At 42.3% G+C, this 288,358-nt stretch overlaps 8 protein-coding genes across 11 annotated transcripts; all 8 read right to left on the minus strand.

Annotated features, from left to right (window-relative positions):
* Positions 1-23,679: 23,679 nt before the first annotated feature.
* SLC2A9 (solute carrier family 2 member 9) lies at positions 23,680-150,614 on the minus strand. Of its 3 annotated transcripts, XM_050895777.1 has the most exons (14): positions 150,584-150,614; positions 135,684-135,771; positions 131,299-131,384; positions 125,304-125,402; positions 116,779-116,939; positions 109,776-109,900; positions 108,248-108,393; positions 90,113-90,245; positions 80,846-81,033; positions 75,019-75,129; positions 65,238-65,339; positions 62,810-62,885; positions 44,624-44,751; positions 23,680-24,192 (listed from the first exon to the last, which is right to left on the minus strand). In XM_050895777.1, exons 3-14 carry the CDS (start codon positions 131,359-131,361, stop codon positions 23,935-23,937), a joined length of 1,590 nt encoding a protein of 529 aa, XP_050751734.1. In that variant the 5' UTR covers positions 131,362-131,384; positions 135,684-135,771; positions 150,584-150,614; the 3' UTR covers positions 23,680-23,934. The 3 variants fall into 3 exon arrangements, with proteins under 3 accessions (XP_050751734.1, XP_050751733.1, XP_050751732.1); XM_050895776.1 differs by lacking the exons at positions 131,299-131,384; positions 135,684-135,771; positions 150,584-150,614 and adding an exon at positions 129,218-129,304; XM_050895775.1 differs by lacking the exons at positions 131,299-131,384; positions 135,684-135,771; positions 150,584-150,614 and adding an exon at positions 129,209-129,304.
* Positions 150,615-185,113: 34,499 nt separating this feature from the next.
* WDR1 (WD repeat domain 1) lies at positions 185,114-205,277 on the minus strand. Of its 2 annotated transcripts, XM_050895812.1 has the most exons (15): positions 205,114-205,277; positions 204,679-204,800; positions 200,635-200,725; positions 197,632-197,779; positions 196,022-196,202; positions 194,073-194,150; positions 193,253-193,333; positions 192,901-193,134; positions 192,074-192,161; positions 190,631-190,787; positions 189,886-189,973; positions 188,746-188,856; positions 188,101-188,274; positions 186,809-186,953; positions 185,114-186,505 (listed from the first exon to the last, which is right to left on the minus strand). In XM_050895812.1, exons 1-15 carry the CDS (start codon positions 205,127-205,129, stop codon positions 186,396-186,398), a joined length of 1,824 nt encoding a protein of 607 aa, XP_050751769.1. In that variant the 5' UTR covers positions 205,130-205,277; the 3' UTR covers positions 185,114-186,395. The 2 variants fall into 2 exon arrangements, with proteins under 2 accessions (XP_050751769.1, XP_050751770.1); XM_050895813.1 differs by lacking the exons at positions 196,022-196,202; positions 197,632-197,779; positions 200,635-200,725 and having other exon boundaries at positions 205,114-205,272.
* Positions 205,278-222,060: 16,783 nt separating this feature from the next.
* On the minus strand, positions 222,061-229,878 carry LOC127015519 (inositol 1,4,5-trisphosphate receptor-interacting protein-like 1). The gene is made up of 2 exons (XM_050895509.1): positions 229,740-229,878; positions 222,061-223,544 (listed from the first exon to the last, which is right to left on the minus strand). Exon 2 carries the CDS (start codon positions 223,539-223,541, stop codon positions 222,534-222,536), a length of 1,008 nt encoding a protein of 335 aa, XP_050751466.1. The 5' UTR covers positions 223,542-223,544; positions 229,740-229,878; the 3' UTR covers positions 222,061-222,533.
* A 3,903-nt stretch (positions 229,879-233,781) lies between these two features.
* On the minus strand, positions 233,782-234,789 carry LOC127015520 (inositol 1,4,5-trisphosphate receptor-interacting protein-like 1). The gene has a single exon (XM_050895510.1). It carries the CDS (start codon positions 234,787-234,789, stop codon positions 233,782-233,784), a length of 1,008 nt encoding a protein of 335 aa, XP_050751467.1.
* Positions 234,790-239,402: 4,613 nt separating this feature from the next.
* On the minus strand, positions 239,403-240,410 carry LOC127015521 (inositol 1,4,5-trisphosphate receptor-interacting protein-like 1). Its single transcript, XM_050895511.1, has one exon. The coding sequence runs from the start codon at positions 240,408-240,410 to the stop codon at positions 239,403-239,405; it is 1,008 nt and encodes a 335-aa protein (XP_050751468.1).
* A 4,609-nt stretch (positions 240,411-245,019) lies between these two features.
* LOC127015522 (inositol 1,4,5-trisphosphate receptor-interacting protein-like 1) lies at positions 245,020-246,027 on the minus strand. Its single transcript, XM_050895512.1, has one exon. It carries the CDS (start codon positions 246,025-246,027, stop codon positions 245,020-245,022), a length of 1,008 nt encoding a protein of 335 aa, XP_050751469.1.
* Positions 246,028-250,646: 4,619 nt separating this feature from the next.
* On the minus strand, positions 250,647-251,654 carry LOC127015523 (inositol 1,4,5-trisphosphate receptor-interacting protein-like 1). Its single transcript, XM_050895513.1, has one exon. The coding sequence runs from the start codon at positions 251,652-251,654 to the stop codon at positions 250,647-250,649; it is 1,008 nt and encodes a 335-aa protein (XP_050751470.1).
* A 4,611-nt stretch (positions 251,655-256,265) lies between these two features.
* LOC127015524 (inositol 1,4,5-trisphosphate receptor-interacting protein-like 1) lies at positions 256,266-257,273 on the minus strand. The gene has a single exon (XM_050895515.1). It carries the CDS (start codon positions 257,271-257,273, stop codon positions 256,266-256,268), a length of 1,008 nt encoding a protein of 335 aa, XP_050751472.1.
* Between the last annotated feature and the right edge of the window lie 31,085 nt (positions 257,274-288,358).

Genomic DNA, 288,358 nt, shown 5'->3' on the forward strand with positions numbered 1-288,358 from the left:
CATCAAGGCCTTCTCTGCTTCTCACTCTGCCCCCTCACTGAATAGACTGGGGATGTGTAAGAGGTTGGGAGGGGACACAACCAGGCAGATGACCTGAAATAACCAAAGAGATATTCCGTGCCATTATAATGTCATGCTCGGCAATAAAACAGAGAGGAGCGAGGTTAGGTAGGTTAGTCATCTTTTTGTCAAGAGCTGGTTGGACATCGGTCGGCACAAGGGAGGTGGTGAGTGATTGCCTTTGCATCACTTGTTTTGTTTTTTCTTCCATCCTTCCATCCTTCGCTTATTGAACTATTTTTAGCTTGACCCACGAGTTTTCTCACTGTTACTCTTCCTTTTCTCTTTCCCCATCCCCCTGGGGGACAGTTTTGTTCCTGCTTCTAGATCACTGTGTGACCTGTTAGTGTAAAATCATGCCAGTGCCTCACCTACTTCAGTGTAAGGTCACCAAAAGCAACACCATGCTCATGGACCTTGTTATTTCACTGTGCTGGCCAGCATAACCTTTTCCTGTGGAGGCTTTTAAATACAAGGGAGGAATTACCCTAGCAGAGGAAAAGATTAAGTTGTTGCTTGCAAAACTGAGAAAAAGTTACAATGAAAGCAATAGTAATAGAAGGCAATTCCAGTGTACCATTGCTGACAGATACAGTCTGTTATAAATCCAAGGAAGCTGAAAGAAAATCCATTAGGGCTGGATTGGAGCTGCAATTGGAGCTGGGTGGGATGGTCCCAAGACCAGGGAGCTCTGTGATATTGGTGGGGCTTGCAGGACCCCCCCACCCCAATCCCCAGGCACAGGCAGCCGGGCTGGGGCTGGGCAGGGCACAGGGTCTCTTACCATGAGCTGTTGGGACTTGTTCCCTGCGGGTTCTTTGTGGGCAATAATGGCCCCTACCACTTTCCTGCTTATACCACAGTATATGTAACATTAGCCAGGTGGCCTGCCATCCCTGGAAACTTGCCTTAAAAAGAGAAAAAAACCTGAGAATGGGAAGAGCTGATGGCTGCCTGGTGCCTTCTGTAGGTGGAAACAGCAAGATGAAGGTAGACTGATTTGAAGAATTTGCTGTTTGCATGGATGATCTGATGAAATTCAATTTTTTGAATACGCCCCAAATTTATGGGTGATTATTGTGTCTCTAATGATGCAGACATTTGTCTGTTTGAGTATTACCTTCAATCATGCATTGAGAGATACTTATGCCAGTGGAATTATCATTACTGTTATAAAAAGAAATCTTTTCTCTTTTTCTTCCAGTAACTTGACTCACCATTCTATTAAGCCACATTTGTTCTTATTTAGAAGCTATTTTTCAGATATTCATTTTCAATCCAAGCCAAAAATTCTTTTCACAATTTTCTTTCCAATTCAGCTAAAAATGCCACAAGCTAACAAAAGCAGACAAATTTCCAGGTAATGTTTGTCCTTCTATTTTTACTAATCCCCTGATGATACCCTTCTTGTTCCCCTGCCTGTTGGTCACTCTGTAGCACAATATGGAAGCCGGACCCCTGCCTGTGCCTTTGTACTTCAGCCTGGAGGCCAGGCTGTGTCCCCTCACCTGTGGGCACTGAGGTCCTTCAGTGCCCTTAGGCCACAGCAGCTCAGGTGTGGCTCTCCTGCCTGGGTGCTCACTTCTGGCTAGCCTGGATATTTCATACTCGGGTGCTGGCCATGGCAATCTTTTCAGTGAAGACACATTTAGCGAGAATTTAGGCTATACAATGTAAAGTTTTTGAGCAGTGTTTGGGATTTTTGATCCTCAGAATGAAGCAAACCATGGCTGAGAGGTGTGGGATATGCTGCTGAGCTGCAGTCCGGCATTGCTTGGAAAGGGCACAGAGGGTGAAAGGAGCCTCCCGCCTTTATGCTCCCGAGTGCTCTCGGTCAAATCTCCGATGTTCTCTTGCAGACCAGGACAGGCAATTGCTAGTGTTCCTGCAATGCAGACTGCTCTACCAAGGCTGGGGAAAACATAGGTCCATGAATTACCTTAGCAGCTCCATAACAAGCAATCAGCTGGAAACGTACCCCATATAATCTGGGAGGTTAATAGGCCTCCTTTCTCCACCCTGTTTTGGCTGCGTACAGCTGCATGAATTCCCAGCTCAGGACTGTGGTACAAGCTAAAAGGAGAGCTCACTAGATTCCTGTTTGTGCATGTTTTGCTGGTCTTCCCTATATCACGGGGGTTTGATGGTATTTGGGAAAAAATACATCTGTGTATCTAGTTGTCATCATGCCATTCATTCATTTGCTCTGGAGCTGTTCTCATTTGTGCAAAACTTTCATTAGCTTTAATGAAAGTCTCTGCAAATTCTCCAGCCATGGTCTCTTATTCACTGCTATAGCTCCAGCAGGAAGGGAAGTCCCTCAGCTTGACTTTGCCAGCCTGGACAGACATCCTTCATCTGTAGTGAGCCTTCCTGAGATGGTTCCTCTAATTTAAAATAAAATAAAAATACGCTAGTTCAAAATGTCTCCACCTCATCAGCATGAAGCATGAACTACTACAACAGCAGTGCATTACTAATGACCTTCAGGGAAGAAATTATTTTTTTGAAGCTACTCACTTTAAAAGACACAATGGTTCTTTGAAAGCTGCTGACATATTTGAAACGTTAGTAATGGTCCCATTGGAAGACAGATTAGTAAGTGAAGATGAAAATGCCCAGAGAGCAAGTAAACTATATTTATTATATAATTCTACTTACAGCTTTTTACCTGCATGCTGTTAGCTTCTTTTAAGATATTACAGACAACTCCCTAAATTCGTCCACATCTTGTTCTTTTGGGCTTCTTGTGGTACTGAAAGTGCATACCTGCTGTATGCAGCTAAGCTGAATGCCACTGTGTTGCATTTCTATTCTAAAGCTGCAGTTGCTTCTGCCCAAAACGTAGCTGCTTTTTTTACTACACCCCAGCAGTCATGCAACCCCCTCCACACAGTGCAAACTGGCTGACCTTTATAGAAAAGTTGATTTTTCTTTACCAAGCTCTTGAAGTCAAACTGGCAAATATTCTAAGTGTGATGAGTCCATGTCATGGCTTTCAGAAATACATGAATGTAACAATTTGATTAAGGGCTTGAGCATATACTGAATCTTACAAGATGTAGAAAACTTTACTGTCACAAGACGGTATCTTTAGCTGGTGATAGATTACTTAGAAATCCCTGTTTCCTCTGATCACCTTCTTCAAGGCTTTAACTGGTTACTCTGCGTTGTTCTCGACAAGGTAGGTGCCTGTCTGAGAGATGAATCATCTCCTTTTGCTTTCAGGCTTTTGATTTATGCCCCGTTCGAGATTCTCTGGAGAATGGCAACAGCTTTATTCCTAGGGAGCAGCCTGAATTGTGTACTTGTGAAATCCCAGGGAACTTCTTTGATAATATAGTAGTTGCTTTAGTGTTTCGTGTTTCCATGTACAGGTCCTCTAAGAGTCTTCCAGGTTCCTCCTGGGGCTCTGCACCCTTTTTTATAATTATATCCACCTCTCTTTTATTCCAGTTAAGAACAAAATGCTCATCAGGCTTTTTAGATTTATGTCAGAATGATTCCTCTCCTTTTCTTCTGTGAAGGCAAATGCCTTGTCAGTATTCTGTTTTGCTCTCTGTTGCATATCTCACTGGCCTGACCTGTGCTTTGCAGCTCCTGAGCTAAGCAGAGTTACAGTTCAGAGTCTGGTGAAGAGCTCTTTCCACTCATACTTGTCAAATTGAAAGTCGTTTTTGGAGTGCTGAACTTGGGAACTTTGGCATTTTCTTTCTCTTTTGGATTTTTGCTGGTTCAAAAGGAGTCACCTCCTGCCACTTGACGATCACAAAGAATTAAGGCAGCCGTTTTCTTTTAGGGAGCTCTAGTACAGTATGAAAAACGGTGAGCTGAAGGGTGGCTCTCCTCAGCCTGAAAGTGCAGCACTATGCTTGGACGAGTGGGTTTGCCCTGTGGCTGATCACTGGGGCATTGGCTGTTACTTCGGGAGGTACATGGAAGTGTCTAAGAAAGACAATTTTATTGTCAAAAGGCTTTGCCTCATACAGGAGTCTATGTTGCCAGTGGAAACTTTTTAGGGGCCAGCAAATAGGAAAACATTGACAAGTGTGAACCTGGAAACTTTTTTTCTGTTTTCCTACTCCATATTTGAAAAAAACATAACCAGGAATTTTGCATAACATTTTACTCGGAGAGAGTGATGCTACGCACAAGCACTGTCTCCAAAAAGTGGGGAAATTGGACCTATTACCAAGATGCATGAACTCATCACAGTGCTCTGCAGTAAGAAATGACAGAGAAATGAGAAACTGCTCATCAGGAGTGGTCTGTGGCTTGTCCCAACTCCCAGACTCTTCCTGCGAATTTTCTGGGAGACTGCCAGTCGGCATGGGCCAAAACTGAGCCAGGGACCTCTATAGTGATTTAATGCTATAGACAACTGTAAGGTTAGAGTGCCCAGGCATGTACCGTTCTGATTTACAGGCTCAGACTTAACTGTCAGAGATCATAGGGAATATTATTACTTTTTGGACATCTGGTGTCATCACTGAGATGGATGCTGTTCCTCTGTGCACCTCTGTTGCCAGCTCTGGCCCCCCGACCCGTGTAGGATTTGCAGGGGGAGCATCTCTGACAGCGGCACATGCCTGTTTGCCCTGGGATGCGTGCATGGGGGCTGCACACCCGGGAGGCTTCCCCACCACGGACCAGGAGCACAGGCAGCTTGGCAGAGGGAGCAGCTCTGGTCACTCCCTTGGTCCCGTCAGCAGCTACACTGTGGAAGCGTATGGAGGAGCAGCCAGTTTGCTGTGATGTATGGCAGGAGGTTTCCACTAGAGACCAGGCAGCTGGTACGAACATCACCTATTAGAATTTCAATTGAAACACAAATTCTGGCTCTGCAGTAAGGGAGCAAATTAGACAGAGAGTTATACAGGACTTGCATGTAGATCTTCATGAATGTCAGGCTTTGGACAAGAGCCTAATAAATACTGACTTGTTTAAGAATAAATTTAGTGGCTAAAATCTTTACCAACGAGAGGGGCAAGGTGATGGTGTCCTCTAGAGTTTAAATATAACCTGCCACTCTGCTGGAGTGAAAAGAGAGATATACAGTAAGGGAGACATTTATCTCCTTTGCTGGCAAAACAAACTCGTATCCTCTCTGGAGTGATCTGAAAGGTAGTTTCCAATACACAATAAATTTTGCTTTGGTTTATTATTTTAATAGTGGTCTTGGGCCAAACTGCAGCATTCACCATCTTTTACACAGTTTTTGTTTTGAAGCATGTGGGGAATGTACTAACGTTGAATTTAATCCTAAAGGACAGGAGAGTGATTCCAGAAATGACTTCTGCCACATTATGTAGTAATAGGGTGTATTTCAGGCGTTGAATTCAAGCCTTTGTAAGTAAGAAATTGTGGAACTTAATGCATATTGATTACATGCTACAAAATGTCCTATGAAGTGGTAGAAAAATATGTTTTTCTCTGGCAGCTGTAATATTACAATTAAATCAGTTCCAGATACCTGGCTGTTACATCTGAAGTAGCCTGGAAATAGAGGGATGTCAGTTTAGTCCAGGTGGTTCAGAGCCTGTGTGTACATTTATCCAATGCATACCTTAATTTTTAAAAAGGCTCTAGCTCTGAAATACTTGAACGCTGGCTTTCCAGGAACATGCGACCAGCATTCAGGACCAGGGTCCGAGAGTTTGGTGCGGTGCTGTGTGGATGTAAATAGGAGTCAGGATTTAGGTTGACTCACTCCCAGGAATACCAGTAAAACAAACAGCTTCTGCCACTCCTGTCCTACTAGATCAAATATTTACAAATAGTGCACCCAGTCCTCTGCAGCTGGAGCCCGAGACGTGATCAGTGGCTGAAAGCACTTGCAAATACGAAAGTTTTGCAATGACTAAATTAATCTTCTGCGACAAAATGCTATCTTTTGTTCTGGGCTTATAATCTTAAAATAGATTAAAGATATTTGATTTCTTTAACTTTGAAGAGATTATGAGAAAAATCTTACAAGTAATTTTCTGCAGAGATAGAAGAGGGAAGGGAAATGGATTGAGCAAACACAGGTTTACAGGGCCTGATCCCACAAATTTCAACTCTATTAGCTAGACATGCCCACGTATTCTAACCTACTACACTAAAATATTTTACTTATTTTATTCTTACTTACTTATTAGTGGTCACTGAAAATCACAGTGATAGCAGAAAATGGATTTTGCTAGCTGTGAAAACAATACTGATTATTCCATTGCCAAATTGTTTTAAAAGCATGTTTAGATAAATGTCATAAGTAGAAGGAGTGATTTTTTCTAAAAAGCACAAAACCTGTGTGCTGAGTAGTGTGATCGTCTGTGTTTGTAATGGAAATAATTAACATTACACTTTAGTGTCTGTCTTTGACAGAATCAACAGAGATTGATTAAGATTAAGAATCAACAGAAAGATCCAGGAAGAAAAAAACTGGCGTCTAGACAAAGTCTATACTGACTTGCAAAAAGTAGCACATGGAAACAATAATTGATATTTATACCATCTTTTCTGACTGGAAGGATCTGCAAATATTGTACAAATTAAGTCAAGTGATTTTCAAAACATGAGACATGCTATTTGTACATTATCATCAGAAGAAACCATATATGTAGATTGATTGTATGCTATGAATAGCAGTAATAACATTTACACAGCAACTCCAGCCATGAAACAAGTACTAATTAAAGTAAATTGCAAAGGGGAAAAATGGAGTAATGGCCTTGTTTTCTTCCTTGTAGCCTTTCACACTGTTAGCTATGGTTGAAAATAAAACTTTGGTTAGCTGCCCCTAGAGTAGCATTAGGCAATGCACTGAAGGTACAGTATCTTGATTCTTCATGTACGCAATATAAAACAATACAGAAATATTTACAAAAGGCAGTTCTGATAATCTGCACTGCTGACAATTTTGTGACAGCTAAAATCTTTTGCTGTGCTCTGTGCAGCTCTTGTGCCTCCGCCTCTATCCCCTGCTTACGCCTGCCTGGGGGCTGCCTGGCCCTGCCTGGGGGCTGCTGGAGCGTGGGAGGAGAGGCTGGAGTCGGGCATCCCCTCTCCCAGCTCATCTCGCCATGGCTGGGCTGGAGCTGTCAGGTCACGGGGAAAGCTCCCGCTTGGATTGGGATGGTACGGAAACTCCTGTAGGGTCTGTTCAAGCATGGGAATGACTGTAGCTCATGTGAGGTCTAGTGAGCAATAATCAGTTGGTCTGTGTAGGTTTGATCTTTTGACACCAATATGCATTTCAATACAAATCCCTGAAAAGGGGCTGTACCTCTTCAGTTGTATGGTTGCCTACACTTACTGCACAATGAGTATCCCATTGCGAGGCAGTTTTAGAAAAAAAAGGCTCACTTTTTGCCTAGTGGGGCTCGTCTTCTTGGCTGCTCTATAGTCAAGGGAGGGAAGGACTCCCCAGGACACAGTCTGGGTAGCAGGCAGTAGGCAGGCAGCCCCAGGACTAAGGGCAGCCTTTGTGGATGTCTCAGCGCCTTGGCAAGCCTGTAAGTCTTTTCCTCCTATGAGCATCCTTTATCATCAGGAGAGTTTCAATATTTCACATCTCATCTTAGCATAAAATTTACATTTCTTCTTGGGAGTGTAAAGGACCAGAATTTTATCACCATTATAGTGACATAAACCCAGGGCCAATGTATGCAAACTTAAATAGGCACAATAGCAGTCAGAGTCTCACCAGAAATTAGAGGATTATTTTTACTTTAGGAAATTACTATTTTTTCAGCTTGTTGATCTAAAATTTAATTATGTGACTGTGGAAACAAAGCCCTGCATCCAGCCTTGGTTACAGCTGGGACAATACTTTTGGTGGGAAGCAATATAACACTCTCATTCACTTATCACCATGGTATCCAGGTATTACTGATTTTTTCTCAGTCTTCCTGCAAACTGCACACATTTCTCAGCTATGCAGCCTGGTATTCCTGGCAAAAAGGGATTAAAAGTGTGACTCCAGCAACCCTGGTATCTCTGACAAAATAGGCAATGTCAAGATAGACAGGGAAAGAATAATTTAGATAATTAATAGGTTCATTTCTCCCCATGTCTGTCGTATCTTTCTATTTAAAATTAATTTGTGTAACCTGTAAAATAGGAAGGTGACCATCAGATTACTGAGCAGTTGGACAGGAATTTGATTGAGGCAGATTTGATCTCTGCATGAACCTTGTTGCAAAAAGCTGGTACTTGAGTTTACTTCCTTAAAGACCAGCTCAAACCATAACATTTTAAAATTATTTTGAATAATTTGAAAAAGACAGATTTCAAAACCTCTCTGCTTACAGCACTGGGGCCGGACCTTTTCCCAGTGCTCAGGTGCTGACAAAGGAGCCCTTTTTCAAAGATGCTCATGGCCCAACTTGCCATACTCATTTCGTGTCAAAATTTAGCCACTTTTGTCATTGCTCAAATGCATTTCAAGGTCTCCTGAAAAGCCTGTCCTTTATCACTAGTATTTTAAAAAAGAACAATCCAACAAATTAAACATTGCCAGTCACTAGTGTCAGTCTGTGAGCAGGGGATGAAGTGGGCACAAGAAGTGTGTGTCCAACAGTGGGACTGGGGCTCTGGGTGGGAGGAAACAATTTTAAAACTAGCCCTTATTTTTCTTATACTGGCAGAAGAATGGCTTTAGACTTTATGAGCAGTAAAACTCAGGGCACTGCTCTAATTTTGGGGGTACATTTAATTCCTCTGTTTTCATTATACTGTCAAAGTTTTGTTATTTTTTTTTCCGAAGTTCTTCGGTCATTCAGATATTTTAGCAGCTGGCAAAGTGCCAGTGCTGAGTGAAGATAACTCTTAATATTCACCAGTTATTCACCACGTTCATCAACATGAGGGCTTTTTAGACTGCCCTCTCATAGGTAAAGAAGAATCCTATGGACAAGATGATTTTACTGGCTGGTAGGTTGGTATATAACAGAGATGCTGTAATAGGAGGTTGCTGTACCTATGATAGTTGACACCACCACCACCCCTCTCCCCCCCAATATGCCCAGTGTTCACTGGTATTTCCAGGACTCTGCTTGTCATGAGCAGGATGCTCTTGTTCCTCCTCTGGGCTGTGGCTGCTGTCAGCATGGCCAGGTGCCTGGGTGTTTGGCACTTCTCTCCCTGTAGCTGTAAGTGTTTGTCCAGAGCCTGTTACAGAAGTACTTCTGAATGCCTAAACCCCAGCTAAATTCTCTGTGGCAAGGGTCAGTAGCTCCATTGACCTCAGCAACATTGTAAACGCTTCTAAATGGTCAAGACTATGGGCATAAATCAGGTGCTCTAGGAAGAGTACCATGTTTGACAAGCAAGAGATGATGGCAGCGACTCAGGGCTCCTGCAGCTGCTGTGGAGAAGAAGTTTGGTGTGTGATGTGGTTGGCTGTAAGATAAGCTAGACAGGATGATCCCATAGGAGATGCTGCCTTGCTGGCTTGGTCACATATGTGTGAGCTCCTGAGCCAGCACAGGTTCACTGCCAGTGAGGTGACATAGCCCAAGGTTGGGAGCTAAGTTTTAACTGCCCAGGAGCAAGACACGGGCCATGAAGTGTGGACTGGCCACAGGTGCACTGCAAAATGCCTTTTATAACAGTAATAATGGAAAGAGATGACAGTACAGAAAGAGAAGGTCCCTTCCATCCCCAGGGTCACTGGTACTGAAGTGGGTTCTGGCTCTGAATGTTGTTAACAATTGAGCATGTAATAATATACCTTCATCAGCAGTTTCTAGAGCCTGAGAGCAGATTACAGTGGGATTTACCTGGCAAAAAGTAGGTTAGGGATGTTAGAGGTGTCCTCTCTCCCTGTTTGTGTGTCCTGGTGAGGTGCTATGCTCCCAGTTAAGAGTGGGGGCAGAACCATGCATAGTCCTTTCTGCCTCAAGCCACTATGGCCACAGAGCAGACTGTGTTGCATTTGGTTTTATCCTGCTGCTCAGAAGCACTCTGATTTACTTTGGCTGTGATAGGCATGGCCAGCTTCCCTGCCTCCTCTCAGCCTCATCTGACAATCTTTGTAAGGGAAAGAGTCATCAGATCCCCCCCGTGCCTCCAAATGCCCTCTCTGACAGGAGAAAAAGAGCTTGAGAAGATGACGAGCAGAGATGAGAGTAACTCCTTGGGAGTCCTGCTGCTCTGCTCTCGGAGGAGGATGAGCAGGGTCTGCAGATGGGTCCCTGAGTTTTCCCAGCCTCCCCACAGGCAGGTTTCACTGTTTCCCGTCATGGCAACTCTCATACCAGCACTACTCCACTGCTTGTCGTGTGGCGTTAGCCAGCACCACAGTGATGCCTGAGATGCTGTGAGAGGTCATGGGCCGTAGCTCACCCCTGATATAGACATTGTAACTATTCCTAAGTTGATGTAAGCATGCTGTTGAAAGGTGATCTTTAAAACATACTTTACAAGGTGTCTCTCTTCCAAAAGATAGCTATTTAAGGTAAAGCACTATGTAACCACTGGAAGTAGATAGTCAGCTATTCAAAGTTGATTATGTCTGCTAATGAAAGGACTAATATTCTGCAACTATGCAATGTATGTGTATTGTGGAGCAGATGTTGGGATTTGGAATATATATTGAAGAGACTCCATTTTCTGTTTACTTTCAGCATGATATTTGTTGCTTGAGTGTATATTATTGTGACTCATTTGGGAAGATTAAACTTGCGCCTACCAAGTTTCTAGCACGCAGCAAGGTGCCTTGAAAGTTCTTGATGGCTGATGGTAGAGTTCGCTCCTTCATTTAACCACACTGCCTTAATGAAGAGTGCATTTACAGCACCCACTGGTCCCATCCAAATGACACAGATTGGAGTCTCCCCCTCCAGAATATTAACACAAATTGCTGCTGCCACTGAAGTTGACCCAAGAGAATAAAATTATTCAGCAGCAATTTTTTTTTTTTTTTTTTTTTTTTGCCACATGGCTTTAAAACAGTGTAGTTGAGTGTTGTGGCATTTCTACGTTGTAAGGTTCAGATGTGATTACTCGAGACTTTCCAGATCGATATGTTCAGCATTTTAAATTTTAGATGCTAATTAAAGCGTTTTTCCTATTCCTATTGATTTCCTTTTTTTGACTTTTTCCATCACAGTCAAGAGGAACACTGTTAAACCCTGTCTCTGTGGATAGTGTATGAATGAGAGCAGCTAGCCACGTTTGAAGCAGTGTTAGCTAAAAGTGATACAATCAGTATGGCTATGGCTAACTTTTCCTCTGATACACTGTAAAACAATTCCAGGGTAAAATAAGTTCCAAGCAAGTAAAAGAATGATCATTACTACAGCCTGCTCCCGCTGCAGACAGAAATATATGGATTAACAGGAGGGAGGCTTTTCTGGGTGAAGTCACTCAAAAATTCAAATTATCTCTTGTATCCTGTCAGTTAAGAAAATTGCGCTGAAAGGCTTTGATTATAGTGTGGGAAAAGAGAAAAGGATGAAAGATTAAAGGAGCTGAAACACAGGTTATTCCACACGGAGTTAGAAACATCTGCGTCTGATCTGTGGCTTCAGAGTTGCCTGTTTGCAGCTCTCCCCCAGCGAGGGCCGTGGGGATTCAGGGGCACTTCAAAGAGTAAAAGAAATTGTCATTACATTGCTGCTCGCTACGTGGTTTCTGGCTGTTCATAGTCTTGTTGTGATACTGTTGGCTTTATCCTGCCTTGTACCATATTGCCAGTGATTCACTCCAGAAGTTTGAACCTGCGAGCCCCAGAAGAGTGTTGCACAAGGCCATGGGAGATCCATGGCAGCCTTGTCAGAGAGGGATTAATTGCATCTAATGCACCTTTGTACAGTTTATTCCTTAGCGTAACCCAGAGAAGAACCTTCCCCAGCTCCCACAGCCATCTACTCTACTGTCATGCTATCTTTACTGCTATAAAAAAAATTCAAATTGCAATTGCACCCCCCTAGTTCTTGTTGCATCTAGCAAGAGCACAGCTCATGCCCTCCCTTTCTGCAGCAGCCTCTTACATATGTGTGTTTTCTCAGTGTGGTGGGTTTCTTTATGCTGAGCCCTGGTTCTTTCATTCTTTCTTTGGAGGCTGATGTCTGCCAGCACCACAAAACCTTGTTTCTCAAAACCTATGTATCAGGCTTGTTTTGCATCAGTGCGGCTTTGTTTTGTGAGCTGCCAGACTGAACTGCACCTCGTTGTGAACCCTGAGTAGTGGCTCAAACACACATGGTGGGCTTGAAGTCTGAGTGAAAATGTGTAAATCACAATTCTCATCAAAAGCCTGCAGGACCACAGTCCTCAAAAACACTGTCTGCACCAACGATGCATAAGCTGACAGAAAGCAGAAAACAATGTAAGTGATGGTACGAGGAGAGGGCTGGAACTGTGTGAGAAGTGAAGGTGCTGTGGGAATCGTGCTTAAAAGAAGCAGCTGAGACTAAGGAAAAGGATGTTCTCAACGGATTGATGTCATTTTGAAATGGAGTCAACAGGTAGGCTGAATAATGTGATTTTCCCCTCATATCCTTAGCAGTTCCCCTGAAAACATCCATTGGGAGCAGGGATTTTGACCTGGTCAGGCAGGCTGTGAGCACTGGCTGGGCAGCTGTAAAGCTGTTTGGCCAGTTCAAACATGGAGAACAGTTCCAGTTTGAGTAAAAAAAAAGTGGATTTTGCTTTGGAGGACTAAATTACAAATTGTTTTACTGTACCTGAGCCATCTAGTCATGTGTAAACCTACACTTTAGCTGTCAAACCCCAAAGACTCTGAACCTATGTTATCACACACATTTTTTTCTATAAACATTGTGCTAGAGTATATAAAAAGATGCAGGCATCAATAGATTAATATAACTCCCCATTCTACTGCCAATATAAACTAAGCAATACAGAAAGAACTTCACTATTTCAGTATTAACAAGATCATAAAAATTCATGAGGCATTCAAAGCTGCTAGTTAAGCTGTATGAGAATTTCTGAATATGCTTTATATAGGACTAGACTGAAAATAACTCATGAAAACTTATTTTCAGTGGCTTTTTAAGCTGCTGTAAGTTCGGTAAGAGCTATGATTTGCAGCCTATTATTATTTGGCCCTAGATTTGCACAGAGAGCTTGCATGGAAGTACACTGATCGTTATTACAAACTTTGCATCAATAACTGGGAATGAATGTAGAAAAATCCAAACCAGCAGGGAGCTGCAGTCCCTCTTCACTAATTGTGCACAGTTGCATTTATATTTTAAGGACTAGAACTATTCCAGTGATGATTTATAGAACTTCTCCTTTCTAACTAAAGAAAGCAAATCACTAAACTCTTGACAGATATATAAATAATTTAATTTAAAAATCTGTGAACTGGTCTGGAGATATGCTTCAGTTTGTGCAATTTAATAAAGTCATATACTTAATCCAACGTGTGCAAGGAGACACAGTTTACTGCATTTTATGGATTACTGCTATTAGAATATGGAAACTTATTTTTTTGAAATCTTACAGGGCACATAATTTTGTATTTTTATGTATATATATAAACATATATGTATAAAGAACTCTGCACATGAAAAGACATACATAATTATTCCCCTAATGTGCATATGATTTCCATTATTCTGGGAATGGATCTGGTAACTGAATGCAATTATTACAATGACAGGCCATTTTTGTACACATTCTCTGTTTTGAATAAAAAGATCTCTGCACTTGTAATTTTGAAAATGAATCACATAGCTGCACTATTAACCCAAGAGCAAGACTTTTCTTGAGTCTGAGGTGCACGTTTCTCTGTGCATAACTATTATTTGAATATATTGTAGAAGAAACATTTGGAAACAGCAATTATCTGAAAATAACTATTAAAAACCCCCAAATACCATCATAACAACAGAAGGCATTTAAAATTCATAAGCTTTCTTCATACTGTACTGAATGTATACAAGGAATAACTGACTAATATCTAGCTGTCTAATGTATGTTTTGCCTTCTGTTTTGCATCGGGATACATCTGATGCAGAGCCACTAGTCACTACAGTGACAGAACTGTATTTGCTCCACCAAATAAAAGTGAGGTCTAACCAAACTGGTATATGATCACAGTGTTATCGTCAGTGGGCTATCACACCTGAAGATAAGCAAACTTTTGGCCATTACACATCTTTTATTTTTTTTTCAAGCAGTGATTTTTCCCTGAGCTAGAAATGTTTGTAGGCGTTCATGCTATGTGTTAAGTCTAATGTGCTAAGGATGCGCCTTAGGTCAGAGGGTCAGCTGGCAGAGCCTGGCTGGCCAGAGCTTGGCATTTAGCTGCTACTTCTGCTTCTCACATCCCCTTCACAGTTTGGTTTTTGTCTGAGAAGCTGTTGGAAACATAAGCAAAAAGCAGCGAGGTAGAGCGGTGCTGCTCCTTCTCCTGACATGTGGTAGGCACTTTGCAGCCCCCAAAGCTGTCCTGCAGGTGAGAGGTGAGCTGGCTCCTTCCAGGACAGAGGCAGCTGGAGGAAGAGGGACTCCTCCAGCCTCACCATCTTCATGGACCTTTATGACATTTGTTCTTGTGCTGCTACGTCCTTGTTCTCTTATAGCCCCCAGGTAAATCCAGCTGACAAAAACATAGACTTTGAAAGGGGTTGTGAAGATGTTATTTGATGAGGGATTAAATAAATACAATGCAAGGTTATTTTTTGGTTTTATAATGCAAGAGAATCTGATCTCCCAGGTGTCTGCGGCTTAGAAAGAGGCAAGGGCTGGAGTTCTTTTGCTATGAAAGACATATATACAAATGACGAGACCACCAAAAAATACAGAATAAAGCAACTCTTGAGTTTCATAAATATGAAGCACAAAAGGTCATAGAGCAGATTAAGCATTTATCATGTATCGTCTCAGTAAGTTGTAAGGTTTTTGTCCTTTAAGTAACTGTTGAAGGACTAAACCAAGCACTTCTGCCAGGCTGAGGGAGAGGGACTGGATCTCAGATCTGCTGCCAGCAGTGACAATGTGTAGGAACTTGGTCCAACCCAATCAGTTGTAAGGAGGGCAGACCACGTGCTGGTCGAGTTGTGTATGTAGGTCAGATGAAATATTACAGATAAACGCCCAGGGCAAATTCGTTCATTGTGCTAATTCCTACAGAGCCATTTTTCAAAGCAGAAAGCAAATTGTAGAGGTGGTTTTAATTTCACTCTTCTTAGGTGGTAGCAGTAGTATTCTGGTTAGCTCCATAATAAATCTATAGGACCACAGAAGGGGGAGATTGGTAATATCTGCTGTATCTGCTGTTTACTGAACAAGGACCCAGTCCTGCTAATTTTTAACCTTCTGACTAGCCCTTATTTATGTTGGTAATCAATCACTTTCACACCGCCGCAAGCATTTATGTGAATATTCAATGCTGTGTAAAAGTTTTGAGTGAAATCCTGACCTGCGATGGAAGGGAAGAGTAAAATGCCAAATAGGTGCCTTCAGGATAATGCCCACCCTTACCTACCTCAGATCGAATCTACAATATTTAATGGTAAAACCTCTCCAGGAACTATGGCCTGGAACTCCAGAGCTGTATGGCTTTTATATTTGACTATTTTGTCATTTTTATTTTGATCATGAAGTAGGAGCAACCTAAAAGACATCTCATTATCATGTGGGGCTGGAAAGAGCTTTCTACTGTTGGTCTGGTGGAGCTGTTCATGGTATAATTGATCAAAAGTGGCCATCAAATAGGCGTCCATGATCTAATATTGTGTACAGAAGAAAGTATTGTCAATATCTTTCATTTGAAAGAAAAAAGAAATGTCTTTGCCTTCAAAATCTTATTTTTCAAGTAGTCTTGAGTAGCTTAACGACAGTGAAAGCATGTATGATGTGTTACAATTTTCTGTCACTTCTAAATTAAAAAGTCTTAGAGCTGTGAACAATTTGCATTCCAGAGTGATCATCTCTTCAGCACCACCTACATCCCGTGTGCCAACATCACCCACTTCATTTGGACTCCATTTCTTTGAGCTGTTAGTTTGGACTGCAAAGCTGACCCCATTTAGCAATATAGTTTAAGAGTATCTAAGAAACCTACTTATTAGGCTTTTTAAATTTTAAATAATTGAAGCCAGCTGTCCTAGTTCATAGAAAATACACAAGCTTGCCAGACATGCTGATTCTCCTCCTCCTATTGCTGAATTGTTACCATTTTTTTCTGTCTTACTAACACTCATTTCTAATGCTTATTAGCTAAGGCTGTGAGCAACCAGAAGAGGCTGAAACTTGTACCATATAACAGCTTTGCAAAATTGAGTTAATAAAATGTAGCAAAGCTCTTAAAAGAGCAAAGAAAGTTCAGCACACAATTTCCCAATGATTATCACTAGGCATAATGTTCCAATTTTCATCTGAAAAGCTTCCTTGTATGGAGAAAACTTAGGGTTTGGGGTTTTTTTTTGTAACAATTGTAACACTTAGAGTCTGATTTATTTATTTGTTGGGTAGTGCTGGGATTTCCCCACTTCTATTGTATTCTGGGTCAGCTCATAGTGCTTACTGCAACCTGTAATAATTACGACAGCGTGTCTGAGCAATGATCCAGATAGAGCATCATCTTGTCTCCATAAATTATCCATACATCTCACAAGAAGGTGAAAGAATGATCTAATGGCCAATTACAGACTACTTAGCTCCTTAGAGAAATTTCTTATCTCCTATTAGCTGTAGCTTTTCCCTTTTTTATTTCTGTTGCCTAATTTAAATTTGAAAGTTATCATACATTTAAATATCTAATCCTATAAAAATTCATTAATTCTAATTTGTGCCAATGAATTCTACAGCTTTAGTTATGCATTTCTCATTTTTTCTATTACTTTTAAATTGATTTTTAATTGCTCATTGGATAGGTCCTGTGTCATGTACTGTAAAAACAAGCCATCCATCTGTCTTGCATCCTGTTTTCCTCAGCCATGTTTCTTCTTAACTTTTTCAACTCTCATTTTCCATTAGAAAACTTCAAATAATTATCACTTGCCTCATCCTATGCCCCTTTTTAGAGAGGGGGACCAGACTTGCAATATTACATTTTTCTTGTGATGTCCTTTGCTATCCCTTTGGCCCTTTGTTTTCTTTGATTACTGTTGCAAAGCGAGCAGTGCTTTTATCATTAGCTCAGAGTGACACCTGAGATGCCTTCCTATATGTTTTATACTAATTGAATCAACAGCAGCAATGTCTAAGCCACTTGGACAATTTCTCAGACATGGATTTCATCTGTCAGCAGCTGCTCAGTCACAAACCCTTGAGTCTCTTCCACCTTCCTCATGGTTGCAGCGTTCATGTCCTCTCTAAAGTCTACAAAAAAAGTTTAATAGTGAAGCCATACCTGTCTGCAAGAGGATCATGGGTTGCACAGCGTCATCCTTTCGTCCTCCTGAGAGGTGACCCCCCCTTCTGCCTCTTAATACTCTTTCACTTCGCAGTTGATGAAAATGTTGTTTCTAATGACATGCTGGAGCACCTCATCCTGGAGCGTGCTGGCACGAGAGGCAAAGCACAGCCCGTGGCAGGGGAAGGTGGGGATGGAGGAGGGAAAGGAAGGGAGAGGGTGGCAATGAGACCTCCCCACCAGAAGGCTGAGAGCTTCTGGTGTACAAAATACATCTGAGTTTCACTGGATACTGGAAGAGTGTATTTGGCTTAGCCCAGACTGAGCACTATGCTAATACATCCTGCTTCTTAAGGGTCTTCAATACAAACTTGTTCTCTAATTGGATGAAAAGATTTTTAATGTTTTCCTTTGATGCCTCAAAAGAAAACCCAAAAGTTACCATTATGCATAACTCTTCTATTCATAAATTCTTCTTGAAGCCTATTTAATGAAAGGAAATTGGTTCTCTTGGCAATTATTTTAGCATCAATGTCCAGAACTGGAGCTACCCTGAGAAGGATTTCCCCCAGCTTTGCGTCAAGGTGATTCCTGTGCTGTGCAACAAGCATGTGAAAATCTCTTGTTGACTGTTAGTTATCCAGATGATGTCTATCACAGCTCAGTGAGTGTATCAATTAGGAAGATAAGGCTTCAGCCAGTCAGTGACAGAATACAAATTGTCTAACCTTGGCTTATTGCAGTGTTGTGTTAAAGCAATATATATTTTCTTATATTAGCTATTTACCTCACATTTGTTTAACAAAATATAGTTCCATAGAGTTTAGAAAAACTCCATTCTTTTTTCTTTGAGGAAAGTAAATTATATATTATAATACCATCTATATATCAAAATGTTATTTTAATATATAATACACACACATAAATATAAATAAATCTTACATATGTAAAACTTAAGTAAATTTTATATATATATTTTATATTTATATTTATATTTATATTTTTATATATATAAAAGCGCATAGTAGTCTCCACCTAGCAGTTTAGAAAAGTGCAAAAAGAAAAATAGAAGGCTGGCCAAAAGGAGACAGCCTTGCTAGATGACTTTTCCAAACCTAAGATGATGCAAACTTTAGCTAAGTTTGTTAACGCAAGTATCTGAGCACCATCAGAGTCTAGTTCACAACTTGACATAATATCCAAATGGCCCAATTTCTTTTATGTATGAGAATTAAAGCTGCTGAACTTTTTCCATGGGATAACATGAAAGTCTCTCTCTCTATACATATGCTTATATATAGTCTGTAGAGTTTAATTCAAAGGGATGAAACCATATGAAATCTGGATTTAAGTGATTAACTCTTGAACTCATCTTTGAAAATGTCAGCCTCTAGAGAAAATTGTATTTACCCTTTTTATAATCTTTGGTATGTTTGCTTTTCCTAAGTAACTATTGCTTTCCTGTTTTCAAGTCTGAACTGTAAAAATATTTATAGAATTGAGTGGAACAAGTCAGAAACAAAAGGTGGAACAAATGTAAAGAGGTGAGCATTGCATTTAGCTTGACTGATTTTTTTAACTGAGAGAAACAAGAGAAAATGAAACAAAAATGAATGTCTCTGCGTGGCAGCTTACATAGCAGCAGACAAACTATCTCCTACCCTTACAAGATCATGCTCTTAACGTATTGTGTTTCAGGGGTCTGACAGAGTTATATTTTGCTTTTTACCTTTTGGGAATTATCTTAAGACAACCAGCAGCTCCAGCAGTCTCATGCTTGGTACTCTTCTTTGGCGTATGAACCAGACAGTGCTCCCACTTAAATAAAAAACCCAACAACTCACCAACCAACCAACCAACCAACCCCCCACCCCCAAACTCAGAAGAAAAGCATCAGATCAGTGCTTTTGCAGCATCTGAATAATTATATTGTTTTCCCAGACTGAGAAAACAAGCCATCGGTTTACTATCTAAAGAAGATAAAAATGTTTCCTAAGCTTAGAACTCCTTTATGTATACCATGCCTTTCTTGGGTACATTTGTATGGTTGAAGCCACTGGAGGAGATTTCTGTTGACTTCACTAATCACTGGATAAAAGTCTCCTGAAAGCTTTTCTTCTGTGCTTTTTAAAAATCGAAATCCTAGGTTTAAAAGAATTTGACTGTAGTGCAGCTTTACTGGGAACATGTCAAGAAAGAGCTCGACTATCCACTGCCTTTCTCTTACGTCATGGAAAAAGCAAGGTTAATGCAGCTTAGCTTGCAAGGAAGAGGGTTGTAGTGACTCAGGTTATGCATGATTGCTTATTGAGCTGTGATAACTTGATTAGGAGTCCAAGTACCAAGCTTTTGCCATGAAATTCACCTTTTTACAGGGCTCACTCCCAAATAAAATCACTTGCAGAGAGAATTAAGTGTGGACCCAAACCTGAATTTTTTAACAGCTTGACTATTTGCATTAACAAACCTGCTTCATAGTTTGGGTCTATATAGTTCAGGTTTCTAGATTGTATCTGAACTCTATTTTCTGGAGTCAGGCTGAAAGGAAAAGACAGCAGGCATTTCCTAAGAATGCTTTACTCAGATTTGTTGTTCCTGCTGTGTAAGGTGATGGGAGCTCTAATAGTTTATATGGTGGTTTCTGTATGGAAAAGCACATAAAAATAGTCAAAGGGAAGAAAGAAAATTTCAAAGAGTTGTTTTTGGTGTGTTCTTTTTTTTTTTTTTTCCCCATTTTACTCTGAAGATGAAAATTGTCCCATATGGCTGAACTCACATCTTCCCCCACTAGAAAGCAGATCCTTGTGGAGTTAAAATTGGCTTCAGAACCTGAAGTATGAAATTCAATTTTTTATACATATTTCAGATCTCAGGTTTTGCATATCTTTGTAGCAGAAATAGTCATTTGACTGAATTTCTCATCAGAAAGTAGAGCTTTAGCAACTCAAAGTCATCCATTGCAAATGACAACTTTCTGCAAAAAAGCCTCAGCAGATTCAACAATTCTTACACAGTTATTACTATGACTAGCCAGTTTTAATCATTTTCCTCTCTGATGTCTGTATTTTTATTTCTAAAGCCCAATATAAACATATGAAAGAATGAAGTGTGGAATCTGATTTGAAAAGCAAAATGTAAATAATGCTTAAAAAAATATACAGTTTCAGGGGTGATTTTCTTGCCCATAACTCCCAACCACCCAACTGTAGAGTCCACAATGACTCGGGTCATCCAGACATAGGACTGTACAGTCTTGTACTGGGACATACAAAAAACCAGGGAATTGTACAGTGAAACTTGTACAGCTGTAGAGATTCAGATCTAGCCAGAACAAAATCTACATCATTTTAGTTTAATTCCAAAGGTTTATTTTGCAGTCACTGTGCATGGACATAGTTGATCACACACACACAACCCACTTGCAGTACTCGTACAAACACCATCTCGCAGTACCTCATCCCAATATCACAGACAGGAAAACAGAATGTGGCACCACACAACGCTCACTGACAAACACATGGGCTGTAGACAATTTGATACATTCAACAAGAAAAACCAAATGATAAATTGCTGATATTTTCCATTTTGTCCTCTCATTGCTGGAGAAGCTATAGCAGCATAACAATGGAAGAAAACATTATGGAACAACTTGAAGAACAACACAAAACTCTCGTTAGGGTCAGAGATGAGAAAGTTAATGCAGCCACCTACCCTGGCCAGTGAGCAAAGCACCCGCACACATGCACGTCTGGAGGCTGGAATTGCTTTTAACTTGTACCATGGGCTGCGGCAAAACGCTGGCGAGACGTGCAACCACTGTCCCATGGCGTACTCGGTCTGTAGCAGCTCTCTTTGCAGCCGCACAGAAAGTGACTATCTGGAGCGTGCCTGTCTCAGGTAGGGCAAGAGATGGGGAAATGGGGTTGCAGAAGAGAAAAACATAACCCCCTGTTGTTAATGCTGTACAAGCCTCTGAGCTGTGACAGAAAATTCTATCGAGCCATCTCTACCAACACATTCAGAGCTAAGCTCCAAATGCAACTGTAAGCAAGTGTAAGATGACTTTCTCTTGTTGCAGAAGTCCAATACAACTGCCGTATCAGGCCGACATGGTATTTTACTGAAGTTATCCACTGGCAACATTATCAACAAGTAGTGCCTGTAATGTACATTAATGAACAGCACTAAGTGCTAAATTCTCCTAATTCTAATAATAATGGTTTCTAATCTTGCCACCTTGACTCAAATCAGATCACATCATACCATGTTAGTAGCCCTAACTGCAAAGTAAGGTAATTCTCAATCTGAATGAGAGGGTCTGAACTTGCCAGTCTCACCATGCAGGCAGAAGAGAAGAATTTCTTCCTGAAATTGTCTGGAGGAGTGGCATTCAAACTCATTTTTTACATAGCCATTCACTTAGCAAGCCTCATGTAACACATGGAATAGGCAACTAAAGCCACTGAAAGATGACAGGTTCATTTGCTATATATGTAATTTTACAAGTGGTTATTAGAAAACATTTTTCTTCAGTTTTCTCCATAGTATTTGATTAGCTTCTATCTATGATTATCAGTTGGTATAATCCTGATTCACTCTGATTCTTAACAGTAGCACCAATATCATAAATCTGATTTTTCATTCTTAATTCTCTTGCTCATATATATTGTCATTTTCTTACTGGCTGCTGTACCTCTGTCCCAGTAAAATAGCATAAATTCTGGCATAAAGGCTCAGGCCAATTTTTCTTCTATTACCCAGTAGTGAAGTTGCCCTATTAGGTCAGCTTATAATGTATGCAGTAAATATGCCACATATAAATAAATCACAGTATAAACCCCATATACATAATTTCGTAGTAACAGCTGAACACTAGGATCTCTGATTTTAATTTACAGTGTAATTTACAGTGTAGAACAAAACAATAAACAGCTTATTGGGGAAATCTGAAAAAAACCCCAAATATTGGAAAACAATTCCCCATTGTGTATATATATATGAATATAAATATTAATCTATATTTCTATATTTGGAAAATATATTCATATATGTATTTATGTGTATATATATATGAATATATATACTTTTTTCCCCCAAAATGCTCCAAATGTATGAACTTCTGGATTAGTAAATATAACTTGTGGAAGCAGCTGGCTCTACCTACATGCTGCACTTGCTTCTTGTGCCTTACTCCTAACTGAGAGCAGCCCTAAGACTTACTGACTTTTCATATAAAACAGCTATTTAATTTAAAAGTGCTTATTACCCCCTCAGCATCCAGGTACCTACAAGGATCAAGAAAAACTATTATCAAAATTACAAACTGGAAAGATGACGTTCATAAAAAAACCAAACACGTGGAAGGGAATGGATCACCTAACCACCGACAGCCTGCTGAGTCTTTCTATCATGAAATTAAGCAGACTCTGAGGACAGTTTTGCAAAGCATTAAATAGCTTAGAAACTTATTAATGTGAACTACGCCTGGAGCTTCAGAATCTAATGCCCAAATGAAAATTAGTGTTTAAATAAGAAACAGGCACTCGAATTCCTTTGGAGAGATCTGAGTATTAAGAAATGATGTTTATTGGGTCTCAGGGAAATTTTGGCTTCTAAGACTTGTTTTAAAAGGAACTTGAAAAGAAAAGCAAAAACACAATCAAAAAACACCAACCCTTGGAACACTTGGTGTTTGATTTTTTTTGTAATGCTACACCCCACACGTACCATCAGAGTTCTCTCACTTCACCATGAGGTTTACTTTTCTTTTCATATTAAAGCTTCTATAGCTATTCTTAAAAAATAAAATTAAAAAAATATATATATATCCACAGAAATGCAGTGCCAGCAAACCCAGAAACTAGAGGCAACTCTATTACTAGTCAATCAGGATTTGCAAGAGAGACAAGGAAACCCATCAGGAGCTGGAGCTCCCCATTTGTGGGAAGGTGGGAGATGTTCAGACAGAGCAACTGGAAGTCAAAATAGCTGGAAAAGGAATGAGAGGTCAGGGGAGTGTCACAAGTCTTCTTTCAAGTCCTCAATTCTCATGTGCAACTTGAATGACATATTGGGAAATGTGGAGAAATGAGAGCTGGTGCCATTTCAGGTTTGCTTGCATCAGTTCTTAGCAGATCCCTGCTGGGATCTCTTCCCTCTTCCCTGCTTCCTCCTCCTCCTCCCTGGTGACCGAACGCACACCTCCCCGTGAGCACACAGGGATGCTCAGCCAGCTGCTGCTCACAACCCCGGCTCCCCACCACCACTTTACTTCCCCGAGTCTATACTCCCCACCCCACTCACCACAGCACCTATTTCGCAAGTGCCCAAGAAAACTCCAGCTCTTATTTATTTAATCAGCTGCCGCTACTCCCGCCTCTCATTTCCTCAACCATCACCCTAGCTGCTAATGAATTCACCTGTACTCACTTAAAACGTATTCAAGGGGGAAGCAGTTCATGCTGTCACATAAAAAACACAAGTTGTGCACTGCTATAAACGTACTGAATGAAAAGAGCATGTTTTCCCCCGTCCCCCAAAAGAGCATCCTGGGTTTACACAATCCCTTTTTTGGTTTCCTCATTGTTCACCGAAGACGTGAAGTTTGATTCTTGTTCTGCACTCGATTTCCTCTCCCCCGGATAGTGGTTCATTTCTTGCATTTCTAAAGATACTTTATTCCTTTTGGCAAATGCCTGGTTGATCTCATGAAATGTCTTATTTTTTGTTTCAGGCAGGACAAAAAACAGGTAGGTAGCTCCCGCAAAGCAGATGGCAGCAAACACTAGGAAGCAGTAGGTCTGTAAACCACCCTGCGAATAGAAAACAAAGGAGACGGCCATTACAAAAGGGACAAAATTCAGAAGAAAAGCAACATCAGGAATGGTTTGAAAGAAAAAACGGGTGGTATGGAGCAATTTTTAACCAAATACAGGAAGTGCTGGCATTCACTGCAAGTCGGAGTGCTTAGAAGTTCATAAAAATGCGTGAAGCGTTAGTTCTTCCAACACTGCCTGTGGCCCATCAATGGAAAAGCAGGTTCCTGGCAGAGGCGCACAGATCTGCATCTGAGTGACGCTGGGAGCCACCAGGCTGAGTTCAGGCACCGCGGGTGTGAGGAGAGCAGGCGGCAGCAGGGCTCCTGCTACGTGCACGGCTTAACTGAGCCTTGCGCTGCCGCAGTATTTCTGGAAATGAGGCAGATGTTTCACCGGGTTGTTCTGCATACTGCCTCGCAATTTCTAGGTACAAAAAATGAGGCATGCTTTTGCAATACCGTGCACCTGTACACCACACATGGGAAACCTGCCATAGCCAGGGACATTTGCATCACAGTAGTTACGAGCTTTGAGATTTGCAAAATAAACAAGGAAAAAAACCCAAATGGCAGACATTTGTATCGTTTCTAAGGTTATGGGAGCTTACAGCAGGAAAAAATCCATAAAATGCACTTCTTTCATGCTAGAAACTAGTGTAAGAATTAACTGAAAATGAAGTACCGGCCATATTTGCATGTTTTGGATTTTACTTCACTGCAAAGAAAAAAGTATAGACACAAAGAAGTTAATTTATAAACTGATTATAAAGACTCCAACCAACTAGTAGGAGTTGCATTTCGCTGAAACGTAAGTATGTCTTGCCTGGTGATTATTAGATCATTTAATAGCTTTCAGTTACATTTCAATAGTACAGTTTTGAAAAACGTTTGGTAATTACAATATCGCCAGCTGCACTTTGTTGAATGAGGAAGAGGTTTGGTATCGTGGCTCCAGTGAAGCCACTGCCAGCCTTTGAGGAAACCTCCCTTCCTCCTCTATTGATTTACCTCACTCTGTGTCCTGAAACCAAACGTCCAATGAACCCATTTTTTGACTTGTTTTTATTTAACAAGGCTGAATTAAACCAAAAATAAGGCAACCTTTCTGTGGTGCCTTGCGTGAGGTCGTGAACAGCGAATACGAGGAGAGCCGGACCCCTCGCACATCACCCCAGGTGTTGCAAGGCAGAGGTTACCCCAGGGAAAATCACCCAGGATGGAGGAAGCAGACGTGGCTTCCTATATATACATCTTTACAATTGCCATTAAAGGAATGTATCTGAAACAATTAAGACAGAGCTAGACAATGATGTAACCCTGACTTTCCACATTTTTCTTATACACTCTGATCATCGTTAGTTATACCAGTCCTACACTGCAGGCTGGTTAAGCTCCCTGCTTTGGGGGCTCAGGGTGTACACAATTCCTAGAACTACTTTTTATGTTTCACTTGCTCACTATACATCATATATGGCGTGGAAGAAGAACATGAATTTATGTGTGGAACAAGAAAGAAAAAAAGAAAAAACCCATTTCTGCAGCTGCTTTTTAATACCATGGCTGATGGCCAGCCTGCCTAGTCACAATGTTTTCCATGGATAATTCATTACTTAGTTCAGCCCTTCAACTCCTGTCTGTAATAGGAAAAGCTGGAAAGTGCATCCTCTGATATTGACTATGGACTCTTGAGATCATCAATGCTTTTTTTGTTAAATCCTAGAAGCACGAACTCCTGAGCAACCTGACAATCACAAGCCAAAGAGCACGAGTGATGTCGGGGGAGGAAGTATTCTGGCATGGGAACAGATATGACTTTCAAGCTTATACAGAGGCAGAAGCAAATGGATTTAGTAGACAGGAAAAAATAACTTCACAGTGCCTCATAAATCATCCTGTCATGTTAAGAATTCAAATTTTGCATCTGGATCTTCTGCATTTGAAATTGTTGTTCAGCCGAATGGTAGAGTTCCAATCTGGAATCATGCTTTTCCCTTTTTAAAATCTTCATTGAACTAGATCTTCTCTGTGATGAAAATGAACCATTAACGTGTAGTATGAATAAGCCTGGCAACCAGATGCCACAAGTTACCTGCGTCTCTTGGTGGTGCAGCCACAACTTTGTCCCACCTTTCTTATTCCTGTTTATTTCTTTGCTCTCCATGGTCTAAATTAGCGTTTAATATCTCATTTGATTCATGTCTCCTTAAACCTTTTCTAATTGAACTGAACACTCTCATGAGTGCATATTTTATTTGCAATTATTTTACGTAATGTATTTACATTTATTGGTAATAAACTTGCTCTCCTTAATTTCTGCAGATCCCTTTAGAAGTAGCCCCCAAGGACCTCCAACTGAAGTTCCACAGAGAATAAACTAAAAATTAAATTTTGTTATAAATCCTACAAATGGGATTGTGGGAAGAGACCAAGACTTTGCACTCCTTGTGTTCAGCAGGATCAGCACAACAGAGCCCTAGTTCCCGGACAGGAACACTGCAGGGCAATCACAACATGCCCTTTTTTCACCAGCTAGTCTTCAGTCATAATACTTCCTTAAAGCTGGTTATTATTTTACACACACAGGAAAGACAAACACTCATATTCATAAGCCTTTCGTAACTCATTCAGAGTTCAACTCGTATCACCCAAACTTGCATTTGGCACAGAAGAACGTCACGTGTGAATTAAATTACTCGTTATACGTATGAAACCTTCTACCTGCACCGCACACTGATAAAGGATGTAGGACAGAAGTACAGGATAAAGTGGAAGGAAAATGTTAAATCCTGAATCCCAACCCAATAGAAACCCTTAGTGGGACATGGGTGGGATACAGCTTAGCCTAGATGTTTAATTAATTTTTATTCATTTCTGATGTATTCTGAATTGCCTGGTGCCGGAGGAAAGATCTGAGGGGTGGAACAAGTAATAAATTGGTCACAGCATATCTGATAGGCCCATCAAGGGATCCAGAAGGTAGGATAATGTGCTGGGAAAAGCGTAAATGCTGAGTTATTAAATGATGGCTACTACAGAAAAGGTACTGATAGACAGATCTGACAGGTGAATGGATCTGTGTCTTTGTTCCATGAAATCACTATACTTTCTCTTATTTATATTATATTATATATTATTTATATTATGCCCATGAAGCCTGTATCTCTCATTTACTCTTTGACGTCTGTAATTTCCAAATCCATAGTCTCTCTTTGTTGTTTTACTCCTTCCAACTTGCTAGAGACAAGACATCTACAGAGACTGTGCAGCTGCCACTCTAGAACTAAAACCCCAGCGTTTTGCTTATCTTGGGCTGGGGTGGGAGTAAAAAACTGAGGAAGAACTTCAATTAAAGTCTTCGGTGGCAAAGCACAGATACTCTGCAATTCTGTCTATTTGGCCCAATGGACATGGTCTCAAGATCCTTTACTGACATGGGCATTCTCAATGATGTGAGAATAATGACAACATACATGATAAAATTTGAAAAGGTAAATATTTTTCTATACTTTGTGACATTATTTCACTAACTACGTGGGATAGAAGCCTCAGTGTTCAAAAACTGAATACTTCTATCTACCTGAAGAGTGGTTTGACTCTTAATAAAAAATACCATATCCAAACAGCTGGAGGGGAGGGTTGAAAGAAGAAGGGAAGGGTGGGGGAAGAAGCAAAAGCAATCCAATTCTGAATGGCAATTCTAACTAAATACAGAATTAACTCAAGGAAAGTATGAGGTTTCTGTTACTTCTCAGCTTTCCCACGTAAGGAGAGGTTACTTCCTTACACTCAGCTCCTAGCAGCAGCAGCATCAACTCTGGCCAGGCAGGAGGCACTGAGCCAGCCCCATCCATACCCCGCCGCCACATCCACTCAGGCAAGCCTCTTCAGACTGCCTGCACGTACTGCTCAGGTTCAGAACAAGCTGCTACCTCCACAAAGGTGCTTCTCCTCCTCCAACACCAGACAGGCTTGCCAGAGCTAGGAACACATTTCTTTAGCAACGCTTGAAGCCAGGCTTTTGCATACAAGGTTAGAAACCAAAAGGTTAGAAGGAAGACAGAACAAAGCACTACAATAGTTTGTGCTTCATAGCTCTTTTCCCCTAACATTTCTTCAGTACGCCCTCCTGCACGAACAGCCAAGGTTCAAAGTTGCCCAAAGTTTCAGGTGGTTTCCTAAATAACAACGGCTCTATCTCTTGACAGGCTCATAGATATTCGTTCAGAATCAAGGCCAGATACACAGACGAAGGTCCTTGAAAGGCCCGGCTTTCTGTGGGTTACTGAACATCACCTGCCCTCCCAGGTGCACAGGGGAGGGCAAGAGAACAGCAGACACTGATGCAGTCTCCCGAGGAAAGCACCTTGGATACCTACACCCTGTTCCTAGTTAGTCAGCAGGCTAATAAAATCTCTCCAAAGCAGCATTTACATTGGATTTTTCAAGGCTGGTGAGGGCTATTGCTATATGGGATATTTAAAAGTTAAGCATAAACTTTTAAATGCATCACCTTCTATTTTCATACCAGCTTTCTAAGGAGGCTATTTAAAACACAGCATTTCTAAAAATATCCTGCTAGTTGAATCTTGAATTACTCATTTTTATCTTCTCTTTTCTGCAGCTGATCAAGGCTCTGTATTTGTCAAAACAAGGAAAACCAGGAAACGATTCACCTAAGACACACATGCAATTACCACAAAAAAGAATCAAAGTCGAAGGACTCGGGCAATTCCCCCAAATCAGATCCCAGGTGTGGCAAGCAATCAAACCTGACTTTGAGGATGAGATGTAGCTGCATAAGCGAGGTGTATGAATAAGTAGGTGCAGCCCAGTCACATTTTCTTAAGCAGAGGTTAACAAACATATTCCCAGCTTGTGTAGGGCTGCTATACTCATTAGGCAGAATGTACAAGCATTTCCTCCATCTCCCTTTAAATAAAATCGTAAAGAATACTTAATTTTTACCATTATGAACAGACTTAAAGTGCCCAGAATGAATGAGCAAAAGAGCTCATTTTTCAAGCTAAAAAGTAAACTGAAACAAAAAAACCTGGCATTGAAATGATCAGATTTCTGGTTTTGATTAAAAAAAAATTAACAATTTGCCACTTCTAAAGTCTGCTAGCTGACAACAGTCTTCCTGCTAATAGCTTACATGCTGTGAACACCATAGTCTGGAAAAATACAAAAGTAGTTGAGTAGAACATCATCATGTGCTATTTAACGATGGCTGCTGACTGACTTAACTCATTCTGTAGCAAAGGTTAAATTCTAAGCAGGACTGTGATACTGAAAACAGGAAAACAGATATTCTAGGGCAGATACAGCAAAATAAATGAGCAAATGAACAAATTCTGAATCACATTTAGCAAGCTTAACAAATTAATATTTTTAAAACAGAACTTTTGGCTCTTCCTAACAAATGCCAAAATGTGATTCTAAATTCTCAACTTGCAGTTTCGCAGCCCCTTGGCACTGGCAATGGACGCTTGCATTTGGAAGTTGCCATGAAGATCAGAGTCACGAGACGGAGGTCAAACTGGATTTTGAAGTGATGAGGTCAAATGATAATGGTTAGATGTCTTACTAAAATGATCAGCAGCAAAACAGTTATTCATGTAGACATTTGACTTTACTTTGCTTCAAATTAATATAACCCACTGACACAAATGGATGAGAGAGTTTGTGTCCTTTACCCCTTGTTCTTCTTCAGTTTCAGACATAATTTAAGGTTCTGCTGAATGTGCAGGACAATGAAGAAAGACAGAGCACTAAAATATAATGTATGAAACATATTTCCTAAGTAAAAAATAGAGACATTTTCAGACATGAACTGCAATTTCAACCCCAACCCTCACACATTCACTACCTCCTCATAAAAAAGTTAACAGGTCCTTGTATTTTATACTTGAAGTGGGTTGCTTCTAATTAAGAGCATTTTTCCTCATATCTAACCTTCTGATAGCCCACATTTCATTTTCTCATCTTTGAGGGGAACTTTAACCATTTCCCTTAATACAGGTGCACTGCAGTTACTTTAAACATCAGATGTATTTGCAAAAGCTTAAAATAGCTTAGCTGAGGGAATCTATGTAGAGGCTTCTGTGCACACCCTTGTTATTGAAATTCTTGTACTGCATAATAGAAACAGTCAAGGAGTATTATTACACAGTAAGGAAATAATAAGGAAAACCAAAAGACAATCTTGCTGGGTAAATGAATCCTGATGCACAAGAAAGAAAATCTCAAGTGTAAAAATAAGGAAGAAACAGAGCAGAAGTGCAGGAGAGCCTCCAGTAACAAGTATAATGACTCAGAAGTATTACTTCACAGGCAGAAATAAATTAGTTTCTGAAAGGGGGAAAATAAACACACATACAGGTCTTTGCATTGTACTAGTAAGCAATCTGAACTAAGGTGTCGTGGTTTAATCCCAGCCGGCTACTAAGCACCACACAGCCGCTCATTCACTCCCCCCCGGTGGGATGGGGGACAGAATCAGAAGAGTAAAAGTGAGAAAACTCATGGGTTGAGATAAAGACAGTTTAATAGGTAAAGCAAAAGCTGCGCATGCAAGCAAAGCAAAACAAGAAATTCATTCACTGCTTCCCATCGGCCAGCAGGCAGGCGTTCAGCCATCTCCAGGAAAGCAGGGCTCCATCATGTGGAATGGTTACTTGGGAAGACAAATGCCATCACTCCGAAGGTCTGTGATGACCCCACCTCCTTCTTCTTTCCCCAGCTTTATATGCTGAGCATGATGTCATATGGTATGGAATATCCCTTTGGTCAGTTGGGGTCAGCTGTCCCGGCTGTGTCCCCTCCCAACTTCTTGTGCACCCCCAGCCTCCTCGCTGGTGGGGTGGTGTGAGAAGCAGAAAAGGCCTTGGCTCTGTGTAAGCACTGCTCAGCAGTAACGAAAACATCCCTGTATTATCAACACTGTTTTCAGCACAAATCCAAAACATAGCCCCATACTAGCTACTGTGAAGAAAATTAACTCTATCCTAGCCAAAACCAGCACATAAGGCTACAAGCCTTGTAGCACCTGTATCACAGATCCAAGCAGGTTATTTTTCAAGACACTTTAACTAGTCTAAAAATAAAAGAAAATCAAAGTTTACCCGATTTCTAGCTAGTGACAATTTGTACTTTACTTCTTTCAGATGCCTTCTACCCTAATGTAAGTAAAAAGCTTATCTAAAGAATACACATGAAAATTCAAAGAGTACTATCTCTGAGCTCCTCACTTAAAAACCCAGCTAGTAAAAGCACTCACTATTTCGGGGACATGATGTCCACCCAGCTATTTGTTCTCCTTTCCTGTCATCTCAGCATCTGCCTCTGCCTCTCAGCATCAGCATCTGGCACCCAAAGCGCCAACCCGGACCTCCTACACCAGGGCACAAGAATTAGACCTCCACCCACCAGCTCAGAAACTGGGCACAATCTGACGATGACGGGCTGCAATGAGCTGCACATCTACAGCTATGTCCTCATTTTATTGCCCTTATGCAGAAAGGTTAGGCAAACATCAGCACTCAAAGCCAAGGATTTCTTCACAAAAAAGGTGTTTCCCAGCCACAACTACAGAGGATATAGGCAGCTCTTCATAATAAATATTTAAAATTGATCTTTTGTCACACACTCTCTATTTACTACATAATCTCCTTCATATCCTTCTTTGCTCATGCTCTTACACTGTTCATAGTTTTAATTATCTGAGAACAAAGATATTAATAGGATTTTTTAGTTATTTTAAAGGCTTTCCTAATGTTTGCTATGGCTCAGAATACACCATCACCTTGTTGGCTGAACCTTCCTGTGAAAACACACACCGTTATGGGAGGGACATCGATGGGGTGCGACGGGACAGCCCCAAAACTTTCCATCAATTTCTCACATATTATTGAAGCCTGCCCCAAATCTAGTGACTTGTTCGTACATCATAAAAAGCACATCGTTTTCCATTGCCAGTGAACCGGACAGGAATTACAAAGGTCATTTCTATCAGTTGCTTGGTTCCCCAGCCTGAAAAGCCAAGCACCTATCTATAACTTAAGCTTTTTACGCAAGTCTTCACTAAGGTCTGAGTGTTCATCTCTGGAACCTACAGCACAATATATATCTGCTTTATCAACACACCCCAATTTCCAATTACAAGGAAACAATGCAAAAAAATAGATGATGGAGGATAGATATAACTGTTACGACTTTGTAAAATCAAGCTGTTTTTTTATAACCGGACAAAACATTCAAACTGCACAGTGACATTTACTAGTCCCTGCAAAAATGAGATGTTCTACGCTACTGCTCTGCCAGAGAGCTGCAAAACATCTTGCAGTTTATTACTATTACTGCCTCAGTCTTGCTGCAAAAATGCTGCAAGAGAATGATGCCTTTATATCCCATTTTGGGATAACACAAGTTTCTCCCATGGCAGAAGCAAAAGAGGGGGAAAATCCCTGCAGTCCTCAGGGACTGTATGTAGGCCTGGCAAGATGAAAAAGAGCTTCCTCCCATTTCTAAATGAACCTCACTTAAGTACTTTCTTTTTCCTAGGAAACGATAGCAGCAATTCAGTTCTTTGTCATTTTGATAGGGAGCTACATCATTTTCTAGTACAACCATGTGGACAGATGTGAAGACCTCCATCGATCACTTCCCCAACACTTCTTGCTGTAGAAGTGTAGCCCCGCGGTGCCAAAGGTAAAAGTCAAACCCCAGCTGGGAGTAAAATCAGCTTTCTGCTTAGTGGTCCTGTAATCATAACTGGGTATTCCTCTGCGATCCCTGGTTATTGGAAACATTTGTATTAGGAGGAAAGCCCGAAGATGAGTTGTTCTGGAAAATTACTGATGGGATAGAGAGGGAACCAGAGGAGCAGTGAAGATGCAGCTGGTCTCTGTAGGCAGAAAGGTGGAAAAGGAGGGCTCTGGGCGGTCAGTTTTGGTTGCTGAGATGGAGCAGCCAGGCAGAGGTATCCCCCTGCTAAAGCACGCTCATCAGACTGAAGGCCAGTTGAATGAGGATGGCACAGGGGCTAGCAAAGAAGGGTACAAAACAGAGGCAAACATAATCTCAGCCAGCTGCTATCACCATAACCCAGGGAGAGGGGGGATGCGCATGGGGCAACAGGGTGAGCAGCAGGCAAAGGTAACACCAGAGATGTTTACAGAACCAAGTATGAAACACCAAGAATATTCACAGCGGATAAAAATGACTAATTTCCTTATTTCCTCTCTGGCTTACATCTGCTTCCAGTGTGTTACTGGGAAAGGAAAGTGCGTTACTCTACAATGTAGTTAAGTACATCCATGCTAAGATTCAAATTTCAATAAAATACATAGCAATTTAAGTATTTCTTGAATACATACTGAATATACATCGTGACTTTGACACCAAAAAAAGGCTCTGCACAGTCTTCCAGAAAGAGAAATTATTATGACAGAATACTTCTGGAGAAATCTGCTATGTTGTCCTTCAGTATAATACTAATTTACGATGTAGTCTTTAAGTGCCTCATAGCAATCTAATGGAACAAACTGAAATATGAAACAAGAATGCATCAGCATGTCATGAAAATAACATGTCATGAAATTAATTGCTAATTATTAATGCTTAGTAATTCTTTGTATTTACAGAATGTATTACAAAAAATAAACAGCACCTTTTTCTAGGTAACACATAATTTAAGGTCCTGCTACACCATCGGATTACAGAAGTCTGTCCCTGCAAACTTACTGTTACTAAAGACTAACAGCTTAACACATGCCTATTCTATTGCACCAGAGGTTTTCAAGCCTTTTAGATTGTGCTTTTCTTACTGCTGTAGTTTGTTGTCCCCTCTGCTTGCTTCAGCTCACTGCACCTATTTCCACATATCCATACACTCTAATTTCTGATTTACCAAGCGTCCCTGTTCTCTGCACTCCAGCACCTTCTCAGCATACCAATTTCTACCAGCTATCACTCTTTAAAATAGATTTTTGAACTGCAAGCTCCAGCAAAGTCAGGCAAGGCCTCAGATTTTGTTTTCAGCAACATAAAATAAAACAGAAAATCTAAGGAGGTTATGCCAAACAATATCCGCAAGTAAGAATTTTGAGTCTGGCTAAATTAATAAGGGTGTGCCTGTATCCGTTTGTGTATGTACACATTTACAAGATCTGGGGTTTGTTCATCTGAGTGCTTTGGAAATAGTTTCTGTTTATACATGTGCCTGTGAGAAAGAGAAAGCGGGCGGCTTATGGACAAGCAAGCATATTTGTTTTATATGTTATTTAGCCATTCATTATTCTTCTGTTTAAGAAGTTCTTCATTAAATCAAGGACTGGAATGATGAACTCCTTATGGTTTGCAAGTGACTTACAGAAACTCCACTGCCTGAAATACATTCACATGAACTCTTCAGCCAACAATTAAAAATATATCGAAACCCCCAGTCTGTTCTGTTCAACAGAAGATTAAACGAACAAAAATTTGCAAGAAATAAAGTATCTGATGGCTGAAGGGTGAAGTTAGTTAAATTTAAAACAGAAATAGATGCAATTTTGAATTAATCAATACCTTGTTGAGAAGTATGAAATCCACTGGAAACCTTCAGTGGTAACTGAGTATTGTACGTGTGAGACACACTCTAGTGCAATTAGGAAATACTAATGCAGAAGTAAGTGATATTTGACGGCTTGTACCTTAAACCAGACAAGAATATATAGGTTCCTTTGGTCATATTTGGTTTTCTTTTTTTGTAGTGAGTCACTACTGCCAAAGGGAAAATGATCTGTTTCCTCTCATTATCCATAAAAGAAGGAATGTACGAAATAGTAATAAGCTTACAGAAGGATGACTAATATAACCTTGAAGGCCTTCAGGTTAGAGATTCCTCGAATTTCAGTGGATGCTTAATTCTTGCCCAAGTTGTTCTGAAATTCACAAGGTTTTCTCTGATGTGTCAGAGAAGTTCAACACTTTCTGATCCTTTTGAACTGAAGAAAATAAGTGATCTTTTCTCCCTCCTCAGTTGTTCAGTTAGCTTTTCCTTTCTCAAATCTTTTCTCCAGACAGAATATTTTTAGGTTTGCTTACTTTCACTCCAAGTTCATTGCAATATTTGCTGTTTCTTCCTCTTAATTTTTCTGCATTTTTCAAGATTATTTAGCCCAAAGCATCATTACAGTATTACTACTATGCTGTCACCATTTCCAAGGAGAGGAGTAATTGAAGTTGTCTCCTACTTTTTTTTTGGAGTTTGGATTCTCCTGCCACCACAACCTGCAGAAGCCCTTCTTGCTGTGACACTGAAGTATCACAGTAACAAAAAAAAATAGCTTAAAGCACCCTTAAAGGAGCCACATGCTGTGTGTGGCTTAGTGAGAGACACTTCCTGCTCTGAAGGCTTCAAAATGTCAAGAAACTCATAGAAAACCAGGACCACAGATGCCAGCCCATCCATTCCCATTACTAAGGCAGCCTCAGTTCTTGACAAACATCTGTCTGCCTATCTTTTATAGATCTCCACTAATGGACAAGCTACAATTTCTCCACACATCATTACACAGTTACACTATTCTCATGATTAAAAGGTTTCCTAATATCCTTCTTGATACAGTTATCTGAAAATATAACATGTGTTCTCTCTGCTTCATCATCCTTCTTGCTGGTGAAATCAGTGAACAGAAACAGGCCTGGACCCAAGATAAATAAAGAATGGGGAAGCAACTGCAAGCGGGTCTGGCATGCCTGGAAACTTTCTAAACTAAGCTGGCTATCAAAGCACCTCCCTGCTACAGCTCTTACCTGAACTAAGTCTTTGCGATGCCCAGTTACTGCAGAGGACCTTGTGCTGGACCTCATTAAATGCAAACTTCACATTCACTGTAGCAATCAATAAAAGAATCAATTCCAACAGAATTTGATAAAAAGGTTTTATTATGCTTCATGAGGGTTGCAGAAGCCTGAAAAGCAAGGCTCCGCTCATATCTGACAGGCAGCAAAAGCCACCTGGGATGGCGACACGTGCAGCTGAGGAGCTGGAGCCTCTGATTGCTATCACTATTCAGCTCTGACCAAACAGGCAGGCTGCTGGACATGGTGCAGACAGCAATAAAATAGCATCCCCTTTTTAAAAATACATACTACTGTCTCTTAAGTGCTTTATTCTTTCTGTATAACCACAACTAAAAGGAGTATCCCACCACCACTGCCATCACCTGACTTTTTGAATGTGTGGTCTCATCTACCATTGAGTACTTTGTGCTCAGTCTTGCAGATTAAGGCACGATATCAGCATCTGGCAACTCTGCCCTTCATTACATTAATAAGATTCCTAAGGACACATTACTGGACCAGTAAACGCTACTACCTGTGAAGCTGGGTCCAAGTGCCCTGTTGAAAGTGAAACACAGTTTCCAGATGAGCAGGGATGCAAACCTAAGTTTCTCACATTTCAAGACCCTCTTCTGAGAAGAGTTTTAGGTGCAAATGCAACTCCAGTCTGTTTTGGGGTGTGGGTAAGTAGCGACAGATGAAGCATCGTTGCTGGAGATCGTGTAGTGCTAATATAAAAAGGGAACTACAGGCACTAATATTGTTCCTAATGTATCCACATTTAGTGATCAAGCCACTCTGTGCAGGAAAATAGCTTTACATATTTTGCAGACTAACACCCTGCCCACTGACAGTGATGAAGATGCTCTTAACTGACTTTGACCTTAAAGAATACTAATTCTCTTGTCTACTATACAAAAACTCATGCTTTCATAGTGTGGAGTCACTTTCCAGGAAAGAAAGTTAAGATCTGGTATCTGTCAGGTTCTACATGTTGGAACAACAGTCAGCAAACTTAAGCCACATAATCTATTATCTTGGGAAAAACAGAAGCCACATAACCACTGCTATAATAAGTCTAATTTTAAAAGGCCTGCAAGTGCCAGTCTAGATTAAAAACGCACATTGCTAGGAAGAAAGCACACAGAACACAAAGAAAAGACCTTCAAAATTCTTCTTTATGCTGCCTACAAACAGGTACGCTTTTGCTCCCCGCGTGAAAAGCTCGCTTCTTTTTTTAAATCTCTCTGTGAATTCTAGTCAAAGACTAATTGATGTCATGTATTAAGCTTCTTAGCAACCTGGAGGGTTTATAAAATACCTACAATATAATTATTGAAAAGAATGCTTCAGTCTAACCATGCAGATGAACATATACCACATATTGAAATACCTGGAATTACTCACTAAAACTTACATACTCACCAAAACAACAACAAAAAAATTAAAAATATGTTTTTTATAAAAGTATGTTCTTCTTCCCCCTAGAATTTCCATTGGCTAAGATAAATTATGGAACAAACTACCAATTATTCTGCTAGTGCTATCCATTCTAGTCAGTGGATTTAACCTGAAAATCTGACATATTCAGGTTTGTTATCCTGAGCTGTGATTTAGTTATATATCACTGTTAATGAGATTAGAACAGAGACAGAACTGAGGCGTTTAAAGAGGAAACCCCCAGTGACGAGGAAGATCTCCATGTAAAGTATGTCTTGGTGAAGGTGGGCTTCCTGCTCCCCTAGTTGGGGACAGTGCTAGTTTTACCCCCAGCATGAAAAGATCTTCACAATGGCTTCCTCCTACAGGAAATAACAGTAGCATCAGCAACACTTGTAGCATTAGTATTTTTCTCAAGAAGAAACTAAAGAAACTGGTTGCCTCACATTGATTTCTGCAGACCATTAATATCACTGATCCATAACGCATAAGGTGAGAAGCGTCCCAACTACACCTGCAGATCTGTGTATCAGGAAGAACCATTTGGCTGCTGCTTGCTTATTCTGAAACACCAGAGAGCTTGAATGCAAACATCTCTACTTCACTATTACAAATATTTTGCACTCTATCTCATACGTGCACAAAGTCCACAAAATCCACATTATACAGGAACTTAAAATGGTCCTATTTTGATTTTGTTTTTCTCCTATACATCTAACTGTACAATCTCCCTTTTCTCTCAAGATGATCAGCAGTATCTGATCATCTTGAGAGAAAAGGGAGATTGTACAGTTAGATGTATGGATGTCCCATAGACTCATCTGTCCCATAGACTCTTCCTGATTAATTGTCTAAATATAGTTTCACAGAGGAAAACAGATGCACCTGTTAACATCCAGAAAGCATTCATTTATTAAGACAGAGTGAAACATTTGTCATGATTTACCCTATAAAACACATTGATGAGCAGCAGGAAGTCTCAATTTCTTTTCCAACTTTTTAGTGAGTTTTATTCCAACTCAGGCAGTGAATAACGTTCAGTTTTTAAAACTGAGATTAAAACTATTCTCAGAAAATAGCCAAACTCTGGTCGCATTTTAGCTACCGTCAGTTTTGATTACTGAGTCCTCTGAATTTAAAAGCAAACTAACATAGAAGTACCAAATCTTGGAGGTTTTTAAGACACAACTGGACAAGGTCCTAAGAAACTTGGTCTGATCTCACAGCTGACCCTCTCTGAGCAAGAGGCTGGACCAGAGACCCCCTGAGGTCCCTTCCAGCAGGAACAATTCTATAATTAAATCCGCAATTGCCCAAAACTTTCACTCCAAAGATTTTCTTGGTTTGTTATGTCTGCTCACTTGAGACATAAAATATTATCCCCATTCCCAAGGGATGATAGGAATAAATGACGGAATGATTTGTTGTGGATGACTACAGAAGCTCACTCTCAATATGCTTTCTGAACACAAAAAAGGAAAGGTAAGTTGATTATTCACAGGTTTGCACACTGAGCATAAACTTTCTTCAAGTATGAGCAAACACTTGGAGTCTGTTTTATGATACTCAATTTGCTCCAAGTGTTACAGCTAGCTTAGCATTTACTTACAAGGAAACCACAAAAAGAACCTGTCTTACAGTCCCAGAAGCTAAACCATTAGGAAACAGAAGTTACGCTAGGAACACACGAAGACGACTAATCCTCTGAGCTTGCCGTGCCACATTCATATGTTGAGATACTTTGTCGATATCATAAAGCAACAAGAAGCCATTTCCATCAACGCATACTATTTTAAAATGAGTACGTGAATTTTATCAGTAGGGACAACACCTAGCACTTTTTCTCAAGAAGACAGACAACAAATTGTCTATGAAAGAATTACAAATCACATTCATGCTCCCACTGCAAGCTCAACTGTGACACAACTTACGTGCCACATGAAGATTACTTGCTTGGGTGATCTGTACACAAGATGTCCATGATGGAAATGCTTATTTTAGATCTCAAGAAACTGCATTATTTGGAGGTCTCAGAAGAATTGCTAGCTTTTGGAAGACTTGGTTTCGCCTCCTTTTCACTTTCTAAAATAATTTCATACATTAAAGAGTCATATTTTCAAAGACTGATTTGTTATGAACACATCAAAAAGAACAGTTGCACTTTTATATGCCTTCTGAGTGAGAAAGTGCTTTAAAACATTTTTCAGAGGATACTAGTCACAAAAGGAATAATGGATGATTTGTAACACTGCGCATCAAAACTGCAATACAGGGCTGAAGCAAGAATCAGTATCATTTATCAAGATTGTGAGACAAGCCCTGCTGCTGCCCTGTATTTTCTATAGCAACTGAATCATCACAAAGAGCAAAGAAGGGAGAAAGATTTGGTGTTTGAGGGAGTTTAGCTGAGTTGGGTCTTCACCCAGCCAGCTACTAAATGCTTTCTGTGAGATGCTGACCCTGGAGCATTTCTGCTGAAATTCCCGCAACACAGCTGAAAATCAGATAAATTTTGTAATTTGGATTAAGAACTTACAGGAATCTATCTTTAAAAATTTTGGCCAGATAGTGTGGTGTTTAGTGTAGTAATTTCATTTACGTTGAAGAACACACTGCACAACCACACATTTTTTTTTCTTTCCTTTTTTTTTTAAAAAAATTTGAGTCATTTATGTAAACTTTTTTATAAAAAAAAAGGTTTACAAATCTTTTAGGAAAGTGAAAAAATTAGACATGCACAAGGAAAAACGCTATTATTTTCACCTCTACATATTAAAACAATGAAAAATGTAACAAACAACAGAAAACAGACATGAATTGAACAGCCAATACTGGATATTTTAGGTTCAGATCTTTCAAAGGCAGATGAATGCACATCGATAGCTTTATGAATGCAAGCTGCCTTTAAATCAAATGCCAGAATTAAGCGTTTGCATAAGTCTCTCTAAGAACAAGGACACAACATACCTATTTAGATACGACAATATATTCAATAAGCTTTTCATCAGTTTACACAAATTTTGAACCTTTCTAAATGGCAAACTCATTTTGGTTAGCTCACAAAAATTTGAGATTCAAATCCAATCACAGTGCATTAATAGTATAAAGTGTATAGTATAAAGTATAGTATATAATGGAAAGGCAAAATGAAAAGCGTTAAGTTGTAATTATTTCAGATAAAGCAAGTAACCTTCAAGGTTACACAAGCATTATTATAACTTCAGGCATTCTTCCCCAAATGGGTAAATTACTTCTTTACTATTACATGGTTGATTCAAGGAACGTTGTCACACTCTGTGGCTCTATTCTGAAGAGAAGGTCCCTGTGCCACCGCGCACAGGGTGTGAAGCAGGAGGTTGCTTATGGACTGCTCTGATCTTCTGACATCCAAGTGCCATGCAAAAACATGAGATATGCAAGTCAGAGGAGAGGGCAGAGGGCTGAAGTGCTTACTCAATTACTCCAAATACTCATGAATCGGTATTTTGCAGGAATGAAAATTTGGAGATTTGGCACCCAAATAACAGGGCATTATAACCCAGTTTTAGCACCTGTAGGAGCACTGAAATGCTTTGAAAGGAGGGGTCACCATGTCTTTATGAAGGGTTTCATGCATCTCTGGTCTACTGGCTTATCAAAGCTGTCTTTGTCTCTTAACATCTCCTTGTTAAGAAAAGCCTCATGCCTTCATTCTCAAGTGACAGCAATGGGAAAGAGATACTGTTGAGCGTCACTCAAGGTGACGTGTTTGACATTTTACAAGGTCAAGCTCTACGTTAAACACGAGTCTGAAATGCCTTCAGACCTAAAAGCAGATCTTTTATAATTTCTCTCTGTGTTCCAAGATCACATGCAATAACGCTTCTTCAAGTATTCTGTTTTACACTAAAAAAAGATTTTTAAAAATGCACATTTTTTGACACCTACTATCAGACACCTCCTAGTAATCACACAATATCAAATGTACTTGTGAATTCAATACAGTATCGGTTGTCATTTTGACCTCAGTTCTGATCCTTCACACAAATTTCTCAAATTGGCAGTGATGAGGGCTAGAACAGTAGCCACGTTTAAATTTTTTTTTAATTTGTCAAAAATTGATTTGTATACTAGCTTTTCAATCTCATCCATACATTTTAATGGATGACTCAAGCCAGTGTTTTATTCTATTACATGTATCTACAGATGGTTGAGGGGAGAAAATCTAGGCATTCAAACTAGTTAATTGGTGACATTTGGAGAACTAACTACTGGTTGATTTTTTGAGTAACTCTAAAGTAACATATTTGTTTCCCAAACGTTTGGGATAATTTTGTAGAAGCACACCAATGATCAAAAAAGTTCCTGCTGTTTCTCAAGCTATCAGGTTAGTATTTAAATACACAGAAGGGATTACGCATTTGTTCTGTGAAGGCATTTTAAAGACTTTTTTCCTGTTTTAGACTTACAAAAATGAGCTAAGAAGAGGCTATTGCCTTTCTGTAAAGAAACAGGTGACTCACAAGCTCAATTTTGAGAATAAGGTTGACTGAAATAGGAAAGAAGTGAAAGTCAGGGAAAGAGGAGATGTTATAAGTTTGATCTTGTGAAAAAGCTTTAAAAATCAAAGCCTGAATAACACTGCTTTCATCTTTAGGTGCAAACTCTAAGCTTTTTGTCTTTATTACTTTTTAAAGAAGAGAACAGCAAAAACCCTGCAAGGTAGAAATAAAATTTACCTTCATTAGAACTAAACTGGTAATTTCGTAATCACACAATGGAAAATTTTTATGACACGAAATGATAAATTTGCCAAGGCTATGGCAAACTTCATATGGATGCATACTAAATCACTCAAAAAGCTTTAATACGCATATGAAAAGTTAGAAAATGTAGTTTGCCTTTTTATTTGAATTTACTGAGGGCCTTTTTAAACAGTTCCCACCAGGTGATCTGTCAGGTGGGATTAGCAGGACAAGAAGGGAGAGCCCTGAATTGCATGAATTCAGATCCGACGGACAGCCAGAGCTCAGGTAACTCCTCAGTTTTGTGCAGGAGGCAGAAACCGCAATTTTGGAGAAATGTGATTATTCCTTAAATGTTTCTGAATAATTTAAAAACATGACAAATAAAAGTATTCTGATTATATGCCCCTAGATTTGAGACCTCCTTCCCTGCCACCTGCCCAGCTGCCACGGAGGCAGGCGGTGGGACCGCTAGTGCCTGGCCAGCTGGGGTGGACAGCAACGTCTAATGCTGCTTAAACAGTCAGTTCCCACCTTCCTGGAGAAACAGCTATTAAACCACACAGAAGCATCCACTTGCTGGATGAGCTCATGGCTGCCTCCTGGACCATACTGATGCTGATGACTAAGGTTAGGTTTTCGAAAACACAAGGGAATTGTCTTTCTGTCATTTGGTAGATGTTCTAACAACCTCAGTGGAGACAGAATTATGTCTCTATCTGCTTTTGAAAATCTCACCTTAAATGTCTAAGCTGGCAAGTCCTTCACTGTGAAACTGGTGAAAAACACTCACTGATTTCAGTAAGCATTAAAACAAGCTCTTAAGACTTATAGCTCTGAGCAGTCTAATTGAAGTTAATGTTAGTAGGAGTGCAGAGTTTGGAAGGATGACAGCCTTTATACTCATGTTGACTTTTGAAGGTGATCCAAGTAATCAAAACTACTAGAGACTTTTTCCTTTTAGAAGACATTTTAATTAAGTGTCAAACTTAGATCAAGGGTCAGACTTTATAAGGCTTTCAAGTTCTCCCATAAACTATCTCATACAGATAATTTTAAACAGTACTACTGAGTAAAAGCAGTTCTACTTGTCAAATGAAAATGAATATATAAAGTCTTACAGTATGATATAATTTTACAGTATCTGCAAATACTGTTATGCATATGATATTGCAGTATCATATAACTTTCAGTTGTAAGAAGGCATAAACAGCAGTAACACCTCCTTGCCTGTTACTCAAATCTCTCAGTCTGCGATGATTTGAGGAGTAATCCAAAATCTCTCTCCTGGGTGTGAGGATCTGCAAGTAGCCTGGAGGGCTTGCTCCCCGCTGTGCCCTTCCCCTGCCTCTAGTATTTTCCTCTGTGCATTTTAAACAAACAATTAGGACTTCTTTATTTTGTCCTGTAGTTGTGAGCTTCACTCTTAAACTGTTACCAGTGGAGCAGGAGGGCTCTTTAAAAAGTTTGGACATGGTCAGTCAGGGGACTGATCAACTGTCCTTCAGCTCCTGAGATAGAGAATCAGCTCCTGTGTGAGCTCCAGGGACTGTGGACGGTCCTTGGGAGAGGTTCACGGTCAGGAAAAGGACCTCAGTGTGTTTTGAATGAGAAGCTGCTTGAAGCCTCTTCACCATACAACAACACATCAACAATGATGAAGTGTTCTTAGGAATCAGAGAGGAAAAATGCTGTTCTAGGTTGAACTTTGAATTTTATTTTTACATTTTTTAAATGAAAATTTTATTTTTTTAGAAAATAAACTTGTTAAAATACAAACACTAGCTGTCAGACAGCTCCTGATGAAACTGGCCTGTCCTCCATGTGACTAGTTCAGCCAAGGAAACAAAGCAATCCACTGAAAGCAAAGCTTATGGGAGCCTGGGGAAGCTGGGATAGAAACAAATTCATCCATGCAGCAGCTAGACTGCAGCAAGAAGGAACCAGCTGAAGAAGATAAAAGCCTGACAGAAGAGAATGAAAAAAAGAGAGCCATGAAGCCAAGCTTAGACGGAGGGAGGACCAGAGAGCCTCTATTCCCCAAGGAGACTAATAAGGATTCTCAAAGCATAGGGTAAACCAGAAGATGGGTAGCCTAAAGGCTGAGGAAAAAGGCAGTGACAATCACCATCAATGACTGTGAACTCTGGACACAGCCATGAGACCGCGTTACTAAAGCACTCCTGTGGGGAATTTGCCACAAGGGGTTGACCACGGTCACAATAATTTTTCTATTGCAGGACAATTTTCTTGGAGACATTCAAACAAGGAGACATGTGGGTAGCACAATCGAACTGTATCACAAACATGGTGGGAATTTCATCCACTTCAATAAAAAGACATTTATTATTACCTGAAAATTTTATTCAAACATCATATGTCACACTATACCAACTATATCATAGTATATCAATTATCAAGGATGTTGAGTACCTGAATGAAAGGGAAGAGCAGTCCGACTGCAAAGTTGGAAAGCCAGTTGACTGTCCCAGCTATCATGAATGCGGCTGGCCTCTGCGACTGCTGGAAAAACTCGCCGGTGAGGACAAATGGAATCCCACCTGAAACAGGGTCCAACAAATCAGTGGTTTTAGCAAATTTCCTCTGCCAACAGCTGTTTCACTTGCAGAGATGAACATGCTCTATGTTGCACACCTCAGTGACTAGCACTGCTCTGCAGGTCTCTGCTCAGGTGTATGCAGGGACTTCTGAGCCAGTAAAATGTGATTTGTCAAAATCATACTTCAGAGAAGTGACACTTCTCTCTTTCATGCCACTGCATCTCCTGTTTTACATCCTTTCAGTGACGGCAAGTAGGTAACAGAGCAGTGAATCCACACAACAGCTTCCAGAGTACCATGTGATGAGCCGTTTATTAAAAATGATTGTTTCTACTACAATGCTTGAAATTCTGAAAACTCAGAAATACTCCAAAATACTTTCAGACCTTAACAGTTGGAAAGATGGCTCCAAATAGATTAAACAGGGTTTTTTTATAATTATTACCCACTTTATTTCAGCAATAAAAAAGGCAAAACATTTGCTTCTCTATGAGCATACTTTTCATTGATGCTTATTTAATACATTCCCTTACTAGATATACTGCTGGCACTTCTGGCAAGGTCTATTTCTCCCATCAGCCAAGGACTCTGACCTCCGTAATAACAAGCTCAGTTGAATACCACATTTGTCACTCGTGTTTCCTTCCACTTAGGCAGTGGACTATTTTGTACAGCACTGGCATATTGCTGGCCTGACAATAACCCCCAGGGAACAGCTGTCTAGTAGCTGAAAGTCTCAATTTATGGTCTTTGGCTTCCTTCATTCCAATAGGATATTTCAATAGAAATATTTCTATTTTTATAGAATAAAACATGGATTGCATTCACTGATTGGCTACATATTTCAGTTAATGTTGCACATTAGACACGCATCTACTTGCAGAATTATTTCACCACAGTTTGGAGAACTGTAAACCTAGTAACATCAGTCAGGTCTTCAGTATTTTGGTGCTACCAATTTCTACCTCTACGTCCTCATGTGTGCCAGTATTATCTGCCTCACCACTTAGCTTTGTAGGTGAGATCCAAGTACACACATGCTATGTAAGTCCTTTCTCTGTTTTAAGCATTTTAACAAGTTAGTGTGAACAATCAAAAACATATTAATAGACACACTTCCTTTCAAAAACCTTTATAAAAATCCTGACGTCCAAAATACATATAAAGTAAAATAAAAACACCACCAAAGACTTATCCATCCACCGGATCTTCTCCTTGCATGTCTTTGCTTGATCTATGCGCTTACCTTATGCACTGCCCTTACTCTTGGACAGTTGTGAATACATCTCTAAGTGCTTTATAGTGACGCATTGTCATGTAGCCTCTCGTGCTCAATGGCACTACACTTAAAACACATGCACCAGAAGCTGTCCTATGAGCAGTATGAGATAGGAACTTGTAAACACGTAACAGGACATGCAGATGACACATGGTATCAGATATTCCTCCATTTCACATCTTCCAGATGTAGAGACCATGAGTATGTGCATAAAAGAAGGGCAACATGATGCAGCAAATGGCTATATATGTTAGTAGGCATCACTCTGCATCATCAGCTAATGTGACTTTTTGTGAGAACATATCTACAATGGTAGCAAAGGCTTCAACTGAACTTTCTGTCCCAAAGACTGCCAGTATAAATTACACCAAAAAAAGTACAGAGCAAATAAATTTATTTACTCCTACTTTATACACATGAAACTGAGATATAGAGAGTTTAGGCCATCCAAACTGCAGCTTAGTGTCTTTCTACAAGCCATATGTAGTATCTGAATTCTGTGACTAAAAAAAGGGACCTCTCCCAATACCACTTTGAACATGTAGAATAAGCAGCTGAACGTGCATAACAATGGAATTCAAGCAACGTGTGGTCTAACCATCCTTGGTGGCTTCCAGTACCTATTCTATCACACATTTGGGGTTTGGGTTCAAATGTTAAGATATGGCAGGCAAAACAACAACCAATCAATCACATCTGTTCCGTCAGCATCTGTTTTAGGTCTCAAATGCCATGTGAGGCAGTGGTTTGCCAGGGCACTTGCCCCTTGGAGAGAGGAACTGAAGGACTGGAAACACAGAAATCATGTAAGATGATTTATTTATGATCATTTATTCTGTCATGCCTTTGCTGTAGGACAATCTACAGAGGTGTTGCTGTTCTTGTCAGTATAATAAAAAATGTTGTTCGAGACCCATTTGGGAAAATACACATTGTACAAGAGAGGAAAAAAGCCAGAGGCAAAAAAAAGACAAAAAAAAGTACAAAGGGACAGAAACATATCAGAAAGCATAAATGTTATGGAAATAAAAATGCACGGACACTATCTTGGAAGAAGGTTCCTTGAAATTCAAATGTAATTTCTAGATACATATTAATCATCACTAAAATTTATTATTAGTCACACTTGCCACAAAAGCTCTTCAATCTAATTTGAAAAATAATCAATTAATCTAGTGATGGTAAAAATAGTATTTTGCAAAGTCTAAAAAAAAAAAGAAATTAGCAGCTCCTCTGAGGTCTTTTAAATCCCTGTAGAGGAATGGGAAAGGTGGCACAAACAGACCTCCAGATTTTCTCATGGCATAGACAAGCATCTCCATAGCATCACAAAACAGAGAAAGTCAGTTTCTGTAGAGGGATGACTTAAAAGAAATTATATGGAGGAACCAAGGAGCCTGAAAAGCAACAGATGAGTTATGTGAAAGACAGGGCAGGTCTAGAAACATGAGAAACTGAATGAAGTCAGGTCATTGCTGTATATTGCTATATGCCTGGAAGAGCAGAGACTTGACCTTGACCTAGGATGCAGAGCAGGGGATGCAAATGCCTGCCAAGAGCCATACCACTGTGAAGAACACACTCCACAACTGAGTGAAGTGAAAAAGAAATCTGGGCAAGCTGAAGGAAAAACGTAAAGCCTTAAGACACAAACTGTGAAGGCACCTGAGATCAGCTGAACCCATAGCCCCACGAGTCCATCCTCAGTCATTTCAAGGTGTCAGAGGTGTGCTCAAGTACCCCTTTTCTCCTGGAACTTGCTTTCTTTGAGATAGAAATCTGGGTGCATGGGGTTGAAGGAAGCTGTAGCATGCTTTGACTAGGTCAGCTGGATCCAGGCTGCAGAGATCAGAATATTATGGCATCTCACCAACCATTCCTTACAGAGTCAGTCTCCTTGCAAGGTCCCCTATATAATCACTAGGTCAGGTGGGTCCATACTGGCCTGTGTTCAAACATGGATGCTTGGAAAACACAGCCAAAAGCAATCCAACCAAACCACTGTATTTTTTGAAACAGTCTTTAAACATTTTGTCACGGGTTTTGCAACTTTAATATGTGTTTGAAGGTGGGTGAAATCATTTTACCAAAAAGCTAACTGATGTTCTTCCTCATGGGGGATGAACCTGGCATTAGCATTTCCCTTTGAAGGCTTTCCACACAATTCTCAGTAAAACAGCTTTATTTTAGCTCTGATCATAAAACCAAATATGTATATTAGGATTCCCTGTAGGTGTTTTTCAGCAAGGTAGCTTCTGAACATGAATTTAAAGAGGTAATGCATTGACCACAATAATTATAGTGATTCATTTCTAATACTTCGTTCTTTTCAGCATTGCAGTGAACATAATGGAAGATGCTCTTAATATACTGTAGTGCCATTAAAGAAAGGTTGTTATACCTGTTAGCATGCTATATCTATTGGAAGCTACAAATCTCTTATTGCAGAACTTTTATACCAATGGGCTGTTTAATGAAACTAGATTAAGCCCACATGACACAATTAGACATGCAACAATACTTCTATATCTGTGTATTTTATTCATTTCCCTCCATAATTAGTCCAGTTACACTTAGAATCAATGTCATGTGCTGGTAAACATCCAGAATCTGAACGCAATAGTCTTTTATGCATGAAATTGGAATGCCAGAACACAAATAATATTCTTGGTATACGTCTACAGATTTTCAAATATATATTTAAATTTGCACAAGTATTAACATGTTTTCTTATGAAAAATTAAGTACACATATTTACTGTTTTGTTCAGTGAGCAGTTATAAATACATACTGCTTAGCAGAAGTTACTCGATTCAGTGCAAAAATCTGAATACAGAAAACATGAAAAAGGAAGGAAAATACTGAGATCCTCATGCTGTTTTTATCCAGTACCTAACTGGGAGTTGAAGTCATGGCTATATACATGATTTATGAAACGAGACTGTTAAAAGAATAAATGCCTAATACAAATCAGGGAGATTTATTACGCTGGTAAATCGCCTCTGAAGACGATGGAAACTTTGTGCCCTAAGAACCAGTAAAGAGAAAGGAACTCACTCCCTGAGCCAGCAGCTCATCTCTCAATACACACTCAAGACAAAACTGTGTCTTCAGGCAGTGGCTCCACAGCCAGCCGTAGGGTTTCCAGCCCCACCAGGAGGACCACCCGTGGCCACGCAGCCTAGGGGCCTCCTGCATGACTCAGCACTCCAAATTCTGCCCGTACAGGAGGGAGACTGGAAATCCTGAGAGCCCTGATTAGGGCAAGAGCTCCCAGACTTTCCAACACCATGCTTGGAGAGGAAGGAGTCTCCAAAGTGAGAAGTTTTGAGAAAACAGACAAGTACTTTGCAACAATGTTCTGTTTTGGGGAAAAAAAAAGTCTGTGCCGCTCTAGACAAGATCAAGCAAAACAGCTTTTGACTGAAAGGCAAGGCATGTAGAGAACACTGATATATCCTAATAGGGTTGGGAGATAAAGTACTGTCTCAATGAAAGGCTTCAGTATTTGCAATTCAAGGGGCAAAAGACAACTGTAGAGGGCAGCTGTGGACGAGAAGCAATAGAAGTGAGACAAAGAACCTGCAAGAAAACTGCTGAAAAACAATCCGATATTCTTCAGTGAGAGAGCAAAAGGCTGTTAGTTTCTACCCAGACCTTAGCTACTAAAAACAAACAAATAAAAAACCCCAACCAACCAACCAACCAATACCCCAAAAAATCCCCACCAAACCTCATGGGAAAATATACTGCAGGAGTACTGCCAGTGAGGGATGCAATGCAACTACTGAGTTTCTTCCATCTCTATGAGTCTACACATAGAATAAGAATTTTGCAAAATACATATCTCAGTCTTTAAAGAGGTGTTCTGTAACCTGTCAGATTATTTTAACTTATACATCATATTTGATAGAATAATACCCCACCAAATAACAACATTACATAGTCAGATATGATGGCTGTATTGCTCAGCTAATCCTATTCAGAGAACTGGGAGCAGAACATGCGATAGGGGTGTCCTGACTCACAGCTTCATGCTACAGACTCTGCTGTCTCCATGGGAGAGCTGTTGATCTCATCTACCACAGAATTAACCAAAACAGGCACTTCGCTTGTATAAAACAGTATAATTCATTAACCACATTAATTTGTACCATTTGAAGAGCCTGGTCTATTCTGCCTTAGATTAAAGCCCACTTGAATAAAGAGCATTTAAAGCTAAGTCAGTCTATGGCAAACTAAAAGTGCAAACCATAACACCAAATTAGAAAACATAAATAATATAAAACCTTGCAAAACCCAACAATATAATCAATAGTACCTATAGTTATTAACAGTCTAGTTTTTAATACAATATTGTGTGGAAAGGGTTTTTGCATTGATTAACTGGCCTTTGGTTTAGCATCTATAAAACCTGTTACTCTAACAGCATATAGAAAGCCAGTTCTGGAGGTATTCTGAACGTTGTTGGTGCAAGGTAACCCACATCATTCAGGGTAAATAAATAAGCTAAGCAATGGCACGGAACAAAAATATTGATATACTCTGTTGTAACATCGTTAGTTAAAATGTTAATTCTTGGTTCTCAGGTAATTTACACTAAAATGGTTGACATACAGCAACAAGGCTGTTAGCTGATGAGGAACCCACACAATATTCTTTCTACGTCCATTTAGGTTACTATTTCTAAAGCAGACAGTCCATGTAATTTTGTAATGCAAAAGACATAAGAATACCCTTATTTGAACCATCTGATTTCTTCTTCAGTGAAATTCTCCCCCTCTTGAATAATAATTAGTGCATTTTCCTATAATTTTTAGTTCCATAAGGCAGTGCTCTCAAGCAGAATTTTATGAGCAGTCATTTACTGACGGAATCATTTTTCTCTGAAAATTTGTTTAATGAAGGCAAAACACTTACTACATAAGTGATGAACCCCAATAATTTCAGTACTTTTAAGATACTGTTCTTTACATGAGTTAAAATAATTCCTTTTAAATACAGCTTTTTCCTGGAAGCCTGAGTAATATCTTCAATTTTTAATACCTTTTCCTTTTTTGCTTTTTTTATTGTAATAGAAACCAGCAGTTCAGACATAGGCCATTCCACCAACTGCTGTACAAATCCAATACACCTTTTTTTGGTGTTTCGGTAACACTTTCAATCTGGTGGGGTATTTTGCGATTTTTTTTTTTTAATTGTTGGGTTTTTTTTGTGCTGGCCTTTTTTTTTTTTTGTAAAAACTGAACATCAACATTAAATTTCTACTGTGGTATTTAGCAATATTTCTTTTTGCTTCACCATTATAATTCTGCGTAACTACTGAAGAATAAAATACAATTAAAAAATACACTCAACTTTTAACTACATGTAAATGCTCTTTTAAACATTTCTGCTATATTTTCAGACTCACTTTATCATAGCAGAACCCTAATTCTAGCCTGACTTTCTGTTCTTCTATTTGAACGTGAAGAAAAAAATTCTTTACTGAGCTATGACTAAGAGTCTTTATGATATAATTAATTTATAATTATTCTCAGTAACAATGGTGATCAGACACTGATTAACATCACTTCTATTAATATGACATTATTAAAAACAATGATCTCAATGACAAGATCAATGATGAGAGAGTTTTTACTTTAATAAAAGCACGGAAGTGTCCCTTACATTTTCATCTTTCATTACTATACAGACGGCAGTATCGTGGAAATACCTGGATTAAAAGACTCACAAGTGCGTTCAGTCCTAGGTAAGTGAAATATTCATACAGTCACATTCCCCTGAAAGTCTCTTACTGCTGTTTATTTAGCTTTCTACATAGTCGGCTGGCTATCAAGAAACACTGTCTAGACCCTAGAGCAACTTTCATTGCAACATAAAACTAGTAAACATTTGTATTTAAATGCTAGCCATGGAGCTTAGCCAAAAATAGATGAGATGAACTTAAAACTTTTCTTTGCTGTGCATTGTGCCTGGGCACAAGGAAAATAAAATATTTTTATTGTCTTACATTCATTAGTTCTACATGTACTGTTCTACGTATTTATTAGTTTGCACTTTTGTAAGTATAAATATTTTATACTAATTCACAGAAGAAGCAGTATATATTTTTAGTAGGCTTCCTATATCCAGTCCTCATTAATCTGAATAAGGTACCTAAGTTACTTACACAGCTTTTGAATAAATCAATTTTTCATGGTTACATGAAGCTCTAAAACACATGGGTGCATTTTTCCAGCAGTAAATTTCTTAAGTGTTGGAGTTGTGAGCCATCAGCAAGTAATTAACAATCATTCAGGAAAACAGGCTAGTTCAGGTAAGAGGAGTGCTCTCAAGTGTTAAAGCATTCACATTTTGAAAGCTTCAATTAAGATAATTTGTAACATCTATTGTTAAAGGGAAAAAGTTCATAAGTTTTCCTGCTGCTAAGAACTCCGTGTGTCATCTCCAGCAATTCCTTTAACCAACAGATACGGTTACCTTTCAAATACTAGGGGTTCATTTTTCTTTAGTACTTCCACTAATTATAATTGAAATCACTTCTGTAACAGAACTGTTAAAAGCTACACATTCACTCTATGCTGCTCTTTAAAGAGAGAAGTATTCAAACAAAACATAAAACAGGTAATAATCCCAAAATATATGTTGAATGACACTGTATTTAATATATTCATGGGTCATGTTATCTTCCCCCCCAAAAAAATTCAATGAAGATGCGGCCAGATTGAAAGCAATTCTAGTTTTATTTCTTAACAACCCAAAAACTCAGTTTGTTCACTGAAAGCAACCAAAAGAGAAATTCTTATGCGCAGCCCTTAAACTTCACATCCTGTCATCTCCTTGACTTAATAGAAGTAATTGAAAATCCTCCTGCCCCTAAGCGTAGGCAGGAGCTTTTTCCATTGCTAGAGAAAACCAGAAAAGGAAAGGTAAATCAGATCTCCTGCTGCTGTGCTTCACAGCCCACATAAATTAAAGCAACGGCATTAATATGTCAGGCCATGATGGCTGACAGCTGGGAGGCTAAAATGCCAACCCTAAGGCTACCTGTGTTGGCTGGATGGCAGCCTGCAGTAATGGAGTGGCACAACGGGGCAGGGGATGGGGCTAGAGATCCCTCAAAAAAATCTGCAACTGAGACTGGTGTGTATTGCATAATAATTACATATCTCCAGGTTATTATGAGTTCCTGAACTGGACTGTAACTCACATTTGGAATATTTAACTGCTCTTAGTGCAGCATGTTTTAAATCTACTGTTGTGCCCACAAAAGCCTTACAACTATCAACAAACCAAACCTTTTCTTAAATACCTGGTAAAACTAAAGGTTATTTCTGCACAAATACTCTCTGTATCTGATGCAGGAACTATTTGACATTATCAAAGGATGCTTATCTGCTGGAAAGACTGTAAAGGCTTCTAGTTTACAGAATAAAAGAAATTTTGAAAATTAACCTAAGCTTTCAAATCTACCACTTCTTAAATATACAGCAAGACGAGTTTATTTGTTTCTTTTTAACATCATATACTTTTCTAGTACAAAAAGACTTTTTTTTCCACTCAAGTAAGCTCCAAACTCTTTCTCAAAGTGGACTAAAAGAATGCCTCTGTGGGAGGCCATGAGCATTAGAAATTCTTACATCACACTCTAAGTGGAGAAGCTAAAACAACATCACACAAAGCTTCTGTAAATGCCTATTTCAGGCAGTAATACTGATGCTGCCTTTCATTTCAGTACTTTTATGTCTACATGTGTGCTATCACACCTTTGTTTGTGTTTCACATCCAAGAGAAGATTTTTTTTCTTCCCTGATGGCATTTCAGATTGAACAAGCCTCATGACTTTCAAAGTGACCCTTTTATCACAACCACTCTGCTGTCAATACAGCTGCACGCTGGCATTCAGAGTAAGAGCACAGGCTGATTTAAACTTTAAATACCAAAATATCCTTGATACACCTTGGGGCACAGCAATGATTTCCTCTGAATTTTCTTTTGTTTACTTCATAATGTCAATTTAACACATGCTGAATATACCACTATCATGTTTCTATGGTATCTGTATTCAGCTGTGCTAGGAAAGACTTCACTCACATCCCATAAACCATGACAAGTATTATAAAACTCAATTATAAGACAAAACTCTCAAAAAAGAGAAAAAAAGTGAAACATTTTTCTGAAATGGTCTGGTTTGTTAATGTTTCTTAGCTGTGTCTGAAAATGCAATCACTATAAAAAGCAACAGTCAAAAAATGAAGGTCTCACTACCATAAAATTACTATTTTTTCAAATTCCATCAGAATGTGAATTTTATTGATTTCCCTTTTCTGTGATGAGAGTGTGACTGGAAACATACCACTGATCTGATTTTGTCATCCTTATGCATACTGAATAGGAACTTATTTTAAAAGTAGGAATCGAAGCAAAATCACACAGATTCATGTTTGATCCTATTCACACTAAATTCAGCCTTACATGAACTCCACTGAAGTCAGCAGGACTTCTTCTGAAGGGAAGTGCTACTCATCCACAGAAATACCTACAGGATTTAGGACCAGAAAAACTACTTCTAAGATGTTACACAGCATAAGACAGTAAAGTCAGATGCCCTGAAGCCACTGTGTAAGGATTAACCAGAGACTCCTGCTTTCTTCTCACCGTAGCACCACTGATTTAAAAATAGCAGCTATTGATGTAAATTAAGTCAGGGGCTGCATGCTCTACGTCATGACCAGCTAGAAAATCCTCTCTGAGAACATGCTCATCTTTGCAGACACGTGGGCTTTTGACAAATGGAAACAAAGAAAGACTTCATACAGAGGATCAAACATCTCACTTCGAGATAAAGGAAGAACACAGGACTTGGAGATAAAGGAACCCAGGATCAGATTGGATCATCTGGTTCAAATCCAATCCTCAGCCGTTTCAGGCAGTACTTAATTTATAAAACTCATTTGTTTAGTGTCTCCTTTTGCTGTTTCCATTGAGAAGCTGATACAGAACTTAGCTCCTCTAGTGGCTAGGAGTTTTCTTCCAATTTCTATTCTAAATTTATTCATGGCTAGCTAGCACCTAAGTTTGGGTCTTTGTTGTTATTTTCAGCAGCAACATTTGCCTTCAGCTTATTCTCCCTTCTCAGCATTATTTTGCCTTTTGCCCATGTATTTAGAAACAGAAATCATACCCTCAGTCTTTTTTGTTAGACACTATAAAGTTATTCTGTATCTTTTCATATAAAAATCTATTTTATTCACCTTCATAGTATCCCTTCTTTGCAGCCTTCCTGTGCTAACTGCAGCATGAGCAGTTTTGTGCTCCAACATTCAGCTTTAAGTCATCATCTCAAAAATGATGACAACACAATGAGCATTTTTCACATTACAATAGAGAGACAACGCATGACAATATGATGCATCAGGTCTCTAAGAAAATATGTAAAAGAATGTGCATATAGAGTGTTAATAAAAAACAATCTTTCAAATGACTTAGATAAAATATAAACAGCTATGGAGAAGTCTTCCATGTGATACTTATAGATATCATTCTTATATTCTCCCTCAGCTAACTGGCATTTTCAGACATCCTTAAATCCTCACCCTGTTCCTGAGTTTCTAAGCCTCTTTTTCTCTCCAACTGCATGCAGTTATACATGCCGTATTACTAGAAATGGGTAAAATGTGAAGGATGAACTGAGATTTCAATGAAATCACTAATCTCAAACTTGAAGTGCCACCAAAATAACACAAATTTCCAGCACAAAGATGGCTTGAGTTATAATCAGGCAATGGATATAAAAGCAGCTCCTCAGATTTCTGGAACTTCCCCTAGTGTTACTGCTTGTTGTAATAAAAGCTGGGTTTTTTTCCTTCCAGAGGACTCCAAGGAACTCCTGGGGAATGTTCGATGGAAGAAGGAACGTTACCGCATGCCTGCCTGTGCACATGTGTGGCTGAACTCCCTCCCAGCCACAATGGTCAAAGGAAGGGCAACACACTTGTGCTATGCAAACACTTTTTACAGATCTTACTGCAACGATAGGGTCTTCGGTTATTTCTATTTATTCCCAATGGTAAAATAAGTCCAGTGCTCCAGTTCACTGTGTTTCCAGAGCCACCAAATTTGCAAAGATTTGATTTGAAAGAGACAATACTTTTTCAATGTCTGAAAGAAGGTGATAAAGGAAGGATTACTTCAAAGCCAGGTATATTATTAAAACAGTCCACCTCCTCCTACCCTTTCATTTAGTTAAAGACAGCCATCATACCTAACCTCCCCCACCATGGTTTCCTTTCCCTTCTCTGCAGCATTGCCTTCTTCATTTATCAAAACTGGATAGAAAGGTGTTACACTTAAACAGAATATTCTTCTAAGGAAAAAATATCAATAAATCTCTTCATACAAAGATAATGTATGGAAATGCTTTGTGCCAAGTTTTCAAAGTTCTCAAGGTCTGATTGTATTTTTGTCATGCTTATTTCCACTGGGAAGGTTATCTGGAAGTCCATGCCAACATTGCTGTAATCCCCAATTAATCAGCTGATTGTTTTTTTTCCCCACGTGTTCCACCATCTGGGGTGAATCTCTTGACACATGGCAGAATAGCCATTCTCTGGTTCAGAGAACGAACATTTAATTGTTTTATACAAATTGGAAAAGCATCAAAACCAAAGACTGCAAGCCCCTCATCCCAAAGTGCATGGCAGACTCCCTGACAAGTGGAGTCATCATCCTGCAGGCAAATAAGGAAACTGGATTGCACACATTCTGGGTCAGTTGTTTTTGTTGTTGTTGGTTTTTTGTTTTGGTTTTTTAAACTATTCGGCTGGTAGATAAAAGGGGCCAATCTCCAGCAGCTTTATAAAACTATCTCCAATCACCCAATGCACACACATACAGATATTTTTCAATTCACCCAGCAAAATCAAAAATCACTTGTTTGCACAGCAACTTTTGCAAAGGCACAATGGGTGAACTGGGAATACAAGTAAACAGATAAAAATAGGCAGAACCTACACTTTTTCTGTTTAAGTCAGATTTTAGTTTGGTCTTCCAGAAAGAGACATCGATTCTGCAAGCACAGTTCAACATGCCAGTGTTCAGTGTCCACGAAGAGGCAGCCACACAGGTTTAATTGAGAAACTGGGGATAACTGTTTTTAGCTTTTCCTTTTTCCTTAAATAATATCTAAGACAAAGTTAAAGAAGGAAGACATTTCGCATGTACCTAAGCCCATTTATCACTACCCAAATTTCCAAGGAGCTGCACATTATTTACCCACTCAGTAAAGGCATTCCAAATGCATTTGCTCATGATGCCTAACCTGAACAGCACAAATGCTTTTGTGGAGATACTGAAAATGTTCTCATACTATTTTTCTTTGTTTTCTCTATTGATTTTTGGTTTTTTGCTTGTTGTCTCCTTAGGAGCCAGAACCAATCCCTCAGTCCTTTCTATTTACTCTTTGCTGGATGACAATTCTTCAGTTGAAACATATCCTATATTTATTTCAGGTCAAATGTGTGACCAAGAAAAACATTTCCATGAAGCTTCTGCCTTTTTCTTGAAGTGAAAACTGTAAAATTATTTACTAAAATGTTCCCATAATCAAAAGTAATATTGGAAAGCAGTATGTTTCTCTGCAACCAAATACCCCCATTTGTGTATAATTAACCAAATAGGCACAATGAAGCAACTGTCTGGAACAGCATGGCTCCCTAATCTATAAAACAATAAGTGATTTTTGAAGGGTATTTTTCTTTCAGATCATAGATTGACTATCTTGAACATAAGGGTTCCTTTAATTTTTAGTAAATGAAAGCTTTCTGCTGTTTGTCTTTTGATAAAAATGATGAAGTACCAGATCACACGCATGCCTGAACGTACCTGTTGTTAGCACTACTGTTTCAGTCACTACCAATATGCCTAAAAAACATCTGCAAGCTGAAAAGCCGAGTTCAGAAAAATGAAACAAATAAAAAACCCTCAGAGTTTATAGTAACAGCTGATCCTAGCTGTAAAGGAGCAGATGGGACTCATCCATATGCTATCAGAAAGTGGGAGACCACACAACATCTAAGCTATCAAGAAAGTATCAGATGTTCTAAAAAGAGAGAAAATATTGTATTTTTAAAGGCAACTTTATGCTCTAGAAAGTTATAGCAGTATTTTTATAAGCTCAATTCCTCATGTTATTTACTATTTTCAGATGGGATAATTCTTCCAAGTACCAATAGCTCAATGAACGTAAACTGAATTCATCCTAGATTAAGATCTGTATCTATAGACTCATTACAAACCATGTAGGATTACTCTGAAGAATGCTGAAATGCTCTAAATAACTACAGGAGGAATTAAATAAGATACTGAGCGTTAGTAATACCATGACAACAGTACCTGTTTAACCAATACAAACAAATGACACTCACAACTTCAACAAAAGGCTAAAAACATTTAAAATCTGCAACTTAATAATAAAGAATATACATTAATTTTCTTGGGGAAAAACCCTTTTACTGACCAGAAAGTTGGGAAGTTATTCCTATACTTCAGCCTTGTCTCATTAAACTACTAGAGTGCTACAAAAGGATACTAGATATTGAAGTGTGACGTCTTCCTGATAAAGGGGTGTCATAAAATATCACTGAAGGCGGCAATAAGAAATAGCCATTCAGTCCAGAAAAATCTGGGGTGATAAGGTAAAAGTCTACAAGATCACAAGAAACTTGAAGGAGGAAGGGGATCAGTTGTTCTGTTTCTTCCAATGCAAGACCTAAAGGGCATCACACAAAGTACAACAAAGGATGTGTTTATGAGAGGTGGTAGACATGTAGTTTTCTTTGCCAAAGAATGCTAAAATTTTGCACAGTTTCAGACAGAGAATGAACAAATCCATGGAAGACTACAAAAATCTTAGAAACTATGTCTCAGGAAGACCCTAAGCCAAAAACAATGTGTACTGGTTCTGGAAAAGTGTCTCACCTGCTTGCCCTGTTTGTACTTTTCTCTAGACACTGTCTTACAGCCACTGCACTGGAGATGTGTTCAAAAATATGTTCTTTCCTATGTACTTCCTCTTCCTAAAACTCTAACATTAGTAGGAAATGAAAGATAAGGTTGATTTTCAGCAGTGACTTTCCCACTAAAAGAAACTATGTTTTTGTGTGCCGTGATACTCCACTGGCATTGCACACTTCCCTGAGGAAAAACTTAGTTCCTTAGTGTATGTATGATATATATATATGTATATGCTGTATCTGTCACATATAAGGTATGTTAGTATAACTGTCACAGTATATTTCTGAACAAAACAAAGCCGATTTTAAATCAATTGATAATTGCTTGTGAGTAGTACTTGCCCTATCTAGGAAGATCCAGAACTTCAGATTTCCCACTGGACTACAGAGTTCCGAAATAAAAAAGCAGAAGTACAAACTACTCAATTTTGATCTTTGTGTAGTAATTAAGGACTCAGAATCCTTGGTAGCCTGCTCGAGTGTCTATAAGCAAAAAGCTTTTCCTTATAGTCACTCTGCATCTTTCTTGTTTCAACAGACGCCTTTTGTCTCTCAAGCACTCCACCACACAGCACCAACAGGAGCCTGGCTCTGTCATCGCAACACCCTCCTCCTAGGTACTGGGGCTGCTCTTACGTGCCCCAAAGCTGTCTCTTCTCCAGGCTGAAGCAGTCCAGCTCACCCAGCGCCTTCTCACAGGGCTCCTGTCACTGACTTGATGACTCTCCAGTGGACTTGCCCCAGCTTATTGAAGTCTTTCCTGTACGGGGGGGCGGGGGGGGGAGGGGAGCAAAACTTGACACAGTAATTGCACTCAAATATTGAAGTTGTGCCTTGTGATACAAAAAGCAGTGGATGCAAAGTGGATGTCTCACTTTTTGGTAGTATTTTCTTTGTTCAGAAAAAAAATATATATGCTCTCTTCTCATTCATCCATCTTAAAATATGGCTAATAATGGAAGTTGCTTTCATATTCTGAAAGAGAACTGCTCCCAGCTAAGAGGTAGCAAAGTAGTTCAGGTCTCCTAAGCGCCACTAAACAGAACAGAGAAGTTTCACTGAAGATAAATCTGGCCCCATTAAAGTCAGCTAAAATATTGCTATTGATTTACAGAGGAAATAGAATATGATTCTTCGCAACTCCTTCTCAACAGCTGAAGTGTCATTTACCAAAATTTTCATAAAAAGCAAATCAATGTTCAATGCTACTGAGATATTCCCACTATTGTCAGGTATTACAAATGTTTGAACATACACAGGAAAGGTGGAGAGGCCAACTAGGTAGCTCCTGGTACAGTATTAAAGTTCTTTGGCTTTAAAAGCAATGAGCAAAGTGAAAAACACAAAAGAAGATTTAATTTTAAAGAATCTCTGTAGAAAGCAAGTAATACCAAACAAAAGCTGTTTGTCTTGCGTGTATCTACAGACACTTTGCTCCAAAGAGAGTGCAAAGTACAACAGAAAATCCTGAATAGCATCAGTAAAGGGAAAGAAGCTAAATGAAGAAAACCAGAATCCATTCTGAAGAATGGTGAGGTGAAGGAGAAATGTAGAGGGTTAATCTTAATATGCTGAAAATATAACACGTAAGAACATATTGATCTGGAAGTTCTAAAAATCAGTGGAACACGTCTGTCATATGGAAAAAATTACAACTTGTTTCAACAGAGTTTTTTAGAAAAAACAAAGGTAGATGTTGCAAGTAGCTGCACTTAAATTGTTTGAGCTACTTAAAACACTGGAAGGGAAGTTTTCAAGAAGTTTCAAGTCAACATTTGACCTTCCTTAGGTATTCAAAATGCAAGAGCAGTTCTATTCCACAGAATTCTTCTTTCAAAAAAAATCTCAATCTAAGAAACATACGTCAGCAATACTAGAGACTTAGATGAACCTGAGATTTGTCCTTACAGAGGGATAAAGGGATTGCAAGATTTTTTGCAGTATTTGCCTTGCAAGAAGAGCTGGAGGTGAGGAAGGAGAACAGTCTTCATAAGCCACCTACAGTCCAACATTAGGTGCGTTAATGACCCTAGTCAAGCCTGCTTGACTTGTCTGTCTTCCAGTCAGCTACCATACGCAAAGGAATAAGCACAGAGATTAGTGACAAACTATTTTTCCAGAAGCAAGGGGAAAAGGAATATTTTGGTCTTCTCCCCATTTTCCTCTAAAGGAGCATAATTTTTCCTCAGCTTTTCCAAAAGAGGATCCACAGAATTACAGCAATGTTTCATTAGTCACACAAAACATCAGCTGCTCTTTCTTTCCCCAAATAAACCACAATCAATTAATTAGATAACTTCAGTGGTGAAGACGTACATTTGATTAATGTTTAATGTCAAACTCCTTATAAAGAAAAAGAGGCAATAAATGGTGCCTGAAAAAAACCTGAGAACTCAGGGTAACAGAAGTCTTACTTTCAGGTTTACAGCTGAACAACTGTGAAAAAACTCCTAAAAAGCAGCTGATTTTTCCCCTTTTTGTGGAGAACAGTTTGTAAGACAATCTTTGAAAATTTAAGCACTGTTTTGACATCTTATTCTGTATGTGAATTGAATTTGGATTAAATTCCTCTTTATCTGCAAATTTTTGTTAACATTTCATTATTTGATAACTGCAGGATCCAATTCTGATCAAGTATCTGAAGGCTAGACCAATACTGTTCAGAGAAAATACCACACTCAGGCAAATATTTGCATATTATGCATATCTATTAAAATGCGTTTTCCAAAGATATGATACAATTAGAATCACAGGATAAATTAGGTTGGAAGGGACTTCTGGAGTTCAGCCTCTGGTCAAAGCAGGGCCAGTTGCTCATGAACTTGTCCAGCTGAGTTTTGAATAGCTCCAAGGATGGACATTTCATGGCCTCTTTCAGCAGCACCTTCCAGTGCTTAACCACACTCAATATAAATTTTTTTCTCCTCTATCCAGTCAGAATTGCCCTTGCTGAGACTTGACTGTTGCTCTTGTCTTTTCATTCTACACTTCTAAGAAAGGTCTGGCTTTATTACTTTTTTATACCTTAAACATGTTCTGTGTTAAAGAAAATGAAATACAATTATTACACCCTGTGAATACTGGATTTGTCTATAAAGTTGTATCCATCTCTAAGTAATCAAAACTAGGCTGGCAAAATAGCTCTGATAAACTCATTACAACCTACAAAAACAGTTACCTGAGGGCATCAGATCTGAAATGCATAAAATCAGTAGAGAACTGCCAGACAAGAAGCAGCTGCACCATCAGGACATCTACCTTTTCCATCATCTTCCTAAAGAGAGTATGTGTAAACCCTCTTGCACAATGCTTCTCTATCTTTGGAAAGGAAGAGAAGAAAGGAACCACACACAACTGTCCCCTTCCTCCCCCTCCACCAGTGTCCCATTTGTATCCTACCAGCATTGAACTGCTAACACAAGCATTGATAAATAAAACACTCAGCTTCCAGTCTGAGTGTTTTTTATAGTTTTACAAAATCATAGCAATCCTACAATAATAGCCAACATTTTAATTTGGTACTGATTGAAATTTAGGCACTAGTTCTCAATTACGCTGACACCTAAGTGGGAATGCATGTGCACACGGGTTTTTATCAAGAATATTGCTATCACTTTGTGTTGCTATCACCTTTTATTGTCTTAGACCCCTTGTGGTCTTCAGATAAAAGTGAAGATCCCTACAAGCAATTTGGTAACATAGTGCCAGTGCAAAAATACCTCTGCTTTGATGTACAAAGAAACATGAAAAAATATAGACATACCTGGTCCAATGCAGAACGATGCAATAATTGCAAGGATGCAAAATATACTGAGGTAAGGAAGCCAATGCACGGTTTTCTGGGTAGAAAAAGACATTCACGTTAAGTATATTGTACATTATCACCAATATTTAAAAAAATCACAGATAATAGATAGTGTTTTCCATGATTCTTTATCTATTTCAGAATTTAGTCTAGGATTGCTTTAGAAAATCACAGTATTTCTGTAGAACCTTATTAGATGATTCGTATTAAAGGTCTTGGTCTCTGTGGAATCCCTGTAGAGAAACACTAGAAAAGCTCTTGCACCACAGAAGTCACAACTCTGAAAGTTTACAACTTCTTGTGCTAATGTTCAAGCCAACCTGGAAAAAAGTTTTTCTTTCCATTGAACAGATTCAGCGCCTCCATCCTCCTCAGGTATTTCGGTCATGTTTAAAAAGAGCAACTATGATGGCCCATAGAGCTTCAAAGTTCACCAGTTAAAGGCTGGGCTAAAGTCTAGACGTGACAGGCTGCCTTTCAGTAGAACAGCTGTATCTGAACCTTAGCAAAGCACGTGAAAGCCACAGTCCGGGGATTTTTAGCCATAATCTGATTTTGCAGACAAGGAGGGCCATGTGTGCAAACAACAGGTACAGTGGAAAAGAGAACAAACTACAAATGGTTCTTTAAGGGACCTGTAAATGGAATAACCTATTTTCCTCACAAGGCAATCTTTTTTCTACTTCTAATTAGATTTTTCTTTATTCAGACCTCTAAATGATAGGAACTTGAAATACAATGAGCAATTTCTACTGAGTTTTCAGGACACTCTTTCTTAATCATGTATGTGAATGCTTGATAATAATACTAACAGATGGGAAAAACCCATGGATTCCCATTCCTTTCTCTCTTCATCAGTGGGTTTTTTTTCCATCAGCAAAGTGTGAATGCCATTTTTATTAGAATTTTACTATTTTGCAAAGTTGGTTAAGATATGTATAACTGTAGTATCACAAAATATCACCTTGAGTGGCACTGTAAAAATATACTTGCTAAAATAGGTATTTATTCATTTCAGTGTTAAATAAAGACCCCCATTTTCCAATGCTTTTTCTCTTCCAGTCTGGGTTATTCCTTTAGTTATGTGGAAAATACAGTCTCCTAGGCATTAACATTAACCTAGAGACTTGTAGACTTATCAAAATTACACATTCTGGAGTTCTCATCTGAACACAGATCCAAGGTCTCTAAAGGCACTGAGAGAGAGAAGGTGCAAATACGGAATAGATACAAATTCCTCTGAGATCAAGCCTATTTGTACCCTGGCCCTTTGTTCAAAGCAATACCTAATCTCTAATACTTAACAGATTGAGACACTTCTGAAAAGAAGTAAAACTGAAAGGCACTTAAACTTCAGAGATTCAGAATAGCTGAAGGTCCTCACGCATCAAACTAGGTTTTAAAAGATTTGGAAGAGAATTTTTCACTCAGCGTACAAAACTTGCAATAACATCTCTCTTCTGGAGAGCTGTCTTATAGCTGTCATGATGGGTATGTGAAGTAAAGCTTTATTGTGCTGTACATACAGGTAAGTCAAATAAAACTTTGCAACAGTGTGGCATACACCTGCTATTCCAACTGACTTACTGACTCTCTTCAACCAAGAAACAAGATTTGAAAGTCAGATCAATGGCAAGACACAGGAATCAATGACAGCAGGAAAACAACTTGATGAAAGACCACCCAAACCCATACCATTGCAGAAGTCAGTTTTACTTCTCAAAAGCCCTCAGGAACAGAAAGAAACTGCATCATTATGTAAATGGAAGCTAAACAAGGAAAAATGACTCAGGGTCAGTATTTAGAATGGTTTAATAATACTCCTCTGACCATCTGAAACAGCTGGGGAACTGACTGCTAATAACATCTGAGAACTTAAGTGCAAATGTTCTGCAAAGGCTAAGTCTTTATATTTTCAATAAAAATACCAGAAATGTAACCTGAAAGAAACAACAAACATGGAAATTTTTCACTACTGGGAAAAAACATCCAAACCTAAGAATAAGGATGACATACAAAGTATGAAAGAAATCTCAAAAAGACTGCATTACAAACAAAGATAAAAACACAGAATATGGGTAAACTATTTACCCAGCTATGGGTAAAATTGTCTTCATAATTCACGATATGCATGAATCTTTGAGTTAAGGCGACTGAATGTGACAAAGCCCCTATGGCTTTTTAATGCAAAAGCTGCTATGGCTAACCATAGTACTTTGAAACCAATGGATTCATAAATAAGCAAAAGACAGACCTTTGAATCCTTACGCCAAACTGATTAAAAGGATTGGCTTATGTAGGAAAGCCGAGACAAACCAGTATCGAGCACCTGGTGTTTAAAATAGGCAAAAGAGAGAGTAAAAATATGTAGTGACCGTAGTGTTACCTGTAAAGTCAGAGAGACGGTAAGTACTGCAAAGAAGACAACCATCAACCCAAAACCTCCGATGAGAAGCGGCCTGCGTCCGAGCCGTTCAATAACTAAGCCCTGGAAAACAAAAAGTGGCATTTGACTTTCTTGATAAAGCACTAAAGAACTCAGACCATGTAATATGTTCTCCTACTAAATATGAACATCAAAAATAAAACCATGAGAGTTGATTTTATACTATTTATCAGCTATGATGTGTTCATAATTGTGTTCACAATTATGTTTACACAATTTAACCTCTTTGAAAAAACAAGTCAGCATAGCATCCTTATTTGAGACCACTGAAAAAACTAGGAAACCATCAAAGCAGTACTTGGTATTAGTTTTATGCCTACATTTCCTACTACAGAACAAATATGACCATATAGATAGGAAAAATGTGCAACTGGTAGATTCAAGTTTAATACCGTTAGCGTGGCAGATTTCAAAGTTACTGCTACATTTAACTTCTTGTGCAACAATTTAATAATAAAACAAGCACTGTACATTAGCTATATAAAAATGATTAATATGATGATAACTACGTGAAGTTCGATGATTTTTTTTCAGGGCATAAATAATTATACATTGATTGAATGGCTTACAAATTTACACCAAATTTCTATAATAATGTTCTTAGAATATGTAATTTTTAAATGTCAAAATGTTGAAACAAATTACAGTCCTTTGCTTTTACATTTTGACTGTTTCTTAATTTCAACATCTCTCTGAATTTAAGCTTAAAAGGTTTAAAATTTAAGATTAAAAGCTTTTTAGCATAGATTAAATTTTTATTAATCTAAAATTTATTTTTAATTTCTTTTTTCTCCAAACACAGAAGAAACATTTAGTCGTGAGTTCGGATAGTTAACGTAATTAGAATATCCAGATAAAAGAAATCCACCCAGCAGAAAACTCGGCTCAGACAAGTGATTGTAACACTGATACATGTGCACTCACGCACATGCTGAATTTATATTTAACACCTGAAGATAAATCAACTTCGTTAAAAGCAATCACAAAATCTGAATACTTATCTGCTAGAGAAGAACACAATGAAGAGTTTCTTGAAAAGCTGTAACATGAAACTGTCTTTGCTAGTCTGACTCATTAAAATAGGCTAATATATATTTTAGGTCATAACAGCTGACGTACTATTCTCATTGATAACTACTATAATTACTAATTACAGTTGGCTTTCTTATGAGAAGGATAAAACAATTTTACGAAGCCCGAAATGTACCACTTCAAATAAGTTAAAGTCAGAATCACAGAATTGTTTGCCACGTCATTACTTACTGGAGACTGAAATCCCTCTTCCACGCATCCTTTGAGCAAAAGATAAAATGAGCAACTAAAACGAAATCTGGAGTAATACCCTTAATTCTGGGAAATGATGCACACCGTTCCAGTGTAAGCATGTAGAAGAAATGTGTTAAGGGGAAGTACAAAGTCACCCAGGGAAGAAACACCTTGTGTGGCAAGCACGTCTCCCACAGCATCGGGTTCACCAGCAGATTTTAGGGCAGGCTTCAAAACACGCTGACCCCGCACCCTGCGAGCTGGACTTCCACACCGGAGATGTGCACTGTGACGCTGCAGAACACGGAAAGCAGCTCTGGGGCAAGCTTTAGCCTTCTTTATTTCTTTAAATGAGGAAATATACTCATTTTGACAGTTTCCACAGCTTTCATAATAGAATTTATTTCAGAGCTGTGTTTAAAATAGACCTGCACTGATGTTATTAACATTTCACATTGTGCTCATGGGGTCCAAATGTTCCAAAACTGCAACTGCTGCACCGTCAAAACCTCTACAAGATGCCAAGTATTTTCCACTATGATTAATGAATCATCTTGCAAACACATGTGGCCACACATACACTTAACCAAGAGATATTTTTTATGGCTCTGAGGGATGAAAAGTTATCTGACGGGTCCGTAAGAAGACAGAGACTTCTGCAATAGATTCTTTATATGTAATTTGATATGAATTACACACTTGGCAATAGATGCTGCACATGTAATTTGACATACCAGGGAATTCCCCTTATTTTTTTCAATTCTGGATTGGTGGTCATGATTAAACAATCTTGGTGTTACACCAGCTGGTGGGTTTTGTATCAAAATGGGGTAAGGGATGAATGTTTCTCTTAGAGGGAAAAAGGTTCATAGATGCCTCTCATACAGAGCAAACATGGGAAAAAAGTGATAGATAGTTTTTGGTTGTAAAGCTCAAAGCAAAGCACGTCCCAGTAAGGGAGGACAGTTTGGACTAAGTCTTCCGAAAAGATGTGTGTATGCACTTGTGCCTACATACACTGAGAATAAGTAGTGTGGACATACTTGGGCAAATCTAGGTGTGGTGACGCACTCCCAGTTTTAACTGAGACCAGCCAAGCACAGATACAGTTACAGCAGATCTGCGGGCTCCATATCCTTTTTACAGAAGGGAACAGTAGTTTCTAATATATTTAAATTCTTTTTTACTCAGAGACAATTTGGGAAGAAATAAAGCAAATTCATGTGCAGTCATTCTTTTCCGAGCTGTGTCATTACTTAATACAGTCGCAATGAGGAACCTGAATGCTTCAGCTTCTGAAGCGTTTTAAAGGTTTTTTGAATCATTTAAGCGCACAGATGCTTCAACAGGCAGTCCGTCAAGCTGTTTAGGCCTACAGTATTTCTAACTAAAATTTGATTTATTTGGGGGGATTTCTTAAGAAAACCTATGACAATACATCAGTACCTCAAATTTCTCTGCTGAATTGTTTGTTCCCCTTTTCTTGATGGAAAAAAAAAGCTCAGATAAACTCTGAGCAAATTATTTCAGCAAATACTTGAAAACAAAGGTCTAACGTGTCTTCTATAACAGCAAGTTTCCCTGGTGAAAAAAATGCTGGTTTTGAGGTTATAAACAGACAACAACTTCATTTTTAGTTATGATTATACAAATCCAAAACTTGTTAACTTGCAAAACCCACTAAGATGCTTATGACTCATAAGAAGTGGAAGATGATTCACCAGTTTTCAAGTATTTATAGTTCTGAATGCTCCACTGCTATGTGCTGGTAACTGTTACCTATTGAAGACCTGTAACAAGTCAAAATATACTATATGGTAGAGTAAATGGAGTAACAAGAAATTCAGTATCTGCTCAAGTACAGTCAAAAAAAGAATCTTACAACTGTTTTCTGTGATAGCACACTGAGTTATTTGCCAAATTGTGTAGGCTGATACTTGTTTATGTGTGATCATAAACATGCATTTGTAGAAGCCTATACCCAGTCATGGTAATTAACACAGCTGAAATTACTGAAAACGTGTAAAAAAACATTGCAACCAAAATTCTCTCAACAGAAACGTTTGTTGATAATAAGGCAACTGATATGCAAACTAAGTTAACAGTTCATACAACCTACTTTTGTCTGGCAGGAGACACTTGCGAATAAAGTTAAAAAAGCAAATGTCAATCTTGTCACTTGAGTCAGCTGCAGATACTGAGGCTGACATAATGAAAGCAGAGCGCATTAAAAAAGATCAGACAAGCTTCTCTGGATAAAATGAATGCATAAGCAAGTTCTACAGCCCAAATGGGAGGTCACTGAATACTATTCCCTACCTATTTCCTGGCCCTAAATTATACTAAGAAAACCCTATTAGATTTTCTTGATGTCTCACCTCTGTAAAGAAGTTTGATCTATATGCCAACATCAAGAGTAGCCATGCTTTTTTTCTCATGTATTTTGGATATAGGTCTGAGTAAGACTGTATGTCTAGATTCAGACTTAATGTGATAAGCTAAGTCTGTGTTATTTCCATTTTAAATAGCAGGATTAAAATGGATAATCACATTTATATCACTGTCAGGTCTATTTATGACACAATGTGTAGTATCTTGCATCCAGGAGAAGGAGAGGAACAGAAGACTGAGTGTTATAAATTGTTTTTTTGATTCATATTTTTATGTATATCCATTTGTCTACTGTATGAATTATAGTTGTAAAACAAAGAAACGAGTTAATTTATTTAAGTACCTAAACTGGAATTTAGAGGCCTATCACCAAGTTTGACCACATAAGCACAAGCCTTAAATAAATCTGTGCCTACCCTGGCTCTCACATCAGTTTGCCTGTTATCTGTGTTAATGCCATGACAGGATAAGATCCTACACATCTTCTGTAGGTACCAGGCTAGGGATTACTATCAGCAAAGGCTGGAATTGATTGCTAAGTTTCTAAGCTCAGTCTGAACCATTTTGCAGCACAGCATCCTTAATCAGCTTCACTTGGCAGTGAAATTTTCCATTCACTAAAGAGGGTCTCCATACTCAACGCCTGCCGGACCAGCATGACCAAGACGTAGCCCATGCAGGGATTCACTCTAGTCAGCCGCTTTCGCCTCAGCAGTGCCTGGGAACAGCCCTTAGGGCAGCACAAAAAACCCCCATTACCTTATTCCTATTATGTCCCTTCAGTAAACTGCAGATATTTTTGAAGCAAAGCTCCTTCTGTTGATGATTTATTTGTTAAAAGCATTAAGTTTTGTCTTGTGTCAGGCCCATGTTACAAAAGCTAGACTAGATCTTGACCTTGATCTTTGACAGATTATTGTGGCCGGTGCTTTATTTTCTAATGATGGTATCTGAATGCCCTGATGCAGATCATCGTGAATAGATTAGGAAAAAAATTACTCAAAACCAATTTTTTTTTTTTAATACTCAACAGCAGGAGATACGTCTTTAAAACTTTCATTTTCTGAATATATCCTGCAGAAGGATTTGTACTATGTAAATGCAGTCTTTAACCCACTATGCTTTGGGTCTTAGGACTGGCTTTGTAAGGTAGACCTTCATACGGAGACTTTTTCTCCCAGAAGGCACTAAATGGTTACTTCAACATGTGTAATCTTTGTCTATCCAAAAGCCCAAGCGTAATAAAATTATTAAGAAAGAATAATGTCTTTGTCTAAAAGCAATCCCATTGACCACTTGTGGATTAAGGTAGCATGCATTAACACAGTCACACTCTGTCCTTCACCCTGCAGTGAAAATGTGCCCACATGCACTCTGGCCATCGACAAATACCATGGTCTGGGAAGCTGCTTGGTCTAGATCTCTTCTCTACTGCTGATTCTTTCTGATTACATTTTGTCCAATCCAGTGACTTTTGAGTTTCTCCCTTTGGAGAGCCTGAATGACATAGTTGATTATAAAAGGCTCTTTGTTACCTCTCCCATATTATTAATGGATATTTTTATGATTAATTGACCCAGGACAAACTAGCACAGAATGCCACTTGATATTTCTTTGTATGACAGTGAAGTGTTCATAGCTACTCTCTAAGAATAGTTTTGCAGTTAGCTGAGCATCCACACTGTTATCATTTCATCCAGCCCACACCTCCTGTATCTTATATTCTGTAATCTCAATGTGATGGACTTTTTCATACAATATATACGGAAAACTGTGACATTCACTGCTCTAGGATGCCGTGGGTTCTAAAACCATACAAAAGTTGAAAAGTAACTAGACAAATTCAAAGAAAAAATTCTATCCAGGCTATTACAGGCCAGGATATTACCTTCCAATTCTGGTACTCTTTGAGCAACAGGTTATCAGGGTGAGGGGAGCAAAAGGGGAAAATGCCATGTTTGCCCCATTCTTGCACTCTCCTCTACTTACAGCCTATTGGGGATTATGGGTAGGTGAAGGTTGATTCTGACCTAGCGCGAACAATGTCACATGGGACTGCATTAAAAGTCTTACTAAAAATCACATTACAGCAAAACTTCCTAGGAACCCTTGAGATTAAAGTATTTGTCACCCCATTTTTTCCACTTGCTACGACTGGCTGTCACTGGAACATATTTCTTCCTGTTCTGACCACAGTGGAGCCACAGAGTTTCAATGGATGTATCTTGCATTACCCTTTGGATACCATGGAGGAAATGTATTAGGGATGAGAACACCTACTGAAGTGTCTGGAGTACCCTTGTTTTAAGATTTGCCATGCCCTAAGCAGGAAATCCCTTCTTGTATGTTAAGATCTGTCAACATTAAAAGAAACACAGAACAAGTCTAAGAGCCCTTTCTCATGACATCCCAAAGCAGAGTAACATCATCTTACCTCAGAAAGCTGGCTTTCTTGACTTCTGTGTGATACTGCAAAGGATTTCCTATATTCTTTTATGGTCTACTACTGAATTATATTTTAACTCATTCCAGGCTTCACACAGCTTGTCTCTGTCACAGGCTTTGGACGGCATATTAGTAACACCTTGATGCATCACCTTATGGGAAATGCTTAAGGCATAATCTTCTCAATATAGTCATAGCTAGTCTCTTTCTGTGAACATTATATAAAGACCAAATGTGGTGCCACAGATGGCAAAATTGGACGTGGGATGCTTAATTTGAATAACATTCCCTTTCATTCTATGCTGGTTTCATGGAGAGGGGGAGGAATCTTTTCACACGTTTACTTCTGTCTCCCTTTCCATTCAGCCTGTTGCCTTGTCAAAGAAAGGCACTGGCAAATTGTTCTTTCCATCCACTAAGAGTAAGACAACAACTAAATTAAATTAACCTCAATTACTAAAAATTACAAAAAAGCCACAGTAACTAATCTTACTAAAGAATAACTAAGTTTGTAGAGTCCCCTTACTGAAGAATTTATAGAACAGACTTCCAATAAACACATATTTGCCAGGGAATTATTTAGGTATAATCCATCCTGCTTCAAAGCACGACATCAGGTTAGATAACTTACTTCTGTGACACGTCTATGACTAGGAAATCTATTCAGTATTTCATTACAGAGGATACCAAACTTCTTCAGAAGCAAACTGAAATTAATGGGCTCTCTCATTAAAAAGTAGCTTGTCTAGCCAATCCTCTAAACTGAATTTGTGTTCAGTACAATGGGTGGAGAAGTCTACAATTAACCAAAAAACATACAGAAAGTTTATATCGTCTCCCCAGACAGAAGCCAGGGCACCAAGTACGCGATGTTACAACACAGGTATTTCACGACGTAAACTAGGAAGTGATGGTGTAAGGAGGAGTTGCAGCCAAATTATATGAATGAAAGGAAAATGATGATGCATGTGTTTCATTTTTCAATGTCTTCTTTATGTGGCTTTTGCTCAAGAGAAAGAGGGATGGAGCTGTAGGCAAAGCATGCTACTAGCAGGTATATCAAGTGATCTGAGGCAATACAGAGCTATAAAAAGGATGGGATGTTATTTGCCTTTCCTCAAGGATCACATTAACATTATTACTATTACGCTGCTGCTCCCAGGAGACACGTTAAAGGAAGACTTTCAAATTTTTCCATAGTTTGCAGGATATTTTATCTCCTAAATATTACTTTGCTTCTCTATGAAATATATCTATTTCAATCTTTTCCTTTAGCATTCACATGGGGCTCATCAATGGAGCTCATCAATACCTAAGTACTCTTACTGAGGCTCAGAGTCTCATGACCACCTAACATGCATAATGATCAGAGATGGTACATGATTTCATTGTGGACCTCTCCAATAGCTATTTCATTTACAAGAACAAAAACTCTACTTCTATTACTGATAGGAATATCTACTGAAATCCTGGAATTTTGTTAGTAAAATCTGGTTTCTGCTAGCAAGCACAATATATTAAAAAATACCAGGAAAATTAAGTTCTCCCCTTGTTTTCTCCTGCTTCTTCCCTTCTTCTCTCTGAGTAGTACATGACATATGCACCTGATGTAATATTTAATGCTGTCAAATAGATTAAAAAAAACCCCAACAAATGGCAAAAAGAGCAGTTGAGAGGTTGGGAGTGGGAGGAAATGCCCCATCCTTAGTTCTAGGCATGAAAAAAATTTAGAGGAAATTACTTGTAGAAATGAGAAGCTGCAAAACCTTCAATTGAAAAACCAAATTCATGTTGTCGTTCCTTTAAACAGCAGCAATGAAACATTTATGAAGATTACTGAAATAAAATTAAGGCTACAAAGCAGCATTTCTCTTGAACTGAAAGAGCAAATTTGAAGGGAGTGGAGATGTCAATACACCAGCATTTCCAGAAACACAGCAAATAGCTTAAACAGAGAAAGTATTAAAAACACTCCTCTCGGGCATAAAAAAGTCACCACACATACCAGGAACCAAAGCAGACACATCCACCTCATTATGTATGAACAGTGTGCTCTGAACAAGCCCCGCAAAGTGACAGCACAGAAGGAGCTGAAAAGATGACAGACCCTATTTATAGAATGGCTTTAATATCATGGAATCATCTCCATGTAATTTTCATATGTTTCCACAAAAAAAGAGGTGTATTCTTCACTTAAATCACTGGCAAAATTATCATTATTATTTTTACATATATCTTAAACAAAGAAGCACTTCTGCAGTATCACAAAGAAGAAATTGTAAGAGAGAGGGATTTCCATACTTCACTATTTCCACCTATTAAAAAGAATGTCCCTTTAATTAAAAAAAAAAAAAAAAAAGACGGTTTACTCAAAAATAGATTTGTGGAAATTCACAAAGATCAGAAGAAGATCTTTGTGACCTTTGAGAGTCCTTATGTCCTAGACTATAAGAAAATATACTTGATAGCTGGATTTAGTTTAACATTTTAGAGGTCATAAGCAGTTGCTCTGCCACTGGAAAGGACTTTTTTGCCAAAACCATTCTTCTGACATTTAAAAATGCTTGTCTGGTGTGTCCAGTATTGTGCAAATACAGTTGGTATAGAATATATGAAGATAAGGAAAAATTCTAACAAAAAAAGAAAAGAGTATTTGCTTGTTTGTAACTTTCCATTCCAAAGACCTCTCCCATTGTTTCTTACTTATTGCACTGCAAACAGAAATGTATTTCCTTTAGCAATTAATCGTGTATTCACCTACTAAAACTTTCAGGTTTAGGTTGCTCATTTAGTGTATATTTTTTTCCTAGTCAACTTTTCCATTTTGAAATAGGAAAGAAAAAAATGTGCATGGATAATTTTTTCGATTAACATCTTCCTCTACGTTCAGTGCATAGCAAAGGTACACGACCTACTCAAGGAGCTCACGTGTTATGACAGGATGCCTGCTTGCCCTCAGTGAATGAGATGATAGCAGAATTTAACTACAACATGGGACAACCTTGTTATAGTGTGCTGGCTTACTTTTCCACCAAGCTGGGTTACAAACATTTACTCCCATATTTTTAAATGGCTGAAGAATTTTCCTCACTGTTCGTAAGCTGCTATAGAAAACGTGTCATTAAAACAAGCCCAGTAAGACACACAGCTGTTTCTGCGATCCACACTGAACACACCTAGCTGTACTATGCCTGAGCCTTCTCCAGCAACGCTGCCTGCTTCCCAGCAGGCACATGAGAAGACTCTGAGATGTGAATAAACTGCTACCAGGTAAAGTCATTCTACCAGGTGAAATAATTTATGCGTCATCACTTAATATACTTTGGGCCTTGCTGTTCCTGCCTTCTTCCGCTTCACTCATACAAAACACCTCAGGATATATCAACTTTTTATGCTCCTTTTATGCAACTAAAACAAGAGAGCATCTTCTTTAAAAAAAAATCCCCAGCCACAAAACTGGGCTTAGGATTAAACCTAGAAATAATATTTTCAATTGCTTTATCAACAATTACACTAAATCCTCAACATACTATTCTGTTTATACTTCAACCTGTATAAGGAAATAAAATCAGTAATTCAAATATCAAGCATGTTAATGGATTTTTATAACCATACTTACAGAAAAAACAGCAGCCACAGTCTCAACAGCACCAGTACTTAGAGTAACATAAGGGATTGTTTCATGATTGATCCCAGCTTCACTAAAGATGCTGTTTGTGTAGTACCAGATCTGTATCAGAGAGAAGAAAATGAGTTATTAATCATTATGGCTTGAACTACAGTCTATTGGTATTCAGTTCAAGCATCTGATCTGCTAAAGACCAGACTCGTTAAAACACCAAGAACTCCCGAATGACCGAGGGCTGAGCAGGACAAGAAATGAAGGCAAGGTGCAAATTTCAGGTGGATTAGTCACAACACTGCTGTACTTCTGTTCGCAGATCCAGGCAGAATTACAAGCAGCTTTAACTTGATTTAACTTAATTCACTTTAGGAGTAAATCAAAGAAACTCACTTTAAGCTTGAACAAGAGGAGGCAAATAGGTTTCGTGTGGCTGAGCCACACTGCTTAAAAAGCAGGTTTGGGTGTCTTTATGGAATACTTCAAGGCACATAACAACAGAGGAGAGAACAGGAAAGAGATGCTGAGAGGCATTGCAGAAACTGCTCCTTTTTGGACAGAAGGTGGAGATTTATCTCACTTTAACCTCACTGCAGATGGACATCTGCAGTCAAGCCATCACGCTAATCTCTCTTTATTATCAACAGAAAGAAAAGATACTTTTAGAGTGAGAGTTGCTTGGTGAAAAGTAAAAAGCTGCTTTTAGGATGAAATGAATCATAGGCTAAAAGGAGCTGTCACTAATGGACAGAAACACAGGGCGCACAGGGTTACTAGCTTAGAGGAAGTCATTCATGTTTGGTCAGTAAAACCATATCCAGTGGTGACAATATCCAGATGGAGGATATATAGCGGTAATACTCTAAAATAACAAGTCTGGTAAGTATCAGAGCCCCATTCACATCACAAATAAAGTCTGAAAACCATATAATATTTATGTTGGACTCAAGGTGACAGCAAAGAACTAGCCAAAGATTTTGGCTGCCAAAAGCATGCAACAAGAAGAGACTGCCTTGGAGAGAAAAGATAATTGATTTACTAGAGAAGATGAAAAACAATTGAAACAACTGATTATCAGAAGAATATAAAGTTCTAAACCACAGCTGATTACCTGTGACAACAAAACTGAAAGCCAGAGATAATGATGGCACTAAACATAAAAGTAACAGTGATATTTTTTCCATATGCTGTCCATGTGACAAGCCCTAACAGGGCAAGCACTGCTAAAGAAAAGGCTTGTCTGATGAATGGAAGTGTTTTGATCGCATGAGAAAAACCCTGCTGCCTGCCAGCATATTATGCACATGCTACATTTGTTCATCAAGCTATTAACTCAGGAGCTTTGTAAAAACAAAAGTAGTTCTAAATTCCCAGCTAGTCCTTCAGCAAAGCTGCTTGTCCCAGACCAAGGAAGAAAATGCAACTCGTCTTACATAAAACGAAAGTAAAATACCAAGGACTAAAAAGTCACCGATATTACCTTACAGATAAAGAGAAGCTGACTGAAGACTTTTATGCCTACTGCTGGCACATCAGCTCTCACCAGAACAGATGCAGTGACAATAAGTGATAGCAGCAAACTTCTTTATATTAAATCATCTGCCTTTGTGTAGCATGCACTGGTGTTAACTGTGCATTTCATTGGCCTGCTGATACAGAGCACAGACTGAAGCAAAACCAAGGTTCAGCTCCCAATTCCCTCTGAAATGTTTATGCCCACTGATAAATTTTTTGGGACCCAGTACTCTGACAACCTATTCACCTCCCATATACCTACGCAGTATATAAGGAAAACAAGGTAGCACAAAACCGTGATTAAAGTAATTTTTCCTCCATACTACAAGTTACAATGAAAAATTCATGCAATGAAAGTTAGAAACCATGTAATTCAGGCATTTCATTCTTGATATCAGTTTTGCATAGCAGGTAGAGCTTCAAAAAATGACGGCGATATTGCAGGTATGCGGACCTTGAAAGAGAAGAAAGAGGCCAAAGAGTCACTTAAGCAGACAACTCCTGAATGCAATTTGCCAAAATATAACAACTAGAACATAAGATATTTCACAAGTGGTTTTACAGAAGAGCATGACTGACCATTGATGGTAAGAGTGGTAGTAACACAGCTAGATTAAAAAACTGGCAGAGCAAAGACAGGATGAGGTTCACTGACTTATTAGTCTCTGTAGCAGCACAAAAATAAATTAGAGTAAAAATTAACAAGATGTAGACATTTCAAAACAATAAAAGTGAATGTTTTCCAGCCTGTGTATCATTAAACAGGGAAATATATTGTTCTAGGATATTACTGAGACAAACGTACTAGGCTAATGATGACTACTCTACTTTCACTTAAGTTATTCTTCTAACATGGTTTTTGTTAGCTAATTTCATTAGCTAACAAAATTAGCTGAAGATTGGGCTAAAAGTTTCGGAATGAGAGAGATGTGGAAAATGGGGCAAAAGGTCCAAAACCCCAGAAACAACTGCTGTCAAGTCCAAATCAACACAGTGACATCTGACTTCCTACGTCCATGGTGGGTTGCTGTGGCTTCACAGGCTGAAGTAAAACTTTGCCACTTTGGTCAGTTAAACAACTGCCATGAGCAACAGCTGTATCTCTGCAGTCCGATTTCTGTTTGGAGGTAACATTTTAGCATTCTTGTCTGTAGATTACAGTTAGCTGCATGGAAGTTGCTTTCTTTGCTTATCATAAGCTTTTACTCCTATAAGCTCTTAGCTTAAAGTGGCATGCGGTATGTGTTATCAGTGGTGTTCTCAAACTTTCTCACACCATTGACCCCTCTAGCATTGACTCAATTTTCCAGTCCTTTTATTTCTCATCCAGCTCCCTACATAAGTTTCTTCCTACGAAATTCAACTCTCCAACAGGAAAAGAAAGCAACAAAAAAAAGATGGGCACCAACACAGACATATACTGTGTTGCACACTGCATACCCACCCCTTCCTACACTATCTGATGCTAGGTCTTCTCCATACCAAGGGAAGAGCACACCATGGTAGATCTTTTGCATACTGAAAACATGCATTGCTGCCTGGACCCCCATCCCCAGCATGATTTCTTGCCATTTGAAATACAGCCCTCTGCCTTAAGGACAGATCCCACAAAAGCCTAGGGATCCCACTTTGGGAATGACTTTCTTAAAGCAATATGCAGTACGGTATATTTCTTGATAAGAAAAGGGATAAAGTGCACCAATGAGAACTTCACTGTAGTTTTGTGTCTTCTTTAGAACTGAGATACAATGGTGGAAGATAAATAAATTTATTATGGATGATACAGATCATGGATAAATTTTATCAGATGAAAAGAGACTAATACAGATTCATTTATTTATGTCAATTTAGGTCAGACTGTCTGGTATTTTGTTATAATTGAATACATTAATATGATCAGGGCTTCACCATGATTTCTGTTCCATGTGGAAACCAACAAATGTACTATTTTTAAGCAAAATGAATTTTTATTGTAAAGTAAAAGCCTTAAAAGGAAGCAAGTGTTCTCAAATACCAGCAGGATGATTACAGAAGTCTGCCAGTTGGTAATTTCCCTGGAGAGTGACCCGAGACTCTCGCCTGAAAGAAGTCCAACTTTCCCATATGCCCTACCCAGATGGTAGTTGTGGAAAAGACCAGACTGACTAACAGGGCACTACAGACAAAGCAAATGATGGGAGCTATGAGTTAGAAGGAAGCGTTCACAGCCAGTTAAACCTTGCTGATGCTGGCTCACACCCAGCAGGTTAGTTCAGATGCAGTCAGGTAAACCAAGACCCGGGTTCAGCAGTATCTGTAACGCCTGTACCTGTCCTCTAATCTCTGAGCGTCAGGCGACTTGAGCAAGATCAGCTAGGAAAGCCATACAAAAGAGACAAGGAATTGAAACTGGTCTCTTAATCAAGCCGTCCAGCTATTTCTCTTGACCTCTCTCATAATTTTCTTGTTTTTACTAATAACTATTACTATTAACTATTTAAATAATCAATTTCACAACACAAATTTTGTGTGAATAATTTTTTTTCATGTTTAGTGGCATTGCATGGGAGGAGAAACAAAGTAATAATAAAAAAAAAGGTAAGGCTTGAAACAGCCAACTCAACACACAGGTTTCCTGACAAAGATAGTTTTTCTAAGCCATATTTTCAGAAAGTGGCCACCCAATGGCACTTCAAAACAACTCTGGCATCCATTTTGAACTCGACATGTCTCACTATCCCCCCACGCCCCCACTCAAGCTATGAGAGTGTGGCTTTGTTCTGCCACGGAACACTGGACAATTTCTGTCATCTGTTAAATACCCTCAAAGCCACAAAACTCTTCTATTTCCCCTGAAAATTTAGCTGTGGCATTCTTTTTTTTTTTCAGGCAACGTGCTTAATTATTTGAACAGTCTGTTTCTTACTATAAGCATCATTTTATTTCGCTTATGCGTTGATAAATCTTAGAAAGACTGGATGACGAGATAATTCCATTTCTTTTCTTAAAAAAGTATCCACAATGAGGAACAAAATAGCCTGTCATTAGCACTGAAATCCTACAATTAGAAGAAAACACCACCTATACAAACGTTTTTATAGTTCACCCCACAGTATGAAAAAATCTTCTAGTTCCCTCCTAGTATTTTGTTAAAAACTTTTAGATACCAGAGTTCTAATTGCATTAATCTTTCAAACGGTCTTGGACAAATTACTTTGTATTACGAGTTTTAAAGCTATAGAGATATCTGAGATAAGCCTGAACTAGTTGTCTTAGATATCAGAAGCATTTACACTTATTATCACTGATTAGTCCTGGGGGGAAAAAACTAGCTGAAGTATGCCGTAATGCACAAAGCCACAGTGAGAGCTCCTTTCAGCAGCGATAATATTGCCTTTCATATATATAAGCGTCTAAGCCAGATGTCACAAGCTGCAGCAAGGAAAGTTCTGGCTGGATGTAAAGAAAACGCTTTTCACAGTGTAAGTGGTGAAAACACCTGGCACAGGTTGCCCAGGGAGGTTGGGTACTCTTCATCCTTGGACATAATTAAAACTCAGCTGCAGAAAGCCCTTGGTAGCCTGAGCCAACCCTGAAATCAGTCCTGCTCTGGGCAGGGGCCTGGACCAGATGACCTCCAAAGATCCCTTCCAACCTAAATTGTCCTGTGACCCTCTGCTAGCTGATGCAATAGGCTCAGACAGATGGAAAAGGAGACGTGGATATCCATTAGCCTCAGACACATTAATGGGCAACAGGACTTCTTGCTATTTTGTGTCTTTTTTCCTCTTTTGCTCCACTTTCCAAGAAAGCCATACTGAAGCACAGCTTATTCTTCAAATTGTATGAAACAACAACAAAAATCAAACGTCCAGTGCAACCTCTTAAAATCACTTACAGGAACATTTGCTGACCTCTGCAGTACAGAACTGAATTAATCCAAGCAGAAAAGTCTACTGAGAAGACCAAGTTTACCTAACATGAACAAACATGGGGCATATCAGACCAGATCTTAACTGACCAGAAACAGAGAGTCTGAGTACCAGAAGCAGAAGCTGCACACTCTTCTTTGCTGATCTGTGCTACCTTTTCATGTATTCCTTCAAAGTCAACACAACACGGCTTCCCTCCCTTTTTTTTGTTTAAAAAAACCCAACCAAATGATACAGCTCTCCATGGACCTTCCCACATGCTGGTTTAACAAAATCATTACTAATAAGAAATAGCCAAAAATGAAAGTTATAGAGGTTGCTGAATGGTATAAACCCTGTACTAAAAAGAAAGAAAGGAGCACCCCAGGAGATGCCATTGCCTGAAGAAGGACACTTACAGCATTTAGCCCACAGAGCTGGTAGCAGCCCATGGTGACGACCACGGTAATGACCTGCCATCGGACAGCGCGGGTTCTCAGGAGCTGAAGTATCGACACTAACTTGGTGTTTCTTTGGACTCGAGACTCTGCCAAAACTTCTTCTATTTCATGAGACACGTCGTCTTTCCCAAGGAAGGTCTGAAATGCTACAAAGAGAGGACATGTACTTTAGGCCAGACACTTGGCACTATGTGCATTTATAACAGACCTGTTTCATAGAAATGGAAATGTGTGACACAAACAGGAAACATACATGGGCTACAACTTAATTATTCTTCTGCCAACAATATCATTCTGCCCTGGGTATGATCTGGCTCATCCCTGCAATTGGTCTCAGAAACTGCAACAAGAATATAAATTATTTGGCACCCTACTAGATCTCCTTATATTATTTCATATATAATATAGCCTAAGGTCCAGTGCAGAGTCAAACCCCTGTGAAATCTGAGAAAAGGGTTTAATAATAGCAAAGCAGTTCTGAACATTATTTGACTTGGCTACTTTTGCAGCCTAACAATATAGTAGACTTCGTTGCTGGAGATAGACTGGATAGAGAAGTAATAAGATGTAAAAACGTATGTTAGTCTGGTAAACCAAGAAAAGGCAGACGTTTGAAAGGAATAGCTATTACTCTTCATATTACCTCTTGTTTTTACTAGCATATAGACAAGAATTCACTTTGTCAAGATGATTAATATTAGAAAGAATTACCCAGAGCAGTTCCAAGACTTCTTATTTGTCAATGCTGGAGACATGGGAGTGAATTTACCTGGCAAATGTAAGCAAACAACCTTGTCTCCCAGAAAAACATACCATTTAGTATTTTATTATTGCACATCAATGACTTACTGAGATATCCTTCCACTGTGAATAATAAAAGCTTTCCATCTCACACCTCCTCTAAGAGGCACTACAAACAGATACCTCCTAATGGAGGTGGTATATCTTCACCAACCTTGTTTTACAGATACCGTATATGCTGATGATACTTTCGTCACAATCTTATGAACATACCACAGGGGTTTGCTTTTTAAGAGATGTTTAAAATGCTCATCATCTTGGAACGACTGCAGAGAAACAATTACATTACAGATACCCCTGCAACAAGGCTTTATGACCCAGTAGGATGCTAACTCTAAAAACAATCCTTTACACAGCAGGTCACTTAAAATAGTTATTTTTATTGAGTGAATAAGTTGATTTAGTTCTCCTAAGAGCCAAATCAATTTTTCTCTTATCCACAGCTTTGCATAGTACGGCCTATAAATAAATGACCTTCACATTTTACAGTAAGTATACATTCTTTTGGATCATAGAAAGGACTTGGATGGTCAAGAAAGTCAGAGACACTGACTAGTCATGGTTAAAATGCCCAGACTCCATTTAGGTTTTGAAGTTACAAAATTTTGACTTTACCCAGTAAGTGAAAAGGCCAAGTAGTGGCATTTCAATGTTGTGAGGGATAGGTCACACAAATGAACTGGTGGCCTCCCTGGAGTGTCCCTCTCCGTCCCTTTGGCGAATGCACAACGCTGCACACTCTGCCTGGCTCCCAGTCTGGCAGCGCAGGGAACTAACTCGAGCTCTGGGCCAAGCTTTTCAGAGGCAGTTAGCACTTCTATTGCATTTTAATGGGCCCTGCGTGACTCTGCTTAACAAGAAGGATGATTTTTTTAAGGGATGAACACTGACCATCTCTGGGTGTTGAGTCAATTCGTAACATTCATTTATTCTGATATCCAGTTTCTCTCTTGGGAGAGGAGAGGTCAGAATTTTTAAATACCTCAGAAACACCATGAGATTTATCTTTTCACACAGGCCTTACAATGAGAAATGAGTTAACAAACCCGGACCTCAGAACCCAGAATTTAAGCTGCTGAGTTTTGTCCTTGTGCCACTGCCCATTTATTATTAAATGACATGCTAAATGCTCGTTAAATGTGTGATGTGTTTAAAGACACTGATAAGAAATGTAAAATTAGAACAATATACGCCTATGGTACGCTAAAGTCAATGTCTCACGCTTAAATTACACTTTCCTCAGTATTATTAGAGCACTGATAAAGAAAAATTCAGATAAAGATGAGAAAAAACAGACATGTATCACCATACTCTTCTTTGAAAAGATTCTCTCAGATTTTTAAGCATCTGGTTTATCAGTGTAAATTAGGTCAGTGCACAATTTTCTTTATTTTTCCTGTCCTTAGATTCCTTGGCATTACTGTAGGGCACACACATCAAAAATATAGGTGCAGTCAAGTAAAAAGAAAGCAATCTGTCTTTTCTGCACAAGGGAGCCTGCTATATTTCTAGAGGAAGTAAAAAACTGCAATTACCAAAATTACCAAGTACAAGGCAAGAAAAATATAGACACCTGCTTTCTTTTTCTTCCCTCCCTGCTATTAGGACCAGAGATGTAAATGCCACTAGGAAACTTTGACAGATACTTAAAATTACCAACAAGTCAAGAAATGCTAAGAAAATGCTATGCTATACGTGCATAGTTTTGAGTAGACAACACTCAGTCTTCTTGGAAAAACACATTTTCCTGCTACTCAACACATCTTCAATTTTCTTCCATTAACAGTTTTTCAGTACAGTAAGAATCACAATTTTAAACATAATTAATGTGGAAATAAATTCTGCATTAGCAGGGAGATGGGAAAACTCAAAGGTCTTTCAATGTGTGATGTTCAATTCTATTCATTTTACATTTTAAACCCCTGCATTATTGGCACTGAGAAGCACAGCAGTCGTTCCTCTCCCCACTGCAATGACTCATTTCCCTCCGTGACTGGCTGCTTCTCTCTATAGGGAAGTCTTATTTTCATGTCACGTGTAAAACCATCTAAGGAGTTACAGTTCTAGCAACTTTTAGACCTTTCCCAGATTTCTTTTTAACTGCCTTGGACCAGAAGGCCCTAGATGCTCAAGTTTCAAATTTCGGGACACTGCCTTTACAAATAGCAAAAGAAGTGGATGGTACCAGTCAAGGGGAAAGAAGCTAGAAAACCTTCCATTTACACCACCAGTTTTTATTCATCTCAGCTAAGTGAAGGTGAAACATTTGAAAGTGGTTCAAAGGTCTGAACGAAATCAGTTGGTACTATCTTTAAAACCAATCAGGCCTTTAAATTAACTGAAGATGGACACTCAAGAACTCAACGACATGGGGAATTACTAATTCTTTTTCCACTGTAGTACTTCCAGGACTGTGCAAAGAAAGCAGCTGTTACTGTAAAGACTGAATTAGCAAACTTTGAGCAGACATTTTAAAGGATCAAAATGCTATTGTGTGGTTTACAGAATAGAGCCAACCCCAGGCAAGAGGAGGCAGAAAAAGAGAGAAGTGGTCACAGGTAGTAGTTTGGGCTTATGCCTTTAACAACTAAAAACAACAACAAAAAAAAGAAGCCGCATGAGTATTATTGTCATCTGTTTCCCACAGACACTTTCACTTCACTGATGATTAAGTACATTAAACCCAGTGTCTTTAACACAAAGCTTTGTCTAAGCTCTGCTTAAACAGCATCTTCTTTGGCCACTGTGGGAGACAGAATGCAGGGCTGGATGGACCCAGTCAGGCATCTCCTATTAATGCTGGCTGCTGTTCTGAGTGCTGGTAGACATATGGGGTGCCTCGCTGTTTGCCTCAGCACTTGCAAAAAGTTCACCCAACTTCAATGCTTTTGAATTGGATATGTAGTAATTTCCCTGTAGTAACTTCATGTCAACACAAAAATATTTGGCAAAATGAAAAAAGTTATTTTCGTATACCACTAATTTTATTTGTACTGACTAGTATTGAAGAGTAGTACTACTGAAGAGTACTGAATAGGCAGAAGAATAATTTAGATGTACCGTGCTAGAAGAGATTTAAATAGCTATTTAAATCTAGCAAAATATTAATTAACTCTTAGCATGTAGCATAACAAAGTTTAAGAATAAATCTCAAATTTGCTATTCCAATTCAGTAAATATAACTGCAAGGCTTTTCTCATGTGTCACCTACTTCTAAGTAAAGGAACACGCAGATCTTCTGTGAGTTATCATCCAGTTTGGGATTACATCTTTACCTGTTCTTATGTTTGGTTTCACAGACCATCAATACAAAATAGGTCTGTTCAGGTTCACTTGAAACTAGCCAAGATGTACAGGTAAAACAAAATATCCACATGCCACCCTAAAATAACACAAGTATTGGTAAACCAAGTTGTATCAAAGGTCCAGTGAACCAAGTATCCTTTGTAAAAGACAGAAGGTTTAAGAAAAGTTTAAAGACAAAACAGACACACCATGATCACGCCAGCTTTTGGCAGTCAGCAACCATCTCAGATGGGGCCTCTACCATAAGCCAGCAAGTGTAGTAGTCATGGCTGTCTCTTCCTTTCCAATAAGCATAGCTTATAATGCTTAGAGACGTACAAAAACCACAGATAAGCAAAAATAAATCATGTATGTCCTTGTTGTCAGCCATAACAACTTCATTTAAATCACTGGATTTGCAGCAATTTGTTCCTGCCATAACTTTGGTTTTAATATCTCTACTGTCCATGTGGGCCCCATGAGGGGCTTTGTACAAAACTAAATACTTGCTTTTTTAAATCAGGAATGGCCTCACTCTTGTATCACATCAGAAGGTATCAACTCTAATTCACCTTTCTAAGAATTTAAATCTACACTTCTCGTTACACCTCTTGTAATGGTTCTTTCATAACCACGGGAGTTTTAATGTATGACTGAACATATTAAATGAACAGATTTTGTACGTCACCAACAGATGTTACCGTGACATGTTATCTAAGTTATTCGACCCTTAAGACATAACAATATTCTTGTTCTCTGGCAAGCTGGGATGCCAGCTGAATTCCTTTATTGATTTACATGACCTGCAACTGTAGCTACACGGAGAATGGCAGGTTTCCTCCTTGTAACAGTATTCTTCAAAAGAGACATGTCAACTCTCCAACCGAAAGTGTTTATAACCAATGTTGTTAGTCATAAAAATGTTCCGTTTTATCACACTACTACTACTGTTTTTATTTATATTGCATCATTGCCACAGTCACAGATCAGGGGTCCACTTGGCATGCAACTAGTAGACAACTAATGTCAAATTCCTGTCTTGCTGTCCTAGAGCTTGGACGGCAAACTGCCTGATGTAATTATAGCAGCAGGTTTTTCTTTTTCTTCCTGTTTCTATCCCTGTTACTCTTCACTCCACTGCTCTCTAGCAACTGAATAACAATCTCCTTCCAAAGTCCTTCTCCTCAACCACTTAAATACCCATTTCTCCTCTGCTGTCTGGTGAGCATTATGAAGAAGGATCACACCAGTTAAATGCTAGGCATTTTTCTCCCTTCTGTTCTTACCGAGAGAAGAGAATGTTAGTTATGGGATGCGGGAGGGGAGCTGGGATGGTTCTACCCTCTCCCCATGACCAGACTTCTAGCTTCTTGAGCAAAGCAGGTCTACAGATGGTGCTGTTGATCCAGTCAACCGTTCTCCCCCCACAACACAAAAATCAGTTCTCCCACATTCAGCAGTGAGACAGGAATATGGGAGATAGCTCAGCTCGTGTTGGTCTCAGGGAGTCGGATATAGGATGGTGACCTCCAAGAAGACAAGCGGAGCTCGGCTGTTAGTATTGCTTTTGGCAACAGACAACTGCAAGTCAGCCACAGTGTCTGTAAGGCTGATCAGCCAGACATCGGCTCAGCCACCCACAGCGTGAGCTGTTTGCACTGCTAGAAAGGGGAAAGCAGGGAACCAGGTAGATCCCTGTTAATGGAGCTCAGGAGACATCACTCATCTGAGGCCTCACTACTCCTGTGCTCACGGAGTAGCTTCGCCCATGGTGGTGTGGTTTATGTTCGCACATGATGCCTGCCTGCTCTAACCTCATCCCTTCTCTTTTTTCATCACTTACACAGCACATTTTGGTCCTTATCCCTCTTTCAGTCTCTTATTTGCCACTTAAAGACATCATGCTCTTTTACATCCCTGCCAAAAAAGAGAATGAGGCTGCTTGTATTTTGGTAGGTATAGTCTGGTTATCTCCTGAGGACAGAAGAAAAGAAGGGGATGAAAGCAGGAACAGAACTTTGTGGAAACTCAGTGACCTACATTATCCCACTGGATTTTTATTGCTTTAAAACAATTAGGAAGATTAATGTTGTCATTTCCATTTTAGAAGCTTTGACATACACGTACATTTTAGAGTATTTTATAAAGACTAATGTAGTCATCTGCCTTAAATACAGCAGACCTTTTACAAATAACAGTTTTAAATTTCTCCAGCAAGATATAATTCACAGTGAAATATATATATTTGCATGAAGAGCCTTGATCCGTTAGGGGAAAGAAAAAGGATTTAGTCAGATGAAAGCCTTGCACATTTCTGATATTAATATGCAGATTTAACCTAAGAGGCAAATAATTCAAAAGCATTACTGTAGTCATCATTAAAATGGAGAATACCGCATTGTCATTATATGGCTTACAAGCAGTAGGTTTTTCAATAACCCACAAACTCCTCTGGTCTCCCTAATACTCAGGCTTTTCCTCCCCCGTTTCTGCAGATAACGCTAACATCCAGATGATTTTTCTTGACTGTTGACTCACAGTTATTCACCCTCCTATTTTCTGAACTCCTCTCCCCACCTGCTTTCGTTATTCCGCTGCATTACTCCAGATACCTGAAACTTGACTCATGCCTAATCTGGATTTCTCCATGTGCCCTGGGGTGGGGAGGAGGTCTCCAAACCCCGCATGCTGGTCTAACATCACAGGTATCCTCTGCCCGGTCATGCCATGAATCAACCAAACTCCTTCCCCACCTATCCACATGCTCAACAGAGATCCGAAGATACTCTTGCTTGCAAATCTACATTAGGAGAGGGGTGGTTACAAAGGATGTGCAATGGTAAGGAAATTGTTTGTGTTCCTAACATGCTTCATAATAAAGCATGTAGATATTTTATAACACTGAAGTATAAGATGATATGATCTATGCTGCCTTACAGGTGTGTTTTATGAACTCCAAAATGATGTCTAAGAATCATCCTTACCTATTTTGCACCTGATATCCTCCAGGCTACCTTGCCTGTGCAACAAGGTGGTCAATTCTGGAAGCATGGCTGCTTGATAGGCAAGGAACGGGAGGGAAATTCAGGGGGATGTGTACACTTCACTGTCCTACTGTCCTTTGCAAAGCTCTGTCTAGGATCATTGGTCCCTAGCTGTTTTGAAAGCTCTGTAGACTACACTCAAAATGAGTTTCACTCTGTACTACAACATATCTCAGTATTAATTTTTTTTTTTAGAATTAATCAGGTCCAAAAGCTTCTATTGATAAGCAGTTACTTTGAAAAGTTTTTTATATCAGCCTCCTCTTTTTTTCTCAGAGTGTCTAAATTTATAGTCTTTAAGGTGGCTCATGAAAGCCACCTTCTCGTAATCAGCAAGCCAATTGCTAAAGCTCATTTCCCTTCAACTACCAAATAAGGTGTGGGTAACTTTGCTCTCCTGATGTTTTCTACTCCAAAATCCACCTCCAATGCTTCTACATTAGCTTTCAAATCATTTTCAGAACACGTATGCTGAAAACATCCCAGACTGCAGTTGGCCCATTACCAGCAACAGCAAATGGTGTGAATTTCAAGGCAGGTGGTGTTATTTTACTGCCAATTTTTTACAGTTTTTAAACTCTACTTATGAGGGGCCCAGCTTCACTGTCAGTGCTGAGGTTTCCAGGTACTGTGGCAGGATTTCCAATAGATCCCTATAACAAGTGTGACATTATGCAATAGCATTGCGATGCAGACTCTTTGCCAGCCGTAGCTCTGGAAACACATCTACAATTTTATCAGGTAGAAATGAGCCAGTTTAAACTTGGCACCCAAAGGCGTTTCTTCCCAGCCCGGCCACGGTGCTGCAGAAGTTACTAGCCAACAGCCAGCCCCAAGCTGCTCACCACTGCGTCCCTGCTGGGTGCTCTGACCACAGCTGGCAGGCAAGTCCTTTCCTTCACAGTCCCTGGAAAAGCTGTTCCCTGCCTCACCATACCTCTGCTGACTCTGTAAAGCTAAAGAACTCTCCCCAAAGCCTTGTTGCTTTTCCGCCCTTTTTTTTTTTTAAACACTGAACTGTATATCTGTCTGAGGCTCCAACATTTACAGAATTCTTCATTCAACATCAAACTGAGACAACATGGGAGCCTCTTCATTAGTGTGCCATTTCTATGTCAGAGTGCTCATCAGAACAAAAAAGGCCAGTTTTTCATTTCATAGTAGAAGAAACAAGATAGAGTTGCATTAATTTCATGCTAAAAGATTATTAAATTTAAGTTTCAGGGGCTGATTCACACTTTGCAAGTAATTTTGCAAGCAACTAGTTAGTGACTGAAAATGTTAAGGGTTATATTCAAATGAAGCGTTTAGGAATAACTTTTAAAGCGCAGTTATGTTCTGCAAACAGTTTGCTATTATAATCAGACTCCTTCCTTCTTTATACACTCCTATTTTTAATGTGTCCCTACAATAAGCAAAAACAGATTTTCAACATTCTCTCAGCCATAACGTGACGATATATTGGAACTTACAACTGACCGTAGTAATTTTACTAGGGCAGAGTACACAGCAGCTGTGATCACACAAGCAAATTCTTTTATACACAGAACCTAAAGTAAGAACAAAATATTCTGGTCTGTGTCTGTGAAACTGAAGCAAGCTATATGGAAGCAATGGAATTTTTCAGTTAAATAGGTGTATGAGGTTTTTATTAGATCTACAAAGTTACAGAAGCACAAGGTCAAACACAGTGACTACTGAAAAAAACCCAGCAACAGAATCTGTGTTTTTGTTAGCCAAACTGCAAAGACTGTAGATAAGGGAGAGTCACAAAGACTGAAACCACCTTTCACTCCCAAGTGAGCCCTGCATATAGTGGCTGACGCACAACAGCAGGATGATTTGGTTAGGTTTGTATCACCATACATAATGCTATATAGGTTGGTTTGTTGCAGAATTTAATTTATAAGAAATTCAAAGCAACAGTTAGTTATATTTACACACACACAGACAAACAAAAAAGGTGAGGGAAAAATAATTGCCAAGGGAATCTCTCCTATTGGAATATTCTGCTTTTACTGTGATATCAGAATTACTTTCCAGCCTGCATCCCTACACTAAACACCCTTTGTTGCAAGAAAGTAACACATCATACCTTTTTCTGCCTTGCTCGTGTTATGTTTTTCAAGTAGGAGGTAACGAGGACTTTCAGGAAGAAAAGGCAGAATCATGACTTGTATCAATGAAGGAACAATGATCGCTCCAAATAAGTAAGGCCACCGAGATTCCTGCAAATGGATGCAAACATAAGTCAGTAATACTCCCCCATAGTGATACGAAGAAGAAAAATAGCTTTGATGGGAAATGCTGTAACTTTTCATCATTCAACATATTGTGTAGTGAGCAGAGTGATATCTTCTGCCTGAGCTTAGTAAGCAGTTTGAACACTTCCTCCTCAGATCACCTTACTCAAGGGCCAAGGAAGACAGAATTCAAGCCACCAACTGACTGAGAATGAAAACAGAGACACAGGGAAGCTGGAAAACAGCAATACATAACATGTTTTTCCTTTCCTTCAGCATCAACAACTACACATGTAAAAATATGATATATACTCAAATATATATTCTACAAGTCATCCCCACTCGCAGTAGTATCACTCATTAGCTTTAAGAAACAGTACAACACTATTTTCATATAGTTACATATACCTGCATGTTGTCTCTCAGTCTAATCTAATTGATCTAAAATATATATATATATATTTTTGGCTCAGTCCTCTAATTGTCATAGTATGGGGAAAATGGTAACACTTCAGCTAAGCTGCAGTTTAGCAGAGTTTTGTGGTTCTCGGTGTAATGCAGGCAGTGACCGTTCAGCGTTTCACAGCTCCTGGGAATGAACCAAGTTGGGCTGAGGTCTCACCACAAGCCTCTTCTACTTGGCAAAACACAACATTCGCCTTACAGGTACAACTAACACATAGTTGTGCAGTTTTCATTTCCATTCAGAAAAGAAGACATATACAGTTCAACACAATTAGACTGAAAGACAGCTACATAATTTAACAAGAAATAAGACAGCTGGCTAACTGATGTGAGGTTGTCTTTATGAATGTTTTCTCTTGCAGCCAATGATTCCACCTCTTAAGCTGGCTTCCATGCTAATTTAAGTATAAGAAATGGGTTTCACCTATCCTCCTGCCCAAAGTCCACAGGTCCTTAAAGAAGTCCTTTGGTTTTATGGTAGTGTAACTAAGAGTAACACATTATACTGTTTCCCACTCTGAATTAGCTAACCTAGCTCAGATGTTCAAATGAAACACTGACAGCCCTATTCCCAAGTCCATGAAATAGAAAGTACTTTTTCTATTGCCTTGCAAGTGATCTGCTAGAAGTCTCCAGCAAGGACCCGAAACACGAGAGCCATCTGCAGCATCCCCACCAACGCGAAGCACCGATGACCCCTCTCTGGCAAGTCCCCCATACAGAAGCCAGGCAGTTTTAACCTGCCAGAGCCCCACCACGGTGTAGGTGAAGAGCACAAGGTGCTGCACTATCCAACACTTTATATTAATCTACTCAACTGCTAGCAGATTTCAGATACAACTTGACTTTGATAATTTTCTTTGAAATCAACTGAAACAAAGTTGTTAACATCCTCAAATACATTCATTATTTAAAACCAGCTATAGAGGGTGACATGAGCAAAGCTCTTTCAGGAAAAGGCTGGGAAAGGCAGTAGAGAGCTCATCTAGCTCTCTGAGCTTACTCTCAAGACAGGATACTTTCAAGTAGCTGAAGGAGAAAGGTGCAAGCAGTATTATTTTCTCCTGAAAAATGGCCCTCAATCTGTCCGTGTTCTTAAGAAGCCTTCTGTTCCAATTGAATGCCAAGATGAAATTTTTTAGTAATTTTCTCCAAGTTCAGCATTCATCTATTTAATTCAATGCTTTCTAATCTGAGGCTTGGTTCTTAATTGAAAAGCCTGCTGAGACTTCAGTGGGCCTACTGTTGAGGCATCATGTCTAGCACATTTTCAAAAGCTTGGCTAGGTCAAAGGCAGATTGCACTGCATCCTGGCTGATCGAGCTCCGAGAGGCACCAGGGGTTTGGATCCCATCCCTCCATCAGAACTAATCTATCCATTCAGAGCCTGTATTTCCCTAAACAGAGCTGGATAAATTTTATTTCAATATAATTTTTCACAGTCAAATCAAAGGTCAAAAGCCCCCAAACTATTTTCTGTTGATAGTCTTTACTTTACATTCTCTCACTTCAGCAATGCCTAAAACACAGTGTACTGCATGGTACAGGATGTAATCCAAGCCCCAAACCTGAACTGGGGCCTGAGATAACTGAATAACTCCCACGAAGAATATGTGGGGTATCTCCTAATCAAACTTTTCACCTGCCTTTTAAGTGATAGAGGGTTTTTTTTTTTTTAAATCTCCTGGGATGGGAAATCAACTTGAGAAAGGGATTTTTTCAAACAATTTAAAGCTTGAGGTTATCAGGCTTCCTGAGAGCCTCCACTACCATGAAGACTTTAAGATACTATTTCTTCATTCCTAATTTTTTTTTTTTTAATGCAGTTGAGTGGAGAACTTTACCTAATATGGGAGAATCAAGACTGGTTAACAATCTGTTTAGAAACAAATGAGCCTGACTCTTATTTTAAAAACTAGAAAATTAAACTAAGGTTAAGACTTTAAGAAGAGTTAATAATCACATAAACAAAGTAGGTGCCTATTTGTAAAGAATAACTTCAGAAAACAGGCAGTATAACTCATCAGTTTCATTTTATGTCTGCCTGGAATAATTTCCTGTAATATAAACACACTTGATATGTACCATATAAAAAAGTTTATATGGCGATAGAACTTTTTACAATACTTCTAGATAAAAATCTTACTCTTGATCAGCATATCATATTTTCTGTAGGTTTTTTCCACAATGTCAAGGACGCTTCTTAAAGAAAAAAAAAAAAGTATCCTCTGTATATTGTTATGATTAACATTCTGCCAACCTATGGAGACTTACTTGGAACAAGCTTTCACCCCTTTTAAGGTCTCCCACAGTGTATGGTTTTTCAGGTGGTCACATTTCTCTCAACATTTCTGAAAGTGTTATTTTGAAAAAGCTATGAACGAGACTGAACCTCTGAACTTACCCTTCACAATAAATAACAGACCCTGACAGTATAATAAAAGGCTCTCTATTTTCACCACGAGACACCGAGCTTCCTTTATTTCCTCTATGAAAGATTTCTGTTTTACTTTTTATTATGCTAACTTTTAAAACCTTCAGGTAAACAGTCATAAATATGCTCCCACTTGCCATTGCTGGCATGAGTTGATCAGTAAGTCACTGAAGTCAATGGAAACTTCTCCATCCATTTCAAAAGTTTTTGGGTGACACCTATTCAATGCTATAGAACATGTGTTCTACTTGCTTTTCTCTTAATTTACATTATCCATGTTCAAATTCTTCATCCCACTACAGAAAAGAAATAGGAGGACTAAAATGAGTTTAAAAGATCCATAAAAAATTGCTGAAAATCAAGCTGAACTTGACCCTATAAAGAGAATTAAAAGAAGCACGGAAAAGGAGGGTTCCCTAACCTCTTTAAGAAGGAACAGGACAGGATACAAACTGGGAGAATGCTCAGAAGCAATGATAAGGTAAAGGCAAGAGACAGTGTAGGTGTGACTTAGAAGACACATTAACATTTTGCCTCAGTTGTCATCAGTAAGGAGAAGCACACAGGCACTGCTGAGAGAAATGAAAACCACATCCCATTTTATCTCAGGAAAAACTTAAGAGCATTCAATGTTTTAATTATGGGGACGTGACTCATCACCTGCTCAGAATCAGTACAAATAACATGTCAAGATGGTAAAATTTTAATTTTAAACTGTCACATTATGGATATTTGCTTAGGCTGGAGCATGAAAAACCCAGCTTTGATCTATTTACAAAAGACAGTTAAATAGTAGAGCAAGTTTGACAACCACAGACTCATTCAAAGGTTGATATAATAAAGTGCAAAGCTGCAGAAATACACGGGGCAGGGAGAGGAGGAAATGGATAAAGCACAACATGGATTTATCAACTGCAAATGAGACAAGATTAAACTATGCCAGAATACAATAAAGCAAATGTTACCATGTCAGAGAATCATCAGCTAAAATGCAGAAAACGGAACTTACTGTAACAATTAAAAGGTGGAAGAGAAACTGGCATGGGGAAATGTCAACAAGCACTGATGTCAGCTGAACTATTGGTCCATATGAAGTTCAATGATCTATTTAAGCACTGGTTACATTTAGTATTTTCACTAATTAGGAAGATTTTGATAAAATTTGAAGACATTTTCAACACAGAAAAGGCTAAGAATATGCACAAAGATATAAAAATTTTGAAAGGGAGAACTGAATCGTTGACAGGGTCATAAAACAGAGGTGGGAAGAAGTGCCGTACTGCCCTGTATGTGGGCGCTCATTTTTGGAAAGATCTAGTGAGGCCAATTAAGTATCCCAGTACAAGATGTATGACAGGATCAAAAAGACTGAGTAAGGAAATACACGACTGCCACAGGCTCTACTCTCTCTAAATAATTTTATTTATTTATTCAAAAAGCATAATCTGGACGTGCATCCCACTCCCCATTCCAAACTGAGTATCAACTACTACAGCACAGTCAGGCTCCTTGTTTGCTCTCTGCCCCAAGTTTGGTTTTCCGTGCTGTGGAGACCCCCACGTCCAGCTGAGCATCCCTGACCCCAACTGCCCCAGGGCACACTTCCCGCATCCCTGTCTCCTGTCCACCCTAGAGCCACAGGGAAATTACTGCACCTCAAACGCAAGCCCGAAACACCTCCTCCTAGGCAGAAGCCTGCACACGGGGTAGCACAGGGCACTGCCCAGAGGACTCCAGCCCTGCTTTGCATCCCAGTATAACAGCCATGCCGCCTCACGGAGCTATCAAGGGCTTGTTTAGCTTCACTGCTTGAAATGTGTGGAGATTGTATCGAAATAAATACTCACTCCCTGTTTTTCTCATTCAGTGCACAGGATGAACTGTGATCTCTCAGTGAGCAGGTCTATTTACCAGTCACTATTAAATAGTCACTATTTAAATATTAATTCTGGGATTAATTCGGGGGGGGGGGGGAGGAGGCGTTTATGATGGGTTTACTACAGCACTGAACACTTTACAAACAGCAATGATTTTTTTGTATAATACTTTTCTCATGTAAAATGACATATTTTACCCATTGTATATGTGGGGAGCAAAGAGACAAAAGCCTCTTGCATCCAATGCAAGATAGTCAAAACGTCCAGGAACTAGTGATTTGGCAGTCTCTTCTTTTTCATGTTCCTATAAGAAGCAGGAACACATTTAAAACTTTAGTTTGGCAAAATATAATCACACACACATAGACAAAAAGAATTACATCTAGTATAATTTCTAGATGCCCTGAAGCATCTTGCCTTGCCTCCCACTGCAGCCCCAGAAGGATGCAGGTCTCTGGGGTTTTCTGTGTCACATCTGCCAGTCCCACATGGACATCTAAGGTACCCTAGGGCATCAGAATGATACTATATGCTTATGTTCAAGCAATTAAATCTTATCCTCTTTAGTAGAGACTTGGCACGAAAACTTCATATCAGAAATATTCCGTTCGCCACACAAAAAAATCACATCCCTGCTCAAAACAGACTGAGTAGACTTACTTGGGTGTGCAAAGCTGAGAAGACTGCACAAGTCCAACATTTATCTGTTAATCTGTTACTGTGCCCCAAAAAACACTCCTAAAGGTAAAGGACAACCTCACTGGCCTGGGGCCAAGGACTGTAAAAGCATTAAGATGGAACTAATTTCTTAGCATTAGAGCTGTCTTTTCTTCCTTGAGTCAAGGGGTATGGCACAGTGGTGATGATCATGAGGCAGCTAAGAAATGAGTACTTCTTCTGTATCTCAGGCTTCAGACCAGCTACTCACATAAGATGCAGGACAACTACCTTCCTCTTAGCTTCCTTGTGCCACTCCAGACTCTGCTCTACAACCTCCTCTGGCTGCAGAGGGCACTAACCTCCCCTTCTAACAGTTGCATCCCTGCTAGATACAACTTTCTCTTTGCATGAGCATTCCTGTAACCCACTTCTGTCAAAATATGTTTTAATAACAGAGTTACAAATTGCTTACCTTCTCGTTTAACACAGAGGCAACCCAGATAGTATGCGTATTTCACCTCTGTTCTGCACCCACATGGGTATTTATTTTTATATGTCACTACTACAGATATAGCTCTGACAACAAGATTACTCAAGTCTCAGTGTCTTCCCAGATATTAAACAGTACAGAAAGTTAACAGACTTAAGGCTGCACAATTCTAATCTAAAATTCACAGAAATCAGCAGGAGGTTTTTGTTACTGAGTAAACCACCTTTGGATCAGAACTTAAAACAGCCTTGAAAGCGGTTGGTGTTTAAATCCCATGACCTTCTGTTCATTAAATTGCATGTTAGATTATGTTGTACCTATTGAGAGGGAGAATTAAAGTGTCTGTTACAAGTTCCCAAAATGCTTTTTGGTCCAACTTTTTATTGAAGTAACAACTAGCTTTTTACTGAACACTTAAATGGCATAATTTGTCTTCATTGCTTATTCATTTCTGAGAAAAGTAAAAATTTCTGAGAAAAGCAATGGGAAATGGCGAGCTTTCAAATGGGATTATTATCAGCAGCCAGCATATATACTTGAGCTTCTTTAGAAGGAAATCTTAGAGGTATTTTGGAGCTACGCAAAATTTCTGACAAAACTTCCTTTCAGCTATGCATGCAGACTCAGGTTAACTTCCATAAATAATAAAATATAAAATAGTAAATTAAAATAATTGAAGAAGATAAGATTCAGTTCCTCAAACATGAGCATACAATATCATGTTCATGCCCTAGGGTACCTCAGATGTCTCTGTGGGACTGGCAGATGTGACACACACAACTCCAGAGACCTGCATCCTCCTGGGGCTGCAGCAGGAGATGAAGCAAAATGCTTCAGGGCATCTAGAAATTACATTAGATGCAATTCCTTCTTTGTGTGATTATATTTTGCCAAACTGAAGTTGCAAAGGTTAGACTAAGGTGTATCAAGGTTAAGAAAAAAAACCATAAAAAACCCAAAGCACATTTGTTGTTTTAAAAACAACTGAAACAGTTGAATATTTAATTTTTACACTTTCTAAATGGTGACAGATCTGTTTTAGATTTTTTAAAAAATCTCATTTTAATTTGACATTTACTTTAAGTTAAAAAAATCCCTCAAAATACTAATCAAGAATATACCTCCTGATTTTTCTTTTTGCCAGTGGTTTCAAAAGCAAACTAAGAAACACAAGTCTAGAAAATACACCCTACTACTCAATATGATGACTGCATGCTACCCTATGATGCTTGACCAATTTACCACAGCATTAATATCCAATTTGTAAAGGACAAATTTACATATTAGGACATCAATTTGCAATAATGGGTGATTTTACAAAAGACAATGGAAATTAAAACTGAAATGTTAATCATCCAGAACCTTCAAAAAGGTTTAAATGGTGGTTATCTCCCCAGCACATGAAGCACACCGGGAACAAAGTCACAGGTCAAATCAATTTAGATTTATTGCTTAATAACAGATTTGTAAATATTATCAGCTACTCAAGCACTAAGGAGACAGGCAAATCTAAAATGTTTACTTGCTCATAAACGTCTGAAGCAGAGTCCAACTAACACAGGATGAGGTTCATAGGCAGTTACTGCCTGTTATTAGGTCAACTACAATAAGTGAAAAAGTCTGCCTTTTTAAGTGTGACCAAGAAGCAAAAAGTCAAACCTTAAATATATGGACAATATAAACAAATGCTCTAAGTTTAGCTATATGTGTTAACCATGTTTCAGTGGATCAAGAGAAAGCAGTCTGACAAATTATAAGCAACCGCTCTCAACTTCCATGGCATTTTGAAGTCTTTATTTCAGACCTGTTGAAGGACATCTTTCCATGAAAGCCTGTCTACTCCTTTTCCAATTGACCTAATTAAACACAGTACTCATAGAAATCTTATCTTCTCAAGAGTTAGGTGGGCACTCTTTCAACTGTCTATGAGAAAGTAGTCCTCACTGATGATAAACTTTCATCCAAATATTAGATGCTCTGCCATTAAGTCTGTTGTTCAGCAATAAGTCTAAAAATAAATAAATATGTACCTCTCCATAGTTCTCTTTCTTCTATAACCACACTTCTACTTCCACATCCAGACAAATCCTCTCCTGCAGGATGTTCTCCTTCCCAAATGCAAAACTGCAACATTTGAATATTACGTATGGCCAATCAGCCATGTGTTGTTCCCAAAACTTCAGGAACTGAAGTCTCACAGCACAACTTTAATGGACTGAAACTCATTTGCAAATATGAAGACTCACAGCTGTTTTCCCATGCATTACTTAATGAGTTCTGTACAGAAAAGGGATGAATAAGTACCTTTGTGACTGTCTGGGGGAACCAATAAAAAGTTGATTTATAATCTCCAGTAAATACATAATCTCAGCTGGTCCACAATAGATATAAACAAAACACCTCATTTAATGTCTCCACTACAAATATATCAACACCCACCACATCCCACCAACAGGGTGGGTGTAACAGAGCAGACCTTCTCTTCCCATGGGTACTACTGAACTATGAATATGCAACAACCCAGAGGGTCCTGGCAGCATTTCTGTACCCTTGTCAGCACCACCAGGACCATGTATCTCTAGCCTGGTGGCTGCACAGCAGCTTCCCCTGGCTGCATCAACTATGGGGTGAGGTCACCTCCAAGCCCCGATCAGCAACTCACAGCTTGTAATTAAGTGCCAGTGCCTTGATAAATGACACAGAAATTGCTTCAGCATTAAGAAACTCTGTGCCTTATGTGTCACCGTGAAAAGACGAAGGAAATTTCCCATCGCTAGATAAAAAAGAAACCCAGAGAATATTTTAAAAAGGATTGCCATCTTCAAAATCACTACCTCAAGCAATTCTTAATTGGCATGTCTGGTACCAGTGTGCAGGAAGCGCAGGCAGATTTCCACGCAGATACACATAATCAATCCAGTCTCAGAAAGGCATACAAACACCTGCTGAAATCAGTGATTATCTGAGTAAGCGCTGAAACCTTTTCTTGTTCTGTTTTTGTTTCTTTCCTTTTTTCCCTTTCTTTTTTTTTTAAGATTGAATTTAGAAGTTCCTTTCTTTGTAAGGGTGTTTTTCTGAGCTATTCTTAGCAGATACCATCCCCTTACAGATTTGAGCAGCCATTTACAAGCACCAACGTGTCTCCTGTATCCTTAGCAGAAGTTTTAAAACACTCTTCTGGGAAGGCTCTAGGCTTCAATTCAGAGTTTTGCATTTTACTACAAGAATAGAAAGAAGATTTTCTTCTGTGCTTTTAAGAAACCCTGTACAAGCTCAGCAGTCCAGAGGAATGACAGGGACCAGGGTAACTTGGAGTCACCTTTTGCAAGTCTGTCTCAACGGCAGAGAGTTTACAGAAGTACTTGAAACCACCTCCTCAAACTCCTGCTCCAAACTTAGGCGACTCCTGATCAAAAAAAAAAAAAAAATTGGGGACCAGAACTGATGAGCCAAATTCCTAGTTTATTTTTCCCATGCCCTACACTAATTTTTGCTCTTAAGATCTTACTAGGATCTAGCAATTTATTTACTACAATAGGCTCTACAAAGCAGCATGTTTCTAAGGATATAAACTGTCCCACTGAAATTAACAGGACTACTCATGTGTTTGGGCATACGGTTTAGTTAAAGTCTTTGAGCTCAGGTTTAAGAGCCTTAGGAAATCACTCTTCAAAAGTTCAACACGAATACACTGAGATCTTTGCACTGTAAATTGTTATATACAATTCTGTGTACACAGTATTTCACAGAATCACAGAATGGTTGAGGTTGGAAAGGATCTCAGAAGGTCATCTGGTCCAACCCCCCTGCTCAAGCAGGGTCACCTAGAGCCAGCTGCCCAGGACCATATCCAGATGGCTTTTGAATATCTCCAAGGATGGAGACTCCATGACCTCTTTGGGCAACCTGTGCCAGTGTTTGGTCACCCTCACAGTACAAAAAAAAGTGTTTCCTGATGTTCAGAGGGAACCTCCTATGTTTCAGTTCGTGTCTGTTGCCTCTGGTCCTGTCACTGAAAAGTGCGTGGCTCAGTCGTCTTTACGCCTTCCCTTCAGGTATTTATATACATTGATAAGGTCCCCCTGAGCTGAGCCTTCTCCAGGCTGAACAGTCCCAGCTCTCTCAGCCTTTCCTCAGTGCTCCAGTCCCTTCATCATCTTAGTGGTCCCTCTCTGGACTCTCTCCAGTCTTTCCATGTCTCCCTTGTACTGGGGAGCCCAGAACCGGACACAGCACTCCAGGTGGGGCCCCACCAGTGCGAAGTAGAGGGGAAGTATCACCTCCCTGCTGGCAATACTCCTCCTAATGCAGCCCAGGAACCCATTTGCCTTTGCCACAAGGGCACATTGCTGGCTCACGTTCAACTTGCTGTCCACCAAGACCCCAGGTCCTTTTCTGTCAAGCTGCTTTCCAGCTGGGTGGCCCCCAGCATATACTGGTGCCTGGGGTTGTTCCTCCCCAGGTGCAGGACTTCGCACTTCTCCTTGTTGAACTTCATGAAGTTCCTGTCAGCTCATTTCTCCAGGCTGTCGAGGTCCCTCTGGATGGCAGCACGACCCTCTGACCTATCAGCTACATCTCCTAGTTGGGCAACCTCTGAAAACTTGCTGAGGGTGCACCCTGGACCATCATCCAGGTCATTAATGAAGATACTGAACAGGACTGGACCCACTATTGACCCAAGGTACACCAGTAGTTACTGGCCTCCAACTAGGCTTTGCTTCACGTTGTTATATTTTTAGAATATAACTTGGCAGAATGAAGATGTTACGTTTTTCTATTCTACACAGCCAGATGTTCGAAATCATCGCAAATAGGACACACTGGGAATTCGAGTGATTCTGGAAAATGCTAAACTAGTGGATGCTTTTGTCCTACTCTAATGGAAGCTACAAACACCTTTTTATATTCTGTAAACAGCATGCATCCATGAGGCATAAGCTGCTTTCATTTCCAAGATACTTCATGCAGTTGCAAGAGTTCACCTGTCTCTTACTGCCACAAGAGCTCTCGGTTCTATATTCTGAAATAAATTCTCACTCATATCTTGAAAGGCAAATATCTTTAACTATAGTCACTATCATGGCTCAAGGGGAAAATAAACGTATGGAACAAAAGAGCTCACAGAAAAATATGAGGAAACTGGCTAATTCATACTTTGTGTTACCACGCTAATGTGTAAGATTCATTTCAAGAGCATCTCTAACAGACCATTTTGCCAATGGTGTCCACCTGTAGGCTGCAGGTCCCCAGAGCAATTATGAATTGCTTTGTTTTCTCATCTATAATTTACTGACAGTTTTTAAGGAATCCCTGAATCTGAGTCAAGAGTCTTAGGAAGAAAGATCAGTTAAAAAAAACCCGAAAAACAAGGGAAAAAACACACTAAAAATGAAGCTTTGACAAGTAAAATCAAAGCTTAATTTTCAGAACAGCTTTCAACTGCACAGGCTGTACAACTACCTATTCCACCACTGTCTATTTTAGTGCAAGTGAAGGAGTACTTTTAAAAGAACTTGGTAAAGCAAAATGAAAAATTCCTATATATACTTTCCTAAATACACAACTATCTATCACTTCAAATATGTCATTTTTAAAAGGTCTTGTAAAGAAAATTAGAGTTTGACACGGCATCTACAGAAGTTCTTAGTCTGATTTAAAAAAAAAAGAAAAAAAAATCACAACTATTCCTTAGCAAGGTCCACTTGCGTAAAGAAGAACTAACTTGAAATGGATTCATCACAGAGATCTTTCCTTACTAGACATATAGTACAGTGTCTATGAAGTTCATTAGTCCTTTCCCAAATTTAGCTCATTTTGCTGTAGAAATTGGTACTTATAGCAACAACAGAATTTCTTTGCTAAAATAATCAGTTGTGGGGGGAGGACAGTTTGGCCAGTATCACCATATGTCACAGACTTATTTCCAGCTAACTCCTTTTTTAAAAACAGATAATCTCTAGCCAGATAGGTATTAAGGCTGCTCAAATTCCTCAAAAAAGTGGAATGTAAAACTGTAATTCATGTTGTTTCAAGGACAACATCCAATTAGTAAAGTTCGTAACCGTAACCACTTACACAACAGTTTTGCAACGTGACAAATTCCAAATGTATTTAAAGAAAGATCGAGGAAAATCTAGACAAAGACAGCGTGTCACTTAAAGACAAGTTCTGAGTCTTCTCTGGTGTACTTTGTTTCGCATTGCTTTAAGTGTTTACCCAGCATGGGGTTACCCATAAGACCTGTCAAGCCTTAACCCAGCCTTTTCTCCTCAAGAAGCCACTTCCCATCTCTGATCATGGCTGCTCCCTCCTGTACCTTGTATTGCTCGCTTACACTCTTTTTCAAGCAGGATGACCAAAACTACCTGCAACATTCAAGAGATGGACACATCAGGAATTCTACAGTTTTTCTGTTTGCTCTACTTTTATTTTTTTCTGGAAACACCTATGGCAGCAATAGGGATTATTCAGAAAGTGTTGCCCTAATAAGTCTTAGGATGCAAGCAAAGCAAGGTGTTTAGGATGACATACTATCCACCATGAAAGAGTGCAATATAGTTAGACAAGCTTGTGAGTGTATAACCTAGAAACACTTGAAGTGTATAAAATAGGGTTCCCAAAGTAAACAAAATCTATTTTTCCATTGGCCTACCTATGGCAAACAGCTGTTCTGGTCAGAGAAGCAGCCAGAGCCAGCCAGCGACTGGGGGCAGCTCCAGGGGAAGCAACTACAGCTCAGCAAAACCTTACACACTGTGCATGGGAAATGGGGCTCAAAGCAGAAGTCTGAGGAAAAGATGGCGACAGGCAACAATTCCAGTTTTATCTGTCCTGAATACATATACACACTGTGAAACATTTTTTTCTCCCCTTTCTCATATCTGTACACAGATGAAAGAGATACTGAGGCTCAATGTATTAAAAAAACCCATGAATACAGTAACTACAGCAAATGTATTCATAAACTAAATCCTCTGTCATTTAAGGAAAGATTAAAGCCCACCTTCATTAAACAAGCTGAAGCAATAGAAGAGACAGCCTGGTGGTCTACAACATTTAACAGATGCTACCATCCTAAGGAAAACCTTTGGAGCAGGAGGAACTAGATGAGTTAGTTACAGCGAGATACCCAAGGATACATGGAATATGCCAGAATCAGGTCAGACAATATTCCCCCAAGACAGTAAGTGTAAATTTGAACTTTCAAAACTGAAGTTGACAATGCACTGGCCTTTGCTTTGCAGGGAGCAATCTGTCAGAAAAATGGGATGGGTGATTAAATTGCAGAATCACAGAAACACAGAGAATGGAAACACCTGAAGGGCAGTGTTTGAAGAAGTGACAGGTCTGAAACAGTTCCTCCTTATCTCAATATCTGTTTTTTCCTTCAGTCAGATATATGGAAAGCTGCACATGCTATACAACCAAAAATGCCCCAAATTAAATAATCTTCTAGCCAGTAGCAATAATTCAGTGCCCACATTACAGCAGATAACGTGATTGCACACCTGTGGGCCAGCACCAAGTTGTCATATACAGCTGCCATGGCTTCCTGAAGAATTAAGGTCTCTGGCTTACAGAAGACTAAAACAAGATGCTAGCACATGAAAACAAGCACACTACTCTCAGCAGTCAGGGTGGTGGAGAGAAGCAGGTCACCAGCACGTAAAGTCGTTGTGCTCTGCAGTCTGATCACCAGTCAGCTTTATTATCGTGTAATTTCCCAAACCCCAACGGAGACATAGTAGACGTGGTTTCCCATAGGTTATGACCTACAGGAATCAGAATCTTGAATAAAAAGCATTGCTGGGATTTGTTGGATGGGAGGGAATTAAGACAGAGGAAAGAAAGAAAGAATATCAAACCACAGCAGCAGAGGACCATTGTCACAACTGCAGCTTTTCTCCTTCAGATAATCACTCTTGGTGAGCATTGCACGCTAAAGGAACACCTTCTTCAGACTAAATACTCTAAAATCAGTACCTTTGGACACAAATAGAATAAAAGCCTATATATTCAGAATCCAAAAGAATGCCTGTATTTAAGTTTTACAATCATTATTAGATTTTTTTTTTTGCATCTGCTCTTTTACACTGTAATTTTAAAATTGGATGTAGTAGTGTTTGGCAAGTTCGTGTCAATACGGCATGACACAGAAAACAAAAGTAAATGCATTTCTGTAATATTTCAGCCAAAACATTTCCAGGAAAACCAGAAAACAAGGAAGTATTTCATACAATTCTGTTTTTAAAAGTATCACTTCATCTGGGTTATCTGTACAACCTTGTTCCCCTGGGTTCAAATTTAAAACCAGAATTATTACAGAGAAAGGCACGTAGGATGAGAAAGAGATTAAAGAGCTTGTTTTACTACAGGAGATGAAGTCTAACCTGAAACACAAAGTTCACAAGTGATGGGGGGAGGAGAAAGGAAGCACACTGCGGGGGGGGGAAGGGGATAAAGAGAAAGACATTATGGGATAAATGACAGTTGACCAAAAGAATAATAAGTTGACAGAACTGGCATGAAAAAGGTATTAGAAGGAAATTAGAAGATTCTCAACCCTCAGCACTTCCAGTAGAAAGCTTGGGAAGGCTGAAGGAATAGGAAACAGCCAACCAGCCTTAAGACAGTAACACAGTCAAAACTGAAGATTGCCCCCCAGCACCGAAACTGGGGCTGCCCACATGCCTCCCGCTTCACCTGGGCTGGTCTTCATAAATAAAAGATTGCTAAAAAATCACTTTGGGGCTGCTTAACCTGCTTGACACAAAAAGCAGTAAGGACTTTCTGAATTGCCTCAAGTAATCCTCAGTGCTTCGGAGCTATTTTTATCACACTTTCACGTTTAAAGGAACACTGTTGCATTCAATAATGGAGGAAGTTATCAATTAGGTTGTTAATAAATGCTTGTAAAGCTATGCCATAAACACTCTCCTTTTCTGTGGAGAGACTTCTACAGAACCACTGAAGGCAACAACCTCATATAATCCAGATATATGCATCAAGCTCCAATTTAAAAGTTAAATTTTCTGTTCAAGCTACTTCAGCCGAGAGTCCGTTTCAAACATGACTCTGCTGAACTTCAGCATGCAACTACTCACAGAACATTTATAAAAAGTTATTCTTGTAGTAGTATTGTCCTTGAGATTAAGCCACTCTATTCTTTCTGCAGTTCTTCTTTCTTGTGTTAACATGGTGCAGTCAGTTCCTCTCCCTTCCCTTTATTTACTTGGCCATGCAAGCAATGTTGCTGTCACCTCCTCTTACAAGACAGGACCTCGGCCCTGCCTGCAGCCCTCCCCATATCCATTCCTGTTCCAAAGAGTCTCTTCCAGCAAGATGCCCAGCTCGGTTTTTATCCCTCCTTTCTTCAAAACCATCACTGCTTAGATATTATGGTTAATAACCTCTCAGATATTTGCTCAAGTTACAAGCAATAGATACATGACAGAGCTCAGAAGAAAATTGTTATGAAACCATGACAGAAGACAAGTATTTGTAACTAGTATTATTTACAACAAATTCTGATAGAAACAAACAACCAGCCACAGAGCAACAAAAAAATACTCCTGTGAGGTTTTACGTCACAATCGTTAAAGTGCTGGACATTGTTAGACAGACTTAACAAAGGTGTTTTTCCACATGCTAGTGCAAGGAGTCGCGCAGAACGGTGATCACTGACGATAAGTTCCTACTGATCACAACCTTCCTGTCTATTTGCTTTAAACAATTTATGAATTTTACAAAGGCAGAATTATACCACAGATTGGCATATAACAGAATGGTTTAAGTATAATGCAAATGACCTCAGGCTTCTGAGGAAAGCAAGAGTTTGCTTTCCAGTTACAGCCCAAATCAGTAAGACACCATGAATGCACAGCTGTCTCCAAAATACAGTGGCTGCGGATCTGGAATACTGGCCTCACTTCAAATGCAACAAAGATTTCTCCAACAGAAGAAAAGGGAGAAAAAAAATTAAATAATATGGGAATGATTTGATAAGAAGCTTTTACATCATTAGTGAACAGAAGTCATGACATCAATCGGAGAGAAGCCTACAACTAGAAAATAGCCTGCAAATGTCTTGAACCTACTTTTGAACTTGATTGAACAAAGTGACAGAAATTTGAGCAAGGCGTTTGCTGGGGAGGGGAGAGGGGAAAGTGTTGCAAGGACTAAAGAACTCAGGAGAAGGACACCATGTATGCCACCTCCCAGCTTCAACAGAAGTGAACTCATCACACATACCCTCTGCAGGAATGGCCTCTGGCAACGACTGCTGTTCCTGGTGCAAACCTCCCACTGACTTCAATGGGAACCACACGAAGCTAGGGAAGAAAATCCTGGCTTGACTGAAACCAACAGAAATTTTGGTAAATCCTTCAAAGAAGGATAAGACTGCACTAGGGAATCATATTTCAAACAGCCTGAGGTTTCCCCGCAGTGCTAAATTTTATTAATACATTAAAAGGAAAATACACCTACATACCAACTGGAAAATTCAAGCTGGCTCCAATAATTTTGCTGGAAATATGCTAATTCACACCAGCCAAAACTTTGTTCCTTTTACATGCTGATGTTACCCATCTTGAAAAGAACTAATTCTACAGATAAAGAGTATTTCTTCTTACATAAATTAATGGCTATCTTTAATGCTGTAATATTAATTAACTGCATACTAACGCAGGTTGTAGAAGCAGAAATGCAACCTCCATAATTTGGTAGTGACAACAATTGGGAGGAAGAGAAGGGGAGAAGAGAAATAAAAAGAGCAAGAGTGAGCTGAAACCAAGGAATAAGTATTTCTTATTCAAAATATCCCAAAGACCTAACAGCGAAATAAGAATTTGCATGACACCTCATCTTTAAAAGTGTACGCACGTTTCAAAAAAAAAAAACCCCAAACCAAAAAAACCCTACTACATAAGGGTTGACATATATTCTAAGCAGTCGAATCAGCCTCTTGACATTTAATACACTCATTTGTAGCAGACTAGCTTTCAAAGCAAGAGAAAGGACATCTGTAGAAGGCACACATGAAGGTCAGTGAAAGCCATTTTAAGCTTTTTCCTAAAATCTGTTGCTTTGGCAGGGGGGGCGTAATCTGTCCTTCAATAAAGGGTAAATTGAATCAAACCATTTGCCTTCAGGAGAGTTGAACAGGATAAGTGAGCCCAAGGATAAAGGGATAGAATAGGAGAGCCAGTAAGGCAAAAATAAAAGTGTGAGGGAGGATGGTATCATGTATTTACAAAGGAGTTGAATTTGGACGGACACAGGAGGACAAGCTCTCCTCACTTTTCAACTGTTTACTACTTTTGCTGGCTGTCAGAAGGGATTCTTAGTTCAGGTTTCATTGTGAGAGGATTGCTGCAGACATTTCCTCCACACCGCCTTGAAGATTCATCTCCGGATGAAAAGTATTTCCAAGTGCCAGCCTGAATAAACCTCGACTTCATTTATTCAGAGTAATGACGACATCCAGTGGCCACCAAGTTAATCTCAGCCTACAACAGCAAGATAACCTCTTATATCAGAATAGATGATCTCTTTCCATAAAGGTATATATTAACTCTGCTTTTCCACCTCCTAGTCTAAAAGTAGGAGTGCATTACAAGGAACACTATAATCATTGAGCAAGAGTCTTCCTATTCAGGTCCTCATACGAACTCTAACCAAGCCTTTTTCAGTTCTATCTCACATTGAAAAATCACAAATGAAAAATGCAAAAACTCTTAAGCACTTCCATGGTACTCAAAGAAACTGGAAACCAGCAAAATAAATGTACATCAAGAGGCAGGGGGAACGACACATGACCTGCATATGCACGCACACAAGCCACTCAAGCAGTTAAAACTGCTTGCCACATCTACCAAACTCAGTCACACGTACATGCTTTTAAAAGACATGGAAGAAACCACTTTTCAAAGTGCTTCAAAACAAAAAACCAATGTGTCTGTTTTCCACTTTTGTAAGGAACTCAGTCAAAATATGAAAATATAACACTTTAAGCATGCTTGTGTTCTTTCACAGAAAACTTCTTTTAAATACTTACTTGCCCAAATATTTCTGGCAGCCCCAAAACTTGACCAGTGAAAACACCAATACAGATGAAAATTGCTGTGACCTGACCCAATGAACCACGGATTTCCTTAGGAGATATTTCACTCAAATACATGGGAAGGGCACTCAAAGAAATGCCTACGAAGGAAGGAAAAAAACATGTATTAAGTCAAATCGCCTTTTCATTATACCAGGTACAAAACAAACATCTACTGAAAGGACTGTGAGTGCTAATCTGCTCACAAGAGTGGCATAAAAACATGCAAAGAACAGAATTATATCTATCGACAGATCATACGAATGATCTTCTCTGCATGTCTAATTACTCTTGCACCATTTGATAACCATGGGATTGATTATCTGTTACAGATGTACAGTGACGTGCATGGGCTGCTATTTGATGAGAAGCACCAAAGGTTACTCAGAGATGAGAATCACCAGGAGAATGGATTTTATATTTTAAATTTGCTCATCCCAAAGCACTGGTGCACTGGTGCACATTAGCACTGGTGCAGGTAAGGAAAAAAGACCCCAATGCATCAGGCAGAGAGAGCGGACACTGTCAGATGAAATATTTTTACTGTAAACGGTATTAGCAGATGTTCCTCTCAACACAGGCTTACACCTGCAATGAACTCTTTATAGCAGGCACAAAGTAAGGGTGAGAATGCTGCTCAAAGCCAGGAGAAACCAAATGCATGACCCTGGTTAGTACACTGACAATATTTACACAGCTCCAGAAGTTTGGTTATTTGGTGGTAATCTGAGACAGAAATTAGCAGTCAGCACCAAAATTACCCATGAACTTCACATTGCAAGTGACGGACACATCCACTTTCAAACAACCATAGTTTGTGCTTACTAACAACATAGCCAAAGCTTGCCAGAAAGGGGGCTTAGTGATGCAAAAGTCAAAGCACTTTCCATTGCTTAGAGTCACGTAATTACACTGAGAGTGTAAAACCATCTTAATTCATCGAGTCTGTCTCCACATTAGGTAAATATTTCTCACCATCTAACAAACTGTGAAGTTGCTGAGAACCTCACTGCTAGCTGCACGACTATTCCGGTGCAGCAGTGCCTCCATGTTTACTTTTAAACTGGGATGACCATGTTGCTAGAAGCAAATGATGATGTACCAAACCTTCCACTTAATCCTACTGGTATTAGCGTGGGATCTAACAACTTCTAAACACAAAGCAGCAAGCAGCTTTAATAAATAGACTACACCCTCCTAGCCAAAGGATTTTCATGGCATGAAGACAGATACGCTCTACCAGGCCTGGAGGAGGAAAGGGGGAGGAACAACCAGGGTGGACACCAGCGGCTAGCATCCATTCCAGTGTCTTCTCCAAACATGAGATCCTCCAACCCTTAGTCTGCTGTTTTGTCCCAGGGAAATCAGCGTGGCTAGTCCCTGAAATGCCTCTTTAATGTAAAGAAAGGTCTAACTGGGGGAGAGGAGAAACATTATGCATGGCGCAAGTATTTCAGGTATGTACAGCACGATAAAAGCTTACCTGCATCAACACCCATTATAATGCGGCCCAGTATGAGCATTTCAAACGATCCCGCCAACAAGGAGAGGGACATCAACAACGCAGCTGTCACTGCAAACACATTATTGAGCAGCAACGTACATTTCCTAAAACGAAAAGATACTTTATGTAGATACCAGCATCACGACAGTTAAATCTAGTCATATTCAAAGCACACTAGGCTATTATTCTTAAATATCCATAAATAAAAACAAAAAGTGCCTAACAAACACTGCCTCTTAGATGTCGTGTAGAGTCCAAAATACAGTACTATACCCAAATGGATACAGTTCCAAATCTATACCACAGCTTTAAAACAAAACATACCACAGTTAACTATAGACCTGTACTTCAAAGGCATGGCAATTAGCCATCCTACACATCCTAAGAACCCAAGTGCCATGCCTCAGACTCTGTATATGAATATAAACAAGCGTACTCTGGGTAAATGTATGTATGTAGGAACCAGAAAATATACTTCAAATAGCAATAAGCTGATATAACTACAGGCATTTTTATGTTACGTACAGTTTTTGCCATTTTCAGAACTTCCCAACACTGACATATTTATGTCATTATAATTCATTCTTAAATCCATGATATTAAAAACATACATTGAGGAAAATTACTTACTACTTGTAGTTAGAAAAAACACTCAGGCTCACACGAGTGATAAAAATCAACTCTTTTCCAAAAATTGTTGAAATTAACCAAAATATAGATTTACATCTTTTTTTTCCCAATTTTTAAATTATTTCATTCTATAGCAGTCAAATAAAACATGAAAAAATATTTCTTTCAAAGAAAAGAAAAATTCTTTACGGAAACTTACTACTTCGTTAAAAAAATATAAACAAAATCACAAAAATATATTTTAAAATTTTCAAAACATCTCTGTTTCTCATTTGCACTATACCAACAGCCGTATCTCTTACAGTTTTCATCTTTCAGAACTTTCTGCTCAAGTCTGAGGGACTCATTAATTCAAAAGTGACTTGTAAGTCTTATAACTTCCGCAGAAGGAAATACTTTACAAAAGAAATGATATGTAGGATTTCACAGGCCTTTGACAGTCAGATTCAAACACTGACATCCAAGGTCTCATTTCCTGAACACATGGAAGAAGAGTGGTTAAAGACAGAAGATCAATAGCTCGCTGCAGTGATTCTCTATTGAAAGATGAAGTAGAAAACCCACCCAGAACTCAGAGAATCACTGCTACCTTATATACATCTCTCCACAAATATGGATATAAGTGGCTTTTTGCTAAATTACAGCCTGCAGGTGAATGGCTGGAGAAGCCATTATCATCAGGTTCAGCCTTGTGAGCGACTGAAAAGTTGCTTACAATTCCCAGGCAGAGTTCCAGGGATATCTGCTGGAGATGTGATGGCCTCTTTACAACACATCACAACGAAATAGCTGCTTTGCATTGCTTATGATCTAACACAAGACAGAACACCATAATTTTCACAATTACATTGCAAGAGAATGATTGTACCCTATGTTTTCCATCTGTGAGTCACCTCGCTTAGCTATACACAGTAAAGCAACGGAGCTTTGTCTTTACCAGGTTTTGCAGTCACATAATTAAGCATAGTCTTGTTTTGGCTCTAGAGGTACAATTCAATACTGAAGCCTCCAATCCCACTCACAACAACATATGAAGGCAACAACTGATCTGAAAACAAACCTACCTGGAGACAAATATCACTGATGATGTAAATTATGAGCATTTCATTAACTTTGACAGTAAATGACACAGGCTGAGAATACACCAATTTTATTAAAAAACTGAAGTGGTATTAAATTGTAAGTATTCTCAATGGATTTTCAGTCTCTATATATTGTAATTTCCATGCAAAAGAAGAGAAATGACCAGAAAGGCTGTCTACCCTTTTCTTCTCCAAAGCAGGTAACAAACTGACTCAGCAGTCCTCATTCTTCTCAAATTCAACACATAGGTACCAACTGGAAATCTCCCACCCACTGAACAAGTCATCCAACTTCTTACAACAGATCAACACATTGTTGATAGGAAATATTTTTAATACTTGCATTTTTAATTACTTTTGCTGCTTTCTAGTGATTTTTGAACACTGAACAAATAACACGGTTTGAAGATCAAAAAATGAGATACAGCTCATTTAAAGTATATGTTTATACAACATAGCTGTCAAGAGTGATGATTTTACCATTTGAAACAGATTTTTCAAATGGATATAATTTGAGAGGGCTGAAGTGACATAAATAATGCCAAAAATGGAAACAAAATGTTAATTCAGGTCAAACAAGTGTTATACATTCATCTGAAGATATTACTTTCCTCTTCTTTAATTTAAACAAAACCTACAAAATATATATCTTTTCAGAAAAAGTTGGCCAGCGACCCCTTATGCTATGCAGCAAAGAACAGAAAAGCACAGCCTAACTAACCAAGATAAAAACAAAGGATTTTGTCTTTGCCAGATTGAAAAAAAAAAAATGAAAACAAGAAAGTAACACACTGTTTAGAGTGTTACTACATAAAGCATGTAAATTTTTGGTAATGAAAACACTGTGCTGGGTGTCTGTGGCAAGGTTTAGAAGTGAAGGGGCTGCAGGGGTGGCTTCTGTGAGGAGATGGAACAAGGAAGTAACAAGGTCAGTGGAGGAGAAGGTGCTCCAGGACCGAGCAGGTAGATCCCCAGAGGGACTGTGGCCCATGGAGGACCCACGCTGGAGCATAGGACAAGAGTGAGAAGCAAGGAGTGACAGAGAGAAGTTGCTATGCACTGACCCCAACCCCCTGCGCTGCCCGTTCTCTCACTGAAGGGACTGAGTGTGACCTGCCACGGTACCAAGAGGGAGGAGAGGAGCCTAGAGTGATGGTCAGCCTGGGAAAGTGCGAGGAAAGGTGTCCTAATGTTTGTCTTGTTTCCCAATACCTGATCAGTAATGAAATATTTATGCTAACTAGCAATAAATTAAGTTAAATTCCCCAAGTTGAGCCTGTTTTGCCCGTGACAGTAATTGGTAAGTGTTTTCCCTTTCTTTAGTTTGACCCATGAGTCTTCTAGCTCCTGTTCCTATTTCTCCCCAGTCCCCCCGTCCTACTTGGGGGGTGGGGAGTGACGAGCAGCTGGGTGGGTGCTTGGCTGCCAGCTGGGTCCAAGCCACCACAAACATAAACAGTGAGAACAACTTCTCATCATAGCTCCTCAGAAAAAAATACAGCAAAACCCTCCAAACTCCCCATGCTGTCTGAGCTTACTTCCAGTCAGGTCATATTATATTCAAAATTGCTACAATCATAAAAAAAACTATGCTTTCCTAGTCACGTAGGCCAAAACTGTATTACCTTAGCAACAAGGCACAGGAAAATGAAACGAATCAAAAAAAACCAACAAAGCATTGCCTGTACAGCTCTAATGTAAGTGATTTAAAGATACCACACTTCATAAAGCACCATAGCGCACACTTTCCCTTCGGAAAGTCTAATGAATCTTGTCAGATAACTCTGCTCACCACACTTGCAAAGTGGAAGTGTGCAAACTTCAACACTAAACCACGATAAGAAAAGACACACACTGATGTGTTGGTCAGCCTAATCATTTCTCTCACATCCCAAATCACAAACTGACAAGCAATTGTCCAAATGGTACATGAAACCTATTGAAGTATAAATATCATACCTAGTTCTCACATAGCACATTTCATTTTTCAGTCTTGCTGAAGGTTATAGAGCACATCAATATCCCTATTTCTGTAACTGGGTAAACAGAGGAATAGATAGCGAAGTGGACTCAACCTAAAGCTAACACGCAAAACAGTGCCAGACCTGGGAAAGGGAACCTGGACTCAAGTTCCAGTCCAGAGCCCCACACGGTTCTGCTGCAGCTACTGCACTAAAAATACTAGACCAGCATTTATTTAGATATGAAGATTTTTGTTCCTTCCATTCAAATAAATCAGAATTCTCTCCAGCCAAAAGAAATAAAGCATTTATGCATTCCAAAAGGAAGACGCTTTCAAAAACTTCTGATTGAGCACAAAGCATTTGTCACAAGCAGCCACATCTTAAGCCAAACAGTAAGTTTTGCAACTTAGTGCCAAAACTGGTTCTCTCTAAGACTGACTATCCGTACTGCTGCAGGAATGTAACTTCCAATCCTGTAATCAATCTGAAGTAGTCCTAAGAGAAGAGCCATTTGCTCAGTAGAAATCCGTTTCTATAAGCATCCCAGCTGAGACAGACAGTTCACCCATCAGCTAGACACAAATAGAGCTAAGCTTTAAGGATTTTTTCTGCTTTTTTCTTTTTTTTGGTATTTTGCATATTGAAAACACTTGAGAATCTTTTCCTCCATATTGTCCTTCGCTTTTTGCAAAATCACATATGATTAATCTCTTGTGATTTCAAGGTTGTCATTTGCTCTCATGATATTGGATAGTTCCAGAGGCCAGAACAGAATCCTAGCAAGTACGTGCCCTCCATGGCTGCAATAACTTTAATTAGGGATTTCAATTAATAATCTTTTTGTCTAAAACTCGCAACTAGGAAAATGATAGAATTAAAGTTTCATCAAAAATGCATTGTTGTCTCAAAATTCAGTAATAAGAAAAATTCTAGAAGCTCCACTCGGGAGCAAATATGATACTTTATACAAAAAGTATAGTAAGGAAACCAGGTGTTTAAAGAACAAGTTGTGTGTTCTTTAAACTAGGTGTTTAAATAAAAGCTAGTAACAGATTGAATACTGGATCACCATTTCAACTACAGTAGATGACTTCAGAATAATGAAGTGGTAGCATTACTAAGACAATCCAGATAAATTCCCTTAATCGCTTCATACTTAAAATGGTTCACTGGGCTTGAGGGAAGGCCTTGTCCCTCTCCTGCAAATGCCTCCCTAGCAGTGGCCTAAGCAATCCACTGAGCATATTGCTCTGGGTGTTCAGGAAACACAACAGCAGCCGCTCTTCGGTAGAAGAGAATTTAAATTATGAAGTGTCAAAGCCACATTTGAACATGGGACTTATGCTTATGGATGAAGGCGCTCTCTGAAAAAATTACTCTACGTCTCTCTTGAAGTAAGTAGGGCCTAGGAATCTGGTAATTTGGAAATTACGTTACTAACCTTACAGCAATATGATTCAAGAGTTCTCTTTTTAAAGTCATACGTTATTTCTGACTAACGCTTTTGATTCCCCTTCGTTCATCATTCTGTGTCAGTGCAAAAGGAGCTCAGCTTCATCATACACACAACCCTCCAACCTACACTTGAACAATTTAACAGCGAAGTATTTTATTGTTCTGTCAACATTTCATAATGTGCTCCTCAATTACCGTACCGATATGTCAGTCTGGTTTCCTAGACCAGACAAACACACTGCAGTGTGAACAGCAAACTCAAGAACCACACTTTGATGAGCAGCCTTTATCCAGTGTCCCTGAGACGCAATCCCTTCCCATCTCTAATCAAGTACTCGTACCCCATATCTATAAGAGAGCTGTTTTCATGGTTTAATGGGGATAAACATCACAAACAGAGGCAGAGTCTGCAGGATTTAAAGCTCTGCCCTGGAAATATGATCTGCTCCCATCGAAGTGGTATATATATGACTGAGATCAGCCACCACTTTAATAAACCTGCACACAAAGCTGTTCTACTCTTCACCAAAAATTCAAGCCTTCTATGAACCCATTTTTTACTTCACTTTTTAATAAAGTAAAGAAGACTCAGTGACAATTCTGGAACTTAATCAGTCTGAGTCAGGCATAGTTCCATTATTTAAGAAGTGTGTAAAAGCCAAATTGATGATTTGGCAGAAGAAACTGCAAACCTAAAAAAAAATAATGTGACTATGAAAAATATTGAAGAATTGAAAATCAAATGGCGAAGTGAAGGGACAGAATAAATTAATGAAGATGGGTAATAGATTTACAGAGCAGAGAATACTGACAATACTGACTTGTTGTAAGCATGAAATGGAAGAACCTGAAAACATACTCTTTGAGGTGAAAAATGGGATGTGGAAGAGTTGGGAGAATGACAAACAGGCCTAGTAGAGTACAATCTAAAGCAACAGAAATAGTGAAAATGTAGAACAGAAAAATAAGAACAGTGGAGGTGGATGCTTATATTTAAGCCTCCGTGATGACCTTCTCCAGTGATTTAACTGAGCAAAAATTATCAAATTATATAGAAATAACAATTAAGGAAAAGCCAAATGAGCAGTTAAGATGAATGCAATAATGGGGTTTTTTTTCATGCCCTTCTAAAAATAGGTAAATTACAAATTACTTTTTAAATTCTCTTTGGAAGACTGTATGAAGCAAAAATTTGACAGAAATATCTAGTTAGTACCTGCAGCAAAAATGCAAACACACACCAGCACAAACATTCCTAAAATACTCGTATTCCCTACGGTCAAGACTTGGTCAAATACTGCATTGCATAAAGCAGGGAAGGTGTCCCCAAGCTTGGAGAAGACCAAACATGAACTCCACCCTAGTTTAGTTCTTCAAACTGTATTTTAAGTTGACACAAGGAAGAAAAAAAAAAGAGCAAATTTTTATTACCACATGACAACAAATGTTGTTGAGAAGCAAATGAGACACGTTGATAGCTTTATTTGTGTACAGTAAGATACTCAGCAGACTCGTGAAACAAGAATCTGCCAATCCTTTGTGAAATCCTTCCTATTTTATGGCATTTTTCCTTTTGCACTCTTGACAATTCAACCTCCTTGACATCTCAACCCACTGTGCATTCAGAGCAAATGGCTTCTGTGACTCAAATGATGCACAGTAGGGCCAAAGAGAAAGGTACTAATTTTACTTTTGGAAATTTGGAACTCTTGGAAATGAGCTTTCATAATTTGAAGATGTTTAAATTTGCATTCTGGTGAAGAGGGTTTCTAAAAAAAATAAAAGTAAAGCCTTCTAGAGAGACTAAGTGAGAAATTGCTTTAGAAAATACAAGTTTTCCAATACACTTACCGTCCAAAGAACTTCACAATTGGGGTAACAATAATGGCACCTACAAGGCCACCAATGGCAAAAATAGAAACGGTTATGGACCAGAGGAGAGTCAGTGTGCTTTCATCCACCGAGAAGCCATATCTTCTTTCCCAAGTTTCGTTGTAAAACTTCTTGATATACTGAAAGAAAATACATAATAATAACAATACATGTAAAAAATCACACTTTAAGAACACAACTGAGAGAAACAGAATTTTAAAAAACAGTAGCTTGCTTGCAGGAATCGCCCTTGCTCTTCTGTCTCCCTCCTCCAAAAAATGGGGCCTCACTTCTAGATGCAATTGCAACACAGACTCACTGAACCAGTCAAAGCATACATACATTTAACTACATGCTGGTCATAAACAAGGTGGGGAAAAAAACACAGGTAGACATGAACGTAGAAGAGGCTTATAAAAGAGAAACTCCTATAAAGCAAGGATGTTACCATTTAGGTTGTCCGTACAACATTAACAACAGTTTGTTTTAGCCTTACTGTGTACACATATATAAACATTTCAGCCGAACTGAGGCTAAGGGCTCAGACACAGAATCACAGAATGGTTGAGGTTGGAAGGACCTCTGGAGGTCATCTTGTCCAATCCCCCTGCTCAAGCAGGGCCACCTAAAGCTGCTTGCCCAGGACTGTGCCTGGAGGTTTCTGAATATCTCTAAGGAGGAAGACTCCACAAAATCATGCCACTCATGCTTGGCAAGGTACTGCACGTCAGCTGAGCTCTGCTCACTGCTCACATACATACTCTTAACCTCAGGCTGGTGACGTATCACATCCTAGCGTAACACTTTTTTAGACAAGCCATGGAAAACTGCACTGCCTACCATCTGTCATGACTTTTAGAAAAAGAACATGCACAAATTCCTAAATGCTAACTACCGTTAGTCAATGATCATTAATCAAAGTCTTACCTTAAGAGCAAATAGTTCTACTGCTTTTTCATGGATCTATAGTGCCAGTAACTTGGAATTAAGGAAGGGAAGGAAGGAAAGGAAGGAAAGGAGGCTCCAGTAGCAGGTAGAGGTGAAAATGTCTTGAAGAAGTTGGTGAATTGCCAGAAATGCAAAGGTAACGAAGAGGAAGGGAGTTGCAACCAATTCCTGCTGGATGGCAACATGACTGACATCAAGAGAAGAGTTTGGCTTGTCTTACAGGACACAGCACCAAAACCCGTATGTTGATAGGGTTGGGGGGGGGGGGGCAGAGTTCACATGTAACTTAGGAAAGCCCCTGGAAAATTTTTAAAGATGCTTTAAAAGTCATAGAAGTAGGAAACTTTTGGCAAAACTCTACACTGTGGAAACGACATCTATCATCTCTGATTTTGTCTTTCAGTCCCAGAATGCAGATCTCAGATTTGCTCAAAATTAAGTACCTTTCACTAGTCTATTTTTTCCAAAGGGCCAGTATGGTAAAACTGAGTGATTCTACAAATTCTTTAGCGTAACACTAGGAAAAAAAAAAGACAGAGTGAATTGAAAACAATTATCATTCATGGATTGAGGGAAGAAGGGAGGCTGTGTCCACTTTTGCATTATATTTATGACACTGCCACATCTGGCAGCCATACAAAATCAAGGACCTACTAAGCCAAGCAACGAAAAATAACATTTTTCTCTCAAAGAATTTACGGCCAAGACAAATAACTGTTAGAGGAGGGAGGCAAGAGCTGACAGCTGTTGGTTTGATACCAATGGGGGGAAAAAAAGCCCACAGTATCAGTCAAAAAGAGCTAGTTGTCTGACACTGTTAAAATTAAAAATCCCAAATCACTTTTATAAGTATGTTATAGCTTCTCACCTTCAAATTTACGTAAGCTGCTTTTTGAATGAAGCTCAGGTTGCTAAATAAGGTAAGCAATTTCTTTTCAGTAATGAAAGATGTATCAAACAGAAATCAGGAACCTAAGACCCTGACATGAATCTATCTACCAGACAAGCTGGTTCTCTTAAGAAATGAAAACCTGAGACCTATCTTCTAACTCTTCAGCTATCCCGAGACCTACACTTTTCGCCCATGGCAGCTTAATTTCCTTAAGAGCCTTCCATAAGGGCCCTTCCAGGGTATCTTTTGAAAGTCCAAGTGCCTCTTGAATCTCTGGAGAACTCTGACAGATGCCTGAGTCACGGTTCTCCTTTGCAAAAGCGATGCCAGCTCTTCCCCAAATTCTCACTTTTCTACTACAGTTTCTGCTAGTTTGTCAGGTACAAATAACTAATTCTTAGCATGTATGTTCCAAGTTTTCCCCCTAAGAACTATTTTCTTAAACTCACATTAACCCTCTCAGTCTCTCTGTTACAGAGGCTATGTAAAAAGAAGCTGAACTGTGACACAAAGCCTATATTTTGAGTTATTTTTTCAGTCTTGAACAAATGTTAAGGTATGCTGGCAACCTGACACAAAATTATCACTAATTTTATTCCATATCTCTACTGACATTTGAGCTTCTTCAATACATCCCCTATAAAAAAGGTTCCAGTGTGGGATCTCCCCAGACTTTTCCAATTCAAAACATTAATTCAGGTTTCTTGCTCTGTCCTTGTATTTTCTGAACACCCTTTTTCAGCTTCATCTATCAGCCTTATATCCCCAAGCCCTCTGTCTGGACATTTTTTGTGCCTGCTGGAAGTACCCAAACTCCAGGACCACCTCACTTTTTTAGCCTTCCATGTGCCAGAGTTTATATTCTTCTGCTGCTTTCCTCACATGAGCACAACTGCAGGTTTTTGAAGGACGCCTTCTAACAACCTCCCTTCCCTGATGTTTAATTACACCAAAGTTTCTTCATCTTTCTAAAAGGTAAAGATGTCATAGCTCCAGTATGACGTTTTTACATAGTCTCTGTATCACCTGCAGAGACATTGCCTATTTACTTTCTTTTTAGGCAAGCCTCCTCATTTTTATGCTGTTCCCGTTTTGAAGTCAAGCAAAGCTCCCATGCCAGCGTGGTGTCTGATGCTCTGGCGAGGATACAGTACCAGGTGGTCACTACTGCAGAAGGGCACAGCACGCATTCTCATTCTGTGTCACCGCTCCCCGACAAGCTCCACAGTATCACAAAGTTTAATCTTGGCCTTTTTCCCCAGTTTCTTCTCAGATTTCCTCCAGCATATCATAGGTACTAAATTATCCTGGGGCAGGACTCAGCAGTATAAGCCTAACACCACATTTTTCCCTGTTCAAACTAGGAATTTCAAACTTCAGGTATTCCAGCCTTGGACAGATGGACTATTCGATTTGAGGGCTTTATTCAGTTTGAAACACCACCTCTCCGCCTGCAAGTACCTAAGAAAGGTACTTACTGTCTTCCTTCTATCAAGTTTCTAGTAGGCCTCTTGTGCCCTGAATTAAAAGGAGGACAGGAATATTTCTCCCATCCTATCTTACATGTTTCTATACAGACAGAAAAAAACACAAAAAAGAAAAAAAAAAGTCAATTCGGTGCTTGGTCCATTTAGAAGAATCTCACAGTAAACTTCCAAATGAATCTGCCATTAAATCAAGTAATACATATTATCTCTTTAACACCAATACTCAGGCTATATTTAGATTCAGATATCTTCTTGTTTATTTGAAGTTCATTTCTGATAGTAATGAATACTAAGAGAAAACTTTTTTAGAACAGTATTAGCATTTCTTGCTAATGATAATAGCTAAAAATAGTATGCAAATTATTCTCCCCTTGTATTATGACTAATTTTCTCAGCATAGCTTTGTTATTTACAAGAAGACATCAAATAACTGCAAATATTCAAGAAAAGAAAGTACAAACTACAACATCTAATAGTAACAGGTAAATGTGCTGGCATGTACATCACCTGTGTCTGGATTCCCATTGCCAATAAATGGGAAGCTAACAACACATACAGGTTTTGAGGAGTTGCACATGAACCAAAACAAATCTGATCCAACAAATCCACTGGATTTGAATCCATTGAATTCTGTGGAACAGCTCCTTTGAGATTTTAATCAGTTGTCTGAACAATGCTAATGGCATAAACCTGTACACAAAAATTTTAGCCCCTAACCAAAGCCTACAAGTAACGGTAGCTGACTGATATCAGTATCTCATATTCTGCTGCCTCAGTTCATTAATGCAGTAGTGCTAGGGTGGGAAATACAGGGGGAATATAAGGGATATATTTATTTTTTTATATATATAAGGGATGTATTTTAAATATAAGGGAAATATTTTCCTTGTCTCTTTAACTGTAAATAACATACATCAAAGAAAGAGATGAGCTGGTCTTTAGAGAAGAAAAATGACCTTACCCATAGTTATGAAGGTCACTCACACAGAGTGACAACTATCGAACTGGCTGACACAGCAGCCTATACATTTTTGCAATAGTCTCACTGTCCCCATATCAGCTCTGAAAGGAATGCAGAGCTGCAGCCGCCCGCAGGAAGGGGGCAAGCGCTGCACGGCAGTAACTAGCAGAGACCGCTTCTGTGCAGAGCACAAAGCACATCATTGTTCTACAGACCTTGCCCACAATTGGTCCATGAAATGAATTGTAGAAATTCAGCTCAGAAAAAGACAGCTTCAACTTGTATTCAATTAAAGCATTTGTCTTCCCACTGCCAAATGCTCCCATACGTTTTTAATAAATTCTGGTAACTCTTTGAACAAGCCCATGGAGACTTCTAATTCTGGGTTTCTCGTGTGGTCAAGCGGTGTGTGCAGGGGGAAGCACACCTGTGATGGGCCACTGCTCCTTCCCACAGAAGAGTAGGGGACTGAGTGGGAAGCGACCTCTGCTCTGAGGAGAGCTGGTGCAGTTTATTCCCCCCTTGTAACAAAAAGGAAGTTGGCCTGACTCTACCTTACGAGATGACCTGCAGTAAAGTTCACCGCTGAGAACTGCAGGGGTATTCCCCTGCGGTTTGATGAGCTGGCACATATGAAACATAAATTAAAAAAAAAATTCTTCTTTCATTATTTACATAAATATTGCATCCATTTTTAATGTGACCAACCTGTTTAGGTGGAAACCTAGCCACATATCTTAATAAGAGATTTCCATAAAAGAAGGAGCTTAGCTTTGGAAAGGAACTATTTTGAAATGGAATTTCCACAGTTAGTTTGCAAAATTTACTAGCTACTTTTTCAAAATAGTGCTGCTTGCAACTCCACTGAATTGCTTACTGCTGTGCTTGACTGAATTAAGAGGATCTCTAGACAGCCAGTGTAAAAAAAAAGTTCAGATTTCCATTTGTGATAACTGATATTTTAATGAAATCCCCCCCAAATATTGTACACTGATTTCACAGCACTCTATTCATCAAATCTATTCCATATGTTGCAGCCAACAGATGGTCAACACAGCAGTTTTGAATTCAGAACCAAACAAGGCATCACCACAAAACACAGAAGAGGCCCATTATTTAGGAGGAAGCCAGAGGCATTCATAGTATCAGTACTGAGGGAATGAAATGTTGTGCAACCCTCCAGAACTGAATGATGTGAACAGAAGTTGCTGAACATGTGCACAGAGCTACCAAATACTCACTAGCCAGAAAGACAGACTATTAAAAATACCTTATCATGCAAAAGTGCGCAAAAAGATTTAGTATTAGTCTGGGCTTGTGGAGAATGAGAAGCAAACCACGTGCACCCACTCATCTCAACAGCGGCGTTTAGTTTCCTGACGGCTACTGAATTTATGTGAAAACCTCATGGACAGCATGTGCTGGTTTTGGCTGGGATAGAATTAATTTTCTTCATAGTAGCTAGTATGGGGCTATGTTTTGGATTTGCGCTGAAAACAGTGTTGATAATTCAGAGATGTTTAAGTTATTGCTGAGCAGTGCTTACACAGAGTCAAGGCCTTTTCTGCTTCTCACACCACCCCACCAGCGAGGAGGCTGGGGGTGCACAAGAAGTTGGGAGGGGACACAGCCGGGACAGCTGACCCCAACTGACCAAAGGGATATTCCATACCATATGACATCATGCTCAGCATATAAAGCTGGGGGAAGAAGAAGGAAGGGGGGACGTTCGGAGTGATGGCGTTTGTCTTCCCAAGTAACCGTTACGCGTGATGGAGCCCTGCTTTCCTGGAGATGGCTGAACACCTGCCTGCCAGTGGGAAGTGGTGAATGAATTCCTTGTTTTGTTTTGCTTGCGCACACAGCTTTTGCTTTACCTATTAAACTGTCTTTATCTCAGCCCACGAGTTTTCTCACTTTTACCCTTCTGATTCTCTCCCCCATCCCACCGGGGGCAGGGGGAACGAGCAAGCGGCTGTGTGGTGCTTAGTTGCCAGCTGGGGCTAAACTATGACAGTGCTTTTTTGGTGCCCAACATGGGGCTCAAAGGGTTCAAGATAATGACAGGTTTGATTGGTGTGTGCTAGATCGAATTTATAGCTGTTATTGTGGTTTAGCTATTAATTGACAGGCTTCTGTGCTTGCCATGAGGCCTGCTTGCCTCACTGTATAGCAGAGTCTAGTGCTCATTAGTGGCTGCTTTTTGCTTTCGCTGCTTGCTGTACTGCTTATCATCTCACACTGCTGCGCCTGGGAACATTTTGGTAACAGCAATGGCCATGCGCCTGGGCTGGCAGATGGCCAGGGCATCACTGCTGTTTCTGTGCTGCTGTACTGGACAGGCTGGAACTCCAGTGTAAACTTGAGTCAAAGGGACTGTGACCTGTGGATGAGTCCACATGAGAGCACAACACCCCAAAGTGTCTCTGGCCTTGGGTAAGTCCACGACAGAGCAGGTACTCCCCTGGAGGGCCTGCAGCCATGGGTAAGGCCATGTTGGAGCAGGCTTACTGCTGAAGGGACTGTGGCTGTGGGTAAGGCCACGCTGAAGCAGGTATATCTCTGAAGGCATTGTGGATGGATGGCGCGGGGGGGGGGGGGGGGGGGGGTATTCTGAAGGCATTGTGGCCATGGATAAGGCCACGCTGGAACAGGTGCACCTCAAAGCGACTGTGGCTGTGGGTAAGTCTACGCTGCAGCAGGTATACCCCTGAAGAGACTGTGGCTCATGGATAAGGCTCCACTTGGAGCAGGTACTCCCGTAAGGGACTGCAGTCTGTGGATAAGTCCAAGCTGGAGCAGGGGCAAGGGGGAAAGTTCATTGCAGTGTTAAACCCCATGGTCTGGTCCAAAGCGACCAGGGGTGGAGACTGTAATGGAAATATCTTTAAATTGTTGTAACCCAGGATTTGAGTTGCATGTTATGGGAATTACTATAGCAGGAATCCCTTGTTGCTAGCCAGGCTAGGAGCAAGGGGAGGAGTTCATTGCAATGTTAAACCCTATAACCTGGCCCAAAAGGACCAGGGATGGAGATCGTAATGGATATACCTTTAAATTGTTGTAACCCATGATTTGAGTTGCATGTTATAGGAATTACTATAGCAGGAACCACCTGAACGAATGGAGGACAAGCCTTACAAGCAGCAGTGCAAGTGCTGCAGTGACCTGACCTGAGCTGGCTTTGGTGCCCAATAATTCCAAGCAAGACACCACCTCTCCTGTCCTGAGTGACCACCACAACAGATGGAGCCCAAAGTCATGGACTAAATGAACTCAGTGGACATTTTATGGACATTTATGGACATTTTACATACATTTCGCAGGGGTGGTCCATAGACTAAGGGAATGATACCTGTGTATTGTATCGAAGGATGGGAAGGAGAGTGGTGGTTAATGAGGATGTATTGGATAGTGTGGAACCTGAGCGTGACGTAAATGGTATGGAATAATGGGTGGAGAATGTGCTGGTTTTGGCTGGGATAAAGTTAATTTTCTTCATAGTAGCTAGTATGGGGCTATGTTTTGGATCTGTGCTGAAAACAGTGTTGATAATACAGGGATGTTTTCGTTATTGCTGAGCAGTGCTTACACAGAGTCAAGGCCTTTTCTGCTTCTCACACCACCCCACCAGCGAGGAGGCTGGGGGTGCACAAGAAGTTGGGAGGGACACAGCTGGGACAGCTCACCCAGCTGACCAAAGGGATATTCCATACCATATGACATCATGCTCAGCATATAAAGCTGGGGGAAGAAGAAGGAAGGGGGGGACGTTCGGAGTGATGGCGTTTGTCTTCCCAAGTAACTGTTACGCGTGATGGAGCCCTGCTTTCCTGGAGATGGCTGAACACCTGCCTGCCCATGGGAAGTGGTGAATGAATTCCTTGTTTTGCTTTGCTTGCATGCGCAGCTTTTGCTTTACCTATTAAACTGTCTTTCTCTCAACCCATAAGTTTTCTCACTTTTACTCTTCCGATTCTCTCCCCCATCCCACCAGGGGGGAGTGAACGAGTGGCTGTGCGGTGCTTGGTTGCTGGCTGGGGTTAAACCAGGACACAGCAGAAAGAAGCTTTCAGGCGAAGGAAAGTTACCATATGAGATTTAACCTCTTCCACTACATCAGGAGGATTATAAAAGCAGGATGTTGAGGAGCGCACTACAGCTGGACAAGGCTGCCCTCTACCGATATTAAATTCCAGTTTTGTCAGTCACTTACCACTGCAGGAGCGTTCACCACCGAGAGATTGTAACCATAAAGAAAAGACGATCCAAAAGCACCAGTTAAAGAGGCTACAATAAGACTCCCAGACCAATTCTGAAAAACAAAGAAAAGATGCAGCCATTGTTAGTATACTTTAAATTAATGTATCTCAGGTTTCAAACACTCCTTATGCTATCTTGCTTGGCTCCTGCAGGCAGATGTCCTTGCTGCAGAATAATGGCCTGAAACACTTCCCCTTGCTGCAATCCAAGGAACAGTAAACCTGAAGTGACAGCATCTCAGTTAACATTTACCGAGGCATAAGCGAACGTATGAACTTCTTTCAACTTCACAGATTTTTGCTGCAAGCATCCCATCAGCCCCCACACCAAAAAGTAAAATGCTGGAGAAGCATATTCTCAGCAAAGAAAACTGTTGACAACATACCACTAACACAACGAAGCAAGGAGTAGCGTCTATTTGATGCAACAGGTCTGTGGGAAGACCTGACCTAGGTGAAAACTGGTGAGATGCTGGGCCTCCCACTCCCATGAGTATAAGGATTAGTGAAATTGTGACCAAAAAAATTAAAATGATGCCTACAAACTAGGTTTTGTAACCCAAATGCAAGTCTCCAACAGTAATTTGCTGCCACACACATACACTCTCTGGTGGAGACGCCATTTGCCCTTTTTCCCCAGCAACACACCGGTACCTCTCCCTTCTCAGCTCTCCCCCTTCCATCCCCCTCATCCTGTTTTTAGCCCACCTCTGCTAACAATTTCTTCTTCCACATCAGCTGTTGAATAAAAGGTAAGACTGCTTTGATTTGAGAGATTTTGCATTTCAGGGTCCTTTCCACCTTCCCCAGTATTACTTTCTGCTACTCAGTTCTCCTGCTGGATTACAGAAAGCAGCAGAAGCGACCATTGCCATTCCCAAGAGACATTAGTGTTTTGGTGGCTGGTCGGTTGTGAATGTCGTTTTGTAGATCATGGAAGACAACTCACCTTTCTTGACTTCTGAATATGTTAAAGTGGATGGCTTTTTAATGTGTTTTGAATTTAAAAAAAAAACAAAACTCTGCTAAGAATCTAGAATTTCAGGCACAGCTCACTGTCATTTTATGCCCAGTCTCACCACTCACTGAAGCCTCAATCCTTTCAAAAGGAGAAGGACCTGTTTAAGCAGGCCTAATAAACTCAGCTTCAGTTATACCACTTATAGCAGACACAACAGGTTAATGAGTAAATACATTCTGTCAACTGCACACAGCTGTATGTTCGCTTTGGAAAATGAAGATTTGGAGCGCGAACCAAGTTTGTGTAGCTAGCACATGGCATAGCAACAGCGATGATGGACTGGAACAAGCTCCACCAGCCTCACAGGCACAGCAGGGCAAGTGAACGCACCGTGGTTGTTAGCATGTGCCAGAGCTCATGTTCCACACTGTCGTCGTAGACTCACTATGATCCGTGAAGAAGGGATGAGATACTCGGGTGCCAGGGCAGGGACTGCAGCGCACAACCCAGCACGTGGGGTCTGCCACACTCCATAGCTGCTGCTCTCGAGGGCTCAAAACATGCCCTGTGGGACAGCTGAGTGTTTTTAACTTCTTCCACACGATGTGGGAACTTTTAAGAGATTACACAGTTCATTAACCAGCCTGTTGCCGTTCAGGACAGGATGAAGTGTACAGGGAGAAAAAAGCCTCGTGTAAGAAATATATCCCGTTGAGTTCATTACATAAGCCAAATACAATTTCTTATTATTAGCCAGCTTCTTAAAATGAACCTGCCACACACACACGGAGCTTTGCACCATTACTTCAGTAGCAAAAAGTAGAAATTTTGACATAAGGCTTTATTTAGCTTCTGGTGATAACACCTCATATTAGGTGCCCATTATTTTTCTGCTATGCACAAGCGTTCCTACACTTAGGCAAAACTGCTACTACTCTGAACTAATGACGCTGAGGAAAATATTCCTGGAGGTCTACCAGGCTGCTCCCAAAGGGTTCACAAATGATAAGCACAAGTTCATGAGTGCTATGTGGTAATCTTGATGCAATATTGCTAAAGGGCTCTACTCCAACAATGTTAGACCCATCAGAAAAATCCTGCAAACAAAACGATTCGGTTCATAAAGCCTAGTGTTTATTAAAAACTCCAGTGAATGCTTAAACCTTTCAGCACAGGCAAATTATATGCACATGAGGCTAAGTGGAAGATAATGCAGGACACATCACAGAAGTGCTGCCAAATTAGAAACCCCCACATCCACTATACTTTCAAGTGTTGCAAATAGCTGGGTTTAGAGCCTACTTCAATACCAAGAATTTTTCAAGTATACAGTCTGCTGCAGAAAACCTCAGACTTACTCGATTCAGAGTTTTACAGTTCTTGGAACACGAACTTCAACTTCTCCATGACCTATCTCCTCATACACTATTTTAAATATTTGCTCAGGCTTCAGCAGCACCAGATAAAAGATGAAAGCACAATGAAGCAAGAACGCGCAAAAAAAAAAAAACAACCAACCCACCAAACTGTTGCTCAGAAAAATATTAACCCTGTGGCAATGTGAACAGAAGGAAAAAAAACAACCAATGTGTTTTACAGTGACCGGGAAACAAGAAGGCGACCACGCCTCCCTCATAGGTGTTCCTTGACTTCACCGCCATCCGTGTGCTCATGCGTTGCTGCCGTCAGCGCAAGGGCAGGTAGGTGTGACCGTCACCACAGCAATAAGTGTTGAGTCGGGAAAGTTGCATGTCTGTTCACAGCAAAGACCTCCAGATACCTGAGAACTGCTTACTTGTGAAAGTCCACATTTTTGGTCTTATCACAGGGCACCGTGCTCTGAAAGATGCTTTTCCCAACTCCAGTCCTTGTTCAGCATGCAGTGTAACATTTGTGTTGGCTACTATTAGCCTTAAATTGTCTTTTTTTTTTTTTTAAAGCATTTCAGTTTTCAAAACACAGTTTACAATATTATACTTTGGTTAGTTAGTTATAACCCCTTTCTCAGATTAAAATTAAACACAATTGTAAGCGGTAAACATTGCACGCATACATAAGGAAGTTTTAATATTCTTAAACGGATATGGCTAAGACTTCCTATTGATATTGGGAAGCTGGATTTTGGAGCACCTTACCCTTAACGAGATCCAGTTTTAGGAACCCAAGCAACCTTAAGCTCAGGGAACGGCCATGCCCGTTGAGCACTGCCGCAAGCCGGGCGCTCCCGGCAGGTGCGCCCGTTGACACGGCGGTCCTTCGGGTTGCTCTGCCCCTCGGGGTTGCGGGAGAAAAAGGGAAACCTCCAGTCCTCTCTCCCCGGGTCCGCCCTTGCCGGTACGGGTGGTCTTGGGAAGCAGCGGTGAAGCAGCATGCGCCCTCGCCTCGCTCTGCTCCCCCCGCCAGTCGCTTCACCCGCGGGGGCGGCCGCTCTCCCCGTGCGGGCGCACACCCGCTCCCGGCGCTGCCCTCCGCCCGTCCTCTGGGTCCTGGCTCGGCGGCCGCGGTATTTTTAGCTCTGCCCCCGCGCCTGCCCGCCGCCGGCCTCTCCTGCACCGGCACCAACAACTTTCCGAGCGGGGAAGGGCTCAGCGCCGCCGCCGTGCAACCTGAGCTCTGCCTCGCTCCCGGGGGGAGCAGCGGGGAGTTACTCCGGCTCCCACAGCCACTGTCCACCAGCCTCGCTTTTCCTCCCTCCCCGCCAAGCTGGGAAAGGACTGAAATCGCCACCCTCTCCGGTTAATCGTCCCCGAGGCGCGGGCAGCGCAGGCCGAGCTCCCCGCCCGCCCGCCCGCGCCGCCGGGCTGGCTCCCGCCCCGCTGCGCCGATTACCCACCGCCTAAGCAGCGACGGTCATTGCCAACACAAAGCACCCTCGGGGAGACGCCGCGCTGACCCCGCGCTACTTACGCTCCTGCCTGCGCGGCGGCGGCGGCGGCCGTCCCCCTCTCCCCGCGCCACCAGCGTGGCCGCCTCGGGCCCCGCCGCACGGTCCATGCCGCTGTCGCACGTGCGCAGCGGCCGCGCATCTCCGCCGGGCAGCGCGCGGGGCGCAGCGGGGGCGCGGCCGCGGGAGGCGGCGGGAGGCGGGGGGGGGGGCCGCGCCTGGCGCTCGGGGGGTGCTCGGGCGGGCGGCGGCGGTGCCGGCGGCCCTGGCCCGGCTTCGCAGCGCCGGCCACGGGAGGACACGGCTCCCGGGAGGGGAGAGAGAGAGTCAGTGCCCGGCGCACGCCGCCCGGGGGCTGCAGGCAGGGCTCAAAGGATGGAAGCGCCCGAGCTCATTTATCTGCGTGCTCGTACATAATTTAAGCAAATGTGCATGCCCGGCGCCGTGCGTGTGGTTTCCCGGCAGGCCTCTTCCCTCAGCAGGGATTTACCCAGCAGTGCAGGCAGGACAGGGAAATGTCACGACTGGGTGTCCATCACGGCCCCCCGCCGAGCGGCACAGGGGCTGGGGGACCGCGGCTTGCAGGGGGGCCCCATGCCGCGGGTGCCGTCTGGAAACGCGGGCTGCCTTTCTGTAAGCAAGGCGCTCGAGGAAGGAGGGGAAGAGTTTTCCCGTGCTGCCGAGGCTGGCAAGTGAAGATACCGCAAGACTTGTAGCCAATTAAGATGTTAACCACGCGGCGTATGGATGTTTCCACAGCCTTAGGAGGTTTAGATCTGGCACGCCACACTGCTGCGGTGTAACAGATGGTGATTAGACATACTACCTCGGGAAGATAAAAGCTTTCAGCTATTATTTTTGAAGGTACCTATTTGCAAAATGGGGATTTTTGAACTGCTAAGAGCTGAACACCTTCTAGTTGGCAATGGATGAGTACTAAGTGCATCTGGGAACTATTCCCAGGTGACCGCAGTTAATATTGGTGTAAATCTGTGCTGTTTCCACTTCTGACATGCTACATACTTCACAGCTAGCTTAGAGCTCTCAAAGACACAGTAAGTAAATGCCATAAAGCACTGCAGGTTTGATAGCAGTTCATGATGCAGCAACTTTGAAGTGTCATTGGCTCAGATCAAGCTGAGCAGTGTCTGAATAGAAAGCCAGATGCTACTCATTAACATGTAGAATTATCATACATATTGAGAAACATCAGCATAGATAGATGATCCGGACATCATTTGTAACCTCTTTGAATGGTCATAAGCAGTAAAAGAGTCAAGTTAGGAGAATTAAGCCTCTAAAATACATGGAGTGTATTTGAGATGAATCAGACACCTGTGTTTTATTTAGTTTCATTTTAAATAGCACAGTGCAAGTAGTTCAGTTCATACTCAAATACAAATAATATGGCTGCATGTGATTAATATGTACATAATTTCTCACCTTAACACACTCACATTTTTTGACCTTTTACAATGGCTGCTAGTAAGTTACAGAAACTAAACACATGCTACTCTATACCCCTCAAATTTTAATCCTGGCAGCTTCCCCTTGCTCAAATCTCCATGTTCCCATGGAAGGAAGCATCATTTTGCTCTTTTCTTACATGTCAGAGTGGAAGGGGAAAGAGGGGAAGAATACACGGCTTTGCGGGTTCTTGTATAAGAGAGGTGTCGGAGACAAAAATCAAAGCTTTTTTCCACAGAATACATCCTCCCAAAATTTCCTTTTGAAGGCACCGAAGCTCTCCTCCAAAGTGTTACCACTGCCCTCAGTGACAGAGTCCCTCCCATAAAAGGGAGGTTTTAACCTATCCCAAAGGCAAGTAATCCCAGAATGGTTTGCCTAAACCGTTTTTTGGCTAGTTCAAAACCAGGCATACATATAAAGAGAAACACAGGAAAAAATGAGAAGCCTGTGGTGCGGTCTCACAGTAAGCCCATTAGCAGCCCAGGTACCAAAGGCAGAAAGGAAACAACAGCATTTCTGTGTTTAGGACACTGAGTATGCAAGTATTCATATAGGTTCCAAATAGTTATTTTCTGCCTCCAGTCCCCACATAGGAAACAAATATGTTGACAGAAGATTTGGGGAATTCACTCACCATTTTTTTCTTCACTGCCTTATTGTCTTTCATCTCACTGTTGCTTTGCTGTTTGTTCTCCATTCTGTTACCTTGTTAGGTAATAGCTGAGGAAGAAAAGAGGGAAAGTTGTGGTACTGTTCAGCTGAGGCAGGTTTTTGGTTTTTTTTAATAAAAATCATAAATCTGACTCAGGAAGGACTTGAAAGAGCCTATAAAAAGTCTAGCTTCTCCCTTCAAAAGTGGGATCCTTGTTCAGGAAGGCGTAGCAGCACCAAACTGAATGCAGTTAAAAGTAACTGAAACATCCATGCTAACTTTAAGTAGTCTATTCAGAGGGTGGCATGCTCTTTGGAGCAGGCATAGTAGTTCCTTGCACAACTAAAGCGTGAAGGGGAAAAAGCTACGGTATCAGGCCCTTCAGTGGACGCACTGTCTCTATTAGAATAGGAGCATCAGACCCACTGCAACCACAAAAGGAGTGTAGATAGTCAGGTGGAACTACATTACTATGGCTGGGTTGCAGCCAGGACATTTGGATTAATTGGTGGTGTGATTCTAATGATTATTAGACCTTATATTAGCTGGGGCATTGCCAGAACGCATTTACAAAGGAGGGGTCCATTTATTTACTGCTCTGTCAAGAAAATCCTTGCCTGAACATCACCATATGTGCCTTAGTAATGTTAAAGGACATTTTAATCAGCATTTATTAAGAAACTAAACTGATTTCTGGGGTTTCAGAGAGGACGGATTATCTGTTATTTACACTGTGCTTCATTGTATGATCTTGGGCAGCCCATCAGTCTGTTCAGTTCATTTGGAATATGGATTACTGGGTTCTTCTATCTCAACATCTTGAGATGACAGCACATTTCAAGATCTTTGCTTACTTGGTCACTATGGTAACGATAGATCCAGTCTTGAATGCAAGTTGTCTTGTAGACAAGAGTCTACAAGATAGTGAGCTCTGGTACATGGGGAGTAACAGTCAGTTTAGCGAAACAGCATGTTGGAGTGGAAATTGTGTTGAGGCCACACACATACGAGAGGTTTTCTAAGAAGAAATACTGTCTGATAGAAGTACTGCCATTGGCAGTACTGGGGCCATTATATCAGATGGTTCCAAGAAATCAGGCTGAGCTTTTAAGAGAAGCTAGAGACATGACAGCATCCTATAAGCGCTAAAGCCAGAAAAATTACCTTCTTCCCTCTCTGCCTCCCAGTGCAGTCAATACTAAAAACCTGCAAACAACTCCTTTCTCTCTGCTGCAAAGGGCCTTAGTCAATTCCTGCTAAATTACTCTTCAAAAAGAGCTTTCAAGGCAAATGTATTTCACTTTGTAGGAGACATACTTAGTCTCATCATCAAACAGTTCACCTGTCCCATGCCACATTTAACAAGCATACCAAAAATAATGTCAGACTTGCTCACTGCAGCACCCACGTGCTATACAGCATTTCATATATAGATAATGTAGATAATTAAATTAATGAAGGTTCTGCCAGAGCACGAACAAAGCATCATCAAATTGGAATTTAAGAGCTTACAAGACAAAGAGTATATGGGGTATAGCACTGAAACAGAAACAGCACAGGCTTAGTCAGAAAGTCTGCTAAGCATCTAAAGACACATAACTCAACCTCACAGCTAAGCCACTAGCAAGTATAACTTGTGTCTGCCTTCCCTCGCCGCATTTTTTTTTTTATATGGCTGAATCTTCCTCTTGTTCTTTGAGCAGTCTTTAAAAAGCTTTTAAGATACATCTGTTGTGTCTGGAAAGTTTAATTGCTAGTGGTGCACCATCTGTGGAAGTGTTCAGACTGAACTGTCCTTCCTGTATTTTGGGTAACCCTCGTTTCACAACTTTCTGAATATATCCACTTGACTGTAGAAAAAGGAATGTTACCATATCCACGACAGACATCCAATGTGATACAAAAAATAAGGAATCTGGACTGGGGAGGGAGTAGAAATCACTGAAATCCTGCACAGATTTGTCAGTGTTACTTTTGTAGTCTTATTGACTTGTGTGCAGGGAAGAGAGACACGATTACAGCAAGCAGAAACCTGATCTTCAGATTGTAGTGTTTGACAAAATCTAAAGAAGTGACATTCTGCTTAGGGGAATGAAAGTCTGAGATCTCATTGAGTGAGTGATGGCTGCTGGTGGCCATTCAATGAAAAGTTTTAACAGATAGGGCAGAAAAGTATATTCCTTCCCCCTGAAGTTCATATTGCTGGTAGCAGGTAAGTTGCTTAAGTTGTGGATCCAGAAATATTCATTCATTATTCATTCTTTATCATGGAAGATTAGAGCTGTCTGCTCCCTAGCTTGTACAGTTTGTCAGAAAAGCTGTCGTGTTCACAAAAAGCAAATATGCAAAGGGATCAGTTTCAGATGAACTCAGATTTTAAATAGCCATATTTGTTATGGTAATGACAAAAAAATCACCAATCTGAGTTGACCACCTCAGAAAAGCTGAGTTATAAGCCACAGCTATTAAGAAAAAAAACCCAGAGTAAGAAGAGTGTAAGACCTGGAATAGATCAATTATTGTTGTTGTCCAGTCTGAGCATAAAGCACTGTTTGGGCCACTAGCCAGTCAGGGCCCATTTGCCATCTTGTTTAGATGGGCCTGGACTTACACCAAGCCACCGGTCACTCCACCCAAGGCACAACACAAGTAAGCTTCAGGCAGTTTATCAGCGATATAAAAGGTTCTGCTGACACAAATTCCTCATGATGGGCATACACAGCTTCCATGTCTCTCTCCGAAGTGCAAAATATATTGCCTCTATAGAAAGATTATGTCTGTGTCAACATTGCACTACTATGGACAGGAAAAATGTGGAAGTCAGAAGGGCAGCCTCCAGCTGACAAAATTCACTTGTAATTATAAACCAGCACAGCCTCTCAGGGATGGAAAGGGACTGCTTTGCACTCCTCAGAGTAAACCTCTTTCAGGTGTAGCACAGAATAGTTTGGTTTCTTTTAAAAACTGGAAAAAGCAGCACTAAGAGAGACAACACTGCAGTAGGGTGTGAATTGCTAAGCTTTGGAAAACACATTGGTGTAAAAATAACCCAGACAGACTCAGTAAGTCCTATTGGGCCATGGTAGGCTGACATCTAGTAATTTTTGCCTTTGGGAAGGCAAAATTATCCAACTTAAGTGCTTTGGTTTGCTATGCGTTGTACTGGAAATAGGTAGGTGCTTCAGAAGACCTTTTTTTTTTTTTTTTTTGATTCAACACTAAAACTCTAGTAAAAGAGGACAGAGGAGAAAAGTTTTGAATCCCAGTCCTATCCCGTAGCTTGTGAGCTGCTACCTTTTTTCCACTCAACTACAGCCGAAATTCTCTATGGCTGAGCACTTGTGCCTTTCAAAAAAGGAGCAGTCCTTGCAGTATAACGACTTAAGCTGAGGACTTCCCTGTGCTTCAAGCTAGATGCTTCTGTCACTAGTCTATGGCATGTACTTCCATGAATGTGCTCCTCTCCCTGGTACTGTAAATCACACATACACACTCACACAAAAGAAATCCACCATTGATTAATGAAAAGAAAAACATTTCAAGTTTCTGTGTCCCCCAAATCAGGAACAATTTATGTATTAGATCCTGGTAAGTGACATAACTATCTGGTTAAAATAGGTGTTCTGGAACTCCATTAAGAACTGAAGGGACTATTTTCTTCTCAAGTAGTTTTGTTAAGCTAGATATATTCTGGTGTAAGCGAGACTGTACAAGTCAATGCTTCTTATACTGTTTATGGAAAATGTCAAACAGTCCCAATATTAAAATACCATTGCTGGAGTCAGGTGTGGCATGACTTTAATTTGGCACAGAGCATTCCTATGGTACTGAACTATTTAGCAAGAGTTAATCTCAAATACCGTAGATACCCCAGCTTCCAGAAATACCTGTTCTCTTAAGTAGTCAGTTGACATAGTGTTAAAAAATGTGTATGTCTTTTTTCCTATATCTGTATTATCAGTCCTAAAGTGTCTTTACAAGATGATGAATTATTGTATCTGGGTTTCAGTATTTCATACAAGTCAACCTGATCTCTTATACTGAGAAGGGGAAAGATTGAATTTCTATTTCAAAATGAAGTGTTTTGGTTTTTTTTAATATAAATTGGGGAAAAAATTGAAGCAATTTTTCCATAGAAATCTGTTAACCAGGAGAGGAAGACAGATTTCAGAGTTAATGACTGCTTATATAGAAGCTGAGTACTTGACTAGCACAGGAAATTATTTGTTTACAAATTTCACAGAATTGGTTTATACCAAGATAAATCTATTCCTCCCTCCCTGAGTCAAACCCTTGAGAACATTGCCAAATATGAGAAGTTGCTCCAAAGTATCAAGTCCAACTTCTAGGCGCTACTCACCACTTACCCAAAGTATTCTTCACTTCCAGTGATTTCTGAAGTTCAGTGCAGTTTAGAAGTAGCCCTCTTCAGGATTGCTACAGCAGCCCTCTTCTCTGAAATAGGGACAGTTAAATCATTGAATTAAATTCAAAGCCAGCTTTAACTCTTTTATACCTTTTCAGAAGTAATAAATAATTAACAGTAAAAACAAAGAATAGTATGACGCTTCAGCTGGAATTCATGCAATAAATCTTTCCTACCCAATAGAAAACAAACTGCCTTGTATGGCTGCAATACCATACAAGAGGTCTTTGTTTCAGTTACCACACAACGTGAAAAAGCTTTGCTTCCCACATTCAAACCAATAGACATTTGAAATGCAAGTGCCTAAGGCTAGGACTCACATTCATATACTCTTACCCGATTACAAGTGACCAGGTGGAAGAACACCCACAGCATTCCATGTGCTGTAAATGGGTTTTAACAGTGATGTGTTGGGCCAGTACTCGTGCGTGTGAGCGTGCGGTACTTGTCAGGAATCACCCCTTTGTAAGATTCTGAAAGGCTGGGACAAGACATACTGTACAGTAATAAAAACCACGATAGTTCATAAAAAGATTTACCTTGTCTGCTCTTCTGGCTTTGTGCCATAGAGAGGAACTCCATATCAGTGTTAGTTTAAATACTAAACAAAACATGGGTCAGACAAGGGTGTAGCAGTTCTGACTTTGCTTTTGCTATCAGTTCCTTACATCTCAAAGCTAAGCAGAGATAAGAACACTCTTCGGTGTGAAAAGGTGCTCTCTGTTTTGGCTTATCCCTGCTGGTACGCATATTTCTTTCTTTGAAAATCCCATGTGTGTTAAATTAGGCTCATCAGCATTTCCTCAGGGACCTTGATAGCTAATTTAGTTGGATTATCTGTAAACTTGCAAATGCTAAACTATCCAAGATGCGTTAGGTAGAGAGGCAGCTGTACAGATGTGAGTTGGCTGAAACTGTAAATTCTGGCTGGGATTTGAAGTAACCTTGTTCTTTTAGGGAGGGTGGCATTATTGAGCATGTGGTGCTTGGTTTGTATTTCAGGTTATGATTGTTCTGGCAGCTCCTGTGGATCACTTTTGATCCTGTTACATAAATCTCAGTGAAGTTCTCAAAAGGTATTACCAGCAAATTTACTTCAGCTAAACATAGGCATCCTTCTCCGGTTACAAGATGCTAATCAATGAAAACACCACTTTTGAGGGACAAGAAAGAAATTCTCTGTAAGATTCCCTAGCATATTTTATCTAAAAGTGTCTTTAGACTTGGCACCCAATATTTTATAATTAACAGGAAAAAAATAAAGTCCTGTACTTTAGCTCTTTGTAACACGGTGGTTATAAGGAAATAGGAGATTCTCTCCTCATTCTCTGGAGTGAGAGCAAGGGAGCAGACAGGTGAGTTTCAAACAAATCTTGTATCTCAGATACAAGTGACAGATGATACCTTCCAGACCTATATAGATTTAATTTACATTTTAAATAATCTACATTTTAACTGAAATCTTCACAACTTTTAAATTAATCCAAAGTGATTAGGTTGTGACACCTAAATCCAAGATGCACTACTTCTTAGTAGCATCTGTCATTTGTGGAAACGACTTGTTGCTCAGCATGTCCCATGATTAGCGTGAGGACAGGAAAATAAGCAAAACAAAGTTATAAAGCTGGCACTGCTACATTACAAAACAAGTTATACATGGTTATGTAAGCTTTGGGAAGACGTGCCTGTTCAAAAAGCATGAATTCAATGATTATTGAAGAGCAGCCCACTCCGTGCTAGAACTAATCCTTTCAGACTAAACAAAGCTACCTCTTTGATCCCACTTTTCCCAAGTTTTAGATTCAAGTTTATAAATTTGGCCTGTATCAACTTGAGCAAGAATACCAAGAAACTATCTCAAGGGCAACTTACACAGTCATGACCAAGAAACAGGACAAACAAAACAAGAATTGCTTTGTTAGATACCGCTCAAGAAAGAAGCGAAGATTTTTTTCCATGGAAATTATAAACAGAACAGAAAAAATAGAGGGAATCTTTACAAGCAAGCCTAAGTTAAAAGCTCGCCAACTAAATATTCAGACAGAAGTCTGTGAAATTTTAATTTCAGGTTCAAGATGAATTTTTTCGTTGTTAGGAAGTTGGAAACAGAAATGCTGGAGTAAATGTGATAACCAGAGAGTATACAGTGTCTGTAACTATATGTGTGAATGCTCATTCACATGTAAAGATGTAGTTGGTTTCTGTGCAGATAGGCCCCTTAGGAAATGCAGTCTCAAATTGGTAAGCCAAACTGATGCTTAGATTTTAGTTCTATAAAAATGCCCTGATCTGGCAAAGCAGTAGTATACAGTTTAGTTGTAAACCTAATTCCATAGGAAAATGAAGTATGTACATAAATACTTTACTAGTGAAAGTGAGAACATCTAGCTTCTCACTTAGTCAAACCCCCAAAACTAGAATTTGGTGTCTTTCATGGCTGTACATCCTTGATGGAATTGTATCGCATTCTTGCACTGCTAAAACCATAGTTTTGAGAGAAAAGCCAGGGCACTGACCATTTTTATTTAGTAGTCTTTTCAGCTTAAAAACCTCAAAGCTCCCAATACGTAGGCATCAGTACAAGCAGATCTAACAGATGGGGGGGGAACAGAATAAGAATACTGAATATTTAAAAATAGTTTTTACTGATTATTACATAACAGTGCCTTGGATCAGCTACAGCAGAGTATTTCCCAGCTCTTTGCAAGAAATAGTGGTTAATAATTACCCTTTGCTGTGTTGGTCATTAGTGTTGTTTTAACCATTTTCTCTCATTTACACATGCAAGTCTGGTATGTCATCATTTAGGAAAAATCTTATGAGCCATGAGTTTAATGTTAACATTACGTTAGGGTTATTTCCAACATTACCTTCCATGTAGATTAAAGCTAGTTAAATCTTTGCCAAGTTATTTCCAATGAAGTCAGCCTAGCATCCACCTGCCATTTAGTAAATGTTGAATTAAATATTGACAAGTAAAAGCTTTTATGTTGTAAGGTCATGCCCTGAGTTGAGACCAGAGCTGCTCCTGGGTACAGGTTCATTCCAGGTGGAAAGGAAACACCCTCAGAATAACTCTTGTTGTAAAGAAGGATAATGCCCCAAAATGAAGCCCTTCTAGGGTGGAAATTTTGGGCTCAATCCTGAAGGCAGCAGAGTACCCAGCATCTAAGTGGTATATGGCTGAACATGAGAGAATACTTTCAAAATTCCCAAGACCGATATATTTGAGCAGCTTCTGTTGTCTTTATTAATGCTGTAAGCAAGGAAACATCTTCTCACCAGGGTACTAAGAGCTTAAGCCTTCCTCCTGTCTTCGAGCAGTAGCAAAACCTGCTTCCAGCAGGCAGATACACGCTGACAGATGGATTCTTTACAAATATTTTCCTAAAGTCTCATTATCGGCATCAAGAACAGGCAGGCAATTTCTACCAAAACAGTTTTTCCAATCAGCAGTCCTATTACACTTAGGAATTGTTTACTACTACTCTTGAAATCTTCAGAGGAGAACCAGTGACCTTTTTGAAAGATCACTTAAATTGTAACCCTCCAGGTGAAGCTCCATGTTCCGACTCACACAAGGATCATCCTCATTGATATAATGACTCCTTCTAGCCTTAGACATCACTCTTGACCTCTGTGGAGGGGGAAGTGAAACAAAATGCCTTTGCATGCATTGCACTCTCAGCCAGTCTCTCTGCTCAAAACTTGAGTTGCAGGGCTCAAGCTCCAGCCCCCTGGGAGCAGCGAGCACTGCTCGAGCCCAGAGTCCACACATTCCTCGCAATGCTGAATGTGCCTAAAAAGGATGCAGAGCAAGCCCAGAGTAGAAATATATACTCATGTTGCTTTCTTGTGAAAGTTGGTCCTGGAAATCAAGCTAGGAAAATAAAATTTGCCAAACTTCGCCCTATCCAACCTGCCCAGTTATTTTAAATAGCCCAAATCCCGGCTTCACTTCAAGCTGCCAGACCCTTTTAGCATGTCTAGCTGTAGTTTTAGGTCTGATATCTCATTTTTCTTCATCTAGGGACTAAAAATAATGCAGACATATTTGTGTAACAAGGTATTCTCTCCACAGATTCATGAAACTTGGCAAGCAGCAGCTCACCATTTATTCTCTTGAAGGCTAAGAGATACTACCGAAGTATGCCCCTCTAAAAGGAGGGAAAGATAGTGTAATAACAATTGGCTTTAAAGTGTCACTACCTTAATTTGTGTAATTAAAGCTTCATATGTAAATATGGTAAAATTCTGCGTGTTGTGAACATAGGTGCTTTTCTCCCACTTTGAGGAACTGGAAAGAAAAAACTAGTGAGAGAGATCCTCCCGCCTCTCCCAAGCTTTAGCTGTGATTTCCAGGGGCTTTTAAATGTCTTTTGTTGTAGCTTTAAAAACGTTACAAAAAAGTGTTTTGTCACAGTCAGTAGGTTTCAATTACATGAATGTAAAGATGCAAAACTCCCTTACATCTCTAGGGGTTATGAAATACTGGAAAGGCTGATGGCTGAAGTGCCTGCTTTGCATTTCAACAGCTATTGGGGTCAAAGTCTGTTAGTTATTACCATTTTCAGCAGTTCTTGGTGTCAGAGCCCTGAGCACATAGCCCACCCTGGGCTCAGGGCCAGCTTAGAGGTGGCAGGTGGGTGCAGGCACCCAGCCATGAGGAGAGCCTCTCTGAACGGCAGGGACTCACCTCCACCTTCACTCAGGAGAGCATGGTAAGGGGACATTCTCAACCATTGTCCTCAGTCGAGGTTAAGCTGACCCAGACCTTTACCCTGACCAACAGGCCTGACTTTACGGCTCAAATTCGGACCTGCCTCTTCACCATGAACTTGCCTGTTGATCACAGGGCTGTGTCTGACCCTGGGTGCTGGGGTCACAGGCCTGACTGTGACTTGCTGACTTCAATTCTCATCTGAACCCCAGACCTGCCTCATCACCATGGGGTTGTCTGCAGATCGGGGCTTTTGGCTGAACCTGGCCACTGCTACCAGATGACTGGCAGTCAAACAAAGAAATAGTATCTAACATGCATAAAAGGCACCATTATATAGTAAATTCAGATGTCATGTGGAGCTGCAGACCAATAAAAAAAGAACAAAGGACTGGAGGTGCAGATGACTTGTGGTAACCCACCCCCCACCAGGGTGAAACCATCAACCAGAGGAGCTGGGGATGGATGAGCATGATGCTAGGGAGAGGAGCAGGGTTTGAGAAGTGTATGTATAACACTTCTGACTGCATTGTTATTCTCTTTCTCTGTAATGAACAGATCTGGACTAATAACGAGACTCTTAAAATCCCAATTATAGTAACAAGCTCACAGTTAACAGTAAATTCTTAGTAGATCTAAGGTGTGCTTCCTCTTTGCCAATAAACAATATCTTGAGCATAACAGTGTTTCTGTTCCACATTTTTCTGCTCTGGAAACCAGAGTCATTTAAACTGTGATCTCCAGAAAGGGAGGTGGATGACACTACAAGAGTTTAGTATCATATCTTTATTTGTCAAAAGCAGGACTCTTTCAGCGAGTTAGCACTAGTAACAGCAAAAGGAATTCTCCATAAAAAAAAGATAGTCTTTGTTTCAGTTGCAGTCAAATTGTAAAACAATTTTTCTGCAGTAAACTTAATTGTCAGTCTTTGTCGGGTTGGTAAGTAACACTTCTTAACCACCCAATTATTTATTTGGTCTAATAATTTATAGACATTATTATGTAAGCAGAACAGCATCTTCCAGGAAGACATTAGAAGTGAAATTAATTTCACTGTGATTTCAAGCAAATAAAGTATCTTTGTACTCAGTTTATGGAATAAAAGGGCATTGACAGAAATCCATTATTTTGGATCCAGACTTTTCCTATGGAGAGAAAGAATAACTTCTGTAACAGGCAGACTTATGTTGCTCCTCTTCACACAAGGTTTGCTACATTTAAAGGCCATTTCTACAAGGAGCTGAGCAGGCCTCCTGCAGTGGGACTGAAGCTTGAGGATGACTTTTTCAGGAGTAACTGCTCACCAGTTCAAATTCTCTACATCATATTATGAAATAGCTCCATAAAACTTATATCTTGTGCTCTCCCTGTGGTGTTGATTGTAATGTAATGAACAGAACACAAATTTGGAAGGGGGGGGGCTGGAAACAGCGGCCTACCCAAGGACTGTTAAAGTGTTTCACACTACACTATTGCAGGCATTGATTACTGATGTTGAAGAATTCACACTGAGCCTTCAGAGAACATGCCTAAACCCCACAGGAAGGTATCGTGCATTTGGCAAGTGGCTCTTAGCAAGAGAGCTCTTCCAGTGAGAAGATAGCCTACCCTGTAACTGTACAAGCTTCCAGACAGCTGTATGCACAGCTTCTCAGGTAACATAAAAGCACCAAGTTATAAATCTGCGTAACACCCTATGATAGCCCAATATCCTCTGTTTGGGTTGCTACTGACAGCTACCGTATAAGGTTTCTTTCCACCTTTTCTGCTTCGCTCAAACTCAAGCATTTCCCATTGTAGCAACCTTTTGGTCTGTTGAGTCTTAAGTACTGGCTTTTAAGTTCAGTCGGAGTTGACTTCTGCCCACTCTTGCTGCTGAAGGTTTGCAAGATGAGCACACTAACTGTAATTTCATGGTATAAGCTAGTGTATGAAAGGAAGAACACTGGTACGATATAAGGCAAGTCATTAACAGTAAGATTGTCACTAGATTATGAGAAGAACCTAGGACATTTCATGACACTCAAGTTTTATTGCCAGTTATACCAACAGGATGTGGTAGTGACTGAATTATATCCAAGTGCATGACTCATGCCATGTATTTTGAAAAATCCTGGAACACTATGTTATTGCATTCCACTTTGCTGTTTGTTCAAGGGGCATTACTTTCGTGTTAAGACTTACATTGTTAATTAATAAAACATTAACCTGAGAAAAGAAACAGGAATCTATAGGTAGTACACACTAAGCCATCGGGAAGAATGTACAAAGTCATGAGCTTATTCCCCAAGTGAGTATTGAAATAATTGGTAATTGCATAGCAGAGTTTTGGGTATAGATCCCCTCACCTCCCATTTCTGGTTGTAATGAAAATCAAGGTTTTAAGTACTTTGCGTGACTCAGTCTGTGAAAGGTAATTCACTGTTCCAGACCAGTATAGGATGCAAGAACATGCCATCTAAGCATACAAGCAAGTTATGCAAGCACTAAAACACCATACTAAACTGGATATTGGTCATACTGCTGAATTTAGCTACTTCTACATTAAAATTAATTCCATCAAATGTTAGAGTAATGCACAATACCACCATTATCTGGGGATTGTATTGCTCAACCTATCATTGATTTATTTTAAAAAGGAGGGCAGATGTGAGGAGAATGTTTGCATAACAGTGTACTGGGGACAGTCAAATCTAAAGCTGATTGCAGAGAGCTGTAGAAAGTCACTTTGTGTTTTAAGTGACAGATAAAATTAATTGCTTATACATGCATATTAATCAATGTAGAAAAAACCTTAATACATATACAGTAATGGACTTATAGGTAGCTATTTTAATTTGGGAAGATCTTGAAACCATTGTGGATAGTCCTAGGAAGCTGTCGGTTCAGTTCTCCGAGGCAAATAAAACAAGCAAAGCATTAAAATAAACCTTAATAAAAGAGTCCTTATGTTGGTACCAATCCAGAGTGCAGCCAGCAGTACATTGTTATGGATCTTTCCCTCTCACAAAAGATGCAGAGGAGGACAGAAATGATGAATGCTACTGAGAGAGACTAAGTATACTAAGGACTCCTTAGCTTACGAAGGAGACGTGCCCTTTCCCTCAAGTTGTCCTTTCCTTGCAGAACCTTTGCAAGGTACAGATAACTACACAAACAGCAAACAGTCTAACTTTAATAAAACTAGCCAGCACTCTATTTGGTCCAGCCCCATAGTCACGTCTTATAACAGCTAGTAGTGGCTATTCAAGTATGCCATGAGAAACAAAGCAAGTATAGGAAAAGCCTTCCCCAACTCACCTGTCTGGCTTCTGGATATTGGTTTCTTAGGAACTTCTAACTTCAAGAATGTATTTGGATCCACTTTCCATGCTCCTGTTTCACTTCTCCTGTTTATTTATATTTTTTGTTCCAACATCCTATGACAATGAGTTCCACAGGATCAATACATGAGGTTGTCAATTTTAGCTTCTTTTCTGATAACTTCTCTGGAAGCTCCCTAATTCTTGTGTTGTGAGACTTACCGGCCATACCCTTCCTAAGCTAAGTTGTGCTGGTTTACATGCACATTTGTGCATCAGCTGTTTGGTTCCCTGGGCATACTCTTGTTGAGCCACATTAAGCAGTTATGCCTCACAGGCTGTATCTAAATTAGTCGTTAAAACAGTTCTCATTTTCCTAAACTTTAGAAGACATCCAGTTCACATGCTCCAAGACTTCTCTGCCTCACAAGCCAGAACACGTCTTGGTTTACCGCAATTCAAACAAGAACACCACTGTGGTTGCACCATAATCTTCCCAATGTGCCCAAGGAATCTCCCCTCATCTAATGCTGTAACAGGCAACCTAAGCCTTAGGTTTCCCTACCAGTAGTGGTTTGGTGTGTTTATTTTAAAGAGGAATTGCTCTGCACAGCAAAAGTCTGTTTTTGTAAAATTCTCCACTTTTCCTGAGGTGCTGCAGTACTGCCAGGAACTGGTACAAGAGATCACTTAGAGCAGAGGCAAAACCGAGCTGGAGCCAGACGCTCCAGGTCAGGGAGAAGCAGGGCACCACAGCCAGCACTGCTTGCTGGGGCAGCCAGCAAAGGGGAATTATCAACAAAATGGAGCACTATAGCCTACAGAAGGAGCCTGTTGCTAGTATAATCCTACAATATAAATACCCTCTGTTAGAGCAAGAGGCTGAGAGTGGGAAGCAAAGAGCAGAGGAAGTCAATCACATCTTGAAGAAGACTGGACTCTATCAGACTGCTCTGATTTATTAGTTTGCCTTTGGGGCAATATTTAATTAATTTATTTTTCTTCACATTTTCTCCATCCTCTCACGCTTCCTGCAATAAAATTCCTTGTTCAGTTGTTTACTTCCATTTCAGAATGGGTTTAATTAAAGTTCTCTCCCCTTCACTCCCATCTTCTTTGATAATTGCTTATGCTGTTTCTACTTCAGTTGTGATACAGCAGATCTTTAGTGTCTCTGGGGGAGAGGGGTCTGACAGCTCCTGGCTATCTATTCCTAAAGACCTGGAACAGGAAATATTGTAATTATGTAAAAATGTATAGATTCTTGTACTTACCTTTTTTTTGTGGCTGAGGAATACAGCCCATCAGAGTGTTATATATCAGAAGTGTCTATCACGCCTGCTCCCTTTTCATCCCCAGCCCAACCCCCTCTCCGAGAGGGCTGTATGCACATCAGGCTTTCAGAGTGGTTTTTGTTCACAGACATTGTATAACAAATGTTTGCGCGCATCAGATGTGTAGGGTGTGCTCCTGAGCCCCACAAACTGCTGCAGTCCTGTTACTCTCAAATCTCACTATGGAGGGGCACAGGGAAAACAGGCCTATTGGCAAACTCATTAACCTTTTTTCTTGCATTTATTTTATAAAATAGAGTGGATTGTCAATTAGTGAGACCAGGTCTGGTCTAAAAATAAGGGCTTAGCGAGGCAGGTAACTGTAGCAGCAGAAACAGACATGTCTTATAGGAACTTCTGAGAGCTTTTAGCAATATGTATAGTAAAATACTTCTCTGGTCTTATGCATATTTTCTCCTCTTCTCCTTCCCACCCCCCTGACAATTAAATTCTGAATATGAAACTGGCAAGTCTGATAAACAACAATAAGAGGTCTGCTCAATAGATGGTTAAGTCTAAAACTGCTCATTGATCTTCCGTAACACATCATGTATCAATTAGTGAGATGAAGAAAACATATTAATCCTGTCCCTGAAAGAATCTTCTGCACGGTGTTTAAGCTTCAGACTAAACTGTCAAAAGCATAACATGGTGTTTTGAAGAAACACTGAGAGCAAATAGCCACCCTGTAGTTTAATAACTGATTATCAATGAACAGTATGACATTTAAATAGAACCAATACTGTTTTATCAGCTGCACCAGAACAAGCTGATAATCTGCAAGCAAACATGATAATAATGCAACTGCACCCAGTTTTTCCAACTTTGTATTCAAGATCTTAACAGACGTAGAGAGAAGAGCCACCACAGAAGAGGGAAACACCATGAATTTGTCTAAACTGAAACTCATGATGATGTTTCCCTGGTTAGTACAGACTGTTTGCTATTTTCCCTTCTTCCCTAAAAGGGAACAGATCAATTCTCAAACAGTTAATAACAGCTGGAAACTTGCCTGATTGTTTCATTAGGCTGCAAAAGCATAACCCAGGGAAGCAGGAACAGTAAAAAAACCAACTTGTGTAATTACTGTTGCAAAAGAGGCATGCAGCTTCTAGCCAGCCTGTAAGAAACAGCTATCTAGTGTGCCAGAATAAGATAGACAAACTTTTAATGTAGCCACTGTTACTCCTGTATGAATCCTTACTGTCTCAAAGGAAGTAAAACGATGACATACCGTACAGACATAACCTCTCTCACTGCAGTACCTGCCATCATAACTGCGTTGGGTGGACACATAAGCCACACGCTAGACATATATGCTGTTTTCATGGAATACTCTGAATATATGTAACTCCTTGAAATAGTTTAGTGTCGGTGTCAGCTCTAGTTTGATACGCTCTCAATAATCCTCAAGGCAGCATAAATGCTATATTCTGCAAATCTAAGACTTTGCCTTTCTCTTGAAATGGAAATTTGGAAAATTTTGGTGATCTTCTCCATTCAGTCTCCTGTGGCTGTTCTTTTGTTACTATAGTTTCCCGTTCCACCCCTCGCAGAATTTGTTCAAGGCATGAAAATCACTCCTGAAGCTCCTTAAGCTGCTGTCCCCTTCTTGCATTTCCTCATATTTCTGCAAGACCAGAACATGATGTTACCTAGGCTCAGTTCTGCCCCATGGTCCCCACATCCTCGTGGCTTGGTTTGTCACTTAATCATTTTGATTAATATTTGTTTCCCTCTAGGTGCAAAGCACTACCACAGCATCCTGCTGTCTGCAATTATCCCAGCCTCAATTTTGCTTGAAATTCTAGCTTTAACTCTTCAACTTCTTTCTCTGTGTATAAGTAATTTAGACCTCATTCCAGTTGGAATGAATACATAATGTGCTGTTCCTCATCTCTTTCTGGGGACATTACCTTATGCTCACACTTCACCCCAAAATCCACAACAGCAGATACTAATGCCAAAGACTGTTTACCACACCAGACCCTATGGCATTCAGACCTCATTAAGTGACCTCTGTCCTGACCTACATTGGTTAATTAAAGCCTAGTATCCTTTGTGGGATAGGATATACCAAGGACAAGATAATCTCTCAAATCGGAGGTTAGATTGCAGCACATTTACATGCACATCTTTGCTCTGACTCATGCCTGTACACATAGTTCCACAGAAGCCACAGCCTTCTCTGGCCAAATCAAGACTTGTTTATGTTATGCAAGTCTCTGACTGACCGCAGATTATATATGATGTTATTCCTTGGACCTACACTTCTCTGTTGTGGTGGGCTGTATGTGAAAGCAAATATGGAGAAGACTCAACTGCATTTGGACACTGACCATCCAAACCTATCCTAATTCACCGTCACCTTTAAGCTGAAGTGATCTTAACTACTGATACAAATTGTTGTTCTGTTCAGGTTGCCAAGGAAATGCTTGGAGATCAAAGCGAGGGAGCTTGCAGATATGAGTAGTGAAAGGGATAATGTGACAGCTTCAAATAACTGCCGAAATTGAGAACAAGACCTCACAACTTTTGATCACATGCTGCTTAAGTTCTTTTTTGCAAAACCCAAGGAGGGAGGAATCTGGCTGTGACTTTCTTTTAAGCTGCCCTCTTCTCTACAACATGTTCTTTCATGTTTGCAGGGATTGCCTTGAAATACTGACAGCTTGGCAGACAAAACTTTTTTTTTTTTTACTATAGTTGCTCCTCTTCAAGGTTACTGTTCAGTGTTTTTGCATGAAATGGAACCACTCAGTTTCTATAGCAGTGTAGGATGACTCCAAGCCCTTTGTCTGAGTGTAAGAGTTGATACCACTCTCTTCAAAGTGTTCTGGCAATACATGCTCTGTGTTATGAGCTCATTCTATCTGCTTCACTTGCTCAAGAGCTCCAATAAGTTATTTTTTAATCCTTTTGAAAAACAGTTTGCAATCCAAAAAATTTGTCCTAGAATAGCTTCCTGTTATAGAACCTGAAGTTTTTTCAGCTGGAAACCCAGGTATCTTCTAATATTACCTATTTGTTCTTCCTTTTAAACTTAAAAATGTATAGTTGTTGTATAACCACAAAAAACCCTTGCTAATTTGTAAACTAAGAAGCAGTAATAAAGTAATGGAACAGTAATAAACGTTTCTTCCCCAAACTCTGTGGCGCAACTCAAAATCCTTCTGCAATTATAGCAAGCTGATTTGACAACTCCCTGGTTAAACAAATCTCTACTATTTTTCCTTCTACCCATTATCTGTGATGTTTGTTCATAAAATTTCTCCTAGTAAAAGTTTAGGGTGAGTCAAAAGCTTCATTACCCCCTCCACTACAACACCAGGGTTAGGAATGAGGAACAACAACTGGCTGCTAAGACAAAGCCGTGAAAGAGCCATGTCCCTTGGTAGGATTCTTCTGTTTCAGTGCAGTGGGGAAGAGAAAGAAAACCCCTTGCTCCATTACTTGTCCATTTTCTTCTCTCTCGTTCATGGACTAGTTTTGTCTGACTTGAAAGCCAGAAGTAGAGATAAACTCTTTTCAAGCAGTTTGGATTATAGCCTAGCACCAGAAATAAGGTGTTCATTGCTATTTCTCACCTGCCACTGTTTTTACTATGAAGGAGGACTGAAGATTAATCTTCAGTGATTTGCTGTACATTTTTAGAACCTATGATTTGATATTTTGTTACTATAATATGAGACTCACTGGGAAACATACACCCTTGAGGTACAGAGAGATAACCAGGTGATTAGGGTCTGGTATTGGATAGGGGACATCACCCCATGGTTCAGCACAGTGCTATTTGGAAGGTTTTGTTTTTGGGGAAAAAAAAAAAAAAAAAAAAAAAAAGAAAAACCAAACCCCACACAGATTACCAGAGCTGAGCGGCAGATTTTTTCCATCCTTTGGTTTTCTCCGTACAGCCACCTTCTTCCTCCTGTTCTCTCCTTGCCCTCTCACCACTATGGCTGAGCAACACAGAGCAAATCTCACCTTCAGGCTGAGGACCAAAGCTCTTCCTCAGTGTGAGGAGGAAAGGAAGGGGTGAATGGAGAATATGAGGTTGGCCAGACTAGAACAGGAGCTTATAGGGAGAGAGCTAATACTGTCTGGACTAGGAGCCTGGGTGGTATCAGCTCTTGTTGCTTAAGGAGCAAACATGGCTGCATGCAGACACTAGCATCAGCTGGCTCTCCTGTTCCCTGCCAGTGGTACTGAGCAGGTCAGGCCAGCCAGTCCAGATAACTAAGTCTAATGGAAACATTTGGATTTTATACATGTTTTGACTCATCCTCTTAATATTATGGTTAAATACATTCACTAGGATAGTCTACCAATACAAGAGGGAAGTGCTTACTGCCAGACTATGGTTCACAGCCAGCCTAACTTCCAGCTTTGCAGCCTTAGAGCAAGTGGATTTTTTAGCTCTTCCAAATAAAGTATTTTGGGGATTGAGCTGTTACGCAGCACTCCAAAACACTGGGGACAACTGATGAGACCATTTCTGAACAAATACTTAGAAACAAAGTTCAAAGTAAGCTAGTAAGCAAGCCTACAGACTCCACCTCTGGTTTTGTCAGTTATTGCCTCCTGCCTCTGAGGACAGATGCCCCAAAAAGCACTTGCAGGAGGAAGGTATTTTATAGGCCTTGGGTATTGTTCCTCTTAAAAATTTACTCCAAATCAATTAACACCAAAGGCTATTAAAGAGAGATGGGTTTGTTTTTCTGATCTGCTTGACAGACTTCAGGCAGTCTGGGATCTTTGCCTGCCTTTCACACTGTGTGCCTAAGCAAAGGGTGCTTTCTGTGATGTGCTTTCTTCTATCTTAGGACTCAAAAAGATAATGGATAAAAAGAGATGCAAGACCAGAACCTCAAGTTAAGCCTACAGTACTTTTCATTGTTTGTCAAAAGAACAGCTTAAACTTTTCCTCCATGAATTGCCTCACCGTATACATATGTAAAACAGAATTAGGCCCCTTGAGTAAGGAATGTCTTTATTTATTTTATTAAGAAGGATATGGTGCAAAGATTTCCCAACCCCACTTTCCTGCCTTCCAGTTAAGAAAATATCATTCACAGTTTTAAAAATGTATTTAGACCTAAACTAGATCCCATAAGATCAAGTGGAGAAATTCCCATTAACTTACACAAATATTTAATCAGCCCTCTTAAATACAAACAAGCAAGGATACAAGAGTCCCCATATATCTGTTGCAAGTTTCCGCATACATTACTACACACTCTAAGAAACCACCATACCTAACCCCTTTTTTCTTTAGATCTTGCTATTGTAAGATTATTTCCTTGTGTATTGGTTAGAATACTTATGCCAGACCCCAAGTTTACAACTCAGAATTTGTGCCAAGGAGCTGAAACTCCTCGTGATTTTTTTTTTTTTTTTTATAATGAGCATTTTACTGTGCTTGAAGACAGAAGCAATTTGCAATAAAGCCACTTGCAAAGTTAGCATATGATCAATCTATACTTACATCAATTAAAGAAAGCATTAGAGAATTTGTTGCCTCCAAGGAATGCCGTGGTTACAGAACAGTGTCTTCAGAAGATAAAAGCTGTGGCATTACATGCCTAGACTCCTCTCAATCAGCAGATTTCCCTTAAAAACAAACCTTTTGTGAATCAGTAAACAGATGAGTGATTGCTGGGCATCCTCTGCTGGCACTCAAGAGAAAGGATGAGAAAGTAAAGAACCTCTTCCTTCCCTCCCAGTCAGCAGAAAGGGCTCCGGACAGTGCTAGGAAAGGCAGCCAGCCCCTACGTTTGCGAGTCGACTTTCAGTCAGTGCGTGGCTGCTGGAGGTCAGGGAGGCGTGCCTGCCGTCCCAATTGACTGGAAACTGCTAAGGTCTCACTCTGTCCCTCCTGAGGACAGTAACCAAATCCATCATAAAACATACCTCTCCGTTCACCAAGAAAACTCTTCCTATGTCCTGCACATTCGCTCCCTGCATTGGGGTGATAAGTACTTAGCCTTCAGTTTCTCAGGAGGGAAGAAGCTGAATGGTATGTAAGGAACAAAGTCAGCTAGCAGGTGAAGAGATGTACAGCAACTAAGCTAATCTGTTGGCTTAATATTAAGCAATTAAGTGTACTAGAATAAAGATGAAAGAAGAAAGATCAGCATAGTAAGTCTTTAGACAAAGCGTGCATTTACTTGCTTTGTTTCATTAGTTTTCCTGTCAGTCAATCTGTTTTACTGCAACAAAAGCCTTAAAAAGACAATAATATCTATCTTAGAAGGTCTTTGGGCTAAGGAAAAAAAAGAACAGTTTCCTATATTAGACATTAAAACACTGATACAGAATTAGTATTCATTGAAATATCCAGTTCTGTACTTGCTATTTTTTTGTTTGATCTTACCTTACAGAGAGTTCTGAGGAATACACAAGCTGAGTATTTAAAGAATAGGCACATCTAAGAAATCCTGAATTTTATAGCTTGAGTCACATGGATGCTAATAAATTAAGTAAATTTGAAGTTGAGTCCAGAATCTAGTTGGTTCTTTCAGAATTCTTTTCAAATCAGTATCTTTCCCTGCCTGAACTTTACTGGAACTCAGCCTCGGGCTCACAAATATCACAGAGATTAGCAACTTCCACAGACTCAGCACTGTCCAGGCAAAGTGACCACACACTGCTTGAATAAGCACTGACAGAGAACACGCTGTTGTATTTACATTAGTGCCTCACTTAAAGGTCTAAGTGTGCTTCCTCTAACATCTGCCAGATATTCTGGCTTGGATCCAGGAGACTGTAATAGCAGTGCCAGTAACACTTATGGGTGATACACCCTTTTTCCCAAAGAGCCATTATCACTGGTATTAAATATTTACACAGTAGTGACTACAAGCCCCAGGATTAGAATTCTACTTCACTATCTAGTAGATAGTTTCTTGATAGGGAGTTCACAGCACTTTGGATGAAGAAAATAAGATGAGAACAACAAACAAGAAAGAACAAGTCCCAATTGGTCATGCAATACACTTGCATCTCATCCTGCTAGAACCTCCTGACCACTACAGTACAGGATTATTCTAAAACATCAGTGAGGTTTTTCAGGAAGTACTGAACAGTTATGCTAGTTTTCAAGACTATGGCTGAGCCATGAGGAGTTTGCTGAGGAGTTTGTGTCTCAGGACTATGCAAATGCTTTAAAGAAAAGCATATACCATGGACAGTGAGTCACAGAGTGTGCTGCCGAGTTTGTCTCTTATAATCACGTCATTCTTACTGCTTTGGAGATTTACAGCTCAGAAACCTGCTGTGAGGACAATGCCAGCAGCCGTTCTTTGTGGGAACAGACTAACACCCACTGCCCATTTGTTTTTCCCCTAAAAACCCAGGACACTTACGATTCTAGCAATGCCACTACCATCACCTGTAACAGCCTAGGAAGCGGGAAACTTGGCTTCAGTCTCTTCTTCAGCATAAGGAAGTTTGGTCCCATTCCTCTAGTTCCTACACAGATCAGGCTCAGACTACGGGAAACTTGGAAAGGCACTGCTCCAACCTGTCCTGATAAAGTGGTACCCAGTGTGCAGCAATGAAGATGAGGTTCACTAGGGAAAAAAGCACAGCCAAGGGGAAGCTTGAGGCTGTAGTGTAAGCGGGTACGGCCCTCCAGTAGAGCCAGGTTTGCAGCCTAGGAGACACTCTTACCAAACAAGGCACAAGAAAGACTGTTGTTGGTGTGATCTTTTGCAGAGTGACACAGTCCTAATCCCTTCAGCCGTTCAAGAGCAGTCGACAGCCTGTGACTTGGGGTGAGCAAGCCTTTGAAAGTCTCTAGAGTGAAGAGGGCATTGAAGCTGCTCCTCCAGCTACATGTCCATGGCTGCCTCTTTTTGTCAGGTCTGGTCCTAGCTGCTGCAATAGGACATGCAATAAGGACACCTGCTCAGAGAGCTTCTCAGCATGCTCAGAGCCTGGCTGAGACCATTTCTCTCACCTTAGCCCAAACTGAGCACTATGGCTACTTCAGAAACAGCAGACATCTACAGAGTTACCTACTGTGCTTCGGGCTATCCAGTTCACACAACTGAGTTTAAAATCAAAGTTGGCTGGACTTTTATAAGGTCAGTTGTGAATATTCCAATTCCATCTAAATCCTGTATTGAACTAAACCTAATATGCCAAATAAACCCCCATATAATCCTGTTATCTGCAGTCACCAACTGATCATCGTTCCAGCCTGGAGCCGGATTTACAGGAGATTAGAGTGGAGAGGCTCCACGCTGGCTCCGAGACAAGAGGCAGTGTTAAGCACAGCAGCCCAGCGGCCACAGAGCTGCACGTGGGGAAGGGCACAGCACGGAACCAGACCCCGAGACCTCGCCTTTCACACTGGCCTGGGGGGTTGTACCAGCTTACAGCGTTAGTGTGGGAGTCTTGGCACTATGCTCCTATAGTCACTGTAGAAGTAGCTGCAGATAGGAAAAAATAGGCTCTGCACAGACTGCACTAAAATAAGTCTGAAGGAGTTTTCCTATTAACAAGACAAAATGGGGAAAATGTTGAGCTAGCAGGGTAAGTATCAAAGGCTGTTAAACCCCCATTGGTCAAGTTAAACTGAGCTTAGATATATCCTGGAAGGACACAGGCCATAGCTGAAAACAATATACAAGTATTCAAATCAATGCTTAATCTCTCAACTCAGAGACAGCGTGCTGATGTTCATGATGTCTCCTGTTCCAGAATGGCTCCTCTGTGGAACTGCATGAGAACTTAATCCAGAGACTAAAACTTTGATGAAATAATGGAAGAAATTTCATGGACTTCAATACTCACTCAAGTATATTTGCAGTCCAGCCATATATCCTTATTTTCCACAGGGAATCTTTTTCTATATGTATCTGAACCTTTTGCTGAACCAGAACAAGCCATACTTAATCTTGGAGCATGGAGCAAGGAGTAGAAGATAAGTAAAAACCCAAACGTGGTTTCAGTGTATAATATTTATGTTTTGAACAATTGAAGACCTGGCCTTTAAAATTAACTTGGTTTCTTTTTTAAGAACTATGTTTACAATTTCAAGTAAGCATTTGTGCGTAGTTAAAAGAACAAGCTATATTTATTATTTCATAATGCAACATTTATGTAACATATTTCTGCTCCTTTCTATTAGTATTTGCATTGATTGTTGCTTTAGTCTACTTCGTATGAAGATTATCTGCACCTAAAACAGAGTTTAGTCTTGCATGAGAACTTCCTGTTCTAACACCCCTCTCTGATCCTGCTAAATACGTGCTAATATGAGAGGTAGCACTACTAGACTAGATTATGCTAATAAATCTGCTCCATTGTGCATAATGTGATGAACTAAGATTTTGTGGAATAAAAATATGCCTCTGGGTTTTTATGGTAAATGCTAAATTTTATTGAAGAATAAATTGTGGTTAATTATCTGCCTCAAAGGATGGGACTTCTGGGGTTCTTATTGCTAATGCAAACAACCACAGTGTCAGTTATTCAGCAGTAGTAGCAACTAGAAAGTTATCCAAAGGAAAAGACCCTTCCTGGAAGTTGTGCAAGTGCTGTAGGCAGGTCAAGGAACATAAACATTTCATAGTTTTAAGGTCTGTTATAAATAAAATTTAAAAAAAGTTTACCATTGCTTATCAATGTTTCTTTTTTGACCTATGTCATGGTTTAACACCAGCCAGCAGCTAAGCACCATGCAGCTGCTTCCCCCTCCCCATGGGATGGGGAGGAGGAAAAAAAAGTAAGACTCATGGGTTGAGATAAGAACAATTTAATAACTAAAGTAAAATAAAATACACCACTAACTAAGAATAATAATATGATAATAATAATAATAATAGTAATGAAAAGGAATATAACAAAAAAGAATAACACCCAAGAAAAGACAAGTGATGCACAATGCAGTTGCTCACCACCCACTGACCGATGCCCCAGCAGCGATCCGCCCCTCCCAGCCAACTCCCCCCTGTTTATATACTGGGCATGATATTCCATGGTACGGAATACCCCTTTGGCTAGTTCAGGTCAGCTGCCCCGGCTGTGCTCCCTCACAGCTTCTTGCACACCTGCTTGCTGACAAAGCATGGGAAACTGAAAAAATCCTTGACTTAAGATAAGCGCTACTTAGCAACAGCTAAAACATCAGCATGTTATCAACATTATTCTCACACTAAATCCAAAACACAGCACTATACCGGCTACTAAGAAGAAAATTAACTCTGTCCCAGCCAAAACCAGGACAAGCTAGAAGCCATATCCTGATTAATTTGAACAGAATAACAAAGATGGACATACAAATGGAAGAAAGATCTGGAATCTGATGTGTGCCAAGACAATTGTAGTAGATATTTTTTTTTAAAAAATATGCACACCCCATAAATTAAACTCTTGCCTGAAATACAAGACAAAAAATATATTTGGAGACATCTAAGTGATTAGAAGGAGGCAATATTAGTCAGCATGTAAGGAGTCTGGTCACACAAACTTTAAACAGATCACAGCCTACGCCAGCATGCAGTATTTACAGTTGAAAAGAGCACAAAATGACCACCCATCTCCCCCCTGCACACATACACTGTTCTTTTAACACTAGCTCAGAATGCCCCAATTCAATATCCCAGCTTGTAAAATACATAAATATATGGATAAAAAGCACCTATTTTATTATATATAGTCTTCTACTTACTAAGGTCTTAATTCAGGCTGAAATTTATTCTCTTACACATTCTTCCAACAAGTCTTCAGTTTTTCCTGTTCAGTACTGCCAACCCTCTTTTATACTGCTTGTCCTAGGAGTGTTAGTCCATCCTTACTTCAGATAAACTGATTAATTAAGCAAAGCAGTTCAGCTGCATTCCCTCCGCTCAAGTGTTCCTGGAAGGGGAGGAACTCTTAACCTCACTCTGGAGGAAGTTTCACACGTGGTGACTGTTGGGAAAAACGGACCAATTTCCTTGAGCATTTTTTTATAGATATTGCTCTTGGAAAAAAATTTTAAATATGACTTGAATTATGTTCAATTTAAAGCAAAACCAACAGAAAAATTTGCCTTTTATTCAGTATTTTCAATAGTTCTCTGATTTCAAACAATGCAAAGGTAGGCAAAAATAAACATTAAAAAAATGGTTGGTGATTTCTGTAGAAACATGATAAGCTAATCCTGAATTCTTTCATAATACTTACCTCTTATATTTAAGCATTAGTCTATGGTAGGGATTTAGCTACTCTGAGATACGAACACATATCTTTAAACTCACACAACCTAGAGAAATTCCCAAATTAGATTCTCAAAGAAAAATTAAAGCTCCGAGATCTTTTCAATAATTCGTTAGTTTAATTCTTTAGTATTCTAAGAGGTTTCTATATGAGTAAGCACTGGTCTTAAAATGCGATTACAGGAGAAAGACTAATAACACCCTAGGCTGTAAGTCAAGCAAAGTGATAATGGATGATGACTTGGCGTTTGTGATGCTGCCTCTGCAATACCCTATCAAGCTCTGGGTCCCCTGGGACAAGAGAGAGATGTGCAGATGGGTGAGAGCTCAGCTGAAGGCTATGAAGCTGCTTGGGGGTTTGGAGCATCCAACATGGAACCAGAGGCTGAGGGAGCTCCAGGCTTTTTTAGTCTGGCGAAGAGGAGGCTTAGGAGTGAATTTAATTGCTGTCTTCCACTTCCTGAGGTAGAGGGAGGTGAGATCGGATATAGCCAAACTCTTCTCAGAGGCAATGATCGCCAGGTACAAAGGGGAAACTCTGGTTGTATATATGGAAAGACAATGTTCACAATGGTTGGTGAAGCACTGGAAGAGGTACGTGGAGAAGCACTGGCTTTTGAGCAACCTGATTTAGTGTTGAAGGTAGCCCCACGCCACTAGTCCAGGAAGCTGGCCTAGGTGAAGTCCAGAGGTCCCTTCCAACCTAAATTATTTCATGACTGTATGAGAAAAAAATTTAATAGACATAGCTTTTTGACAACATAAATTATACAAATTCCCTTAAGGAAATAAATTGTACTACTAAAAGCACTTTCTAATTGGCATACTTCAATTTATTTTAGGGCTTTTCCTTCATATGAAGGCCACAAAAGCAGTCAAACTAATAAAACCAGTGAAAATGTTGTCATACTGACAAGTGTCTACTGCAGTTCCAGTCTAAATCAGTGGTCAGCCTGAGGAATGTACATATACAAATCCTAAATCTTTCTGATTAAGTCTAGAAATTAAATCAAGCCTTGAGGAAAACACATTAATGGCTACAGAATATTTCAGGCTATTTGTCATTCTCCACTGGACTTTGAACTGCTGGACGTTTAGCTAATACAAATGAAAAGCTCATTGTAATAGACACTTGCCACATTTACACGAAATGGTTAATTTGTTGTCTATCCTCAGATTTCATTCTTCCCAAAAATATTCCCCCTATCATACTTTGGTTTTTTATTTCTGTCATACATGATATGCCTAAAACAAGTGGTCTGCCAGTCATATTTTCTTTACATCTTGAAGTTTGTCAAGGGCAAGTGAAAATTTGAGAACTCTTTTTTAGCAGCTCCATAACCATGGGCAAGTTAGTAGTTTGAGGAGTTAGTTCCAGGCAACTCACAAAATCATCCTAGAAGAAATTAATTCATTGGTAGGTTTAAACTAGAAATCTCTTTAAAACGTAGGAGTTGAAGGATCAGGATGTATATCCCAATTTGGTACTTAAATTACTTGGTACATCATTTACTTATCTAAAAAACAGAAGTATCTGTTCATCAGGCAAACTTCAAAAATATAATTCCCTGTCAACAGACTTCAGCTCAATTAGGTTTGGGCAGAAGGGAACTGAAGATTAGAGTTAACAGCTCATATAGATTTTACTGTGTTTGAGATCTCTGTGCCAAATTATAAATGTAACATGGATTCCATGACCTTAAGTAATGTTTTGTTTCTGCTTCATTTTGTAGCCTGGCTGCACTGCAGATAAAGCCAGTTATTGGTACAGTCTGTAAACACGGCCTGTGATAAGGGTTTAGAAATGGTCTGAATGTCAGAGTTGGATAATAATTATGAATTGTTTTCATATTAGAGGTTATTTTGACTACATAGCTGATGAGCCGGAGCAGTTCGCAGAAAGTCAAGATCTGTTCCCACCCTAATATTAACCTATTTCTCGTTTACCCTCTTGTGATTTATAGCTTACTCAATTAGATAGTTATTTGTCATTATCTCTTCTTTTCTGCTGTTTGTGTTTTTAGTCTTCTCTCTTTCTAGTCCAGCTACATTTAACACTACTTTCACATCTTCTTCTCCATCCTTCCCTGGAGTTGGGCACCAACATATCACACATGCTCAGGAAGAACCCTAGTCCACTGAAGTCCTGACCTTTCTTACACAGTGTTACCCAGCTGTCCCTGACCCCAATGATCTTAAGAGTCTTTTCCAACCTAAATGATTCTATGATAGGCAAGAAGCTGGGATGATGGCCCTCTTAGCCACCCAATGCCCTCTGGTCATGATGCGACTCCCAGCTCTCTAATCTTTCTTACTTGCTTCTTAATTACCCATCTCCCCTTTCCTTCTCTCTTTGGCCCTCTGGGAGTCTTGTTCTGCCCATAGGCAGCTTGCTCACCTTCAGAGGTTCAGTCCCTTTTATTGCCATCCCCGATCTGTGCTGGCATGCAAATGCTCATTTCTACTCCGTACTGCACAGCAGTTGAGGTCCCTGGTGTTTTATATACTTCCCAGCACTATGCTTTTCAGCCAACAGCTTGCCAGCAGGAGTATTTTGGTTTTGTGTATAACAATGTAGAATTAAGGGGAGACTTCTCCCTCTGATAGAAATGAACCTACGGTGGATTTTCAAGTACCTTTTAAATTCAAGAAATCTTCAGGTTGAGAGACTATATATATATTAGAAACTTGATTTACACATCATTTAAGTACATGAATAATTTTACCTTTATCATCAACCCTTGTTTAGAGATGAGGAAACTGAGGCATAGAAATTGTAAAGTCCACAATTTTGATACTCACTATCATGTCATACTACATAAAGACCTAACTGGACAGGTTTTAAGGCTATGAGCACTTGTTCAATCCTGACCTCTCCTGCCTGACTAGCTTAAAGTGTCTCTTTTGGGCACATAAAGAAAACCTATTTAAGTCCAAACTCAAAATCAGAGTGTCTCAAAGAAATAAATGTAAAATGCAATATGTGAAAAAAAGCAAAGTGAAAACCAAAGGTGGAAATATGACCCTCAGATGAAGAAATAACTTATTGCTCAAACTGAACGTATAGGCCAGAATAAACTACTATTTATTAAAGACCACTCCAACATCTCTCTCTTGGGAAGAAAGTCACCTGGCACTGTTACAGCACAGCATGAGCTCTTAAAATGTCACTGAATAAACAACAGAGATTCTGAGTCCACATCTGGGATCTTTTCAAATCCTGATCCTCTGGTTTATATATATTAGATTTCTCCTGGTTCATCTGAAAATGATAGCTTGGGAGGTTCACTTGAAGGCTTGAAGCCTTGGTGTCTGCACAAGTCAGGGCTTCTAGAGAAATCCTTGGCATTCTTCCTCAGGCTCTTGTGAACCTACTTTATTTTGCTTTAGTGCTGTCAGTGCCCATATGCTAATTTCTTCCTTTGTGTTCCTCTCAGAAAGGGGGGTCTCTACTTCAGTTCATGAAGGACTGTTTTCTGTGCCAGGGCAAGGTCTCCCAGGGTACTGTCCCTTCTCACAGAGTATGCAGAGTAACACAACATGTCTGATTTTTCCTTTAAAGATAGAGGAGGAGTAGGAAAACTGTGGAAGCTAATGCCAGGAAACATCCGCTAGGCTACACCACCACCTTCACTTCTGTTTTCAGGCTATGCAGGCTGCTTCCATCTCTGAGCAAATCATGGTCGTCCTTCCATTTATTCCAGCTTCCTGCTTATATAGAGAGTTTGTTCATTCTTTAAATGCACTTCGTATCCGTACAGTCCAGGTGGCCTATTTTTTGTACTTAACAGCCACAATTGAGAGGTGATGATTTCCTTCACTTATCTATCTGTAAACGTGACTCACTGGAAATTAGGGCACTTTGTAAGCACATCGATCACTTCCTACTGGAACTTGGACTGGTTAGTCAGACTCAGCATTTGTAAAGACATAAGGAAACATGTTTACTAGAAATGTAACTGTTCTTAATTGTTGGTAATTGCATTCTGGATAATTGCACATCATTCTCAGATTTGCCTGAGAAAATATAAGCACAAGTTAATGTGGTTATCAGGCTGGGAATACCTGTGGTTCCCTAAAACCGATATGCTATTGCTATGTGCTGGCTGGGCTACTTGCTTGGCTGAACTCAGACCTGGCAGTATTAGCAGTGTACTCACTCGCTTTAATGTCCAAAATGCATGGAAGGACAAGGACCCAAGGGAACCCACTCTGTCCCTTTTCCCTTCACTGGAAGACAAATGTGAGGATTTGGAAGAAATTGCCCATACTGAAGAGCTATTGATGTGCAAGAGTAAGGAATGACCACCCTCTCCCTCACCTCACCTGTACCTTATGATTGCACAGTAAAATACTCAACTACTCAGACTCAGAAGTTAATGTTGAATGTACCGCTTACATTCCTGGGGGGTCTTTTTGTATATGTACTATGGTATAGTCTTTAACTATAAAATCATATACTCTTCTACAATTCTACAATACAGTGACTCAGTCTCCCACCAGCCTTGACCTTGTATTAGTGGTCTTAATATGTCTTAATTCATAGTGCCTTATGAATCCCTATTCTTTTTAGCATGCTACATTTCATGAATGACAAATTTGAAAATAAAAATACCTGTAGATATATATCATTCAGTCATATTGACCAGGAAATTTCAAACATATTTCAAAATGAAATTCTTGAAAACCAGGAGATTTTTTTTTAAAGAGGTCATTTTTGGGAATCACAGAATCATAGAACAGCCCAGGTTGGAAGGGACCTCAGAAGACCATCTAGTCCAGCCCTTCATGGGAAAGGGAGCCCAGATGAGATTATCCAGCACCCTGTCCAACTGCACCTTGAGAACCTCCAGTGATGGGAACTCTGCCACGTCCCTGGGGAGATAGTTCCAGTGATCGATTGTTCTCACTGTAAAAAATTTCTTTCTTATATCGAAATGAAACCTCCCCTGGTGCAACTGGTACCCGTTGCCCCTTGTCTTCTCCATGTGGCTCCTTGTGAGGAGAGAGCCTCTGCCCTCTTTGTAGCTGCCCTTTAAATACTGAAATACTGTGGTGAGGTCCCCCCTGAGTCTTCTCTTCTCCAGGGAGAAAAGACCTAACTCCTTCAGTCTTTCCTCATAGGGCAGGTTCTCCAGCCCTTTGATCATCAGATGTATCACTATAGAATTATAGTCACCATGCAAGTGAAATACAACCCATTTTGAACCAAGTCTTGCTTGCTGTCTTCGCATAATAAGAAAAAGACACATCCATTTTGTATAAAGCTGGACTTTTATTCTATCCATTGTTTTTCTAGCACGCTGGTAACAGCTTTCCAAACACAGCTATTAGTAGATGGAAAATTCTAGATTACAGGTTAAGATACTAGGTGTATGGTTAATTGTTGCTTGTTGTGGGATCAACAGATTTTGCCAAAGATTTTGCCGTAACATAAAAATTGCTTTATATTAGCTATTGCCCAATAAAACATTCATGTAACAGAGCTCACAGAGAGAAAAAAGAAAAAGGACAACATTTATACATTGAATCACATACAAAAAGTTTTTTTTTTAAATAGCTAGGCCACCGTTTATAGGCAATAAAACCATAAACTTTACTCTCAGTGTCATGACTTTCTTTTATATGCAGGTCTTCCCTTTGACATCAACAACCACACATTCAAATTACACTTGAGCTTCTACTTCATAAAAAGTGATTCCTCATTTATACTTATCCGTGAGAATAACAGATGTAGATTGCAGCCGACCTCCGTCTCCTATTTCTAGGCTAAAAATAAGCACTTCCCTTCAGCTTTGGTGGAAGATACGAGGACTTTTGCTGAGACTGTTTTGGGACTGGAAGCTCACGGAGGATGCAAAGATGATCTGCCTGTAAGGACAGAAACTCCAAGGACTCAAGCCTTTGGCTTCTCATGTATGAAGAGCATCTTCAGTGTCACTGTTTTCACACTACAATGATGCAATCTGAGCAGTTTTCAACCCTACTCTGGCTGGTTTTAGGCCACAGTTATGATCAAGGTCATGTTAAATAGTGAATACTAAACTTTCCATCTAGGTTCTGCAAAATACAGATTAATAAAGTACCTAATTAATTGTCATTGAGTTCTTATCAATTAAGGTCTGAAAAGATCACCTTGTGGAATAGTCTGCAATATATGGAAGCTGGGTACAGCATTTAGCATGTCAGAGTCTTTAGCCTTATAATTTTCTATGGCTTGCTACATCATTACATTTCGTATATGACAATAAATTACATGCATGATATAATTACAATCATGTATTGCAAGGCCAATTGATACTAAAGTATATAATTCATTTCTATATTACATTACATAATGCATTTTTATATATTGCATTATATAAATCTTACAATTTATTCCAGGAATTATAACTTCATTTTTCATCTGCAGAATTCAAACTATTGGTTGAGTCTTACAATTTCCTGCCTGTTACCTCAAGTTCATTCTATTCGAAGAAGATCAAGACAGAAATGAAAAGGATTTAGGAACAAAGTTAACTACATTTTTCAGCATTATGGTACAGTGAATCATTCCTCCGAGTCATTGAAAATAATACAAGGAGATTACTGTTATGTCGGATCTCCAGGTTACCGTTTCAATATTCTGGATGAGCTCCCCTGCTGAAAACTCCTTAAGAAGATACTACCACTAACTTCTCAGAAAGTTTCAGGCCCCCCAGGCTGTGAGTGCCTGTCTTACCAAATAGCTCTCCTGCCTCCAGCTGCCACTTGAGAGACGAGAGTCCTTGATCCTGGGTCTAGTAGTAACCCCTCAGACTGACACGGTCCCCTTTAAAGTTTGAATCTTCTGATTTACTGATGATCTCGGGTTTATAGATGACCGATGTAAACAAGCAGATGCACAGAGGTAGTCTTTGGGTGGAGTTTTTAACATTCTATTGTTTTTTGTTCTCACGATAGGAACAAGAAAGTAAAGTTCATTTAGAAATGGTCTCATTTCCAAAATGCAATGACCTTCTTTCTGTTCACCCTTCATACCTAATTCCTTTCTTGAAGCCCAGAAAAGCCAGGCCCCCTCTCCTTCATCAGGCTGCTGTAAGAGCAGCTTGGTTCCTCCGCTGAACTTTTGTCTGGCTGAGGACCGAACCCTCTTTGTTATTTTTTTCTCTCTCCTGCCAAAGTCTTCCTGTGCAAGATATACTCCTTTCTCTTCTAACATCTAGTTTCTTTGTTCAGATCCTGATAATGTTCTATTGCTCCAAGGCCTCTTCTGAGGGGAAGAGTAATTTATTTTCTGATTTATGCCAACTCCTGACAATTCAGGTACTTTGTTGGTCACGGTGCAATTGTTAATAAATCTTTTTTTTTCCTGCAGTAGGAGTACTGCCCCACTATGACTGAGGCAGCATCCCTGAATGGGCCTGTTATGGGGTTCATAACTGAAGAACTCGGGGAGCGGGGGAAAAATACAAATGTAAACAGACATTACTGTAAATCAAGTGGCAACAGTAGACTGCTTTAAGGAGCAACATAGCGGTCACATGTGGGATTCTTTGCCTGGCTTTATATTCTAGCTTCAGGATAGGAATTTCCTTCCTGAGAGCTCCTGTTCTTTTTCCCCAACTCCAGCTTCTGGGCAAGGGAATGGAAAAATGCCTTGCTAGTGTAGTCAGTTCTCAGCTAGTGGAACAGGCCATGGGACTTATCAAGAGCTAGCACAAACTGGAGTAGCCATTTCTCTCACTTTTTACTGGAGTCAGACCCATGGATTCTTGGGTAAGAGCTGTCATCAACTCAGATCACAGTCTTTTAAAAGCAGATTCAGAAATGCGATACTTCAGCACTGTGCAAAGAATATAATTTGGTGTAGACTTTCACAGTCCACCTTAAAAAAAAAAAATATAAAATTATATGCTTCTTAGTTGTAGAGTAACTCCTTGTAAATGACAGGAGCTGGCCACAGCTTCTGGGTCAGAAACTCACTGTAAATAGTGAGGAAACCACTCATATTGCTACTTGTTGAGCTTTTAATAGGTGTCAATGTTCAAATGAGAAGAATGTATTCCTGAAGATATGCAGCAATAAACTACCAAATAAATGATCTAGAAAGAAAGGACCACTGTCTTTTGCTCTCTCTCTGCGTTTAAAATGCACTTTCAGAAACATTGCAGTCAGCAAAGGGCCCGTCGGTGCATGCCTGACACAGAACAGAATAAGATCAAGGTGTGAAAGTCTATCTGCAGAAATAACAAAATTCTTCATCCTCAATTTCAGCTGCTGAGTCTGTTACTCAGAATGATAATGTCAAGAATGCCTTACTGCAACATTGTTGAAAGAAAGCCCAGGTTAAGAGATTAGAGCATTGTACAAGCCTTAGCCACAGGATTTCTCCCTGAAATGAAGTATCTCCATTAATATACCTTCTTATCTCCTGCCTTCCTTATACTAACAAGAAACCACTTTAGTGGTTTCCTGTATCCTAGAGAGCTCTCCAGTCACTGTGCTGCAGTCTGTCTTCTGGAGGCAAGGCAGCGAGAGTTGCCATCGTCATTTTCTCCTGGTTCTCAATGAAAGTTTAGTCCAAATCAACATATTGTCAGAAATTTTCAATTTAAAGACAAAGTATCGGAGTGTTCCTGATGAATCCTACTAAGCAGATAAAGTAATCCAGAAAGTTAAAATATGCCATGTTTTAAGATAAATATGACAGTGGTTTTTTTGGAGCTAATAGAAGAGTAACAGACCTGTGGTGAACAGGTAGAGCATGACTCAGGTCTATACTCATCTCTGCTACTTTCCTAAGGGCATTTCCGCCACAGTACGTCTTGAATTTCCTTCATCTTACACAGAGTAAATGACACAAAGAGCAAATATACAAACATCAAAGAAAAAAAAAGTAACCACTCCTTTTTCCCAGGATTAATATAAAGACTTTATATTAGTTTCAGGAAACAACTGCCTGGGGAAAACCTTTTTTTCTACCTTATACAACCCTGAACTTCCTGCAGCCATAGATCATAACGACGTCAAGACCCTGTGACTGGCTTTGACCTATGAATCCTAATCCTACCAGCAAGCAGATCTCGTTTCTTTTCTCTTCCTTTTCTTCCAGACTATTGTTAATTAGTTAATTCTTCCTGAATTGTTAATAATATATAGTTATCCCTGTTTCTATACATTTGCTTCAAAAGATAAACTGTGAGTCAGGAAATGCAAACTCCCTCTGGGAAGGGAAGTGGGGAGAAGAATAAGCAAGGATGAGAAAAACAAGAAACAGGAGAGTTTATACAAAGCACATTAGTAAGTAGAGCTCGTTTGGAATAGCTTCTCTCCTGGTTCATTTCAACTGTCTTTTTTTAAACACCGAAATAGTTATTGCTTTAGTGAAAGTTAATGCAAAAAGGTGGGGTTGGTTTTCCCATTTTTAATGATTGAATTTTTTTTTTTTTTGGTTTACCTTTTTAAAGTGTCTTCTCAAATTTATGTAAAATGAAGAACTCTCACAGAAAAGCACATTTCAATAAAAAATAAACATTGTTAACACTGCTGGTAAGGGTTTCATCATTTTTGTGCTAGGATCTTTTTTTTAACATCCCAAAAGGCACTCTTAGCTGGGTTAATTTTTCCTATTTACAATATGTCTTATTAAGATGAGATGTGCATTTCAAGAATAATGTTCTAAAACTGTTTTGAAATGAGATCTGAAGGAAGCAAAGGGTTGGGGGTTGGGGGAGGTCAAACAACATCATATATTGCATGCCTCTTCCTTGGACAATTCCATCGTGTTTTGTGACAGTCAGAGTAATAACGACTTTCCATACATTGACCTATGTTGTAAATAAGATGGATATCGACTGCATTTGAACTGATATCAGTGTAATTGAGCTCTTTTACATTCTGTGAAAGGTGCTCTAAAATACTTTCTTTATCATTAGCTCCTGAATGTGCTAGCAGATGTGAAAATTACCTGCTGAAACCAGGAACAATTAAAGGTATTTTGATAGCTGTGAATCTTTTTGTTAATTATTACATTTTTAACCTGAAGGTCTCAGCACCTTTTTCCTTGTGGGACGGACCTAACTGTGAAGGAACAACCATATTTGAAGAACCCCTTCGTAAAGGGCCCAGAAGAATCAGGAGACACTGTAAGGAACTTTTCTTTCCAAAAGTAGAGAAAACAAAGAATACGTTCAAAAGTTTTCTGTAAAAGCCAGAGGCAATGAACAAACACAGAGTCTGTAAGCAATCAGATCAGCAGTCACCTCTATATTGATTCATGTCTGCAGTGACTGATCTCTGTGATATATAAAAACGATTCCAGCACTGGGAAGGAGAAATTTCCCGATGCCAAAGTGGCTATATGACAGCCAAGTGTACATTTCACAAGCTTTCCAGAGGCAGAGGCAGCAAGTGACTTCCTGCCTAAATTATTTTTTGTCTGTTTGCTGGCTCAGATGTATGTGATATATGCATGCTCCTTAGAGATCTGACACATCTCCTGTCAACCTAATGAAATTTGCATCGTCCTGAACTTTCAGTATGAACTCCTTTCTTTTTTTAACATCAGACTATCTCAAAAAATCAAGAAAATGCCAGAAAACATTGGAAACAAAAGAAGTTAGTGACATTCTCTTCATCTGGTCTGAGTCAAGCTTTTCTTACCAGCTAATTGGCATATATCAAAGTTAAAGTCTACTACAAGCCATCTTGTAAAGATAAACATTTTGACAGAAAGAGAAGAACACAGAATTGAAATAAAGAGACTAGGAGAAAGCATAAAATTAGATTTACTTTTTTTTTTGGTGTGAACACAAAATACAAATCCTCTGCATTGCTCAAATGCTGCTGCTGCTCACCAAGGAGAAATTTCCATGAGTTCACTTTTAGTTGACGTTTGCATGCTTCACTAGGTTCTGATTTGTATTAAATGAAAATTGCACTTTAAATATTAAAAGTAACGTTAAAAGAGGACAAATGTTAACATATTAACATGTTAGTATAGGGGTGTCCATATCCCCTGCCAAGGAGATGAGGAATATTTCCTCTCTAACTGCACTAAATGGCTGTTGTGACAGACACCGCATCAAAGAGGCTGAGCAATAACATGAGTAGGCAATTTCCACAGAATCGGCAGGTCAGATTTAATCACAAGACTTCAAAATTGAGTGCTGCTGGCCAGGAAGCATGGATAGTGAAGCTGGGAATATATTAATTCAACGTACAGTCTTCTAGTGAAACCCTGTGGACTCATTAGTAAAGATTAAATCTACCCTCACATCAAATACTGTATGATAGGGCTTCCTTACTGTTCTCTAAGTGAAGCGCCCTAAGACTCAGCTCTGCAAGAAAATGCCCTCATCACAGCTTTCGGCAGTTCAAAGGCTGAGTTTGGCCTTATATCTATTGTTAATTAATTTGAACAATTTTCTAGAAAATGAGGGCTTTTGGCCTGTTTTAAATTTCAAATTTACTTTTTAGAACAGGCTTTCTGTGGAGCATCCTGATGCAACTTTCCTTGTACGAGAGAGAACATGGTTGGACAACATGGTTGTGTGCTCTGTGTCGCACTGATGTCTCCCTGGGTACTTCTGTACGGCACAAAGCACACCAGGTGGCCTGTCCACCTGCTTCTCCACCTTAGGGGAGCACTGAGCCAACATGGCCTTTCTCCTTTTTGCACCTGAGGCAGCTCAGTCGTCCGTATTTGGCACTGCAGCGCTCTGGGCAGATCTGCAGTACGATGCAAGGAGTACAGCATTTTCTTTGTTACACATAGGCTCCAAAATAACTGGAACTGGACCCCAATTCTTACCTTGAATGCACTTGTTGAACTTGTTAAATATAATCTGAGTTTCCTAACAGCAAAGAATTTACCTGGGAGTAAACAAGGGCCCAGCTGTCACTTACAGCTCTGAGTCATGCAACATGGAGTTCTCTTTTAAGTAGATTTATATCTCACACATAATTATGAAGTGCACTTCTGGACAGAGAAAGACAGAAAGTTAAGAGATCTTTTGCATTTGCACAACATCTAAAGCAACAGGATGCTGGGTTTGTGGTTCCATGATTTGCAACGGATCATGAAATACAAATTAATGAAAATCAGATTACTTCATATGAATCCTGGGCCCGCTGAAATCAATGGACATTTTGTTACTGGCATCAATTACATAATGACTTCTGCATTGTTTCTTACATTTCAGATAAAATGCATTCTTTCAGTTCAATTTGAAAAGTAGTGGGAAAGAAACTCACTTAATGAACTGCAAGTTTGGAGTTTTCTTTACCTACTTCTTTGTCTTTGTTAAACTCAGTTAAGTGGAACCTTTAAAATTCAGGATGGTATTAACATGGACGAAAACATAATAAAATCAGGAGCCTATTTGAGCTAAACAATTAATTGGATACAAATTATTCATGGAGTTTTACAGCTGTTTAGCTATCATAAAAGCATATACATTTCTGCATTTTCAAATGCTGCAAAGTACAGGCTTATTTCTGCAGATACCTGGCTTTCTCCATGGGCTTCCAGAAACACCTCCTCTCCCTCCCTAAAGAGCTTACCAGCTCAGATGGAAAGGAAGAAGGTAGGTTTCAGAAGATTCCTTGCTTACCCTTACGGGAACAGTTGTTTGCCTGGAGGAAAGAAAGTGTCATTTTGGATGCTTGCACTAAAAGATCCCTCCAAACATAAAATATCCTCCCAAAAGATCCCTCTTCTGTCCAGAGAGGATATTTCTTTGGGTTCAGAGTCCCTTTGTAGAGGTGTCAGCCATTTCAGTCTCAGTCAGAGGTAAAGGGCCCTCTGACTCCAGATGTGTTGCTGGAGAAGCTCAACACCTATGCTAGGAAATTGCAGAGAGTCTCCGCAACTCATCAGTTTTCCAATACGATCCCATATGTTAGCACCAAGTGAGAGCACAGAGGTGGGTCCAGTCAATTACAGAGGGTGAAGTTTATATGACAATGAGGTATGACATTATATGTGCCAGTTCTCTCCTTTCTAACAGATTTTAGGAATAACAACACATTGTAAATACATAGACAAATGCTAGCTGCAGCTGCATGTAATCTCCAAAGATGTCGGTGGGATTCCCTGATTAGGATTTGGAACAGAACTTCAAAATCCTGACAACATTTTCACTTCTGCCTCAAAAGGCTCAAAATTTGTGTTGATTTGTGCTGATTTTTCTTTAAAAAGGAAAACAGAAAGTGGAGTAGGTATCCCTTAGTCATATCTAGGATAAGGCCTCAGCGGTATTTAGCAGAAGCTTAATTGTTGAACCAAAAATGCTATAGTGGGTGGGATTTAATTGCACAAGCAATAAAGTTGCCTGCTCCAAACGTTTGCATCTTGTCATGTAACTTACTAGGGACAGTCTTGGCTGATCATGGCAATAAGGAAAAACGTTATAACATATTGATATACTAAAAAATGTACAAGAGTTGTAATTCTTGTTTACCAATAAAAAGTCCAAGTTTTTAAAACTGTAGCTCTTACTCATATGTTTTTTATTTAACAGTTCATTACTGTTGAGTCCTGTGCGGTTGAAGGTCATGGTAGTTGAAGTTGGGATGGGTTAAGGCTAACACATACTCTCCTGACCTACTTGCAAAGGCACCTCTGTTGCAAAACCAATGACCCTTTTTAACCTATAACCTGGCTTGGCATTGCCACCACATATTTCACCTCAATACTTGTCCTAACCTTGCTGTGCCATGGTTGCTCAAAGATGCCATAGTTTTTCCTCACTTCAGATTTCTGTTGCTGCTTATTCAGAAGTAAGACCTCAAAGCTGTACTCTGCTGTTATGTCTTCAAGACAGGTGAAAAACAAACTGCATACATGGACAAGGAGCCTGGTTTGGTCTAGAGAAGCACTTTTTGGTGTTATTTCTTGTTATATCTAGATAATTATTTTTGTTAAGGGCTGCTCGAGGTGTGTTCATAATAGTGACAGCGGGACTTCAAAAAGCTATTTAAAAATGTGTTAACCTACAAGATACCTGGACTCGTAAAGAGGACACGCTGATCCCTTCTGGAGTGAGCGGGGCATCAGGGACCAGCAAACTGCCCCGTCCTGGTTGGTCACCAGGCTGCAGAGGGGAGATCATGCTCTGATTCTGTTGGGAAAGGTTTCTTATATTTCACTCCTTTCTCATGTTCAATATTCAAGGCCCATGGTGAGAAACATTTCACAATCTAAGACACGGCCAACTGGATTGAAATCTGCAGCAGAACCCTTGGGCACATGAGAAGGCCAGGAAGGCTGTCGTATGCAGTAGCATGGCTTTCATAAGGAAGAATCTCTCCCTTTTTAATGAATAACTATGGTCATGGGCAGCACCCTGGTTAGTTACTTAAATATTAAATTCTATTGACTTGCTGCTAGTTCACAGTTTTGATTTGGTCACAGATGTGACAGCTGAGTGGCTGTCATGAATCAAACTGGATCTGAATATGAATTGGGGAATTTAGGACACGTTGGCAAAGCAGGTCTTTAAAAATTATGAAAAAGAAAGACCAAACAGTATGGTAGACTGTATTGCCAAGAATCCCAAAAGGCAGTTCACAGTTTGTAAACAGTTTTTTCAAGGAACTGGCAGATTCAGGAACACCAATCTAGACCATAATAGACCTAGTCCATATTTCCAAAATTTTTTTCCCAGACAAAAGAATTGAAAATATTTTTATGAACATAATTTAAAAAAGCAAACAATACTCCACAAATAGGTAAATATTCTGTTTGGGGTCTCTAACATGGAATCAAGGAGTACACAGACTCCCAAGATCAGCGCTGCTGGAGTTATTAGTCTTGCTCAAAGACACTTAAAGAGCTTGGCTGGGGATGACAAAAAGGACAAGTTTGCTCTTACAAAGAGCCAATGATGAAATTATAATTAAAAGTCATGCATGAGTGTCAGGAGGAAATATTTATGCTACTATTATGATGTCTAGACATGATCTAGGCACGGTCCTGGGCAACTGGCTGTAGGTGGCCCTGCTTGAGCAGGGAGGTTGGACAAGATGACCTCCAGAGTTCCCTTCCAACGTCAACTGCTCTATGATTCTGTATGGATATTATACATATTAAAAGAGAATGATTATTTTAAAAAGTCAAGTAGTTTTAACGGCTGTGGCAAAGCCACAGTGAAAAGAGCATGAGGAAACAGAAACAAATAACATGTTGCCTCTATGTTTTTGCTTGATCAATGACTGTGTTCCTTCAGGATTTTATGTCAGTTTAACTTCACTGAAATCAGCTTTTTCATAGAATCATGCAATGGTTTGGGTTGGAAGGGACCTTAAAGATCATCTAGTTCCAACCCCCCTGCCATGGGCAGGGACACCTTCCACTAGATCAGGTTGCTCAAAGCCCCATCCAACCTGGCCTTGACCACTTCCAGGGATGGAGCATCCACAACTTCTCTGGGCAACCTGTTCCAGTGCCTCACCACCCTCACAGTGAAGAACTTCTTCCTTACATCTAATCTAAATCTACCCTCTTTCAGTTTAAAGCCATTACCCGTTGTCCTATCACTACATGCCCTTGTAAAAAGTCCCTCTCCAGCTTTCTTGTAGGCCCCCTTTAGGTACTAGAAGGCTGCTATAAGGTCTCCCCAGAGCCTTCACTTCTCCAGGCTGAACAACCCCAACTCTCTCAGCCTGTCTTCATAGGAGAGGTGTTCCAGTCCTCTGATGATCTTCATGGCCCTCCTCTGGACTCGCTCCAACAGGTCCATGTCCTTTTTTGGCATCCCAGGGAATTCTGCATCCAGCTAGTTCCTTGTCTAGCAGTTGGTTACAGACTCAAGGAATCTCCTGTGATGTTTAAGTAGGTTAGTCTTTCAGTGTTGGTGCTTCTAAGGGGAAAAGACAGAATTATTCTGTCACCATCCATTTTTCATTTATTCAAAAAACTTACTATTCAAAGAAAATTCATCTTTAGTCAACAAAAAGCTTGCATATATGTCTGCCAGGAAGGCATGTGACTTCTTCACGGGTTCTTGAGTCCAGGGTGAAAAAACGTGCCAGATCTTCTTACTGGGTTGGGGACTCTAGATCCCATTTATGTAATGGTTCTTAATCTGAGCTGGAATCACCTTCTCCCTAAATCAGAGCTGCTGCTTGACACAGTTACAAGCTATGGGTATGCTGCTAAATAACAGGGAGAGGCAGCAACCTAAAGCACTGTAGTGGCTGTCAGTATGTGGCATGGTTTTTGTCTGTCCCAGTTAGCCCACTATGAGACTATATAACTGGGCCCAGTTTGGAAGATAGCAGACTGCAAGGACGGACCATTCCCAATAGGCACTATGGACAAAACTGTGCTAGGTTTGGCTTCTCCACCCTACACAGTCCTCCAACATTATCCCAGCAGACTTTGCACCCTCAGGTGACTCCTGAAGGCATGCAACACACCCAGGTCATGTCATGTCATCAAACTATGCCGCTTATGGGTTGCAACACAGCACTTACTTACGTTATTTCAGACAGGTTGAACTCAAAATTGTGTCTTAGGAGCCCAGAAACTGTAATGCTCAGGAGAGGTGCAAATCCAAGCACTACATGGTGTGGAGACGAATAACCTGTTCCACTTTGAGCCTGCTTTATCTTGCAGTGAGTAGCTGTCCCTGCTTTATTTTGCAGTACATATGCAGCCACAGGGTCCTTGACCTTCAGACTTCTTGTGCCTGGTGAAAGCAAGAAATAGTATTTCTGCTGAGGGTAGAGGGAGGGGTCAATCTTGTTAAGCACCAAATAATAGTGTAGTTTTATCACTGGAAAACTTAATATGTAACAAGTAAGACATTCCTGGGTGAAATTTAAATGCCTTTGATATGCATCAGGCCAAATTTCATGATCTAATAGTTCCTTCTGACCTTAACTTTGGTGAGATATGCCATGCAGGAAGCTGTCTCACCAGGGGTCACTGGGAAGCAAACTACAATCCACAGAAGAGTGGCCTGAATTGTTTCCTTTAGCAATTTTTTTAGCATGACACATTACCATCTTCTCAGGTAATAAATGACAGGGGAAGCCTTTTCTTGCCTAAGAAAAGAAATGATACAGTTTATGAGAAAAAAAGTACTCAGACAGCACTGTGTTAAATAAGGTAACAGCAATATAACATCAAGAACAACTCTCCCGTAAAATCTACTGGCATGTAGCAAAGATTATAATGTAGGTGTTTTCTTAGGTGTAATGTGATAGTATGGATTGCAAAAGAGATGTGGAAACTGTATGATCATGTTGAGTAGCAAAGAGGAAATTGTTCTACTTACGGCATGCAAAGAAAAAACTCTCTTCCATAATCAAATAAACCTGACTAGATCATCAGGATATCATCAGTTGCACTTGATGAATGGCCACTTATACTGGGCAGAACACAATTTTGGCAAAGCATCATAGTGGCATAGTACCAATCCTGCCATGCTCGTGAGGCAGGCACGTGTGACTCGGAGAGAAATACGTTGGTGTTGAGTGACTCTAGGCTCCTCTTCTACCATAACCATTTGAAGTGAGACCTTTCATGCTGTGAATGGGAGGTGGTCACACTGTCAGCACATCTGTAAAGGGCAATCCCCCCCAAATACTCATAATGTGGTTACTGGTGGACATTTGGGCTCTCTTTCCATTGAAAAGGCAAGGACTAATAACAAACGAGACAGACAATAGAGCAAAACAAGGAGTTAAATGGATAAATAAATAGTGCAAACCAGTTCTGCATACTTTTAATAATAGATACTGCACTAGCATCCTGCTGGTCATGAAAATACATCACCTAGATATTTGATATGTCATGCATTAGCCAATAATGGACAAACCCATATAAAAATACAGGAAGAAGATTTTTAGGTATAGAATTCCAATTTTTAAAAAGTTCTGTTACAGTACACATACCAGTAAGTGCATTGTTGTTATTACAGGGCTTGCCTAGGTCATGGTAAAAAAGAAGAATTTTACAGCTGAGGAATTTCAAGCTGTTGACTTCCACCTAAAAGAGTAGCAAAAATACAACTTACTCTATTTCTTTAAGAGACTATTTCTTTATGATCCTAGTTTCTATGGAGAAATCAAACCACTGTGAGTTGAATTAAGACAATTATGATTTATATGTTAATCCCTCTTAGAAGTATAGCATTTTTTATGCTGCCATTATAAATTAATAATCTAAAGTTTAGTGATTTAATGTGAACTTCACAACTGTCCTGGTTTCAGCTGGGATAGAGTTATTTTCTTCTTAGTAGCTAGTACAGTGCTGTGTTTTGGATTTAGTGTGAGAATAATGTTGATAACACTCTGATTTTTTAGTTGCTGCTAAGTAGTGCTTATCCTAAGTTAAGGATTTTTCAGTTTCCCATGCTCTGTCAGCAAGCAGGTGTGCAAGAAGCTGGGAGGGAGCACAGCCAGGGCAGCTGACCCGAACTAGCCAAAGGGGTATTCCATACCATAGAACGTCATGCCCAGTATATAAACGGGGGAGTTGGCGGGGAGGGGCGGATCGCTGCTTGGGCATCAGTCAGCGGGTGGTGAGCAATTGCATTGTGCATCACTGGGTTTTTTGTCTTTTTTTTCCCTTCTTTTTTTTTGTTATATTCCTTTTCATTACTATTATTATTATTATTATATTTGATTATTAATATTGTTAGTATTATATTTTAATTTTGTTATTAAACCGTTCTTACCTCAACCCCTGAATTTTATATTTTTTCCCAATTCTCCTCCCCATCCCTCTGGGAGCGGGGGGGAGGTGAGGGAGCGGCTGCGTGGTGCTTAGCTGCTGGCTGGGGTTAAGCCACGACAACAACCCAATGCCAAAACAGACAGACATATTCATATTCAAAAAGAGTATCTGTTCTATTTGTCAGAATCTGGCACCATTTAGAAAACCACTCCTAGGAGATGTTATCTTTGACCCTCAGGTTCCCATTATCCAAACTTGCTTTTCTTTTTCTTAAAAATATCCAGAAAGTTAAAAATACTTGGCAGAACTTAATTTATTTCAGTAAGTGATTTGCACACTATATCCTAAAACCCAGTATTGCAGCATTGTTATTTAATGTATAATGCAGGTGTCCCGGAGGTTAATATTTATATTAGTTTAATGCCAAGGTGACACAGTGGCTTGAAAGCAACGATACCTGGGAAAGCAAACTCACCATTCTGTAAATAATCACTCGAAGCCAGTCTTACATTTCCGTATATTGTCAGGCAGAAGGAAAAGATGTCAAAAAAAAGATTAGCCCATAAATGTGATATCCATAAACTGTCCAGCAGTGCCGGGTGGATGCTGCCTTCCACTAAACTCTCCATGGATCTGGGAAAAATCAGCAGTGAGAGCACATGGTGTACTTTATCTCAAGCTTTCCTTTCATAAACCTGGAGGTAGTTCCTTACCTTTGGAACAGAAATGGGGTGATCTGTGCTGTCCATCTTATGGAAGAGAGTGCATCGATCAGGTCATTCAGACACTACTCCAAGGGAACAGGAAGAGATGCTATGAACTGAAGAGTTTAAATCAAGTAGCTTCTATCTCAGGACAGTATTTCCAAAGGTCTAGCAGGACCTCGTGATGACCCTCTGGGAACCAAAACGGTCACTTCGGAGCTAGCGAGTGCTAGCTGGTGAGATCTTCTTTCTCTTGGTGGAGCACACAGAATGGGAGAGCCGCCACATGGACGTCCAGCCATACACCTGATCTGAATAAGAGATAAAACAGGCATCTAGTAGGAACACTTTAGAAGCAGAGGCCTGACTTTTTGGTCTGGAAGGCTGATCTTAGGGAGGTCCTTTTCAAAGATACACTAATCAGAAGCCATGATCTGGCTAGGGCCTGGCAAAAAGTAGCAGCTTCTTATAATTGTCAGCATTGGAAACCTCATCAAATAAAATCCAAGAACTTCTTGGAGAAGACAGAGCAGCCTGTCTGGCTGAGATGGAGGTTTTCTACTTGCTATTAAAAAATGCTCTCTTTCAGCCACTTGTCCATATGGGTGTGCCACGATGTCTGTTCTCTGCAGATGGGCCACTGTTGAGAAGAAATGGTAAAAAACTCTTGAACTCGTTTACAGCTGAAATAGTGGGAATTGATACCAGTTGATGACATAGGTGTCCCCCCAAGGTCCCAATGATTTTTTCTGGAAAAACAAAAGTGCCAGGTAAAATACACAAAACTCACATCACACAAAACCTGCACCCCAATCCCAATTGCTGTGACAGGAACCTGACTCAAAAATGCAACTGCCTGTGCTTCTTCCTTAAAATGCACACTGCTGCCACATGGAAAGAGCTTTGACTCTAGATTATAACACAAATTTGAACTATGGACTTTCAGATAAAGAAACTTTCATCCTCTGGAAAAGGTGGGATGAAAAAGATTAGTAAACAAACCCAGCCAACTCTACACAGTCTCCTCTGGATGCACGGGAAGACTGTCTCCTTCTGTCCCCAGGTGAACACCCCGCAGCCCCTGGTGCTCTCCCCATGAGGCCTCCCAGCCCACGTGCCCTTCTCCAGCTCTCCCAGTGTCTCCACCGAGTGTGCCCAGTCATGGTGAGGGCAGGCACAGCCCCCTCGTCCCACCAGCCTGTTCCCCAGCGACCAGGGTGCCATGGGCCAGGCAGGGCCAGTTGGCAACCTTCCTCCTTTCTGTCCAGCCAGCCGCTGTGCCACTGAGCCTCGTTCACGCTAGACACGCAAATCAAGCAGCTATACGGTCCAGCATGGCATCTGGTTGTCCTCTCTTGGACTTGACCTTGACAACCCAACTCAGTTGAGTTTCTCTGTATCCAGTGTGGGCCTCCGTCTCATTTTCTTTTTGGTATCCTGTAACCAGCTACAGAGTCGTCCCCCTGAACACCTTCAGAGATGAGCAAACAGGAGATTTCTCAGAGTCATAAGCTTTTATGAGAAGGGTCCTTGAAAAGAGACTGGAGATGGAGAGCAGACCTGGAGGCTACAGCTAAGAGAGATGACTCCAGCCTGAGAATGATCTGTAGGTCCATGTGTAATCTTGGAGTAGGATGAACTGTTCTGGGAGGACACTGAGATGGTGGCTGGAATCACTAATGATGGTCAGCCTCTCTCCACTGCCCTGCCAGAAATGCTGCATGTGAGAGGGTGAGCTGACAACATTATCAAGGGAGACTATTGTGTGTGGAAGCCCTTCCTCTTCTTTGATGGCTCTGACCATCTGTGAGAAAGAGAACAAGAATGGTTGAATAGTACATGCACTGAGCAAGCCTCAATTTTCTCAGTCATATCCTGTGTAGAAGGATTGTTGTGCTTCAGATTTTTTCAGGCGTACCTGCATCACCAAGAAGCCTAGAGACAGCTATGCTGCAAGGAGACCTAAGTCAGGTCAGATGTTGTCTTCTGGGTTAGGTACCATCCCTGTGCCCCTCAAGCAATCTGCTGATGGTACACCCCTCATTGCCCTTGGGGCCCTGCCCACATTGCCACGGCAGGACGGGCTCTGCGGCATGACCAAACCAGTCAGCTGCAGTAGGCTGCCTGCAAAACCCAATAGCATTCCTCTGCCAAGGAGTGTAATCGAACCACCTTGAAAGACCTTTCCTTCGTATCAGTCCTTTGTTGGCTCAGCTGGTCATTGACTCTTGCACAGTCCAGCTGTGACGTTCTCCATGCATTCATGGTTATCAGGGTAGGGTCAGCAACTCTCTCTGGTTCCAGCTCTTTGTACAATTGATTTTGCTACCTTGTTATACACTGCAGATTTTACTTCTGCTCTCACTGACTCTGTTAAGCTAGACATTAATAAATCAAGTTGTGCTGACCACAATAAAGAGGAATTGATTTAACTTGTTTTGTTGGTAAGTCATATATGATCTGGTCCCCTGATAAATAAAGGCTCATTTGTTCATATTTTTTTTCGGTATCAAAACCACTGTACAAACCTCCGCTGTTTTCAACTTTGAGTTTTTCTTAACTGATCAAGCACCTCATTGATTCTCTTAGCACTGTTCAATTCCTACAGTGACCACAGGTGCTAAAGCTCCAGTGCATGCATCTTCTTCCATCAGCTCCTCTCTCCTGCCTTGCGAACTGAAGACTCATCACCTTGTCTATGATTCAAGTTTGATCAGGCATCACTTTCTCTGCTCTTGTAAGGAAAGATTGTTACAGACTTGCCCTTAAACATAGGCATATAAATATAGTAAAAATTTCTGAATGCATATTTCTGACACTGCCTGCCTTTTCATCTCTTCATTTGTTTTTGCCTGCTTAAGTTCTAGCCCCCTTAGTGGCCCTTTTCTATATTGTATGTAATAGAAAGAACAGTCTTTGTTGGCATGGCGATATGCTGATCTGACATGATGTACTGACTATCAACTCCTTGTCAAACGGTCTTCTTCCCCGTTAGACACACTGCCCTGTTCTGTGGGACCTCGCTCACTGATAGCGCTGGGTAAATGAACAGCAGCGGAAGAGAGCTGGGTAGCACGTACAGACCTGAGATGTGAGCTATGTTTGGCTAGGGCTGTGAACTACCCTTGTTACTGTGTGTGCTGCAGGCTGCAATCACACACGGGAACAGGTGAATCATTTCCGAAACAGAAATAATTTCCAAGTGTCAGTCTGGATAGGGCAATCAGCTGGAAATAGTGGGAAAGCCGGAGTGGGAGATGCAGTTGGCAGTGCTGCTCTGCCACCTGGTGCTGGAGCCCTGTCCTGGCAGGTCACCGCAGCTACCCTCCCTCCCGGCATGTCACTCATTCCTGGGTCAAACCTGGCACCGAGTGCCTCTCCTATCAACTCTGCCGGCATTACATCTAGCAATTCGAGAAATACACGCACCAGATCACTAAATGTAACTACAAAAATGTTCTTTAACCCTTTATGACTTCTAATACTAATAAATATCATTCCCCTTTGCACAGGGCAGTGCTGGTGACTAAACCATGTCCTAGAATGTGGTAACTACTGGTTGCAAAGATGTAACTACTGGTTAGCTATTTTTTGACATTTATAGGCATTATTTTCATTCTTAATGTCTAAATCTAAGAATTATCAAATATGTACATGCATGATCTGATTAGGTGTATTCTTAACCCCTTCTTTACTTTGATGTTTCTATTTTACATTTTTATGGGATGCAGGTGTTTCTATAGTTGTAAACTGAGGCTCGGCTTAGTCTGCTGCACGCACTAGAGGTTTGTTTTTTAGCTGCTTGGAAGCGGATTCTCCATGAAGATTATAAAAAATACTCAGCAGAAGGGACCGTTTTCCACCTCCAAACAGATGCTGTTGAGAAATCTGTAGAGAGACTGTGTCTAAGTACCTTACGCTTTAACTTACTTGGCTGCAGCTGCTTCCCCACACAACTTCCCCATCCTGAAACCACTACCCCTGCCTTGTGGGGTCGTACCCGGGTGCAATCGCCACCTCTAGATTCTCTGCACTCATAGTGATACTGAGACCCTAGCAGAGCAGCAGCAAGCCAGTGCTGCCCCCTGCAGGTCAGGGTTCGTATGATGGACCTTCAGAGACAACGTACACCGCAAGCCCGTAAGTTGCTGTATAGGCCATGAACAGGTTGCAGGCTGCATATAGGCAACAGGGTACAGGAAACAAAGGTTAAATATGCCAACCCAGAAATCTGTGTCATTTCTGACCTGTCTTCAGAGCATGTGAATCACAGCATAGACACCTGTTAAATATTTATTTGGCCTAAATGTTCACCCCTGGCCACCCTGAGGAGACTCCCTCCTTCCCACTTTAATGCTTGCAAGCTTTATGGAGTAAAGCAAATCAACAGGCAAACACTGAGACCTGGCTGACACATTAAGCAACTCTCAGGTAGTCAGATCCTCCGACAACTCAGCCTGAATAATGTTGATAACCCATGTTTTCAGGGGTTGCTAAATATGGATGACTCATTTGTTCACGTGGAACAGACTTGCTGGCAGTCATGCAGACCAGGCAATCAGGAATGACAAGCATTTCTGGGTATCCAAGAAGAAATCCCTTTCAGTGTCAGGGATAAACTGCACTTCAAACTTTTATCTTTCTCTACGGGAAATCAGAACTGACCAGTCTAACTCACAGACACATAAGGGCTGACTGCCCACAGCGCAAGCTGGCTGGTCTGAACCAACAGTAAATAACCCTACTGCAGATGCTCGTGGTTACATAGGCAATATACTTAGCTGCCAGCTAACCTATAGAACGGGAAAAGAAAAACAGCTAAGCCTGGCTTGTATTTTTTTGTGTCTCTCTCAGTGTGGCTCATAGAGAGCTAGTGTGAACCATGAACTGTAGAACTTCATGAACTTACAGCCATCTACGAATCTCCTCTCATCAGGATGTAATTGTTATTACAGCTACATGATTGAATATTTCAGAAATAAAGATGGCAAGTTCAGAATGAGTTTGAAAGTGAGGCATATTCCTCAAATTCGATATACTTCCTGCAAGTCCCAGGCAACTAGGCCACAAAAAATGAAATTTCTTCTACTGTCTCTGCTTTAATAGAGAAACATGGCAGTGCTTCAGATACTTAGTGCACAATGCAGTTTTTTCTCTTGAATTTTTCAAGGAAAAGTGGGGGCCTGTTGTTAAATGGGGGAAATAACCTGGCACCAGGTGATAGAAAAAGCTCAAGTACTCAACACTTTTTTGCCTTGGTTTTCACAGACAGGCCTGCTCCCAGACCTCTGCGTGTGCCAGTGTGCTCTGAAGAGAAGCGGGGTGGCCATCAGGAGGAAGCAGCATTAGGCTTTACCTAAAAACTGGGTGCATTCAAGTCCATAGGGCTGTGATGGACCCACCCAGAGCTGTTGAAATAGTTGGCCAATGTGATTACGAGATAGTTATCTATTATCCATGAAAAAATCACATTTATCATGGGAGGGCCCCGATGACTGGAAAAAGGCTGATATATCCAACACACTGCTGCAACTTTGAATAAAAGGAAGACCCAGGGAACAGGGGCTAGTTTGCTTCCACTGCAGTCCCTAGAGGGATGAAGGAGCACTTCCCATTGGAATTCAATCCTAAATACTTGCAGGACAAAGGAATAGCCAACACAGACTTGCCACAGGCAAATCACACTTGACCACTTGATAGCTATGCATTTCACCGCTGACAGCAATGCAGATGAGGTGAAGGCCACAATGCAGCACATCCCGTCTTCAGACACCTCCTCCCACAGCAGTCTCCCTTAGAAGCTGACATATGTGGGCTGGAGGAATGGACCACTGGGCTGAGAGAGCAGCAATCAACAACTTAATGTCCAACTGGTGGCCAGCAGGTAACAGAAAGTATTCCAGGGGGACAATACCAAGGCCATGGTGTTCAACATCCTCCTGCTAGTAACAGAAAACGTAAACAAGGGACAGTGGCCACACCATACAGCTTGGGAGTCTCAGGCTGGACATTAGGAAAAACTTGACTGGAACAGATTACTCAAAGAGACTGTGTAATCTCCATCCCTTTAAGTTTTCTAAGATTTGGCTAGAAAACAAAACACAGCTGACCTGGTCTGGTATTGCTCACAGCCCTACTTCATACATGAGATTAGACTAGATGGAGGGATGAAGGGGATCTTCAGGGTCCCTTCCACCAACATGTCTATGAATTGGTGTAACTGATTTCATTCCTGTCAGTAAAAATACTGGTATTTCAAAGGAACTGCCTTTATTATGCAAAATACATGCATTTATTCATCGCAGTCTATAACTTCCTCAAGGGGGGCAGCGGAGGGGGAGGTGCTGATCTCCTCTCTCTGGTGACCAGCCATAGGACACGAGGAAATGGAATGAAGCTGCATCAGGGGAAGTTCAGATTGGCCATTAGGAAAAGGTTCTTCACTGAGAGGGTGGTCGGTCACTGGAACAGGCTCCCCAGGGAAGCGGTCACGGCACCAAGCCTGTCAGAGTTCAAGGAGCGTCTGGACAATGCTCTTAGTCATATGGTTTAGTTTTAGGTAGTCCTGCGAGGAGCAGGGAGTTGGACTTGATGATACGCATGGGTCCCTTCCAACTTGAGATATTCTATGATTCTTTCACTGATTAGCTTCATTCCCAAGCCTCTCCAGGGAGCTTTGCACTCTTAGCACAAGCATCTGCTGTATATATGAGAACTTGTGACTTGTCCTCAGCACAGCCCGTTAACTGCATCATTCTGCTCCTGGGCACAAGGCAGGCACCTTTTTCTCCTCAGTATACTTTCATCGCAGAGATAGCCATGGCTAAATTTATCATAGGGAAAAGGTCTGATCAGCAAACCCTTCCTTGTACCACAACCATGAAACAGCATCGGCAGTGACATCCTAACACATGCGGTAGAAATTCTTGGATTCTCTGCTTAGAAACGTAGCTTCAAAAAATTCAATTCCATCTTGAAGGATCCCACAGCTTTGGCATTTTGCTTCAGAAAAATATTCACGCAAGTAAGATTTTCAGGCAGTTACCCTCACTCTGAGAAGCTCTAATGGTTAAGAGCAAAAGCATTTAGCAGAGGAACAGAGGTGCCAGAACATCTGTTGTGGGTCTACCATAATTCTATTGTGTGTCCAACTTTCTACAAAACAAATAACTTCCATCTCCAAATGAATTTGTGATGTCCTTTACCTTTTCATTTACCCATTGCCAATTAAAGATCTCATTTAGGATTTGCTGATGATATTCCACAGAACAGCTGCTGTCAGTTTCTGGCTGACAGTATAGACCAGCTTCTTGGAAGGCCAATGTTCTGTACAAGCGTAGCAGAAATGGAACAAGCAACCAGGATTAAATCACACTGTTAAAGGAGGAGGGGAGTAGAACCCCTGCAATACAGCCTTGTGAGGAATTACTGGTCACGTTAGTTCTCCAAATCTATCCATGGCCTAATTAAACTACATTTTCACTGTAAAGCAGGCAAGCTGCCAGTCATGGTGAAGTGAAACCTACTTTCCAGTAACTGCCAGCTAGAGCTAAAAGCACGTTCGTGCTTAAAACGGAAACCTTTAAGAGTAATGGCACTTGAGAAGCCGTGTTTGGGCAGGGCTTGAACTGGCATTAAAATACAACTCTTAAAATAGTAACACCTAAGGGTTGGGTTTTTTTTTTTTTTTTTTTAATTTGCATTCCCACTTCTAGCCTTAATTTCATATTCATGTCAAGTATCTCACATACTTCATTTTGAGGTCACTACACTGTGTACACTACTGCTGAAGAACAGAATTTGGGGATCATGGAAGTCAGGACCTCATGATAGTCCATCCAGTCTATTCCTGCTGTTGCTCTGTTCCAGAGCAGGCCAAGGGGTCGATAGCTTGCCGCAAAAGCAGCCTGCCACCAGCTGCCATCTCCACACCCTCTCTCATTACAGGCAGAACAGGGCTTACAGAGAATGGGAAAGAAAAATGATGGCTGAAACAATCACAATTTGTCCAACAGAGAGAATGGCTTCCATTCCAATACATACATATAGTCATCCTGACAATGACTAGCTATCCCTATTGTTTTGCAGAGCCTGACAGTCTACCATTTTCACACCAAACAGGGTTGTTGAGGAGAAAGCTTAAACTCAGCTACATGGAAGCAGAGCATTGCTATCTCCAGAAAGGTCTGCATTCTCTCTGGAAAGGGTCTTTTGCTTTATACAACCAGAGTTTGTATTTGTTTCCCCTTTAGAAAAAAAAAAAACAAAAAACTTAAAACATGATACACCTGGCATTTTAAGTTATCAGTAGAAGGCTCAGTGAAAGAAAACCCAACCTTGGGGTTGTTTGTGCAGTTAAGACTAGAAAGCAAGAGTCATGCTGTAGCTAGGTGCTCCTGCCCCATTGCCATTTCTTGACTTTGGAGTTTAGTGCAAGACTTTTTCAGTCTAGGGCAAATACAAGTAATGTACAACTGGGCTCCTTCGACTCGATTTGTGATCTGCCTATGCTGGATCCACAATCAGCCTGTGCTATGACATTGGGTCCAACAGAAGAATATCTTTTCAGTTTTGCAGTCAGGATTTGCTATCCAACTACAAAGACCATATTAATCCTTAAGGAATTAGAAGCTCAGGCCATATGCCAATAAACAAATCCAATGGAAGCTGAAGCACGAGCAACCACCCCCACAGGCAGGCATCCATACACAAGTCTTAATACAGGGTTTCCAGCTAACAGGCATTCTACATGAGCAGTACTACATCTTCCAGGAATCAAAAAATACATCATCCTACACATCACCTTTCAGACAGGGTGCACAAGCTCTGATGTGCAGGAAAGAATCCACTTGTAGTGGTAGGAGGCTTTGGGAAATTATGCCATTTCCCTCAAAAAAGACATTTCACTAGCAGGCCCATCTCTTACAAAAAGCAGGATTTGCTACTGAACTCTGGTCTTTGCCCACAGACATCTGCATAACTTCCCCTCCCCTTTTATCATTACTTAAATGACACAGATTCAACTACAACAGGAACCCACTGAGCAGATTCAATAGTAACTCTTCCAGATCAGACTTGGGGAACAAAACCAATAGCAGAACAAGTTTTAGGGCTAGACTCTGAGAAATCTTGTTCATTTGGGTCTTATGCCTAATTTCAAACATGTCCTTTTCCAAAACTTCTTTGCATTGTTAATAACCAGACATGCAAAATTGCTAATGGAGAGATGCCGTAAGCACAAAGAAACCATGATGCAAAATATTCTTAGATAAAACTTATGTCAACTGTTCCAATGTATATGTTGGTTTGTGTGCCAGAAGACATCTGATCACCACTCCTAAACAGAAATCAACATTTTTCCTTTTAAAAAGATGTTTCACCAAGTCATTTTTGACAGGCAATTTTTTTCAGCAATTGAGCAATGGTCCACAGTATGAGAAGCAGCAAAAGCGTTTTATTTGCTGTATAAGTAGTGTCATTAGAAATATGATTGGTAAAAAACAACACACAAGTCCACACAGAAAGGAAAGCTTAATAAAAACCCAAAGAGAACTGGAGGGGTGGTGGTGAAGACTTAGCAGAGAAAAGTTTTTTTTTTAAATTCTTCCAAAGTTCTGGACAGCAACAACTTCTTCTGGCCACTAGAGATGGTAACAAATCTTCCTACTACTTTGAATCAGAGCATCCTCCTCCACCCTTGTTGGACTGCTAGCTTCAAATCACTTAAATTGTTGTAGAGCGTGAGAAGGGAACTAAACACAAGATCATGATCGGTTCGCATTAGATAACGGCTTCCATACAACTGTTCTGCACATGCAAAGGCATAAAACTTACTCAAACACTATCTTCTCAAAATTCACTTCAAGTCATAACAATGCTTCACTTGGTTTAATTCCTGTATTTTCAAAAAGGTGGTAGAAGTACTGCATTTCTTTAAACAATAACATGCTTCTCCTCCTTCAAACAGAAAATGTCTTTAATCTTTGAAACAGAATGATTTTTTTCTCTGACATTGAAATGATCAGACATTCTTAATTCATGAAAGTAACAAACGTGTTTCTGGAGCAAGAAGTTGCCACAACGATTATTTGTAAACATTATACCCACAACAGTTAAGTACATCAAAACCCCACACTTCCACCTTAAAATAAACCACAAAGCTTTGACATGAAATACATAAAAAGTTTATTATGTATGTACCCCATTTTGTTATCTGGAGGAGAAAATCTGAGGCAACAGTTTGGTGCAGTACAGAGAAGCAAAGCAATATACAGTAGCTGCACACAGCTTGATTGGTTTCAGATCACAACTAAATACTCTTACTATGACCGTTAGTACAGAAATGTTCTGTAATTAGAAAAAATGAGAAGTATTACTCTCATGCTGTACAGTCTCATGTTTCTTGTTTAGAAAAGAACAACTGATTGAGTTTGAATCTTTCACACCTGAATCTTTCACACCAACTTGCTTGGCTGTTGCCTCTGGAATGTTCAGCACAAAGGTTAAGCTCCAGACATAATTTAAGTGCTTTTCATGTGCAAACTGTTACTGGCTAAAGCTTTCAAAGTACATTTAATTACAGATATGAACACCCTGTAAAGATATGAGGATATGATAGCAGACCCAGAGGCCAATACAGATTCTTTAAGAGAAATGCTATGTTCCACTGCAGTAGTTCTAGTCCCTGATTAGGTCCTTCCAAAGAGAGGGCTTATTTCAATTGTAGGAGATAGACCACTCTTTGACAGAAGCATCATGGGATGTTGTTACCAGAGTATGTTCATCCAACCACGCCAAGCCGCTTACATGATGTAGTCTGTGAGCATCTGTATGGCAGTGCGAAATAACAGAAAAGAATTAGGAAGGCTAGGCTGACAAAATAACTTTAGCACATACTCCAAATGTGATTTTCAGCTGCATTAAATACTAGTAGTGTATTTTTAAAGTGACTACAAAATAATATAACAGAAGAGTTCTGGCTATTGTAGCTAGATAGAGATTAACATAAAGGTCAAATCAGTTTGGGAGCATCCAAAGCCTGCTTATCATTAGTTCTAGAAAACAGGTACTGTGTTGGATTTCAAGAACTACTAGCAACTTTCAAAACTAAGATTTTGAAGGAAACACACCTGGTATCTTGACTCTGGTCTCTGGATCACTTACGGTCCAAACATATACCATCATGTCCATGCCTCCAGAAGCAAAGTGTTCATTGTCTGGTGACCAGGCAATACAAACAATTTTTGCATGGTGTCCGTAAAAGACGTTATGTTCCTATTTAAGAGTTAGAGATACAGTGTTATTTCATTATTTAAGCTACTTCAGGAAATCACTGGCTTTTAATGTGTAGCATCACAATAAGCTACTGCAAGACTCCAGACAATGTACATCTCAGGTGCAGATGGATGCCCTAAATAAACCAACTGGTAGCTTCATTTTATGCTATTTATTTAAACATTTATCAGGCCAATACAACCCAAACCTTTTGTAAAAAACACTAAGACTTTTTCTATGAAAGCTGGATCTGTAAAGTGCATGTGCAACAAGTCACTTCTAGCTTACAGGCTTTTAAAATAACCCCACAGATGTTTCTAAAAGCAAAATTCTTTCAATTTTTAATTAGAAAATGAAAGATTTTTGTGGAATGCCATCCTGCATTTTTTACTTCAGTGTGGTTTCAGTCAAAGCTTAATGACTTTACAGGCTGATACACATATTGACTGCTCAGCTGAAAAGGGGAAATTGCCCATTTTTTGGTTCTTGGTTAAAAGACACTAGATGGAAGGATAAAGCAAGATTCCCTGCCCTAACGTATCCCTTTCATTGCTTAGATCTTACCACAGAACTGTGTGCCACAGCCAGCAGAATTTTATTGCCAAGTCCGCTTTATTTACTTCATTAAATTTTATTGCACTACATGACTTATCAAACTGAGCCTGCGTTCTTTTCCATTTTACAAAAATGCACACAAATTCTCTAACAGGCATGTCTGTATTTTGTTGACTTTTTTCCTTTAAAAAAACCCCAACACACTAGTGATTCAGCTGACCCAAATAAGGAACATGCATACTTTGTAATCTTTTGTATTTAACTACTGCTAGCCTGTGGAAATCCAACCCCTCCCCCATTTAACTATGTGTTTGTTTTTAGATGGGTTTGAGTGTTTTCCCAGTAGCCAAACTATGCTGTACATTTCCTCACCTATTCTTATGATCTGGAGGCTTCACAGAGGCTGCTGTGAAAAGCAACACTAACTCAAAGTACCAGATAAACAGACAGTCACAGAAACACCAAATACACATCAATGATTTAACAATTAAGTCTCATCAGCTACGCTATATTTCACCACAACAGATTTAGACATGAGATGCCAGTCAATTTGTTTTTAAACAACCAAAACTCCCGATACAACAATTCTTACCGCATAGCCATCAGTGACACTAAAGACAGTGACAACTTTGTTTGCATCACAGACTGCAAGAAAGGCACCATCGTGAGAATACGCCAGGTCAGTAACAGGACCTTTAGCTTCCAAAGACTTATCATCATTTTTCAAAGAGGTTCCTTGGATTGAATACAAACGGACATTCCCATCCTGCAAATTAATAGTGAAGAAGCGGGGAAGGTACAAAAATCACTTTACAATAGAAAGAGGAAGGCTTACTGAGTTTCCGGAACTTTTTGCATCAATTCTATCTGGTAATGCTTATATTAAGAGATAATTTAAAGAACCTGTCATTTATGCTGGCTACAACCCACCACATCTAGAATATAGACCTGATTTCTAGAATTTGCATGCTTCAAGCATACACTAGGTAAAAACAATTTAACAATTTAAAAACAGCAGATACAAGATAAAAAAATTACATAAACATTAGGTCAGAATGGTGGCAGAACCTGGGGAATGAAAGCCCAGGAATACCAATTACACATAGTTTACTTGTTACAATACTGCTGTTGTTACAAACTGCCACCTACTACTTCTCAACACATCTACTATTGTTAAATGCTTCTGTTACTAGTTCCAGTGTTCAAAGTAGTACAGTTTTAGGAAGTGCAACCTTACCGCTCCTCCCACTGCTGCTGTAACTCCTCCAGGGTGAATGGCTACAGCTTCTGGCTCATAGCCAAGGTCATCAATTGCAAAACATTTTTTCTTATCTTTCATCAAGACAATCTGTAAACAGAAAACCAGAAACTAAGACCCTTCTTCAAAGTGCCTAATACAAAACTATGACTAAGCCACATTGCTTAGTCATAAATATAAATCCACTCTGATTGCTCAGAGGTTTACTATATTCTGATCTTAAGGGACCAGTTTCATTTTTTTTTAAAAAAAGAAAAGAAAGATGCCTATGTGCAGTGACTAATCTGCTGTACTGGAGTACTTATGTGCTCTAAATTAGGTAGTGCAGGGCATGCTCTACTGCCTTCAGCTTCACCTCATTTGGTTTGAACATGAAAGAAACATATACAAAACAGTATTTCTAGCAATGCTTACTCCCTTCCTGGTTCACTGTTAAAGGAAGGGAGGCCGGACCAAATTAGTAGCAAGTTAATACTGCAATGTTAAATTCTAAGTGCTATTTCCTATCCAGTTCTGTACTATGGACAACTGGAATTATAACTCACATGGAAAACAGGTTTGGACAACACTACTGAAAGTCCCAAGCATAAAACCAGCATCCATACAGAAGGCATAAATCATTAGAAGTTAAGCATGCTTTGATACAAGATAGCCCTGGTGCAATCTCTCTGGTTTTGCGTGATCTGAATACTACTGGCAAGCAAGCTAGAGCTACCTATGCTGTACAACATGGATTAGTTGCAAAAAAAGCCATGCAGGAGCAAGACATCCTTTCCCCAAAATCACGTCACTAAACAGATCAGGCAAGAGCATGATTCAGACTCGTGTAGCCTTCCAGCACAAAGCTGTATTGATAACAAATTCAGATGCATCCAGACGAGGGACCATGTGAAATTTAAATCTATACGTAAGACTGTCAAATTGGTACAGGATGCAAAAAGACAAACCTATCAAGTATCCCACTTAATTATGTTCCCCATAGGAGAGCCTCTTATTAGGAAATTCTGCAGACGTGCAAGGTGCTCCCACACTAAATAGGTTCGTCAGAAACCATCATGTTACCACATACAGCATTATTAACACAGCAATTGCGTCGATAATCCACAAGTTAATACTTACTTGTCCAATGCATAGAACTACAGTATAACCACCAGGACCCACAGCTAAACATTTTGGCTGAACATCCATTTTCACAGCATCCTGGCCACTGGAGGAAGGTGTGCCAAGATGGGAGAAGCAGAAAGGACAAAGCAGAAAAAAAATTATTCCATGCCCACCATTATTTAAAATTGCTTATTCAAGTAATCACCCACTAATGATCAAGAACATGCATAATTTTTTTTTAAATATTCTGCAAAGTTTCCTTCTGTTTCCTGTTTTAAGCATTAGTATCTTGATCAGGTAGTACAGCTTCGAAGTGAAAGTCAATGTTACTACACTAGAGTCTAATTTTTAAACTAGCTAGGTGATCTTAATAGGATTCCTTAAAGTTTTTTGCCTCAATTGTGGTTTCCATGAAGAAAAAGCTGTGTCCCACCCCTCCTAACCACATTTATTACCAATATTCCTGGGTATTTATGAATCATAAAATGGAGACCCTTCCCACAGTCCCCTAACTAAGCCACTTGATACAAGGCAGATCTCTAACCTGTGGGAAGGGATGAGACAAATTGAAAAGTCTGGGATGCATTTCTTGTCACAGAAAAAAGCAAGGTTGGTACAGCAATCATTTCTACAGTTTCCATGGTAACTTAAAAGCTGAATAAACTGCAGCATAAAATTCTTTACCATATAAATCAACAAAACTCTTGCTGTAAAATAATTAGGGCTGCAATACTACAGTAAAAGGCACATTTTAACTAACCTGTAGTCCCTCTTGCTAAGGTTGGTATAGCGCACAGTGTCATCCATACTGCAGGTGACCAGCTGATCCATTTCATCCACTGCCATTCTAGAAACCTGGTTTGTATGGCCTTTCCCAGAAAAGCCATCATTCTCTCCAGTTTCAGAATCCCAATAATGTGCATAGTAGAATTAAGGAACATTTGAAGATATTGGTACAGTCAGATACAGCATCATAAAAAGTTAAATAATTGACAGAATAGCTAAGGTTAGGAGGGACCTCTTGAGATGATTTAGTCCAACCCGCTGCTCAAATCAAGTGTCAGCTACAACAGGCTGCCCATTCCGTTCGGTTTTGAGTATCTCTAGGGATGGAGACTCTACAAGCTCCCTGGGCAACCTGTACCAGGGTTCAGCCAACATCATACCCTCAAAATATTAAATGAACCTCTGATGTTCTGTAATGAGCTAAATGACCTACCACAAACAGTAGCAAATACTGGAACAATTAGCATTAGGTCTGGGAATAGGAAATACTTTTTAAAGAATTATAGTTAGAAGTCCTGCAACATTGGCTTTCCCTGATGTTATATGTTAACATCAGTTTTAACTATTAACACTATACTACAGGTTTGTAAAGAAACAAGTCCTATATTTATAACGGTTTATGCCAATGTGACACCATTTTAATGCATCACAGCAGGCAGGATGAAGGACTGCAGTTTTATTTATAAGCTTCATAACGCTGAAGAAAAGCCAACAGTCTTCTAGCTGAACACATCCCAACCTCACCCTTTAACAAGCCCTTCAGGAGCCAGGCTGCATTCTCAGTGTTTTGCTCCGGAAACCAACAGGACTGAAATAGAGTCTCAAAAGAAGTACAAGTTCTCTTCAGTAGAGAGAAAGCCTGATGACATGTGGGACGCCAAATAAAGAACACAATCAATGTGTCACAGAACTTCAAAAACACACCTTAATACAGGTGGGAAAAACACAACTGTAAAGAGAAATGCACGTTAATGGGTCAGAGACAGGTCAACAAGAGTTTATCTTTCTTGTCCTGAACATCTGAAAAAAGATGCATGACTTTCAGCATGTACCAAGATCTACCTATCTATTGCATGTAACAGCAAGAGACAGCAATGCATATTTTGCACGTATGACAGAATACGTGGAAAGTTACAAGAGGCTAATTTATATGCTTGCTTGCTCCTCCATACTAACAATCTACCACAAAGAAGTGACAATTGGAAATTAAGAACTGGCTTATATTTAGCAGGCAAGTGTAAAGGCAACCAGTAAAATAGGCAAGTTAGGGGAAAGCAAAATAAACTTCTTCAGACATAAAACTCACTTGTGTCCAATAAACATAAGTTTTTGTCTTTGGCAGAGTTTTTTTTTTTTACCTAATGAGCTCTCTCAGACTATAAGGCTAGAACAAATATCACTATCATTCAAAGGATATTAATATGACCATCATTACTTCCAGAGTAAATATAGGACTTTCCACCGTTTTTATGCACAGTAAGACACTGAATTGATTTACTATGACCCTGTGAATGGGACACAAATAATTATTATCGATGGGCAATTTTTCATCTTAACACATACATAAATCAAACCCATTTGAGAAGAATTACAGGTTATTCAGAAAATAACGTATCATTTTATTCACAAGCATTAAAAGTCACCCAGAATACAAATCACTAATTAACAGTGCAGTCATTTAACTGTTGCAGCATTGCTATTTCCATGTACTACTCCTTGAAGAGAAAGAATAGGCTCCGTGAATATCCTGATTACCCTGCTGGGCCAAAATACTTTCATGGCCTTTTCATCAAAGTTTGCTTTTCAGGCACTTTATGATTCGGTAAAGAGGACTAAATATGGTCATGTACCCACACCAACTGCCAGAATTATAGCAGCAATAGCAAGAATCTGGGATGTCTGTTTCTAGTTCATGTAAAAATGTAAGTTCCCGTGAGAGTGCTGTGTCAGTGAACTCTTTAAATCCTAAAATTAAAGCTCGATTGCACAGTAACCCTAGTCACCTTGTTCACAATACACTAGCTCTGGCAGAATGAGACATCACTGGTAGTTTTCTATCTATGCTGTATTTCTTTTCTCATCTCAAGAATGCTTAAAAGCTGCTATGAAAAATAAGCTGATAACCTTAATTGAAACCAAAATCAGTCTGTATAGTTGCACAAAGCACAGTATTGTGCATGTAACATTTTAACTTCTTGATTCATGTGACTTGCAAGAGTCAGTCACTGTCGTGGTTTAACCTACCTTTATGACACGTAAAGGCTTATTTGGATTGTTCTTGTCCAAATAATTGATATAGCCAGACAAGGAGACAGTCAGTAAATGGTCTTTCTGCCACAAGCAACCCAGCTGCTGATCCAACACGTTTGATCCCATGTTAAAAGTACTGACAATAGAATTAGCACCAACATCCCAGATTTTAGCAGTTTTATCTCCAGAAGCAGAAAGCAACTGACTGCTGTCAGGGCTCCAACTAATCTGTAAAAACAAATGTCACCACAAGACAGTAAATGCATTTACTACTGCAAGACTTCACAGTCCATGAACTTGGTAATGAAATACTATGGACCATTTGCACAAATGAAGTGATACTTACAGCATAAATACCTCCATCATGAGCTTTGCCTCCACCAAGAGCACACACTTTCTCCCCAGTCTTCCCATCATAGACAAAAATCTTAAGAGAGCACACAGACATATAACTTAAAGGGAAAAGCAATAACAGAAAAAATCCAAGAACTGAAATACTGTTACTTGCACTGTACAGATTGTTCTTTTGTTATGTGGCATGCTTGCACGTTTATCAAACACTAGATTTTTGAAGAAGAGGCACAAGTATTCCTGCATTTAATATTTAAGACTAAACAAATGAGATGACAATTGTAAATAATCACAGTAAGCCACTCTGTACATTGGATCCTGACATCTGAAATTCTGGAAGACATTACATTTTTGACTCCTGCTGTGATGGCAGCCGCTTAGCACTGCAGTCATGGGGATCTGCCTTCTTAGAAGGAGCTACCTATGGTAACAGTGCCATTGTCAAACCTGCCCTTATCAGTAGGGAGTTCACAAGGAGCTGGGTTGCTATCTATGAGTTCAGTATTTCAGCCAGGCTTCTCAGGATCATAACAAGGATATACATATTCCAAAAGTCTAATATGTTCCTGCCAAAATAACCTGTAAGAGAAGTAATATGCTAGGGAGATGGAATGGGGAAAAAAGCTGAGTGAGAATAGTCTGGTTGATGTCAGTTGTTACAGCTTTATAGGAGGATACTTAAAAGTTTAAGCCAGTCATTTCTTGGCATGAAAAGAGAAGCAACATGGATTTTACAATACTAATCCTATTCCCAAAAGGCACAAGAAAATATTCTCATGCTAAAATCACTACAAAAAGATCTCCTTGTTTTTTACCTGGCCATCTGCACTAGCTGTAGCAAATCTGTTCCCATCAGGAGAAAACCTCACACAGTTCACAAACCGTGTATGGTCCTGTAGGAAAAAAGTAAGAATCAGCATACAAAACAAGAACAGACCTTTTTACATAGAAGATAATCCAGTAACAATGAAGTTCTCTTACATGCGAGCCATAAATTAGCTGTGTAGGAGACGCCTGCTGTAGAGAATTGCTACAGAGCAAGTCTAGCTTCTATCTGAAGAGAATCATGGGGATCAAGAACAGTCCAGGGAAGAAACTGTGACATCAATACTGATGTAGTTCAAACACCTTAGCACAATACCAGGTGAATGAGTACCCAGTAGGAAAAAACCCTCAGCTGCAGCCTAGATGCAAACAAGGGATTCTTCCCCTCTGGTCACTGAATTCTTCTGCAACATTCTCCAGATTTTGACTCTTGCTTCATTACACAATTAAGTTTTATACACAGAAGAGTACTTTATCCTTCTTATTGTAAAAAAAAACAGGCATGAAGAATAAATTATTATTTTACTGGAATTCCATTTCTGGGAGACTGCATTGGTGGTAGCTCTGTGAAGTAACCAGGCAAGACTGATGTATGCTCCCCAAATAGACTATTTACAAGTAGGAGACTATTCAAACCATGCTAACTAGAAAACACGCGTTAAATAGGGAAGCACCACAATGAGGCCAAAGCTCCTAGGCAAAGAGATTTGGGAGACTATTTTTAGTATTATGAAAGGCAGGTTCTAACCTACTTTCTTTAACTATAGATTTTTTTTTTCCTGATGATACCTCAAGCTCTAATCTAAACCATATAACAGCCTGCACCAGAATCCCATATATCAACTCAGATATCACTTTAAAAGGAAGACTGCATCACATACCAGTCTAAGCAGCACTGCTAAGCAATTCAGACTTCAGAGTTCCAAAAGAACCAGCTTAGCAAAATGCAAGTATCAACTTAAGTTCAGAAATATATTAGGCAACTACATCATTTCATTGGATTGCAGGGCTCAAAACAATTCCTTTTCTAGAACTGGAATGGAATCCTTACTAAAGTCAGTGTATGAAGACTACTCAAGGCACATACGTAAAAAAATATGTTTTAAAAATAAAATAACAACTAAACATTTTGAATTTACTACTGCAATAACATCCAGTATCTCTGCAATAGTTTTTTTGCAGCAAGAGACATGTCTTCTGCCATCAGAAACAGCTGCAGAAGCTTTTGGCTTTTTATTTTCTTTGGCCTCAAGTAACAATGAATGTCTTAAATGTGGTAGTTCCAGGCTTTGTTTCATTTACATAAGAGATTTTAACTAGTAGAACAAGAAACAAGACGTGAAAAGGAACGTAGAAACAAAAAACTGACCACAGAAGTTACATACCCATTCCTCGCCGTAGAAATCAGTTACATTTTCAAACATCTACACTCACCCTTTCTAAGCTGCCCCGGGATTTCAGATTTGAGCACTCTTAAGCAGATTGGAAAATTCCATTCACACCACCACATTTCTTGAATCAAGCACCTTGGAGAGTATTAAGAAATTCTACGCATGTCTGCACTGGGAAGCAGAGCTCAGAAAGCACCAACAGGGCCAATGAAACATCCCACTTCTTAAGTTATGGAAGAGGATGAAGAGCCAAAAAAAAAAAAAAAAAAATTTTTTTTTTCGGAAAAAAGCGCTTCAGGTTTTCTTCTTAACCAATCATTTATTTCATTTCTCTTGGCCTGAGACAAGCCTTCACTTATACTCATACACAGGTTTAAGAAAGCCACTTGACACCAACTCTGCCTCAAAGCGGGGGGGGGGGGGGGGTGGGGGGGGGCTAAGAACTTTTGTTATAACTGTTAGTTGTGACAAGAACCGCAAGCTTGTTGGAAAGCTTTTAGTCAACTTGCTGCACAGTTTAACAGAGCCACGTCTAAACTTAAACTCACACTTATTGTAAACTTGAACTTGAATGGCGGTCCCTCAAAGAAAGCGGCACAATTGTCATCACTGCCAGTTGCCAGACGATATGGTCTTGTTTGTTTAATGTCCACGCTATTGATCACTTTGTTGTGCCCAGTAATCTCACCAACAGAAGAACCACTATCCCACAGGAACACTGCTCCAAATCTAGTTAGAAAAGCACACAATAACTACAATTCATAAAAGTTACATGTAGATTAACTCCTTGAGCATCTGCAAAGAGCAGATTTGAGTGCACTCGAAGAAAAGAAATTAGGTCATCTCGTTAATCTCATGCAAGTACATCATAGTTCCCTGAAGAATATTTGAGATCTTGCTGGAGAGAGAATCTAATCTTCAATAGGAGACATTTGCTGGAGGGGACAGACAAGCAAGTTTTATGTATAAAGCCTCTAAAATTCAGAGATCCAAAAGATATTCTTCAGTAAGTTTGTCGGTTTATAAAAGAAAGCGGTAAGTTATTCCATCTGCCTAGTCACTACACAGAATGCAGAAAACTAGGATAACAATGACATCTGATCATCTATCTGATTATTTAGACTAGATTGGATACCATCACTTTTACAACTATTATTACTTAAAGGTTTAAGGAAGAAGAGTTATAACAGCATTTTTGTTGGTTCTTACTTTAAATCACCTTAAAAAAAATCAGTATAATCAATACAGTGGCATTAAACTGCCAGAGCATTGCTATTAAAAAGGGGTTCTATAGAATCACTTCAGCAAAATTCTAGATTGAAAATACATCCACCTAAGAGGAAACTGGCAGATGTTCTGAAGTAGCAGAGCAAATTTACAGAGTATCTACCCAGGGGCAGGTGGGGGTGGAGGGAGGGATGGAGGACAAAGAACCTCTCCCAAATATCAGGACACAGTACATGATGGTGATTAAAAAATGGTGCAGAGGATCAGGGAACAGGACCACACCATGTTTTTCAGACCTCTAGGCATAAGACTACCTGGTCTGGACTCTGCTTTAAAGATCTGTCAGTCTTTAAACATTAAAGAAAGGACACAAACCTGAACCTAATGGGCACCTCATTTAGTCAGACAAGGACAACTGGTTATGATTTTCTTTTAATTACCAAAATAAGGCCTAAAAAGACGTGCGTGTTGCTGAGGGAGAAAATTCAGATACACTTTTTTCTTTATTTTTTTTACTCTTATTGAATCATGTTCTCTGAATTTGGGAGGGGTGGAAGAAGAGGGAGAAGAATTGTCTTGTGGTTCTCCCTTCCTACTCTATAAGAATTAGACAAAAAAAATCCACCAAAAGGCATACTGAACAGCTATCACTAAATGTGATACCCACCTCTAAAAAACAAACAAGACCCACACAATTTTAAACTGAGCAATTCTAACAGAACTATATTTTCCAAGTAGTTTTACAGCTGCCAAATACTGCATAAAGAATTCTGCTGCAGAACAGCACAACTTGAACTCTAAACATGGAACAAGCCATGATTTTCTTCCCTTGAAGAATTAAAAGCTTTCTGCAAAGAATGTGCTTTGTTAGAATACAGAGGTTTACAGTATATTTATGTATATACACACACACACAAAAAGAATTACTCACTTTTCCCTTCCTTCTCCAACCACAGCAATTCTCTTACTGTCTTCAGTCCAGGCAAGGTCCTTTATCTTTCCTGCAAACGGCTGATACTCATACTTCAGTAGGTGTTCCTTCTGTGTAGTATCCCAGATTCTCAGCTTTCCAGAGACATCTGCCATAATAAAATAGAATATAACTATTGTTGTTCCACCATGACTCGGTCACATGACTCAGCAATCTGCCAGGATACAGATTTTCAGCTACACTGAAACTTGTACTAGGGACCTATTATCTTACCCTATTACAATTACTACAAATCCCTTGATTTAGAAACGCTGAAGACTACATCCGTGTCACTGAATTACGTTTTTAACCTGATATTAACGTTCAAGACATCGAGGAATAAATACAACACACAGAGCCAACTTTTGCAAACAGACACGTGAAAAACTGCACAGTAAGAGGGTAGGAACTCTAATGTTATCAGGTGGTATGTGTTAAGTATCTGTGTTACACAAAAAAATCCCACCCCAAACCAGCCCCACCTCCCCAGCAGCTACAAGATAGCTTACCCACACTTCACTGGGAAGCCAGCCACCCCACGTCTACAATGAGAGCGCAATCTGGTGTACAGTGGCTGATGCACTAGAAGTCATACCTCAGCTTTTTTGTACCTTCAAAGCAAACCCATTCTGCATACAAATGCCAGGTATATGTAAACATACAAAGAGGCTTCTGCCCATAGAGCTCTATTCTCGCACACTCATTGGCATACTTTTTCTATACAGAAGCATGTACACACTTAATGTCGCGTGTGGATACCTGCACTATCTGGATTAGTACAAAGGAATCCAACAGAATATTCAAAAATGGTAATGTCACAAGCAGCAGATATAGCACAGGTCACAACAAATTAAGACTTAACATAATTACAGTTTCTTTGGTCCTCATTTCCTCTCAGTATTACACAGCCTTAAAGCTTGCTTCTATTCAGAGCAATTACTGTGGTGCAGCACTGTAACCAGAGGAATTGTTCTACACACAGACAGGTTTACACATCTCTAATGAAACCCTCACACCAAATTCTGTGTGTATTGGACCCTTCATAAAAGCCACTGTTTTAGAATAAACCACATGCTAAAATATATACCTTTCACCTCAGCAGAACGTTTTTGAGTTCTATTCACTGTTTACTGGTGCATCTTTACAGTTCAATTTAAACATACAGCAACCCTGTATCTTTGGGACCTGATCATGGACTCATCTCCTCCACTTTTGCTAAGAGGACAGATGCAGAATCCTCCATTTTAGATAGAGAATTTGTTATTGAAGCGGAATTTTAACGTGGACTCAAAAATCTAATTGTTTGCTCCATCTATTAATAGCTAGGACACATATAGCTTTAACTTTGTGGTATCTCCCATTACTACTTCTGTTATGACTGCAGTAAGAGAAATTACTATAAAAGCCACAAAGCATATTGCCAAAGGTCTGTCTCACCAAGCGCATGAAGTATTAATGCAGGCTGCATGGCTAATGCAAATTTATAGATATAGAAACAGCTTAAACAGCCTGATACTATCTTCAGACCCCATGCTCAGCAGTATCACAGAACTATTTATAAATTACATACAGAAGACACTTTTTAAAGGGAAATATTGCAGCTTAAACTCATTTACTTGGGTATGACAGACAACTTCTGAAAAGAGTCAACTGAATACCAAGCCTGTAGAATAAAGAATGCAAACAGGATTTTAAGAAGGTATTCAATTTGACATATGGTCCACACACAAGACTGAGCCAAGAAAATCCTGGCTCTGGTTCCTTTCAGATGGGGGTGGGGGAAGGAGAAAAGAAAAAAAAAAAAAAAAAAAAAAGAAGAAGCTGTGCTATCAGTGTTCTTAAAGCTTCCCCAGTACTCAGAAGATACATATTCTAGTACAGCTTTTTAATATGCAGGAAGTCAAGAAGGAAAGAACATTTTAAAAAATATTGTTCCCTTAAAATTGCTGAGAGAGAAATTCCCATTTCACTAAGACCTATGCATGAGTCTGGACTCCTTTTCTAAGAAGCTCATATTCAGAATGTTTTATTTTCAGATATATTGCTTAGAAAGTATTTCTGCATTTGGGCACATTGCTTCCTTCTGAAGCGTTTCTAATTGACAATGGCAAGCAGATTTAAAAAAAAAATCCATAGATTAACCACAATTATTTTTAAGAAATGGAAGTTATAGTATTGTATTTATCAATATTCTTCAACTGTATACCAGTCATCCTGAAAAAAGATCAACTATTTGAAGCAAGCTTCTATTCAAAAAGGTTTGTTTAGTTCCTTGTAAGTCATCAAAAACTGTAGCCATTTCCACTAACAATTCAGGAAACTCATGCTGTAGAAATTCATGTCACCCATTCTCAGACTATTGGTTCACATACATTACATGGAAACTGAGAATCAGCCTCTTTCCCTGCTAACTTACCAAAGAAAGCTTTTTTAGTTCAGGTTGCAAATATAAGAAAAATCATGTCAAGTCTTGCCAAGTTCAGTCAGGAAGAAAGGGGGAGGCAAAAGAAAGGAGTCTACACTCTTCTAGAATCCCTCCCTTGCCCCCAAGGTATGCAAGTTTATTAACAAACAGAAACAATAGTCCTGTATTTCAGAAATAACTTTTCATTCTGCTGCATGTACACAAGTCAGTCATTACACTAAGGTTTGTTCTCTTTAACGCTTCACATTAAGTATTTAAAGTTCATCTTCAGGTTCTTTTTGATTTAAACAATAAATTTTAAAAAGACCAAGCATGTCACTAAACTCACTGCTTTAGAAAGACGTTAGAGGAACAACTACAGAAATCGTTCCTCCCTCAGGCATGTATACGTAATTCCATTGAAGCATGTCACACTGACTATGTATATTCTGTACATAAATGTGAAGCATTTCTACTCTGTTTTGCCAGTAAGTTTTGCATCACGCACTTTTAACAGCTCTGTCCACATATCTCATGCAGCATGTGCACTGATACTTTACCTCCAGATGCTATGTAGAATCCACTGGGAGCATACTTGGCAACTACAACCTGATGGGCATGCTCAGTGTAGATGTCAGCAATTGCAGGATTCTATTTGAAAGGAAAAAAGAGTTACCAAGTTTTATTTCCTGGTTTCCAAAGGAGTAAAACGAGACATTCAAAGATAAAATTCAGAATTTCTCCTCACACTCCTTCTCTCACACCCTTCCTTCCAGCTTAAATTGAGCTATTGTCTAAAACTAAGTAGTGCAGTACACATTGCAGAACACTGCTGTCCAGTATGACTAAAACACACTAATTTCTAACAACTGAAACAATTAAAGCATTTCCTCTAACAACCAGAACTGTTGTGACCCTTTCCTCTCCAATACCTGCGGAAAGGTAGGAAACTCTCTCCAAAATAACAGGCCAAGCACTGGACTTCCTTTTTATTGGGCTGGCCCAGGTAAGGCAGTTAACCCAAGCAGAATACTAAACATAAGCTATGCTTTGCAACACACTTCCAAAAGTTTCACTATAGTTGAGTATGAAAATTAAGCATACGGTTAACCATACTGCATGGCCATTAATGATCACTATGTACTCAAGATCACTCAGTAACCAATGAGGCATGCAAGGCCTGCTCTTTCTTGCCAGTTGCAATCAGGTTAAAAGCTAGTAGACTAGCACAGGAAAAGACATTTTCCCTCGTGTCAAGAGTTGTGCTGGAGTTCTGAAAGAAATTCACTGCTACTCCATCACAATTTTATCTCTTCAGTCTTAAACATGTTTTCAGATGCTTCAGGCTGGACAATAAAACTGACTCAGTGTCTCAGCAGATCAGTAGCGTTACACTACAGAGGTGCCACACAAATAAAAAAAGGATGACATCAAGGCAAAATCTGCTCTCAAATTAACTGCATAAAAAAGCCATTCTGCACATCTTCCAAACATGGTGCATATATGCTACAACAGTAATACACTACTCCTTAGAAAAATTTTTCTACCAGTTAACAGGTATCTTCCAGCTCCAGAAACCTGACTCGTATGGTCAAAACAGAAGTCCATTTTAACTGCTACAATTAATACAGATTTATTCAACCAAACCAGAAAACCACCTGATGTTATGGTATGACTCAGCCATCCAATCAGGAAAAACTAAAACACCCGCTCTGTGTTAGAAAGACAGTCTCCTGCTTTCAGGAGTTCTTGCTGTTGCAGCACTGTTACATCTCAGGAGACAGAATACAGCTTACTCATGCAAGAAGCAGCTCTTTTTCACTCCTGCTTTCATACATTCCTTGAGTGTGTTATACCCCTACTTAAGTCACAATTATCTGCATTTACAGCCTACACGTTGCTCCCCATTTTGTGTGCAACTGGATTTTATTAAGCAAGACAAGATAATGTTTTCCCCATGCTATAGCTGCATCACCTACAAGTTCAGGGAGCTCAAAACCCCCCACACTTCGTTAATAATGGCACACATTAGTAGCTGCTATTTTACAGCAAGAATCTCCAAGAGTCCAGGAAGCTAAGATGAGAGATTGGACTTAACAGACTGACTTAAGGGGTTAAACGAAAGATAGACTCCCGAATTTAAGATACAGTAAACAGATTCAGGAAACCAGGTAATAAGGTAGAGCTGCCAATTTAAATGCTGTTTATTTGATAACATTATTTCTGCTTGTAAAGTCAGGTTTTTAACTTGTATGTCTTTCATATCAAAACCCAAATCCACTCCACTTCTAAAGAGATTTAGGATAAGATTATATTGTTAGCTGGGACAAATGCAGTACCCAATACTAGATTCAAGAAGAAGAGTGAGCTTATGTGGCTTATTTCGAACACTGAAACCAGAGCCACATATGAAAGTGAGCAGTTGAAGTTCCAAGCTTCAAAGTAGGTTTAGACCCATGAAGATGATAAAACATTTATGAGGTATGAAACCTTACAAATATCACTAGTCCTTCTGACTCTCAGTGCTTTTCCAGCACTGTTCCAGGACTTTTTCTTGTTAAAGGAAGTCTCTAGCTCATGCTCAAAGATCAAGCATTAACCCTGAACACTATATCCATTACCACTGATGAGGCAATACTAGGTAACTTCTGACTTAACAGACAGGTGACCACTGCATTTTGATGACCTGTTTTTTTAATTAGAGCACAACCATCCCATTGGAGAACTGTTCATGGAGGGATTACACACAGACCTCCCAGTATTTCATTTGCTTGTTGCAAACTATAATACAGCCTTCTATATTATTCAGAGAAGGCATGGCTCTCAACTAAAAGCGGACACGCTTCCATGTCAGGTTACGAACAATCTGCAACGTTCTCCAACACAAAAGCCACAGCACAGGCTTTGGTAATTTTTTGTGTCACTGCTACAATACATTCTGTAGTTGTCTGCAGAGCGTCACCTGTCAATTATTAACAGTAGCAGACTCTCCTTGCCAGTTAGGTAAGTTTGCGTACCAGCATGAATTACACCATAAAATTGACGGATTTATGACTTCCATTCTCAACTTCCCTTGAGAGTTTAAACAGCCCAAATTTGAATTCCCACAATGCCACCTCACCTGTACTCATATCGTGCCATGTGCTCTACATTCTGTCTCACGCTGGGACTAAAATTTGCACTGGGCAAACCTTCAGTAAGCTGATTCAGGAAGATAAAAGCAAATGGTCTTCTTCCAATTTAACCCCCAAAATAGGGTCAGATGAGCACTAATGACAGTGCAAGGAAGGAGGTCACAATCCATAACTCGGGCAAAAACCGTAACGTAAGCAGAGTGGCTTTTCTCTCTTCTCTCATCACACTGTGTGCCATTACAGTGTTTAACTGGGGCTTCTGGTTTCAGAAAATTGAACTTTTCTTGATAGCAAGAGTGAAACACTATTACAACAACATTATACTGAGACATTGAAACCAGACTGCAAGCTGATTTTTGTTTTTAAGTGGATGAATTTAAACTGATATCAAACAAGAAATTTGCAAAGAATTAAGTTATTATTAGCATTTCTGCATTATGGCATGACAATGAAGAAATGTCTGAATATAGTGGGGGTGATGAGAAATCAGGAAAATAGCTCATAAAAATTCAGTTTACAAAGGTGATTTACAGAAGCAGCCATAAACAAATCCATTGTTGTGGAGACCTAAAGATTCCAGAGAGATATGACCGGCCCCCCCTGCAGCCCTCCCTACTGCAGGCCAAACTGGCAGTAAGAGAGGAAAGTAAATCTAGGGGAGAATCTGATTTTCTAAATAACAAGCATTTACATTGAAGAAAAGTGTTTTTTGAAAACCAGTAGCAAGACAATAGCCTAGACATGTAATGCTTCCTCCATACTTCTCAAAGGGATGCCATCTTTGAAAAGAAATCATTTAAATAACTTGCTTAACCAGAGTTAAGCCCCAGAGTTACCACCAGAGAAGAAAAAAAAAACCCCAAACCTCCACACCACTGAAAACATTAACTGGGGCATTCTAATATTTAATCGATGAAAAAAGTTCCCTGTGACCAGGGCTGAGAACTCAACATGCACACAGCCTGACACAGAGTCAAGCAACTGACAACTGTTTTGATTCCTGGAGTGCAGGGGGGAGAAAAAAAAAAAAAAAGAATCTATGGACCAATGCATTTAAAGATAGGGATTTGCAAGTATTTGCATGCTTCTCTTACAAACTAAAGGCCCAATACAGCAAATAGGGAAGAGTTCATTTATTAGGCAAACACAACACTCAACTTCATAATAGTGATACTTAAGAAGATAAACTGGGCCAACCAGAATATACCAGTCTCTTGTCTGTAAATCCTATGCAAAGAGAAGGAGAGAACTGCACATTTTACTGAGATCTTCTACAGGTTTTTACAGTCGCTGCCATGCCTGAGTCACGCACCCTGCTTATTCCCCTGCTGCTGATCACAGATCTGTGACCTCAATTGAAATTACCAAGTGTGAATGAAGCACAGGCTATTAAAGGAGAGGGGCTGGGAAACAAAATGAAACTTAGCGAAAGCTCTATACTACGAAACAAAATAAATTAGGATACATTACATCAATGTTTCTGATGACGACACATTTTCCATTGGTGTAAAGAAAATTGTTGCCCTTAGGATCACCTCCGATAATTTTGGAAACGCCTCGTTCAACCTGCGGGAGGCTGGCGAACACTTTTTCTACGGGAAAAGGAGAAGGGTGGGAAGTAGAAAAAAAAAAAAAAAGACGCTTTATTTCTGCCCGTTACCGGACGCCAGCCGAGCAGCCAAACGCCCTGCCGGCAGGCGCGGTCACTTGTTGCTGTCAGCAGCCTGTGAGGAACCGCCGGCTACCGCGCCCGCCTCCAGAGCGGCGGAGGGCCGCCCGGCGATCCCCCAGCCAGCGGGGCTTCCCCACCACTGCCGCCGCCGCCGCCGCTGCCACCCGGTCCCCCTCCCCAGCCCGGCACCTCGCCGACTCCGGCCCCCCCGCTCCGCCTCGCCGGGGGCTTACTGATCTCGTACGGCATCTTCGCCCACTTGTTACTGCGGCGGGCGGTGGCGCTGGGAAGGAAGGGCTGGGAAGGGCGGCGAGCGCAGCCCCGCGCAGCGGCAGGCAGGCAGGCAGGCGGACCGGCCTCTCGCTCTCCCCGCTGCCGCCGCCGACCGCCTCAGCCCCGCGGCGCCCAGCGGCACGAACCAGGAAGCGCCCGCGCGGCCCGCCGCTCTCCCCTGCCTTTGACCATATATAGTCAACTCTGCTCGCGCCGCGCCGCTCCCCGCCAGCCCGCGCCCCGCTCCCTCCCCCGGAAATGCCGTCGGCTCGGACGGGCCCGGCTGGGGCTGCGCTGGGGCGGCCGCAGGAGCCGGCCCCGCCCCGGCAGGGAGCTGCGCGCAGGCCGCGGCGGGCGGGCGGGGCGGCCGCGGCGGGCGCCACACGGCGGCTCTGCCCGGCCTCGGGGTGGGCGCCGCCGGGCGGGCTGCGCATGCGCGGGCCCCTTCCCCCCTCCCCCGCTGTGGGCGTCCTCGGCGCACGCGCGGGGCTGGCGCATGCGCGGGAGCGGCGGTGAAGCCGCGGCGGGGGAGGCTGTGGGGGACGGTCGCCGGCGTTGTTATGGGGACAGCCGGGCGGGTGAGGGGAGGAAATCCGCGCTGATCTCAAGGGTGCGGGGAGAGGGGGAGGCCTGGGGACGCTGAGGGAGCGGGAGCTGCGGGTGTGTGGAAAAACAGGCCGGGGGGAGCTCCTCCGCTCGCGCTGTTTCCCCTTTCCCACCTTCTTGTCGTCGTGTGGTGCGCGGCTGCGGGGCAGCTCCCGCTTTTCCACATGAGGCAGCAGCCTCTGACTCCCACAGCATCACTAAACGTAGCTGCTGTGAGGAATTTGGCCCGGTGGTAGCTGTTGGGACGCCGGGTGTGTGCCTTAGGTTACTGAGAGGACAGATCTGTAGTTTTGCTTGGGAACCACCATCCTTGTTACTAGGGATTGAGTCTGCTGTAGTAACTTCCTGCAACAGAGACTATGCAAGTCTTCTGGTTCTTGGTTTCCTCCTTTTATAGAGGTGTCAGGAAGGCACTTATGTCCACAGTCGGTATTTCCTTGAAGATCAGTCTTAACCTCATCCCTTAAACATTTATGATTGTAATTATTAACATCTGGGGCATATTCCCATAGTTTTATGCTATTCAACTCCAGATATTGCTGAGGTGCTTTACAAACTGCAAGTTTATCTCGGAATTGTCCCTCGAGGCCAAGCTGGATGCTTAAATTAACGTGGACAGCAAGCTGTATGGAGAACAACATACTATCCTTCATGTCTCCTGTATAACTTCGGATACATTGTATTTTTCTCTCCTTCCAATGCTATTAATGTAAATTATGAGTATACCATCAGTTCTGCATGATACAGCAAGGCAAAGCATTTGTATCTAATTGACAGAAACTCCTAAAATAGGTGCTGGTTTGTGCTTTTTTTCCCTTTAACTTGCTTCATTCATAAAGTGAGTTAGTTTTTTCATCTGAAGTGGGAAAAAAGCATCGGGATAGATGGGTATGACAGGACTGCCTTGCACAGCATGTGAATATAGTATATGGTAATAGCAATGCTCATGGTGTGTTCTTGGCCAATTGACCTGTAAAACAGGCATGGGGAAGCCCTGTGGGATTCTGCTTTGGCGGTTAGGAGAACAGGTGGGGGAAGAAAAAAAGAGAAAGCTTTAGATTCTCAAATGCAGAAAGAATCAGCATTGCAGTACAGGGGTATAGAGGCTTTCATGCAGACAGGTGTACACATTTCAGGATGAAAGGATGCTGAAATTTCCCAAGAACCTGTCTTGAGTTGGCTTGTGTAGCCACTCTGCTTAAGGAACATTGAGGGCAGCACACAACTATGCTGGGATTACTGTTAAGAGGTTTCTACACTTTTCACTTCTGCGCTAAAGGGATTTGGGTTTTTCCCTTGTCCAGTGTGTGGCTTCATAGAGTACATTTTCCTTGAATGATTGCCATGTGCCCAGTAAAAGGCAAATTATCTATACGAAAACAGATTTTTTTTTTTCTTCACCTGTTTGGATTTTTCAGCAATAAATGAATCTGTATGTATTTATTATGTCAGTATTTCATGCTGAAGACAAAATAAAGATTCTACGTTTGCCATAAGATGTTTTTGTGCACCAAAGCTGAATTATCTCTTGTGTACGTGAATAAAATCTTACGTGCCCAGAATCGTGTTTACATTTTTTCCAACTACATTAGTTCATAGAAGGTATTTTCTCTCCCTGCAAGGGTTGCCTTTGTAGTTTCTTAAACCACTGACCTCTGCTCACATCCTAAGATTTTTAATATAAATTTGATAATGACTTTAAATGATGTAGCTAATGTGTTATAGATATCTTATTCATTAACTTCTCATAAATATCCAAATAATGGCCTAGCCTTGGAAGTAGCAAGTATGCCTGTGGGGACTCCTGTGAAAAATGTGGAGTCAGAGTTTCAGGAGCAATTTTTCTTTTTTTTTTTTTTTTTTTAGGTGCCTCAAGTATTTAAGAGGCTAGAAATCCAAATCTGAAGTAGACGGGTAAGACTCAGCGCACTGCTCCTGGAGTTTCCATTTTTCAGCTCGTAGTGGGGTATGGAATTGACGAATTGTTACTTTTCCCTCTGCAAAGACTTGACTTAGTTTTTATTAACTTGGTTAGCCAGTCTTAGCAATTTTTTCATGTTTCCACAACCGTCCTCACGCTTTAGCAGAGTCTTGGGGGTTTTTTTGAACGGAGATTTCCAGCCAGCTCAAGCTGCAAGTGCTCAGCCTCTTGGGGAATCACAGCCGACTCTTTATTTGGTGGCAGATTTATTTGGAATAGTTGAAGAAGTTACTGCTCCCAGCGGCTCTTCTCTTGAATGACTACGTGGGGATCTCTCTGCCAATGTCAGTTTACATCGGCATACCTGCGGAGATGGTAGTCTTTGGCAGAAGGGTGGGCAGCAAGTGCTAACTAACTGCTTCATTCCGCTGTACTAAATCTGCCAGAAAAGTCTGCCACCCCTGGGCTTGCGCTTGGCACATATTAAGACATTTCTGAGTATTTTGGAAAGCCAAGTTTCGCTACGTCTTTTTCAAGCATGTGAATGTACCACCTGCTAGAGTATGTGCTTCATCTTCACAGCATTAATTACATAGTGACGACATGGACATCGTATTGGGTTGCTTTAGAGAATGCTCAAATGTTGTTATTTGCTTAGTTGATCACAGATACATATAGTGGCTTGTAAAATATGTAATGATCAATTTCTGTTCCAGAAGGCTCATAACCTGCAGCCTCAGTTCTCCAGGCATGTAGATGTTTACCATTAGGCATGTGATATCAAAGATGTTGTTCATATATTTAGAGTTGAATACTAATGTTATGCTTAAGGCTTTGGGCCAGCATTAAGATAACAGTACGCATAAATGACAACGTTGTGCGAGGAAGGTGAGTGGACTTAAGGCTGGACTTCAGACCATTAGCTACGAAAGTAATGAAAAATCAAGGATTATGCTGTTGTGTGTATTATGTGCTCAGCACATGGAATTTCTAAAATTCATAGTAACTTTTCACGTACTTTTAGCTTTATTTACCGTTCTCCGTTGCTCACTAACAAATACGACTTGAATACTGATGAAAACACGCCCCTTAAATTTGCAACTCAGCAGTATAGCCTCAGGCACATGTTAACAACTCCTTAGAAAGTATTTCACAGTCTTTTGGTATTTCCACATCACTTAGCATAGCATTGCCTTTATACACAAGTTTTGTCTGATGCTGAGTAGCCATCAGCTTTTCTAAAAGGAATGTTAAATAAAATACTTCTTTGTGCTGTGTTTTTTTTTCCCAGGCTGCAGCTGGTTAATCTCTGTGTCTTGAGGTCTAAATGGTGAAAACTGCTCCCAAATAGTCAAACAGAAATAGAACAAGAAGTTTGAAATGAGAACGTTACACATCATATCTGCTGCTATTATGACAAGACTTTAGAATACTAGATGTCAATATGTAGGTGCTTTAGATAGTATATATTATTAATAAAATATTTATTACAAATACCAACAAGATAAATACTCTGTTTTGTGCCCTAAGAAATTCTGAATTTTGATTCCAGCCAGACTCATGTGGGGTGTCAGAACGCTGATCGTTGAAAAAAGACAGACTGTGATGATTATTTTCTGACCCTGATACCATGAAATACACTGAAAGCTAAAAAATACAATAGTTTGAATTACTGTCTTCATAGAAACACTATAGCAATATGATCATTCAATATATAAAAATGCAAATATACTAAGAATTAGGGTAAAATTCCAGTGTCACTGACCTTTGTAGGGTTAGAATTTGTTCCAGATGGGTGAAGATTAAGCTCCCTGCAGTTTAAGAGAATCTCATTCTGGGTTGCTGCAGTCCCACACTTGTAGTTTCCCCAGGCCACACCTTATTCCCCCATCCCTTGCTCAGGTACTGGCACTCGTGTGTTCCCATTCCTAGATCAGAGACCTGAACTGGGCCAAACCAAATTAAATTTTTGCCAGGCTGGTTTTCAATTAAATGAACGTTGGCCTGTTTCACAGGGCTGTTAAATGAGCTCAGGGCTTGGTGCAAAGGGTTGGGAATGTGTGAGAGGAAGGTTGCAAAATCAGCAATACAGTTTTAGATTAGCTTCAGCTGTTACAGAGCTAAACCTTGGTTATTTCTCTCTTTTACAGGTTCTTAGCTTTGTCAGAGAGCCAAGGGAAAATCTGAGGGAAAGCTTGAGTGTCATGAGCCAACTGGAATAGTAACCACTTGTGCACTTCACATGCCCCGGCAATAAGAAATGGTTACAGAATCCCTGTCTCTCTATGACCTCTGTGTGTTGAAAAGAACTGTGAGAGCCCTAAAAAGCCAATAAAAAGTAAAGACTGTTGACACTTCAGGCTGAGGATCATATATGGACCTTTCTGGAAAGGCCAGAGTTCTGTGCTCTTCTCCAAGTTATATAATGTTAATCTCAGATGCTCTGAAATACAGGGTTATGTGTTAAAATACTGTTGTTAGTCCCCCTTCTCCAGAAGCTACACCCCTCTTTATGTTTGAATCAATACAGCTTTACCTGGAGCTATTACTAATACAAGGATATGACCTTGTTACACTAAATTCTACCTCAACAAAGGTAGTTTTTGTCAGTAACACAGTAAAGGAAAGGAAAAGGATATAGAAAATTTTGAAGAAAAAACCAAAATCTGTTGTATCAGCCCAGTCTGTGTTTTCACCAGTAATATAGCATTCTGTTTTGGACATCTTGTCAGGAAATGTATCCGAAATAATCTGAGGAGATGACAAAATAATTAACAACTAAGGGGAAGGAAGGCGTTTTGATACATGATCAAGTTAAATTGCACAAAAATACAGCAGAGGAGTATAAAAGTGAATTTCAGAGCGACAGGCAGTAACAAGTGGTCCACAGGGAGGCAATTAGATCCTTTTCACCCTCTTAAGAGGACAGTCACTGAAATTGATTTAGAAGTGATAGAAGGAGTGTTGTATAATTAACCCATGGAATTCTTTGCCACAGGCTAACTTCCAGTCAAATTCCTTCACTGAATTCAGTTGCTTGCAAAGATAACACTTAAGATGATACATACATTAGAATACTATCTATAATTGCCTTAAGTAAGAAGGAAAACAATTGTTTTCCTGATTAAAGGCATAAAGTATACACTACCTGGAAGTAAGTGTAAATTCCCCCATGTGAAACATTACTTGAATGTATTGTGGAAGTTCTATGTCTTTAAGCATATAGCTTTGACTGGTGTCTGCAACATGATATAGCTTATGGGCTACTCTATTTTACTCTATTGAAAATTATCCTGACTGAAACAGATGAGATCATGATCTTTTGTAATGGAGGCTTGGGAAACCATATATATTTATAACTCCATATTTCACAACAGCCTAAACCAAATTAAATGAGGCAATTTACAATTGCCAAAATTGTTGAGCAGTTAAAGCTCTCCTTTTCTTAACAAGCTTAAGTGGTGTAAAAAAGGATTTTTATTACATCTGGGATTACAAGACAGAGTTGTCATGTAATAGAACACATTATACATTTGTTACGATGACTGCTATGCTGTAGATACTCTGGTGTTAGCAATGTTTCCATGTCTACTGCCACGCACAGGAGAAGCCAGACCTGTCTTACTCCTAACAACAAAAGGAATATGTAGCTTCTAAAACAGGCAAGCTTTTGTTCTTCCCAGATCTGTATTATACACTGTCTGTAGTGAGACACAGCTACAAACAAAACATATTCCTTTCTAAATGCTCATTTTGATTTGGTCTGACAAGAAAGGCTGTAATATTTGGTTACAGTGCTGTTATCAACATGCAGAGAAATGTGAAAGTATATTGGAGACAAATAAAAATTCTTGAAATTTCTCATCATACAAGGAGTTTTAGCTATTTCAAAAAAGAATTAAGCGTATTATGGCCAAACAGATTTTTAAAAAATGCATTGGCTTCCAGCTGTCACTCGTGTACCTGGGATACCCTTGAGGGTTAGAGGGTGTCCTTCATTTGTTGATGCTCTTGATGCCGTATATGGGATTCAAATTTGACATCAGCATTTTATTTGGAGTCGTGGTGCTCTTTCCTACATGTTGGCTTTGCAGCTGATAATCGGCCACTCCATTTATAGTTGTCATGTTTCGCTGGTGACCTAGTCCGTGCTCCCTGTAGCATACCACTAATGCCACTGGTAAGAGCCAAAATAATTTTGACTGCCATGTGTCATTGCACACTGTAAGGTACAGCTCTCCGGGATGCAGTAGCTCTCCTGTGCCATTCAGTGTGCTTGCTTGGATTCGGTGTGCTCTGATTTTTAACAGCTTGAATCCAAACTAAAATTGTCAAAGTTGAATGTGTTAAGGAATGTCATTTAGGCCTCTAAATAAGGTTGCCTTATTTGCAGGTGTAGTGAATACGTGCATGTTCCCTCACCTTCATTAAGGGGGAGTGTGTGTGAGGTGTGTATGTGGGTACCACCATAAAAATCAGACCTATAATAGAAACAGCTTAAAGTAATTATCTTGAGGCACCCAAATTTGAAAGTGTTGATCTTCAGCCCTCTGATGGTAGCTTGTGTATAATTAAGGTTCCTGTAGCATAGTTAATAACATAAGGAATATTTCTTATATCTTGAGGCATGAGAAGGCTCTTCCTCCTAACATTAATATTAATCTTGTACTGGAGATTATATTGCTTTCCAAGAATTAGAATCATAACACCGTTTCTCCGTTCTACATTAACAAGCTCTTTAGGAGTTGGGTTTTGTTCTCATTAGTAGAGCAGAACCGTACTCTTAATTAAGCAAATGAGGCAGGCAAAGACTGACATATGCAAATTAGAAAGAAGCCTGGTAGGCAAGAGGAACAAAAAGAGGCAAAAGACTTCAGAAAAGCAGTAGTGTCACAGAATAATTCATCTAACTACAGGGAACTACTGAAATGAGTGTGGTGAAGAAGGATTTGCATCAGAAGATGTGATGATTTATCCAGAAAAAGATGTAATCCAAAAAGCTTTACTCAGAGCTCTGGAAGAGGGACTGTCTCAACTCCAATATGTAAACCACCAAAATGTTCATTTACATAGGGGATTACTCAGTCTAGCAAAGGGAATCTTAATTGTGCAACATTTATGAGGACAGACTTGAAATGAACTACAGCCAGGTTGGTATCATTTTCCATGTAGTGAGAATCCGATTCCCAACTATTTAAGTAGCCTTCAGAAACCTTTGTTTTCCATGCTTCTCTGAGCTTGATTTTTAAGTAAAGTCTGCCAAGATGACCCCACTGAAAGGGGAATCAGAGCTTCTTAACTGAGAAGCTCCTTAAGTGAGATTGGATTAACTCCATTTGTAACCAATTTCTTAAATGACTATACTCAGGGATTCAGTGTGTTAAATATCAGGAAACTCTTCCTACTGCATAGGAAGTAGTTCTAATGTGATACTAATCCAAAGCCCAATATATTCAGTAAGAGTCTTTCCAATAACTTGAGGTCTATAAAGTTCACAGATCTACAAATTTAATAGTTGCTAGACAGGACAAAAAGAAAACATTTTTTCTATTTCAGAAGGCTTTAATGTATGTGCAAAAAATGCAATGCTAAGTGGCAGAACAAAAATTAAATACAGCTGTGAAGCTTCACATGGGCTTCTTAGCTCTATTTGTCTGTGTTCAGACATTATGATAGAGTTGCTTTTTTAATGGTGGAGTTATTCATGCTTTAAAAGTGGATTAATAAATATAGTTGATAATGATCCAGATTTCCCCTAGAATTTCTGGATCATGTATAATGACTAACTTTCGCAGAGCCTAAAGAGCCAAAAGTGAAAATCATCAACACTGAACTGTCTGGAAAGCGATGGTGATCTATCTACTATAGAAAGACAAAGGCTTACATCCTTAAGGGAATTAAATGTCTAAATCCTGTTTAAATTGCCTTCTTTTCACTGAAACCACTGAGAATTAGGTCTTTAAATAGAAGTTAAAACCTAAATCTCTCTGTGGTGTTGCACCAAAGTCATCACCTGCAATATCTGTGTATATAATGGAAACACCATAAGGAGATATCAAACTGTTTTATCAAGTCATCTGTTGATTGTTGCACAATCTGTGGACATCTTTGGGCTACGTAATAATTGAAACGGAGGAAAATGGCTTTTGGAACAGTTTACATGTGAGAGAACATATCCATGAATTACTGTAGGCATACACCTGTTTTGGATTACCTCATGTTAGCCAGGATGTTATCATATAAGGAAGAATTTTGGATTTTTAGAAAGAGAACTCTCTGATGTTGCTGATGATTTTGGCATGGTTGTTAATGATGGCATGTTGTCAGGCCTGTCCTTAGACAGGAGGCTTAACAGCATTTACTGGCGGGGACATTAGATTGTCTGGTGGGCCTGTTTGTTAGATGACATCTCATTAAAAAAGAAAAATTCTAGAAATGATTGAGTTTGTGACACAGAGCACTTCCTGTAGATGGTCACATCTTCACTTCTGTCATGGCAAAACCATGCAGAATCACCAGCGTACTGAGAGGCATGCACTATAGTAATGGTAACAATTATTTTAAGGTGGAGTTAATAAAAAATTGGTCTGCTGATTTCAAGAGTCAGCTCAATTAAATTAAATATATTGAAAAAGGAGATACATGTGCCAATGCCTTCTCACATGTTTATCCTTAAGTATCTAAAAAATACAGTAGACTGAACTGTAGTTGCTTGTGTAGGTTTTTTTTCCTACAGGTTAAACTAATTCCTCTTCAGAGAAAGAGAGCCTTTGTTTTTCACCCTTTGGTTCTCACTTGATCCCTGCTTTAGAAAGTTTAGATGGTGAGCAGTCCTGTGCTATTACTTGGCACATATGAATGTCATTCACTCTGCTCCTGACAACTTCCTCTAGAGAACAGGGAGGGAGCAGACAGAAATTCAGGCAATCTTGGTGATGAGAGACAGTTAAATGAGACATACCTATTAAAAAAAAAAAGCTTCGACTACTGAGTAAAGCAGGGGAGTCAGGACATGAAATCTGTTTTTATATAAACTCACTATAAAAAAAAAACCAAAACAGTTCTTGTAAGGCTCTGTGAGATCCCCTGATGAAAGACTTTTCATAAATGCAGAGAATTATAATATGAAGTAAGCTGTCAAGAAATATTGTCATGCCGTAGAGATCACAGGCATCCCATGGAAGAAGGAGGTGTGACATGTCATTCAGAAGCCTTTATGAACCTGGTGTGGCTCTTGCTAGACTGGCAGAGCTTACCTGGGCTGGCAGAGAGTGTGAGTGGCATGTTGTGATTGACCCTAACACACAACTGCATCCAGGGTTTCCATGTTACTGAGTGAGGGCCTGACCTGAATGTTTCTCTAACTTATATTAGTTACTTGATAATAAAAAGTTATTGTTATTGGATAAAAACATGATTAATTGTGGTTGTTGGAGCTGGTTATTATTATCCCTGTCTGCCATGCTAATGTTAGGAGGAGGAAACCCCTTCATGGCTGTTTCTCCTGGAGAACTCTCTGTTGGATTGATGTGGCTTCCCTTGCCAGTCACACCAGAACATAGCTACACTGCAGCAATTATGGTGTGCACAATTTTGATGTGCACATTTTGGTGTGCACAGTTTTGGTGTGCATGTTTTTCAAGTGATACTTAGAGGAGATAAAAATGCGTTCATCGTGGCTGTTTCTTTAGAGTGGTTCAGGTGTATAGGAAAGTAAAATTAAAAGGCTAGTTGTGAGATTTGATACATGTCCTAGTGCTTAAAGTACTTTTAAAGTTAAGACACAACATACATGCCAAGGACACTACCATACACATTCTAGAGAATTTCAGTAGAATACTACCTAAAATAAAATTTCAGCTCTTCTCCAGTTCTTTGGCCTCCTTTCTGCACAAGTCAACCTTCTTTATTCACAAGAAGTGTCTGACTTAAAAGCAACTACATATTTGTCTTATCCCAAAACTGAGTTAATCTGTGACGGAGTTTTCGAAAGAACTCAGCATTAGCTTTAGTGTCAAAGGCAGTGGTCTTTGTACTCTTGACTTCACAAGAAGCAGCAGTAAGCCAGGACTGAGCATTTTTAAAACCCTACTAATAACCAAGAAAGATCTTGGTATGTGACAGAGTAGTGGGAAGCAGAGCTCAACTCCAAGGGACTCCAGAGAATGTTTTCTTGCCAGATTTTTAGAATTTAAATTGCAGAGTTAAGTGTTTTGCAAGAGCTGTTGGTTTACTTAATATATGACATTAAGTGTTGTGACTGTTAAAAGCAAAGCTAAAGGAACAAATAAAAAATTCCAGGCTAAAATACTTTTAGCCTCTAATAGCTAAAGTTAAGTAGTAGTTAAGAAATATCATCCTCATTAAAACATAACATGGGTTTATAAAGAAACTAAAGAGAAACACAGATAATGTTCTAGATTAGTGTTGTGGTTTAACCCCAGCCAGCAGCTAAACACCACGCAGCCGCTCCCTCACTCCTCCCCCCCTCCCAGTGGGATGGGGAGGAGAATTGGGAAAAGAAGTAAAACTCATGGGTTAAGATAAGAACAGTTTAATAACTAAAATAAAATAAAATAAATAAAATAAAATAATAATAACAATAATAATACAAATATAATAACAACAATAATAATAATTGTAATGAAAAGGAATATAACAAAAAGAGAGAAATTAGACCCAAGAAAAGACAAGTGATGCACAATGCAGTTGCTCACCACCCGCTGACCGATGCCAGAGCCGCGATCCGCCCCTCCCGGCCAACTCCCCCCAGTTTATATACTGGGCATGACATTCCATGGTATGGAATACCCCTTTGGCTAGTTCAGGTCAGCTGCCCCGGCTGTGCTCCCTCCCAGCTTCTTGCACACCTGCTTGCTGGCAGAGCATGGGGAACTGAAAAGTCCTTGGCTTAAGATAAGCGCTACTTAGCAACAACTAAAACCTCAGAGTGCTATCAACATTGTTCTCACGCTAAATCCAAAACACAGCACTGCACCAGTTACTAAGAAGAAAATTAACTCTATCCCAGCTGAAACCAGGGCAATTAGTAAATCCCAACTGTCAAAAAGTCAGTGCCAAAGAATATGGTTATCTGAGGTGAAAGGTTGCTTTGCTTGAAAGACTGGCTCTTCAGACATGAAAAAGCTTTGGTAGTTTGAATACTCACTGCTTTCATTTTAATTATCGTAGCTGGTTTTGAAACGATCTACATAATACAGTTCTTTGCAATACTGGATGACCTCTCAGAAATGTGTGCAAGCTATTCATTCATTCATCAGAAGTGCTATAAAATGTTTCATCACCATCCCTGAGTGCTTGTTTAACAGCTTTGGGGCGGCTGTCTGGATGTGCCTACAGAATACACTGGCTGCTCTGTCTGGTTGTCCATTTGCAGCTTGGCCTGTCTGTCTTTTGAAGAACTCTGCAGTTTCACTGCAAGATTATGTCTCACTGTGACTGCTTTCTGAGTGTGTTGGGTTTGTGTGGCGGGGTTTGTGTAGCAGCGGAGGGGCTACAGGGGTGGCTCCTGTGAGAAGCTGCTAGAAGCTTCCGCAGCTCCAACTCGGACCCGCCGCTGGCCAAGGCCGAGCCCATCAGCGACGGTGGTTGTGCCTCTGTGACAGCATATTTAAGAAGGGGAAAAAGGCTGCTGAAAAACCTGCAGCAGAGAGAGGAGTGGGAAGTGAGAGAAACAGCCATGCAGACACCGAGGTCAGTGAAGGAGGAGAGGGAGGAGGTGCGGGGGGAGCAGAGATTCCCCTGCAGCCTGTGGTGAGAGGGCAGGCTGTCCCCCTGCAGCCCGTGGAGGTTAACGGTGGAGCAGGGATTCCTCTGCAGCCCGTGGAGGACCCCACACCGGAGCAGGTGGCTGGGCCCGGAGAAGGCCCTGACTCTGTGGGAGAGCCCACGCTGGAGCAGTCATGGAGGACTGCAGTGCGTGGAAAGGACTTGCGCTGGAGAAGCTTGTGGAGGACTGACCCCTGTGAGAGGGACCCCACGCTGGAGCAGGGGAAGAGTGTGAGGAGTCCTCCCCCCGAGCAGGAAGGAGCGGCAGAAACCACGTGTGATGAACTGACCGCAACCCCCATTCCCTGTCCCCCTGTGCTGCTGGGGGGAGGAGGTAGAGGAATCAGGAGCAAAGCTGAGCCTGGGAAGAAAGGAGGAGGGGGAAGGTGTGTTTTTAAGATATGGTTCTATTTCTCATTATCCTACTCTGATTTCATTGGTAACAAATTAAATTGATTTTTTTTCCCCCAAGTCAAGTCTGTTTTGCCTGTGACCGTAATTGGTGAGTGATCCCTCCCTGTCCTTGTCTCGACTCACAAGCCTTTCGTTGTATTTTCTCCTCCCTGTCCTGCCGGGGGGGAGGAGTGAGCGAGTGGCCGCGTTGTGCTTTGTTGCCGGCTGGGCCTAAACTGTGACACCGAGTGACACACCTTTTTGGAACCTAAAAAGCAAACTATCCTATTCATCTTTCAGTAATATTAGTTAAACATAGAGTTTCCATGGGATGATACAACAGTAGCATAAATAATAATAAATTAGTATATTTTTAAGGACAGGGCAACTGTAGCAGATAGTTATAAATTACTTTTCCCAGTTTATACAGGAATTTGGAAGGGACCTCTGGAGATCATCTAGCAGGGTCAGATAGAGCAGGTTGCTCACACCAGTCAGATTTTGACTATCTCCAAGCATGGAGACACCACAACCTCTCTGGGCAACCTGTTCCCATGTTCAACCACCCTCACAGTAGAAAAGATTTTTCTTATGTTTAAATGGAATTTCCTTTATTTCAGTTTGTGCCCATTGCCTCTTGTCCTGTCAGTGGGCACCACTGATAAGAGCTCCATCCTCCTTGCACCCTCCCTTCAGGTATTTATATAGACTGATAAGATCCCCCTGAGCCTTCTGTCCTCCAGGCTGAACAGTCCCAGCTCTCTCAGCCTTGCCTCATAGGAGAGATTCTCCAGTCCCTTCATCATCTTAGTGATCCCTCTCTGGACTCTCTCCAGTCTCTCCATGTCTCTCTTGTACTGGGGAGCCCAAAACTGGATGCAGCACTCCAGATGTGTCCTTGTCAATGCTACTGAGAGGAGAAGAACCACCTGTCTTGACCTGCTGGGAGTGCTCTGCCTAATGCAGTCTGGGATAGAACAGAACAGAACAGAACAAGAATAGAATAGAATAGAATAGAATAGAATGGAATAGAATAGAATAGAATATTTCAGTTGGAAGGGACCTACAACAATCATCTAGTCCAACTGCCTGACCACTTCAGGGCTGACCAAAAGCTAAAGCATGTTATTAAGGGCATTGTCCAAATGCCTCTTAAACACTGACAGGCTTGGGGCATTGACCACCTCTCTAGGAACCCTGTTCCAGTGTTTGACCACCCTCTCGGTAAAGAAATGCTTCTTAATGTCCAGTCTGAGCCTCCCCTGTCACAGCTTTGAACCATTCCCACGTGTCCTGTCCCTGGATACCAGGAAGAAGAGATCAGCACCTCCCTCTCCACTTCCCCTCCTCAGGAAGCTGTAGAGGGCAATGAGGTCGCCGCTCAGCCTCCTTTTCTGCAAACTAGACAAGCCCAGAGTCCTTAGCTGCTCCTCATAGGACATTCCTTCCAGCACTTTCACCAGCTTTGTTGCCCTCCTCTGGACGCATTCGAGTACCTGAACACCCTTCTTAAATTGAGAGGTCCAGAACTGCACACAGTACTCAAGGTGAGGCCAAACCAGCACTGAATACAGCGGGACAATCACCTCTTTTGACCGGCTGGTTATATTCTGTTTGATGCACCCCAGGATGCGGCTTGCCCTCTTGGCTGCCAGGGCACACGGCTGGCTCACATTCAGCCGGCTGTCGACCAGCCCTCCCAGATCCCTTTCTGCAGGGCTGCTCTCCAGCCACTCCTCTCCCAATTTATGCTTGTGCCCAGCAGTACTCCGTCCTAGGTGCGGAATCCAGCATTTGACTTGTTAAATTTCATCCCATTAATCATTGCCCAATGCTCCAACCTATCTAGATCCCTCTGCAAGGCATCTTGTCCCTCAAGAGAGTCAACAGCACCTCCCAGTTTGGTATCATCAGCAAACTTGCTAATGGTGCATTCAACTCCTGCATGCAGATCGTTGATAAACCTATTGAACAGAACTGGCCCTAGAATTTAACCCTGAGGAACACTGCTGGTGACCGGTCACCAGCCCGATGTAGCTCCATTCACTACAACGCTTTGAGCTCTACCCTTCATCCAGTTCTTCACTCAGCGCACCGTGAACCCTCTCATCCCACAGCTGGACAGCTTGTCCAGAAGGATGCTGTGAGGGACAGTATCAAAAGCCTTACTAAGATCCTGAAAAACTACATGCACCACCTACCCTTCATTCACTAGGCAGGTGACCTTACCATAGAAGGATATCAAATCAGTTAAACCGGACTTTCCCTTTGTGAATCCATGTGGACTGTGCCTGATGATTGCATTATTCTTTAAATGCCCTTCACTAGTACCCAGTATGATCTTCTCCGTAATTTTTCCAGGAACTGAGGTTAGACTAACAGGTCTGTAGTTCCCTGGGTCTTCCCTCATGCCCTTCTTGTAAATTGGAATAACATTGGCTAGCTTCCAGTCAGCAGGGACCTCCCCAGACTCCCAAGACCTTTGGTAGATGATCGAGAGGGGTCCTACCATAACATCCACTAGCTCCTTCAGTACTCTGGGATGAATCCCATCAGGCCCCATGGAGTTGTGTACATTCCGCTGATACAGCTGGTTCCTTACAATTTCAGTGTCCACAAATGGAAAGTCAAAGACTCAGGGGACCAGGCAGTCCAAGGTCCATCAGTATTGTCAAAGACTGAGGCAAAAAAAGTATTAAATGCCTCCGCTTTTTCTTCATCCCTTCACTTAGTCAGGTGACCATCTTCAACAAGTATTGGTCCGACGTTTTCTTTAGACCCCCTCTTGCTATTAATGTACTTAAAAAAGCCCTTCTTGGTATCTGGCACAGCACCGGCCAGTTTCAACTCTAATTGAGCTTTGGCCTTTCGTGTCTTCTCCCTGCATATACGAACCACAGCTCTGTACTCTCCCTGCAAAGCCTGACCTTGCTTCCAGAGGTCACACAATTTCTTTTTCCTCTTGAGCTCCACGAGGAGTTCCCTTTTCACCCAAGCTGGTCGTCTGCCCCGCTTGCTTGACTTCTGACACAACGGGATTGCCCGCTCCTGTGCTTCTGAAAAGGTGGTTCCTAAAAACTGACCAGCACTCACAGACTCCCAAGCCTTCAAAAGCAGATTCCCAGGGTACTCTGCTAAATAGCTCCCTGAATAGCTTACAGTTTGCTCTCCTGAAGTCCAGGGTAGCAACTCTGCTGTCCTTTTTTCTCATTACACTGAAAATTTTAAACTCAACCATTTCATGATCACTGTGGCCAACACAGCCACCTACCATCCCATCTCCCGTGAGTCGTTCTCTATTCACAAACAGCAAGTCTAGGAGGGGGGCATCTTTCCTAGTTGGCTCACTGAGTACCTGTGACAAGAAGTTCTCTATCTATCTATCTATCTATCTATCTATCTATCTATCTATCTGTCTCCTACAAACTTCAAGAATTTCCAAGACCTGCTCGTCACAGCAGTATGGTATTCCCAGCTGATGCCTGGGAAGTTGAAATCTCCCATAAGGACAAGGGCTACCGATCCAGAAATTTCTCCTAATTGCCTGTAGAGTAGTAACTCATCAGTGCTTAAATTCTGGCTGGGCGATCGGTCGTAGACACCCACTACAACATCTACTTTGTTTTCCAGCCCCCTAATCTTCACCCAGAGGCTCTCAACCACATCATCACTAACTGTAAAGGCTGTACAATCAAACATCTCCTTTGCATACAGCGCAACACCTCCCCCTCGCCTGCCCTGCCAATCGCTCCTGAACAGCCTGTAGCCCTCCATCCCAGCGCTCCCATCGCGGGACTCATTCCACCAACTCTGAGCACCTTCAGAGTCAGGACATGCTTGCTTGCGTTCAGATGGAATTTCATGTTTTTTCCTTTGTGCCCATTGGTTCTTCTCTTGTCAGAGGTCACTACTGAGAAAGGTCTGGCTCCCTTGGCCTCGTTCCCTCCCATCCGGCGTACACGCAGAGAGACGTCTTCCCCTTAAAATGGAAGCAGAGCAGAAAACTGGAAGAGAAGGGAAAAAGGGGTCAGGGGAAGCATTCTGTTTTGGTATTGCTTCCTCCCTCAAAATGCTGCCCCGCTGCTTCTGCATCTGAGCAGGTAGCAACCTGCTGCCTGCCCACATTCCCCAACAAAGTGTTGCACAGAGACTCACAGACAGAGGGTTGGTTAAAACAAGCTAATTTATTGTCATCTTGTCATCGCGCAAAGGCCCCAGAGGGGATCAGCTCCTTCCAACAGGATGGGTGGTCCCATCCTGTTACAGGTGGTAACAGGAGCCTCAGTTGCACTGGCACCTTCAGGTGGACCGGCAGAGATTCCTCGGACTCTGGTTATGCTGAGCCCCTCTTGAGCGGTGTCACCTCCATGCCTACTTTGCTCAGATCTGCGGCAGAGACTCGCCAGGCAGTCTCTGGGATGAGCAGGTTCTCTGTGTCCCAGTGTCCGAAATTGTTGCCCGGGCCCCCTCAGCGCGAGAGGAAAGTAGGTCCTCAGGGTCACAGGCATGGGTGGAAAAGCCTGTGACCACCAGGACAGGGGTGCAGAGCTGCAGGCCTCTGAGGTGGAAATTGTCCTGCTGGGTGTGCCTCGCCGTGAGCCTGAAAAGCGGCATCTCGACACCAGCGCAGCTCTCCGGCCACGGTGTGCTGCCGGTAAAGCTGGCCTCTGCCTACTCAAGGCGCAGGTAGGCGCCTGAGCTGCCTTGCTGCACTGCAAAAATCATCTCCGTGCAGATGTTCATCTTGGAGGTGCTTGTCAGCTGGAACCGGCAGGAGTGGGAGGAGGGCAGCACCGTCAGCTGGCAGTGGGGCGACTGAGGCAGAAGCAGCCAGGCTGATCTCACCAACAGTTGGACCCAGCAGGCGATTTTCTCCACGTCCAAGTAGGAGCCTGTGCAGAGGGTGCGTAGGAGGTCCGAGCTCTGGTCCCTGGGCAGCGTGCCGTCGGGGTGGTGGAGAAAGCACAGAACATCCCCCAGCAGCGGCTCCCTCGAGCACATGCACTCCCGCACCACACGGATGCTGGAGTGCCTTGCTGGCAGCTGCCCCGTGGTGCCCAGCTCCAGGCTGAAAGAGTGCCCGGGGGGTGGCCGCAGGAACACGAGCAGGCGGTAGGCGATGCTGTTCTCCTGGACGCTCCAGGCTTCACAGGTGCCGTCCATCCCAATGGCCGGGTGCATCTGCGGCATGAAAGTCCTCTTGCAAAGCACGCGGCAGACACCAAGGAGGTCACCCACCAGCTCCTGCAGCACCTTGCACGTGTCGGGCAGGCCCTGAGTCGGCGATGGGGTGGATGCAGCCAAAGACCTGATGCCGTTGTGTGCACCATTGAGGTCTTCCTCCTCCTCATCGTCCTCCTCCTTGCTGCTGGAGCTGTCCTGCTCGCTGCAGCTGTCCCAGGTAAGCTTCGTTTCCCTGGCCAGCCAGCAGACCTCAGCGAGCAGGACCAGGGCTCCTGCAGCGATCCACAGCAGCCGCTGCTGCAACACAGAAAGGAGCGTGGCTTCCTCCGCGCCCCTGCTCCGCTCAACCTCCTGCAGCAGCCGAGTCATCTCCTGACGCAGATACTCCTCACGCTGCTGCATCCGCTGGGCCGTGGCCACATCTGTCTGGGCATCGGGCTTCAGCCCGTGCTGGATGGCCAGCACAGCCAGGACGAGGGCGACTGCCGCAACCATGGCCTGGAGGAGGCGGGAGAAAAGGGGGCTGAGCAGGGCTGGGTGGCAGGGAGCACGGGGCTAGGGGAGCGGGGCAGGAGCCGCCTGGAGCCGGGGGCCGGCAGGAGAGGGGGTGCGGGAGGTGGGAGGGAGCAAGGGCAGGGTTTGTGAGCAGTGCCTGGATGGGAGCCACGGGCTCTGCCAGGAAAGCGTTTGGGCACTGGTGTCGACAGGCTCGAAGGGGCCGCAGGCCCTGGCTGGAGGCAGCACGGGGCCCATCCCGCCCAAGCCGCCCTGATGGCCAGCCCCTGCCTGGGCTGTGCCCCGTGAATGGGCAAGGGACACCCGAGCAGAGTCTCCCGAGGCCCCATCCCTGCCACACGACAGCGTCCCATGGAGCCACGGGCGCCCGGCACGTCCCAGAGCCTCTCTGGGCACCTGCCAGCACTGGGAGCCCCCAGCACCTCTGCCCCCAGCCCCGAGGGCGGTACCGTGCCCTGCCCCGAGGGGCTCGGCTCTCGCTCTGGGTTAGGAACCCCCCGGCCATCTGCCCCGTCCCCCATCCAGCCCAGCCTTCCCCCTGCATGCTGCACTCACCGATCGCCCAAGTCAAACAGAGGTGGGGCTGCGTGGTGATGTCCCTGGGGACGGCTCCCATTGTGACCTGTCCTCTGTGCTGTCACAGCCGCCAGAGCAGCATCGCCCAGGCGGCAAGCCCCAGCCTTCGTCCCGCCGCCCGGCTCAGCGGGTCCTGGACATCACAGCAAGTTGTCCTGGTTTCGGCTAGGACAGAGTTAATTTTCTTCCTAGTAGCTGGTATAGTGCTGTGTTTTGGATTTAGTAGGAAAATAATGTTGATAACACACTGACGTTTTTAGTTGTTGCTAAGTAGTGTTTATACTAAGTCAAGGATTTTTCAGCTTCTCATGCCCAGCCAGCAAGAAGGCTGGAGGGGCACAAGAAGCTGGGAGGGGACACCATCAGGACAGCTGACCCAAACTGGCCAAAGAGCTATTCCATACCATATGACATCATGCCCAGTATATAAACTGGGGGAGCTGGCTGGAGGGGGGATCGCGGCTCGGGAACTAACTGGGCATCAGTCAACGAGTGGTGAGCAATTGCATTGTGCACCACTTGCTTTGTATAGTTTAATTCTTTTAGTATTACTATTGTCATATTAATATTATCATTATCATTGTTTTTCATTCCTTTCTGTCCTATTAAACTGTCTTTATCTCAACTCACGAGGTTTTTTTCCTGATTCTCTCCCCATCCCAGGGGTGGGGGGGCAGTGAGCGAGCTTAGCTGCCGGCTGGGGTTAAACCACGACACAAGTACAAACCGGCCCGGCAGGAGCGAGCTCCCAGGGGCTCTCTTGACAAAGCGGGCTCCTCATAAGACTTGCTCTCTAGAGCCTTCACCAGTTTCGTTGCTCCTCTTTGGATGCGCTCCAGCACCTCAGTGTCTTTCTTGCCGTGAGGGGCCCAACACCGAACACAGTATTCGAGGTGTGGTCTCACCAGTGCTGAGTACAGGGGGACGATCGCTTCCCTAGTCCTGCTGACCACGCTATTTCTGATACCAGCCAGGGTGCTCTTGGCCTTCTTGGCTGCCTGGGCACACGGCTGGCTCACATTCAGCCGGCTGTCGACCAGCCCTCCCAGATCCCTTTCTGCAGGGCTGCTCTCCAGCCACTCCTCTCCCAATTTATGCTTGTGCCCAGCAGTACTCCGTCCTAGGTGCGGAATCCAGCATTTGACTTGTTAAATTTCATCCCATTAATCATTGCCCAATGCTCCAACCTATCTAGATCCCTCTGCAAGGCATCTTGTCCCTCAAGAGAGTCAACAGCACCTCCCAGTTTGGTATCATCAGCAAACTTGCTAATGGTGCATTCAACTCCTGCATGCAGATCGTTGATAAACCTATTGAACAGAACTGGCCCTAGAATTTAACCCTGAGGAACACTGCTGGTGACCGGTCACCAGCCCGATGTAGCTCCATTCACTACAACGCTTTGAGCTCTACCCTTCATCCAGTTCTTCACTCAGCGCACCGTGAACCCTCTCATCCCACAGCTGGACAGCTTGTCCAGAAGGATGCTGTGAGGGACAGTATCAAAAGCCTTACTAAGATCCTGAAAAACTACATGCACCACCTACCCTTCATTCACTAGGCAGGTGACCTTACCATAGAAGGATATCAAATCAGTTAAACCGGACTTTCCCTTTGTGAATCCATGTGGACTGTGCCTGATGATTGCATTATTCTTTAAATGCCCTTCACTAGTACCCAGTATGATCTTCTCCGTAATTTTTCCAGGAACTGAGGTTAGACTAACAGGTCTGTAGTTCCCTGGGTCTTCCCTCATGCCCTTCTTGTAAATTGGAATAACATTGGCTAGCTTCCAGTCAGCAGGGACCTCCCCAGACTCCCAAGACCTTTGGTAGATGATCGAGAGGGGTCCTACCATAACATCCACTAGCTCCTTCAGTACTCTGGGATGAATCCCATCAGGCCCCATGGAGTTGTGTACATTCCGCTGATACAGCTGGTTCCTTACAATTTCAGTGTCCACAAATGGAAAGTCAAAGACTCAGGGGACCAGGCAGTCCAAGGTCCATCAGTATTGTCAAAGACTGAGGCAAAAAAAGTATTAAATGCCTCCGCTTTTTCTTCATCCCTTCACTTAGTCAGGTGACCATCTTCAACAAGTATTGGTCCGACGTTTTCTTTAGACCCCCTCTTGCTATTAATGTACTTAAAAAAGCCCTTCTTGGTATCTGGCACAGCACCGGCCAGTTTCAACTCTAATTGAGCTTTGGCCTTTCGTGTCTTCTCCCTGCATATACGAACCACAGCTCTGTACTCTCCCTGCAAAGCCTGACCTTGCTTCCAGAGGTCACACAATTTCTTTTTCCTCTTGAGCTCCACGAGGAGTTCCCTTTTCACCCAAGCTGGTCGTCTGCCCCGCTTGCTTGACTTCTGACACAACGGGATTGCCCGCTCCTGTGCTTCTAAAAGGTGGTTCCTAAAAACTGACCAGCACTCACAGACTCCCAAGCCTTCAAAAGCAGATTCCCAGGGTACTCTGCTAAATAGCTCCCTGAATAGCTTACAGTTTGCTCTCCTGAAGTCCAGGGTAGCAACTCTGCTGTCCTTTTTTCTCATTACACTGAAAATTTTAAACTCAACCATTTCATGATCACTGTGGCCAACACAGCCACCTACCATCCCATCTCCCGTGAGTCGTTCTCTATTCACAAACAGCAAGTCTAGGAGGGGGGCATCTTTCCTAGTTGGCTCACTGAGTACCTGTGACAAGAAGTTCTCTATCTATCTATCTATCTATCTATCTATCTATCTATCTATCTGTCTCCTACAAACTTCAAGAATTTCCAAGACCTGCTCGTCACAGCAGTATGGTATTCCCAGCTGATGCCTGGGAAGTTGAAATCTCCCATAAGGACAAGGGCTACCGATCCAGAAATTTCTCCTAATTGCCTGTAGAGTAGTAACTCATCAGTGCTTAAATTCTGGCTGGGCGATCGGTCGTAGACACCCACTACAACATCTACTTTGTTTTCCAGCCCCCTAATCTTCACCCAGAGGCTTTCAACCACATCATCACTAACTGTAAAGGCTGTACAATCAAACATCTCCTTTGCATACAGCGCAACACCTCCCCCTCGCCTGCCCTGCCAATCGCTCCTGAACAGCCTGTAGCCCTCCATCCCAGCGCTCCCATCGCGGGACTCATTCCACCAACTCTGAGCACCTTCAGAGTCAGGACATGCTTGCTTGCGTTCAGATGGAATTTCATGTTTTTTCCTTTGTGCCCATTGGTTCTTCTCTTGTCAGAGGTCACTACTGAGAAAGGTCTGGCTCCCTTGGCCTCGTTCCCTCCCATCCGGCGTACACGCAGAGAGACGTCTTCCCCTTAAAATGGAAGCAGAGCAGAAAACTGGAAGAGAAGGGAAAAAGGGGTCAGGGGAAGCATTCTGTTTTGGTATTGCTTCCTCCCCTCAAAATGCTGCCCCGCTGCTTCTGCATCTGAGCAGGTAGCAACCTGCTGCCTGCCCACATTCCCCAACAAAGTGTTGCACAGAGACTCACAGACAGAGGGTTGGTTAAAACAAGCTAATTTATTGTCATCTTGTCATCGCGCAAAGGCCCCAGAGGGGATCAGCTCCTTCCAACAGGATGGGTGGTCCCATCCTGTTACAGGTGGTAACAGGAGCCTCAGTTGCACTGGCACCTTCAGGTGGACCGGCAGAGATTCCTCGGACTCTGGTTATGCTGAGCCCCTCTTGAGCGGTGTCACCTCCATGCCTACTTTGCTCAGATCTGCGGCAGAGACTCGCCAGGCAGTCTCTGGGATGAGCAGGTTCTCTGTGTCCCAGTGTCCGAAATTGTTGCCCGGGCCCCCTCAGCGCGAGAGGAAAGTAGGTCCTCAGGGTCACAGGCATGGGTGGAAAAGCCTGTGACCACCAGGACAGGGGTGCAGAGCTGCAGGCCTCTGAGGTGGAAATTGTCCTGCTGGGTGTGCCTCGCCGTGAGCCTGAAAAGCGGCATCTCGACACCAGCGCAGCTCTCCGGCCACGGTGTGCTGCCGGTAAAGCTGGCCTCTGCCTACTCAAGGCGCAGGTAGGCGCCTGAGCTGCCTTGCTGCACTGCAAAAATCATCTCCGTGCAGATGTTCATCTTGGAGGTGCTTGTCAGCTGGAACCGGCAGGAGTGGGAGGAGGGCAGCACCGTCAGCTGGCAGTGGGGCGACTGAGGCAGAAGCAGCCAGGCTGATCTCACCAACAGTTGGACCCAGCAGGCGATTTTCTCCACGTCCAAGTAGGAGCCTGTGCAGAGGGTGCGTAGGAGGTCCGAGCTCTGGTCCCTGGGCAGCGTGCCGTCGGGGTGGTGGAGAAAGCACAGAACATCCCCCAGCAGCGGCTCCCTCGAGCACATGCACTCCCGCACCACACGGATGCTGGAGTGCCTTGCTGGCAGCTGCCCCGTGGTGCCCAGCTCCAGGCTGAAAGAGTGCCCGGGGGTGGCCGCAGGAACACGAGCAGGCGGTAGGCGATGCTGTTCTCCTGGACGCTCCAGGCTTCACAGGTGCCGTCCATCCCAATGGCCGGGTGCATCTGCGGCATGAAAGTCCTCTTGCAAAGCACGCGGCAGACACCAAGGAGGTCACCCACCAGCTCCTGCAGCACCTTGCACGTGTCGGGCAGGCCCTGAGTCGGCGATGGGGTGGATGCAGCCAAAGACCTGATGCCGTTGTGTGCACCATTGAGGTCTTCCTCCTCCTCATCGTCCTCCTCCTTGCTGCTGGAGCTGTCCTGCTCGCTGCAGCTGTCCCAGGTAAGCTTCGTTTCCCTGGCCAGCCAGCAGACCTCAGCGAGCAGGACCAGGGCTCCTGCAGCGATCCACAGCAGCCGCTGCTGCAACACAGAAAGGAGCGTGGCTTCCTCCGCGCCCCTGCTCCGCTCAACCTCCTGCAGCAGCCGAGTCATCTCCTGACGCAGATACTCCTCACGCTGCTGCATCCGCTGGGCCGTGGCCACATCTGTCTGGGCATCGGGCTTCAGCCCGTGCTGGATGGCCAGCACAGCCAGGACGAGGGCGACTGCCGCAACCATGGCCTGGAGGAGGCGGGAGAAAAGGGGGCTGAGCAGGGCTGGGTGGCAGGGAGCACGGGGCTAGGGGAGCGGGGCAGGAGCCGCCTGGAGCCGGGGGCCGGCAGGAGAGGGGGTGCGGGAGGTGGGAGGGAGCAAGGGCAGGGTTTGTGAGCAGTGCCTGGATGGGAGCCACGGGCTCTGCCAGGAAAGCGTTTGGGCACTGGTGTCGACAGGCTCGAAGGGGCCGCAGGCCCTGGCTGGAGGCAGCACGGGGCCCATCCCGCCCAAGCCGCCCTGATGGCCAGCCCCTGCCTGGGCTGTGCCCCGTGAATGGGCAAGGGACACCCGAGCAGAGTCTCCCGAGGCCCCATCCCTGCCACACGACAGCGTCCCATGGAGCCACGGGCGCCCGGCACGTCCCCAGAGCCTCTCTGGGCACCTGCCAGCACTGGGAGCCCCCAGCACCTCTGCCCCCAGCCCCGAGGGCGGTACCGTGCCCTGCCCCGAGGGGCTCGGCTCTCGCTCTGGGTTAGGAACCCCCCGGCCATCTGCCCCGTCCCCCATCCAGCCCAGCCTTCCCCCTGCATGCTGCACTCACCGATCGCCCAAGTCAAACAGAGGTGGGGCTGCGTGGTGATGTCCCTGGGGACGGCTCCCATTGTGACCTGTCCTCTGTGCTGTCACAGCCGCCAGAGCAGCATCGCCCAGGCGGCAAGCCCCAGCCTTCGTCCCCGCCGCCCGGCTCAGCGGGTCCTGGACATCACAGCAAGTTGTCCTGGTTTCGGCTAGGACAGAGTTAATTTTCTTCCTAGTAGCTGGTATAGTGCTGTGTTTTGGATTTAGTAGGAAAATAATGTTGATAACACACTGACGTTTTTAGTTGTTGCTAAGTAGTGTTTATACTAAGTCAAGGATTTTTCAGCTTCTCATGCCCAGCCAGCAAGAAGGCTGGAGGGGCACAAGAAGCTGGGAGGGGACACCATCAGGACAGCTGACCCAAACTGGCCAAAGAGCTATTCCATACCATATGACATCATGCCCAGTATATAAACTGGGGGAGCTGGCTGGGAGGGGGGATCGCGGCTCGGGAACTAACTGGGCATCAGTCAACGAGTGGTGAGCAATTGCATTGTGCACCACTTGCTTTGTATAGTTTAATTCTTTTAGTATTACTATTGTCATATTAATATTATCATTATCATTGTTTTTCATTCCTTTCTGTCCTATTAAACTGTCTTTATCTCAACTCACGAGGTTTTTTTCCTGATTCTCTCCCCCATCCCAGGGGTGGGGGGGGCAGTGAGCGAGCTTAGCTGCCGGCTGGGGTTAAACCACGACACAAGTACAAACCGGCCCGGCAGGAGCGAGCTCCCAGGGGCTCTCTTGACAAAGCGGGCTCCTCATAAGACTTGCTCTCTAGAGCCTTCACCAGTTTCGTTGCTCCTCTTTGGATGCGCTCCAGCACCTCAGTGTCTTTCTTGCCGTGAGGGGCCCAACACCGAACACAGTATTCGAGGTGTGGTCTCACCAGTGCTGAGTACAGGGGGACGATCGCTTCCCTAGTCCTGCTGACCACGCTATTTCTGATACCAGCCAGGGTGCTCTTGGCCTTCTTGGCTGCCTGGGCACACGGCTGGCTCACATTCAGCCGGCTGTCGACCAGCCCTCCCAGATCCCTTTCTGCAGGGCTGCTCTCCAGCCACTCCTCTCCCAATTTATGCTTGTGCCCAGCAGTACTCCGTCCTAGGTGCGGAATCCAGCATTTGACTTGTTAAATTTCATCCCATTAATCATTGCCCAATGCTCCAACCTATCTAGATCCCTCTGCAAGGCATCTTGTCCCTCAAGAGAGTCAACAGCACCTCCCAGTTTGGTATCATCAGCAAACTTGCTAATGGTGCATTCAACTCCTGCATGCAGATCGTTGATAAACCTATTGAACAGAACTGGCCCTAGAATTTAACCCTGAGGAACACTGCTGGTGACCGGTCACCAGCCCGATGTAGCTCCATTCACTACAACGCTTTGAGCTCTACCCTTCATCCAGTTCTTCACTCAGCGCACCGTGAACCCTCTCATCCCACAGCTGGACAGCTTGTCCAGAAGGATGCTGTGAGGGACAGTATCAAAAGCCTTACTAAGATCCTGAAAAACTACATGCACCACCTACCCTTCATTCACTAGGCAGGTGACCTTACCATAGAAGGATATCAAATCAGTTAAACCGGACTTTCCCTTTGTGAATCCATGTGGACTGTGCCTGATGATTGCATTATTCTTTAAATGCCCTTCACTAGTACCCAGTATGATCTTCTCCGTAATTTTTCCAGGAACTGAGGTTAGACTAACAGGTCTGTAGTTCCCTGGGTCTTCCCTCATGCCCTTCTTGTAAATTGGAATAACATTGGCTAGCTTCCAGTCAGCAGGGACCTCCCCAGACTCCCAAGACCTTTGGTAGATGATCGAGAGGGGTCCTACCATAACATCCACTAGCTCCTTCAGTACTCTGGGATGAATCCCATCAGGCCCCATGGAGTTGTGTACATTCCGCTGATACAGCTGGTTCCTTACAATTTCAGTGTCCACAAATGGAAAGTCAAAGACTCAGGGGACCAGGCAGTCCAAGGTCCATCAGTATTGTCAAAGACTGAGGCAAAAAAAGTATTAAATGCCTCCGCTTTTTCTTCATCCCTTCACTTAGTCAGGTGACCATCTTCAACAAGTATTGGTCCGACGTTTTCTTTAGACCCCCTCTTGCTATTAATGTACTTAAAAAAGCCCTTCTTGGTATCTGGCACAGCACCGGCCAGTTTCAACTCTAATTGAGCTTTGGCCTTTCGTGTCTTCTCCCTGCATATACGAACCACAGCTCTGTACTCTCCCTGCAAAGCCTGACCTTGCTTCCAGAGGTCACACAATTTCTTTTTCCTCTTGAGCTCCACGAGGAGTTCCCTTTTCACCCAAGCTGGTCGTCTGCCCCGCTTGCTTGACTTCTGACACAACGGGATTGCCCGCTCCTGTGCTTCTAAAAGGTGGTTCCTAAAAACTGACCAGCACTCACAGACTCCCAAGCCTTCAAAAGCAGATTCCCAGGGTACTCTGCTAAATAGCTCCCTGAATAGCTTACAGTTTGCTCTCCTGAAGTCCAGGGTAGCAACTCTGCTGTCCTTTTTTCTCATTACACTGAAAATTTTAAACTCAACCATTTCATGATCACTGTGGCCAACACAGCCACCTACCATCCCATCTCCCGTGAGTCGTTCTCTATTCACAAACAGCAAGTCTAGGAGGGGGGCATCTTTCCTAGTTGGCTCACTGAGTACCTGTGACAAGAAGTTCTCTATCTATCTATCTATCTATCTATCTATCTATCTATCTATCTGTCTCCTACAAACTTCAAGAATTTCCAAGACCTGCTCGTCACAGCAGTATGGTATTCCCAGCTGATGCCTGGGAAGTTGAAATCTCCCATAAGGACAAGGGCTACCGATCCAGAAATTTCTCCTAATTGCCTGTAGAGTAGTAACTCATCAGTGCTTAAATTCTGGCTGGGCGATCGGTCGTAGACACCCACTACAACATCTACTTTGTTTTCCAGCCCCCTAATCTTCACCCAGAGGCTTTCAACCACATCATCACTAACTGTAAAGGCTGTACAATCAAACATCTCCTTTGCATACAGCGCAACACCTCCCCCTCGCCTGCCCTGCCAATCGCTCCTGAACAGCCTGTAGCCCTCCATCCCAGCGCTCCCATCGCGGGACTCATTCCACCAACTCTGAGCACCTTCAGAGTCAGGACATGCTTGCTTGCGTTCAGATGGAATTTCATGTTTTTTCCTTTGTGCCCATTGGTTCTTCTCTTGTCAGAGGTCACTACTGAGAAAGGTCTGGCTCCCTTGGCCTCGTTCCCTCCCATCCGGCGTACACGCAGAGAGACGTCTTCCCCTTAAAATGGAAGCAGAGCAGAAAACTGGAAGAGAAGGGAAAAAGGGGTCAGGGGAAGCATTCTGTTTTGGTATTGCTTCCTCCCCTCAAAATGCTGCCCCGCTGCTTCTGCATCTGAGCAGGTAGCAACCTGCTGCCTGCCCACATTCCCCAACAAAGTGTTGCACAGAGACTCACAGACAGAGGGTTGGTTAAAACAAGCTAATTTATTGTCATCTTGTCATCGCGCAAAGGCCCCAGAGGGGATCAGCTCCTTCCAACAGGATGGGTGGTCCCATCCTGTTACAGGTGGTAACAGGAGCCTCAGTTGCACTGGCACCTTCAGGTGGACCGGCAGAGATTCCTCGGACTCTGGTTATGCTGAGCCCCTCTTGAGCGGTGTCACCTCCATGCCTACTTTGCTCAGATCTGCGGCAGAGACTCGCCAGGCAGTCTCTGGGATGAGCAGGTTCTCTGTGTCCCAGTGTCCGAAATTGTTGCCCGGGCCCCCTCAGCGCGAGAGGAAAGTAGGTCCTCAGGGTCACAGGCATGGGTGGAAAAGCCTGTGACCACCAGGACAGGGGTGCAGAGCTGCAGGCCTCTGAGGTGGAAATTGTCCTGCTGGGTGTGCCTCGCCGTGAGCCTGAAAAGCGGCATCTCGACACCAGCGCAGCTCTCCGGCCACGGTGTGCTGCCGGTAAAGCTGGCCTCTGCCTACTCAAGGCGCAGGTAGGCGCCTGAGCTGCCTTGCTGCACTGCAAAAATCATCTCCGTGCAGATGTTCATCTTGGAGGTGCTTGTCAGCTGGAACCGGCAGGAGTGGGAGGAGGGCAGCACCGTCAGCTGGCAGTGGGGCGACTGAGGCAGAAGCAGCCAGGCTGATCTCACCAACAGTTGGACCCAGCAGGCGATTTTCTCCACGTCCAAGTAGGAGCCTGTGCAGAGGGTGCGTAGGAGGTCCGAGCTCTGGTCCCTGGGCAGCGTGCCGTCGGGGTGGTGGAGAAAGCACAGAACATCCCCCAGCAGCGGCTCCCTCGAGCACATGCACTCCCGCACCACACGGATGCTGGAGTGCCTTGCTGGCAGCTGCCCCGTGGTGCCCAGCTCCAGGCTGAAAGAGTGCCCGGGGGGTGGCCGCAGGAACACGAGCAGGCGGTAGGCGATGCTGTTCTCCTGGACGCTCCAGGCTTCACAGGTGCCGTCCATCCCAATGGCCGGGTGCATCTGCGGCATGAAAGTCCTCTTGCAAAGCACGCGGCAGACACCAAGGAGGTCACCCACCAGCTCCTGCAGCACCTTGCACGTGTCGGGCAGGCCCTGAGTCGGCGATGGGGTGGATGCAGCCAAAGACCTGATGCCGTTGTGTGCACCATTGAGGTCTTCCTCCTCCTCATCGTCCTCCTCCTTGCTGCTGGAGCTGTCCTGCTCGCTGCAGCTGTCCCAGGTAAGCTTCGTTTCCCTGGCCAGCCAGCAGACCTCAGCGAGCAGGACCAGGGCTCCTGCAGCGATCCACAGCAGCCGCTGCTGCAACACAGAAAGGAGCGTGGCTTCCTCCGCGCCCCTGCTCCGCTCAACCTCCTGCAGCAGCCGAGTCATCTCCTGACGCAGATACTCCTCACGCTGCTGCATCCGCTGGGCCGTGGCCACATCTGTCTGGGCATCGGGCTTCAGCCCGTGCTGGATGGCCAGCACAGCCAGGACGAGGGCGACTGCCGCAACCATGGCCTGGAGGAGGCGGGAGAAAAGGGGGCTGAGCAGGGCTGGGTGGCAGGGAGCACGGGGCTAGGGGAGCGGGGCAGGAGCCGCCTGGAGCCGGGGGCCGGCAGGAGAGGGGGTGCGGGAGGTGGGAGGGAGCAAGGGCAGGGTTTGTGAGCAGTGCCTGGATGGGAGCCACGGGCTCTGCCAGGAAAGCGTTTGGGCACTGGTGTCGACAGGCTCGAAGGGGCCGCAGGCCCTGGCTGGAGGCAGCACGGGGCCCATCCCGCCCAAGCCGCCCTGATGGCCAGCCCCTGCCTGGGCTGTGCCCCGTGAATGGGCAAGGGACACCCGAGCAGAGTCTCCCGAGGCCCCATCCCTGCCACACGACAGCGTCCCATGCAGCCACGGGCGCCCGGCACGTCCCCAGAGCCTCTCTGGGCACCTGCCAGCACTGGGAGCCCCCAGCACCTCTGCCCCCAGCCCCGAGGGCGGTACCGTGCCCTGCCCCGAGGGGCTCGGCTCTCGCTCTGGGTTAGGAACCCCCGGCCATCTGCCCCGTCCCCCATCCAGCCCAGCCTTCCCCCTGCATGCTGCACTCACCGATCGCCCAAGTCAAACAGAGGTGGGGCTGCGTGGTGATGTCCCTGGGGACGGCTCCCATTGTGACCTGTCCTCTGTGCTGTCACAGCCGCCAGAGCAGCATCGCCCAGGCGGCAAGCCCCAGCCTTCGTCCCCGCCGCCCGGCTCAGCGGGTCCTGGACATCACAGCAAGTTGTCCTGGTTTCGGCTAGGACAGAGTTAATTTTCTTCCTAGTAGCTGGTATAGTGCTGTGTTTTGGATTTAGTAGGAAAATAATGTTGATAACACACTGACGTTTTTAGTTGTTGCTAAGTAGTGTTTATACTAAGTCAAGGATTTTTCAGCTTCTCATGCCCAGCCAGCAAGAAGGCTGGAGGGGCACAAGAAGCTGGGAGGGGACACCATCAGGACAGCTGACCCAAACTGGCCAAAGAGCTATTCCATACCATATGACATCATGCCCAGTATATAAACTGGGGGAGCTGGCTGGGAGGGGGGATCGCGGCTCGGGAACTAACTGGGCATCAGTCAACGAGTGGTGAGCAATTGCATTGTGCACCACTTGCTTTGTATAGTTTAATTCTTTTAGTATTACTATTGTCATATTAATATTATCATTATCATTGTTTTTCATTCCTTTCTGTCCTATTAAACTGTCTTTATCTCAACTCACGAGGTTTTTTTCCTGATTCTCTCCCCCATCCCAGGGGTGGGGGGGCAGTGAGCGAGCTTAGCTGCCGGCTGGGGTTAAACCACGACACAAGTACAAACCGGCCCGGCAGGAGCGAGCTCCCAGGGGCTCTCTTGACAAAGCGGGCTCCTCATAAGACTTGCTCTCTAGAGCCTTCACCAGTTTCGTTGCTCCTCTTTGGATGCGCTCCAGCACCTCAGTGTCTTTCTTGCCGTGAGGGGCCCAACACCGAACACAGTATTCGAGGTGTGGTCTCACCAGTGCTGAGTACAGGGGGACGATCGCTTCCCTAGTCCTGCTGACCACGCTATTTCTGATACCAGCCAGGGTGCTCTTGGCCTTCTTGGCTGCCTGGGCACACGGCTGGCTCACATTCAGCCGGCTGTCGACCAGCCCTCCCAGATCCCTTTCTGCAGGGCTGCTCTCCAGCCACTCCTCTCCCAATTTATGCTTGTGCCCAGCAGTACTCCGTCCTAGGTGCGGAATCCAGCATTTGACTTGTTAAATTTCATCCCATTAATCATTGCCCAATGCTCCAACCTATCTAGATCCCTCTGCAAGGCATCTTGTCCCTCAAGAGAGTCAACAGCACCTCCCAGTTTGGTATCATCAGCAAACTTGCTAATGGTGCATTCAACTCCTGCATGCAGATCGTTGATAAACCTATTGAACAGAACTGGCCCTAGAATTTAACCCTGAGGAACACTGCTGGTGACCGGTCACCAGCCCGATGTAGCTCCATTCACTACAACGCTTTGAGCTCTACCCTTCATCCAGTTCTTCACTCAGCGCACCGTGAACCCTCTCATCCCACAGCTGGACAGCTTGTCCAGAAGGATGCTGTGAGGGACAGTATCAAAAGCCTTACTAAGATCCTGAAAAACTACATGCACCACCTACCCTTCATTCACTAGGCAGGTGACCTTACCATAGAAGGATATCAAATCAGTTAAACCGGACTTTCCCTTTGTGAATCCATGTGGACTGTGCCTGATGATTGCATTATTCTTTAAATGCCCTTCACTAGTACCCAGTATGATCTTCTCCGTAATTTTTCCAGGAACTGAGGTTAGACTAACAGGTCTGTAGTTCCCTGGGTCTTCCCTCATGCCCTTCTTGTAAATTGGAATAACATTGGCTAGCTTCCAGTCAGCAGGGACCTCCCCAGACTCCCAAGACCTTTGGTAGATGATCGAGAGGGGTCCTACCATAACATCCACTAGCTCCTTCAGTACTCTGGGATGAATCCCATCAGGCCCCATGGAGTTGTGTACATTCCGCTGATACAGCTGGTTCCTTACAATTTCAGTGTCCACAAATGGAAAGTCAAAGACTCAGGGGACCAGGCAGTCCAAGGTCCATCAGTATTGTCAAAGACTGAGGCAAAAAAAGTATTAAATGCCTCCGCTTTTTCTTCATCCCTTCACTTAGTCAGGTGACCATCTTCAACAAGTATTGGTCCGACGTTTTCTTTAGACCCCCTCTTGCTATTAATGTACTTAAAAAAGCCCTTCTTGGTATCTGGCACAGCACCGGCCAGTTTCAACTCTAATTGAGCTTTGGCCTTTCGTGTCTTCTCCCTGCATATACGAACCACAGCTCTGTACTCTCCCTGCAAAGCCTGACCTTGCTTCCAGAGGTCACACAATTTCTTTTTCCTCTTGAGCTCCACGAGGAGTTCCCTTTTCACCCAAGCTGGTCGTCTGCCCCGCTTGCTTGACTTCTGACACAACGGGATTGCCCGCTCCTGTGCTTCTAAAAGGTGGTTCCTAAAAACTGACCAGCACTCACAGACTCCCAAGCCTTCAAAAGCAGATTCCCAGGGTACTCTGCTAAATAGCTCCCTGAATAGCTTACAGTTTGCTCTCCTGAAGTCCAGGGTAGCAACTCTGCTGTCCTTTTTTCTCATTACACTGAAAATTTTAAACTCAACCATTTCATGATCACTGTGGCCAACACAGCCACCTACCATCCCATCTCCCGTGAGTCGTTCTCTATTCACAAACAGCAAGTCTAGGAGGGGGGCATCTTTCCTAGTTGGCTCACTGAGTACCTGTGACAAGAAGTTCTCTATCTATCTATCTATCTATCTATCTATCTATCTATCTGTCTCCTACAAACTTCAAGAATTTCCAAGACCTGCTCGTCACAGCAGTATGGTATTCCCAGCTGATGCCTGGGAAGTTGAAATCTCCCATAAGGACAAGGGCTACCGATCCAGAAATTTCTCCTAATTGCCTGTAGAGTAGTAACTCATCAGTGCTTAAATTCTGGCTGGGCGATCGGTCGTAGACACCCACTACAACATCTACTTTGTTTTCCAGCCCCCTAATCTTCACCCAGAGGCTTTCAACCACATCATCACTAACTGTAAAGGCTGTACAATCAAACATCTCCTTTGCATACAGCGCAACACCTCCCCCTCGCCTGCCCTGCCAATCGCTCCTGAACAGCCTGTAGCCCTCCATCCCAGCGCTCCCATCGCGGGACTCATTCCACCAACTCTGAGCACCTTCAGAGTCAGGACATGCTTGCTTGCGTTCAGATGGAATTTCATGTTTTTTCCTTTGTGCCCATTGGTTCTTCTCTTGTCAGAGGTCACTACTGAGAAAGGTCTGGCTCCCTTGGCCTCGTTCCCTCCCATCCGGCGTACACGCAGAGAGACGTCTTCCCCTTAAAATGGAAGCAGAGCAGAAAACTGGAAGAGAAGGGAAAAAGGGGTCAGGGGAAGCATTCTGTTTTGGTATTGCTTCCTCCCCTCAAAATGCTGCCCCGCTGCTTCTGCATCTGAGCAGGTAGCAACCTGCTGCCTGCCCACATTCCCCAACAAAGTGTTGCACAGAGACTCACAGACAGAGGGTTGGTTAAAACAAGCTAATTTATTGTCATCTTGTCATCGCGCAAAGGCCCCAGAGGGGATCAGCTCCTTCCAACAGGATGGGTGGTCCCATCCTGTTACAGGTGGTAACAGGAGCCTCAGTTGCACTGGCACCTTCAGGTGGACCGGCAGAGATTCCTCGGACTCTGGTTATGCTGAGCCCCTCTTGAGCGGTGTCACCTCCATGCCTACTTTGCTCAGATCTGCGGCAGAGACTCGCCAGGCAGTCTCTGGGATGAGCAGGTTCTCTGTGTCCCAGTGTCCGAAATTGTTGCCCGGGCCCCCTCAGCGCGAGAGGAAAGTAGGTCCTCAGGGTCACAGGCATGGGTGGAAAAGCCTGTGACCACCAGGACAGGGGTGCAGAGCTGCAGGCCTCTGAGGTGGAAATTGTCCTGCTGGGTGTGCCTCGCCGTGAGCCTGAAAAGCGGCATCTCGACACCAGCGCAGCTCTCCGGCCACGGTGTGCTGCCGGTAAAGCTGGCCTCTGCCTACTCAAGGCGCAGGTAGGCGCCTGAGCTGCCTTGCTGCACTGCAAAAATCATCTCCGTGCAGATGTTCATCTTGGAGGTGCTTGTCAGCTGGAACCGGCAGGAGTGGGAGGAGGGCAGCACCGTCAGCTGGCAGTGGGGCGACTGAGGCAGAAGCAGCCAGGCTGATCTCACCAACAGTTGGACCCAGCAGGCGATTTTCTCCACGTCCAAGTAGGAGCCTGTGCAGAGGGTGCGTAGGAGGTCCGAGCTCTGGTCCCTGGGCAGCGTGCCGTCGGGGTGGTGGAGAAAGCACAGAACATCCCCCAGCAGCGGCTCCCTCGAGCACATGCACTCCCGCACCACACGGATGCTGGAGTGCCTTGCTGGCAGCTGCCCCGTGGTGCCCAGCTCCAGGCTGAAAGAGTGCCCGGGGGGTGGCCGCAGGAACACGAGCAGGCGGTAGGCGATGCTGTTCTCCTGGACGCTCCAGGCTTCACAGGTGCCGTCCATCCCAATGGCCGGGTGCATCTGCGGCATGAAAGTCCTCTTGCAAAGCACGCGGCAGACACCAAGGAGGTCACCCACCAGCTCCTGCAGCACCTTGCACGTGTCGGGCAGGCCCTGAGTCGGCGATGGGGTGGATGCAGCCAAAGACCTGATGCCGTTGTGTGCACCATTGAGGTCTTCCTCCTCCTCATCGTCCTCCTCCTTGCTGCTGGAGCTGTCCTGCTCGCTGCAGCTGTCCCAGGTAAGCTTCGTTTCCCTGGCCAGCCAGCAGACCTCAGCGAGCAGGACCAGGGCTCCTGCAGCGATCCACAGCAGCCGCTGCTGCAACACAGAAAGGAGCGTGGCTTCCTCCGCGCCCCTGCTCCGCTCAACCTCCTGCAGCAGCCGAGTCATCTCCTGACGCAGATACTCCTCACGCTGCTGCATCCGCTGGGCCGTGGCCACATCTGTCTGGGCATCGGGCTTCAGCCCGTGCTGGATGGCCAGCACAGCCAGGACGAGGGCGACTGCCGCAACCATGGCCTGGAGGAGGCGGGAGAAAAGGGGGCTGAGCAGGGCTGGGTGGCAGGGAGCACGGGGCTAGGGGAGCGGGGCAGGAGCCGCCTGGAGCCGGGGGCCGGCAGGAGAGGGGGTGCGGGAGGTGGGAGGGAGCAAGGGCAGGGTTTGTGAGCAGTGCCTGGATGGGAGCCACGGGCTCTGCCAGGAAAGCGTTTGGGCACTGGTGTCGACAGGCTCGAAGGGGCCGCAGGCCCTGGCTGGAGGCAGCACGGGGCCCATCCCGCCCAAGCCGCCCTGATGGCCAGCCCCTGCCTGGGCTGTGCCCCGTGAATGGGCAAGGGACACCCGAGCAGAGTCTCCCGAGGCCCCATCCCTGCCACACGACAGCGTCCCATGCAGCCACGGGCGCCCGGCACGTCCCCAGAGCCTCTCTGGGCACCTGCCAGCACTGGGAGCCCCCAGCACCTCTGCCCCCAGCCCCGAGGGCGGTACCGTGCCCTGCCCCGAGGGGCTCGGCTCTCGCTCTGGGTTAGGAACCCCCCGGCCATCTGCCCCGTCCCCCATCCAGCCCAGCCTTCCCCCTGCATGCTGCACTCACCGATCGCCCAAGTCAAACAGAGGTGGGGCTGCGTGGTGATGTCCCTGGGGACGGCTCCCATTGTGACCTGTCCTCTGTGCTGTCACAGCCGCCAGAGCAGCATCGCCCAGGCGGCAAGCCCCAGCCTTCGTCCCCGCCGCCCGGCTCAGCGGGTCCTGGACATCACAGCAAGTTGTCCTGGTTTCGGCTAGGACAGAGTTAATTTTCTTCCTAGTAGCTGGTATAGTGCTGTGTTTTGGATTTAGTAGGAAAATAATGTTGATAACACACTGACGTTTTTAGTTGTTGCTAAGTAGTGTTTATACTAAGTCAAGGATTTTTCAGCTTCTCATGCCCAGCCAGCAAGAAGGCTGGAGGGGCACAAGAAGCTGGGAGGGGACACCATCAGGACAGCTGACCCAAACTGGCCAAAGAGCTATTCCATACCATATGACATCATGCCCAGTATATAAACTGGGGGAGCTGGCTGGGAGGGGGGATCGCGGCTCGGGAACTAACTGGGCATCAGTCAACGAGTGGTGAGCAATTGCATTGTGCACCACTTGCTTTGTATAGTTTAATTCTTTTAGTATTACTATTGTCATATTAATATTATCATTATCATTGTTTTTCATTCCTTTCTGTCCTATTAAACTGTCTTTATCTCAACTCACGAGGTTTTTTTCCTGATTCTCTCCCCCATCCCAGGGGTGGGGGGGCAGTGAGCGAGCTTAGCTGCCGGCTGGGGTTAAACCACGACACAAGTACAAACCGGCCCGGCAGGAGCGAGCTCCCAGGGGCTCTCTTGACAAAGCGGGCTCCTCATAAGACTTGCTCTCTAGAGCCTTCACCAGTTTCGTTGCTCCTCTTTGGATGCGCTCCAGCACCTCAGTGTCTTTCTTGCCGTGAGGGGCCCAACACCGAACACAGTATTCGAGGTGTGGTCTCACCAGTGCTGAGTACAGGGGGACGATCGCTTCCCTAGTCCTGCTGACCACGCTATTTCTGATACCAGCCAGGGTGCTCTTGGCCTTCTTGGCTGCCTGGGCACACGGCTGGCTCACATTCAGCCGGCTGTCGACCAGCCCTCCCAGATCCCTTTCTGCAGGGCTGCTCTCCAGCCACTCCTCTCCCAATTTATGCTTGTGCCCAGCAGTACTCCGTCCTAGGTGCGGAATCCAGCATTTGACTTGTTAAATTTCATCCCATTAATCATTGCCCAATGCTCCAACCTATCTAGATCCCTCTGCAAGGCATCTTGTCCTCAAGAGAGTCAACAGCACCTCCCAGTTTGGTATCATCAGCAAACTTGCTAATGGTGCATTCAACTCCTGCATGCAGATCGTTGATAAACCTATTGAACAGAACTGGCCCTAGAATTTAACCCTGAGGAACACTGCTGGTGACCGGTCACCAGCCCGATGTAGCTCCATTCACTACAACGCTTTGAGCTCTACCCTTCATCCAGTTCTTCACTCAGCGCACCGTGAACCCTCTCATCCCACAGCTGGACAGCTTGTCCAGAAGGATGCTGTGAGGGACAGTATCAAAAGCCTTACTAAGATCCTGAAAAACTACATGCACCACCTACCCTTCATTCACTAGGCAGGTGACCTTACCATAGAAGGATATCAAATCAGTTAAACCGGACTTTCCCTTTGTGAATCCATGTGGACTGTGCCTGATGATTGCATTATTCTTTAAATGCCCTTCACTAGTACCCAGTATGATCTTCTCCGTAATTTTTCCAGGAACTGAGGTTAGACTAACAGGTCTGTAGTTCCCTGGGTCTTCCCTCATGCCCTTCTTGTAAATTGGAATAACATTGGCTAGCTTCCAGTCAGCAGGGACCTCCCCAGACTCCCAAGACCTTTGGTAGATGATCGAGAGGGGTCCTACCATAACATCCACTAGCTCCTTCAGTACTCTGGGATGAATCCCATCAGGCCCCATGGAGTTGTGTACATTCCGCTGATACAGCTGGTTCCTTACAATTTCAGTGTCCACAAATGGAAAGTCAAAGACTCAGGGGACCAGGCAGTCCAAGGTCCATCAGTATTGTCAAAGACTGAGGCAAAAAAAGTATTAAATGCCTCCGCTTTTTCTTCATCCCTTCACTTAGTCAGGTGACCATCTTCAACAAGTATTGGTCCGACGTTTTCTTTAGACCCCCTCTTGCTATTAATGTACTTAAAAAAGCCCTTCTTGGTATCTGGCACAGCACCGGCCAGTTTCAACTCTAATTGAGCTTTGGCCTTTCGTGTCTTCTCCCTGCATATACGAACCACAGCTCTGTACTCTCCCTGCAAAGCCTGACCTTGCTTCCAGAGGTCACACAATTTCTTTTTCCTCTTGAGCTCCACGAGGAGTTCCCTTTTCACCCAAGCTGGTCGTCTGCCCCGCTTGCTTGACTTCTGACACAACGGGATTGCCCGCTCCTGTGCTTCTAAAAGGTGGTTCCTAAAAACTGACCAGCACTCACAGACTCCCAAGCCTTCAAAAGCAGATTCCCAGGGTACTCTGCTAAATAGCTCCCTGAATAGCTTACAGTTTGCTCTCCTGAAGTCCAGGGTAGCAACTCTGCTGTCCTTTTTTCTCATTACACTGAAAATTTTAAACTCAACCATTTCATGATCACTGTGGCCAACACAGCCACCTACCATCCCATCTCCCGTGAGTCGTTCTCTATTCACAAACAGCAAGTCTAGGAGGGGGGCATCTTTCCTAGTTGGCTCACTGAGTACCTGTGACAAGAAGTTCTCTATCTATCTATCTATCTATCTATCTATCTATCTGTCTCCTACAAACTTCAAGAATTTCCAAGACCTGCTCGTCACAGCAGTATGGTATTCCCAGCTGATGCCTGGGAAGTTGAAATCTCCCATAAGGACAAGGGCTACCGATCCAGAAATTTCTCCTAATTGCCTGTAGAGTAGTAACTCATCAGTGCTTAAATTCTGGCTGGGCGATCGGTCGTAGACACCCACTACAACATCTACTTTGTTTTCCAGCCCCCTAATCTTCACCCAGAGGCTTTCAACCACATCATCACTAACTGTAAAGGCTGTACAATCAAACATCTCCTTTGCATACAGCGCAACACCTCCCCCTCGCCTGCCCTGCCAATCGCTCCTGAACAGCCTGTAGCCCTCCATCCCAGCGCTCCCATCGCGGGACTCATTCCACCAACTCTGAGCACCTTCAGAGTCAGGACATGCTTGCTTGCGTTCAGATGGAATTTCATGTTTTTTCCTTTGTGCCCATTGGTTCTTCTCTTGTCAGAGGTCACTACTGAGAAAGGTCTGGCTCCCTTGGCCTCGTTCCCTCCCATCCGGCGTACACGCAGAGAGACGTCTTCCCCTTAAAATGGAAGCAGAGCAGAAAACTGGAAGAGAAGGGAAAAAGGGGTCAGGGGAAGCATTCTGTTTTGGTATTGCTTCCTCCCCTCAAAATGCTGCCCCGCTGCTTCTGCATCTGAGCAGGTAGCAACCTGCTGCCTGCCCACATTCCCCAACAAAGTGTTGCACAGAGACTCACAGACAGAGGGTTGGTTAAAACAAGCTAATTTATTGTCATCTTGTCATCGCGCAAAGGCCCCAGAGGGGATCAGCTCCTTCCAACAGGATGGGTGGTCCCATCCTGTTACAGGTGGTAACAGGAGCCTCAGTTGCACTGGCACCTTCAGGTGGACCGGCAGAGATTCCTCGGACTCTGGTTATGCTGAGCCCCTCTTGAGCGGTGTCACCTCCATGCCTACTTTGCTCAGATCTGCGGCAGAGACTCGCCAGGCAGTCTCTGGGATGAGCAGGTTCTCTGTGTCCCAGTGTCCGAAATTGTTGCCCGGGCCCCCTCAGCGCGAGAGGAAAGTAGGTCCTCAGGGTCACAGGCATGGGTGGAAAAGCCTGTGACCACCAGGACAGGGGTGCAGAGCTGCAGGCCTCTGAGGTGGAAATTGTCCTGCTGGGTGTGCCTCGCCGTGAGCCTGAAAAGCGGCATCTCGACACCAGCGCAGCTCTCCGGCCACGGTGTGCTGCCGGTAAAGCTGGCCTCTGCCTACTCAAGGCGCAGGTAGGCGCCTGAGCTGCCTTGCTGCACTGCAAAAATCATCTCCGTGCAGATGTTCATCTTGGAGGTGCTTGTCAGCTGGAACCGGCAGGAGTGGGAGGAGGGCAGCACCGTCAGCTGGCAGTGGGGCGACTGAGGCAGAAGCAGCCAGGCTGATCTCACCAACAGTTGGACCCAGCAGGCGATTTTCTCCACGTCCAAGTAGGAGCCTGTGCAGAGGGTGCGTAGGAGGTCCGAGCTCTGGTCCCTGGGCAGCGTGCCGTCGGGGTGGTGGAGAAAGCACAGAACATCCCCCAGCAGCGGCTCCCTCGAGCACATGCACTCCCGCACCACACGGATGCTGGAGTGCCTTGCTGGCAGCTGCCCCGTGGTGCCCAGCTCCAGGCTGAAAGAGTGCCCGGGGGGTGGCCGCAGGAACACGAGCAGGCGGTAGGCGATGCTGTTCTCCTGGACGCTCCAGGCTTCACAGGTGCCGTCCATCCCAATGGCCGGGTGCATCTGCGGCATGAAAGTCCTCTTGCAAAGCACGCGGCAGACACCAAGGAGGTCACCCACCAGCTCCTGCAGCACCTTGCACGTGTCGGGCAGGCCCTGAGTCGGCGATGGGGTGGATGCAGCCAAAGACCTGATGCCGTTGTGTGCACCATTGAGGTCTTCCTCCTCCTCATCGTCCTCCTCCTTGCTGCTGGAGCTGTCCTGCTCGCTGCAGCTGTCCCAGGTAAGCTTCGTTTCCCTGGCCAGCCAGCAGACCTCAGCGAGCAGGACCAGGGCTCCTGCAGCGATCCACAGCAGCCGCTGCTGCAACACAGAAAGGAGCGTGGCTTCCTCCGCGCCCCTGCTCCGCTCAACCTCCTGCAGCAGCCGAGTCATCTCCTGACGCAGATACTCCTCACGCTGCTGCATCCGCTGGGCCGTGGCCACATCTGTCTGGGCATCGGGCTTCAGCCCGTGCTGGATGGCCAGCACAGCCAGGACGAGGGCGACTGCCGCAACCATGGCCTGGAGGAGGCGGGAGAAAAGGGGGCTGAGCAGGGCTGGGTGGGCAGGGAGCACGGGGCTAGGGGAGCGGGGCAGGAGCCGCCTGGAGCCGGGGGCCGGCAGGAGAGGGGGTGCGGGAGGTGGGAGGGAGCAAGGGCAGGGTTTGTGAGCAGTGCCTGGATGGGAGCCACGGGCTCTGCCAGGAAAGCGTTTGGGCACTGGTGTCGACAGGCTCGAAGGGGCCGCAGGCCCTGGCTGGAGGCAGCACGGGGCCCATCCCGCCCAAGCCGCCCTGATGGCCAGCCCCTGCCTGGGCTGTGCCCCGTGAATGGGCAAGGGACACCCGAGCAGAGTCTCCCGAGGCCCCATCCCTGCCACACGACAGCGTCCCATGCAGCCACGGGCGCCCGGCACGTCCCCAGAGCCTCTCTGGGCACCTGCCAGCACTGGGAGCCCCCAGCACCTCTGCCCCCAGCCCCGAGGGCGGTACCGTGCCCTGCCCCGAGGGGCTCGGCTCTCGCTCTGGGTTAGGAACCCCCCGGCCATCTGCCCCGTCCCCCATCCAGCCCAGCCTTCCCCCTGCATGCTGCACTCACCGATCGCCCAAGTCAAACAGAGGTGGGGCTGCGTGGTGATGTCCCTGGGGACGGCTCCCATTGTGACCTGTCCTCTGTGCTGTCACAGCCGCCAGAGCAGCATCGCCCAGGCGGCAAGCCCCAGCCTTCGTCCCCGCCGCCCGGCTCAGCGGGTCCTGGACATCACAGCAAGTTGTCCTGGTTTCGGCTAGGACAGAGTTAATTTTCTTCCTAGTAGCTGGTATAGTGCTGTGTTTTGGATTTAGTAGGAAAATAATGTTGATAACACACTGACGTTTTTAGTTGTTGCTAAGTAGTGTTTATACTAAGTCAAGGATTTTTCAGCTTCTCATGCCCAGCCAGCAAGAAGGCTGGAGGGGCACAAGAAGCTGGGAGGGGACACCATCAGGACAGCTGACCCAAACTGGCCAAAGAGCTATTCCATACCATATGACATCATGCCCAGTATATAAACTGGGGGAGCTGGCTGGGAGGGGGGATCGCGGCTCGGGAACTAACTGGGCATCAGTCAACGAGTGGTGAGCAATTGCATTGTGCACCACTTGCTTTGTATAGTTTAATTCTTTTAGTATTACTATTGTCATATTAATATTATCATTATCATTGTTTTTCATTCCTTTCTGTCCTATTAAACTGTCTTTATCTCAACTCACGAGGTTTTTTTCCTGATTCTCTCCCCCATCCCAGGGGTGGGGGGGGCAGTGAGCGAGCTTAGCTGCCGGCTGGGGTTAAACCACGACACAAGTACAAACCGGCCCGGCAGGAGCGAGCTCCCAGGGGCTCTCTTGACAAAGCGGGCTCCTCATAAGACTTGCTCTCTAGAGCCTTCACCAGTTTCGTTGCTCCTCTTTGGATGCGCTCCAGCACCTCAGTGTCTTTCTTGCCGTGAGGGGCCCAACACCGAACACAGTATTCGAGGTGTGGTCTCACCAGTGCTGAGTACAGGGGGACGATCGCTTCCCTAGTCCTGCTGACCACGCTATTTCTGATACCAGCCAGGGTGCTCTTGGCCTTCTTGGCTGCCTGGGCACACGGCTGGCTCACATTCAGCCGGCTGTCGACCAGCCCTCCCAGATCCCTTTCTGCAGGGCTGCTCTCCAGCCACTCCTCTCCCAATTTATGCTTGTGCCCAGCAGTACTCCGTCCTAGGTGCGGAATCCAGCATTTGACTTGTTAAATTTCATCCCATTAATCATTGCCCAATGCTCCAACCTATCTAGATCCCTCTGCAAGGCATCTTGTCCCTCAAGAGAGTCAACAGCACCTCCCAGTTTGGTATCATCAGCAAACTTGCTAATGGTGCATTCAACTCCTGCATGCAGATCGTTGATAAACCTATTGAACAGAACTGGCCCTAGAATTTAACCCTGAGGAACACTGCTGGTGACCGGTCACCAGCCCGATGTAGCTCCATTCACTACAACGCTTTGAGCTCTACCCTTCATCCAGTTCTTCACTCAGCGCACCGTGAACCCTCTCATCCCACAGCTGGACAGCTTGTCCAGAAGGATGCTGTGAGGGACAGTATCAAAAGCCTTACTAAGATCCTGAAAAACTACATGCACCACCTACCCTTCATTCACTAGGCAGGTGACCTTACCATAGAAGGATATCAAATCAGTTAAACCGGACTTTCCCTTTGTGAATCCATGTGGACTGTGCCTGATGATTGCATTATTCTTTAAATGCCCTTCACTAGTACCCAGTATGATCTTCTCCGTAATTTTTCCAGGAACTGAGGTTAGACTAACAGGTCTGTAGTTCCCTGGGTCTTCCCTCATGCCCTTCTTGTAAATTGGAATAACATTGGCTAGCTTCCAGTCAGCAGGGACCTCCCCAGACTCCCAAGACCTTTGGTAGATGATCGAGAGGGGTCCTACCATAACATCCACTAGCTCCTTCAGTACTCTGGGATGAATCCCATCAGGCCCCATGGAGTTGTGTACATTCCGCTGATACAGCTGGTTCCTTACAATTTCAGTGTCCACAAATGGAAAGTCAAAGACTCAGGGGACCAGGCAGTCCAAGGTCCATCAGTATTGTCAAAGACTGAGGCAAAAAAAGTATTAAATGCCTCCGCTTTTTCTTCATCCCTTCACTTAGTCAGGTGACCATCTTCAACAAGTATTGGTCCGACGTTTTCTTTAGACCCCCTCTTGCTATTAATGTACTTAAAAAAGCCCTTCTTGGTATCTGGCACAGCACCGGCCAGTTTCAACTCTAATTGAGCTTTGGCCTTTCGTGTCTTCTCCCTGCATATACGAACCACAGCTCTGTACTCTCCCTGCAAAGCCTGACCTTGCTTCCAGAGGTCACACAATTTCTTTTTCCTCTTGAGCTCCACGAGGAGTTCCCTTTTCACCCAAGCTGGTCGTCTGCCCCGCTTGCTTGACTTCTGACACAACGGGATTGCCCGCTCCTGTGCTTCTAAAAGGTGGTTCCTAAAAACTGACCAGCACTCACAGACTCCCAAGCCTTCAAAAGCAGATTCCCAGGGTACTCTGCTAAATAGCTCCCTGAATAGCTTACAGTTTGCTCTCCTGAAGTCCAGGGTAGCAACTCTGCTGTCCTTTTTTCTCATTACACTGAAAATTTTAAACTCAACCATTTCATGATCACTGTGGCCAACACAGCCACCTACCATCCCATCTCCCGTGAGTCGTTCTCTATTCACAAACAGCAAGTCTAGGAGGGGGGCATCTTTCCTAGTTGGCTCACTGAGTACCTGTGACAAGAAGTTCTCTATCTATCTATCTATCTATCTATCTATCTATCTATCTATCTGTCTCCTACAAACTTCAAGAATTTCCAAGACCTGCTCGTCACAGCAGTATGGTATTCCCAGCTGATGCCTGGGAAGTTGAAATCTCCCATAAGGACAAGGGCTACCGATCCAGAAATTTCTCCTAATTGCCTGTAGAGTAGTAACTCATCAGTGCTTAAATTCTGGCTGGGCGATCGGTCGTAGACACCCACTACAACATCTACTTTGTTTTCCAGCCCCCTAATCTTCACCCAGAGGCTTCAACCACATCATCACTAACTGTAAAGGCTGTACAATCAAACATCTCCTTTGCATACAGCGCAACACCTCCCCCTCGCCTGCCCTGCCAATCGCTCCTGAACAGCCTGTAGCCCTCCATCCCAGCGCTCCCATCGCGGGACTCATTCCACCAACTCTGAGCACCTTCAGAGTCAGGACATGCTTGCTTGCGTTCAGATGGAATTTCATGTTTTTTCCTTTGTGCCCATTGGTTCTTCTCTTGTCAGAGGTCACTACTGAGAAAGGTCTGGCTCCCTTGGCCTCGTTCCCTCCCATCCGGCGTACACGCAGAGAGACGTCTTCCCCTTAAAATGGAAGCAGAGCAGAAAACTGGAAGAGAAGGGAAAAAGGGGTCAGGGGAAGCATTCTGTTTTGGTATTGCTTCCTCCCCTCAAAATGCTGCCCCGCTGCTTCTGCATCTGAGCAGGTAGCAACCTGCTGCCTGCCCACATTCCCCAACAAAGTGTTGCACAGAGACTCACAGACAGAGGGTTGGTTAAAACAAGCTAATTTATTGTCATCTTGTCATCGCGCAAAGGCCCCAGAGGGGATCAGCTCCTTCCAACAGGATGGGTGGTCCCATCCTGTTACAGGTGGTAACAGGAGCCTCAGTTGCACTGGCACCTTCAGGTGGACCGGCAGAGATTCCTCGGACTCTGGTTATGCTGAGCCCCTCTTGAGCGGTGTCACCTCCATGCCTACTTTGCTCAGATCTGCGGCAGAGACTCGCCAGGCAGTCTCTGGGATGAGCAGGTTCTCTGTGTCCCAGTGTCCGAAATTGTTGCCCGGGCCCCCTCAGCGCGAGAGGAAAGTAGGTCCTCAGGGTCACAGGCATGGGTGGAAAAGCCTGTGACCACCAGGACAGGGGTGCAGAGCTGCAGGCCTCTGAGGTGGAAATTGTCCTGCTGGGTGTGCCTCGCCGTGAGCCTGAAAAGCGGCATCTCGACACCAGCGCAGCTCTCCGGCCACGGTGTGCTGCCGGTAAAGCTGGCCTCTGCCTACTCAAGGCGCAGGTAGGCGCCTGAGCTGCCTTGCTGCACTGCAAAAATCATCTCCGTGCAGATGTTCATCTTGGAGGTGCTTGTCAGCTGGAACCGGCAGGAGTGGGAGGAGGGCAGCACCGTCAGCTGGCAGTGGGGCGACTGAGGCAGAAGCAGCCAGGCTGATCTCACCAACAGTTGGACCCAGCAGGCGATTTTCTCCACGTCCAAGTAGGAGCCTGTGCAGAGGGTGCGTAGGAGGTCCGAGCTCTGGTCCCTGGGCAGCGTGCCGTCGGGGTGGTGGAGAAAGCACAGAACATCCCCCAGCAGCGGCTCCCTCGAGCACATGCACTCCCGCACCACACGGATGCTGGAGTGCCTTGCTGGCAGCTGCCCCGTGGTGCCCAGCTCCAGGCTGAAAGAGTGCCCGGGGGGTGGCCGCAGGAACACGAGCAGGCGGTAGGCGATGCTGTTCTCCTGGACGCTCCAGGCTTCACAGGTGCCGTCCATCCCAATGGCCGGGTGCATCTGCGGCATGAAAGTCCTCTTGCAAAGCACGCGGCAGACACCAAGGAGGTCACCCACCAGCTCCTGCAGCACCTTGCACGTGTCGGGCAGGCCCTGAGTCGGCGATGGGGTGGATGCAGCCAAAGACCTGATGCCGTTGTGTGCACCATTGAGGTCTTCCTCCTCCTCATCGTCCTCCTCCTTGCTGCTGGAGCTGTCCTGCTCGCTGCAGCTGTCCCAGGTAAGCTTCGTTTCCCTGGCCAGCCAGCAGACCTCAGCGAGCAGGACCAGGGCTCCTGCAGCGATCCACAGCAGCCGCTGCTGCAACACAGAAAGGAGCGTGGCTTCCTCCGCGCCCCTGCTCCGCTCAACCTCCTGCAGCAGCCGAGTCATCTCCTGACGCAGATACTCCTCACGCTGCTGCATCCGCTGGGCCGTGGCCACATCTGTCTGGGCATCGGGCTTCAGCCCGTGCTGGATGGCCAGCACAGCCAGGACGAGGGCGACTGCCGCAACCATGGCCTGGAGGAGGCGGGAGAAAAGGGGGCTGAGCAGGGCTGGGTGGCAGGGAGCACGGGGCTAGGGAGCGGGGCAGGAGCCGCCTGGAGCCGGGGGCCGGCAGGAGAGGGGGTGCGGGAGGTGGGAGGGAGCAAGGGCAGGGTTTGTGAGCAGTGCCTGGATGGGAGCCACGGGCTCTGCCAGGAAAGCGTTTGGGCACTGGTGTCGACAGGCTCGAAGGGGCCGCAGGCCCTGGCTGGAGGCAGCACGGGGCCCATCCCGCCCAAGCCGCCCTGATGGCCAGCCCCTGCCTGGGCTGTGCCCCGTGAATGGGCAAGGGACACCCGAGCAGAGTCTCCCGAGGCCCCATCCCTGCCACACGACAGCGTCCCATGGAGCCACGGGCGCCCGGCACGTCCCCAGAGCCTCTCTGGGCACCTGCCAGCACTGGGAGCCCCCAGCACCTCTGCCCCCAGCCCCGAGGGCGGTACCGTGCCCTGCCCCGAGGGGCTCGGCTCTCGCTCTGGGTTAGGAACCCCCCGGCCATCTGCCCCGTCCCCCATCCAGCCCAGCCTTCCCCTGCATGCTGCACTCACCGATCGCCCAAGTCAAACAGAGGTGGGGCTGCGTGGTGATGTCCCTGGGGACGGCTCCCATTGTGACCTGTCCTCTGTGCTGTCACAGCCGCCAGAGCAGCATCGCCCAGGCGGCAAGCCCCAGCCTTCGTCCCCGCCGCCCGGCTCAGCGGGTCCTGGACATCACAGCAAGTTGTCCTGGTTTCGGCTAGGACAGAGTTAATTTTCTTCCTAGTAGCTGGTATAGTGCTGTGTTTTGGATTTAGTAGGAAAATAATGTTGATAACACACTGACGTTTTTAGTTGTTGCTAAGTAGTGTTTATACTAGTCAAGGATTTTTCAGCTTCTCATGCCCAGCCAGCAAGAAGGCTGGAGGGGCACAAGAAGCTGGGAGGGGACACCATCAGGACAGCTGACCCAAACTGGCCAAAGAGCTATTCCATACCATATGACATCATGCCCAGTATATAAACTGGGGGAGCTGGCTGGGAGGGGGGATCGCGGCTCGGGAACTAACTGGGCATCAGTCAACGAGTGGTGAGCAATTGCATTGTGCACCACTTGCTTTGTATAGTTTAATTCTTTTAGTATTACTATTGTCATATTAATATTATCATTATCATTGTTTTTCATTCCTTTCTGTCCTATTAAACTGTCTTTATCTCAACTCACGAGGTTTTTTCCTGATTCTCTCCCCCATCCCAGGGGTGGGGGGGGCAGTGAGCGAGCTTAGCTGCCGGCTGGGGTTAAACCACGACACAAGTACAAACCGGCCCGGCAGGAGCGAGCTCCCAGGGCTCTCTTGACAAAGCGGGCTCCTCATAAGACTTGCTCTCTAGAGCCTTCACCAGTTTCGTTGCTCCTCTTTGGATGCGCTCCAGCACCTCAGTGTCTTTCTTGCCGTGAGGGGCCCAACACCGAACACAGTATTCGAGGTGTGGTCTCACCAGTGCTGAGTACAGGGGGACGATCGCTTCCCTAGTCCTGCTGACCACGCTATTTCTGATACCAGCCAGGGTGCTCTTGGCCTTCTTGGCTGCCTGGGCACACGGCTGGCTCACATTCAGCCAGCTGTCGACCAGCCCTCCCAGATCCCTTTCTGCAGGCTGCTCTCCAGCCACTCCTCTCCCAATTTATGCTTGTGCCCAGCAGTACTCCGTCCTAGGTGCGGAATCCAGCATTTGACTTGTTAAATTTCATCCCATTAATCATTGCCCAATGCTCCAACCTATCTAGATCCCTCTGCAAGGCATCTTGTCCCTCAAGAGAGTCAACAGCACCTCCCAGTTTGGTATCATCAGCAAACTTGCTAATGGTGCATTCAACTCCTGCATGCAGATCGTTGATAAACCTATTGAACAGAACTGGCCCTAGAATTTAACCCTGAGGAACACTGCTGGTGACCGGTCACCAGCCCGATGTAGCTCCATTCACTACAACGCTTTGAGCTCTACCCTTCATCCAGTTCTTCACTCAGCGCACCGTGAACCCTCTCATCCCACAGCTGGACAGCTTGTCCAGAAGGATGCTGTGAGGGACAGTATCAAAAGCCTTACTAAGATCCTGAAAAACTACATGCACCACCTACCCTTCATTCACTAGGCAGGTGACCTTACCATAGAAGGATATCAAATCAGTTAAACCGGACTTTCCCTTTGTGAATCCATGTGGACTGTGCCTGATGATTGCATTATTCTTTAAATGCCCTTCACTAGTACCCAGTATGATCTTCTCCGTAATTTTTCCAGGAACTGAGGTTAGACTAACAGGTCTGTAGTTCCCTGGGTCTTCCCTCATGCCCTTCTTGTAAATTGGAATAACATTGGCTAGCTTCCAGTCAGCAGGGACCTCCCCAGACTCCCAAGACCTTTGGTAGATGATCGAGAGGGGTCCTACCATAACATCCACTAGCTCCTTCAGTACTCTGGGATGAATCCATCAGGCCCCATGGAGTTGTGTACATTCCGCTGATACAGCTGGTTCCTTACAATTTCAGTGTCCACAAATGGAAAGTCAAAGACTCAGGGGACCAGGCAGTCCAAGGTCCATCAGTATTGTCAAAGACTGAGGCAAAAAAAGTATTAAATGCCTCCGCTTTTTCTTCATCCCTTCACTTAGTCAGGTGACCATCTTCAACAAGTATTGGTCCGACGTTTTCTTTAGACCCCCTCTTGCTATTAATGTACTTAAAAAAAGCCCTTCTTGGTATCTGGCACAGCACCGGCCAGTTTCAACTCTAATTGAGCTTTGGCCTTTCGTGTCTTCTCCCTGCATATACGAACCACAGCTCTGTACTCTCCCTGCAAAGCCTGACCTTGCTTCCAGAGGTCACACAATTTCTTTTTCCTCTTGAGCTCCACGAGGAGTTCCCTTTTCACCCAAGCTGGTCGTCTGCCCCGCTTGCTTGACTTCTGACACAACGGGATTGCCCGCTCCTGTGCTTCTAAAAGGTGGTTCCTAAAAACTGACCAGCACTCACAGACTCCCAAGCCTTCAAAAGCAGATTCCCAGGGTACTCTGCTAAATAGCTCCCTGAATAGCTTACAGTTTGCTCTCCTGAAGTCCAGGGTAGCAACTCTGCTGTCCTTTTTTCTCATTACACTGAAAATTTTAAACTCAACCATTTCATGATCACTGTGGCCAACACAGCCACCTACCATCCCATCTCCCGTGAGTCGTTCTCTATTCACAAACAGCAAGTCTAGGAGGGGGCATCTTTCCTAGTTGGCTCACTGAGTACCTGTGACAAGAAGTTCTCTATCTATCTATCTATCTATCTATCTATCTATCTATCTATCTGTCTCCTACAAACTTCAAGAATTTCCAAGACCTGCTCGTCACAGCAGTATGGTATTCCCAGCTGATGCCTGGGAAGTTGAAATCTCCCATAAGGACAAGGGCTACCGATCCAGAAATTTCTCCTAATTGCCTGTAGAGTAGTAACTCATCAGTGCTTAAATTCTGGCTGGGCGATCGGTCGTAGACACCCACTACAACATCTACTTTGTTTTCCAGCCCCCTAATCTTCACCCAGAGGCTTTCAACCACATCATCACTAACTGTAAAGGCTGTACAATCAAACATCTCCTTTGCATACAGCGCAACACCTCCCCCTCGCCTGCCCTGCCAATCGCTCCTGAACAGCCTGTAGCCCTCCATCCCAGCGCTCCCATCGCGGGACTCATTCCACCAACTCTGAGCACCTTCAGAGTCAGGACATGCTTGCTTGCGTTCAGATGGAATTTCATGTTTTTTCCTTTGTGCCCATTGGTTCTTCTCTTGTCAGAGGTCACTACTGAGAAAGGTCTGGCTCCCTTGGCCTCGTTCCCTCCCATCCGGCGTACACGCAGAGAGACGTCTTCCCCTTAAAATGGAAGCAGAGCAGAAAACTGGAAGAGAAGGGAAAAAGGGGTCAGGGAAGCATTCTGTTTTGGTATTGCTTCCTCCCCTCAAAATGCTGCCCCGCTGCTTCTGCATCTGAGCAGGTAGCAACCTGCTGCCTGCCCACATTCCCCAACAAAGTGTTGCACAGAGACTCACAGACAGAGGGTTGGTTAAAACAAGCTAATTTATTGTCATCTTGTCATCGCGCAAAGGCCCCAGAGGGGATCAGCTCCTTCCAACAGGATGGGTGGTCCCATCCTGTTACAGGTGGTAACAGGAGCCTCAGTTGCACTGGCACCTTCAGGTGGACCGGCAGAGATTCCTCGGACTCTGGTTATGCTGAGCCCCTCTTGAGCGGTGTCACCTCCATGCCTACTTTGCTCAGATCTGCGGCAGAGACTCGCCAGGCAGTCTCTGGGATGAGCAGGTTCTCTGTGTCCCAGTGTCCGAAATTGTTGCCCGGGCCCCCTCAGCGCGAGAGGAAAGTAGGTCCTCAGGGTCACAGGCATGGGTGGAAAAGCCTGTGACCACCAGGACAGGGGTGCAGAGCTGCAGGCCTCTGAGGTGGAAATTGTCCTGCTGGGTGTGCCTCGCCGTGAGCCTGAAAAGCGGCATCTCGACACCAGCGCAGCTCTCCGGCCACGGTGTGCTGCCGGTAAAGCTGGCCTCTGCCTACTCAAGGCGCAGGTAGGCGCCTGAGCTGCCTTGCTGCACTGCAAAAATCATCTCCGTGCAGATGTTCATCTTGGAGGTGCTTGTCAGCTGGAACCGGCAGGAGTGGGAGGAGGGCAGCACCGTCAGCTGGCAGTGGGGCGACTGAGGCAGAAGCAGCCAGGCTGATCTCACCAACAGTTGGACCCAGCAGGCGATTTTCTCCACGTCCAAGTAGGAGCCTGTGCAGAGGGTGCGTAGGAGGTCCGAGCTCTGGTCCCTGGGCAGCGTGCCGTCGGGGTGGTGGAGAAAGCACAGAACATCCCCCAGCAGCGGCTCCCTCGAGCACATGCACTCCCGCACCACACGGATGCTGGAGTGCCTTGCTGGCAGCTGCCCCGTGGTGCCCAGCTCCAGGCTGAAAGAGTGCCCGGGGGGTGGCCGCAGGAACACGAGCAGGCGGTAGGCGATGCTGTTCTCCTGGACGCTCCAGGCTTCACAGGTGCCGTCCATCCCAATGGCCGGGTGCATCTGCGGCATGAAAGTCCTCTTGCAAAGCACGCGGCAGACACCAAGGAGGTCACCCACCAGCTCCTGCAGCACCTTGCACGTGTCGGGCAGGCCCTGAGTCGGCGATGGGGTGGATGCAGCCAAAGACCTGATGCCGTTGTGTGCACCATTGAGGTCTTCCTCCTCCTCATCGTCCTCCTCCTTGCTGCTGGAGCTGTCCTGCTCGCTGCAGCTGTCCCAGGTAAGCTTCGTTTCCCTGGCCAGCCAGCAGACCTCAGCGAGCAGGACCAGGGCTCCTGCAGCGATCCACAGCAGCCGCTGCTGCAACACAGAAAGGAGCGTGGCTTCCTCCGCGCCCCTGCTCCGCTCAACCTCCTGCAGCAGCCGAGTCATCTCCTGACGCAGATACTCCTCACGCTGCTGCATCCGCTGGGCCGTGGCCACATCTGTCTGGGCATCGGGCTTCAGCCCGTGCTGGATGGCCAGCACAGCCAGGACGAGGGCGACTGCCGCAACCATGGCCTGGAGGAGGCGGGAGAAAAGGGGGCTGAGCAGGGCTGGGTGGAGGGAGCACGGGGCTAGGGGAGCGGGGCAGGAGCCGCCTGGAGCCGGGGGCCGGCAGGAGAGGGGGTGCGGGAGGTGGGAGGGAGCAAGGGCAGGGTTTGTGAGCAGTGCCTGGATGGGAGCCACGGGCTCTGCCAGGAAAGCGTTTGGGCACTGGTGTCGACAGGCTTGAAGGGGCCGCAGGCCCTGGCTGGAGGCAGCACGGGGCCCATCCCGCCCAAGCCGCCCTGATGGCCAGCCCCTGCTGGGCTGTGCCCCGTGAATGGGCAAGGGACACCCGAGCAGAGTCTCCCGAGGCCCCATCCCTGCCACACGACAGCGTCCATGCAGCCACGGGCGCCGGCACGTCCCCAGAGCCTCTCTGGGCACCTGCCAGCACTGGGAGCCCCCAGCACCTCTGCCCCCAGCCCCGAGGGCGGTACCGTGCCCTGCCCCGAGGGGCTCGGCTCTCGCTCTGGGTTAGGAACCCCCCGGCCATCTGCCCCGTCCCCCATCCAGCCCAGCCTTCCCCCTGCATGCTGCACTCACCGATCGCCCAAGTCAAACAGAGGTGGGGCTGCGTGGTGATGTCCCTGGGGACGGCTCCCATTGTGACCTGTCCTCTGTGCTGTCACAGCCGCCAGAGCAGCATCGCCCAGGCGGCAAGCCCCAGCCTTCGTCCCCGCCGCCCGGCTCAGCGGGTCCTGGACATCACAGCAAGTACAAACTTGTGACTTTCTAGGAAAGGGAAAAGTGCACGCAGCATGTACTAACAGCTCTTGCAGTTGAAGGTTGAATAGCCGCTACTGACTCTTATTTTTTCAGGATGTTTTCCCTCTTTTCCAGACTATTTTTCACCTTTTCAGATGGTAAGTTGCTGTTACAGTTCCTTGGTTTTGTGCTTATCAATGGTAGCTCAGGATATCTCTGGTTTCTAGGTACCCAGTCGTACTTCAAGATGCCAGCTGCACCAACAAGGATGTTCTGGTTCACACGCTGTGCTGGTTTTGGTTGGGATAGAGTTAATTTTCTTCATAGTAGCTAGTATGGGGCTATGTTTTGGATTTGTGCTGAAAACAGTGTTGATAATTCAGAGATGTTTTCGTTACTCCTGAGCAGTGCTTACACAGAGTCAAGGCCTTTTCTGATTCTCACCCCACCCCACCAGCGAGTAGGCTGGGGGTGCACAAGAAGTTGGGAGGGGACACAGCCGGGACAGCTGACCCCAACTGACCAAAGGGATATTCCATACCATATGATGTCACGCTCAGCATATAAAGGTGGGGAAGAAGAAGGAAGGGGGGGTACATTTGGAGTGATGGCGTTTCTCTTCCCAAGTAACCGTTACATGTGATGGAGCCCTGCTTTCCTGGAGATGGCTGAACACCTGCCTGCCGATGGGAAAGAGTGAATTAATTCCTGGTTTTGCTTTGCTTGTGTGTGTGGCTTTTGCTTTACCAATTAAACTGTCTTTATCTCAACCTGTAAGTTTTCTCACTTTTACTCTTCCGATTCTCTCCCCCATTGCGACCGAGAGGGAGCGAGCAAGCGAGCGGCTGTGTGGTGCTTAGTTGCTGGCTGGGGTTAAACCATGACACATGCCTAGTTCCCAGGCCAGCAGGCATTTTCTTCTGTCAGTATTTTTCCCTTCTAACCAGGTCACCTTTCTGGCTGCTCACACCTGCTTGCAAGACTGTGTTGAGTTACTGAAGGACAGTGGGACAAGCTCTCCAGTGGAACAAGAAAAGTCCTACATCTCAGTGTGGGGCCACATTCATTACAAGGCAACACTACCATCATGTTCCCATATGTGAATTGCTCATGAATTGGAATTCAAAGGGCAGCATGTAGCTGTGGGTGTGCACAGATATTGAAATAGACAAGGGATGGCGCTACTGAGGATACACAGCTGAAGAGCCAAATGATGAAAAATGCAGGTGGACAAAACTGAACAAACATGCAATGTGCTTTGAAATGGGAATGCATCTATAGCTACTTCATTAATGTATATTCCGTTTGTATCTCAGTTAATCTGCTTCCAAGGGTTTAATGATATTAAAATACCAAATGGCTGATAGCAAGTATGTTTCATTCTGTACATAATACTTGAATAAAATATCACAGACTAGCAGAATAATTAAGGTTAGAAGGGACCTCTGGAGATGGTCTAGTCCAACTCTCCCTGGTCAATGCAGGGTCAGCTAGGATAACTCTAGTTAACTCACAATAGATACCAAATTCTAGCAACACACTACCCTTTAGCAAACCATATATTAATTGCATGCAGAGACACAAAGACAAGTGCACATACATACACCTGGCCATTTCATTCAAAAAAGTATTATAAATACCATGACAAAGGTATTATAAATAACACCATGTGTTCTTACAAAGTTGGTGACCACATCTGAGTTATAAAGAAATGTTTATTAATACCTATGTAACATTGCATCCAGTCTGTTTTAATGCAACTTAGATTTGAACAGTTGTTGTGATTTAACCCCAGCCAGCAACTAAGCACCATGCAGCTGCTTGCTCGCTCACTCACTCCTCCCCCCACAGTGGGATGGGGAGGAGAATCTGGAAAAAAAAGTAAAACTCGTGGATTAAGAACAGTTTAATAACTAAAATAAAATATAATAATAATAAAAAATATAATAACACTATAATAAATGCAGTGAAAAGGGATATAACAAAAAGAGAGAAATTAGACCCAAGAAAAGACAAGTGATGCACAATGCAATTGCTCACCACCCGCTGACCGATGCCCCAGCAGCGATCTGCCCCTCCCAGCCAACTCCCCCCCAGTTTATATACTGGGCATGACATTCCATGGTATGGAATATCCCTTTGGCTAGTACGGGTCAGCTGTCCTGGCTGTGCTCCCTCCCAGCTTCTTGTACAACTGCTTGCTGGCACAGCATGGGAAACTGAAAAATCCTTGACTTAGGATAAACACTACTTAGCAACAACTAAAACATCAGAGTGTTATCAACATTATTCTCACACTAAATCCAAAACCCAGCACTGTACCAGCTACTAGGAAGAAAATTAACTCTATCCCAGCTGAAACCAGGACAACAGTCAAAGCCTAGTTTCAGTGAACTCACTTAAAAGGAGGAAGCCCAGAGGGCCCCTACCTCAGAGCCTTGTGACACAGGATCACACCCCAAGCATTTAAGGAACTTAGAGTAAATTCACTCTTGTTGCTTTAATATCAAGACTAAATTATTCAAAGGGTGGACTTTCATCTAGCTTTGCATCAACAGTTAGTTTTGCCTGGAAACATCCATCCTTGCATCATTACGCTGTACCCAGCTCTTACACACACGTAGGAAAGGAAGTAAAAGCACATTCTCCCCACTCCTCTTCAGTCCAAATTACACAGGCAGCACATTCAAATTTAATGTAATACCCATAATCCAGGGCACCCAGTATTGATTTTAAACAACTTTTTAAATCACACAGTTTATGAGTCCCAATATACCACAGTAAATTATGTGCTAAAAGCTTTGGGTTTTTTTGTTGTGGTTTTTTTTTTTTTGCTGTTGCTATTTCAGGAACACTGAGATTTTATGGTCTAAAACCACTTCTGGCAGATGGGATTGTTAAATCATTCAGATGCTGGTCCTCTCAATGTAGAACAGTGAGTTTGTAGGTATGATATATTCTCAGCCATGAACTTCAGTGCCTAAAAGCCATTATTTAGCACATCAGGCTTTGCAGGACTCAGCACTGGCAAGACAGTGACAACCCTGACACGGCCAAGTACACTGCAGTGTTGAGTATGTAGAGAATCAGGTACCTTCACAGGAGAGTAAAAGTGTGCTTAACAGAGAGGGTTTTGCTAGTCATAGTTTTTATACGTTCTGTGAACATCTAGAGTCAAAATGACCAATATTTTTGAATCTTTTGTTATAATTTGCAAAGAGTGGAGCTGTAGAACTGTCGCAGAAACACTAGATGGATAGCAATGTATTTTGAAAGTCAGTTTTCTGTAATGCTATCAATATGTAACGGTCAAGTTGGACAGGAATGTTATGTTGTATTGAGGTATAATGGCCGGATGAAACAGGAATATTAGGTCGTAACACTGTAACGAACGCAACTTGTTACAGGTTCAGGATGTCAGTTGGGAACTAGTACTACACGAACTGTAACCAACTCTAAGCTTAGAATGACGACTCAAAATGCGCAATCACTCACCAAGAACGCGAAGCTCTCAACCTGCAGGAGTTTCCGTGGGCGGCGTCCCGACCCACGGGGAGAGCCCCCGGCTGCAGACCCGCTGCTCTGAGAACTGGCTCCACGTGCCCTCCGGCGGGGCTCCATTTATACCGTAGGTCGGGTCGGGGCTCGTGGTCGTGTATGGTCAGCGGTCTGGAAACTTCTCTTAACCGAGGGGTTTCCCTGGCTGAGGTGTTTTTGGCGGGCTCGGGTAGCTGGGGGCGTGGCTTGGGGCACTGTGTACGTGACTCCAGTTGCTGGCCGGCTCGACCCCCAACCCGCGGCTTCTAGTTTAACTCTTTCCTTCCCGCGGTTGAGAAGTTTCGGCATGTATGGGGGCAGGTGCACCTGCCCCAAGAACATATGACTTTTGAGCAAACAGTTGCATCAGCCACCATATGTTCCCTTCAGGACATTTAGCTCATTCATTTCTCATGAATATTTTCACAGGATTTCACTAGCCAGTAGATTTCCTGTCCTCTTTCTCATACATATGTCCCGTCCCACTCGGTGGGTGAGGTTAACCTTTCGATTCTCTGTGCGGTAATCCCGAGCAACGACAATTACTCGAGAGGTTCAATCAGATCACAACTTTACTCAAAACTTGCTTAAAACTTGCCAGAAAACAGCAGATAGTGGCTTGGCAAAACTTGGGACAGTATAACCACGACAAACTCCTCGCCACGATATTGCCACGACAACCTCGCAATATTGCCACGACAACCTCGCAATATTGCCACGACAAGCTCACCATGATGTTACCCTTATGTACCCAGAATAAGGTCAGAAAACAGAGAGAGAAAAAGAGAGATACAAGAGAAGGGGAGAGAAAGAGAAAGCAAGCTGTCCCCCCCCCTTGGACCCAGCGATGCTCCCTGCTCTGGGTTGCAGTCCTCCGGTGATGGCCGTGCACGCCACGTGGCTCTTTGCAGTTGTGTCTTTTGTAGTCTAAATCTCCGTCCACAGTCACGCCTCCTGAAGACTTATAATGGGTTCATTCTAGACAGTTCTTGACATATATGGTGGTATTCCAGATGGGTCTTCACCTACTGAGCGTGTGCGGCTTATTGGGGTGGTGGTCTTCGGGGCTTTCCAAGGAGCTACAAGCCCCCTCCTCAAATAAGCTTGGTGTGGCCTCTGGCCATATCTGGTGGGTTCCCAGGCTGGCTCTGCCAGAACACAGGACTGCATACCCTCTGGCACACCCCCTGTGTCCATGCCAGCCGACTTCTTGCTAATGTCCCTCTTTGTTATGCAGACTGTACCTTGGTTGCTACAACGTTTGAGACATTGACAGACGTTAACTCTTTCAGTCCCTTACAACATATTATTTACCTGAACAACATGGACCAAAATAACCATGTCAGGTGAGGAGTACCAAGGGCCCTCTACAGTTAGTGGTTGTACAGTTCCAGTGGAGTAAGCGAACTGTGCCAAGGAAGGCTTTCTGGTGATAACGGACCTTCCAGACAGGGGCTGTGCTAAAACCGGCGTAGCATCATTTGAGCTGTTGAGAAATTTACTGACAGATCACTAAGTGCTTGATACTTTAACGTCCAGAAGCAGATTTAGAGTTGAGTCAACAGGTGCTCCTCTGCATCAAGGAGCCTAGCAGATTTTGGAAGCTCTAGGAAGGCAGCAGATGTTATACCTAATTTCTGACTGTGGTCTGTGTCCTCGAGGTGTAGTCTAGCGACAGTGCCCAGCACTGATAAATGCCTGCCAGCCGTCTTTGTCATTTAAAAGTGACTCATTCTGAAAGCAGAAAATAGGACTTTGGGCACCATTTTTTGCTTACTTTTAAGGTGTCTGATCCATCTTCTAGTGAGTCTTTTCCATTGATTTTGGGAAGAATGGACCCTAGGACTCTTTTTTTCCGCCCCATTTCTTCATACTGCATAGGAATATAGGACTGGAAATGACCCTGTGTGCATCAATTATCATCCTTTACTATTACAGACATAGTATAATTAATGACTTTCAAACCCCAATTTAATAACAGCTAGGTTGTGGCTTTTTTTTGTTGGGGCCCTGAGGGCACCAAGAGGCCTGATAGTCCCTTCCCAGCCCCACCGGGGCCTCCCCGCACCCTGCCCATGGCCCAGGACCCCATTTCAACCCCCACCTGGGGCCGTCAGTCCCTGCCCCAGTGACGCTGTAGGATGCTGTTCTCCAGCTCCCTTGCCTAGCCATGGGTCCCCCTGAGCCAGGCCCATCCATGGCCTGATGTCCTGGCCTGGCCTTGGGCTGTCCCCATCCCCAGGGAGGCGCCTGATGCCTGGGGCTGCCCTGGTGCCCCCAGCTGCCCTGCTCCCAGGCTGGCAAGGCCCTGCCCTGATGGCTCCCGTGGGAATCTCCCACTCGCCCTCACTGTGCCCTGACATCTTTTTTGCATCCTCTATTGCAGCTGGAAGGCTATTTCAGAAGCTCAGTTTACTTCTTATTCAGAGCTTTTTTCTAATTTTCTACCCTAAAGCTATTTATTATGAGCCTATAATTATTAGTGACAAATTTTTCTCTCACTTCGACAGAATTTTCCTTTCATAACAATGCAGTGATGTATTTGTAATCAATGATCAAATCAATTCTCAGTGCTGCTTTGCTGGATTAAATAAGCCAAGCCATACTTATGTGATAGGGTCTCCAAATTCAGGGTTATCCTGGCCATCTTTCAGTTTGTGTCCCTCTTGAGTATGAATGATTGGAATCATACGCATTACCCCAGAGAAGACAGCAGAAACGCTTCACACAATAACATTGATATTTTCCTATCTCTGCTTGAAATACTGTAATTAATACATTCAGGGATTGCCTTTGCCTTTTTCAGAGTTGCCCTTCATTGGCAGTCGGAAGTATCTTGTTATTTAGTACATCTAGATCCTCTTGCCTCCAAAACATGAGATTCCAGCTTGTAACAGCAGTTTGTGTTGTAAAAGTGCCCCAGTACACAATCGTCCATTGTATACCTGTGGTCTCCTCTTTATTCTCTTATACTGACAAGAAATGGGAGAATGAAGAAAGCGAAGAGTATAGACAGCAAATTCCCAAAGAGTGATGAGTTCAGGAAAATGACACAACACCCTAGGGAAGGCTAAGCTATAATTTTGAACTGTGCATTGTAAAAAATATCAACATAGTTTAAAGAGAATATTTTCTGATCTAAGGAAAAGACTGTAACTGTCTGGAGACCACCTGTGGGCCTCCAGTGCTGCAGGCTGTGGAGAGACATTCGGTTCTGTACAAGTGACATCTCACATTAGTCAGTGAGTGAATAAGCACTGACTAATAGGCCCATCTTCCTGAGCTTTGCAAGTCTCCTTGTTTTCCTTTTTTTGCATAAATGTCATTTCATAACTGACATCTTAGTAATTTCAAATAGCATCCTAATGGTTCTTAGCCAAACTCTGTGTACAGGACTGCTGCTGTTCATTCACAGCAGTGCAGAAGCAGTAACTTGTAAGTAATCATGAAAGAGCACACAATTTTGATTTTAGTACAGAATGCTTTTTGCGCACACGTAAGAAACACTCTAGATAAACTCATATTAAACTATTCTTTTTTTTATGTGTAACAAAGGATCTTTGAAATTTGGGTTAACGTTTGTTTGCCAGAAGTTCTATGGCAACACACCTGTGCATGTTAGTAACTTCAGTAAGAGTTCAGTATTTGAAGACTACAAGCAATGAAGCAAGGCACACTTTAGGTAAGCTTGTTCATCCAAAGGGCTCTTTTTTTCTGCTTTTACATGAGGCATCCCAGGTCAGACAGCACAAGTACAGAGCCCTTTTTGCATATTGAAGTGGAAATTCAGACATTAGAACTTTCTTCAAATGACAAGATTGAGGTCCTAGTCTCTTTAGGAAAAAGAAGAGATACTTTCTACACTAAAGTCTCAGAAGAACAACTTATTACATTAATGATGGAACTAATAATGCCTGATTTCTAAGGCTTTGTGTATTCTTTCTACACTCCTCTCACTATATTATATCGGGATTCTCCTGCTGTGTTCCCTGCGACATTCTTTGCACCTGTAATGCCTCCAGTAACCCTCACTTAATAGCTAACCATCATTTCCACACACAGTCTCTCTTCTACATTACCTAAGTACAGCTGTGTCCAGTATGGAGCTGTGTTGATGCTGTTTGGCTTTTGGCAGGGCAAACAGAAGAGAAGACTTTTGAGTTTATACTGGGGCCTTTCCTTGAGGGACACTAATTTAGGTTGCTTTCCTCTCCCTCAAAGACAATTCTGTTCCTACAGGTTTCATGAAAACTGGTGAAAATTGTAGGAACATAATTATCTTTGAGACTACAATTGCCTGTCAAACCTGACTGATATTAGACAACGGCTCACAAATTATGAGAGGGACTGATGGATGGATAGATGGATGCACACTACAACCACAAAAGCCCCATTTTTGAGGAAACCAGAATGCAATGATGGCTTGCTTCAGGCATACGTTCAAAGTCTAAAAATGCAGCATGAATTGTCTCTTCCAAAACCTAAAAATAGGGAAATGCTTTACCTATTGGTTGTTTACATTTAAGTTATAGAAAACAAGTCTGCCCCAATGTATCATTAATAAAAAGACATTGTAAAGCAGCATTAATCATTTTAGCAAAAATAGATGTAGTCAAATGTAACAACTCCTTTTGACATTTTGTGGGAACAAGCATTACAGTTCCTCCAGTTTTGGGAAAAGAAATAGGTGATCGAGTTGTGCACAGACACTTGGGGTATGAAAGTTACCAGTGCTGCGGTTTGCTAGTGGAGAAAGAGCCTTGAGAGAAGGGAGAGCCTTGAAAAGAAAGGGGGAAGAAAGATGGATTTCCTGTGGGTTCTCAGGGTTCGTGTGAGTGCTCTGTGTATCTGTGATCTGTGTGTTGGGGCATCTATATATGTATATATGTCATATATATGTGCTCTGTGTTCATGTGCCTACTAGGAATACATCTTCAGCCTCACTGCTGGTTGGACCTGGGGACATGGAGCTGCTGCAGCCAGCATGATATATTGTCTTCTAACAGTGATACTTAGCCTACAGATGCTAATACTTTCAAATGATAGAGCTGGTCTGTACTCAGTGAAATATATTGAAGACTGGATATGTTGCAGCACTGGCTTAGCACGCTGAAAGACTTCTAAGCATAAACAACCTCTATTTAGATAGATGTTTAATTTCCCAAGTGAAGGAAAACAATAGGGTGGTTATGCTTTCCCAAAGAAAGACTAGCCATTATTAAAGGAACATTTATAAAAGGTATATTCTGACTGTGAAGGCATATTTTCTAGGAAGAATTATTGAAAAGGACCAAAACACAACACCTCTACATTCTGTGTAACAGCATTATTTGGTCTTTGATGTAGACAGACACCATCTGATATGCCTCCCACATTCCAGAAAGCCTGACTTCTCTGGGGGAGTGGGCAGAGGCGATGCTGACAGGCGAGCAAGCACCAGAAGAAACAGCTCTTGCTTCTGACTTGGGTTTCAGCTTACTCCCAGGGCCTTTCTACCAGAGATACAGGATTCTGTAAATTTTTTAGAACTGTTTTCTTTACAGATCCATGAGATTAATGGCAAGTGTCAGTTGATGTAGAAATGCGTCCAGGATCACCTGAAATTGTGCCATAGTCTAAAAATAAAAGGAGTTTCTTTTTTTTTTTCTTTTTTCTTTTTTCTTTTTTCTTTTTTCTTCAGAAAGCAGTCATGCAATATTAACTTCAGCCCAGCAGGACTGTCTGTATGCAAGTGAGGGGTTTGAGAAATGCAGATGATGCAAGAACATGAAGTGTGTCTGATCCAGGCAGGTGCCAAGAACACAGGACTGAGTGAGCGTGCTTAGGAAGCAGCAGCTCTGCCACGAGGTCAGTGCAAATCTGAGGGAACTGGTTTACCCTCTGTGTACTGCGCTAGGGCTTTTCTGCAGGAACCACGGCTTCTGTAGACACTCCTGAGAAAGCATGTGACTATCTTGCTGGTGTACTTCTGGCAGCAAAGCATAGTAGGCTGAAAACACAGGACTTCTTCCTTGTGCTGAAGTCAGGTCAGTCATGTTCCCTACAGTCATACTGCAGCATTGCATGGACTGACGTGTTATGCTCTCAGGAACCGCACAAGAAAACACAGCCTTTTGGATTGCATTGAAGATGCATTCTTTGGCCTCTCTGAATGAAGCAGAAGAAAGCTTTGCAATGACAGCCACTGGTTCTTGTTCAGGGATGAGGGAAGTAGGAGTGTTTAACTGTGTTACCATGACATTTTGTTCTGGCAAACCAGAATCTCTACAGCAAATTAGATAGAGTTTACTGAAACAAATCCTGTTGGTTAAGCTGATTCATTCCTGCAAAGAAAGACGTCTCCATGATGACTTCTCTTGTATCTTTCTGGAAACAGTTAAGCTGCAGGGTGCATGGCTCGAGTGGAGATGTTTACTAAATCCCTTCCCTTAGCTGCAGAAATAAGTGAAGAAGACTGCCAGGACTTCAGATCTGGCAAAGTTAATGTACTGCATCCTTATATGGATCAACATCAAACCCAGTAGCATCATAGAACCAAAAGGAAAAAAAATCCTTTTTAGGAACCATTTAATGTTACACAAAAATGTACACTATGGCAAAAGGATTATTTTGAGAATAAAAATAAACATCATGAAACTAAAGATATAGTTTGAGATGCTGCCAAAATACTGTTCTGCTAGTCCTGCCTGTAGATCAAGGAGCATTAATAAATTAATGAAAGAAAGAGTCCTTCTGAGAAATTAACAAGAGCATAATGGGATTGTCACAGTTTTAGGAAAAACTATCCAAAGGCGAAATTAAGAAATCCACTGTTACAGCCAAAGAATGCCTGCTTTATGTCTCAGTACACTTTCTTTGAAAATGGAGATGTCTGACAGATTATGCCTGTTATGCAGATGATAAATAACTTGGAATTCTTCTTACAAGTGGTGCAGCAGTCTCTGAGAACAATAGCTTCTGGTGACATTTGATTTATGAAAATCCTAGTCCTTGAAAACATAGCTGAAAACTGCAGATGGCAGCCCTCAACCTCTGAAAACACTCCTGGAGATTTAACTGAGCACTCTGATGATTTTGACTATCTATCTGTGTCATCATTGTGATGAGAAACCCTAATGCAGATAAGCTGCTTTAGATACCGCACACATCGATAGTGAGAGGCAAAGAATTTGCAGCTCAGATAGACAGAGACAAAGGTGAAAAAAGGAGTTGTGTTATTTCTGTTTCACAGAGAGAGGGATAAAAGCACAGGGGAAGAGTTGTGGCACTCTGTTTCTGTGCTAGCAGAAGCGAGCTTGCTCCCTCCCATGTGCCAGGCTACCCAGAAGCTAAGGCAGCTGCATTGACATGGAGCTGAATCTCAGCACAGCTTGTGAATTTGAAAGCTGCTATTAAGCCCCCCTTGAAGCTGTCTCTTCTTCAGGCTGAACAAGCCCAGCTCCTTCAGCCCTTCCTCTTAGGGCAGGTGCTCCAGCCCCAGACCTCCTCAGTGACCCTCCTTTGGGATGCTTCATCTATCTTTCTGGTAGTAGATGACCCAAAACTGGATACAATAAAAATCTCTTTCAGATTCTTTGGATTCAGAAATGCACCGCTCTCAGCTAAAGAAATTCCTTCTGCTGAAGCATTCGTCAAAAAGTTGGGTGAGAACTGCAGTATAAAACCATGAGTTTCAATGCTTTGCAGGGTACAAAAATCTAGTTTATCAAATCTTGGAGTTACTTGTTTTTAAGAATCATTAAATACCTCAAGAGAGTTTTATGGTTCGTAAGACCAGAGTCTCTAAAGATATAAATTCTCTGTATTGGAGCAAACTCCAACCTCTAATTCTTGAGGATTCAATGGAAATATTTCCTGGAGATCAGTAATTCTATAATCATCAAGACCATCACTTTTTTCTTAGAAAAACTTTGTTAGTGAACAGATACTGGGCTAGTTGGATGCTCCACTAATTTAATATGGCATTTTTTCCTCTCCTAAACATGATGCTCCACCTCCCAACTGTGTAAGATTGTTTCCTATTTTTAATTCACTAGTAGTTTTCATGGCGCAACCTTAATATACTATTTCCAACCCCCCCTGGCTACATCTGGGTCAGTATGAGAAAGAACAGGGGAATTTTCTTTGCACCACGCTGAAGGATGATAAATCTTTAACCCTGCATGTGAACGGAGCAGGGACCAATGAAATGCTGATATGACTGAAGAAGGTCCTTCATCACTCTCACAGAAAAATGCAAGGCATGCTGAGTGCGAAGAGGATGCTGTCCCGTGGCTCCCCACCAACAGCGCGCATGAAACTGGAACAACGGGAGGCCCTTCCAGCCTTCCTGCCAGCAATGTGCACAGACGGAGATATCCATTGACGTATGTCTTTATATATACAGACATAACGCAGGGGCAGAGTTGTAGGCGTGTGACATCCCAGTTGGGTGTTGGGGACTTTCCCAAGAAATCAAGGCTTCGCCGTAGCCTCTCTTCCTGACCGACCCTCTCTGTTCAGGCATCAGTCTGCGTCTGAAATGATAGTACTAAAAACAGGCTGCAGGAAAAGGCAGGTGTATTTACGGCAACAAGAACAAAAGCTTTATAATCCTAAATATTGCAAATGACAGGCCTCTGCCAGCAAGGCACTACAGCAGCCCTGCAGCAGGAGCCAGCTCTCTCCCCGGCAGACGCGGTGGCAGCGACATCTGGTGTCAAGAGCTCAAATAGGAGGTTTCAAACCAGGACCTGCTCCACTGGGTCTTTCTACATGAAACCTATTTAATTTAGTCTTGTTTTCTTCCTAGTATCACACTTCCCCGCGCCCCCCCCCCGCCATGTTCCCAAACATATGCAGTATCAGGCTTGACCGCATCCAGGATGAGGAGGGAGAGCTTTGTCTTTAGAAGAGGAGAAGGGGATTTTCCAGTGGCAGAACTACCACGCAGACAAGAGGGTGCTGGGAAGCTATAACCTCTCTAACCTGACACATCTCCCTTATAATGTCTAAACAATAAAGTCTTTTTACTGTGTACTCAGCAGAAACGTAGTGCTTTCTGTGGGATTCTGTGATTCTATGAACTACTTCCCTTGCATGCCAGGGGAAGAAATATCTCTGGCACAAGATTTTCTGCTTGCAATATCATAACTCTTCTTCCTCCTGTCCTGGAGATGGGCAGACAGTCCAGACAGATTGGCTTGATCGAGTGACATAAAAGTCTGTGGATTTCCTGGGAGTTTTACTTTTTAGGGATTATGCCTAAAAAGAGTAAAAATGAAAACCGTAATTCAAAAGTGAAAACAGCAGTTAGACAACCGAGGTTATTATACTGCTGCTTATATCTACTTGCTACGAATTTAAAGGATGTGTAAGCTTGAACATCAGCTTGAGCATTATCTGGGGCTCTTTGCCAGAGACCCTAATCTCCGATGTTCATCCCTAGCAGTGACCTTGAAGGCTTTTTGTGGTGATCAAGATTCCAGGACTCGCCATCATCCGTGCTTTGGATCTGGTTAAGTAAGTGAAGACGTGGAAGGAATTCTTCAGCCACTTCTAAATGTTCCTAGACAATAAAGGTGCTCCAGCTGTGAGAATCTCTCTCTAAAAAAAGTCAAAGGCTGACTTATCCTCTTGATGAGAATACATTTTAGTCTCATTAGTAGAGCACCACTGTGATACACAAATGATGAGATCAGGTCAAAAATGTGAACTGCAAATAGCTTGGAAGCGTGAACAGCAATGGCAAAGACATACAGTTCTCCAGCATGCATGGATTTTTCTTTATATACGATCAGAGTGACCACTGCCTTCTTATAAAATTTCCTGCTCAAAAATACAACTTTTTTCAAATGCTATGTCGATGTGCAATGAGAAAACATGAAAAATATCAGCCAGTTATGGTCTAGAGTCTTCTCTTGCAAGCAAAGGTGACACAACAAAACAGTGAGTTCAGTGAACTGGGAAGGACACATAAATTCAGTTTAAAATGTTCTTGAAGTCTGAAGGACTCTGTGGCTCAGATTTCAGAGAATGGTATCATTAATCAGTGCCTGTCTGCAGGGAGAGTCCTTGTTCAAAATGACAAGATTCAGAGTTTACTCTTCCCCACTGCAATCGCTGTTAAATGTAGAGCCAATTACGTATAAAATATTTATAGTCTCTGTCTGCATCCCTTTTTACTGAGACCTGGAGATATTCCAGTAGGTTTGATGTTTTTGAACTGGTGCTCATTCACTTGCCAATCTCATCCCTGCTTATGCTGTCTCCTGGGAGCTTAGGCTGAGTTTTAGGAATTTCTGCCCTTCTTACCAGGCAAAACTGGTGAGTTCCTATGTTCTGTGACACTGCTCCCAGGGGTATTCCTGGTACCCCCAGGAGTGTACACTTGGCTTCCTGGAGGCAAGAAGTAGCAGAGATTTCCTCTCTGAAACAATTGCTCAATAACTCCTGTTAACTGTTATTCCTTACAGACCATACCAACAATACAGACAATTTTTGCCGTGTCTGTAAGTAGTTAGCCTTCTCTACTAAGCTGACTGTATCTTTTCACTTGTATTATTAGAATGGCATTATATTCTGTTATTGGTTAGTGGGCTTTCTGCACCCTTTGTGGAAATGGCAGCTTCAGGTTTGCTTGAAGGGCTTTTTGTTGCAGCTGCTAATCTAAATGTGAAGTGTGAGGCTGCCTGCTCCATGTTGGGCAGGGGACACTGCCTGGGAGTTGGTATTCCCCTCTTTCTAGTAGGGCAGAAAAGATATGGGTATTCTTCTGACCCTATTCTCCTTGTCTGGCATTACCCTCACTTTCAACCCATCTCTCTTCCTGGTACAGGAATTAAAATCTGCTATACTTTTATATAAAGTGCTGACGTAAATGTTTTCATTCCTGCTGTGGTCAGAAGGTGATGAGAACTCTTGTGTTGGCTGCTGTTTGCAGGTAGGTATGAGATTTCTCCCCTAAACTGTGTTACAGCTGTTGCTGCCAGCCATAAACTTCTGGGTGGTTGATATTTGGAAAGTTGAAAGGGAGAAGTGTCTGTTTAGCCTTGGCCCATAGTGAAGAGATTAACAACAGCTTTGTCAAATGTATTCCCCTATGTAATATTACTTGCTAATTCTAAATTAATTCCGGTTTCCAAGTTATCCTGAAAAGAATGGGACAGTGGTATCTTTTAAGTTTTATTGCATGGACAAATGTCAGGATTACATTCACTAATGCCTAGTTATATGCTGCATGTCGTAAAAGCACCCCTCCAGAAGGCAGATTAAGACATGGAAATATTACTAATCGTACTTCACTGAATGAGGAACAAGTTAGCTTAATTCTCTTCCTGAGTATTTGCTTCTGTTCTTTTACTAATTTTTTACAAATTATTTTTATCTATCTTAAAAAATTAGGCAGCAATAGCTATTAGCTAATAAAACCTGCCTTATAGGAATATCCTAAAATACACTTTCCTACTATACATACATGCATTTGAATTTTTTTGATATGTTCATGAATTTTCTTTTTACTGACACTTTCTTATGATTTCATATACAAGATGTGGTACAGGTAACTTGTTTTCCTATTTATCTGTTGAGTGCCTAATGCATTTTCCATTATAAGGCAAAATAAAAGACTCAAGTTAGGAAACAAAATCAATCTTGCTTATATCAGACAGTCTAAGTGAAAATAAACCAGAAAAAGTTGGAGTTGGATCACAGTAGAATTACTACCATTATTTTCAGTATATTTTTTTGAAGAAAAGCTTTTACGTTTTTTAGACTGAAATTCTAGGAATACAAAAACTCAGGTCAGAAAAGTGAAGGCTTAAGGTGAAAAGATTCCTGCTAATTTTGCAAAATAAACAAATGTAAGAGAAGAAACTGGTAGATCAGAAATACTGAAGCTCTAAGAAGTGACAAGGCTTTAAATAAAAGTTGAGGTACAGGAGTCTAACGTGAAGCAAGCACCATCTTCTTAGTCAGTGGTGAAGACCTTGCAGATGTGTGCATGCTTTAAATACAAACTGCAGAAACTGTTTTACCCTGTAGAAGAAGATGCTTGGAAGATGCAATGGAAAACTGAAGGTACCCAGGAAGGATCCAGGCAGTCCACAGAGCCGGTACATGGCTTGGGCCAAAGACAGCAAATGTTGTGGCCGAAAGACAGGAGTTTGTGATATGGTGCTCAACTCACTGTTTTATGTGTTAACTCTAAACAACTTCTTGAACTATTTCAGTTATTAGTTTTTCACCGGTGAATCATGAATCCACACCTGTCCTTGCGTCATGTGTCCGGCGCTGTGCTGCAGACCGTCCCTGGCATGGCAGTGCATGACTGGTGACACTGAGCTTCTTATTTCTTGTCCTTAATCCTCTCGCTGCTGCCTTTCTCCGTTGCTGCTGACAACAGCTCCATCCTGTCACTCAGGCTCATAACGTGAAGTAAGGACTCCTCCCTCCTCTACATCCTGACTTGGCTGTGAATGTCTTTCTGCTCCTTCCCTCCATTCAATTAAATACAGGTTAACCATACCTGCTGTCCTTCAGGTATCTTTCCTCTCTGGCTATAACTTCTTTCCTTGCAGCCTCAATGGGAACTGTCTCTCTGCACTCCCCATCACTCAAAACACAACACCCTGCTACACCTGCCACTGTTTCTCCTTTTTGCGCGTTGCCACCGTCTGGTTTAAATGCCTCATCTTTGTCCTGAAGGCCCTTGTAGCTCCATCTCGTTCTGCAGTCTGATCTTCTCTCTTACCTTGCTCCCCTTGCTCCAGTAATGGCTCCAGTCTTTTCTCCGGGTTGTTTTCTTCCTTTATTCCTCTCTGCAGGACTTCTTCCACATTGTATTTTTAGAGCTAGACCTGCCATCAGAGGTTCAAAGCTGTCATAAAGAGTATTATACTTTCATAAAGTATTTCTGGGAAGCTGACAGACACTGTATGAAACATCACACACTACCAGTACTTTAACAAGGTGCTAGTATAAAGGCTTGAATCTCTGATTGGTGTCTCCCTGTCTTAACCTATGTCCGCCTGTAGGACTACAAGCTTTTCAGACAAGGGCTGTCTCTGACTGTTGTCTCTTTTATATGCCTAACTGCCATGCCTCGCAAGTAACTTTGTGAGAAATCTGGTAACATATTGATATAGATTTTAAGATACAAGCTGTATTTTTTATTATATCGCATATATGAACAACCTTTTTTGTAATATTGGGTGACATATCTTGCTGCGTTGAGATGGCAATTGGGAATGCAAGTGCAGACATCAGGAACAAATTTCAGAATAAATGTCTTACTGCCCAGTTGTTGCTTTGGCAATATCTTTTAATCCCAGGGCTTTTCTTCTGTAAGTGTTCCAGAAAAGGAGCTGAGAGATCTCTCTCTCCTGTGTATTTAAAATACCTTTAAATTTGGGTGAAGTCCTGTGATATTTCTTCCCCATTGATTCCATTGTACATGCATCTCATAGCTGATGATACCGGCTCATTAAGGAAGATGATGCTGCTCATTTGCAGCATGAATGCCTTAATTTTAACTTATTAAAATATTACCTTTCATTGCTTTGCCTATCAGCTGAATGTGAGATGATACGTGCATGGTAGAGCCTGATGACAATTGAAGTACAATATCCAGCTGTGTTCTGCAGTCTAGGAAAGCATTAATGTTTTCCCCATCTGTTCTCACTTCCATTGTAGCGTTTTGCCTGCCACATAATATTAAAATGCTGACAATCTCAAGCAAAACATGGACTGAATGTTTGTCCCTGTTCTTATCATGCTCAAACAGACTTGCATGTGGTTCTTATTTCACCATCACAAATTGAAATAATACACGCTGATTTAGCTGCAACATTCCCATGTTACTGTGCTTGTACCTGTAATGTACCTAGTAAACCAGCATTTAATGAAAATTAAACTGGATGAAAAGTATTTTATTTATGTTTTGTTTAGAAACAAATAGGAATTTTGGCAACAGCCATGAAAGACAACATTGTACACAGCTATGGATGAAGAAGAATCTGAATCCAGTATATATATACATATAACATTGATTATATAAATAGAGATGTTTCTAATATTATATTAGTGTTATGTCTATTAAAGCAGTAAATAATCGATGAAGTATTTTCTTTACTAACTGCTGTAATTTAATTATAAAATCCTGGCTTTCCCAGCCTGGTGAGTTGCACTCTCAGAGCAGTATCTGCTGTTTGCTAGAGGCCAGTCAGTAATTGTGAACAATAGGTCTGTCCTTTACAGTGCGTAAAATATGGAGCTCGCTCTCAGTTAAGAGTGTGCAGTTTCAATTCGAAACAGTTTTGTGGATCTGGATGTATTTCATATCTTCACTTTTCTCTAGTTCTGGAGTTGTTTTTTAAACTTTGTATTTCTCAATATAAAAATGCAGAAAGCATAAGGTACTTGGTGTATGCTGTTACTGCTGTGAAAAATCAAACAATCTGAAAACAGAGTTAAACTCTGTGTGTATGAGAGAATATATATGTATTGTGCTTATCATAGCAGCCCTGTGTGTCATTATGCTGGCCTGATCAGACAGAGAGTGTTACGTGTGGGATTATAGTGCTGGCTTGTGAGTAAAAGTGGGACAGAAGGACAGAGTCATATAATCAATGGAAACTCATTTATTATACAAACAAGCATCTCTGCTTGGTCCGGATGGATTTTCCTTATGGACAGGTGGTGGTGTGGCCTTCCATTTGGGCAGATGGGGTGATCAGGCTGATCTGGTTTTAGAAAAGATGAGAACTCGGTTTGTAATCATGTCCTCACTTCTTCTTTTGGCTGGGTTTGGCTCTCCGTTCTTACAGGAGTGTGCACATAGGGAAGTGATGAGCCCCAGCAGCCCCGCCTCACTCCACACTGGTGCCAGCCAGTTCCCGCTGCTGCACGAGAGCTCTCATTACATGCAGGGCCAAGCATAGGCGAGACACCTTAAAGATAACAGTGCTCTGATGGGTCAAAACGTGGAGTCATTTTGGCTTAAAGAAAAAGTGTTCAAAAGCTAGGTCCTGTAGGTAGACTCCCCTCTTGCATATACTGTATGCTCGCTGCTCATTTTAGACCAAACCAGCCTTTTTAACCTGAAGATATTTTGCTATTAATATATTGATATTTGTTAAATGACAAGTTCTCTGAACCATGTAAACTGTCATTGACTATTTGGAAGAAGAAAAATGATATGTTTTGCGAAAAGGACAGACAAATGGTCTCCCAGTGCCAAACCTTCCCAGAACTAAGCAAGGAAGACAGACATGGTCTTCTCTTCCTTACCCTTTCTGAGCACTTTTCTTTATTGACACTGAAGATTTGCCAGACTATATAAACTGGTACATTTTGTGAAATTAAAAATAGTCTATCTTTGTGGCTTTGAAACTATCATTTGTATCTTGCTTATGGGTGGGGACAAATAGTGGAGAGGTGGAAAAAAATGCCCACAAAATTGTCAGGTAATAGAGCTTTCCTCAAACATAATCGCAATTGCCCTAGTTCATTACTCACAGTATTTGCAGATGGGCTTACATTGAAACAATAGCACTCTGCAATCACTTGATAGAAATATTTCTGGCAGAGATGTCTTTGCTCTGAAGACAAACCAAGCCTGCCTTCTGTTATACAGTAATTAGTTTTTGAAGCCTTGTATTATTTGAAAAAAAAAAATCCATCTTTGAATTCCAGTCACTGGAACTTCTTACACCCTTGTCTGCTGACCTCAAGAATTAATTATAAGTGCCTTCTCATCCTGTTTGGATTGAGAAAAATCTAAAATTTTAAAATAAAATAAGGAATGGTAGGCCCAGTAACCATTACAAGCTTCATTAGGTTCTTTCTTCATTACACATTTTTTTTCTTAAAAACAACGAAGGAAACAGACTAGTTTGCAAGAAATACACCTAGAAAAAGCAAGAAATATCATTATTATAATTATATCTCACTTCCCCATCACTCCTTTCCTGTTATAGATCTCTTCTACCAGCTTATAGTTAGTGTCCCTAGCGATGCTTCTTCTCCGCAGATGTTCACTGCCTTTCCGCAGACCTGTGGAGGCTGTGCCCTCACCAACGGGGTGCAGTCCCCTGGGGGCTGAATGCAGGGGGCAGAGCCAGCGACGGGTAACAGGGTCCATCGACAGTCCCAGAAACAGCAAGCAACAAAATAGGGCCAGGGTCCAGCCTGGGTGTCTGGTGAGCAGCAAAAGGAGATGGGACCAGATGGGCACACCTAGCAAGGTAGCTTGGGCAAGGATGGGGTGCCCAGGTCTGAGCTGAATTGGAGATCCCGGTGCATGGGTTGGGGTCACTGGTGGTGCTGGTCTGGGCAATTCAAGCCTGTTAGTGCCCTCAGGGGTCTCTCAGTTTTCTGGGTTTGTTTTTTTTTATTCACCCTTTCTCTTTTCCTTTATTCTCAGCCCTCTCCTTCATGCCTTAAAGTTCACTTTGATCTCATCCAGCAGTGTCAGCCAGCTTGTTTTCAGGTCTCACAAAATACTAGTCTGCTTGCTACGCCTCAGCTGGGGATGCTGGAGGGAAATTAGCCATACAGAGACCATTGCTATAGCAGACTAGTGACTGACAACAGAAAGGCCTGAAATCCTGCAAGCCAATGGACTACAGTGACAATTTCCGTGTATCTCATAAAGTCAGTCACAGCCCCTGAGGGTCCTTTTACCTTCTGCAAAGCAGCAGCACTCCACTGACAAGCAGAAATCTCATATCTCAATCCCTCCCTGCTTCATGGGGGATGAAATCTTGATGCTCAGGCCAGTCTGCTAGAGGAGGAAGGGTGTGGATGAGAATAATTCCTCCCTGATCCTGAAAATAATAAACTAGGTGGGCCTGATGCTTAGCAAAGGAGCAGTTGGCCAGTCACAGACACTGTTCTTTGTTTGTGCCCTTCCTTAGTGTATGCCCAGAAACCCACTGCTAGGGCTGACATTATGATTTATTCACTATAAAATCAGTGATCAACACTGGGAGGAAAACACGTTTGTTTTACATGGGGAAAAATGGCTATGTGGCAAGAATCCTGCATCCTGACCCGCTGGGAGAAGGGATTTGCATTGCCATACAAAATAGGAATGACAGATTAATTAGAGCTTTGGGCGTTAATTATATTAGGGTTGATAATTCTAAGGTAAAAGCTGCACAAGAATGATGTGTATATTTTCACTGGAGAGTATTCAGTAACTGAAATCTGTAAGACATTGCTACTTCTTTCTTTCATAGATTGTCTGAAACATGTCCAACACATTGAAGTAAAGGATAATATTATGTATTACAAGCTTGATTTGAAAAATAGTTGAAGAAATATCCTTTGGACTCCATTCCTTGCCCTTGCTGCATCTTATAGTATGGAAATGTGTAAATGTCCATAGTCATCTGCGGTACGTTTAATGATACCTCATTCAAAATGATGATAGTCCTATTCCTATATGTAATACATTAAGGTGGTACTTTCGGTAATAATTTCACTTCTCTTGTTCACTTCTTTTTGAAGTACTGCATCTCCACAGGTGTGCCGTCTTGGTGAATATAAATATTCTGAATGCTTTTAGAGAAAGCTATCTATATTGAAATCCATTGTAGCATTGCTTACTAATATTGTAAAAATGGACAAACTACTCATAAACGATGTTTAGAGGATAAACATCACTGTGTTAGTACAGCACTGGATGTTTCTTTACTGGTTGCTGTTTTTTGTAATTGATGCATTATACTTAATATGTATTGTCTTGATAAAACATTAATTAATTAATTCATCCTTTTTTTTGATACCCTGGATTGCTGGGGAAGTAAAAGAAACTGGCAAGGCAGGAGTAAAGAAATGTTTGCATAACAACTCCCACAGTGAAAATCAATGATGTACATGTGATGAAGATGTGTCAGATTTCCAGGAGTTCAGTTGTCATGGCTCATGACACCGTGACCCAGGTTTCATGTTTCAAACACAACTCTGGAAAGGCAAGACATAAATTCAGTGAAGACACAAATTCAGTGAAGACACAGATGTTCTTCAAAAACTGCAGAGTTTCTGACTGTGTCCTTTTTCACTTTGGAGTTTTTCATCTTTGGAGACGTCAGGTATCTCCCATGCAAAAAATAGAAGGGAACTCATCCAGCCAGCATGGTCACTTGGGTTGCCCACAATACTTCTCCTTTCCAATATAAGCCAAAAAAATGTCAGCTGTTCGTGGCACACAGATGATAAGCGCAAGATACAAAGTGAAGTATTGAAGACCAGTCTAGGCACTCCCTGTTCATGCACACTTGGTTGGAACAAGACATTTTGCAAACGCTATAGTGTGGCTGTAGCTTACAGTCTTTGGGTGTGTAAAAACCTTAAGTTTGAGAGACAGAATAAGATACTGGCTTGTAAATCATGAGCAATATCCAGCCCGCGATAATAAACAATCATTGAGATAGCTGGTGTCGTAACAGATGAGCAGAAAGAGATGATGCTACAACAGCACTTTTAGGGAGCATGTCTTGCTAAGTAGCCCTAACTGCATACGTGGAAAAATCCAAAGATTTCTAAGCAAACAATAGAGAGTAATACAAGTCCTGTCTTCATTACTTTAAATGTAGCCTATCTTTGTCCTAATGAGTAGTCAGGAATCCTAAGTCATATTATTATCCAGGAGCAGTGTGGAGCAGGATGGATTTTAGCTAGTAGCCTCTGGTCTAAAGATGCCTGAATTCAAAGCATATGTATTTGGACTCCCCAAACACCCCTCACGTTAACCATTATAGCATGTAAAAAATGCATCCTTCCTGTTGTAGTATACCACTAACCGGAAGAGGAATGTGGTCATAGTTGCCACGGTCATTATTCCCATAGTTATAATTGCTAACTGGTTACTGGAGTCACTGGTTGTATTCGGGACAATTACAGACGGCATACATGAACAATCTATTGCCTGTTTTGGAGATGTGGTACCCTGTAGTGTAGTCCAAGACACCGTTAGCATCAAGCTAGTGTAGTGTCTCCAAGGGTGTATAAAACACTGCAGTCCCTCCTTCCTGGTTTCACTCAGTCTTTCAAAGATAGGTCTCATGGTGAAATCTCCTTGTAGTATCTGTACCATTTTCAATTTGCAAGCCCGTAAATATTTTCTTCCAGCACTGGAGAGTTGTTTGAAGTGGATTTAAGCCTGAAAATGTATTTATTTTTCTTTTTTATCTTTTGCAGACCCCTATTAGATAATCCAGGAACAGAACTGCTGATTTATAGAGCAATACTACGCATCACTGGTCTGATTTCTTGGGTAGCCTGCATTTTGTTAGTTCAGCAAAATAAGAATGGTATTTTAGTGAGCAGAAGTGCCAAGAAGCATTGTTCCTCATTAAAAATCTAACCTGAGGAGCAAGTTGAATTAGTGAGGTGCCACAGTAGCAGGGTTATGTCATGTCCAGGATTAGATATGTTTCTCAGAAGAGGTTTTAATCTTTTATTTTTGTGGTTAACTGTTACACTGGAGCAACCGCAGAACTACAAGACTAGAGTTGGCTCATACATGCATGTCTTGAAGCCTGGCTCAAGCAGGCTTGATGGTCTAACTGTACGTTTGCCATTATTGTGACAGTTTCTGGCATTATGTCATGCTCCATTTTATGCATTCCTTGTTTAAACAATGAATAAGCAGCAGAATGTGTTACTCTTCACAACTAAATCCATTTTCTGTAGTTGTACGGGTTATATTTGAGATTATATATGAATTCTGTATTGGTTAAAAAGGTTTGATTTGATTCTTCTTCAGACTGTCACTTTATTTTTCTGAATCTCTGCTTCTAAATAAAAATCATGTATTAGATCTTCATTGGTCATGATATCTAACATTCTTCAAATGTACAAATCAGAAGCTTAATTTTTTTTTCTTTTTTATTGATTAGCATTATAGCTGTCAGTCTTGCACTGAATTTGGTGCAAGCATGAGGGTAGTGTCATTTCTCAGAGAGATATAAAAACCCCACCCCCAGTTATTATTTTTAACTTTTTAACTCATGTTATAAGCTTTCTTGATAAAGCTATTTGGCCCAAGAAACATTGCTCACTTATCTTAATTTGCCCTATCTCATATTCTTAGTTTTGTATCAGAGTTTTCTAAGAACACTGATTTCTTTATAATTTTGTGTATTTTAAACAGTGACCAATTTCACATGGTGGCTTATTTAAATACATGTATATGCATACATACATATATCTCTCCATATATCTGCATATCTATATCTCTCTATATAATATCCGTTGAAGGTTTTGATCTCTTTATGAAATTGATTCAGTATCCTCCCTCATTTACTTGTTTATTTATGTTTCTTAGACTATGGAGAGTGTTTAAGTAAGTTTGTCTAAAATTTTACTCTTGCCTGCTTGAATAGGAACGGTAGGTGACTGCAAGACTGGTTTCATTGCCAGTCAAAACAACAAGTAGCTATAATTAGTTTCTAAGCATATATTTACTGTTTCTTTCCATGAGTCACATCCTTGATCATGTAAAAATTTGTTATTGAATTTCATGGGTAGATTGGGAAGATCTTCGTTCATGTCTGTACTTCCCTATGTATTGGCATGTGATCAGAAATTACAAAACTCCATGCACGTTTAATTTTTGAAAGATACCCTAAAGAAATTTGGAGGAGTTAGGTCTTTTTATCCCCATTTGACATTTGGTGGTACAACACATTTCTGTCATGCAGAGAATAGAAATAGTACAAGAGAAGTTTTGCTACAGAGCATTTCCTTTGTTTTAATGGGATTTTGTCCACTGTATTGTTTTTATTTGTCAAATCTCCACCATATGCAGAATAATTATTACCTGCATGAGTTACTTCTGAAACTTTCAACTTGAGATTCGGGGATATATATCAATGCACAGGATTAGCTGGCTCTTTGAGGAGCTGAGGAACTCTAACCAGGTACATTTGCTATTTCTAGAAGGATATATGGTTTCTCATTGAAGTGTCTTCTGCATTAAGATACCTGTAACCTTCTCACACACTGCTCCTTTTTCTGGCAGTATCTGACTTAATATTTCAGGCACTCTTGTGGGTGATGTAGGACCAGCAACGAGGTGATTTGCTCAAGTTAACCAACAAGCCCATAAGAAAGAGGAAAAAAGTCCCCAGGATTCCTGTGCATAGAGTCCCAATGACGAGATTGCACAGCCTGTTTTAAATTTCTACACATTACTATCAGACAGTATTTTAAACACTGAATCAAGCCAATTCTTTTTTCAAGAATAATTGGCACTGATGTTAGCACAGATATTGAGGTAGCTTCTGTAGATCCAGTATTATGTGTTTATACTTGAGTTCCTGTGAGTTAAGGGATTGTTCTGTAAAATTAACTCTCACACTCAAGACACCGAGGTAGTTCGCCCTGCGTAACTGAAGTGGTTGCCAGTGTAATGGTAAAGGAATGTTATAATTTTGGAAAACATGCTAAAATGCAGGAACACAGCTGCCTACATTATATGTTGTCTTAGCCCTAAGTTTCCTAGGAGGAAAAGTGAATAATAACCCCATACATACGTGAGCCCTGTTTCAGGGCTTGTCACTACTGTACCAAGCAGCAGCAACCACTGTGCCCAAACCCCCTTGGACTAGGCTGCATTAGAAGAGCTCTACTGCAGCGGGGGGAGCTCAGACCATTTTTCAGACACAGCTTGCACAGTGTTGCCATCGATGTGTGTGAGCTACCTGCACTGCTCTGAGCTGCTTATTGCCAGTGTTGCAGCACATCGGGGGGAAATATTCCTCTGTGTTCTCCAGGCACATAACCAAAAGGGGAATTTGCCCAGCAGTGCTTCTTAAATGGTGAGTCCTGATGCTCTGAGGCTCATGGAGGGACTGACAGACACTTGTAAAATTTCAAAAGGCTGTAAAAAGACAGACACATAATTTTAAGAAATTGTGGTCAGTGGTCAGGGGTCTCACAAGGACAGAGGATCAACAAAAACTTTAATTATTCTCTTAAAAAGCTTGAGTAACTTGACAGCACATTGTTCCTTCTTGTGCTTTTTCACTGCACGTTTTTGGGAAGCTTTGAATTCTGCTCTGAACCACATCCTTCATGCAGTGCTGACACTAATACAATTGCCATTTTGAATGCAGGCACAAGATGCAGTGAGACGGCTTTTCAGCAGTTCCTAAATGCCCTCAGAAGTCAGCAACATCCCTTGATCAGTTTACCATCCAAGCCACAGCTATACATGACAAAGCCATGGGACACATATTGCAGCTCAGTCTTGATACAGAGGCAGTTGTAGCTGAGGAGTGTGAACGCCGAATGGGAGGGCAGGATTGCAGGCCTTGGAGGAGCAGCGTTGCACCTGCATGTAATTGGTTTCATCTCAGGAGATGAGATAAGGAGATGAGACCAGGAGATGAGACCACCTCACCAGGGTGGTCTGCACTCAAGTATTCAAGTATTTCAGATGTTCGTCCAGTTTACCGCATCATCTGCATAGTCAAGGTCTGTGACAGTCATCTTGCCAATTACTCTTCCTGAGCTTGGGTCACCTGCCCAAGGTGGGTCAGCTACCTGCCTCTGGCATGGCAAAATAATGAAGAAGGATGTAGGAGAAGGCTTCAGCTGCTCGCGGTTCTCTTCCCTTCCCCCGCCTCTCTATTTTTGCCCTGTGGGACAAGATAATGACATTTAGCAAGAAACCAGCTTTCTGTGCCTCGTAGCAGCATGTGTCAGTTCTCCACAAAGATTACACATGTGGTTGTTGAAACATGCTCTGCCTGTGTCATACTGGGGCCACAGCATACGCCCATTCCCATTCTGCTAAAGGGAAAGTAAGTAAACAATCACACAAATATGAGTACTGCGATGCTGAGAAATCAACCCATGGCACACAAGGATAATTTAAGCAGAGATATTGTCCCAACAGTGATTATTATTCAGGCCATTTACAAGATATCTGCTACAAGCGCAGCATGTAAGTTATTTTCATTTATACGAATGGCAGGCTGAGCTTTTAGAAAATAGCTCTGAACTAGACTGCATTGTCATTCTGTGCAAAAAGCAGTTGGTGGATCTCAAATCTGGTATTTTAGTTTCCCACAACTTCAGCATTTATGATTCTTCCTGGTACTAATACATGCAATTCTGTGTTTCGTTGCTGTGCTGGAAATAGAGAGGGAAGTGACATCCAGGTGACATTGGTTCATTGCCTTGAGACTTGCAAGGAAATTATTTAAAAAGGAGTCTAACAAGGGATCTAGCTTTCACATTGCTCACATTATCTGAATGAAATTCCCTTTAACTGATAAAATATTTGAATAAAACACATTGTTGGCAAGGCTAATAGTTTGAAAATACTGGCTCTCAAACGGGGATCCACAAGAGGAGGAATACTAGGCAGAAAATTTTGGTGTGTTTTCAGAATGAAATTACACTACAACAATATCAATCATTGGGAAGTTTTCTAGCCAAATCCACCCACAGTCCTATGACAAGAAAGGGACTAGATTTCAAAGGCTATGGAGAAACTCTGCCTAGTCTGGGCTTGAAAACAGGCTGTCAGTCATGTGAAAGGCAAGACTCAAATCGTAGTAATAACTTCTACTATTCTGAAATTATTTAGGACAGACAGAGATTATCTTTCCCTATTAAGAAGCAAGTAAATGTTACATTTGATGTATTGCTAATGTCAGATTCAAAGACACAATGGTGAACTAAAATACTGTCCTTGAATAAATTGAAATCCTGGACAGTTTTAGAGCATTTCAGCTGAGTGTTGCAGTGTAATAAACCCTCTGAGTGCTGTTGATTCCAGAAGAAGAATTGGGGCATTATAGAAAAAAAATTAAGCTAACAACCAAACCCAAGAAAATAATGACAAATCCATCCTGCATGACTCTGAAAAATCAGTTCATGCAAATGTCTAACCTTATGTGAAAGGTACGCTTATTAATGTCTTGTAAATGGTGCTGTTTTAAGAAATGGCTAATCAATAGCTGTATTATGCATTCCAGAATACAGAGCCAGAATGAGTTCCAGATGAGTTGGGGGTAGGAGGTCTGAGAAAATAAAAGGCATCTTGAATTCTAGTTTGGAGGAACTAGTCTTGTTTGTTAACTGCATTAAATACTGCAAATGTTTATTTATTGGTAAAGAATGATGTAGAAAGATTTGTTCTGATGGCACTTCTCCAAACAAGCTTTTATAGAAAGGAAAACCACATATTTTAACTCTTTTGTCAAAGCTCAGAAAAAAATGGCCCCTTTTAACTTTCTGGTTTCCACTAAGGTTAAAACGGTACCTCTACTAAGTTATCTACTTCTTTCTACGCAAAATCTCCATTTCACCAAAGTTCAAACCTGCCAACAATAGCAGGATTTCAGCATTTATCAAACAAAAAAATAAACTATAATGTACACACATTCATGGGGGAGTTCAACTGTAAAATGTGAAGGCCATGTTACTCTAACTTCTACCTTGACTTTGACCTCTTTTGGTAGCAGAAATTGATATTTGAGTATATACATGAGCCAAAAATGCCCATTCAAGTTTTTTTTCTTGCTGTGTTCATTGAAGCTGGTAAGGATTTGGCAATAGAGGAGATGGTGATGTTTCCAGCTGGCATTTTAATAGAGCATTATAAGAGTAACTGAAGGTCAGCTATTCCATCTGAAAATCTTTGCTGTTATTTTAGCAGGCTCCAGTACAGCTGGTAACATGTCACATCCTGCTGCTGCCAGGGCAAGCCCATTTCCTGCCAGGAGTCCCGGAGTTTCAGAAGTAGCTCAGGCATGTTATAAATCATCTGACATCTAGCAGAATAATCTAACATCAGGCTCTATAATTTACATTTTCTAATTACTATATATCTATATATATACTATACTATAAATATCATTTGGTGTCTCTTAAAAGTTGTATTGCTTTGTCAGGAACTCTATCAATAAGTCTGTATCTGCAACTGTATGGGCAAAGGAACAATCTCCCTTCAGTATTACATCCCCGGCCTCTGCAGATCAACTGGCTGCGGCTACAGCTGCCATTTGAGTTAGTCATTGTGATGCTAATCTGTATCTTCTTGACCATCTTCCCCAAATAGTGGATTCTCTGTTTCTGCTTCATTTTGCGTTAGTTTTAGATTTGTTTTTCGCTTTTTCAGTCATCGGTCATTGCAAATTTTGCCTCATGCCTGAGCCATGATTTGTTGTTTGGTGTTGTTGGGGAGTAAGCAAAAGACTTCTGAAACACTGACTTCTCATTCCAGTCTCCTCTTTGGGGAAGCAATTGAATTCTCTGTTTTACTTCCCACACCTCAATTAGTGACTTAAATTGTGGCAACTTTCCACAGCTATGTCCTGATTGCAAATGTACATTTATTTGACATTTTGTCCTCATCAAGAAGGTTTTCAATATTTAATCTTTATTTAATAGCAATCCTAATTTCTTTTTCAAATGCACTGCAGCTTCAGTTTAATCATTTGGACAGAATTATGGTTAAGGTTTGGTTCTATTCCAAACAAAAATAGATTCCTCAAGCTCTATTCTTGCACTGGTCTGACTCATTGAATGCAACTGGTTGTTATTTACAGCTGGCTGACAGTTGTAATACATTTGAAGCCTTCACTATTGCAGTCTATCACTGGCAGGAAGCTTTTAGCAAATATCCTAGTTGGAGCCATAACAAAATAGTTCAGTGATTCTGTTAATACTCAGCGCACTGCATCTCACCTCACGAGTTTGTTAGGTCCTGCACTGCTGGGAACTCCTTTGCGCTGCTGAGGTAGCAGGGCTGACCAGCATCCATCAGAGCAGCAGCACAGCAGTAAAACCAGAAAAAAGATGCGAAGACAGAGGACAAAACCATGAGTTCAGACTCCTGCTGTCCTCCAAACAGCCTGCAGTGGAAGTAGGACACAGCAGCGCAGTGGCAGAGGTGCAGGCACAAAGCATCTTCGTGGCCCACTACCACTCTGCACCATTTCTCCTGCCATTTTTCAACAGGGTGTGAGCTGGGACACATTTGTAAAGTTGTATTTATGTTATTCAAAACATATGGTGAGATCCAGAATGATTTGGCTGTGTATTGACTGGATATGACCTTTATCCTTTCAAATATTTTTCTCCTGTTGACTAGCACACAGTTTATAATGCATTACTGTATACTTCTTATGAATTACTGGAACTTCGGTTCTTTTTTTCTTCAATATGAAGCGTATGAAATTATTTTGTCCTATTTAACTGCCTCTTTTCCAAGAAGTCTTTTCTTTCAGCTGAAGAAAAAAGGTTAAACATGATGAAAGTACCTGAACAGTGATGTTTCTTAGACTTTGTTTCTGTTCTGAGTTAGTTCGTTCACCATTAGAACTATGAGACAACTGTCATTTAAACTTACATGCTGGCTCTCTTCTCTTCTTTTGTCCACTCTCTTATATACCCCTGGTTGAGGTACATGCTCTATTCTTTTGTTTATATGCTAAGTTGGGGTTGTAGTTCCAACTAAAATAAGAAGCAATGGGAAGTTTTAGCTTGGTTTATATTTTTGTATGGTTTTAGTCTAACTCAAGCTATAAGATCTGTCCCTTAATTTAAATGTAACAAGTTTTTTGCCTACATTCCAATTACCTATTCTGCTTTGTGTTGCGTTTTAACATTGTGAGCTTAATGAGTAGTGTAATTTCGTTAGATATCTGAATTCCATTTCCAATGCTGTTACTAAGTAGCTATATTATTTAATGCTTATATGTACTTCTTTTAAAGAGGTGACGTGATAAGTATTAAAATCATGACTGCTTACTGCAATTAACTCGGTAATGAGTATAATAATGATTACTGTATAGAAAGCAGGAGAAGAA

The sequence above is a fragment of the Gymnogyps californianus genome, chromosome 4 (genome assembly GCF_018139145.2).
Source record: "Gymnogyps californianus isolate 813 chromosome 4, ASM1813914v2, whole genome shotgun sequence".
Lineage (NCBI taxonomy): Eukaryota > Metazoa > Chordata > Aves > Accipitriformes > Cathartidae > Gymnogyps > Gymnogyps californianus.

Coding starts and splice junctions, on each gene's coding strand:
- LOC127015522 (XM_050895512.1), bottom strand. CDS start 246,027: ATGGTTGCGGCAGTCGCCCTCGTCCTGGCTGTGCTGGCCATCCAGCAC.
- LOC127015521 (XM_050895511.1), bottom strand. CDS start 240,410: ATGGTTGCGGCAGTCGCCCTCGTCCTGGCTGTGCTGGCCATCCAGCAC.
- LOC127015520 (XM_050895510.1), bottom strand. CDS start 234,789: ATGGTTGCGGCAGTCGCCCTCGTCCTGGCTGTGCTGGCCATCCAGCAC.
- SLC2A9 (XM_050895775.1), bottom strand. CDS start 129,304: ATGGACCGTGCGGCGGGGCCCGAGGCGGCCACGCTGGTGGCGCGGGGA. Junction 65,340..75,018: donor CTGTGGCTGCTGTTTTTTCT/GTAAGTATGGTT, acceptor TTTGTTTTCCAG/GGCTTAGTTATTGAACGGCT. Junction 44,752..62,809: donor ATCGTTCTGCATTGGACCAG/GTATGTCTATAT, acceptor ACCCTGTTTCAG/GTGGGATTCCATTTGTCCTC.
- LOC127015524 (XM_050895515.1), bottom strand. CDS start 257,273: ATGGTTGCGGCAGTCGCCCTCGTCCTGGCTGTGCTGGCCATCCAGCAC.
- LOC127015523 (XM_050895513.1), bottom strand. CDS start 251,654: ATGGTTGCGGCAGTCGCCCTCGTCCTGGCTGTGCTGGCCATCCAGCAC.
- LOC127015519 (XM_050895509.1), bottom strand. CDS start 223,541: ATGGTTGCGGCAGTCGCCCTCGTCCTGGCTGTGCTGGCCATCCAGCAC.
- WDR1 (XM_050895812.1), bottom strand. Junction 193,135..193,252: donor ATGATGGAGGTATTTATGCT/GTAAGTATCACT, acceptor TTGTTTTTACAG/ATTAGTTGGAGCCCTGACAG. Junction 192,162..192,900: donor AGCCTTTACGTGTCATAAAG/GTAGGTTAAACC, acceptor TCCCATTCACAG/GGTCATAGTAAATCAATTCA.